General features: G+C 40.2%; 3 protein-coding genes, 2 long non-coding RNA genes and 1 other non-coding gene across 13 annotated transcripts in view; 3 read left to right on the forward strand and 3 right to left on the reverse strand.

Moving 5' to 3' along the window:
* The window catches only part of USP46 (ubiquitin specific peptidase 46), a 23219-nt gene extending 6837 nt beyond the window's left edge, over positions 1-16382 (reverse strand). Inside the window, exons 1-5 of one of the 2 annotated variants that reach the window (XM_052682017.1) lie at positions 15888-16382; positions 14897-15018; positions 5307-5387; positions 4651-4864; positions 2751-2980 (exon numbers count right to left, since the gene is read on the reverse strand). In XM_052682017.1, the coding sequence (XP_052537977.1) occupies positions 2751-2980; positions 4651-4864; positions 5307-5387; positions 14897-14977 (606 nt within the window). In that variant the 5' untranslated portion in view covers positions 14978-15018; positions 15888-16382. The remainder of the gene's footprint in view (positions 1-2750; positions 2981-4650; positions 4865-5306; positions 5388-14896; positions 15019-15887) is intronic. The other variant, XM_052682018.1, reaches the window with a different exon arrangement.
* Positions 16383-23130: 6748 nt separating this feature from the next.
* On the forward strand, positions 23131-30268 carry LOC128080381 (uncharacterized). Of its 6 annotated transcripts, none has more exons than XR_008206639.1 (6): positions 23195-23213; positions 23519-23642; positions 24110-24220; positions 24636-24741; positions 24996-25090; positions 28485-30268. It is a non-coding gene; the product is annotated as an uncharacterized LOC128080381 (long non-coding RNA). The 6 variants fall into 6 exon arrangements; XR_008206640.1 differs by lacking the exon at positions 23195-23213 and having other exon boundaries at positions 23292-23642; positions 28485-29582; positions 29796-30268; XR_008206643.1 differs by lacking the exon at positions 23195-23213 and having other exon boundaries at positions 23302-23642; positions 28485-28563; positions 29796-30268.
* On the forward strand, positions 24372-24489 carry LOC128080774 (small nucleolar RNA SNORA26). Its single transcript, XR_008206881.1, has one exon. It is a non-coding gene; the product is annotated as a small nucleolar RNA SNORA26 (small nucleolar RNA).
* A 24714-nt stretch (positions 30269-54982) lies between the features above and the next one.
* RASL11B (RAS like family 11 member B) lies at positions 54983-58770 on the forward strand. Its single transcript, XM_052681985.1, has 4 exons — positions 54983-55151; positions 55229-55285; positions 56199-56275; positions 57158-58770. Exons 1-4 carry the CDS (start codon positions 55028-55030, stop codon positions 57626-57628), a joined length of 729 nt encoding a protein of 242 aa, XP_052537945.1. The 5' UTR covers positions 54983-55027; the 3' UTR covers positions 57629-58770.
* Positions 58771-60325: 1555 nt separating this feature from the next.
* SCFD2 (sec1 family domain containing 2) lies at positions 60326-237765 on the reverse strand. 2 transcript variants are annotated; one of them, XM_052681984.1, is made up of 9 exons: positions 237010-237765; positions 235100-235268; positions 209398-209522; positions 195080-195255; positions 163710-163959; positions 74700-74845; positions 70817-70951; positions 65313-65432; positions 60326-61960 (listed from the first exon to the last, which is right to left on the reverse strand). In XM_052681984.1, the coding sequence occupies exons 1-9, from the start codon at positions 237749-237751 to the stop codon at positions 61868-61870; spliced, it is 1956 nt and encodes a 651-aa protein (XP_052537944.1). In that variant the 5' UTR covers positions 237752-237765; the 3' UTR covers positions 60326-61867. The 2 variants fall into 2 exon arrangements, with proteins under 2 accessions (XP_052537944.1, XP_052537942.1); XM_052681982.1 differs by having other exon boundaries at positions 209398-209525.
* On the reverse strand, positions 98569-101134 carry LOC128080105 (uncharacterized). The gene is made up of 3 exons (XR_008206488.1): positions 100825-101134; positions 100554-100639; positions 98569-99508 (listed from the first exon to the last, which is right to left on the reverse strand). It is a non-coding gene; the product is annotated as an uncharacterized LOC128080105 (long non-coding RNA).
* Positions 237766-239622: the final 1857 nt, after the last annotated feature.

A 239622-nucleotide genomic window follows, 5' to 3' on the forward strand; every position in this document is an offset into this window, starting at 1 on the left:
TATAGGTCATCTCGTTAATGGTCCTTCGTCTTTTGTATCAGCTTTGAGATTCAAAATAAAGAAAATCTTCAATATATATATTAATATATCATATATCAATGATATATGATATATATATATCATATAAATATATATCATATCAATATATAAGATATCAATATTCATAATAGGTGTAGGTTAGCAACTCCCTGAGGTAGTTGGGAACTCTGAGGTCAAACTTCTCCAAAATTCAGAGATGTTCTAAACTCCGGTCACATTTGGAACCTCTCTCCAATAAACGTTAATGAGGACTCTCTCAGGAATGGTAGACAAACAGATCTGTAAAAGGTGACCCCATTTTGAGTCATCTCAGATCATAAAGAACACCACATCTTACTCAGCATCTTAATAAATGGTTTTGTAAATTAAATGAAAATTAGGACAGGGGAACCAATTAAATCCCAAAATCTAGTGATTTTCTGCTCATCCATTAACTAGTTTTTAAGGCCTTGAACACCTAGAAAAACCAATGTGGTTGTTTTTCGGATGAGATCAACTAAGTCAGTAGCAGAATTACTACAAATGAATTTAGTCATATTTGTAACAACCAATTCTGATTGTAAATGTTGCACAAATACTCCATATCTTGCTTTCTGTGAATGCATTTCTTTAGAATAACTTAATCTGACAGGATTGCAAAGTTCAAATCCAGAATTTCAGCAAGGGGTTCCATCTGCTGTTCTGACTCCGGACACTCATGCTCAAATTTCTATGCTCAAACTCATGCAGGCCTGTGGGTCTTGAAATTACGTACTGCTCTGAGCTCATCTTCATATTATATCATCCTATAAACATGGTGAATGCAATCCAAATCAACCTTGAACTCAGAGGAACACCTTTAGCAGGATGAATTTTGATATTACCAAGGATGTACAGAGGCATAAAGTACATTTAAATAAAATGAACAGCAGTTCTTCAAGCAAAAATCCTCTCTGAGATATGATTCTATCCAAAGAGCACAGGAAACCACAAAACTGGCAGCAATCAACTGCAGTGTAAACAGATGTATAGAATTCAAAAATAGAGCAACAAAACCTCAGAGAACATTGTGTCTCTGCTGCAGGAAGTAGAGTTCTGTCAGGCACACAGCGTATCAAGAGGAAGGTTACATACTTGGAAAAGTCTTTGGCAAATACAGCATTTCATCTGAATATCACTAAGCAGTTAGGAACCCTGATATTGACTTCAGCACATAACATATTACTCAAACGGGGAGATGAGTCCAATCAAGCTAGAATAATACAATTATAACTAGAGGTCACTGGAAACACAGATTCAGACTGCCCTCTTTGTGCGAATAACTACTGGAATCTGCACGATTCCTCACGCACGATACATTCCCATTTTAGCAAAGTGTTACCTTTTAATCCACTTTATTTTCCAAAGATTTCAAGGTACAGTAATAAAAAAAAAATATATAAACAACTGTAGAATTATACTGTACAGAGCACCATATTTCTGCATTCACAGGAAGCTGCAGTGCCTTTCTACAGCAGCAGCACATAGTGCTGTTTTTTCCGTACAGCTTGATCACTTTGAATTACATACTGTGTGTTGTGAGGTTTTGCTCTTACTCGGGGACACGTCTTGACTTCATTACAATTTGACTGAGCAAACTTAAGATTCCACTTTTTTATCTTGCTATTACTATGTGAGCTGTCATAATTGAAATATACTGAAGAATTAATTTTCAGTTTCTACCTCTCGCATTTTCTCTTTAACAGTCTTGTTCCAGATTCGGTTCACCCCATTTCTCAAGTTGATTGTCACTTTATCACTCTGTCCTGTCCCTGAGCACGAGCTCCCAAGAAGTCTTTTACTTGGAGTACAGTTATCATTAAAGAATATCAGAATATGTTCTTCTAGACTTTTATCTCACCTAAATTCGGCTGCCTACAGTTAGACCTGTGAGTAATCTAAAGCTGTGTTTTCTATAGACAAGCTCCAAAGTAGCAATATTGGATTGAGTCGGAAACATCATTCTTAGGAGAGATCAGTTTGTCGGCCCAATTCACAACACTGCTGCACAAACCATTGCAACAACTTAGTGCAAGGACTGGAATGAGAACAAGCCGTACTGTGTAGATGGAATACCTGATACTGCTCAGACTTCCATCTCACAGAACAAGCTGGAGACAGATGGAGAGAGATTCGTGAAGAAGGTCCTTTGCAAACTCTATCAGCTATAGAAAGTGCTGAGAAAACTAGTTCATCCTTGACACAAAGCAAAAGTTAGGTAAGATTTGCAAACTATGCTGTGCTTTACTGAGACTTCAAATAAAGAGACTTCCACCATTCTTTTAAGAATATTTCAGAAGACAAAAGAACACGTATGATTTGTTAATAACAAATCCTTTGGCAGTCACATTCTTCGACATAAATTAATGCAAATCCATCTTATCTTTCCTCTGGTTCTTGGAATAAAAATGCAAATACCTTCTCCTGAAATTACAGTAATAGAGAAGGATAGCAAGGGTTCTAAGTGTAGAGGTACATGCTATGACAGCCAGACTTGGCAAAGGCTAGCCAAGAAACACCTAGAAAAATAAATTTTTAGAAAAGAATATACTCACTTCAAGAAGTAAAGTCTACAGGAATATCCACAATTCTCAGATGTCTGAAAAGATTCATATGTTTATACATATAAAATGTATCTATCTATTAAAGGGCAACAACCAAAAAAAAAAAAAAAAATCTATCCCAATGCTTACGGTTTCACAGTTCAAACATCTAGTTTCGTTAGTCAGTGTTCCCTGAAAAATCTCATGCACCCAGGTGAGTTCTTGCTTATTGTTCTCTTCAGCTTCGTTCATGTTGCCATTTTTCAATTTCCCATTTTGCTTTTCCTGTTTCTTCTCCTCCTGTAAAATGTCGGCGATTGTATTCAGCAAGTAATTCAAAAACTCATGTGCATCCTGCTGCATGTAGTTGTCAAATAGATCTGTGAAGAAGAGAGTCAAGATTTCTAAAGCTGAGTATATCATTTATTTCAAGAAATCAAACTAAAGTCATTGTTTTCCAAAGACATGTATTGGTCCTTGCTCAGCAAACTACTTAAAATCATGCCAAAGAAAAGTACACTGGCTTTCAGAGAAGCTACCTTGAGGGAAGACTTCAACTCACATAACTTTAGCGTGTCTAAAAGAGTAGGGTTGTATTTGGAATTAGCTGTGTAGGCTTCTACTACAGTCTGTGAAGAAAGCAAGAGGGTGTTCCTCAGTGCAGCCAACTATCTGTGCCCACTGTACAAGAAAACTGGTGACTACAGAAGGAAATTACAATAATTGCTTACACCCATTGCTTAACATCAGATTGATTCCCACCCATACATTCCACATCACTGAGTTTGGACAGTACAAACCTTGGCTGAGAAAAACAAAGATGCTGGATGCAAACATAATAATAATAATAATAACAACCACAACAACAATAGCAACATCATCTAACAAAGCTTATTTTTCCACACACAAGATGAGCACAGACTTCTCTTTCATATAAAATGCTTTCCGGAGCAGAGACTACCTCAGTGGTGATGAAAAACAGGCTTCTTCCCTAGTGAAGGCTTAACTTACCCAAAACATTAAAGAAAAATAATTTGCGTTCCCAAGAAATGTGTGATTTTATCCCTCTGCTCCTGGAAAAAGCCCACATAGATTTCTTCAAAAATATTGTACAGTCAATAGCTTTGCAGCAGCTAGCCTGAACACAGAAGCACATTAATATATTCCAAATCCGTCCCTAATTTGAAAAAGTTGAAAACATAAGACCAGGTCCCAAAAGGTGATCCCAGCAGTGTAGAGGCATTTATCACTGAGATGACTTGGAGCTGACTTTGTCACTGTTTACAATGCCTGCTTTGCAATGGACAGTCTGCCCATTTACATGCTGTCACCAGGAGGCAATTTCTCCCAGGTGTTAACTCACAATTCTTTCTTCTCTTCATTCAAAGCTCCCTTGTTTCCAAGTACAACACCCACACTGATACGAATCCAGGCTGAAAAGGAACTGTATGGCAGGCTTCCTTATTTCAAGACATTGCCCCCATCCCTTGGGAAGAAACACTAAAAGACCAGGCATATGCTGTTGCCAGTGTGGTGCTCAAAAAGGGCCTGATGCTTCTCAGTGTCAGACTGCACCCACTGCTCCTAAGAACAGCAGCAGTGGTTGACATGCAGTCCACTGAATAACTCCAAAACACAGTTTCCTGCCCTCCAAGGTATTTTGGGCTTGTAATGCCTGTAGCCCTAATAGGCCACACTGCTTTAGTACTGCCAGCTGCCCACAGCATTTCTCTCTGCCATGCTACATTAAAAGTAAGAAAAAACCTGAGGCAGAATGCCACCTTCTCCCCAGCTCTAACTCACTGCTCAGTGTGGTCTGTCATACCATGCACTGAATCATCACCTCTGAGTACTCAGGAAATCTGGCATAGCAATTTCAAGCATAAGACTGCATAACAGATACTATAATATTAGTATCTAAAACCAAAAAATGCTAAAAGTCATTTACAGACTTAACCTGAACATCTGACTAATATGACCACATTGCTCAATGTTTAGAGTTCCCTGATCAGCTTACAGATATCTAAGAGAATTCCAGTTTCATACTTACCATTCTCTTTTCGCAACCTTGATATGAACTTCTTTGGCGGAATAACTCCAACTTTCTTCTTCTGAGTAGCAATACTGTGGAAAAGATCTGCCAGGCAAGTCAAGAGATTTTCCTTCTTTTTCTGTTGGGCCTTGTATGATAAAACATTTTCCCGAAATGGACGGCAAAAGTACAGTGCCTGCAGCACGGAGTTACAGTAGCAGGTGTTCCCAAACTGCCATGTAAAAGCAAAAACAATCTTAATCTCTGTGTATCACAAGAAACTACTCAACATCTGTCTTCTGTGACACAGCCATTTTGCCAGGCAGCTGCTGTAGGAATATATTTATATAACTTTTATACAACTCCATCACTTTCTACAAAAATTAAAGAGACTGTCCCTCATATTTTATAGGTAAAATTGACTTTATCAATTTAAGCTCTAACCACTGGAAACGTCCATAGAACACTAAACTGTTTTCTCTGGGGAGTATGAAGTTATCTTCAAAACATTTTAAACAATTCTGCAGCCCATTGTGCCTAAAACTGGAACATGCACAGCACTTTTTAAAAACAAGGCAATCGTGCCTTAGAGCAGCATTGAGATGAAAAAAATAAGTAAAACTCATAAAAACCATAGTTCTATATAGGACTTGTCCATTGAAAATGGTACTTACATTGACCAATCCAAAGTAGTGCTCATTGATGGGAAACTGCTCTGGGCCAATGTCTTTTTCCAGAGCAGAGGCATTGGTGCCCTAAGGAAAGAAGGAAGAATTAATGTAAACTATTAAAATTCTAAAATAAAGTCATGGACATTAAGATAGAAATGCACTTTTTCCTTTCAGTTACAATTAGCCAAGCTAACTCTGCTCTTCTAATGGCCAAGCACAACAGTCAACCGAGCCAACACAAATATTTGCAGTTGTAGGTAGTGAAGCTAGCCTGACCTGGGTGCTCTGATGATGGCTGACTTGAAGTGAACAGGTCACAACAACAGTGGTTCTCCCCCCACACGCCTCTCCCTTATTTCATACTTCATACTTAAGCAGCTGGATCCCATTATGTTCTTGTTTCATAAAGATACTTGACCTCTAGATGTTGAGCAGGTTTTCTAAGCATTACTGAAACTCTTCTGCATCCCTTCTAATTTGTCAGAGGCCTTTGATAAAACCTGAGATCCAGAACAGCTCCTTGTTCTAATAAGAGCAGCACAGAAGTTAAAAGTAAGCATAATACGTGTGGTACTTTGTTCTAATGTTGAAAGGTGCATAAGTCCAAGCACTGCCTTGCTTCTTGGTCAGTGCCTCAAATTATGTTCAGCTGTGTCTTCATTTCAACAGTAAAGTCGCTTTCACAGCTAAAAGTACACTCACTACTTCTTTGTGCATTACCTGTAGCTTGACTGTATGAAAATGCTTATTTTTAACAAGCTTAGATCACTGAGCTAACAGGCCTCATTGCTGCCAGTGCTGTCACTCCTTGCTACTGTGTAAACGTACAGATCAGTCTGGAGAGGAGGAGGCTGAGGGAAGACATCATTGCTCTCTTCCAGTACCTGCAAGGTGCTTACAGTGAGAGCAGGGTTGGTCTCTTCTCACTGGTGACAGGTGACAGGACAAGGGGAAATGGCCTTAAGTTGCACCAAGATAAGTTTAGGTTGGATATCAGGAAAAACTTAGTTACAGAAAAAGTTGTTAAGCACTGGAATTGGCTCCACAGGGAGGTGGTTGAGTTACCATCCCTGGATGTGTTCAAAAACCATTTGGATGTGATGCTCAGGGACATAATTTAGCAGAGGGTTGTTAGAGTTAGGGTAGTATGGTTAAGTTGAGGTTGGACTTGATGATCTTTAATGTCTTTTTCAACCTGAGCAATTTTACGATCTCCGAAGGACATCAGTAAAAATGCTGTACTTGGAGAAGTATTCTCTATGTAAAGTTATTCAAGATCTATTGGTTAGCCAGTTCTCAATCTGTCTGATAATTGTCTTACTGACATCAGAGAGTCATTTTCTTACTGAATTTAATCTGCAGTATGCAGTATTAATACACTTTGTAGTTTCTGTCACATAAGAATGGCACAGTTGGCTGACTTTCATTACAACATATAAACTGCCACCAAAAAGATGCTAACATGTAAAACTTCATTATCCTTTTGCTCTTTACCAGCTGCCTCCCACACTTATATTTGTATTCTGTTTGGTTTTTTTTTTCTGAGATTGACATCAGGTTGCATTTACACAAGTCCATGCCGACTCTATTCAAATAGAGTAAAAAAAAAAAAAAATTTACACGCAGCATTTCTTCCTAGTGCTCTGAAATGACCTGTGTTCCTGAGGTTTGTTCAATATTGGAGAGCTCATCAGTTAAAATTTTTAAATTTAGTGTTAATCAGATTCAGTAATTCTGGTTTTTCTTCTCAACATCCGACTTTTATTTCCTTCCTCCACCTAATATCAACATTGCTTGCTCTATTAGATTATTTTTTCATGTCAGTCCATCAAAAGAAGATGATTTTACTCGACGGAAATGGTGTGAAACCCGGCACTGGTGCTCTTTAACAACCTATAAGCCTTGAAAGTAAAGAAGCTCCTTCAAGTTGGCAGCTTCCAGAAAAGGTCCAAAGCTTCTGTGTTTCATAAACCCTTACCAAATCTCTTTCCAGTCTCTTCCTTTCTCTTACAAGCACAGAGATTATTTCTTAGACCAGATGTGGAGGATTTCCCTTTGAGACTAGGTAATTCATTTGCACAAGGCTCCATGAAAAGATTAAGAAATATGTTGTATGCCCTTGGAGGGCTCTACTAAGCCTCAGTGAAAAACTCAGAGAAGAAAGGATCAGTACAAAGCCATTGCTGGCTGTGTTTCAACTGATATGACAGTGTGATAATTACGTAAGTTCTATATGAGGATCAGGTTTTTTTGCTTGGAGAAGCAGCCTTGCCAAAAATGCTACATTCAGCAAAGCATCTGAGTTCCCATGAGGGAGGAAAATGATAGGCAGTTGCCTATCTGATACTAACAGCAAAGCAAACAGCTGCTGGTTAAATCAACACCTTGGCTTATAGAAGACAATTCAAATACAGAAGATCAATGCAACTTCTGAAGAAAACCATCCTCATACAGACTTCACAGCAGAGCATTCAAACCAATGCATAGGTTTTCTTCAATTATACATTCAGCATTCAAATTAACTTCTCTAAATTAAGACTGAAATTGGATGTGGGTTGGTTTTGTTTTTGTTTTTTCATTTCTGCAGGAAGATTTTTCCATGCTGGAAAAAATTCTCCCTCTAGAACTTGCAGGAAATAATGCCTCTCAAAAGTGACCTCCCACTCTTTTACAGAACGTGCGTTAGTGTATACATATAGTGTATATGTTAGCAGAATATAAGTGCTTGGCTAACTAATTGCTCCTCTGTTACCTCTTTTTCCCCAGGCCCAGGTTGTTTACTTCAGAGGATGCCAGATGGTTCTGACAGATCTTTTTCAACATTTAAATTATCTTGAACACACTGAGAGAAACAGCAAGACCTAGGATTTGCCAAATAATTATCACTGGAAAACAAACAAATCCATGATGCGCACTAACTTATCTTCATGCAAAATCTATACACCCATGCTATGGAGTTTTCAACAGCTCATCATAGATCTGTTCAATGGATGTTACACGTTTGACATACAAAAGCTCTTCAAAAGCAATTGATATGACACGAGGAATGGTTGGAAATATTCTAACCCAAATAAACCACAAACTGTACATCCAAACCAGGCTAAAGCTAGAAAAAGTCTTATTAGAGATGTGTTAAATGTGTGTGTGTGTTGTTCACCTACAGCAGTGTTCAACCATGACTACTTACATTGGGTTTTAAGCATGATTATCCTTGTCCCCAGGCACAGAAATCACTTTGGTCACTTTTACAAGTGAACAATTACTCAAACACTAAAGGGTTGGTATCAAATGGATGCGACCAGGCTCTTCTGCTGTTGCTCAGTGACTGGACAATAGGCAGTGGGCACAAAGTGGAACACAGAAAGTTCCACGAGAACATGAGGAAAATATTTACTTTTACAGGACCAGATTGCCCAGAATGGTTATCCTTCTAATGAATATTCCTCTAATGGAGTATCCTTCTCTGAAGATATTCAAAACCCACCTGAATGCTTTTCTGTGTGATCTGCTACAGGGGGTTGGACTGGATGATCTCCAGAGCTCCCTTCCAACCCCTGTGACTCTGTGATAATATTTTCAAAAGTTTAATTTGTACCTATCATCATATGAAAGTTTTTTAAGTTAAATAAAAACAAACAAACAAAACCTCCTGTTCCTTTGGACTTAAGAATAAATACAAAAGAACAGTGTAGAGAAAAGAAAACAAAAAGAAAACAATGAAAAAACCCACATTGCATTAGGTCATTAAGTCATACAAAGCAAAATAACCGAATAAAATTGTTCTATGGAGGATGAGAAATGAAACAGTGCCAAAACGAAAGATGCTGCTAACACAGTACAGCAAATCAAACTTACTTTTGCATTCTGACAGAGCTATAAATATGTCACTAAATATCTAGGAATAATATGTGCTTAATTTAAAGGAAAAGAGTGCAGTAAAGAAATTGGAAACCTTCTTAAGTCAACTGTGGAAAACCTATTGCATAGCTATTTTCTCAATGAACAGAAACACAATATGAATTACCATCAAACTAGAAAACACAAAGTAAGAAACAATAAATATTTTGTTCACAAGAAAATCTAAGCAAAAGAAGACAAAAGTTGAATAGCGAAAACAGATATTTAACAAATACATAAAGAAAAATAGATCAACAAAAGATGGCAAAGAAGGGCTTCAGATCACATACGCAGCTGCAAACTAGATATTCTTTTAGTATTCGAGTGAAGTGAAAAGCTGTGTGCTAGAAATAGTGTTGTTTCCGGGAGGAAGAAACTGAAAACTTAAACAAAGGGTGATGCTGGAACTGGTAGAAGAGAAATTGGAACAAAATAGATATGGCTTTAGGGCCAGGCAGCCTGAGTTTCACAGTTTTGGAAGGTATAGTGTATGGAATGGGAGGGAAAAGAAAGGTAAAGAGAGATGTAGAAGCCCCCTGACCAGCAAATGGCTGTAACAAATAACTGGAAAGAGAGCAAGTAATGGTAAAGAAAATCCAAACTTGTTTTCCAGAAGCAACACCAATAGAGTAAGAGAAGAGTGAGGGAGATCATACTGGGCAGTATTTACACAATGGTCCTCAACAGATATATCACGTACACTCACCATAGGACCTTGACTTCCCTTAGGGTCAACCTTGACTTCCAAAGAGAAATTGGAATACCAGAACACACCTCCTTCAAAATTCACATATATGAAATGTCAAAAATGAAACATTTTTGTACTTTCTGAAGTAACAAAAAATTGTTTAATTTAGCCAGATTAGCATCTTTTTTTCTGGCAAATAAATGTTTTATTGTTCCACCAGAACAGCTATTTTAAGTTCTTGTTACCAAGAGATAAAAGAGGAAATACAAGGTGCCATGAAAAACAGAGGGGATCATAATAAATAGCAAGAGGATACTGACAGACCTAAAAATGAGTATGTGATCATACTTTTTGGAAGAAGATGATTTAAAATAATAATTTCACATATTTTCCTTAGAGTTTTCTGACCACAACAACAAATTATACAAGCTTCAGATGTCTGACTCTTTTTTTTTCCCCCCACTGGATGCACTGAACCGTCTCCAAACATGGATGTACACATTATATACACCATCAATAACTTCAGCTCTTTCATTGCATTGTTGCCAAGAAACAGGAAAAAAAAAGCCTTGAAGCCTAAAATCCTGAATCACTTGGCTATTCTGTCCAAGATTTTTAAGGTACTCTGCCTTATACACCTTAAAAGACAAGTATGGGATGCAAGGTTCTAGTGAAGACCTACAAGCTCCATATTTAAATATTTAAATCCAAAAGTAATTTTGTTTTTAAGTATTGACCTTCAAAGTTTCCATAATTAGGCAACATTTAACAAACTGCAGTTCAGTATTCTTTTACAAATCCATCTCCATTCTTAGTTTATTTGTTCTTGGATTAGTGGCACTTGGTCTTTTTCCTGGCACAAATAGCAATATTTTTTTTCCCTCTCCCATTTACTCTTCAGAACAAATAAACCCAGTATGGCCTCAGAAATGAGAAAGAAACTGAGGTTTGCTCACAGCCTGTAATTTCCTCAACAGCACTTTTGTGTGGGCCACAGTGATGACACTCATCGTATCTCAGTGCGCTTTTAAGGTAAGGCTTCTTCTAGACTTCATCACAGCTGCCCCAGCTGGAGTACTCTTTGTTAACATGGAGGACAGAAGATTAAATATCTTCATTAAATCTCATTATAGCATGAATTACGAAGGCTGCAGATATACTGGAGGACAGGCTTAGAATTCAAAATGATTTTTTGACTCGTTAGAGAAATGCTCTGAAAATGGTTGAAATTCATCTAAGGCAAGTACAACATTTTGTACAGGAAGAAATGAATCACCTGCATATATGCAGAATGAGAGAGAGCTAAGCTAATTGTTCCTGAAAACAAACAAACAGCACTGTCTAGAGACTCTAGCGTATTATTCAGATGAATAAATTAATGATGCTGCACTTTTTAAAAAAGACAACACCAAGAAATTCTTACAGACAGAGGCCTAAAAAGTTCTTAAAATGACTTTCCAGTTTAATTTGTCACCAGGAAGACTTCACACAGGACCTTGTGGCCAGGTTTGGGTGCAAGGCTTCAAGAAATACAAACACAGCTGGAGAGAGTCCAAAGGAAGGAAATAAAAACAAAAAAAACCTAGAGGAAAATGACTTGTAAAAAGGGCTGAACGGGGTCATGTATAAGATAGAAAAGACTGAGATAGCACATGAGAATACTTTAAAGCATATAACATTTATTACAGAAGGGAATCAGTCTGTTCTTGGTCTCAAGAGTGGACAGGAGGAGAAGTGGGAAGCTCAAATTATGGTATATTCAGATAAGACATTAGGGAGTGTTCTAGCCATAAGGACACTGAATCATTGGGATGGATTGCCTAGAGATGTGAAATAGTCACTGTCACCACAAGTCTTCAGGTTAGACAGACATAGGTCAGAAACAATACAGGTTTATCACATGAAATTTCAATGAATGGTCAGGGATGTTGTGGTTTTATGGCAGTTCAGAAGCACATATTATTAAGTGATCAGTAGTGAAATCAAATGAAATAATCAGAGCAATATCCAGAATTCAAGCTGGCTTGAAAACATCAGCACAGCACCCTTCTCTGCAAAGTCTAAGCATGTCCAAGAGAAGGCTTATAACAGAGCTTTGTTATAACAGACACAAGGCTCTCCAGAAGTACTCATACACTGTGGAGTTGGGTGTACACAAATGTACAGAAGAGTATTTAGCAAACAGCCAACCAAGGACGGATTCACGAGGCAGAGGAGATTTTGCTGACTGCTTCTCTAATTGGCCATAATTTATAATCCATAGACTGGTGTCTTTTCAAGCCCACCAGAATCTCACCTCCCAAGTGTTACTTACCTGCCACATATACTTCATCAGAGCCCAGATTTGCTTTTTAATCCATCTTTTCCACAATTCAGACTCACTCAGCCTTACTGAACTGTAACTAAGAGGTTCCTTTTCTAAAGTATTTAGCATAACCACTGCTTTGCTCTTAATTCAGCAACTAGAAGCCAATGACTATATGCAACAAAAATAAAATATTACAAGGTAAAACATGAATTGTTATGAATTGTCCTAGTGTGCTTATAATTTTCTAAATAACTGGGAAGTATTTGATGACCACTTTTGTCATAAAAGCAGTATGCACGCAAGGCAGTCTCTGTCACTATATTAGGACATTTCTCACCACCGTATATCCTCTAATACTACAAGTATCTTTCCTGGAATTCTGATGAAAAGAACACTTTCTGTTTGTCATTCTAGTGCTCGTTTGCCAGCCATACTCTCAAGTTTTTCTTTACTTCATAAAGATGCTACAGTAATTAAACTTCAAATTCCCTATATTTGTCATCTTTCTTTTCTGATTTCCTGTAGGTCATGCTGAAACGCCACACTCTTCTAAAATTGTATTGCTTGAACTGCCTATATTAATATTTTCAGATGTAGCAGTTTATTTTTCTTTATCAAACCACAGCATTTTTAAAAAGAATACCTATATAACATTTACTGAGAGCAACTGTGAGGTATTCTAAAAGATATTTTGTGTCAGAAGCCATCCGAGTGTGTTCAAAACGTACTGCTCATCAATTTGGCAGGGCATGCTGAAGTGCAGATCAGATTATTTGAAATACTCTTATGAAATTATGAAAGGGGAAACTAATATCTCTTTTCGGCAGAACTCTGAAAGGTATTTAGGAAAACATGGCCCACAGATCTTGCTAGCCATCTTTGCAAAAATATGTCAATACATTCTGAAATGGTTAGATGCTGTTTGCTGCATATAACAGTAATATTGCCCAGGCCACGGCTGCTGCATGAACTCAAGGCTGCATCAAAATCTCATAAACACAGAAATATACTGCAGGGGTTTTCAGTGAGCAGCAATCTTGAAATGATAGCATGCCTCTTTGCCTTTGAACCAGTATTCTGTATTGAGTTGTTTGGAATGTCTCACAAAAACGATACCAATGAGGATTACAACATACTATGGTCTAAAAACACACCTCTAGTTCATGTCTAGAAATTACAAGGCTGACATGGCACAGAGTGCTGATATTCCTTCTAAGAGTTTGCTCAACTTATCTCATGCTTCTTCACTTCTACTGCATCTGCCCGACCCAAAAGCTGGTAATTGCCCATTGCAGACCTCCTGATGTGGCCAGCCAATATACAGACCTCGTAGATGACTTTCCAGCATCTGCAAGGCAGTAAGAGGAGCTTTTTGGGAGCTGGATCTCCATCTCATCGAGTGGCCACTATGCCCACACAGGAGTGTCACCAATTCCTTCAGGTAGAGGGGCATTCATCACCCTCTAGCCTCAGCAAAAGACTTGGCTTTGTTAACCAAGTCAGTGAATAACTAATGCTATTGTAATTATAACCTGGGGTAGGGTGGGGGGAGAGGCAAACTGGGAAAAGACAACGAAGTAATTTTAAGTTATGCATTGAAATATATGCAACAAATACATATGTCAAGTGGAAGGGGTAAACCTGTTTTTCTCACTGTGTTCCTACTGTGTTTCCCTCAGCATATGGGAGTTAATCCAGCAAATCTACAGTACTGAATCTCCTTTGCAAGCAAGTTAAAAACTGTCCCTGGCTTGCTTTGCTTCACTATACTTGTTTTGCCTATTTCTTAGCCACAGACTGTGAGTGGCTCAGTTCTTCAATACTGAAGGAACAAGATTGGGTAATATAGGTCTTTGATAGATTTCTACACATGCCTTCTGTCAATCTAGAACAGCAAAAATAGTTTATACAAACAAAAAGTTTGCTCATGTAACTCTAACCTTCCTAAGTCCCATTCTTATGGAGAGAGGTCCCAGCTCCTCTTACAGTTCACCACTTTATCTGGACAGGATCATCTTCAGAGGAGCCATAATGGAGTGTTACTGGTACTTTCAATAGTTTATGTTTAGCTTAAAGACCTAGATTCCTGAATCCCAGCTTTTATATCCTAAAATAAATTAATAATCCTATGGGTTACACACAGAAGAATGAATATGACCAGCGTAACACAACATATCTAAAAACCACATATATATAACCTAAGGAACACACAGCTTTCAAGCATCATTACTGTCAAACCAACTTCACCCTCTGTCTTAGCACTGATACGAGTCAGAATTGTCTTGAACTATGAGCTCTTGTGTGAGACTTTAATTCTTCCATTTCTGACATGCCACTTTCACAAGATCTAATGGCAGCAGCTGAGCAGCACATTTTTAGAATAAACCCAGCAGCTTTGCTCTGTCTATGCAGGTTTTGGGAGAAGCCGGCTGTATGCAAGCACATGCCTGAAGCACACGAGAGAAATCATGGAGCTCCTAGAACTTTAAGCCAATGCTAAAGCCTTACAACCATCTTACAGCCTCCAGCTCCCCTTCATGCAGTGCTTGTTGCAGCACCCCTGACCCACAGGACTGGAAGGTATTAAGAGCAGTGGAAAGCTGCCATTGCCACAGAAGGGAGCAGCTCACAGCCCGCGCTCCCTCCCCAGCTTTGCTGACCCACAGGAGCCGGATCTCTGGGCTGTGCCTGCTGCCTTACCCCGGAGGCAGGCTCCGTTCTCCAGGGCAGCTGAATGGTATGTGTGGCATTGCCAGCACAAGGCATGCTGGGACACCACATGGAGGGAAGTTGGCAACTGTGTGGAGCTGCTCTTGAAGAACCTGGAAATAAGGGGGAAAAATACAGACTAAACCAACAAAATGTGCAGCAATTGGCCTCTCTTCTGTTTGCGCTGGTGTACTTAGCACTTGCTCGTGTCTTTGGCAGGTGTACCACTTTCTCAGTTCATTAATAAACCTTAAACTGATGTACTTTAAGCTCCCCCCCATCAAGAAGTTTAAGAAATCCAAACCCATCCAGATGCTCTGAGTCAGTAGAGTCAAGACTGCAAATAGACCTGGGCACAGTGAAGAAATGGTCTTTTCAACTATTCCTGGGATGGGAATGGCAAAGCAAAAATATTAATATTTTCTTATTTCTTCCTAATTACACAGCAGGAGTTAGAGAAAGCCAAGTGTTAAAAGAGTAAGCAGCAGTCATCTCTGGACGGCACCCAGCAGAAAAACCCTGACAGCAGCTACAGCTGAGACTTCCTAAAGCAGCCCCCAGCCTCGGGACTAAAGCCTCTTACACCAGAACACTCCGTTCTGTGCATTCTCCGGGGGCTGCTGGCCGCATGAGCCCGCAAGGTGCCTGCCTGGGGGGATTTAGCGGGCTCACTGAGCGGGTATGCACTCAGAACCGAACTCCGGGGTTCCTCAGCAGCGTTCTTAGGGCAGGAAGAGGAAGGACGAAAAGAAGGAAGGACAGGCGGCTACGGCTCCTTCTTCAACGTGCGTTTGCCGGCGCCAGCCCCGCTCCCGTCGGTGCCTCCGCTTCCCCTCCCGGGACGGTCCGCCGGGCCTCGACCGCTCCCCGGCGCAGCCTGCTCTGCTTCCCGCCGCCCCCCCTTCCCCGCGCCCTCGAGCAGCCCCCTCCGCCGGCCCCAGCAGGCCTGCCGTACCGCACCGCCCCGCCCGCGGGCACTCACCATATTACAGATGGAGGCGATGTTTCTGACAGTCATTAGTCTAAAGGTTGCAGCGATCCCACAGCGCCATCTTTACGAGGTGAAAACGGCCCCGCTCATGGTGGGAAGAGGGCAGGAAGGCAGAGGGGGCGGCGGCGGCGGCTCCGGCTCGGGGCTGGGATGAGCTGGAGGAAGGCCTGCCCGCGCCCCGCGGCGCAGCGGGGAGGAAGGAGCTCACCGCCCTCCTTCCTCCTCCTCCCGCGAGCGAGTGACCGGCAGTTTTAGCGGCGTGGCTGGAGCAGCCGCATCTCAGCTCCTCCCGCCCCTGCCTCCCGCACGGGCCGCAGGGTCCTGGGCTCCCACCGGAGCGCTCAGCTGCGCCTCTGCGCCAGCCGGCTCCGCACTAATCCCTGCCTTCCTCCTCCTTCTCCTCCTCCTCCTCCTCCTCCTCCTCCTGCTCCTCCTCGCCCGGCAGCCGCAGCTCCATCGCGGAGTGGCGCGGCACGCTCTGACCAGAGCTGGCCGGGCAGTGAGAGGCACTCGGCACCGTCGCAGCCAACGCGCCGCAGGGGGGTGGGGGGGACTGGGGACGGGGGACGGGGTGCCCTGCGGCAGCAGTGCGGGTGCACTGCCCGGACAGCTCCGCGATGCCCCTGGGGGAGCCGCCGAACTCGGGCTAAAGGGCATGAGAAATGTCATTTGCGGGCAGGAGGGACGACGAGGAGGAGAGCAGGCAGGCAGAGCGACGCAGCGTGTGACAGTGACAGCATCAATGTGCTTTGGGATGTGCTCTCTGTACCCAGCTTGAAGGACTCATGAATCCAGGAGTTTTACAAATCATTTTACAGCACACAGGAGTGTAATTTACTGCCTACCCTATGTGCTTTGTAGTCACTGCCACTGGTGTAGACATTTACTTTTACAACAGCTGTGCAGGGACCATGTCTGTGTTACGATGTATCATAGTGCTCAGTCACAGATTTACAGCACGTGGCATTTACACAACACTGCTGATGCAGTAAGCTCAGTTCATTTTTAGATACTACAATAAATGAAGGCCCATGCCATCCTCCAGGGCGTGAGGGCATTGAAAGCTATGGGCACCTTAAATTTGCACTTGTGGTGAAGCACAAGGATGTTATCTTGTGGCTGTGTGGAAAATCTCATGGAGAAGCATGGATGGAGTTCACCTAGGATCACCTCTCCTCTGAGGAAAGGTTGAGGGAACTGGGCTTATTTAGCTTGGAGAAGAAAAGGCTCCAGGGAGACCTCATTGTGGCCTTCCAGTATTTGAAGGGAGTGTATAGACAGGAGGGGGAATGGCTGTTTACATGAGTGGATAGTGATAGGACAAGGGGGAATGATTTTAAACTGAGACAGGGGAGGCTTAGGTTAGATATTAGGAGGAAGTTTTTCACACAGAGGATGATGATGCACTGGAACAGGTTACCCAAGGAGGCTGTGGAACGAGGAGGCACTGGAACAGGTTGCCCCCATCCCCAAAGGCATTCAAGGCCAGGCTGGATGTGGCTCTGGGCAGCCTGGTCTGGTGGTTGGTGATCCTGCACATAGCAGGGGGGTTGAAATCCAGTGATCATTGCGGTCCTTTTCAACCCAGCCCATACTATGATTCTAGGATATGGCTTCAGCATCCCTTTCCTTAGCTGTTCCCCTCAGGAACTTAAATTCCTATGTTGTTCTTTCCCTACATGTAAGGGATTCTTAAGAGAGAAAGCTGGTAACATTTTGGTGCTTACTTGGAAACATGGCAGCTCATGTTCGGCTACACTTTCCAGTTCACTCTGCTATAATGTAATAATTTCACTCTGCAGAGCCTGGCTCCATGGGTATTATTTACGGGAAACATTCTGAAATTTTCTGAGAGTTTGGGTTTGAAGAGAAGGTCTTTGATTATTATTAAAAAATCTGGCGGCGGCAGCAGCATCTGAAAGATGCATCCCACCCTGTGAATGCTGCTAAGACAGCTGGCTGCCATCCAGCTCCTGGTGGATAAGTGCCCACTTTACAAAAAGGGCACCAAAACTAGCATTACTTGGCATTCTGTTGGCTGTTTCAGCAAAGAAACTCTAAATAGAGCTGTCACAGAGGCAGAACTCTCTTTCCTCAATAACTGGAATTAATTGTATCAAATCACCGTGGACATGTTTGAAATACAGTATGGAGGAAGCTGTACTTCCAGCATCCCTCATGGAGACTTTTGGATGTTACAGACTGAAGTCAGCAAAGCCACTAAACTGCCTCATAGACTCACAAATCACTGTGTAAAAGAATCATCAAATAAAATACTACAGAAGAAAAAAATCATCTTCAGTGTAATTTTATTAAGTCAACCATCTTGCACTATATGTCAATTTGACTCACTTCAAGTATTAATTTGCACAACCCCTAGGGTCTGGATTAAAAGTAATGTTACAGATCCTGTTGAATTAACCAAAGGAAACGGGAGCTCAGCCCAGGTGTCATTTCATGACTGGCCACCTCCAGCTGCAGTCATGAAGCAATCGAGGCCTGAGTCCATCTCCAGTGCATTTCAAAGTAGCCCACAGAGATTGAATGTACTGTACTGTAGTTGTTTTTTAAACCCAAATCCCTTTAATTCAGAAGACCACCTCAATTATCTTTGCTACACAGTATTTATTTTGATTTACTGTAGGGTATCATGCTCTCTCTCAGTGAAAATCAATGGAGCAAATAAACCATTTTATAAATGGTTTATAAATAAGGCAACAAAGTAATTTACATACATAGTAACAGCAGGGTCACAAAACCTAAAGAAATACAAAGTAGATGTTCAAAATGCCCCAATCCCCGAGGCACCCCAAGGGTAAGAGGTATTTCCATACTTCTGCTTTCTAGCTGATCCCCATTCCCTGATTTCCAGAGTAAGGTTCCAGGCAGTTTCTATTTGTTACATGTTGGTGTTGCCAAATAAATTGCTACTAGGTAAGCTCTTTGTCATTGTTAAAGGAATTGGACATTGTGGAAGATAGCTTATTTTGAAATATGGACATACAGACACACACATGTATACACATACTGCTCTACAAAGCATTTAGTACCTTCTGTTTAAGGGTTGAATAAGGAATGTGCTAGTTTAATGATCATTTAGCACCGACTAATTTGCTCTTAAGCCACAGATCAGGCCAGACAAAAAGAAACTTTCCCTCTTTAAACGGGTTGGTGAGTGCTATGGTTTTCCTTTGGGGTTGTTGTTTTCAGAACTAGAAAGTTCATTTCTGTAGCTTTTTGAAGATAAAAAAAACTGCTAAGAAAAGCAATAAAATTTAGCTGCAAACACTATAGGATCTGTGTAAATAAAGAACAGTGAGCAATTGTTCCCACTCCAAAGCATTGCCCTATCTCTTCATAACAAACAAGTAACCCAGTGTTACTTCTGAGTGCTAAACAAAGAGAAGGAAAACAAGGGGCTATTTATAACCTGAGAGCACTTACATAATTTCTGTTGAAAGGTCAAAAAACGTCTCCTGCATTTACTTCTAGAGCGGTCTTTCTCCTCTTGCATTCACTTTCAGGTCAGTCTTTTTTTCATCTGGTTATACATTCCAACATTTGTATTTCACTATATAAAATAAGTACCTATTGCAAATACCCCCTTTGGCTGGCTGAGGCTGTGACTTTCCTAATGGTTTCCACCTGAAAGTCTCAGACTACTTTGCAAACATTCACTTAGAGCTGTCAAATTACTGGGAGACGAGTTAATATCAGCCTATTTTACAAAGAAAACAGGCAGCAGAAACTTCGTGTGAGTTGTCCAAATGTACACAGCATAGTTGGTAGCAAAGCTAATACTGGCTCACTGTGTTAAGAGAAAACATTCCATTTCATTTCCAGAAATGAGAAATTTGCAGAGGGTTCATTTAAATTTTTGTTGTAACAACCAATCCCTGAAATAAGTCCAGAAAGGGGAGATCATCCATCAATTTTGCTGAAAAAGTCTTTGGAATAATCATATTTGGGTTCAATTTCTAGGAAATAGGGACAAGTTTTAGTGGAAATGCAGTTAAAACAAGACTCAGATTTTCTGGGAGGTGGGAGAGTACGTAACAGAAATTAAAGAGAATTCAGCTATCCAAGATAGCTGAATTCATTATCAGCACTACTATCAGTATAGTTAGAATTTTAGAAACACTTTATCATCTTTCACATATCACAATATTTGTACTACAAAAATGATCACTGCAGATTTAAAAGCATGAACAAACATGCTGACAGAAGCATGAGCACTAAGGACAGATACAAACCCCTCAGATTACTGAGACTACAGTTTTTAGGTTGATTTCTGTTGAGAAAAGGGAAATTTCAGTGACTGTTGTTCCCACAGCATTGAATTTTTATTCTAGAGATACAAATTTGTCTGGCATTCCATTTTTCTGCAAGGTAAGACAGTCACACATTGTATAAACACTAGGCCAAAGCTTTTTAACCTTATTTGGGCTACATAATGCCTTCAACTTTTAGTACAACTCATCATTAACTTCAGTGAGAAAGATCAGCTCTTTGGGCTGTCAGAGTAATAGGAATTCGCCTATGTGAGGATCACTGCAAAGCTGAAAAATTGTACTTTCTAACGCTACATCCAAGAAAAAGAAAGAACAGAGTAGAAAGTCCCGTGATAATCCCTTTCTAAAGTTAACAACAGATATTTTCCATGAAACTTGGCTCCCATTGCAGAACAGATTGGAAGCTTTAGTACAATGCCAAATGCCAGCTTGCAGCCCATGGACTGAACTTCCTAACAGGTCCACAGGAGATATTCTATTGACTTCTGGAGTTCTAATGATAGCAGTGTGTTATGTTCTAAAGTTCACGGCAGTCCATGGAAAACAAATGTGGAGGGGTTCTCGGGGGTCCCTTAGTCCAATAAAAGACCCATCTTTCTTCTCTAGGACATTATCAGCTCACGGCAGTTACTACCCGCTTTTTTTTCCCAATTCTGTAATTCTTTTTTTAAGTTACATTGTTATCATCATTTATTTTTAGAATTTTAGCAAACTCAGTTGTCACCTACCAAACTTAAAGCAGAGAAAATGAAAGTCTGCATTAAATTCATCTGTGAATCCAGCCTACCTGTGCTAATATTAATGTTATATTGGCAGAGTGGAAAGCACATTTGAGTTCTAACCATTATGTACTGCTGAGATGACCAGACTTCATAGCCATGGAAGTAATTTGCCATTCTTCAGAAAAGATTCACTGAGAAAAAAACACCAGAAACCTTCAGAAATAACAAATTTGGTTTGCATACCCCCAAGGATTTCTTTTATTGTTTTTATTCTATTCCACAGGCTCTAATTTTGTCTCACATAGAGAGAACAAAACACAAAGGATATTTTGATAGTAGATAGGCTGGAAGCTGTATTTAGTCTATTTTGGGCATGAATTTGAAACGGTCCTTTCATTTCATGTAAATGGTGGCATAAATTAATCAAATTACATTTTTAATGAATTAACATCCCACGGATTTAATTAAGACACAGTCCTATTGCACTGGACATATAGATTAAAAAAAAAACAAACACAGAAACAACTGCATGGTAAGGTTCCAAATCTGCCAGTTATATAATGCAGATGGATACTGACATTTATCAGCAAAGACTGACAGCTATATCAAGATTTTGCTTGCTTGATTTTCCTTCATATCTATGTGGAGAAAAGAAGTGAAACTGAATAGAAACATAAAAATAACTGTGCATTTTGATGAACTCAGTGTGATGTTTTTGAACAAATGAAATTCTGTCCACTTAGAAAGGTATCAAACCAATGACTGAGAGAAATTCATGCATCCTACAAAGAGAGACCTTGATGACTAGGGCACCAACCTACAAAATCTGAACAGCTGAGTTCAGATCACCATAGGCTCCTTTAAAAAAATCAACACTAAGTGCACAAAATAACCAAGACAGTCAGTTGTCACTTAGGTAAGTTCAAAACACAGACCTCAAAATATACTTCACGGTGACTGCCTAAAACAGAGGTGCCCTGGTGTCAGCAGGAAAAATGAACCACTGGCATGATCAACGAGGGACTTGATGAGCTTTTCCTGGTCATGTGCACAACCTGCCTGCTAACCCCTCACACTCACAAGAAGTGATGGCTTTGCTTTATCAGGAGGTAATCACTGTGGATCAAAAACAGCACATAAAACCTGAATCTTAAGGTCTTGAAACAGCTCTCCTTAACCATTCCTGCCCCCCCATGCCCCTAGTACTTTTGTGTTTACTAGTCAAGCTTCCATAGTAGAAGTCATGGATGGCAAAAATGTAAAGGCTGAATGCCTGCCTCTTTACGCTGTTGACTAAATTACATGAACAGACTGATCCAGCTTACTTGCCTACCTGTAGAAAAATACTTATCGTGCAGATCCTCACATGAAATCACCTGAAGCTAGGTGCATCTGCAAACTCTTAAGCAGAGTGGCGTACTTGTAGTCAGGAGGCTGCTTTTCAATCCTGATATCGTGGTAACAGGCATACTGTCACAAAAGGACTGCACCTGCAACAGTGTTTTAAGATTTAGATTTTGTATCAAGATTTAGCCAAGTATCTACAAGTGGTAAGAAAACTTCTCTAACTATCCCTTGGTTGTTACTATGTGTCTGCTTTAGCCTGAATCAAACCAACTAGGCTGGCTGACTGTAATTTAGAGACTTGAAACCTCCAAGGCCAGGCAGTGCGTCCAGGGCTGGTGACACGTGCTGTGTGTAATCGAACGTGCCGGGCCGGCCGGCCCTGCGCCTACTGCCCAGGCGTGCTCACCTGCTGGGAGTCAGCGGGGTATTAGCACGGCCTTAGGGCTTGCCTCGCCAGCCTTACACGCAAATCCTAAGCCTTCTAGAGAAGGGCTTAGACGGGAGTTTAGACAGAGATCAGCTGTATTTAGCTTCTTGAAACCGCTATGCAGCTGCTACTTTACACCGAACGTAAAAATTTCACCGAACGTGCAGGGCACGTTAAAGACCTCCGGACCCGCGCAGCTGCCATCCGGGGAGCGCTGAGCAGCCGCATCCCGACAGAAGCCCTACAGGCCCTAGCCCGCTCCTGACTCAGGCCTGGAGCCCTCCCCGAGCTCCAGCGACCCCGAGACCCGCACGCACATCCCGCTACCTGTCCTGTGAGGGGCGGAACGCCGCCTCCGGTCACGTGCTCTTACTCAACCAACAGGCGACGGCGCCCGTGCCGCTGGCTCCCCCTCCCCGCCTTCTCCAGAGACGTCGGGCTCGCGCGGATCTCGCGGGAGCGGCGGGCCGTATTTAAAGGCCGCGGAGGCACCGCCCGCCCTCTTTCCCCGCCGCCCGGCGGTGAGGTGGTAAGGCTTCCGCCTGGCGTTCCTCTCGTATGAGGGGCGGGTGGCGTGGAGGCTGGGGGAGGCTCGTGCCGGTGGGCGGAGGGCGGGGCGGGGGCCTACATCGCGTCTTCCCTTCACATTTGCCCTCTCGGAGCCTGGCAGTGCCCCGAGGAGTCAACACAGGGGGATAGAGAGCCTTCCTCACATAAACACAGCGCGGAGCCGCCCCTCCGTCCTGCATCCTGTCGTGAGGCACAAGCGTCCCTTCCCTCCGCCCCACGGCTCCTTCCATCCCCTCCCGTGCTGACTTCTCTCTGCTTCCCCAGCTCCGGCGCGAGGTCCCCACGAGGTCTCCCGATGCCCTCCGGGGTTCTGCCCAGCTGGTCGCTCCCCGTCCCGGCGGCCGCTGCCACGGCCGTGCTGGGGCTGGAGCCTCGCTTGCCGATGCCGGTAGGTGGGCGTGCCGCCTCAGAGTGAGCTTTCCTCTGTCCCCGCCGGGTCTCATAGGTCGAGCTCAGCCCGTCGTTGCTCTGCCTCTGTGCGGTAGTTTTCCGTAGGCCCGGCCTCCTCTTCTATCTGATACAGTAGCTTTTGGTGTCTCCCTGTGATTTGTTGCAAGGTATAGCAAGTAGGCACACGGTGGTAAGGAATTAGCCAGTTAAGGCTTCTCCTGAAGCTGAGAACTCCCAGCTTCTGGTAATGTTAGCACCAGAAGTAATTTAAGTGTACTGTTTAGCAGTGTATTTAGCAATATTAAGAAGATATGTACTATTTACTTTAAATGGCCATATTGGAAAAGGATATTCTTGTCCGTTTGATTAAACCACCTACTACACCTTGCTGTAGATATTTGATAATAAATTTCATAAGTGACTTCTGAAATTTTACACTGTAATAATTGGCCTCTCTGTTATTAGGAGTCACTTAGTGATTTTGTGATCGAAGCAGGCTAGAAATGGATGATCACACCTAAACTGAAAGTAGTCCTCAGGATTCCTTAGGAATGAATAATACCTTCTGTTAAGAAGGTAAGTGCTTTCTACTTTAATGAGTTATGGACCATTTTAAGTCATGCTTTTTTGATAATTCATGAGTTTCAAGTAAGTTGTCTGATCGGAGTAAATGGTAAATTCAAATAATCTTAGAACAAATTGGTATGATCTACTCCCCTTTTTAGCTTTGCCCTCTTAAGTCTCTCAGTGTCTTAAGTGGCCAGTACGGAGGGGTATAACAGTTCTCTCTCAAACCCAGAGGTGAGGCTGAAACTCTTCTTTGGATCACGCTGAGAGGAACACATTAATGAAACCGTAAAACCACATTCATGAATTTCAGAAAGTTAATGAGTCAACTTTATAGCTTTCAAAGAAGCTTCTGGGATTGGGGAAGTCGTCTGATGATCATGTTATCTAATTCTGTTTCACATTAATCTTTTTCAATTTTCAGAGTTCAAGTGTGTTGGTGCTCCTTGACTGTCTAGAATATGCCTCATGAGATAGAGATAAACGATATGGAGTCAAAAGAGTTCCTTGTAAATTGATTGGTCTTCCAGGTACGTAGTGTAAAAAGTCTTATCAGACTTGAGTGGATGGGCTTGTGTTGTCTCTATCTAAGAAGCTTAAATTATTGCTTAACTGAAAGTTAAATAAACAAATTAACACAAAAACAAAAACACCTAGTTTGAAACTAGTTTGGACTTCTGGAAACCTCTGTAGAAGTCTAGAGTTTTTAAAACTGGTTTTATGTAGATCAGTCAAACTAAATTAAATAATATCTTGGTAAAGTGGATTTGTTTTTTCTTCCTAGACTTGCTCTGGACCAGAATGTGTGCTAATTGTGTGGGCAAGGAAAATCTTGTCCTGGGAAATGTAATCTTTATGGAGAAATGCCCTTGATTAAAGGTTAGTGTCATGTAGCTTGTCCATATGGTTCAATCTTAGGCCATTTAACTCCATTCAGGTATTTGATGCTGACTGCAAATTAAATAAAGCTTTTCTTTTATAGAGAGAAAACCAGCAAGGGATGTGCAAGGCATCAGAACTGATCTGTTGAGTGGATGATTGCAGACTTCACACAAGATCACTCAGTTGTCCTATGTAATGTTTTGTCTTGAACTGAAACTGACTCAGACTATTACATCTTCAATGCTCATGTTTAAACAATCTAGCCATTGGTTGCAACAGAAGTTTCTTAAAAGCTGTGGCAATTTATTTCTGTATGTATTACTGAAATAAAGTTAATACACGAAGCTTGTGTTGTGAAGTTCTCTCATCTAGGTGTTCCCTATTCAAAAGTATTCAGAAGTTAAGAGTGTTAATTTACTTCACTTTGAAATCACTTTAGTTTGAGGTCAGTGGCCCACTTCTGAATTATTTAATTAGGCTATGATAATTTGCATACTGTCCAATTAGTCAAAAGATGGTCTCAAAATTTCCAAAGACATAATAGATAAAGAGATCCTCAAAGATTGCTATTTAAAATACAACAAAATATTTTTCTGCTGCAGGCTTCCTTTTAAAGAGCCTATTATGAAGGATTATACAGAGCAGGAACAATGTTCTCCAGCAACTGAAAGGCTGCATCTCCTAAGCCAAAAAGGCAGGTTTCCATGTGAAAGTGTGAAACTGTAATTTGTGTATTCTGTTACTAGCTGATGCTTCAATCGAAAGCATAAGCAAGAATAACAATGGTTCCAATTGGCTGTTAGGCAATCCCTACTGCTGAGTTGGTGCAGTGAATTATTGCAGGGTTAGGGCAAAATGTAAATAACCTTGGTCAGATTAAAATTCCATCTAGACTGGAAGTATGTTTCTGGTTCTTCAGTTAAGCATCTGCTAAATAGGGCAAGTATTTGAAGGTTTATAATTTCTAGCCTGTCGGATTTACCTTAAGTATAAGCTTTGAAACGTTTTCACTTCTGGAAACTAAATTCTGGCAACAAGGCACTTGTTCCTCTTCTTTCTGCACTGAGAAAAGTGCCCTTGGAGGACCTACTTGAAGACTCTGAAAATGAAGCCTGTTCTTTCAGGCCAAGATTTGTGATTACCTGTTGACTTCCCCAGAGGCTTACTGCTAAGGCATTACTGCCCTTCATAGTTAGTGCTTTTTGCATGTCTTGTAATTCTTTGCTGGATAACACTCAAAAGCCAATGAGTGGCTTGCACTATCAAAGATTAGTATTACCTACTCCTATTTCCAGCTAAATGATGTCGAGCCAGACTCATTTTATAGGTTTCTGTATAAAGGTTTTGTGCAATAGGGATTGCAAGAAAAAGCTAGAGAGGAATAAAAGTGAATGAGAGCTACTAGGTAGCTATTAATCTGTACATTTCTTGTAATTCTGATTATTGACTGCACATCTAACGATGATGCTTGAGAGTTTTGTTGGCTAGACCTGCAGCAGATTCAATTCTGTTCAGCAAGATGGTCTGTCAGGCAGGAAGAGTGCATTTTCTATTCTGTTTTAGCAAGTTATTATAACTGGGTTTCAGACTTGATCAAAGGAGGCATAGAAAGAAGATGAAGTATATAAGATGCTTAGGGAGCAACCTCATTCAGAAGAGAAGCCTTTCTAAAGAGTCTAAGTGTTTAAAAATGATCTTAGGGGGATTCTTTTATATAAAAAGGGCAAGGAAAAGGGACGAAGATAAGCCTAAAGGAGACAGTGGAGCACCTTGTTCTAAAGAGATGATGAAAGATTCTATTCTTACAGGAGAATAGAGGATAAGAGCTTTTTCCTGGAAATCAACATCTCTAATGATGTAATGGTAGACTGTGAGTTTTGTTTTTCTTTTATAAGTTCTTTTTCCATTTTCTCCCTCTATGTATTTCAAGCTTTTAGAGGACTTTCTTGGAATGTGAGCTAGTAGTCCAAACTTACTGGGACTCACTTGGAAAGAAATTTTAGTCAGGATTTTCTTTCAGAGGTAACTAACTCATTAATTGTAGATCGTTAGTGTCTCTTGAAATGCAGGCAGTTATATTCATTAGGCTTGAGAATTTGTGGTTCTGCAGCTGGCAAACACAAACTCTGGTTAACCTTGAAACTTTATGGAAAGAAAACCAGCAAAATATCTGTAGGGTGAGGATAATGTATGAATGCTCTTGCACCTAAGGAGCAATGAGTGTGCATCCTGTGCATTAATTTGGATTAAAGCAAGCAGGCAGGCACTTCCTATAAAGCTGTAGTGGTCTTTAGATATTAGGTATGTACTTTCTTAACACTTTTTACACTTGGTTTCAGATGGAGCTAACATTGGATTCTTCAACATATCAGTACTTCTAAGTTTATTCTAAGCAAAGTTGAAAACTGCATGACCTTCACAAGACGTTCACTGCTGCAAACAGGGTCTTTGCTGTTTGGTGCACTTTGATGTAGAGATCAGAGACTTCCTCACAGTGGTTTGACATTTGAGTTCTATGGTTTTGACTCAGTGCACTGAAGACGTTAATACTCTTTCAGGCTGAGGTATAGAAGCTTGGAATAATGATTTATTATCTTCAGATTGTATTGTATGCGTGCTTAATCTAAGGTGCCAAGGTAATGTAATCCAGAATATGCATTTTAATTTAAATAATCCTAATTAAAATCTTGAGCAGGAGGAGTAATTGGAAATAGGTAAATCCTAGGAAGATGAGTGTGCCCAAAACCAAGGGAGAAATAAATGTGGGGAGTTGCAGCTTTTAGCACTGCCTGGCCATGGAGACAGCAGGTGATGCAGATCCCTAGTTTGTCTCCTGGGAGCATGCAAGGTCATTTATTATTTCCTTCTCAATGGTTTATTGCACACCAAAGCAGAGGTGGTATGTGGCCTATGAGTCAGAGTGTTTTTTAGTCCTTCTCCTGAGAAGTGAAGGTGAACTTGAAGATGAAGTTGTATAAGAGAATTTGGCTTAGGTTTTATTAGCTCTTCTGCCATTGAGTCTCATTGCAACTGATGTAGGAGGATGAAATTGCAGCTTCCTTTTGGTTATGTCACAATCTCTCCCTTATAAATAGAATGTTATCTCATGCAATTTGGAAAGTGAAAGAAAATAAATAGGAGTTCTCTGGAATAATTTCTCTGCATTTTCTCCGCAAGCTACTTGAAAAGATTGCTCATTCAGCCTCCCCAGGATCTTAGTACCGAATCCTATTAGATTCATCACTTCATTCTTTTCCTTGAAATGTAATCATGAAATACACACAACATACTTTGTAAGGAAAGTAAAAAAGGAAAGGAATAAAGCCAAGTAAAGTATGCAGAAGGATATAGTTTGTTTCCAGCAATAATGTGTTCTCTCCTACTCATCCAGACTTGAAGATATTGGATTCTCATTCCCCCCAGTAACTGAAAAGAGAGAAATGGCAACAAAGGACGCACAGAAGCCTGAGGTACTCAACAAGTTCTTTGCCTCAGTCATCCCTGGCTGTCAGGCTTCTCATGTCCCTTGTGTCCTTGAATCTCTTGGTGGGTACTGGGGGAGCAAAATCCCTCCTACTGTAAGCAAAGACTTGGTAAGATAGACTCAGTATTACTATTGTTACTCAGGATAAAAACAGGAAGTTATGAAATAGCAATAATTCACTGATATTCAAGATTAAACTGCAGAAACTGCAATGAAAGAACAGATCACTTATCTAGAAAGGAAAAAATCATAATTCTTAAAGAAAAAAGCAAAGGTAAATTATTAGTCAAATTGTAAGCTGAACAAGATCAGAAGTGAGTTCAGGTTAGCAGAAGTGAAGATTTGTGAGAAATGGAACAAGTAACCCCACTTCATATAACCCAGCCCCTTCAGGCTGTGCAGCACAGGAGAGGTGAGCTGCTGTGACAACAAGGAGGCACAGCTGAGGACAGGATCTCAAATGTTGTTAGACATTACTATTATGAATAGCAAACTCAGAAAGACAACCAAGTTTTGTAGACAAGTGATGGGACCTGTCCTTGCTCTGCTCAAGTAAAATAGTGCAGTTTCATGCTGATTTACACCTCTGGAGACGTGGTCCTGCCTTTGTGCTAGCATGCTTATCACTGTGCTGGTTTACAGATCCCAGTGGCCTCCTGCCTAAGAATGGCTTGAATCCTCAGTTTTGGAAGTTTCAAAGTTACCTTGATTTGAGCAGTCCTTTCAGCTCCTAATTCGTAGGTCCGAAGTCAGCGAGAGCTGAGAGCAGCCCTTCCATCATCCTATAGTTTACATGGGATGACATCTTTTAATAAAATACGCAACAACTCTAATAATTTTCTTTAAAATGATAGTACTTTATAACTTCTTCCTCTTAAAGAAGAATTACATGGCAGCAGTTACTCACCATGTAGCAAATGCTGTGCCTGCAGTTCATAAAGTGACAGCAGCACTATTACTCATGGTACTGTGAAGCAGTTTGAGATGCATGGGGCATTTCAGAAGGTAAATATTCTCTGTTTTTCTTTACCATTTTGTTTCATATCATGCCAATAACTTGACATGCACACAGAGCACTTGTCTGATAGCTGATTCAGTAATCAATTAATAGTCATTATTCAAATCAAAAGGAAAACTCTCAGCCGCTTTCAAATAAATAAAAATACTCATGTTCTCAGTGTTTTACGATAATTTCTTGGCACACATTTTTTTCCTTAGTGATTTCCTAACATCATTCTCCAGGTCAAACCAAGAGCACAGAGCAGACATACCTCAATCAGGATGGCTTGGATCACATCCTTGTCTCATCTGCACCTTAACACAGTTTCCAGGAGGATCTGTTCCCTGATCTCCCAGACGCAGAGCTGAGGCTTACTGGCTGGTAGTTCCCCAGCTCTTCCCTTCTATCTTAAAAATGAGAAGGATGTTTCCCTTTTTATAGTCACTGGGGACTTTACCTGACAGCCACAGCATTGTGAATATGAGTGAGTGAGGCTTGGCAACTGCCTCATTTGGTTCCTTCAGGACCCTGGGATGCGTGTCCTGGTCCCACAGACTTGTACAAATTCAGTCTCATCATGTGGTCTGGAATAAGGTTATTTTATATCTTTCTGACATTTTGTGTATGTTTGTGTGACAGCAGAAAAAGTTCCTTATAATCTGAAATAAACATCTTGGACTTTGAAATAGCATGTGATTTAAATACCTCTGGTTTTTATTCTGATGGGCTTCTAAATAGTTTATATGCATTTTTATTGTCTTGGGATTTGAGTACAAGTTGGAAAGCTTGAGAGGTTTTTGCACAGAATGCAATTTGCAAAATGCTGTTGCCATTTCCTCCTGGAAAAGAAAATAGGAGTTGAATATTTCATGTACTGGAAAAGAGATGGAGAGGAATTAGTTTTCCTTCCAAAAAATTATTTTTAGTTGTCAGATTTCAAAGCTTCAAGTAAGAGTATTATATAGATCATCTGTTTGCTTGTATTCTCAGCTGCACTGCAGATCCACTCTGGCAGAATTTCTCATGGTAGATTCTATAAACTGCATATTTTAAGTAACATAGAGTAAGGATTTCTAAGGTAGGGTTTTTCAAAAGTACTCAGGATTAGTTTCTTTCTAGTCTTTCTGAGTTCAATGTTGATGACAGTAAAGCAAATTTTGGCCACTGCTGAATGCTAAAATCAAAATCAGTGGTGTTCCTTAATCAGTTCAGGTGACAGAGCAACTTTGAATCAGTAAAATCATTTTGATTGGCTGCACTGAAAACGTCAATGATGTTGTAAAGCTCAGTATATCTAGTCTGCATTGAAACTAAACTTGTCCTTCCTGTTTGATGGCACATATCTATCTGAACCTGAAGCATTTCACACACCTCGCATTTCCAATCACTAATTCAGCCAGAGGTGGGGTATTCAATACCAGGCATTGGTTATCAGTGTCTGCAGATGAAAAATTTAGGAGGCTGACATATCATTTGTTCACAATCATAACCTACTGAAAAAGTGCCTGCAATATAAGCCACATGATTAAGCATTTTTCATAGCAACCCAGTAACATTGCTTTAAAAGCTCGATTTGAAGTTTCCATATTGCATCATTTTTCCCCTCTAAATTTGTTTGCAGGCAGCTTGTTTATGTTTGCAGCAGAAAATGAATCGTTCTTTTATGTAATTGCTGCTAATTTGTCTGAAAAGCAAAAGCAAAACACCCATAAGGTAATTTCACCTGTCTTTGTTAGAAAAGCAGATCTCAAATTGAACATGAATGCCTCTGAGTTGCCAAATGCAATTGGTTTTACCGTCTGTGGTTTCTGTTTTTGTTGAGTCTGTCAGCAGCAGGTGAGGTCTAGAGCTAGAGCCTCCCAGCCAGAGCTCTGCAACCTGTGCTGGGGGAGGGAGGCTGAACTAGGCTAATCAGGATGAGGACAGACAGAAGTATGGGACTGGTTGTAAATAGTGATCCTAGCCAGCCCAGGGGCACTGTGATTTCAAAAAAGATTCAGAGATGAGGAGAAAGGTGGTGGAAATGGATGGAGCTCCCTTACTCTTCGCCTTCCAGTGGAAATACACATTCTGAGAGCTGCAGGCAGGACACGGCACAGGATTCTCACTTAGGAGTTTATTTTCTGTTCTCTCCTTGATCTACAGACCTGCAAGTGATTCTGAAGGGATGTGATCAGTGCAGTGTAAATGAGTCCACAGTCATTTGTATAGAATCAGCCCTTGTTGTGGGAGCACAGAGAAGCATCATAAATAAGCCTACGGGGAACATGATGAAACTGCCTTTATACTTCTCACCATAAGCAAGCCAACCTAGTTAGTCTTCATTGTGCAGGGGGTTATGAAGCCTGTTCTGTCCTAAGGGATCAGATTCCCTGTTGTGTTGGGCATTCAGCAGCAATGCAAGATCTATCGTGTTAATGAATTTATAGCAACGGTAATTATGATCTTCTGCAACAGTTTTGAGCAGCTGGAATTAGTGTTAGATAAGTCTCCTTATCATCACACTCCTATAAATAATGGATTTTGCTGCATGGAGAGAATGAATTCTTTCCTGTGTAATCCATTACCTCTGTACAACAACCAAACATTTCAACTGTTCAAAGAGGAAAGTGCTATTTTCTTTGAGGTTACTTCTGCCCCATTTGTTTGAAGCATCTTGTTAGACATTCTGCTTACAGTAACGGAAATACTTTTTATCAGATGATAATGTGTAGTAGGTTTGCCTTGATTCAAAGCAACATGAAAAGAGCTTCTTTAAGTCCCAGGAAGAATGAAATTCAAGAAAAAAATGTTTTATGCAAGGTTTCAAAACTTAAAAAATTGTAACAGAAAGGCTTCTGGACTTGGGAAGGAAATATTTGTGTATCACATCCAGGATACTGGGGATAGTGGAGACACCTGGCTGTATTCAAATTACAAATCAAGTGAAATCATGACTTGGCTTGAAAGGAGAAAAACAGAACACAGGGCAAAATGCTGAAAGACGAATACTGCTGAAAAGCAAAAAAATACTGAACTGTATCATCAACTACTATAAAACTTCCTTCTGAAAACTAAGCTTTATTTATTCAGTCTTGGCAATCTCAGATTTATGCAAACTGAGGAGACAATGGAAGAAAAAATCAAGCAGAGTCACACCCAGGTTTTCTGAGCCTTCGTGGGATCCAAACTAACCCTTAAAAAGAGCAAAGGGTTAATAGTCAGCACTGAAGGAATGCAGAGTTGGTAAGATGGGATTGGAGGGAAGAACAGTGACATTTTCTTCTTTATCTGTATTTTGAAAAAAAAAACCAAACATGCAAACTCTGATTGCTGAGACATTTGCTAAAGAGTTGCTAATAAAAACCATATTAATCTCATTTTAGAATTCCTGTAGATCTATGCCAGAGCCTGGCAATTTTGTTTCTTAATGTGTGTATGCATGTTATGGAGGCAGGCAGGCCATGCACTGCTTTGTGCTCATTTAATCCCCCAGCATACTGGGGAAAGCAAGAACTTTTTGTTCTCAGAACTATTTTTAAAGGGGTTTGAAATCATTAAGCTTTAATTTTTCACCACCTCTATTCAACACTGTATTGGCCTACTCTATTTCTTCTTTTTCCTACATGTTCAGTTTCTAGCAGGTAAGGGGAAAGAACATCACCCAGCTTTCCTTCTTGTTCCAGCATGAGAGCAGGGAACTTAACACTGTCACACTGTAACACTTGAGACGATTTTCAGTTGATACGGGAACAATGAAGGGTGAAAATAACTGAATGCAAGGTGCCAAAAAAAATATCTCTGGGGCTTTTTGTCACCAGAAGATAAGTCAATCTGCACTATTTTTAAGGATGCTCGTGACCTTGCAGGTAACATTCTAATTGGCTTGGCAAGGTTCAAATTACAATTTGTTTCAAAAATAATACCTGGATGCTCATGTTGCCAGAATGCAGAGATAGAAGACAACAATCTTATTGATTGCTTAATCGAGTGAAGCATGTGTTGTCCCCATTTGTGCTCCTAGTGGTCTGTTGTCCCAGCAGTTGTGTCAAACTCAGGGTACCCGTGACCCTTTTCAATTAGCAGATCAATTCAGTTAAGTTGCCTTAAGAAGACTTCTTGTACCTTTTCCACGTTCCTAATTGAAACTGCAGCTTGTTGGTGGTATCAGGGTGTCAGCACTCAAGAAAGGAACTGTTCCTTTTGTTCCCAGTGCTAGTACAGTGTGAGCTCTCTCATCCAACTGCTTAGGATGGCTGGGAGGAAGAGGGAATAGTTTCCATCCTTCATCTATAGAAAGGGCAATGAAGAACGGCTGATCTTCAACTCAGCAGTACTGGAACTAATGGAGGAGTTGCTGTTGAATCATATGAGATGTTACGAAAATTCTTCTATCACATTCAACAAAGCGTTTTCTCCTTGCTTGACTGCATGTTGGAAATTCCTGACCTAGTGCTTCCTAGAGGAGGCAATGCTACATTTGTCTCCCTGTAATCATGCACCTTTTTATGAATCAAGTAATTTAACAGACATATTTCTTAAAAATATGTAAAGTTATTTGCCTGACAGTCCACCTAGAGTACCTTATTCAACTGTTAAAGAGCAGCTTATTGTGTACTTGAATCATCTCCATTTTAGTAACATAGACAAGATCAGAGAGGCCAAACAAGCATGTGCTGAAGTTCTTGCTGATACTGCAAATTCCACTAGTCAAGACATCTCTGTCTTCCTTACCTTGGAACACATCAGCGGAGGACAGAAGGTGAATAGAAGATCGCATTAAATGTTGTTTCTCTCCAAATCCGAATGTTTTGTTCCCTTCCATGTCTTCTTCCCACTGCTCACTGCTCACCTTATCCCTCCTTCTTGCACTGTGGGACAGGGAAACCCACAGTCGTATTGCCCAAGCTCTCCCCAGTCCATGTTGGCTGCACTCCCACCTGCACGGAGCTTGGTTATAGGGCTGATCCGCACCTGCCGGAATGCCCCACGGCTCCATGGCAGCACAGTGGCTCCTCTGTGTCCCTGGTTAAGCTGTAACTGATACATAAACAGGAACAAAAAGCTGACTTTTTGTTTGCAGCAAGCAGTGCGTAAAGCTGAGGTGGATTAGATTTGTGTTTGGAAAAGAGAAAATTTCAGTGCCTTTCAAACACTTGGGTTGGTTTCAGATCCTGCATCATCTGTGCAAGTATGCAAACCCAGATCTAGGCAATCTTCTAATTATTAGAAATACATTTCTCTTCATAACCTGCAACTGTTCTCATATGTAAAACCAAAGTAACAGCTTTCCCCTTTTCAAAATATGGGAAAAAATTACAACAAGCCTTTTAAAGGGCATATTCCTTTCTAGCACTTTCTTCTGAGGATGAAGTGTAATTGTGTGTCATATATTAACACCAGAGTGGTGCTAACAATGAACTGACCCTGAAGTACCAGTTGCTGCTCGTCACTGCCAGTCACACTGCACATCACAGTCAGAGGCCCCAGCACTGGGAGGGGAATGGTTCTCCATAACCATCATTGCTCAGACCAGTGGGTAATCGAGACAGATTTCTTGAGGAAGACTGCATCGTTCCTTGAGGTCAAAACATGAAGAACAGACAGATGTGTTGTCTTGGCACAGCAAAACTCCATGCGTAGGAGACTGCTTTAAATCAGAGCCTATGCCTTGATTTTTTCCCCCTTCTTTTAATTTAAAAAACAGATAAACTCGATCAGAATAGCTTTCAAACCACCCTCTGTTTCTGCTCTCCAAAGAGACAAGCAGCAGAGCATGGGGGCAGTGTCTCTATAAGTGGGCCATATCTCTGAGTGACTTGAAGAGCTGTCCTGACTAAAGAGATTTTCCTGACTCAAGTCCCAACCTGAGACAATGCAGCTCCTGTGGCAACCGCTTTTAGTGTGATATCTGAACAGCTCTGGAGTCCCAAATGAGTTTATCTCCTCTGAGATAGGGGATAGGCTGCACAGAAATTGCCTGGTTAGACAGAACACCTATGGCAAGGAACAAACCTCAGAAATCGCAGTCTATCGACTCCTTGAAAGCATTTTTGACCTTGTTATTGTTTTATTAATGGAGTAGAAGATTTTTTTTTCTTCTTTTTTTTTCGTTACACATTTCCAGGTGTCTTTGCTCTGTCACGCTTTGTTTTAGAATGTACTGATTTCAGATCATAGCTCAAGTTGAATCCCTGGGCCATTTTTTCTTGCTTGCTGATAGTACCAAAGCAGCATTGGATGAATTTTGCCGTAATTCAATGGCTGCACTTTTGCAGGAAAGAAGGAAAGACAGCAGAACATGCTGCTCTCAGAATATTATTCCTCAGGTTTCTCTATAGTCAGCCTCTGACTGCATGTACCTTCACCTCAGTGGGACATGCTCTTGTGAGGGAGCACCTACAGCAATCCCCCTGAAGGATGCTCTTGAGATCACCACCGCTGCAGCTCCAGCACACCACGCTGGATGAATTGCAGTCTCCCAGGCCTTTTTCTCTGTCACAACAATGGGTTCACAGTGCTGCTTGTAATAGGGGAGATGGCATTAAAAGTGACTGAGAGGGTGTGCTGTACGACCTCCACACTGGCACCACTTTTTACCAAGACACTGGTGAGAGCTTTTTTACAAAGGGGCTGTTTTACAAAGGTTAGCAAGGAAGAGGAGACTCCAGCATTGCCTCTGACCTTCAGAGTGATCCCTATCAGATTACTCTCAGCTCTCTTATAAGGGCTGCGGGGTGCAGTGCAGTGTTTCTCTAAGGCCCGTTCTGTCCTTCTGCATTATTTGAGGGTGACTTAACCTTAAAAACATATTGGAGGAAAAGTTGGTACATTGAGTTCATGGCATGAAACTACCTTAACTTCCAGCACAGCCAATGCATATTCTACATTACTGACTAGATGTTGTGCCAGCTCACTGACATGGGTGGCAGTTCCATCATGCTTGGGTACTCCTTGCTTGCAGAAGAGGTGAAACTGAAGTTAATCCAGGCCTTTTAGAAAGGGCATGTTTACTGAGGACACACTGGGACAGGGAGACTTCTGTCCATGTTTTATTTTCTGCTATCTGCTATGTCCACTGTAGTTTATGCCAGCTTTTCTTTCTGGTCTCTCTCCTTTTGCAAGGTTTTACAGAGGCTGGAGGCACAGTGTCACAGACCAAGAGATGACACAGTACAAGTAATGATCATTGCAGTCTGATTCGTGCTGGGAGCCAATTTAGAAGTGTAAAAGCTGTAGAAAGGTGCTTCTGCAGCTTTCCTTCCCTAAGTCAGCAGCATCCTGGCTGGAGGTGTCAGCAGGGGGGAGGGCATGCTCAGCAGGCATCAGCTCTCTCAGGGCTGCCAAGAATATCTTTGAGAAAAAAAAAAAAGAAAATAAGAAAGAAAAAAATAAAAAAGGAAATCTACATTTTAATTTACTTATTATGATCTATTTGCTTTCTTTACTTATTTGCACTACCTATTCTGGGCAAAAGAAAGATTTTCCTTTTCTGTTCTTGTTATTATTGACAGAATGTTCTGACTGCTGTCTTCAAAGTGCAATTATTTTTTTTTTTTTGCCTAAAATTAAATGGTTTTAAGATGAAATGGGAATTGCTAATACATATTTTCATTTTGCTTAAGGTTTAGATATTAGGCGAAGTGGAACTAAATAATAACCCTTTGGCAAATGAAGCTCCTGCCCACGTATTCTATATATACTGTTACCCAACAACCCAGCGATGTGGCAGCCAACATATGTACAAATCTATATCCACTTTCCCTGTAGTTAAATAAACTTTTAAAGCAAATGCTCCATTAGCTCCTGACCATCCATCTTAACATAATAATGGGACTGTTTAAAGCTGGATAGGCTTTTCCCCTCTATTCTATTAAAATATTTACATTGTAATAACTCAGTAGTGTTTTTTTTTTCTAAATGGAAGGCCTGTAAGTGGGTGAAAGTATTTCAGAGCAAGGTGAGACTGAAGAGAGGTGACATTTTATTGAATTAAGGGCCTTAGAAGGTGAGGGCTGTGCAGCCATAAATTCCAGGAATGCGGATGTGACTCTCCGAATGTGTATATGAAGCTGACAGGGTCTGACAGCTACCATCTGTGAACAATAATGTATAGAGAAGCACGGCTGCATGATGCTGGCTGGAATGCACCTATCAAGCTTGGAGGACTCCAGCAATTTACTACTCATTATCAGCAACCATGGTCATGATTAGCTGCAGGGGTTGGAATGAAACTTGGAAATTATGAGAACAAAGTTCCCCTTGTTAAAGCAGAGTAATTAGTTTTATACATATGAGGAGAAAACAGGCAGGAGACTTCCTTTTTCCCCCTCTTTTATTAAGTGTTTGCCATCCAAGCTCTGCTCAGGAACACTAAAAAAAATCAGCACGGTGAAAATGGATAGGCTGTTACTTTTTTCTGCATCGTTTGAAATATGAGAAAAATGGCTATTTTTATTTTATGCCCTTACTCTTCCAGAGTTTTCCTGGACCTTAAAGGCTTTGCATCAGAAAATGACAGAGACATAATTATGTGATAACTGTGCTTATGCTACATTTGTTGATCAAAGCTGATTTCTTGGGGTCTGTACTTTTCTGTGTTCAGACAGAGCATAGCATTTTGGTCAAATTACACCTTTGAGTCATCGCATCTTGTATGTAAAATCTCTATTATTTCATACTTTTTTTTCTCAGTCCTGCATATTACAAACAAACCTGTGTATTCCCAAAGGTTGATACTGTTCCTTGGTGAGTGCCATAATATGGAGTGTGACTGGAGCTGTGGAGAAATACCGCAAATCCTCATTTGAGATTTCTCAAGTACTCTGCCAGCCAACACTGCCATTAACCTTTTTGCATGGTGTAATCCAGCACAGGTCAATTGCATGTGAAACTGTGCTGACATAAGCTTAGAATCTGCCCCAGAAAATCAAGGGAATTATTAGATAAGAAACAAAAAATCTACCATCTACATAATGCGTGTCTCAAAACCGAGTGTAATTGATGTTCCTAATATCTTTTGGCAGTCATATGCTCTTCTTGTAAAAATGTCATTGATCCCTGTTTCCACGCCTTGGTCAGCAGTAAACTCCAAAAGCATTTTTAGCTCCAAAAACAAGGTGCCCAGGTTTATGAACAGGCATTTGACTTTGAAAATTCCACAGCAAAAACAGCACACAGAAAGAGAGAAACAGTATCAAGTCTACTGAGCAAAAAAGATACCATCAATCCTCTTCTAGTTGAAGGAGAAATGTTAAGGCTGGTTTAAAATGAATGTGTGAACAGACAGAAAAAGTAGTGTAAGTGATGTCTGAGATAGTTGGCTTGAATTTAGTTATTCCTGCCTGGGATGGAGATGTGGGGTGGGCTGTGTGATTTGGTTTGGTCCCTTCTACTGCTGTTGTTCTGTGACAGGAAAAGATGAAGAGTCAGTTGTATGCTGTTTTATTACCTGCTTTAGAGAAACATACACAAGCGAGGTTACTGATGGAAAGCTGTTAGTAGAGATGTGTTGTTGTATCTATGTAACGTGACCTACTAACACAGACATGACTTAAAGGTGTCTGTCATGGTTTCAGATGTGCACATTCTCTCTTGGATAAACTAACGCACACAGAGCTGTGAACTGGCAAACTTCTAGTGTCCAGGTTAGCCTGCTATGTTTTTTTCTTCTGCATTGGGATTACTGCAGGCTAAACATGCCATTGCACTGGTGAACAGCTGGGACAAGCAAAATAAGGTATGCCCCTTCTCATTTGTGTTCCCAATTTGCACACTGAGTAGCAATGTCAATGTGAACATGATCTTATGAGCAGATCAGAGTGTTTTTCCTGGTCTCATAATAGTCAACTAAAAGTGGAAATAAGTCAGTGGTTTTTTTTCCTCAATATTTTTTTACTTTTCTTTGGAGAAGCTGTATGTCAGAATTGGAACAAGGTTGAATTTTGAACGAAACATTTTACTTTTCAGTGCAGAACAAAAAAACAAAATCATGTTTTTTCATCTAGCTCTAACTGGTAGTGTAAGATAGTTTCTTTACGGTAATTAGCATGCAGATGAGTCTGGTGTTGCTGTAGAGAGTGGCAAGGAGTGTAACTATGCCATGTTGCAGTGAGGTATGCTGGCAATTATATAAACTTGTGTTAGCTCTTGAATGATTCACCCTGGAGGCATTCAAGGCCAGTCTGGATGGGGCCCTGAGCAACCTGGCCTAGAGGGAGGTGTCCCTGCCTACAGTAGGGGGATTGGAAATAGATGGCCTTATAGGTCCCTTCCAACCCAAGACATTCTACGATTCTGTGATTGGAGGTAGGTGTTAGTCACTTGTCTGGCAAAAAGCACAGACACAACAAGCTGGCACTTTTGGCTTGACCACTGTGCCATGTTGTGCCTTCCCACCTTTTCCAGAGCTCACATAGGTGCCTGTTAATCCAAATCAGTGGCATCTGCACCCTTTCCCTTACATTAGGCTTCTCTACTGCTTTGCCCTATTTGTACACAATGCAAATGAGAGAGTTAATGCAACAGTTTAAAAATAAGTTAGACAGCAGGCGAGGAGAGCCATTACTTGGGCATTGTTGCCATCTGTACCTACATGTGTGCTCTGTCTGTAAGACAGAAAACATGCCTACACAACACAGGGTGGACTGACAGATTGGAGCATAACCCAAATATAAACCAGCCTGGGGCTCTGTGCAGATGTTACAGACAAATGCTGGTGTGGAAAACCCTTTCTACCTTCTCTGCTCTTCCTGTTTTTGTTATCTGTAATAGAAAGATAAAAGCCTGTTGAGGTTCGCCATTCTATTTCATGTCCTTCATTTTGCTGCATAGACATTTCCAAAGGCATTAAAGTCTTTTAGACTTTCAGCAGCTTGTAAAAGAGAGCCTTTTTCTAAGCCCGCCTGTCTAATGGAGGTAATCTACCACATTCTTTCAAAGCAGTAAAGAAAATAGCAATGGGGCTGAAATTGCCTGTAATTTTCTTCCTTATATTTTGAAACTGGAGCATTGCAGTGTTATTTTACCTCTCTCTTTTAGGTGGGAGCAGTTTCTGAAGATTTCGGATTACATTTCTGTAAAAAGCCCCTCTTTAAATGCTTTAAAATTTCATTATGACATTAAAGTTGGTAGAACAGCTAGCAAACACTTGAATAGCAAGTTACAAGCATTTCTTATCTTTACCAGTTTCAGTATCTGCTGTGCTGCATGTTTGTTCCTCTCCCCATCTCAAGTCAGTGGGGTAGTTGGACCGGGCAGCCTGACCTCATTCCCTGTTCTTACTGCTTGTTAGTTTTGAAACCTGTTAACTGTCAGCCAGGAATTTGTCTCATAAGTTCCTCCAGCTCTCAGTTCTCCATTGCATTCAGGCTGCCTTGCTGTGATTAACTAATATAAACACAGTAGGAATTATTACCAATAATGGGCCTAACCTAAAAGGATGGTGCTCTCAAAGGCTTGTGTGGCCACTTCATACCTCATAAGTACAACCTCAATAAGCTTCCAGAGTTAACACGTTAATTCCTGTAATATAAAGTGGTTTTGAGACATTGTTGGGATTTTTAGCTTATTTTATTGCTTTTGATTAAGCAATGTTTCTGAATACACTTTCAACATGCAACTCAGCAATTGCTCGGTGATAATTTTCATTTGTTTTCACTATTCTCCACTTCTTTGCCCCTGTATTCATATGACTCTCTACTCATACTAATCTCTGTATCTTAGAAGAGAAAACGTTCATTATAAGTGATCAGCTACCTTACTGTTGTCTGTCCATGTAAATCGATGTAGAAAGCTAACTGTGTACTTTCAGTTTTACTGGAGAGTAGTATTTCTTTCTACTGAACATAGCTTTTAAAAACATTTTTGTTTTTATTTAAGATCTGGTGGAAATCTTACTCTTTCTGTTGAGTATATATCAATGTTTGTGAAGACATGCAAACCTTTTTTTATTCTGCTTAACTGAGTGACACAATTTAAGACACAGTTTAGGTAGAAGGAAAGCCTTATGGATTGAGTGTCCTTGTTCCTATGGGATTCTAGAGGCAACACCAGATACCCAGAAAAATGGATTTGAGAGAAAAATCTGATGGGAAAACTTGATAATGAAGGACAAAGCATCAGTCTACAGCATTATACTTCTCTAGCAGGCAGGCCAGAATCAGCAGCTAGCCTGAGGTGAAGGACACACACAGACATGTTGCCCTGTCTCCATATCCTAGCTGTTGGCTCCATGGTTATCAATTAAGAAGTAATTGAACTTGACCTCGCTCCCCTCTCAGAGCTCTGGATCACTGTCAGACTCGATCCCCTGCTGTTCTCCAAAGCAGAGGCAGCGGGGGGTGGAAAATGAATGCCTTGAAATGCATGCACTTGGCCACGACCTTAACAAATTCACCCCAAGCTGGTTATTTCTTGTCTGCTGAGCTAGCAGTTTTAGAAGACTGCAGGGCTTGTTTGTGACTGTAAGTCAGAGAATAGGACTGATCTGTGAAACCATCCATTTTTTTCTCCATTCCCCATTTCACTTAGCACAAGGCCTAACTGGGAGGTCTGAAAACTTGCCACAGCACATATGACTCATTATACTGCAGAGGTGGACTCAGGCTTGCCTCTAGTAAGTGCTACAATGAGAGAGGGGAGGTTACTTTCATCAACAAGACAACAGTCTGTGCCTTTCTGACGATCACTGAGTCATTGGCTTGTCTGTGCTAAGATGGGATATGGCATTCCAATAACAATCATCAGGTCTGTTTCCTTGGGGAATGTTTTATTTTTCAAGAAGATGCCTGTTCATGTTAATTATTTTCACAGCAGTAATGGTAGCATGTATCACTTAACTTATGTATAACTCATCTTACAGCTGAGTTAGCAAATGCCAATAGTTGTCAAGTATACTTAGATTGAAGATCTTATTTCATAAAATAACAAGTGCAGATTGTTACTAATTCTCTTCCTGAATATTTAATGCAGAAGAATTGGATAAAAATATGTAAGTTCTTCTGGAAGAAGACAATCCAAAGACTCCTTCCCTTAGCTCAATCCCGACATTTGTGGACAATGTACAGAGGTGCCTTTGTGCTTCTTCTGTCTCTTTCTGGCCCTTTGCAGTTTGTTTCTTTTCTGCTCTTCGACTCTACTTTGAGAGAAGAGGTGGAGAACGCTGCGTCTCCATGGAAGAATTCAATCCAGTGGCTGGAGGAGATTCCTAGAGGGGTCAAGACATAGCTTGGAATCAACACTGAAGGTAGCTCTGCTGCTTTCTGCATAAGCACTTCAATATTTAGGAAGTCCTGGGCAGCAATGCACCACTGTCCTTCAAAGAGAAAAAAAAAAAAAAAGAGACTAATACCTGCATCCAAACTATTGACCTAGGTTTCTGAGTATCACTGTTTCTAAATGTCTAGCTAAAGCTAGATCAAAAAGACATAGCATCAGTATTAATCCATCCAAATAATCATGTGACAGTACCTCTTTTTGGACATGGCAGTGTACAAAAGCATCATCCTTCCCACAGATTCTGGCCAGTAGCAAAGTTTCTGTGAAGCTCTGTGGGCCACAGAAAGCCCTGTGGAGGTCCTTCTGAAGCAGCTATGGCCATATCCCAGGAAAGGAGCAACACAGACGCAATGATGGCATAGAGCCTCCAGGACTTTAACCTCATCCATAGTTCAGCAGAGTTTATGGCTTGCTCTTCTATCCTTCCAAGGTGATAGAAATGCTAGGGAATCATGAGACTTAATTCCCTGCAGATTCCCCCAAACTTTGTCCTTTGCCATCAAAATCTACCCTTGCCTTCATACCAAAAGCACCTGCAAAGGTTTTGCAAGCCATTTTTACTAGCAATGCAACACACCTTTGTAGTGCTTTTCATCCACCCATATTAGAGCTCTTGATGATGCTGGGAAACATTACTGCTCTCATTGCAGAGATGGGAAAATGATGAGGGAGTCAATGCAGCTTGCATTATATAGTTTAGAACTGGAAGTAATACAGAATTAAAAACCATGTGAATGTATTTTGGAAATACACACTCCGTGGCCACAATTTACACACAACTCAGTGTCTACCAGCCAATCTGGAGGAAAAGGAGAGGAAAGAGAAAATTAAAAAGGAAAGAAGTTTCTTGAACTGTGCATAAATCAATATATTGCTTTTTCTGGAATTGGAAAATCGGCTATAGATACTTTTAAAAAATATCTTTCATTGTTAGTATTGTGTTTCTGTACAACATATTTCCTATGGGCAGGGTTGACTGAATGCTGAGGCATGCAGGAAGTGCATAGAAAAAACGTTAGCAGCAGGCCTAAGGAACTGCCCAGAGCAGTGGAGCTGCCCCAAGAGTTCATTTGGTTCTTGTATCAGATGTCTTGTTTGGGGTTTCTTGGCACTGCCCTACCAACCCTATACAGGCTTTCTCAGGAAACAGTGTGTATCATGAGAACACAGCCCACTAGTACTTAATGATAGAGCACATATTCTTTCCATTTGTCTCTCTGAAAGATATTGTGTATCTGTATCTTTACCTGCAGTTTATCCTCTCTGCTTGTCTGAGGCATATGTGAGCTCACAGAAGCTTGCCTGAGTTGTGACTCTGCCAGCTAGGTCTGCTCTTTGTTTCCAAAGGGCTGCAAGGCAGGACAGGGCATCTGAATTTGGCAGGCAAATAAAAGCTGTTTGCAGACTACAAGAAAAATAACTGCTACACAGTTGAGAAGCTTATGCAGAATCACAAAGGGACTCAGAATGTGTCCCTTAATGCTTCATAGCAACTCTGCTCCTGAGAGCACTGCAGCATTACAGGGGATATATTTTCACATTGTAATAATGGCTTCATTTTCTAGACATGAAGTACATGTCCTCCAGTAATGATGAAATGTAGATTGTATGAATTCTGTCTCCAGTCTTGTCACCCATGCTGGCAGCCTCTTCTTGGAAGTTTCTACAGCCATGTGCACCTGATAATGCTTACATTTTCTTATACATACGCCAGCAAAGCCTGAAGACACAGGTTTCACCTATAAACCACTATCTTGCATGTTGATAGATTCAGCCAGGGAAAAATATTTTACAGGAAAATATGTGAAAAGGTGGTGAAAAAACAGAAAAGCCTTGTGATAATGAACAGACCAACTTGGCCTGACAGCCCCAGCTTCCTGACCTCAGAAAAGGCCATTCACCTCATGTACCACTGCTGAGACAAAGAGATGGTGAGCAGCCAGACCTGAGCTGGCTCGGCTTTCCTCCCAGTGTCCCTGGGCAGTCATCCAGCATCTGGCTGGGTGCCCTGTCAGTACTGGCAGGGTGGAGGTCTTGCACTTCTTGCCCAGCAAGATCTCACGTACAAGGGTGGCCTGGCATGGGTAAGCCCAAAGTCTGCAGGGATGCTGCCAAGGTGGCAGCTATGCTTTTATTTGGGACACAGCTGCAGATATGCAGGGGTGAGGACTAGGCTTGGTGCATGGGTATGGGATGGGAAAGGGGTAGAGGGGAAAGGCATGGGGTTTAGTTGCAGCTGGCCTGATGTTAGGGTAGCCAAGCTCTCTTCTGAGGTGCAACCAGCAGCAGGTCCACAATCACTGCTGCTTGAGGTGCTGGCCATGCCTTGGAACCCACTGCTGTCAGTGTGGCACCCGAACAAGCTACCTTTGGTACCTTGTATTGAGGGGGACACTTACCTCCTAAAAGCCCTATCTGAAACCTCTAAGCTCAAGAAAAGATTGGGCTGAAGTGAGAAGAAGTGAAGGGTGTCTCCATGTTCCACCTGCAACTGTGCATGTGCATCTCTGCTTGTGACAAAAGCAAATCTGTTTTCTGATGCAGGTGAACTGTGCCTGTCTTTCCTTCTGCTGCTTCAACTGCGCAGTGAACCGTCACCAGCAGAGCAGGCAGAAGGTGTCAGCAGAGCTCACCTGTCAGTGCATGGATATTGCTGCATGTCATCGCCACAGACATTGGTGATTGACAAAGCTCAGAGGATGAAGTGACTGAAGAAATCGCCCACAAAGCACAGTGGTATCACTCAGTTTAAGAAACTTATACACTACAAACTGCAAAACATAAGCTGAATGTACTCTTTCCAGAATCCTCACTTTCCAGAGAGTTTCATTCAGCCTCCCTGCAGTGCCTTCCTCCTCCCTATACTAAGTCCCACTTGGGCACTTAACAGAGCCAATCTTTCATTCTCTACTTGTCACATTCTTTTCTCATATTTGCAGTCTTTCCCTAAAATTATTGGGCATTTTTTCAAGTGTAAGTAGAACTACAAGTCTGAAAAACACATAATTTGCCTTCGGATTTTAAAACAATAAAAAAATGATGATTCCTTTTGTTTTATTTCTTTGTTGGCTAAAGGACAATCTGTCCTAATTTTAGGAATATTGTGAGCTCAGTTGTTGTAGACAAACTACTGCACAGCTTCCAGAGGATCTTGAAAAAATAAGACATCACTCTCTGTAAATGCAATTGCTTATTGAGATTCTGAACAAAGGATTCTACTTCAGCAGTCAAATGATTTGCTATTCAAAGAAAGTGAGGCCTTCACTAATAAACGTAAATGTTGTTTTAGAAACTACTGCATGAGTAGAATCAGAAAAGTATGCTCAGCCAGTTGTTCTTTTTTTCCCCAGAATATTTTTACTGAATACTGATTTTTTTTTTCAGGGGTTTTTATCTCACAGTTAATTAGAACATCATAATCTGTCCCAAATCAGTAATAATGTAGTTCTGCTTGCTGAGCAGACAGCAGAATGAATTGCAAGTTCAGTTCTTTCATGGCTGATTCATGCACCAGAAGAGAATGAATCTTTTATGTACCACTGCCTTTTGGAATTTTGAAAGAATACACATTTTCAAACAGCTGAAATTGCAGTTACTGCTCAGATACAAGTGAAAAACATTCCAGTTACATGTTGCTGTTTTATTCATGACTGCATGTAATATTAATGCAAAATACTTCTCTTTTAGAAATCTTACCTGTTTGCGATGTTTCAGCTATTTTAGAGGGCAAGCAGTGAGAGGATGAGTGATTCTAAGCAGTGAGTCAGCTGCTGTCTACATCTGTAGCTAAACAGTAAGTCCAGGGTTACACCTCGTTTAGCTGGATCTCCTAATCATTGCTGTGTAAAGGCTGTTCCCCTTGATACTCAAGGTAATACAGTTGAGATGCTGCCAGTAACTACCGGGGAGAGTTACTGCTGTTTGTAGTCAGACCTTCAGATACAGCAATTCTGTTCCTAGAATGCAGTAAAAGCCCAATATGTATTACAGTGCAACACTGCCAAGTTTTCCAGCAGTTGATTGTAGTTGGAATTGCTCTTAGACCTGACTCACTTTACGCAGACTCTTCTATATGCTCCTGGTAAGTTTTTTTCCTATGCTAAGAACAATGATGCTGATTCTTAGCAATCTTTTCAGCAATTTGAAATGCCTGGGGTTACAAACCAGTCTTGATTAGTATTCTTTTTCAAATAAGTAATATCTTTTGGACTGTTCTACAAATGCTATTGTGAAGAAGCAACGCATTTTCTCAGACTTTCTAGATACAGAGTTGTGTTTTGTTTTGTTTTGTTTTTGTTTTTTTGGTTTTTGGGTTTTTTTTTTTGCCCAAGTTCAGATTAAACATAGCAATGCATTTTGTAGTGAAGAATCCTATTTGTGTACTATGTACAAAATTCATGTAGGCTTTGTTACCAATGCCAACAGAAGAGGGACCAAACCTTTAGCAGAACAAGTACTTTATAACAGTAGTACCAGCAGTACAGTACCATTAAATGGAGCATTAGATACTTTAATGGATAAAACGTTGTTTTGCATTCAAATTCTCTTATAACTTAACTTTCAAGAGTGATGTGTTTCAAGCTGATATTTAATGGAAACTGTATCTGTAGTGTACAGTACATATGACTACTCTAACTTCACCAGTTAATGAAAAGAGACAGTGAAGACATAAGGTGGCATAAAGCCCACTAGCAGCAAAGTCACACTGAAGCTCCAAACACAGGAAAGCAACCCTGTTTTTAGGTCTAAACAGGAGCAATACTGAAATGAAGATGAACCACTGGCTGTCTTGGTTGCTTTGGTTATATGGCAGATATTTTAATATTTTGTAAGAAAAAGGAGCAACACCAAGCTCAGTCTTATTTCCAAAGGTGGCTTGTCCATTTCTGCTTGTCCACTGAACCTTGGAGGAGCCCAGTTGCTTCCTGATACATGTAAGGCTTTCTCCATCCCAGGGTGTTCATCCTACCTGCACAAAGGGCAATTGCTGTACCATACTCCCATCCCTTCCGCGGTGCTTCTGTGACAATGGGACTCCGGACATCAGAAATGAAGTAATACCTACTTCCAACACAACTAGAGAGAAGATCTTTCTGTTGTTACCCAGCTGACCTGCTCCACCAGTTAGAGTCTGTTTCATACAATGTAGTTTCAACCTGGCTTGGCTTGCATGCAGTTTCCAGGCAGCTGGATGAAACTCACCGCAAAGACACGGTGCATCTGTTCACAGGGTTTTCCAGCACAGCCCATCCCATGTGCTCACATTTACAGCTCCTACCTTACCTCTTCCTCATTCTTGTCCTCTATTGTTTTTCAAATATCATATCAGAAGCCAAAGAATAAGCGGTTCTGTTAGTTTTTTTCCTTTCTCATTTAGTGATTTCTGCAATTTGTTCACATTAAAGGAAACCACTGACCAATGTTGAGGCTTTTAAACGTTTTTTTGGAGAAATTACTAACACCATGGTAAACGTAAGTTGTAGTTTGCCACAGAAACCTGTTCCCAGGATATTTCAGGCAAATTAGAGCTTTTCTCTTCAAAATCCTTGAGTAGCTGGAGGAGTAAAGAAAAGCTTGGAGACAAAGTGAGCTGATGCAGCATAGGAAACAAATGACATAGCTTTCCTTCTATCTGTCTGGAATCTATGCCTTTCTTCCCATCAGCCAGATGGTGTTAATCCTTAAAGTGGCATACACTGCAGTGTCCGTGTCCCCTTTGAGTTCGGGGCAGTGCAATTGCCCAGGAGCCTGCTGCCCAGAGAGGCCCTGACAGGGTGAGGAGGAGGAGGAAGGCTGGGGGACGAGGCCCCATTTCCTTCCTTGCCTCGGGACCCATTCCAGCCATACCAAGCCATGCAGGTAGTGCAGGGCACTCCAGGCTTCAAGCAAGAAAGCAAATAAAAAAATGACCATGAAAATTGCACAACCAGTTAAAACTGGTTCCAGCCAGGAACTGAAGTCCTACCTTGAAATACTTACTTAAATCCCATTTGAACGGCATAGATTTACATTCCAGATGAAGCATTAATGGCTTTCACACAATATCCTCAGCAGAGATGCCCCAGCATACCAACCTCTGTGTTTTTGGTAGCTGGAATTTGTAAGTCCTCAAGGAGCTGCATTCTTTTGAGTGTTACTTCTATTTTTGGACTGAGTGCTTTCTTTATTTAGAAAAAAAAACAAAACTGTGCTCTTGTCAAACTGTGGAGACTATATGAGTCATCTATACAATAACACTAAATTGCCCCTTTCTGCTACGATGCAGTTCATCATAATCACAAAGGGATTTATAGAAAAACAACAGAGCTGACAAAGTCTGCTCTTAAGCTTCCTGTGTTTAATCCTGGTGCCTGTCACCATCCTAGCAGTGTATTATTGAGAAATGGGTTGTTATCAGAATGCTGGGTGCTGCAGTAGCTCCAAAGTCTCATTTTTTTGCTAATAAAAATGAATGTCTTTTCCTTGACAATTTTTGGCTTCCTATCTGCAGTCACCTGCCTGCACGAGAACTGTGTGAATGCTAATGACTGTTCTGAAGCTTTGATGAATAAAAACTATTTAAAGCTGTCAAGGCTGCCTCATGAGCAGCTTGCTCATTCAAATACTTCAAACACAGCCCCCACAAAGCATCACCCGTGGGCTCTGACTTCAGGCAAAACAGAACATAGAGCTTTAGAAAACAGGGTGTTTGGGTGTCATGGGATGAGGTAGCATACACGATCTATGCAGCCTAGTCTACTTACAGCTTGAGCTTTCCTCACATAACTTTGCCATACACCATGGCAAGCCTAAGAAGGAGTTTGTAATTGCTATTCTAAGGAAATACTTCATATGTTGCACTACAGACTGATCAAGCGAGGATTTAAGACATGCTGAATAACATTCAGGTCTTCAGGTGTATTTAGGTGCTCTTTTCCCACGAGAAGATAAAAGACAGGCTGCCAGTAAGACAGGAAACACTGTAATGTTGTAACATTATGCAATTAAGGCTGTAACAAAATGCATACGCATGTGGGAGGATGGGTTAAGGTTGCCCAGGCAATCTTATTTCTGGCATTTCCTATATTTTCTGTCCTTGACTTTGTAACCTACGCATTCACTCATCTCAGCTCTGTTGTAGATTGTAGGCATGACTTGAATATATGTCCTTCTTGCTTAAGTGACTGCATTAGAAAGGTGAATCTTTTGGTACCTTTCCACTGCAGTGGACCACACAGGTCATGGCAGGGGAGTGTTTGTACCAGCCTGACGCCTGCATGGGGCCATTTGCTGCCAGCCTGAAGGCCATAGGAGAGGTTTGGAGAAGTGGCAACTAAAACACTCCTTCCCCACCTGTATCTCCAGGGATGCGAGTGCTTCAGGATGAGCCCACAGCACCAAAGAACCTGCAGAGGCTGAACTTGCAGATGGTGCGAGTGAAAAGCTCTGTTTTGCTTAGCAGGATCTGTAATGGCCCCAGTGAGTGTCCTCCTGAGGCTGGCCTGGCACGGCAGGACTTTGCAGTGAGCTTTCCTAACACTGCCCAGGTGTGTTGCCCCTTGACAGACTGACCCCAGTGTAACACAAGATGGGACGCAGAGAGGCTGACAAAGGCACTTACTGCAGTAGTGTTTCAGATAGCTTAATATGGAACACAAGGCATTCCTAAAATGGAAAACAAACCTTCTGCTAGGTGTTCTCATATGCATTTTTGAAGGAGACTTAGAATTTGAACTGATTCAAGGGATTCTGCCACTGGGGCTTTTTCTCTGCCTTTTCAGACCAAAACGGCAGTCCATGCACACAACAGCTGCTTGCACCGTGGGGGCACAAAGCAACCCCTAAAAAAAACCCACAGTAGCAGCAGATGGGCAGCTCTGAACGGAAAAGAAAACCCTCAGCTTTCTTTCCTCAACATTTCAAGCCATTCTTGATGAGAATTCGGGAGCGTTACATAAAGAGGAAATGAGGAGAAATAAAATTGCAAGCTCAAGAGAAGATAAAATCTGATTAAAACGCTGACTAATATAATTGTAGAGAGTTAGGCTTTCTTGTGGAAAGGAAAAATGTCTGCAGTTGTGCTGCTATAGAAACAGTGTGGAGTATGCAGGTAGGTGAGGGCATGGAGTTTGTCCCTCCCTTCCCACTTCTCTGTGCTGGAATGAAGATCCTATCTCACTGCAGGCCCTTCTGGCCAGACGGTCGCTTCCAGCACACAAAGGAATTCTGTTCCTGTTTATACAGTTTCTTTTAATATCTCTTCTTCCTCCCTCCTTTGTTCTTGTGGAAGGTGATGTGACAGTGCTGTGCCAGGGTAGAAAGTGAGCCCTGTTCTCCCTTCACTTTCCACAGGGGTTGGTGACTTTGCTGTGTATTTTGTGAGCCTGGAACATAGGTACTGTGCCACAAGCAAGAGGTTTTCTTGTTTTTACTCCTATAAAACCAAAGGACTTGTAGTGTTTTGAAAAGTAAATCCTTCTTTGGAACAAGCAGCCATCATCTGTGTTTCTGAACACTTTGTCCAGGCCGCTGGTTTCTTCAAAGATACATTTACACTAGAATTTTTGGAATTTAGATTACATTACATTAGAATTTAACCACCAATGCATGAGATAATGACATTTAATTCCCCTGGCTACAGATGGAAGTGTCCTTCTGAAACATGTAAGCCACATGTAAGCATACTCACAAAATAAGAACTAGAAATGCACCCCTACGTTGTAGGATGTCATTCACAGCAGCTCTGACCTGCAGCTATCCGGGGTGATATCTCATTTCTGACAGCAATCACTTCCACGTAACTGAGAGGAAGACACAAGAAAATAAATTGCATTACAGAACAAGAATTAAATTGTATTAATTAATTGAATTTAATAAGAATGGAATTACATTAAAAAGACTGATGGATGAGGAAGTGCGTCCATGCTGTTCTAGAGCTCTTTCTGGTTCCTAGTGCTTAAGACACTGGTTCAAATGTTGTAATTTGCTTCTGCTGACGAATTTTATGCTAGCATAAAATGTTGTAAAACTGCATTTTCTTATAATCCATACATGTACTTCTTCACATGTTGTTAGTTTTATTTCCATCCCAGTGCCTTCCTGTAACAATTGGTCCACCAGCTTGAGTACATATTTTATAAGAATACATTTTGTAACTCAGCTTTTTCCCGAGTTTCACCTTTCAGTCTCACTGACTTGTTTGGCTTTTTGTGTGCTGAGATGCAGAGAGAAGAGCCCATTCTCTGGTTGTTTTAGCACTTTCAGTGGTCACTAATCATCTCTTTCACAAAATGGAGAATACCTCTGACATTCTGACTGTTCATCCAGGCATTGTCTTATTTTCATTTCTCTTTCCAGTTTCCCTCTGTGCACTGTGCACTGGAGATACCAGAGCTGCACATATTATTATACTCTAGGCCTGTACACGTATCTCTGTAACAGAGCTAGGGTATTGCCTGCAGGCCTCTGGAAGGCATTTCTCAATCATCCAATCTCACTGTCACTGCAGACAGTCCCATTTTAGAATACCTGATACAAACTCCAGCTCCATTTAGAAGTTAAGTTTGATTTTGGTCTTACCACTCTATTAGAGGGCCAGTCCAGTGTTTTCCTGCTCTGAGTACAGAAACAAGTGTACGTGTACTTGCTCTCACGCTGACTTTGGCCTCTACTATTGGCTTCCCTGGCATCTCTTTCCCCAAGCTCCTCTTTATCTTGCAAAACTGGATGCACCATGTGTTCTTATCTTTGGCTGAAATAGGCTGCCCAGGCTTTAATCATTGCAGTGATTTTCACCCCTGCTTGTTCTGCTTTAGATTTACTCTCTCTTGAGCCTGGGTGGCAGAATCTGACCTCACATTTCAGATATTTTCTGAAATAATGAATCTGAAATAGCTGAATTTACATTTGCCTGTTCACACAGCTCCTGCTCACCTCGTGATTAACTAGTCTTTCTTTCCCAAGTGCTGATCTCATAGTTGACAGAAGAAATTTTTGTGATTTATCTCTGTAAGCCATTAATATTATCAAATTTAATTATATTTTCATTAATCTAGTTCTAAGAGGCACCCGATTTCTCCAGCACATTATTCCCACCCTTGTTTGAAGTGGTGGTGTCCCCCGGCTCTGCCAACGGTGGATTTCATTAGCACATTCACGTTCTTGATGACATTGTTATAATGAAAATATGGAGGAAGAGAGGAGCCCTGATGAGTCCCATGGAATAACTTTCCTCCAGCCTGCCTCATGCACACAGCTCTTTGTCACTGCCTCCTCATCCTCCGTTCTTCTGTTTGAACAACCAGTTCCTTCTGGACAGTGTCAGCTGTTATTAACCCCAAATGGATTAGATCTGCCACTTCTCAGAGAGGGAGACAAAGTTGTATTAAGGAAAGAGATCATTCAGAAGTGACATTTCATTTTATCCCATTTATTCCCATACCTTTAATCATTATTTCCTTCAAAATTTGTCCAAGTTACTGTAAAACATTTCATTCCCTTTCTTTAATGCATATGTTCCATAATGATGTGAGAACTATAGGAAGAGTTCTTGCTTCTCCCACTCTCATCTTCACACACTTGGTCTGTTGGCACTCTGAAGGCAGACTGATTTCCCTACTGCAGTAATTGCCCACGGCTTGCTTCACATTACTCATCCTCCTTTTGCTCACAGCTCTCACACAGTCTTCTTTATTAAAAATGGAGGCAAAATGCTCATTGGATTTGGAAATGCTGCCAGACTCCCCTTTTTATCTGTATGACCTTCTCCCTGCATAGCAAACTCATTTCTTCTTTCCCAGTCTTCCACATTTTCCCATCTCAAAGACAAAGACAAGACTTTTCAGGTGAGGGATCTTCCCCATCATTAGCCCCAGGGTGTCTATTTCCCTTGACCTTAGCTACCAAAATGTCAGGAAATCTTCTGTGAAGCCCTTTCCTTTTGCATGAGATACAACATCTGTACCATTTCTGCTGCTCTGGCATAAAGAAAACCAGTGTTTCTTTTGTATTCCAGTCTTTGAACCCTCAGCCCTGTAGATTTTTTCAAATTCCATACCCTATTCACTTTTGCCTTAGAGTGCCTTTTTATAGGCATAATTTTACCCGCCCATTCATTCTAAACTGCATCTACTTGAAACCTATCAAGTGATTTTTTCTTTTCCTATGACCTCGTTGGTCTTTACAAATGGAACCCATCATCACCTCTTCTTGTTTTGGTGCTGGCAGGGAGAGCGGCTCTTGTACTGCATCCAGCACTGCATCCAGCCTTGCTTGCTATTCATAGCATCTGCGCTCACATTTATAGCTGGGAGAGCAGCAGCTACTGAGGGAGCAGCAATCTGCTCCATTGTATTCGAGAGATCTTTTCCCATGTGCAAACATAACTTTGCGGCTCTGCAGAAGCTCTGTGCAAATGCTTGTTTGCTGCAACTGTGACTGCCTTTGGCCAGGGCCAGCAGCACACCCCAGTTGTACCCCAACTCTCTTCTCTCCCTGCTGAGATTTTGACCCACACTTTGCTTCGATTTCTTCTTCTTTTGAAAATCTGTGCAGCTATGTGGTGAGGTCCGTCTTCCCTGGATGTGGATGGTGGCTCTACCAGTCCCTTTGCCTCCCCCCCCACCTCCCTGCAGGTGCTGCTCCCCCCATGGGCAGCTCTAACACTGCATCCTGTCACTGAGACCAGCTTTCAGGTGCTCAGAGCCCTCCTGCTTCCACGCCTATCCACCTCTCATCTGCATTTTCCCTTCCCCGCCAATGTTTTCTTATCCTTCTTAAGTCACCGTCATATCTATATTCACGTTTTGTTGATTTTTCTGCCCAGTTTCTGTGACTCTCTGTGAATGAGAACCATGTAGGTGGCAGGACGGAGCTTCACAGCAGCACTTGATCAACTGCTGTTGGCTGCAGGGGCTGTCTGACACCCAACTAGGGTCACAAATACCCGCTTCTGGCCTTCAACATTCAACACGAGGTTGAGCTCGGCTCCCATTTTTAAGCGCTTCCAGCAGCGAGCGCACGAACCAGCCCCCCCTTCAGCCTCCTCGGCCCCCACCTCGGCACGGGGAGGGGACGGGGGCGTGGCCTGGATACGAAAGGCTCTCTGATTGGCTGTCGGAGAGGGGGCGGGGCTCGAAGCTGGCGGGGGCCGGGAAAAAGGCGGCGGGAAGGGCAGCGGTGTTAGTGGGAGTGCGGGGCCGTGCGGGGCTGCGCGATGCGCCTGACGCAGAGCATGTGCACCATCGCCGAGTGCGCGCCCGGCGGTGAGGGCTGCCCCGCGGCTCGGCCTCGCCTGGTTAAGATCGCCGTGGTGGGGGGCAGCGGAGTGGGCAAGACAGGTGAGGCGGATGGGAGGGAGAAAATCGGGGCCGGGGCGGCGGCGGAGCTCGGCTAACGCTATCCTGCCTGTCCGCAGCGCTCGTGGTGCGGTTCCTGACGAGGCGCTTCATCGGCGACTACGAACGGAACGCAGGTGGGCACCGTAGGGGAACGGGGCGGCCGCGGGGGCGGTTCGGGCGGATCGGAACCCGTTGTCGGGGTCCCTCCGTAGGGGGTGAGCGCTGGGTGAGCCCCGCGAGCAGCTGTGCTGGTGCTTCGTTCTGCCTTGCGCTGCCAGGTGTGCTTTACCTGGTGAAAATGCCCCTCGCTGAAGCAGTTGTTTTTTTTTAATCTAAAGCAATGCGATGTAATGCAAACGCAGTGTTTGCTACCCTCCCAAGCTCGGTGCTTGCAGCCAAGCCATCGGAGCGGCCTCGGCTTAGGGGATACATGGGGCGATGCTCAGCGCCGAGCGCGGGGCGGAGGGAGGTGTGAGCGGCTGAGCTGCCGGAGTGCGGCGATCTGCTGCTGGAACGGCCCGGGAAACAAGCAGCCACCAAAGCCACCCAGCCTCTGGGATCGGCCAGCAGAGCGGCTATGAATAAGCCCGCAGAGGAATGGTTTCTGAGGGACAGAAATACTGACCAGGGTACTGCCCTTGTGTACTAAGGACTGGCTGCTGTGCACAGTGAAGTTACAGCAGTCCTTCATAAGTGACAGAGCGGAGAGCTGTGTGATGCTAAATCCTAGAATCCTATAATCCTTGAATGGCCTGGGTTGAAAAGGACTACAACGATCATTTAGTTTCAACCCCCCTGCTATGTGCAGGGTTGCCAACCACCAGACCAGGCTGCCCAGAGCAAAGGCTTCAGGGCAAGTCAGGGCCAGGTTAAATCCCAGGCTTGTTAAATCCCAGTACTGGCATAAATAGTCATAAATCCCAGGCTTCCAGTAACATTATCACAAACCAAATAATTAATACTCAACCCGAATGACTAATTGGGTAGCAAAAGCATCACAGTCTGTCTGAGAAGTATGTGTGTGTGAACCTATTGCTGTTCTGCCAGGTAACCTCTACAGCCGGCACATCCAGATTGATGGGGAGGTGCTGGCCATCCAAGTGCAGGACACCCCGGGTGTGCAGGTGAGTCGGATGCATCCACGCAGATTATCAAAGCGGCCCGGAGTTGGTGTGTGTGTCTGTGCAGCATCTTGTTCTGCTCTTCCTTGTGACGTTCTGCTGCCTGTTTCAGTGCAGAGCTCTGGGTGGTGGAGCTGGCAACCTGTGCCTAAGCCACAGCTGCCAAACCAGATGGGTTGGGTGCCTGAAGTTTGCTGGTAATGAAAAGAAACGAAAGAAACGGCTCACTGTTTTGGGTGAATCGTTTGTACGCTGGAGGCCTGGTGCTTTGGAATGGCTGAATTACTGAAGTGTCTTGTTCCCATATATTAGGAACATTAGATGGAAAAAAAACCCAACTCACTTTGTGCAAATATGGTACACATGTGAAAGAAAATGTCATGGCTACTGCCCAACAAAACTCATACATTTATATAATAAAAAGTGAAGTCTACTGTATTGGAGCTGTGTTCATTAAGATATTACGGTTTAAAGTTCTGAATGTATAGACCTGAGCAGTGCTGGATTTTTGCCTTTTTGAACTGGGCAACACTCCAGGTCTAAATGTTTCCAGCTCATATCTTTGCTTCCCCAGACTTGCTGTCTAGCCAGTTAATTTCCCATTCTGTGGAACTACAAAGTCTTTCTCTGCATGCAGAACGACTTGGGTCAATTTTCTGTTTGAGTATAGCAAACTCCAGTCTTAAATTCCATTTTTTTTTTTTTTTTTTTTGCAGCTGAATCAACATATGTATTTATTTGACACGCTCAGATTAAGTTTTGTACTTACAGTGTGAAATGCAGATACATAGGTCTGAAGCTGTAAAATGCTGTTTAGATTTAAAGGAGCCTTTTAAAAGTCTTTTACGACCTCAACCATCTAATTTGAGACCATTCACTCTACAGATTCACGAACACAGCCTGGATTGTAATGAGCAGCTGAACAGATGCATTCGCTGGGCAGACGCCCTGGTGATTGTCTTTTCCATCACAGACTATAAGAGCTATGAACTGCTCAGTCACCTGTACCACCACGTTCGGCAGATGCATCCAGGGAATGCTGTCCCTGTTGTCATCATAGCAAACAAAGCTGATCTCTTGCATGTTAAAGAGGTGGAGCCTCAGCACGGACTTCAGCTGGCCAACATGCTGGGCTGTGCTTTCTATGAAGTGTCTGTCAGTGAAAACTACAACGATGTCTTCAGTGCCTTCCATGTCCTCTGCAAAGAAGTCAGTAAACAACAGACCACCAACAGCACCCCCGAGAGACGGAGAACTTCTCTCATTCCACGACCCAAATCGCCCAACATGCAGGATCTGAAGAGGAGGTTTAAGCAAGCTCTGTCTGCCAAAGTGAGGACTGTCACGTCTGTCTGACAGCAGGGCCAAGAAGAGGCGTTGTTCTTCTCAATGTTTCTCCCAAGTTTGAAACCCGGGGTGTCTAACACTGGCATGTCTGCAGTCTGATGGTGTGACAGGATGGTTCTGCATGGCTGTAGAAACGAGAAGTTGCTTGAACAATGAACAGTGGCAGATGGGAAAAGAATAAAAGCAAACCAAAAAAAACCCCCACAAAAATAGTCTTGAAATGGCTCTAGGATGTAACTTGTAGAACAAGTATTTTCACTTGGAAATGGACCTTTCCAATAAATGCCTTTTTCTCTGATGGGACAGATCTGGCTTAATGTTTGTGCAGAGACAACCTTTTAGCTGTGACTCTCAACTGGTACTTGAGCAGGGAAACACCCTGAACTGTAGCTCACTGTTCAGAAGTAACCACTCCAGTTTTACAACACTTTCATTTGGATGGAGGACAGCATGATATATCTGTTCAGTTTATTGCACAGTAGAGCTGTATTTCACTCATATTTCAAAACAAGAACACATGCAACTGTTCTGTAAAAGTAAGTGTGAAGTCAACGGACATGACTGGGTATCGTGACTGTACACAATGGTCCTTTACTTTTTTACTGGCTATGTTATTGCTGACAACTTGACCAGACTCTTTGTATGCCAAACTATTGTGCATAGGGTGTAAACATATGTAATTACAAATATCTGGTGGGTCTTTTTTACTGTCTGAAAAAACACTGTTGAGACTGAATGATCTAACACAGAGCTTTCTAGGAATAAGCCTGGAGTTGGAGTGATAGTCCATTACAGCTACCAGTGTGAGACACTTTTCTCCTCTTTCTTTCTTTCTTTCTTTCTTTCACTGGTGTATTATAATAGGCAGAGAAAGAATCAGTGATTGAGCTTGATGTGAAGCATGGCTGCCCCAAGGCAATGAAGCTGGCTGTTTGTTCAGAGCTGAGCCGGTCCCTGTTCATCCCTAAACACATGTGGCTGACTTAAGCATTTCTTCTTATTTTATTTTTTTCCCTACATTGAGCCAATGGAGTTCACAGGCTAAAGGCCTTACACACATGCACTTTAAAAAGCCAGTTGTGCTTTTGTTTGAACTGTAATTTATTTATTTTATGTACAGTTGCTTTCAGCATTAAATTTTGAATTGCGTATTTTCTCGTGTGTTCTTCCTATGTGTGAGAAACAATTGGTAATAGCCAGCAAAGCCTGGAGACAAAGTAATTGTTTTTGCAGAGTGGTTAACATACATTGCAGAAACTGTAAGAAGGTCTTTGCTGCCTGTGCTGTTGATTTATTAGCATTATCTGCGGGGGGGAAAGCTCTCATAACTGCTTTCCAACTTTTACAAAACTGTTTCAGAGGACGTACTGAAAATAAAAATCGGATTCTTTATACTCCCTTGTCAGAAAACTCCAGCGAGAAGAGAATGAGGTAAGGAAGGTCAGTGTTTGGCAGAAAAATGTTTTAAGGGGCTTTTGGTTTCTTTAAAAAAATATGCACAACAGCTTTATACAGACTGGTGTGACAATGAAGAATTGAATCAAATTATTACAAGCCTTGAACTTGATTTGTTGACATTTAAAGGGATTTTAGGCTGGGCGTTCCTGACGGGGGGAATGTTAGTGCTAAACCTAGAATGGTGCCATGCATGTTGTCCCCTGATTAGCACACAGCTCTAATGGTGGAAACACTGGTCATGCTGATGGTAATCTTTGATTTGAGCTACCACTCTCACCTGACCAAGTAAGGACTAGAATTCAAACACAACAGCCCCACCAGTCTGAGCTTACATTCAAATGCTGTTTCACTGATTTCTGTGCCATTTCCTTGCGCCAACAGTGGCCTTTTGTTTTCCCTACCCCATAGCTGGTGAGCACAACTCTGTGTCACATGCAGAGGGCTTTGGCACTCCTTGATGTGGTCCAGCACCCTGCACCCTCCCAAACAGTCCTGTGTGGCTCCTGGTCATGGACAGCTGTCAGGAGACCACTCATTGCCCAGGTCTTTTCTCCAGCATATGCTGGAGCTACGTGTAGCTATGACAACTATTTTCTACAAATAGGAGATAATTATTACACCAGGGCCACTGGAAAGACCCCACTCCAGCCTTGGTCTAGGAGAGGAGTGGGCTTTTTGTGACTGTGGCTTTCATCTCTTCAGCCACTGAGCACCAGATGGTGGCTGGATCCCAGCATCCATGGCCACAGCTGTGGCCACACTGGCTGAAAAGATCCCGTCAAGGGGAGCCTGGAAAATTGGTTCTGAGGCAAGTCCTCTTGCCTCAGTTAGAGGAGCTGCTTCACCCACAGGATGTGCAGAAGAACCAGTGTCTGCTTAAACCCTGCACCCCTCTCATTACCCTGCAGAGCTCGTCCTCAAATGGCCAGGTCAGAGACCTGACTCACGAAAGAAAGTGGAAGACAGAAGGTCACAACTGCAAGCCTCCATCACTTCAGGAACACAGCAGCAGCTCAGAGATATGAGTGCCTGAACCTGCTTGATGCTGCAGAGGTCAGCAATGGTTGCAGGAGGTAGAAGAGCCTTTCTGCTACCAACAGAGCATGGAAACTCCTTGAGGACATCTCCAAGAGAGAAGGTTTTGGTTCTTAGGGGTAGTCAAATACTGCAAGTAAGAGGGGTGGCAGGAATATGCAGTCCTGGTATGCATAGCCCTGTGTCCTAAGAGGGAAAGAGATGAGGACTGAGCATTGTAAAGGCATTGCTTTATTGATTACATAATTCACAAAACATCTACAGTCTAAGATTAAATGATATAGAAAGAAGAGGAAATGCAGAGAAAGGCTATTTGCTCTCAAGCTGTTCCGCTCAAAATATTTCTTGAGCTTTTAACATTGCAATCTCATAATATTTCTCATTTTTTACAGCACAAAATTCCATTCTAAAGTCATTCTTATAAATTGTTCTTTCATAGAGGCAACATTGTCCATGCTTTATAGTTGGTCCTTTGTTTCCTTCTAGCCACTCAAAAGTGAATTTAAACCAAAATGCAGCCTTTTCTGGAGACCATTATAAACATTTAAGAGAACTCAAGCAGGCTACTAAAAAAAGGTTAAAGAGCTACTTCCTATTTAGGCTATTCCTTTGACATCAGAAAGAATGCTATGTTCAAGCAAACTTCATCTATCACTTGACATTCTCGTTCTTAGTGTGAGCTGCAGTCTTAACCTTTCTCGGATGAACCAAGAGGATGCAGCTTCAGAGCTCCTCCATTTTATGTTGCAATTTGAACATTTTGTGCTACACACAATCACAATCTCTATTGGCTAATGCTGTTTTATCTAAGATTATATCAATTTGTTAAAAAGAAAAATTACAGAACTGAATGTGATAGCAGCTCTTTCATTATCATAAATGAAATATAAAAGCTGCTCTCTTATCATGCCGTACAGAAATCTAGCTCAAAAAAGAACCTGTCACAGTGGCCTCTTGAAAATGGGAACATGCTTTTTTTTCCCCTCTTTTTTAAATGCATGTGAAGGGAGGATTCTTCCAAGGTTACCATCACCCCATCACAGCCCATATGTCCTCCTTGTGTTAAACTGCAGAGAAGTGTGCCATCAGAAACAGCCTTTTCTCCTGGGATTGTGGGTGGAGAAACTAGAGCAGGAAATGGAAACCTGCGAGAGAAACAATCGTGTAACTCAGCCCTCCATCCAGCTGCTCTACTGTGGCTGGGAGAGCATCACTGCACTGGGAGCTGCTCTGCCAGCTGAACTGGGGCTGTGCTCCATGATCCCTCTCTGGATATAATGAGCAGAGGCTGTTAATACTGTATAAGACACACATCTTTTGCAGGATGACATGGCAGAGAGATGGATTTTGCTGCCCTTTTTCTCCCTCAGCAGCATTTCCCAGCAGAATCAACCCCAGAAAAACACTGGCATTACTTGCAGAGGAAAGTGCTGCTCAGGGAGTGCACATTCAGCCTACCTGGTCCTCAGTTTCTTCTTTTCTAGGGAGTTATTACAGACAATCATCCTTGTGAGTGCTGAGTGGAGGGGGTGATTCAGCACCACGCTGTGTGACTCTTAAGGAGAGGGTGGTACAGGACAAATGGACCAGCTTTAGGAGCCCCCTGTGAGCTGCACAGTTCTCTTGCAGTGAGGTACCCAGCTGCACAGTAGGGGACATGCTGCTTTTCAGAGGGCTGTTGGGAACAGTGACAAACCAGGGACTTGATGCTTCCAGCCAAGGCAGCCATCTATCTTCACCACACATCCTCCCATGTCAGATATCAGGATCAGGTTGGGGATGATCAGCTGCAAACAACTGCTCAATAGCGCCCTGTGGGGTCAGGAGTGCTGAGGAGAGCACGATTACCTGTAAGGGGGGAAAGAAGCAAGAAGTCAAAATTAAAGGGATCAAGACTGACTGCAGCATTAATGAGCTGTGATGTGGACTGTTCCCTTATCCAGCACAAGACACACTGTATATTCCTGGTGTTTACAGGGCCATGCGACCTGCCCAGCGAAACGTCTGCTCACTAATAGCTGCAGTTAAATCACTTAAGGAACATAATGACTAGTAGCATTGTATTCTTAATGAACGTGTGCTTTGATTCACTTCTACCCACATGTACCCAGTGATTTGTTGTGACTGCCATTGTGTTTGCTGTGAGGCACCAAAGGAGCAGCCAGCAGCTTCCTTTCCTATCGCACAGGGCTTTGCCAGCAGGCAGTTTTGAATGACTGCCATTCACCCTTGTTTAAGGTGGAACAAGAGTTACAAAGTACTGCTGGTCTGCTGTGACTACTGGGGGAACTAAAGCCCATGCTCACAGGAGTGTCTCTGTGGGCAAGACAAGCGCTCTTCTGCGCATCAAGACCGTGCTCCACCTCAGGCACTGTTGGGATGCTGTTGCTTTTGTTTGGTCAGGTTTTTAACCCAAGCTGGGTCTAATGAATGAAACTGACACTCGCTACACCAATACACACACTGGTAGATGCACACCCTATCCATTTCTCTTGAGTGAAAAACAGCATGCAGGTGTCTATTGGAAAGGCTTCTCTGCAGAGCAAAACTATCGAGCAAGGAGGGAGCACGTTCTCTCCCAGAGCCAACTCACACTCAGTCATAGGGAACATGCAGTCTATACAGCCCAATATCGCAGGGGATTTGGAAGAAAGAATTAAAGATAAGAAAAGTACTACATTTAAACTGTTTTTTTTTTTTTTTTTTTTTTTTTTTTGTTCTTTCTTTCATCATCTCACTTCAAGTAAAGAAAGGAATCTGGAGCTCCATTACTACAGATTCCATCTGTATTGATGATAGCCTCTCCCTCATTTCTCCCTTTCCCTTATCCTCCCACACAACCTGCAGCAAACTGATGCTGTCTCTTCTCTTTCCTATGGCTGAAAAATTGTAGCTTGTGGATGGCAAAAGTTGATGCTGTCTTACTTTATGCATGAACCAGTGCATTGCGCAGTACATCATATTATAATGCAATTTAATTCTGAAAAGCACAAGTGGACATATTACTTAAGTTTTTTTGTATTTACAAGCCAAACATCAACAATAGCCATGTTCAGTTAAAAGCAATTTCCTCTTGAGTCCCAACTGCTCATAGAAGGAATTTTTTCTCTGTCTCCTCTGGGTAAGTCTGAGCAGGACAATGCGCTTCCTTTGCAGACCTTCCCCTCATTTGGAACAGCACGCCTGTCCTTGATGGTTTACATGAAGGGATATACCTGTCCTGCTCCCAGCTGAAGCACAGGACCCAGGAACTCACAGACTGACCTTCTGCACTGCATGGTGCCTTTCCCATACACAGGGGAAGGAAAGATGCAGCAAGCATCTGATGGTGCATCTGCAGGGATTGATCTGTCTGTGTGCCTCAGCCACAAGCACACATGCTGTGCATGTGGGGAAGAAGGAAGGCAAAACATCACATTCTTTCCCCTTTTTCACTCTCTTGATTAAAGGGGAGAGAAATTTATTTCTTCCTTTCAAAGTAGGATACTTCTCACAAGGTTAGGAAGGGTATTGGCATCATTCACAAACGATGCACAAAAAATGCTGTTTTCTTTTGTGCTTCTCCATGAGAAGTAGATTTGTCCTTCATATTCCTATGCAGAGCAGTTCTCTGGATGGAAACATGTCTCCTACTGCGCATTTAAATGTAATTTGCTTCAACTCCAAAGAACTGCTGAAGTAATCAGAGCATTGTGCCAGTTTCTCTGTTACTTTACTCAGTTCTTCATTTTTGCACCCACATGTCTCTCCATTTCTCTAAAAGCCAATAATTAGTATAAATGTCAGTGCTTTGTTTGAATGGAACAGACTTGTGAGGCCAGTGCTTCCCCCTTGCCCTGACGTCTGAGGCTGACTGCCTGAAACCCACAAAAAAAAAGAAAAAAAAAAAAAAAAAAAAAAGGCTGTTAAGTGCTGGCTCAAGTTAGACAAATGCCTGGCTTTTTAAAAAGAGAATAATCCCAAACAGGTGGCACATATTCACAGCTACAGTGCAGAAATCCAGGTAAATCCAATTAACTCATATAGTTTTCTATATGAGACTCACACAACTGTTTCTTTACTTTTTTCTTCCTCCTCCTGACTCTCCCTTGCAGTCCTTTCACCCCTAACATAGCACATTTTCACAAAGGGCACAGTGCAGTCAAAGCTTAAAATTCTTTAGGAATCTGCCTAAGAGGGTGACCTGCCACTGGGGTTAAGCCAAAGCAAAGCAACACCAGATCCCATGTCACCACTGTCAAGCCTCAATTCTCTCTAGAAAGCCACTCAAAAGTCTTGCTGCATAGTTCTCCACCGGCTCACTTATTAACCCTGTGCTTATCCTTCAGGTTATATTAATACATTTAAGGCGTGGATTAACTTGTCCATCAGTGTGTCATAATCCAATCTGTGTTCAAGAGAGGAAAGAATTTTATTCACTCTTTTGAGGAGATTAGCAATTGACTAACTGGGGTGAAACATGCTATCAGATGAAAAAAACATCTCTAAAATAGAACCCAGTCTTAGAAAATACTGTTGCAAAGACAGCTGAAACACAGAAAGCATGCGATGAACCCAGCGGCTGATCAGCCTTTGGTTGGCTGTTTTGCTAATTTGCTAATTTCTCACTAATCCAAAAAACCTTCCAGAGGAATTCAATAAGAGACGCTTACAAGCCATCTGGAAACTAGACTAGTGTTCAGTGGTCTAGTATTAAATGTGGAGATTGTGCCCTGCCTGTGATGGGGGGGTTGGAGGTTCATGATCCTATAGGTCCCTTCCAACCAGGGCCATTCTGTGATTCTGTGTTTATGATGCATTTGCTGGTACAGCATTTCTTGAATCTCTCTGCAGTTAGTCTGTGTACTGCTACTATACTACTCAGTACTTAGCAGGCAACGAATTGCTCTTGTACACAATTCTCCAAAATTAACAATTATTTTTAACAATCTATGAATTTTTCGAGACATGAAAAAAGCTCCATTAGAACAATGCCAGTCTGTCTGGAGTGCCTCCAACCTGACACAAGTGGTGACTCTAATATGCAAAAAAACCCAGATCCTTGGTTCCTGAACACTTGTTGCCTACAGGCTTCACAGCAAAATTCCAATGCCATTTCTGTCCGTGTGGCTGTGTTTGGTCTAAGTCTGGTATACCAGTCAACACTGTCTGATTTTTTTCATTCTTTGTTCAGATTGAGAACATTTTGAATTGACTCTACCTGAGTACTAGGTTTGCGTGTTGCTACCAGATCTTTCACCATTTTGACCTCAGACACTGTCACACCACCAACCATAAAGATGATCAGAAGAGGATGGTCACCAGGGTGAGGGCGATTCACCTGTAAAATGAAAGAAACAATTATTTTAGTAGATCAGTCTACCTCAGCAGGGATTGATTCTTAGAGCTGCCAGAGGAAGACTAATGAAGAAGTTCAGAAATAGCCATAGAATCCTGTTTTTTGGAGCAACTGAATCAAATAACGTCCAGTTAAAAATCATGAGCCATTCCCAGGAATATGGAGTATTCATGGCTCCCACTGAAATCTAGAGAGGTTTTTCAAGAGGCCTGAGGGCTTCTCTCTCCATTCATTCTTCACTTCTTTCCTTTCTTTCCTAGTGTGGGAGGACAGTACTTGGGAAGGCGCACCGTTTGAATACCTATATGCACTAGGCTTTAAGGAATGGGAAGTAAATCACTATCTGGTAGAGGCAAGGAGTCCAGTTTAAACATGCAAGAATCCCTGCCTTACATCAGTAAATGAAACAATCATAAATAATGTATTTTTGCTAGTCCAGTGAATAAGCCTTTATAATTCATCCAGTGAAAATAAGTCAGATTCATTATATATAAAATCAGTTGCTTTCACTTCAAAGGTTTCATTATTTCTATGATTGGGTTGTAACTCATTTACAGAAACTCTATTCAAACAAAATACTAGTCTCGTTTTTTTTTCCTAATTAACTTTAAAATGGTACAAACATTGAATTTCAGCTAATACGTTATAAAATCATGTTTTAATTTTAAACATGAAGGTGGTGCTATACATCAGCTTCCTCTTAACCACTTCCAAAAGTTTGATTACTTTGCTGTTTCCAACCATTCTTTCTGTCTTGAAAAAACACACTGCCCTGATAATGCCTTGCTCCCAACTTCGAGGAGCATTTGGAAGTGATGTCAATGGCACCCAGAAATAGTTCTTTTTACAGCACCACACGCCTTTCAGTGTGGAACACTCAAAATGTTTGGCTCTAAAAAGTGACGGTGAGAACAGCTGAATTTGCTCCTTAGATTCTCCGCCTCCTCCCCTTCTGAACGCGTAGGATTTCAGCAGCCTTCATGTGTCAGAATGGAAGTGGTAATCATCCCATTCTTGAGTGGAATGCTCTTCCCTTACTTTCACCACCATGATAGATATCTTTGGCTCCGTGGCTCCAGCTCCTCAGGGAAAAGCTCTTTGTGCTGATCTGTATTGTGCCTGCCTCATACATAGTCTTCGGGCAGCCCTGTCCTGCTTTTTGACTGGAAACCTTCGGAAGAGACTTCCTCCCCTAAAACACACATGAGGGATGGCATGCTTCCTCTCCAGTCTGGCTGATCTTTGATGATGCTGTGCTCCCTGTTAAATGTTGCTCCTCAGAAGTTGGAAACCAGTCCAAAAACATATCAACGTATCAGCGAGTGTGTATTGAGTGCAGATCTCCTAATTGCACTCACTTTGTCAGCTACCTTCATTCAGCTGATGGCACAGGTAGCATGTACTACAGTTCAGCAGGTTGACTTGCATTTCTTGCTCTATACTGAGGAACTGTCAGTTTACACCGACAAACTAATTAAAGCAATATACCAGATCTTACAAAGACTCTCTGCACATAATGGAATGTCTGCCTTAAACAAACAAACCAGTCCAAACCTACCGCAGATACCAGGAAGAGGCTAAGTAAAAGCAAAGTATCTATTTATAAAGCAAGTCAGACAGAACCATTACTTGCTAAGATCTTAAGAGTATTTCATGCCACAGTTGCTGTAAGTGGTGACTGTAAGGCTGAAGAAATAAATGCTCCCCAAAATGATGAGGATAGAGATTGACTAAACAAAATGCTTTACAATGACACTTTGAAATAATACATGAAATACTATTACTCCTTTTCATGGCTCTTTACTCTTCTGAACACTGCTGCCAGAACAAACTGTTTCACTCCATTTCATGAAGCTCCTGAGTGACCCAAGGCTTACACAGAAAGCCCAAAATTTAGGAGCTTGCTATTGAACAAAGCCTCTCTTACTATCTTCCCTGGTGACAACTTGCTATAAGCAAGCACACACAACACTAGACACACTGAAAGGACACACAGTATATTAATCAGAAAACACAAGCAGTACTAGAAGAAAATGTCTCAACAAATCATTCAGTCAAAATAAACCCAGATCCAAACACGTGTTGTCTACATAAGTCTTGCTATTTTTCAGAAGACCGAAGTTCAAGCCACAAATTCCAGAAATGCATATTAAAAATACAACTAGGTATGCAAACTCAAAATTAAATTAAAATTGCAATGAAAAGGGTTTTGGAATCTGTAATCTTGTTATTCTATGCACAAATGTTTTGAAGGAGGACAATACTTTGGGTACAAAATATTTGGCTGTGCTAAGAATGTAAATTTCTGCCAAGATCTTTTGTTTGATAATACAACCACCCCAGGCTCTCTCTTTTGAAGGAACTGGCTTCATGTAGCAAAACACAATTCATTTTTGTGTTACAGAAGAGCTGGAATGGACTGAAACAAAAGCAACGCATGCATTCTGGAGTCCTTCTAAAGCTATTTTGTTTCAGGACGTTTCTGAGGCATCTGAATTTCATTTAGTGTAAAATACGAATTTTGCAAAAGTTCCCAAGTGAAATTTACTTTCAGTTCAAAATATCATGCATTAAAAATAATTGGTACCATTATCTCAGGCAATTAAAAACACTAAATAAGAAAAAAAGCAAAACCCCGAAAGCCTCCAGCTGTGACAGTGGCACATAAAGAGATGATATACTTGAAATTTGGTCAATTGCTGATGTCCTGCTTCCCCAGACTCTATAATTGCCATGGAAAATGGCCTGTAAAACCTTTACAGGCTGCTGGGCACGCAGGTCAGAGGGGAAGGGCTGCTGCTCTAAGGGCTGCCTGCCTGAATTACTGATACAGCTGAGAAGAGAGTGCTGTCTGTCAGGAAAACCCCATTACACTGAAGCAAAAGGGACCATAGGAAAAAGAAAGAAGGAAGAATGCCTCCCATGTTTATTTGAGTTGGCATTTATATTCAGGCATTGAGAAAGAAATATAAATTTGAGGAAGTTCATCAATTAATTACAGTGCTGATGCTGCAATAAGTGTAGAGATGGTCTTGTGTCAGAAATACAGGCTGGACTCATTCATGCAGTAAACAAGGACTTGCCAATAAGCCAAACTAGAAACTAAATGAAGAAGCACAGACAGACTATTGTGAGATAAGCGATGGTGTCCATGAAATATTCATCCTACACGATGTTCACTTGGCCATCTGTTATATATTCCTTACAACAGTTTTTTGTTGTTTGTTCTTCTTACTTGCAGAGATGCAGGCACTTGAGGTACACTCCACAAAGAGATGCCCACCTCCTCCTGCAGAAAACTCGTTTTAGGATTACAATCCCCTCAATCCCCTGTTAAATTTTCAGGATACATTTTGCATTTTTCAAGAGCTCTGTTGTTCCTGCTTGCAAGAAGCTCTCTGCAAACAAACTTTTATCCTCTTCCTCTTTGACATCATGCAGTCAACAGAAATAGAGATGCTGGCTGTCACACAGATCAATCCTTTCCCACTCCTTCCCTGTACTCCCCCATCTGTTTGGATTTTGGTTAATCCCATTATTTTGCAAGTGCTGATCTTTTCACCCAAGTTGGTACAGCAACCAATAGTCCAATGGGAACTTCATGATTAGGATATCACTGTAATTCACTTAAGTGTCCCAAACACAAGAATTAATAATATAGAAAGAAAAGACCTAAAACAAGCTAAACCTGTCACAGTTTCCATATAGACATTTAGACTTGATACTTTTTTTTTTTTTTTTTTTTTTAAAAGGACAAGCTAAGTTCCTGCCTCAAAAAATAAAAATAACTAAATGCAATTGTGAGAGTTAATGATAAATAAATCCAATCATTTAAAAAAGTCACTGGTGTGCACAAGCTTTTTTGCCTTGTTTGATGCAGGAACATCTGTTTCTTCTATTTTTGGATGGCAGCAGCACGATTTTTTTCAGTATCAATACATGAATAAAAACAACACTGGGTCACTCTTTCTATAGCTGTCATCTCATAACTCAGGGCTTTATCATAAGCTCTGAAGAGCTAAGAATTTCCATTTAGTAACCTAGCTAAGTACATTCTGAAAATCCATTTCAGCAGTAGGCACAAGTTCCTGAAAACAGGCATTGTATTTAGACATATCTGATTTTGTCTTCAAGACAGCCTTCTCTGTAATAACAGAAAAATTACTTTGTTATCTTGATAATGGGTTCTAGAATAGAACCAGCACACAAATCAAAGTTATTTTTTGTCACCTGTCTTTAGATGCATGAAAGGCCTAACAAAGAATAGGAAAAAAATGTTTTTCTTTTCAATTATCACAATACAACAGAGGCTGGAAGCAATTTTAAGATCTCATCTAGTCCATTTCCCTGCCTAAAGCAGTGCAGACTTCAAAATTACACTGTGATGTTCAGGGCTTTGTACAGCCAAGCTCTGAAAAATCACAGAGATGGAGAATCCATCCAGTCCCTCTGGACTTTCTGACTGATTAGCCTCCCGTCCTCCCCACTGCATGTTGAAGCTCGTCAAATTATAGAAAGAGCATTGAACATGGGGCTCCTCTGCTGATCTTCTTGCCCTGTAAGACCTCTTTGTTCTTAGCCTATCTCAAGGCTGTTCATTATCCACAAAATTCCTTGATGAACTGTCTTGTGCAATGCCTTTTGGAAATCTGGGGGCTTCATACAAACTGGCACTTGCTTACTAATTTGCTTGCTAACATCTTTGAAGAGCTCCAAAAGCTACGTGAGGTTGGACACCCCTTCATTGAAGTTTTATTGAAGCCACACTGGCTCCTCCCAGACATATCACCCTTATTTCCATGCCCAGTATCACCCTGTATAGTCAATGAATATAAAAACGCCATAATGATGAAATAAACAAGAGTTTGGCAAAGCAGATTATAATAACAAAAAGAGAATAGATAAAAAGCTTATCCATATCCTAGACTCACTGCAAAACTCCAGAGCAGGGATCTCCAGAAGAGATCCTTTCCCACTGGTAGTCAGCTCTTAAATGGGTCTAGGAAAGGCAGAGCCAGGCTCCACCCCTTCCAGCAGCACAGGTGAATTGCCTTCACCTGTGCTCCTGTGGCTGACTCATTGCTTACCTCAAGTGATCAACCAGAGGTTCAGGCCTTGATTCAGCAGTTCCCATACACACCCTTACTTAGGTGTCCAGTCTGCTCCATTCTCCAGGTGGTAATATTCACTTATTCCATACCTGCAATATGGTACCTCAATCTATTTCCAGCCCCTCTGCAAGGTTTTAACTCTCCCGACTGTCCCTTATGCTTCCCTCTACAGAATTAAATATATAAAATCACCTATTGCCATACAATGATAAACTCAGGGAAATTTTACAGATCAACTTAGGAAACCTTATTTACCTTCATGAACATGCTGAATCCAGTTTTAAGTAGATCGGTGAGGCCTGATGACATATGCTCAATATCAACAGAATCAGGTCGATCAGCGCTGCAGATCTCTTCCACCACCTGTTTTAGCAGTGGTTTGTAAGAAGCCTGCACAAAAAGAACACACTGTGAGTAAAGCTGTTTAGGCTTGGTGCAACTGCTCTTCTAAATCTTCTATTTCCATTAAAGGAAACAAAAAATATTTATTCTAGAAAGAAAGCAGCACAGAGGCATTTAAGTATTTAAAAATGCTTCTGTGGCAGCAGTGTTTTTTGTGACCTTAACAACAAATGGTGTGCACCAGCACAGTATTGAATGGAAAAGTTAGGAAGAAAGCCCCATATTTATTCTACTGTATGTGTACTATATGAGTAAAGGCAGGCTAGGAATAAAGGGGGGCTTCTAGTTTCTCAGGAGTGTGCTTTGGGATAGTACAGAGGGGAAGAGCAATAGGATAATTCTCTGTTGTCCATCATGTACCCATGTCTCATTTGCTTTGGAATAATTTTACAACATTCAAACAGGGAGGTATTGCTTGCTGACCCCTTCTGCCTTCCTACAGGTGTCATATCATCACTGAAGTCTGGATATCAGCAGGGCTGATATCTACGGAAGGCCTTGAAAAAGAAGGGCCCCAAATCCTGCCAATATCATACATGTCAGTTCTTCAGATATGTTAAGGATCAGGAAGAGCAGGACGTGCAAAGGTGCAGACGATCTGCATCCTGGAATACTCTTAATAAGACCAGCATTTTAGCCCTAAAAAATGGTAAAGAGCCTTGGACAAAAGACCAACTAAGTAAGAAAAGAAGGTATATTTATAGAGGAAAAAATAGGGCGATTACATCAGAACAGGATGAGGAAAGATGTGTAGGGAGAGAATTTATTAAGTCACTAAAGTCAAGGAAAATGGCATTCACTATGAATGGGAGATGCCACCCCAAATATTAATGTCATCCACAGACATATCCTCAGTGAATTGAAAAACTGGAGGTGTGATAGCCTTATTACATGGAGCAGTATGTTTAAACAAGTGGGGTTTTCTGAGTTATCCAGGCACTGACCCAGTGAGTTAACAAGATCAGAGCTCTGTTCCCATCTTTAAACACACCAAGCATTTACCATGCTATGTTCTTCAGGGACCACCTTGAAAACGTTTCCACAATAAGAATTCTAGGGAATTTTAGGATCTTCATTTAAGATCCTCTTTAATGAAAATTCAGCCTTATTTGATTTGCAAATTGAGTTTTGTTTGGCTTCTTTGAACCTTGCCAAAACTGCTAGGGAGCCACAATAGTTTCAGGAAGTGCAACAGTCTTTGAAAATTAGCAACTTTCCAATTGTTGTATGTTTTCCTTTGGGACTAGTGCAGGGATGCATTGGCCCTGGACTTCTTAAGAGAATTAAGTGTAACGTCATTCTTTTTGTAGGGAGAATGCTTTTGTAAAGGGACATCATGCAAGATAAACATAAAATAGCTGGAAAATAAAAAGCTATCTGCATGGTTACGTAACTTGAAACTATAATTTTTTAAAGCAATTGAAAAGATGCTTTTCATGATTAACAGTCTACAGTGAGAATAAAAGTACACTTTTTGAATACAGTCTTGGCAATGCAGATTTATATAATTTATCTATTTATTTTCACAACATGTGCATATTTTTTAATTGAGCCAGTAAAGTAAATTGCAGCAGACGTTAACTGCAGTATCTTTCAGTAGAAAATAAGAAGATTTGTGTCAAATCTAGTAATGCAATAAACAACTGTTTGAAAATATACATGTGAGCATGACAACCTATTATAAAGATCTGTTTAATATCCTCATAGATGAGAAACAGACATTGGGAATGAAATACTTGGAGCAAAGATCAAACCATAGTTAAACAGAGAGACTTATTGTGCAAAATTAAAGGATAAATATTATCTGACTTCAGACATAACTATGTACTGGAAAGGCAAGGCATTAAAAAGTTCCATGATTTTACATGTCTGAAATTTCAGGGACAAAAGTCAGACACCTTCAAAATGATACCAAAGGCAGGTTTCACTATTAATGCTTTGATAACTTCAAAAACTTTCAAAACCTTTTATTACTTGACATTTACCTATCAAAAATTTTGCACATTTTAATTCTATTTTTATACAATAGCTTCATAAATTTCTAATTCTTGTAGTGAAACTATTGGAAATTTTAATTTTTGGTGTCTAGTAGGGCACAAAATGTGTTACAATAATTACTTTAAATCTCTGTGGCTATCATACACATCTTAGACATGATTATAAGGAGAAGAAAAGAAGAGAGGTGAGGAGAAGGAAAGAAAGAAAAGAGGGAGAGAGGAAAGGAAGAAAACAGGAAGGAAGAAAGTGAGGAAAGAAGAATAAAGAAGGAAGAATAAGGAAGGAAGGAGTGAATACATGCAAGATCAAGATAAAAGTAGTTACATATCAGTCAAATTACATACTCTTGTCTTCCATGGTCAAAACATTAACTGGTTTGATGATCTGATGGAAACATTCATCCACTGTTTTATGCAAAACTACAAATTTCAAAAGTCTTTCAAAGAAGCTATTCAATTAAACATATGCACAGAAACCATTTTTTGATTCTTGAGACACGGAGGCTTCCTTGCTCCTAACATATGTAGCAGAAAAACACCTATAGGCTACAGCCTATAGATTTCGTCAGGTGAGCTAAATTGCTGTGTGCAAACCATGTGGTACCATTTGCTAGATAAAAATATGATCCTTTTGTAAAGAGATGTACGGCACAAAAATGTACTGACTGCTTGTTTCAGCTACTCTAAATCTCCTAAACTGCCCTCAGCAGAAGGTTGTTTCTGTTCAAGATAATTAAACCCACTCTACGGCCAGACTGGGTGCTGCAAACAGTTAATACATCCCTTGCTGTGTTCCAGCACTTAGCCCTAAGCAAACAGCCTGGGTTACATCCAAAGAACATAGTGATGCTAATTACACTTTAGGTAACTTTCAGAGGTCATTTTCTTATCATCTGACTGCCCCTACATTGACCTGTTTTAAACACTTAACAATTTTCCGCATTTCAGACACCAGACTGGTCATAAGTACTTGTAGACTTCAGTAACAATTCAGTAACAAATCCACCTTAGCTTTCCAGCAACATGTTGAAACAGTTCCCATTCTTGCTGTTGCAAAGCCTTGCTTAATTTGGACCATGTCCCTTTGCCGATCTACAGTATACTTAAGAGTCTGGAGCAATATTTTTTTTTCTGGCTTAAGGCTGGAATCAAGTTTTACAGTCTCTCTAAATCACTGTATGTGTTTCCCACTGTAAGCTCAATTTTTAACTGAAAAAAAAAAAAATAAAATTAAACACTTCAATGGATATGGGAGAAGAGAAAAACACTGCAAAATAGTCCTGATGACCTGCAGTTCACGTGTTCACTTTCTATAAACAGAAGCTGTTTTTCTCACCTATTCACAAATGGGATTGCCTCTTAGTTACAGAAATGGGAAATAAAATACACAGAAATACAGCTGCTGTCTGGACACAGGCATCCTGCTTGGATAAGACATGAGAAGCCAGTCCAGTTGCATATTGACCTTCTCCTTTAAATTTAAATTATCTCACAGAGCTACAGAGGAAATCCCCATTTTCTTCATCAGATAATTCTTTATTGACACGGACATGGATATGCATGAATTCGAATGAAGGACTTGATGATTAGGTCAATTATAAGATCTCATAAATCTATTGCACGTGGACAGAACCCATACAGGATTAGCACAGCAGCAAAATCAGTGCTGCTCATGAAGCTGGAATTTTGACAGGCTTCTATAGATGCAACAGACACATAGAAAAGGAAGATTCACTTGCCTGATTGGTGTTGCTGCCTGGATTATGTACAGACTTAAACTGCTTCATATGCATTCGAGCTCTCGCAACATCCTTCAGCAACTTAAAGACATTGTCCACTGCATCTGTGGCTTTCTGGGATGTTAGATCCAGTGCCGAGTTACAGCCTAAAGAAATAAAGAAACATAAATGATAAACTTTCATGCACTTTGATAATAAGCAGTAGGAAAAGGCTAAGTGAGAGGAAAATGCGAACAAATGACAGAGAACAGAGCCTCTATGCACTAAAGGTACACAAAAAAAGGCAGTAGTATCAAAAATTCATAGGGAAGTCTCAATAGTAATCTAATCTGGATCGCCGTCCTTCATATCTTTGCATTTTGTATTATATCTTTTACACTATGCACTTATACTATAAAATATCTACACATACATATGCACTTATACATAGGTCTAAGACCACTCCTGAAATATGTTTATCAGATACTGAACTTTCCTTTGTCTGAACTTTTTTTCATGTAGGACTGTGGCTTGGGTCACCTGCTGGTGCAGCACAACAAAGCCAGGTGGCTGCATGCTTCACACCTGCAGGGCCACACCACGTCAGGGTGCTGCAAGTCAGTGTCACTGCAACCCCCAAAGCAACCGAGTGAACGTGGAAGGAGCCTTGGTGACTCTCATGCTGTAATTTTATGGGCAGACACTTGTGTATTTTTGATAGGGCTCTTGATATTTTTTTTTAATGAGTGAAAATAGCTTACAGAAGTATTTCTATTTGTTGTGTATGTGCAAGATCTGCATGCTCTGATACTCTGATTGACTAACATCTAGATATTTCATTCGGCAGAGGAGCCTAGGTGTTGTCTGTGAAGTATTGAACACAAAAACCCACTCAGCAGCTCATCACTCCAGTCTGTAAGTACTGTCACATCAGCGGTGCTCTCACAGTCAGAGAGGCTCCTGTGAGAGATCCTATGCCAGGTTATATGGAGGAGAACAGTGTTCAACAGCTGCAAAATGTGAAGCTGGGCACTCCTCAGGCCGACAAGGCTTACAAATAGAGTCTGAGGCCACTTTATAGTGCTTCACATTTATCACCAGCTCAGGCCAAAAATGTTCATAGAAGATCTTGCATTGTCAGTGTGCTTTTAACCTACCCATGGGAAAACACACAAATGAGCAGACAGGGAAGTTACTGTTGGCTCCCAGCTCACAGGCTGGAGATATTTAATTGCTCATGTTTCCAAAGCAATTTGCAAATGAAAAATAAAATGAAAAGTTGTCTCTCATCATTGTATAAATCGATTTTTCTTCTCTCTGAGACAAGCTTTCTCTTTTTTAGCTGCACCGGAGACAGGCAGCCTCTAGCTACCTTCATTTGTACTTTCATTGTGCTCTCTGCAGCCTCTCTGCACAGCCGCCATCAGTGCTGGCCAGCCCTGCTCTGGCATGTTTGCTTTGCAAGTGAACACAAGGCCCCATGCCGAACAAGTTCAGGCAAGGTAAAAATCACATCAAGTATGCTTTGCTTTGGACACTCTTCTCATTTCTAATTAATTATCTTCTCGGGCCATGTAAAAGCCTTTTGCTCTCATTCTATGGTTATTTTTCTCATTAAGAGAATTGTTCGTTTCCTTCTCCTGTTGGCATCACCTCTCTGTCTCTTTATTTTAAGAAGAGTGTTTCTACCAAGATGTTTCCACCCATCTTGTCACTCCTCCTTCCTGGAACCACAGGCTGCTTTCTAGGGGACACAGCCTAGCTGCGTGCCTAGAGCCACTGAGATGCACCTAACTGCATCTGGACTGTTACGGGCCCAACCTGCTCCTCAGCAACTCCTCAGCAGTCTGCTTACACCTCGCTGAGGGGAACAGCTCTGCTCTGGTTTCCCTGTAGGTGGCTGCAAATCAGAACCAGTTCTCACTGCCCCAGCGTGCACATAAGGGAAGCAGAGCACAGCCCCTTTTCTCTCCCTGCTCAGTGCTACTGAGAAACTTGCTCCTATTCCAACAGTGAGGAGGTGGAATACACTAGCTGTTGCACTGCTCTGTGCTAGTTACAACAACCCCTCCTGTTACAGTGCTCCGTTTTTTTGGGTTTTTTTACAACCATAGAATCATAGAATCACCAAGGTTGGAAAAGACCTAAGAGATCACCCAGTCCAACCGTTCACCTATCACCAATAGTTCCCACTAGACCATGTTCCTCAACACAGCATCCAGCCTTTCCTTGAACACCCCCAGGCTCGGTGACTCCACCACCTCCCTGGGCAGTCCGTTCCAGTGCCTGACCACCCTTTCTGAAAAGTAATACTTCCTCATGTCCAGCCTGAATCTCCCCTGCCGTAGCTTGAAGCCATTCCCCCTGGTCCTATCACTAATGACACGAGAGAAGAGGCCGACCCCCAGCTCACTACAGCCTCCCTTCAGGAAGTTATAGAGAGCAATGAGGTCTCCCCTGAGCCTCCTCTTCTCCAGGCTGAACATTCCCAGCTCCTTCAGCCTCTCCTCATATGGCCTATGTTCCAGAGCCCTCACCAGCTTTGTTGCCCTCCTTTGAACACGTTCCAGGGCCTCCATATCTTTCCTGCAGTGAGGGGCCCAAAACTGGACACAGTACTCGAGGTGCGGCCTCACCAGTGCTGAATACAGGGGAACAATCACCTCTCTGCTCCTGCTTGCAACGCTGTTTCTGATGCAAGCCAGGATGCCATTGGCCTTCTTGGCCACCTGGGCACACTGTTGGCTCATGTTCAGCCGAGCATCAATCAATACCCCCAGGTCCATTTCCTCTACGCAGTCCTCCAGCCACACCGCCCCAAGCCTGTAGCGTCGCCTGGGGTTGTTGTGGCCGAAGTGCAGGACCCAGCATCTGGCCTTGTTAAAACTCATCCCATTGGCTTCAGCCCAGCTCTCCAGCCTGTCCAGATCCCTCTGTAGGGCCTTGCTACCCCCAGGCAGATCCACATTTCCAGCCAATTTGGTGTCATCTGCGAATTTACTAAGGGTGCACTCGATGCCCTCATCGAGGTCATCAATAAAGGGAAAGTTAGCACTGAGAGAGCATGAATGAATTTCTTTGAATCCCAAGCTCTCTTATATAAGAGAAAAGCCTTTAAAAGAAAATATCTGGACATGGCTTTCCTGTCAGAGTTAAAGAAGACCGGTTGTGGAAAAAAGAAAATCACCATTAACCACTGTGGGATTAAAGCATTTAAAGCATCTCAGTGATATCTCAAGAAGAAAACAAGCTGATGTTGTGCTAAGTGGGGCCATAAACTGAACCAAACCAGTGTCTCTACAGATTCCTGAAGTCAGGAGGAATATCATTTTTAAGGAAACACACTGTGAACCCATGGTCTGTAGTTATACAGTGGCATGTGGTTATTCCTTGTTTAAAAGCAACAAAGGAGAATTTGTGAACTGTGTATCACAAAACCTTTCACTGAGCTTTGTCTGCTTTGACACAAGGCCCAGGTGCTATAAACAAACCTTTTCTTTCTCAAAAGCAGTACATTTTGACACATTCTGAAGGTCTTGAATCTTTTGAGACACCACAAGAAGTCTACACTGCTTTCAAAATCCAGAAGTGAGGAAACCTGAAAGTTTATTGCCTTACTCTGTTTTATACCATAAGGCTGTCATTGCTATTAACTTAGACTCTCTCTAAAGCCCATTTACAAAAATAAACTGATATAGACCCTGCAAAGCATGGAGCAGAGCTGGCAGAGTAGCTAAGCCATTTTAGCAGCACATACTGGAGCATGGGCTAAAACAGAGAACTGACACATTGAAGAAGCTAAAATCCAGCATCAGGCTTGCATTATGCAAGTTATTTTCTAGGTACATACTTAATTTGCTTTTAGCAAAAGGCAGAGAAAGAACAGAGGTACAGGGCATCTTGAGGATCAGAACTCAAAATATAGCAGTATGATACAAAACTAATGAAAGTCTTCCATTTTCAGACTTCAGATGGTAGTATAACAATAGGGGATCTTTATTTTACTTGCAGATAAATCCAAAGCCATACATACATATACCCACAGCCATAAGTTTAATAATATGTTTTCAATATATTCATACACTGTTATGAAAAAGTAGGTAGAAATGAATATGCTTACACAGACCATGGTTGCATTTTGCAAGGTGAAAAAAAAGTGTTAACAACTCAAACTAGAACGTTTGTGTGACTCCCCATTCACTCTACTTCCTCATAGATTCTGCCACGCTCCTGCATGTTTATTTTCAAATCTGATTTGTACTAAATTGTGCTTCATGCTGGCTCTCAGTGAGAAGGTGGTAACCAAGTACCACACTGTTGGATAAGGAAGGATACTCTAGAATATGATTGCTCTTATTTTCCACCAGCAATAATGGCAGTACATGAGAAATGAGAATTTCAATTTGGGGGATTAAGGAAGAGAGGTGTGTTCAGCTGCCCTCCAGAAGAGAGCATCCAGAGGGCACACAGAGCTGACAGCCTTCCTGTGTGCTTGGCACATCTCTGCCCCTTGGGATGGGAAGGGTCCTCCCTCTGTTCCCTCTGTCCTTGGCATCTCCAATGAGAACACAGTGAACTACAATTGCAAGAAATCTGTCACTTAGGAAAAAACAGAGGAACGAGCTCCTGCTCATGCATGGTCAGAGGCTGTGAGCATTTTGAGGTACTTTGTCAAATCTTAAGTTCTGCAGTTGCACTTGCAAAAACCTGGCCACTTACCACTGTGGTCAAACACTGATTTAAGATCTACCTTCAGAGAGGTTGTGGGTTTTTTTTTCTTTTTTTTTTTTTTTTCTTTTTCCTTTTTTTAATTATGGCCTCAGTATCTGTCACTTGGACATTTCTGTTTTATGGTAATATTTTATTGCCTCCTCTTTGCCAAAATTCAATAGCAGAACATGCAATGCCAACTTTAATGAGATACTGGAAATTCAGTACTGGAGGCTCTCATGTTACATGAAATTAAACCTGTCAGTTCTGAGAACATTTACATGGAAAATCTACACTACTTAGTAGAATAAATTACATACATTAACTGCAGGAGAAATTTAAGCTAGGCTCAGATGTGCTTTTTGAAGGAAATTAATGCAACAAATTCATTGGGGAACTATTCAGTTGCTCCCTCAAGTGGTCCATATCTTAATTAAAAAACCACACATGTTAATAAAGTTCCAGTAAAGGCTCTGTAAGCCTAGTAATGTCTCCCAATAAAGTTCATACAAAAACTCCAGGTTATACAAAATGATGTAAAACATTATGAAAATACCACCCCGTAGCCTAAACAACCAAATGACCTCAGTCTTTTGCAAAGGTACCCTCCTTTTTTTTTCTTAATAATTTTAAAGTCATTTTATTTATGTTGACTACAAGGAATCACACTTCTAAAACAACAACAAAGTGAGATAAATTTTTCAGTAGTTTTGTTTAGTTTTCCATCTTTAGCTTGGACAATAGCACTGCTTGCCATCGATGGTTTTTTGCATTTCAGATTTGGTTGTGCGTTCCTCATACTCCAAAGGCAGGAATGGTTGGAAAACATTTCCTTCTGAAAACGACTGCACTACTCAGATTTTTAAAACATGCATGAAATCATTGTAACTTAGAGTCCTAAGAATGATGGTTATGGAGAAATGTCCAAGCGATGCTACCTCTCCTAATTTAAGTTCTAAGCCAAAGTGTAATTCAGTGTGCTTAAACTGGTGAAGGCAGCTCTACAATAACATAACTGCACAGAAATGTAAGATGACAATTACAATGAGGAACTGTAATCTATTTATCAGCTACTGTAGAAAAACAATATTTTTATCAGGAAGACAAAAGTAATTACATTTTAATGCTACATATGACTATCTGCTCAAAAAGGCCCCTTCACCCAGAATGCTTTAGAACAGATGACATGCCATCTGAAAACTGACAGGGATAATAGGCACTTAGGCTGCATTCAAGAGTACATAGTAATTGTAATTTTATTTTTCTCCTTTATTCAAACTAACTGAACTATGGTCTATTCCTTAAGTAACCTTTCTTTAACCATGCTCAGAATAATATCCTTGTTTCTTCTTAAAAAAAAAGCTATTGATTATAGCTTAAAATTAAACTTTAAAAAGATTGTTATCTAAAGCACTAAGGAGTTGGGTTTCCAGGAGAAACAGCACGAAAAAACTGAAAGCTAAATAACAACTCTGTGTTAATCTATGCTGTCGTGACTATTTTGATACTAAGAGCAGGTAAAAATATACTCTTACAAGTTTCAAGGTAGTAGAGAAATGGGGCAGTCAGATAAACAGAAACATAACAGATCTCCAGTTCTCGCAGTATTTGAAGCTTAAGCATGAAAATCTTTCAGATGACATGCCATTCTTGATATATTTTATGTACATGCAGCTAATGCCAGCCTACCTGACTGGAAGAGAAATGAAAGAAAGAGTAAACGTCTTGTTCAGTACAATTTTGACAGAACAAAACATGTCTAACAATACACTCTCCAAAGCGATGAAGTTAATCAACGACATTAGAATTTATAGCTTAATTGTAACTTTACAAGAAAAATCTACTGTTTGAATTGCACTCTGCTCATTACTGAAATCCTGATCTCAGAAAGCATGCAGGTGTGCTTAACCACACCTGTTTGTGTACCTTCAAACCCAGTCTTCACCCCTTACTTCAGCATCCCAGCTCCAATAGAAAGAAAAATCTTCCTACTCGCTGTCACTAAAGGCAAGTATATATATTTGAGTATAACCCAAAGAAAACCTTTCTAAGACACAATACTGAAAGCATCACCACCTTTATGCAGCACAGCCACTCACACACTATTTCTCATAACTCCTTGGGCCTTTTTCTTCATTTTTTTCAGCCAGAAGTGTTACAACAACAATTTTGTTAAAAAAAGAAAGATGCCAATCGTGGTAAGGCACACATATTTCAGCACACTGACAGCATCCACTCTGTGTTACCAGATCAGCTGTGTCGCATGTTATGCATTCAGTAGGTGCTCTGGAGACAAAAAGTCCATCTCTGGCAAGTCATTGTACTAATCCACAGAACAAATGGCCTCATGCAATGTTATTGGTTTTCAGATCTTCCACTGCAGGACACACAGGGAAAAACTGCTATCACTTTTTCCATTTGCAAAGCACAATATCTCACACGAGGACTTGGAAGGCCTCAATTTGTGAAGATGTAAATTGTGAGCAAATTGCTTCTGGTATAAAAGCCAGTTGAATGGCCTGTTCCCTCAGCAGAATTTCAGAAAGCTTTGTATCTAGATAAAAAGGCAGATCGCAGTCCAGCCTACAGCTTGCATGATTGTGTTGCTTGGAATGAGCAATATGGCTCTGAGAAGAGTAGGAAAAGCATACTTTGCAGAGGCGTTTGCTCTTAATGAACCTCATGGAAATATCTGTGAAAAATCAGTATTACATTCAGAGTCAGAAATAAAACCGGAGAGGTCTCTGCAAATTTCTCTCCAGCTTTTGTTGAAATGGTTGTTTATATTTTTCACCACCCACTGTAAAATTATTTCAATTGAAATCACCACTGGAGTACTATCCCAAAAGCTAACTCTCCTTTTTCTTCTGGGAATGTTTCACATCACACCAAGAAAAACATCCTATAAAAAGCACGTTTATGGAAGATATTTTCCCTTATGAAAGCAGATAGCACTGACTCATCTACACAATTTTGAAGTCTTCTTGTGCTCATCTGCTCTATAATGCACGGAAACTGCACACTGTACTTTACAGAGATCAAAAGAACGCAGTCCTGTCTGAATATCTAACAGTCTGTGGATAAACAATGAAAGACAAACAAGGAAAAAGCGAGCAGAAAGAACAATAAAGCAATGGAAAACTCAAGCTATACAGATAGAACTGCATAAATTGTCCCAGTTTATGTTAATTTTTAATTGGAAATTATTGTTAACAGGAGAGGAAAGATGCTGACTGAATAAAGGATATTGTGCATGAAAAGCAAAATAAAAGAAGCAAGGTTGTGGAAAGGAGCTGAAAGTGAGAAGAAACCCTATTACAAGAAGATGGACAACTAAGACACTGGTGGTCTCCAAAATGTGAATAGCTGCATCAAGCGCAAAGTTGCCCCTTCCTCTGGACATGCTGATGGTGCAGCCAGCCACTGCTAGCAGAGAAACCACAAAAATTACATAAGTGATGCTCATGTCATGCTTTTTCTTCCATTAAATAAAAAGCACACTGTTGTGCAGATTGCAAATATCAGTTAATGATGAAAATGATTAGCAGTACATGCTGCAAGCACATGTGCAGAGGAAGGAAATATCCCGGAGTATTATACAGAATAAACTCATATTCAGTACACAAATAATAATTCATAGAATGTGCAATAGATAAAAAAGATGCTGACAGAAGCCCCAGTGTAGCAGAAAATGTAAACACATTCAAGATAAAAGGTGTGATGGGATGAAGTTAGGCGAGTGCCTACGTGCCTTGCTGAACTAGGGTTCAGCCATCCTGTTTAGATTCAGAAATATTTTATTTAACAAACAAACAGACTGTGGAGCTGATCTGTAAATGTTCCGCTGTCTGTTGCGGCACTTAAGAATCAACATTTTCTGTCTTTGAAACAAAAAGGAAATTTGGCATGCATTGGGAAAAACACAGCTTATAACACAGGACTGAAGAAACAACCAACTGATAGAAAATGTGTGGGATTTGTAGTCATTTGCATTTTAGTATAAATTGACCATGTTTAAAACAAAAAGGAATAATGAAAAACACTCATAATACTGTCATCAAATTTCAACACCTACTTATTTACTGTGGCCAAAAGAATAAAGTGTACCATGATTTATGCTTCAAGTTGCAGCACAAGCTCAGGGACTTTTTTTCATTAAACTGTGCCTGCCTAAGAATGAAAGAAGGCATGCAAATTCAGTATTAACCAGATGATGATGATTATTTTTTAGGAAGCAATGAGGTTAGTAAATGCAAACAACCAAGTGAGTCTGAAGGACTGACAACAGCAATTTAGAAATGGGGTTTATCTGTAACAGCACAATTCTGTGGCTGTTGTGGGGCCATGCAAGTGCAGCTCAGAGGCACCTGGGCTCAAGCACAGCATGCTATAGGAAATGACTGCCATTTGCAGGTTGTCTGTATGATGGTAAACATATAATGGTGATAGACATAATAATAGGTTCTCAGAAGGATCAGCATAGATACGCTTTCACAAGTAATTGCACCACTGGAGAGGAGGAACTGAAAGTGGAAAATTTGGAAATAAAGTAAACTTTTCTGAAAGCCATAGATGAGAGTTTTGCCCCATTGCTTCCCTCCTCTTCCATAAGTAGATGTGACCTTTTCTTATGGAGAATCCTCTCTTTGATGGATGCTCTGAACATGGAGCTGAAACACAGGGCAAGAAATCCTCAGCTTTGATTTCAGGTGTTTAAATACTATCAGCTGCCTACTAATCTGCCATATTTAGTAAAGAGAGGCATCTTAAGTACATTTTGCACTAGCAAATCAGATGTTCAGAGCTCAGTACAGCAATTTCTTTTTCTAACGCAGCATACTCCTGAGTTCCCTGCTACATCTGCCCGTCATTTCTGAGAGGAAAGAATACTTATTGATTTTGGTCCTGAAGTCCTCACACCAGCTTGTGACTGAAAATCTCAGTGAATATTCCTGCATAAAGAATTGTGTGAGGATGTAATTTTATGAATATGAACACTGTGAAAAGTTATGTTCAAATTCAGTATTGGACTTTTTTCATTTCTGTTGAGAGCCTTTTTTGGTTACATTGTTTCATTTACCACTAAGTATAATTAATCAAGATTGCATTCACAATCATAGAATCATACAATCATTGAATCACAGAATTGTCTGAGTTGGAAGGGACCCTTTAAAGGCCATCTGGTCCAACTCCTCTGCAATGAACAGGGACATCCACAGCTTGATCAGGTGCTCAGAGCCCTGTCCAGGCTGATCTTGAGTGTCCCCAAGGATGACCTCTTTGGGCAACCTGCTCCTGTGCCTCACCACCCTTATCGCAGAGAACTTCTTCCTTATGTCCAATCTAAATCTCCCCTCGTTTAGTTTGAAAGCAGTTCCCCTTGTCCTTTCACAGCAGACCCTGCTAAAGAGTCTGCCCTTTCTTACAGTCCCCCCTACTGCACTTGACTTTGTTGAAAGCCTACTATTAGGTCTCTGTGGAGCCTTATCTTCTCCAGGCTGAACAGCCCCAACTCTCAAAGACTGACCTCAAGGGGAAATGTTCCATCTCTGATCACTTTTGTGGCTCTCCTCTGACCACATTCCAACAGGTCTATGTCTTTCTTGTATTAAGGACTCCATATCTGGACATAGTACCCCAGGTGAGGTCTCACCAGCACAGAGCAGTGGGGCAGGATCACCTCCCTTGACCTGATGGCCCTGTTCTTTTGATGCAGCCCAGGATGTGGTTAGCTTTCTGGATTGTGAGGGCACTTGGCTCACATCTAGCTTGCCATCTGCCTGTAATTCCAAGTCATTTTTGACAAGGCTGTGCTCAATTCTTACATCCCCCAGCTTGTATTGCTAACAGGGGTTGCCATAACTCAGGTGCAAGATCTTGCACTTGACTTTGCTGAACCTCATGAAGCTCTCCTGGGCCCACTGTACAAGCCTACTCCTTGTGTGGGCATTTCTTGTGTAAGAACAGTCATAGAAGGCAGGAAGCCTCACACTTGCATGCAGACCTCAAAACCATGCTGTACTGTACACTGCTTCCTGTACATGAGCATGTTGAGGCTCTGGCATGTCTCAGGAGGAAAAGGCACACACGTGATGCCAACAAATACTTAGAGAGCAGCTATCGGGCCCCTGGGAGTAGAATGGCTATAAAAGCAACTAATATCAGTTTCAGGCCACAGCTACCTCCTCCGCTCCCAGTGAGGCCAGCCAACAAGTTGCAGAGTACCTGGAGGACAAGGGATGGCAGAGGAGATATTGACTGACCAATCAATCTTCTTGTCCCCCCCGGGCAAAGTGCCTCATTTCATAAAATTCAGTTATTAGGAGCAATCTGTCTCTTCTTTTTTTTCTTACCTGATTTGGATAATGGTAATGGGGAAGTTACTGAATGCCTGCACCCGCTTTGGTAGAAACAGTGATGAAACTTCACTTTATCAAGATTCAGCCTGTAACCATACATGTCGGTGACCAAAACTGGTCTTTTTGTTCCTCAGTATTAACAGAAAACTGCCAATTTTTATAAAAACTGTCACTATCCATGAACTGATTGGAAATACCTTCAAGTACTGCCTGCACTCTGTCAGCTGCTTGGTGAGTATAGGGCACTCCTGTACTGGAAATGCTGGGTGCTCCGTTGCAAAAATACATCTTCAAGCAACTGACTTTCCTTTTAAAATCACAGATTTCAGCATTTCCAGGCTGAGTAAAGTGCATGGCAACACATGTAACTAGAGATAATTAATAGGCCAAGGACAGTTTCCCCAGAAGCTTTTTGGTTGATATAGATCATCTTCCCTGAATTCCAAGCATTGTTACTAATAATATGAACAAAATGATTCACTACAAGACGACTGCTAGGCCTAGGCCATGCTTTCCCACGTGGTCTGCAGGGAAACAAGCTGCTGAGCAAGAGCTCACTGCTCACACAGCCTTTCTGCACATCCATGCTGCTTTTTGAGGTGAGGAGCTGGCAGTAGGGGCAATGGCTTCTGCTAGGCAATGTCACCCACAGTGTGTAGGCACCAGGCAGGTAACACAGTAACCTCCACAAATCGATAACCTGTACCTCAGGGGTGAACCACTGGGGAGTAAGGAGATGTTTCTTTCCAAGCAACGAGAAAGATCAAAGATAAATATTCTCCATATGCTTTATTGCTACTCTCTCAGATGTGTAAAATGTTGTTTATAATTGACTCTGTGCAGTGTCACCGTTACAGTCTCAGCCAATGTCGAGGTGATTTTGTCTGCTATATTATTCAGAAATTTTTACCAGCCTCAGATGTAAAATTTCAACTGCTTTAATTATATGGGATGTAATAAGGTCCTTTTTCCCTCATACAGGGACCTATTTTTATACTAAAGGATTAGAAACATCATATTAAGTTATTCGATATGGCATCTGGAAAATGTTTACTTGCAAAAATGTTCTCTCTGTTCATGGGGGTTGAACAGTCTCAACAACTGAATGAAAACTGAGAGAAATTAGTTAAAGCAACAGTTCCCTTGCATTGAATGGGAAATCACATTTAAGCTCCTACTATGATCCCCTGGTGGTGAATCATTCTGTCACAGTTCACTGTAACACCCTGCACTCCTAGGACCTCAATTAGACCTTTTGCTGCTGTTGCAAAACTACACTTGCTTTATTTCAATTGCTGTCCATTTAAAAATCACTGAGGTGCAATTCATCTCTAATAGCATTAGCTATATGAAAAGGTGGAACACAGACCACACTCACTATGTCACCCCAAGGACTTTTCTGGAAAAGTGTACCAGTCTGCCCAGTGAAGTGGTGGAGTCCCCACAGCTGATGGTATTTAAGAGATGTGGATTTGGCAATAAGGGATATAGCTGAGGGATGGGACTTGGAAGGTCAAGCTGATGGTTGGACTTGATGGTCTTGAAGGTCTTTTCCAATCCAGATAATTCTATGATTCCAATATAAATCTGAGATAAGAGAAAGATTAAACTGAAGACCGGAAGAAGTATGACAAGGATAACAAGGCCTGTGCTGTTATTCTAAAACTCAGCAACGAATAACTGCCACTGTCAGCTCCCAGTACATTCAAAGTCAAAAATCCTTACTCTGCAGATATAAATAAGCTGTCCTACTTTCTGCTTATGCCAGCACTACAGAAAAGAAAAGGTATAGAGAGATGAACTAGATTATACCTTATCTTGGGAATCATAAATGGAATTCAATCCATATTTGATACGTAGAACTTTTTTACATTTATTTTTGTTCCTTTTTTAATTTATGTAGCCTTTTTCATGGCTTGTCCAGAGGGCTGCACTAAAGTAAAAATTCAGGACCTTGTCTTCATCAAGAAGTCTTCTAAAGAAAAGGAGCCAAATGAAAGCAGTATGAAGTGATGTCTAATGAAAATCTTAACTGAGAAGAAAACCAAGAGAATCCAAAGCTCTGATGTGTGAGCCAAAACGGACACAGGTTGGCTTTCAAATCTTAGAGTGTTTTTGCAGAGCTAGCAGCTATAAAAATGTATTTGCAGATGTAAGTTGAGCAAATTTAATATGAGTCACAGTGGCTGTAAACATGTAAACCCCCACAGAGTGGTTTGTGAGTCACTTCTCTGCATATACCTACTAGCATTCAATTGAAGACCGAATAACCAAGTAACTGCAGAACACAGTACGTAAATGTAGATGAGCTAAAAATGACACAGATGACTACAATCTAGCGACTTGCCTTTCAAATAGACATCAAGTTCAGACAGATTCTGAAGAAAAGAATAATTGTGTGCTAAAAATGAATGAAAAGTGTAGGCAAAAACTGAGAAAAACATATCATAACCAGGCTTGCTATACATCTCTCTGGCTGAGATAAGGGACTTTTCAGCTGGCAGAAAACTCATCAAAGAATGAGTTTGGGGCAAAGAGATGAGACTTAGCAAAGGAACTGCAAGGAACAGTCAACAACACAATCTTAGTGATGTTCCCTGAGGACTGAGGAATGTCTTAGAATGGCCTTAACTGGTTTTGTTTATGACTTTAGCAAGGAAGATGGAGTCTGATGTTGAAATTGCTGAAGACAAAATTAAGAGGTATTCTCAAAGGTAGAGGGAACTTGAAATTTTGTTTAAGACTTAAATTTAAAAGGAAAAGAAACAAGGCACACCACAACAATACAGCAATACAAAATGAGACAAAATTCACCAAAGTCATAAACCTAGTGGGTAATAATAAGAAATCTCTCCATCAGTTCAGAGTCTGCAATGGTAAGAAACAGAAAGAGAAGAATCTGGGTGGCATGAGGGCTACCATGAGGAATGTAAAACTCATCAGATAAGATACTTCCTGTAGATATACTGACATGTTATTTTGTCATTAAAAATGTAAAACTGCAGCAGAAACAATTTTGGTCACTTTTTCTTGTGACATGAATTCAGATAAGAGCATGTGTAAAGAAGATCTGTGAGCATGACTACAGAAATTAGAAACTTTACATATCTGAAGCAAAATTGCACTTTTCAGCTTGGCAAGACGAAGAATGAAGACAAATAAACTAGCAAGTAGAATAAACTGTGCAGCCATCAAAGGAACAAAGTTCTAAAAGAGCCTTTGTGTAAAAGTCACTGGAAACAAGAGCTGTTTCAAGATGGATTTTGATAATGATATACATGAGATTATAATAATGTTGTCTAGAAAGGAGAAGGAGGCCGGGTTTGGAGATAAGGGAAGCATCTCCTTACTGCTGGCTTTCCATGTAGACCCTTGACCATTTCAAAATATTTTTACATTTCTGAGATCTAATATTACATCTAGGAAAAAGATTTGCCCAACTATCTACGAAAGTTTTCCCTCTAAATGCTAATGTTAAGATTTTGACTATTAAAATTATAAAAATGTCTGGCAGTCTTTTAAAAGCCTGGTTCAGTCTGGCTGCAGGCTGTCAGTGAGCAATTTCACCACACACATTCTTCTTTCCTGACAAATAGCTCAGTGAATAGCTATGGGACAGGCTGTCTGAGACGTTTACAACCCGCTTATGACAAAGAGCTCAAAGCTGGGAATCGGACTCTAATAGAAATGAAAATATTTTTCCCCATAGAAAGTAATTACAATTCTCTTTCCTCCTCTCAAGGCATAAACGTTGGGTAAATCAGCTAGCTGTTGGAAAAGACTGGTAGGAGCAGTAAAGCCATCAGAGACCACAGATGTGCAGCTTTTTCACTCTCCTACTAAGCCAAACTGCTCTGGCATTGAAGAAGTGTAGAAAGGTCATCATAGAGGCAAAGTAATGAAAAAGTCAATGCTGAAAGAAAAGCAGAAGCCTTGAAAGTAGCCATATGTGTAGCTTATAAAAGACAGGATGTTTCCTGGTATACATTGGCTAGTTGATGGGATTCTATAGGGGGATTCTGCAACTTGCTTTCACAAGGAAGGACATTTACCACATCCTCCCAGGGAGCATGGAAAAGCAAACACACCACCTTGCTGCCTAGAAAGCTCAGGTGAGTGGAAGGAAAGAGAAGATAGGATATATTTGTGAAAAGGCGTACTCCAAACATCTCCTGCTGCTTGAACTCCCAAGAACAGTAACATGGTGTATAGGAAGGCCTGGTCCTACAGCCAGGGATAAGTGTCTGCTTCTTCCTCTGACAGCTTGCTCCAGTCTGGGAGAGCTACAAACCTCTAAAATGTCATTACTCACATGTGCTCAGTTTAGCTTTGATGGATTTTCACAATTAAGATGTCTAAAGACACTCTTGCCAAACACTCCAGCCTTTCATAGGGAGTAGTGCTAACAGAGCAGTCCATCCATCATTGCTGAAGGGAAGTCACAATCTGTTACTTCCTGCTCCTAACTGTGTTCAGACAGCAAAAAATGTGCTATTTTGACAGAACTTCACCAGTCTGTCCCATTTCCTAGGCTATACCCAATCCAGGACTGCTTATCCACTGAGTTGGTGCCATGGGGTTATATTCAGAGCTGCAGCAAGGGGTGGGCTACTAATGGCATGCAGGCAGTGATGGGGAGGGTCTGTCAAAATGCTAAGTCTATATTGAAAATGAGAAGCAGAAAGCTCTACTCATTTTTCTTTTTAGTAAGCTGTTGAACTACAGAGGAATGTAACAAAAACTGTGCTTATCAATAAATTTATGACATTGATGCCTATTTAGTTTGTTGAACCAATTCCTTGCCAGGCTAGCTCCACAAAAATCAGCATCCTGTTTTTATAGAAGACTCAGTAAAAAGACATTCATACTTGAAATGCCTAAACGGCTCCAATCAAGCTCTTCACATTTACTAAGAATGCAAACAAAATGACATGACCTCAGTAGAAATAGTTCACTCCATATTTTTCAAAGGACAACAGACATATGGAAGGAATTACAGAAAAGGAGTCCATAAAGAAGACTAGCTCATCAGAGAAATGGTTTGAATAAGAATGAAATTGCACATGAAATGAAGAAAAGATAGGTAAGCAGAGAAAAATGGGGAAACGTGAGGAAGAATACCCTTTCTTTAAACGTTACTTGCTGATATTTGAAGAGCAGATATTGCAAGAATGTATCATCAGATGGCAAAAAAAAAAAAAAAGGAAGTAGAGTCTGTGCATCCTGTATAAGGAGGTTCCATATTTCAGAGAGCTTTAAAATACTGGAATGGGAAAAAAAATATATATATATCACAAGAAGTATTTAAAAATCAGAAAACTGCAGACCCACAAAAACATAGCAGTTACTCAGAATAATATAGCTGACATTTACTAGGAGAACTGGAGCCAGTGTTCCTGTACCTACCCTGGCAGTAAGTGCTGGGTCAAAGATCTTGATAGTACTGGGCATCTGTTGCTCCTTGGAGCATCCTGCCCAACACAAGAAGCTCCCCAGTGCTAGTGGCTGCTTTGTGGACCTCAGCACTGAGAACACAGGATTGATCAGGGCCGAAGATATGTTGTGAGCCAAATGCAGTACAAGCAGGTCAAGATGCCCAACTCTGCATCACTCCATGCATGTGTAAGCTCCTTGGATGTTAGAGGAGATTTAGTGACTTCTAGCTCAATGTCCAGATCATGGAAGTACACATAGGAAAAAAGCATTGAACACTATCAAACAAAACTCTGGAGGACTGAGCAGTTGTGGCACATGGTAAAATCATATTCTCACCAGAGAATATTAATCGGGATTTGCTGGCAATCTCTTCACTGGCCTTCAAGTTGAAACAAGAATGTTACAGTTTTATGAGAAAAAAAATCTATCCAAATTTACTGGAAAACTGGTATTTGAAAGTGATATCATCTTAGTTACGTTACAAAGAGATTAGCAGCAGATCTGAGCAGAAGTTTTAAGTACCTCCAGAAGTATTAAAGTCAAAGTTTAAAAGCAAGTTAATTATTCAAAGTATCGCACAAATCTGTTCTGCAAATGTGGGCTTAAAAATGGTTCAGAAAGGCACATTTGACAAATGGAAAGGTAGGAGTCAAGGGGCTTCTGGAGAGTCAGTGGGTGACTCAAGTAACTTCAGGCTCTTATTGGTCTTAATGTGTGTCTGCTCACAGAGGAGCAATTCAAGTGGTGTTGAGATGGTGATCTCTCTTTGCTTTCATGGATACCTGCAAAAAAGACCACCACGCTCAGTTTGATCAGAATCAAAATCAAAGTCTGAACTAGTACACAGAATAGCCCAGATCTCCCAGGGATGCTGGGAAACTTGCACTTCTGCTGCCTAAGATTGCTGTGCTTTATGCTAAAATCAGCAACTGCTATATTCAAGGTATGGCCTTGTCAGAATAGGATTTTCAACACTGAAACCTCTTAGAATTACTGAAAATATTTTAAGAACATGGTGGATTGCACTCTACATTTATTCAAAATGCATTCTGTTCCTTGCTTTGCCAGCAATAACACTGCAGCAATGCTGACCAATACTGAAAAACCTACCACAAATGTGTTGATGCTAATCAGAGATGCTGGGAAGTGCACCTAGCATATTCTCAACAACCAATCAAAAATGTTATGTTAGATTTTAATAAGACAGGTGTCCAGATGAATTGAATCTTTCCATCCCTAGCTACTTGGGTTTCTTGGTGGATGGCAAGAATGACCTGCTTGCCAAGCTGTCATATGGGTGGAGAGTCTGAATACACAGAGAATCCCAGATTTGATCACTCAGCAATGCTCTGTGAGTAGCTGACTAAGCCTCTTTATACCTACAGCATGGCTTATTTAGACATGCAGACATTTATTTAACCAATGGACCATACACTTGATGTCAGAACAGAGCAATACTTACACTGAAAAAAGAAGCGGGCCAAATTCTTCTGAAGAGTTCTGGATCTTTCAGGAGCAATAATGCAAGTGATAATACATAGGAGCCAAAGTTTTAATAAACTTTGGGTGGTTTCTTCTAGTTTGAAAGGCAAGATTTCCTTCATCATTCCATTATAAAATGATAAGCAGATGATTTTTGCTTTGGTTAATCTAATAACACATAACCAAGAGAGAAGAAAGGCCAATGAATTGCAGAGTTATTAAATTTTCTACACCATATTAAGTAAAATCACTGTATTAATATGATTTCAGTTCTAAGTTATACGTATAAGATATTCTAAAGCACCCTGCAACAGACCCTGATGTCTAAAGTACCCACGCTCAACAGAGAGGCTCACACTTTCTTCATTGTTTGAATCACTTCCCAACAGTGATAGCCTTTGTATCTCCAACTCCAGATTGCATCTTAACCATCCAGTAACTGAAACAACTGCTCAGCTATTAAATGACATAGGAAAACACTGCACACATTTTTATCATCTTTTTGAGGAACTTAGCAGCTACAAGTGATAAAGAGGTACTTATGTGGTGCAATCAGGCAGCTCTTTGCAAGTACAAGCAAAGGCTATTTGGTCACCCTCTTAGGACAGGCAGTCCATGCCTTCCGCAAGTCCCCTTCTCTCTTTTCTTTAAAGAAATTCCTTCAGTAATTCAATACTGCAATATCTTTCCAGTCAAAGGAGTTAAGTCAATTGCTCTGACAGACATCTAGGAGGTTCTCCACCCAAAGGACTAAAGGCATGAATTTTAGCACAAGTCGGCGTGAAAAAGCTACTTCAAAGGAACAGCAATACAACCCACAATTCTGTAAACCACTTGAAATGATCCCTCTACACATTCATTGGACTGAAAAGGGGCATGCCATTGTGTACAACCATTCCTGGCCTTAAGGCTGCTTTCTGGCCTCTGAAGTTCAATGCATGGCCTTAGGGAAAACAAGAATGTTTCCAAAAGAGAGGTAGGTTTTTTAAATGTAGCTGTCTATCCAGTCATCTTCCTGCAGATAATAAAAGGAGTCCCATTGACTTCTATTCGCTACTTACAAAGAGGTTTGCAAATGGGAGGCTAACTAAAAAAAAAACAAACAAACAAAAAAAAACCCCCCAAAAACAAAGTGTGTTTGGTACTACAGAGAATTTTGTGCTAGAAGAGATACCTTACAGAAAGCTGGTGAGAACGCCTTGCAAAACACAATGAGTGCATTATCTGTTAGTTGGTAGAGTGTCAGTATATGCTTACTTTTGCTTTTAAGAATTTACTTAATTTGGAAAATGTGTTGCATCACTGCAAAAGAGCTCCTTTTCCTCACTCAGATGCAATACATCTAGCAATAAGTCTATGCAGGCTGAAAAGAGGATTATACAAGCATATTTCTTTATGCCTATAAATCCGAGAAGAGCATTTAAATCTGAATGATTTAGAAAATAACACAGCTTTCGGCATGTACTTACATACAAACATAGAAACACAATATTTCTAATTTCTAATACATCTGAACCTACCATCTCTATCATTTTAGAAATAGAACTTGATGTAAAACCAACTCTATTCTAAAAAAACTTATTATGCTTTTCAAGCTCCAAGACTAAGAACATCTCACAGATCTTAAGCCTGCTCAAAAAAAAATCAAACACAAACACCCAAGATAGAACATAGGCTTGTTATTATTGCCGCTTCAGTTACCTGTGCACAACTACACTTAAAGCCAATTACTGTGCATTCTGACAAAAAATGCCTGTAGAATTCTAATTCTAATTCACATTCAAAAGCAACTTTATCTTGGAGACGTTTAAGTCCCATCACACGTACCAATGCTAGAGTTTAGTTTGGATTAAGAGTTTTGAAGGGAATCCTTCCCCTGTTCACACTGACTGTGCCTTGTTTTGCACTACAGAGAAAGCTTGGAGTGCACAAAATGACTTCCTTCCAACAAATGATACCAAAACTATCCCCCAACAACTAACTCAGATGACAAGGCCAGAATAGAACTCCAGAGAACAGAACTTCAGCCTCAGCTGTGTTTGGAGAATAAACAGAAGGGAAGCAGAACATTACTTCACTCAAGTAGAGAATCCGTGATATACACACAAACGTATGTGCTTCAAAAAAATTAAAGTGACATTAGTAGGCAGCATGCAAAATTGCAATAAAACCTTCCGCTGTTTGGACAGCTCTAAAAATAACAAATGACTATGCTGCTAAGTACCATAAAAGATAATGGGGTGGAAGTAAATATTTCAGAACTGTTAGGACAAGAAAGGGAAGAGATACTAAGAGGATGGGAAGGGAAAAGAAAGAATGAAATTTTATAAAAGCCTCTGAATAAGTCTAAACCATGCTTTTTCCTTAAGCATGCTTAAAGCAAAGCAGATTTTTACTCAAGTATGTCATTAAGGTCAGTCATTAAACATGCTATTTTTTTATGCTATTTTTTTCTTTTTAATTGAGCTGCTCTTTGAATCTTTGCCTCCTGTTTCTCTCCACGCACTTACTGCACGGGGAAATTTCATTCAGCAATGTGAGCACAAAAGACCTTCATCAGTTGACCATACTCATAGTTGCAAAACAAACACAGCTGCCAGTGTCTGCATGCTCAGCACAGTCTTTCTCTATATCTGTGACTTTGAGGGTTCAAAACTGGAGTTCAGTTGAACCCAGAGTACAACTGAATAGAGGCATGAAAAGCTAAGCTCAGACCCCATGCTCACTTTTACATCAGTGGTTGCAACATGGATGTTAGAGGAGTTTAAGGAGCAGAAGTTCCAAGTTTGTACTGGCAAATGCTTGGATAGCATCTGCTGACAGTGCCCCATAAAAGATGTGTTACCATAAATAACAATCTAGTCTTCTTCTACAGGCTCTTGAAACAAGGTTAGTAAGGAACTAATTGAATCTTTCTGGGCTGTACTCAATAATGCAAGTGACTCAGCGACTTCTAGGAAGACTGAATCACTCAAGTTGATCTCAGAAGACAAAGAAAAGGCTGCAGTACGGATACTTTGGCTCAGTGGCTAACTTTTCTTACTCTAGTCCAGACTGCCTAATTTCCATTGCCACTGGTGAACTAGCATTGTGCCTGTTTAAGCAGTGTTTCTATTAATTTTGTAGAGAAAAAGGAGGGATTTTGTCCTGTTTTGAGAATCACCTTCTTCCTCTGCCAGCAAGCACCCAAATCAACCTGCAAGAACTAGTTTTGTTGGGTGGCTGAGAAAGGTAAATTCAGCAAGGAACTCTTCCAGGAGCAGGCAGAGATGATTAGGATAGCAGAGTGAACAGAATCACAGGGCATCCATTCATCTGCTCACTGATTACCAAGCCGTTTCAACACCACTGTTCTAGGAAAGGACTGCATTAAAGGGCTCAGTTGCTGTCTTGTGTCAGAGGGCAAGGCAGGCTCTCCTCATTTCATGTTGAATGCTTTAATTGCCTCCGAATTAAACTATGCCTTGGTGCATTCCCTCTGCTCAGCCACACCACAAATTCCAACACAAACAGCTAGAAGTAGGGATGCAAACCTACAGGAGACTGAACATACTGTAGCTCAGGAAAATACCTAAATTCATGGGTTTGACATTCCAGACTACCCTCAGGCAAAACAAGTTGCTACCTCGCTTTTCACAGTACCAACAGTAAACGTCTCTCTCTTTATTACAATAAATAAAACCAAAATGTTAATATCAATAAGAGAATTATTGAGCTCTAGCCACTAAACAGTTTTGAATTTCATTTGCAGTGTGTCTATGAAACAAAAACATTTATTTGGAAAAAACAAATGGTGTTCTAAGAGCTTCACCCTGTCATCAACAAAGATGAAATGTACTTCCTAAGTGCTTCTGTTCCTGCTGAAATGTCAGCTCCAATCAAGTGAAAGATAAGAAGGTTATGAGGAGTAGTCAACATGAACTCACTGAGGGGAAATCATGCTTGACCAATCTGATAGCCTTCTGAGATATCACGACTGGCTGGGTAGGTGAGGGAAAGCAGTGGAAGTTGTGTACCTTGACTTCAGCAAGGTTTGTGACACTGTGTCCCATAACACCCTCATAAGCAAGCTTAGGAAGTGTGCGACAGATGAGGGGACAGTGTGGTGGACTGAGAACTGGCTGACTGGCAGAGCTCAGAAAGTTGTGATCAGCGATGCAGTCTACTTGGAGACCTGTAGCTACTGATGCACCCCTGGGGTTGATGCTGGGTCCAGTCTTCTTTAACATCTTCATTAGTGACCTGGATGAAGGGATAGAGTGCATCCTCAGCAAGTTTGCTGATAATACAAAGCTGGGAAGAGTGGCTGACACACCAGAAGGCTGTGCTTCCATTCAGTGAGACCTCCATAGGCTGGAGAGTTGGGCAGAGAGGAAGCTGACGAGGCTCAACAAGTGCAAGTGTAGTCCTAAATGTGAGGAGGAATAACCACATGCAGGTTAGGGGTTGACTGGCTGGAAAGGAATTCTGCAGAGAAAGACGTGGGTGTCTTGCTGAGTTGACTACGAGCGAGAAGCGTGCCCTTGTGGGCAAGAAGGCCAATGGTATCCTGGGATGCATTAAAAAGAAAGTGGCCTGGCCTGCAAGTTGAAGAAGGTGATCCTACCCCTCTATTCTGCCCCAGTGGGGTCACATCTGGAGTACTGTGTTCAGTTCCGGGCTCCCCAGTTCAAGGCAGATGGGAAATTTCTGGAAACAGTCCATTGGAGGGCTACAAAGATGAATAGGGACCTGGAGGACAGGCTGAGTGATTTGGGGCTGTTCAGCCTTTATCTTATCAATACTTATAAATACCTAAAGTGAAGGAGAAAAGTGGATGGGGCCAGGCTCTTTTTGGTGGTGTCCTGTGACAGGACAAAAGGCAATGGGCACAAAGGAGAACATGGAAAGTTCCATCTGAACATGAGAAAAAACTTTTTTACTTCGCGGGTGACAGAGCACTGGAACAAGCTGCTCAGAGAGGTTGTGGATTCCCTTCTCTGGAGACATTCAAAAACTACCTGGACACTTTCTTATGCAATCTACTGTAGGGAACCTGCCTTAGCAAGTGGTTGAACTGGATGATCTCCAAAGGTTCATTCCAACCTCTCTAATGCTGTGATTCTGTGAAATGTTCTGCCTCACAGCTGGAAGCTCAGACACTCCGCTGCTGCCCTCTCCTGCCCAGTGTTCAGCCTGCTGCTGCTAGGAAGAAAATTAGCAGTTGGACAAGCAAGCAAATGTCAGCCCGATATTTCTTCCCATAAACTTAGAAAACATTAAATTTTAATGTTAGCTGTCAAAATAAACCTAGATTTGATTTTACATTGAGGAGGACAGAACCTTAATATACACAAAGTAGCTAATACAGCACTGACAATCCCAAGGATTAAACAGAAAATGCTTGACTGAAAAACCAAGCTTATCACGTTCTCTGCTTGCTTGCCAGCCTCTTCTCTCTTCACTGTTGTGCCACTGTGCCCGCATGGGCACCAACACTCCTTGCACCTCCAAATTTGCTGTGTTCACAGCTGGGCTCCTCTCCTGAGAAATTTGCACAGTAGTATATTTTCCTGGGCTTGTCTTGCAATTGGCAACTATCATTAAAAATCTGCCTGGTATTCAGGTGAGTAGACCCAAACCTGTCCAAAGATGGTTCATTATTGCACTTTCAGATTAATTGAGGGCTCTTGAATCTCAAATCCCTCTTAGGTTAATGGTGATGAGAAGTCAAAAGTTTCTTCTCAAACACAGAATTTATATTTATTGTTAGCAAGAAGGTGCTGGTTTTTTTACTACAGAAAAGCTAATCTGAAAAAGTAATTTCATTCTGGAGAAAGATGGGCACTGATGCCATTAACCGAGAATGGAAACGGCCATCGTGCCTCACAATCTCACTGCTTCTTTCATAATGAGCACAGTGACCTCTGCTGTCTTGGGAAAGACATCCTCCTCAGAAAAGCAGAAGGATAAGCTCCCCAGCCTTTCCCTGCTTGGTCCATTCCCCTCCTTACTTCGTGAAAAAAATGCTGCATATATTCTTTCTATTGCATTTTATGTTAAAATACAGAAATCATGCTGTAGCCCATCTGCCTCTACTGCAGAATATCCCTCAGCAGCTCTGGCTGGGGTGTATACTTCAAGCACGTTCCCAGGAGGTGGCTGCCCTGGCCCCAGGACTGCCTTCAAAGATGTTGACCTGAAGGGTCCCTATATACAGCAATGATTCACTTTTACACTCATATAAGATGGAAAGTTTTTTTTTTTTTTTTAATCAGCTGTAATCATGTCAACAGCTCCTTGCAGCAGAGGAAGAACTGGTATCCATTTGGCTCCATCCTGGGAGCCATAAACAGCTTGTTGACAGAGGTCACCACCCCAAGAGAGTGCACAATTGATGAGCTCTCCCTTGCATGCGTTCTGCAGGCAGTGTAACTTGAATTCAGGGAGAGGATTTAAGACAGAGATACGTTGCACTAACCAGAAACAATCGGAGAAGATTGTACTGTGTCTGACAAGGCAAGATGCCAAATAAATGGGAAATGAAAATACGCAGGAATTTTGAACCAAGCTTTGCTGCTTTTGCTGTGTTTTGTTATGTCTGCTTTTTGATGCATTAGCTATTGTTCACCAGGCTGCACTGTGCCAGATCTGAACTCACAGCTTCAAATTGAATACAAACACCACTAATAATACAAGAATAGCACCCATAGTTTTACTGCATTTGAACTCCAAAGTGCTGAGAGCAAGGAGGATCCAGGGATGGCAGGCATGGGGAAGAGATGTGGGTGTGAGACCCTGCTGGCAGGTGAAGAACAGCTGGTATAATGAAGTGGAAGAACTCAGCAGAGTTCAGACACAAATCTACAAAAAAAAACCAGACTCAGTAGTTCTGCTGCTCACTAAATAAAATGTATTTTTTCCACTTGACTGTTTTCTTGCTAAAGCTCTTTCCGAATTTCCTTTGCAGTTATTTCCACTTTGTGGAATTCTTTTGCTTCCTGTTGCTTTCCTATCAGTGCACATGTGCAAAGTTCTCAATAAAGAAACAAAATGAACCGTAATGTGGAAGACATTCCAAAGAGATTGAAAGTCTAATATGGTCTACAACATAAATGCTCTATATGTGTACTTTACTGATGAGTCACATATTCTAAATTCACTATTATTCCTGACTGCAACTAGCTAGTGTTTATTACTATGACAAGACTAAGTATATATATTACACCTTCAACTGTCACTTTGAATGACTGTCATTTCTTTGTTAAATTCCAGCTCTCTAACCTCCATTCTCTTGTTTCTGCTCCTGAGATATACTTCAGGGTTTATCCTGAGCTTGAACTGATGCAGTAGGTAATTTTTGCCTTGGTGCAGACTATTTAGGTCTCACCAACTGCTGGTCTAAAGCATCTCATTAGGCAGAAACAATCGTCAGCAAGCTGAATAAATAAATGCTTATAAAAGTCTAAATCCTTCAGTCGCATGTGGTCAGTACCAGCTAGAACACTGTGACACAAAATTTCTGCTTGTGCAGTGTATGTGTATACATATAGATACCAAACACGTTTAATATCATAACTCCTGAGTTTGTTTTCTTACTATTCTAATAATTGCTTATACAGAGAAACCTAACTATGACTGAACAGAGGCTTCACCTAATGTTATAAAAGCTGGTATTTCTGAATATTAATAAATGTATATATGAATGGCTTGAGATTGTAATGGTTGCACCATTGATAACAGCAAAGAAAGAACACTAGAATTACATGAACTTACCCCATGTTTAGTTTAATAACAACAAACAATGAACCAGAATTTGTTTTAATGCTTCCCTGATTACAGACTGCTTACTAAAAACACCACAGTAAGAACTCAACCCACAAGGCAGAAAGAAGTAGGAAAGACATACCTTAATCCTAATGACGCTTTGTGTGCCGGAGCCACTCCAGAGCCCTGCTTTCTATGTCAGGTCCTAGTGCAAGTCAGAGCTATGTGCTTTTAATGATACCAGAGTGCAGATGTTACAAAGTTTTACCATGTGACAAACCTTTACTTGCGTTAGATGTGGCTTTTCTTTATGGCTAGAACTGTCACTGACAGCTCTAGCTAAAGATTGCTGTTTGCACAGAAATGTGCCAAAGTCCTTCAGTTTCCCATTATTCCATTGAAAGAATACTCACTGCCCAATTTCTCCACAAAAAGGGAATGCTCCTGGAATGGCAGAGCTGCTTCTGGGAACAAAGACAACAGAAATTCCTTGTTGTTTCAAATATTCTTCAGCATCTCTTGCTTATCTGCACTTTAACAACTAGAAGCAATTAGGATACTCAAATGTAGGTATGAGATTAGATGTGCAAAAATCTTATTGCATCTGATCAAAACACACTTTGATACTGATGAGTTGTTAAGTACTTTTAAAACAATTTGTGGCTCGTAAATAAAAGCACCCTGAGCATCCAGGAGCAGCTTTGAGCTCCCCCAGATCCCTGAAGCTTGAATCAACACTTTTAGCTCTCACCTGAGCTTATTACTACTTTTTGTAGAGTTGGGGTAAACCAGCAGGTAGTAATTAAGATATCACAACAAATCAACGGCAGCCACCTGAGAACACACCAGCACTGTGCTCAAAGCCTTCTACCATAGGGCTCAGCTGTTCCTTGGGTTGAATGCATACTAAAGTGTATTTCAAATAGAGATAACAGCCAGGCTTTCCCTCAATAAAAAGGATTCATCTCTTAGCTGCCTTCTGCTACATATGCTGCTGGAAAAAAAGAAGCTCTGGCAGAGCAGTGATCTCTGATAGAACAAAGGGCCATGAAGATCTAACCGTGCATTTGAATTGCTCACTGTCTGCATATCTAGCAAAGAATGGAAGAAAGCACTTTAAATACATGCAACTGCATCACAAGTTCTGCTTGTATCAACCAGCAGTCCAGTGGAAAGGCTTATCCTACCACGCTGTATTGCATCCACACAGAAAGCAGGGGAAGCACTGCACTGTTACCACCTGCTTGTTGCAGTGCCATTGCTAGGTACTGTGTCACAACGAACTTTGGCCAGACTCTGCTCTGTCCCTCCCAAAAGGCAACCGGGAAAGAAAGAAGACTGACTAATTGAGCCCAGCTCAGCACATATTCTCATGAATTATTACAATTCTGACCCCCACAGCAATCCAAACTCTCAGATGTTCCAAGAACAAATTAGGCTGTCTACAGTTGGGACTTCTCCCCAGAAAAAAAGTCTTTCTCTAGACATTAGAAACAAGCAGCTTTGCCAGGGCTGGAGAACACAGAGATAAAGATTCCCTCCTGAAAGGGAGGTCTCATTTGGAAAATTCAAGGCTTTAACAGAATGAAGATAATACTTTTTTTTAAGTAACTGCATAACAGTAATAACAATCTGAACTTCCTCAAAGTTCATGAGTTCATGGTTTTCCATTTCCATTGCTGTGTCAAACACATGCTCCTGTGGACTCCACAGTGCTTTAAAACATGAGGAGCTTCTATTTCCATTGCAGTTAGGTGCTGGACGGGCTTGGGCTGAAGAAAGCAATTATCACGTTGCTCTCATGTCTGCTGCTAATTCTCCAGTATCACTTCATCTGCCAGATACAACTTGCTTTTCTCTTTCAATGGTGAAATGAGACGCATATAAACAAAGAATGTGGAATGAGATTTTTGTTTCCAAAAGCAGCACTGAGCTTGGTTCTTCAGAAGAAAGAATCTGAGGTAAAGTATTAAGTCCCAGAAGCTGTTTCTCCCAGAGCTGCTTGGACACATTTCAGAAGAGGGGTGAAATAGGCTTTTCAAAAACATTTTTCAGTAAAGTGCTAAGAATAATTTTTCTTTTAAGAACTAATATATCTGTGGGCACACATAATGGTGGGTAAAGTTTTCACAGTTGGTTAAAAAAGTCAGATTCTTAATCCTGTGTAAAGAGAATGGCAGTGATGTGACCTGAAGTGTAGAAGTATGGCAGCAACCAAGAATCAAAGCATTTTATTTTCATATAGAGCTAACTTTAAAATGTCACCTCTACCTAGACTCTCAAACATAAAGAAAAATATTGTCAGAAGTGATGCTGCTCTTGATTTGTGTGATTCACCTCAAGTTTTAACGAAGAGGCAAAATATTTTTTTTTCCAGCTAAATCTCCATGCTGCTCTGCAATCACACTGCTGATCACCTACCCCATTCCTGCAGTTCCAATGTAGTTTTGCAGGATGGCCATTTCTGAGCAAGCTGTGCTGTTCACTTGGACACTGATAACTCAAGTTAATTCAGCTGTCAAAATACAGCCAAAGAAATCCGAGATCACTGGTGTAATTTCCTAATATTATCTTCCCCACTCCTGTTTCCTTCACCTCTGGGACAGTAATCGAATACATACTCTATAAGCCTTTCCTTCATGGACCAGGTGGGAGAGAAGTGGCAAAGGTAATCAGTAATATCACACTTCAGCATGTCTGGAGAAATTGAGGCACACTCACATGAAATGTCTGTGGCTATTTCTGGTACCCTGCTTGTGGCTTTTTCCTTGTTTTTCATTTCAATTTTTAACCAGTTAGTAATCTGTAAGGGAGTTTTCCATACTGACCCATTTCTGTTCATGTAAAAGCCTTATAGCAGAGCAGTAGAATATCACCAGAATTGATTGCTGGCTCCTTCTTTACTCTCATTGCAGAGAACAGATAGGACATGGTTAATGCTACAAAAGCCATGTTCACCCTTCTCTACAGTGTTGATTGATGTAGTAGATCCTTTAGCTCTCTTTTCAGTCACAAATCCCTACACCTCAGAAGCAAAGCAATATTGACAAAAAGTGCTCAGGTCTAAAACCAAAAATGACTGGATTATTTAGCACAAAGAGAAATCAGCTTAGAGAAAGGACTTCTAGCTGAGACACAAAGGATACTGAGTTTTTTAAGCTTTCCATTTTATGTTAGAAAAATGCAGCTGATTGCTAAGTGGCATTCTTCACTCAATTACATGTTCCTCCAAAATCTCTGCGATCAAGTAAATAACACTGGAGCTATATTTTGCTTAATGCTGGTGAGGAGAATTGCCTGCAAATTGTTACAGCCCTAAGTAATCAGAAATCATGGAAAAGCCTTTAAAAATCCATAAGAAATTTTATATTTTGAATTCTTTTTGTTGTCTGTTTAGCCTTGGGACATTTGGGATTAATGTTTTCAAACTCTCCTGCAGCTACAGGGGATAGAGATTTATTCTGCCAAAGGAATGGAAAGTAGCAGCCCAAACCAAGCAGCTGATGTTTAAAGAGAAAATTCAAAACTTGCCATGGGACATGGGGCAAGGAGAGCAGGAATGATTGAGGCAAGATCTACAGAGGCACCTGAGCCTGCCCACATAAGGATCAAGTACACACCAAGCTGACATCTCCTAGCAATGAGGACATGAAGTAGGCAGATGGCAAAAGCCTTACTTTCATGCCAAGGCTCTCCTGTAGACAAATGAATCCTCAGATGCATTCCTTCCACACACACCTACTCCTTCCTGTTTCTGATCTTATGTTGTGTAAGGCACAGAGGGGATGTCAGAATACCAGGGCTGCCTCTGCTCAGAGAAGAACGCCCCAACAGCTGAATGTTATTTATGTCCACACATGCCCTTCATTCACACTTGCACTGAAGCAAAACCACCTTGCAGTTCCTGCTGAGCACTGCGCAAGGTTTCACTGGTCAAGGCCAACACACCCTTCCCATGCGTTCAAGAAAAGAAGCCCCAAGACTTTTACTGTAAGTAAGATGATCTCTTTCCTCTGTGAATGGCAAGTCTGTAGCTATTCAATTCCACCCAATAAATGTAAACCATATGATCATAAAGTGAGGGAAAACGCAGCTATACTTTACACTGCAGCTTTTCCATCGAACACCTCTCCAATCTTTGCATGGGGAAAGCTTCTTCTGTGAATGTCAGATCTGATTGCTACTTGGGATACTGCCAGAACAGATGTGGCCCTGTTTGCAGGTCCCAACATAGTTGTCAAATCTCTTTTATTTTGTCCTTTTTACCCTGATTTCTGAATCCTGCATATTTATTTTCCTTCACAGGCTTTCCTGGAAGTGTACTTTTCTACCTGTGGATTCCCCCTGTGCTGGCTCCTAATCAGAATGAAGGTACCTATACAAAGCCTTTGCTCTTCTCTTTTCAGGAGCACCAACCACTGTTGTTGCTGCTCAGTGGGAGAAGTGCTTCTCTGAGGGGTGCCCAACCCAAATCAAAACCTGAAGCCCAGCAGTGGCTCTGCAGTCCAGAACTGCAGTGTCCTGGAAACTAGTTGGATATTGGAGAATGGAGATATTGGATATGGAGAAGCGCTTTCAGTGGCTCATGGCACAGCAGAAAAGAGCTGGAGAGCACCTTTTTCAGGGGCTGGTCTGAGAGAGATGCTCTATAGTATATCTGCTAGCCTGTAGTCCTGTTAACACCAACATAACAGCAGGTCTTGTGCCTCTGAGTCTACATGGCTCCCTCTAAGTTACCCAGTGAGGTTAGCTTCCTGTTCCCCAGAGACCTGCCTTCCAAATTTGTAAAAAGCTGGAGATCAGACTAATACTGCCGGTCTCCTAATGGTCTTTAAACACAGTGTTCTGAAATGCAGATAATGCCCAAATAGCTACTAAATTGATGGCTCAGGGAAGCTGGGGTGGTTGTACCAAGGGATGTGCTGTGCTTTTTAGTCCCTGTTTTCTGCTCTTCTTTCACCTCCTACAGCAAACAGATACAGCAAACAGCTGGCTAGGTCTGCTCTTCTACCCAGTGCAACTGTGCTTATGTTGTTAGTTAGCTCCCTTACAGCATCACCTGTCAAGATGCAAAGCCCTACCCTTGGAATTGCAGTTACGTGCACAGTGGGATTCTGCCTCTACCAAGCCGTGCTAGCTGGCTAGGCTGGACCCAGGAATGGAGCATGGCCCTCCAGTCAATCCGTCTTACCCAGGCAAAGACATTCTCTACATAAGGAATCTGTAGCCTGTTGTCTTTCCCAATTTGCATGGTTGTCATCATTTGCATTGTGTTTTTGCAGGCTTGTCCTTGCCTCACAAAAGGTCTGCTCTTGCTTCTCCTGGAGTCAGCGGGAACTCTGCCATCAGCTGCAGCGGTAGCTGGACCAGGGCCAAATGTTAGCCACTCTGCTTCCCCTTAAGTCATTCCCAAACAATACTTCTTTGATTACATATCAAGCCTGAGGGGTCTTAGTTATCTTCTAACCCTCTCCTTTATATCTCCAGTATCTATGGATTCCATAGTGTAGGCAGGAACCATTTGAACACAAGGACCTTAATCATCAAAAGTACTTTTCTTCCCAGCCACGTTTTTTCTCAAAGAGGGTTTGTTACTAATGCCTTTGGGAGCAAGATGGGAAAAAATGAGAAGGAAATGACAGAGGTTTAAAGAGAAGCTAAAACAAAAATACACTAAAGAGAGTTTCTAACATTTGAGAACCAATGCACCTATAAACAAATTAGAGGGGAAAAAAAACCCCTGCTCACGTTGAAAATGGGCAAAATGCTAAATTTTAAAATATACATTGGATGCAGGCCAGAACTGTACACTTGGCTAGGTTTTCAAGGGGTTTTGCAAAAGAAAGCAGTAAGTAAGATGGTAGAATCCTGTGCATTCAGGTAACTGCACGGTCACCATAGAGTCATAGAATGGCTTAGGTCAGAAGTGACCTCAAAGATTACCTAGTTCCAACTCCCCTGACATGGACACGGTTGCCAATCACTAGATCAGACTGCCCAGGAGCCCATCAAGCCTGGCCTTGAATGCTTCCAGGGAAAGGAGATCCACAGCTTCTCTGGGCAGTCTGTGCCAGTGCCTCACCACCCTCTGAGTGAAGAATTTCTTCCTAACATATTAACCTAAGCCTCCTGTCTTGCAGTTTAAATCCATTCCTCCTTGTTCTATCTCAAGGAGCACATATAGCAGTTCTAGCAAGTCTAAAATACTTTCAACTGAATCAAAGACTCTTCTTAGACTTCTGAACAGTAATTGCATTCCCCTTTAATTAGAGACTGATGATTTTACTCTCCTATCAAGAGAAGCTGTACTTAGACATTATACTTTCAGCCACAGATAGAAACTGTACTGTGTACAGTTCAACCTTACAGGTACCACTTGGCAGAGGATAAAGCAATTCCAGAAGGCAAGCTTCTGACTCAGAAGTCCAAATCAGGACTATGCCAAAATTGCATACTGCAAATAAAGCCCTTATGACTTCAGAACTTCAACACTGAAGGTAACAGTATTTTTAAAAACACAGAGAAAACTAACTCTACTGAAGAACTTTATTACAAATAGGACAAACTAGGGATTTCTATGTACTTAAGATAAAGTACACTTTCATCATCCACATAAGACAGATGAGAATTTCTTTTTTGATTTGGCAAATGTGCTTGCAGTGAGGACAATTTGGCTGCCATGCCACATGATGTACAAACTTCCCAGCAGGCCGGGCTTACAAAAGGGGAGAAAGAGCTAACAGAGAGTGTCACTACAAACCAAACAGTTAGCAAATAAACAAATAAATTCAATACAAAATATGTATAAGGAAGTCTGTTTGAAGTAAGAAGTGGCACTTGTTAGGTACCAAAACACACTGCATTTTGCCAGCTTTATCTCATTAGGTACTCTTAGGGTGATTTACAAGGTTATGAAATAATCAATGCTGATATGGGCCAACAATATTTTCTTGAAAAATTCTAGACATGACCTAGTACTGGAAGCTACTATATGAAACCATGGAGAAATATTTTAATTATTTCATAATGAAAAATTTTGCAGGCTTTATTAAATATATGCTGCCCTGCTTGATTGGTTGCCTTTGATAACATTTCACAACAAACTCCAATGAAACAGGAGGTAAAGCATAACAGAAAGTTCAAAATGAAGAAGGAATTGTGAGATGTATTTCTATGTAGCAAAATTTGGGCTTTGTAGGAATGTTTTAGGAATGCCGCTGGCATGGCCAGACTGGCTCTTTTGTAAGATTTCACTGTGATGCAGGACTGGAAGGGAAGGAGGTAAAGGAAAAGAAAGCAAGAATCACAGAATAGCAGAATTGTAGGGATTGGAAGGGACCTCTAAAGATCATCGAGTCCAACCCCCCTGCAAAGCAGGCTCCTTACAGCAGGCTGCACAGGTAGGTGACCAGGCAGGTCACCTCTTCAGAGAAGAAGAACCCACAACCACTCTGGGCAGCCTGTTCCAGTGCTCCATCACCCTCACTGTGAAGAATTTCCTTTGTGTATTGGTGCAGAGCTTCCTATGCTCAAGTTTATGACCATTTCCCCTTTTCCTGTCCCCAGAGAACACTGAAAAGAGGTTGGTCATGCCCCTTTGACTCCCATATTTATAAACATTGCTATGATCATTTCTGAGTCTTCTTTTCTCAAGGCCGAACAGATCCAGGTCACTCAGCCTTTCCTCACAGGGGAAATTTTATCATCTTTGTGGCCCTCTGCTGGACTGTCTCCAGGAGATCCCCACCTTTTTGGGAGCATGACTGAGAGAAACAATAAATAACTCCACATTGGCTGAGGCTACAACAACATCCAGGAGCTGTATTTGAGACACTTTTTCCCTTGACGCTCCATAAAACAAAACATTTAATAACCAATTTACAATGCATTTCTCAGCAAGGTAAGTTCTCTTTTATTCTGGTTGAAATTCATGGAAATAGAGCCATCAGTCTCACCAGTAGCTACTGGTGACGCTAAACCACATCTCAGGCAGGGTTTCTGTGCTGGACTAGCATCAGTGCGGGTAAGGTGCCGAGATGGGCTCTGTGCAGATCACTCCACGCTTATTCTCAACTCAGTTCTGTGCCAGCCCTGCTTATAGAACAGGGACCAGAGGTGGGTTTGCTCCTCCTACCCTCCTCCAGCCCTCGGGGCACAGCCACAGCTACCAGGGTCTGCGAGCTTTGATACAATGAGAGCTGTGTGGAGCCATGGGTCAGCCATGGGATGGCTGGAAGCCAGCTCCTGTGCTCCAGGCCCCATCGTGCTGCTAACACATGGGTGGCCTTGGGTGAATCCACCAACACATCTCTGAATTTCCCCACTCAGGAGAAAAAAGCCTACTTCACAGAGGCACTATGTGCACTAAGAATCTCATGCTTTTACAGAACATTTTAAAACGTCATGCATTGCCTTCTGCCAGTTCTCCAGTTTCAATAAAGAAGGCCATACAGTCTGTGCTCAGTCAAGTCTATTTTAAACCAGCCAGTGTGCACAGGGACTTGCAATGCACACTGCACAACAAAAAAAGAGAGTTACATTCAAGGTGTGATCAAGGGTACATTTACCAAACATACGGACATCTTTTATTGCTTCTCATAGGGGCAGAGGAATAATTAGGTGGGTTTGTTACTAAAAAGCATTTCTTTCTGAAGCAGTTTTAATACAAATTTGTACTTCAACAAGGAGTATGTGAATTTGGCTCATTTAGTAACTGAAAGCTGAGCTGCCCTACCAACAATCACAGCTAAGCCAGGCAGACTGCAGGCTGCAGCCACACAAATTCCCGAACAGCTATGGCAAGAAGCATCAGAAACCCCACCCTGTGCAGAAACCCTGCGTTTGCACTTGTGCTGAGTAACAACTGCCCTGCTGAAAAGGCTGCAACAGTGCAGCAAAGCTCATTTCTCTGCTTTCTTATTCAGTGTTTACCCAGTTCTCTTCAAAGGTAACGAGAAAACACTGTAACAGCTGACAAAACCCTTCTCCAAACAGCCTGTACTTATTTTAACCAGCCTTAAAGAAGTAGTGCAGCTCGGCTTTAAAGGGGAAGTGGTGCAAAGAATACAGAGGAAGGCACAGCTATGAAGAGATGCACACATTCACGTGGAGCAGTCTTGATTATCTGAGCTATACCACTGCAACAGCATCTTTTGCAGTAAACGCAAAGAAAGATTTCAGATATCTAAATATGATCAGGGCATCTCTTAGTCCAACACGAATTATTTTCTCCACACCCATATCTCATTCTGATTCATACTCTCTTTTTCCTGCTGTAAGCCACATGTCAATAAGCACGCTATCCTTCAAATTCCTCTGCATTCCTCCCCTTTCAAACTGGTATAGCAGAGTGCCAGATTTACTGTTAGAAAAATCCTGGCATGACTACATTATTACTTTAATTAATCAAGCCCTCACATATAATTAGGGCATCTGGGAATATATTAATATATTCCAGTCAATCCTGGAAGAAGCCCATGCATACAAGACAGAGGATTTACATATGCCAGAAACACGCTTCCTCTGCAACCCTTCAGCTTAGCAATGGGGAAGTACTTAGAATATCTTTGAATATTCTAGTGAAAACGTACTGCCTAGCTCTAGACTTCTCTGTCATAAGCAGTACATAAATTAACTCAAGTATTTACTTTGCACTTATGGAGAAGTTAACATTTTGGTCCTCAGGCTCCATTTACACTGGCTGTAGTTCAGAAGTCAGAGCCCCCAAAACACTCTCAACACCTTCATGAAAACAAAATTATGGTAAAATTTTCCAGGATGTTTCTGGAAGGAAAACCCATGCCTTCATTCAACAGAAAGGCATGTTACTGAAGCCTTAAATGCTTGATTGATATTTTGTATTTAGAAATAATTCACGAATGTTCGAATATATTTTTTCCTAAGGTGGACAAGGCACAAGGTGAGAACAGGGCTATAATTTTATGTGTTTGCTATTTTGACAATTAGAACAATTCAGTTTCTGTTACTGGAGTACCATTGTTAAGTGCTATGCCCTCTATAAAACCTTCATACTAAATCTCTGCACACCTTATGAATTTCACTATGTCTTTATATTAAAAAAATCTCAGATTCCTTTAATAACAACAGCAAACAGTTCCAGCTTTCCACAGCTGCAGAAGTTTGCTGTCCCTAGAGATTCGCCGTGGTACAGCTCTTGCTTCCAATCAAAACAGTGACAGAGTGGCTGTGATTTACAGCCTATGGGGGCTTGATTAGGGAACAGAACACTACTGAGCAAATATTACACAACCAGGCCGAATTTTTAATGTGCACTGCTTTCTACCCTCACACCACCTCCTCCTGCTCCTCTCTCCTGCCCCCCAATACAATTTCCTGCCCCAAAGTGAAAGGAAATGGTTGCTGGTATTGAAGATTTCTCTCCCTTTGCTGTTGAGATTTCAGTAACAACATTTGACCCACAACAGAGACTGGTGCCTTAAACAACTTTATGCATAACATTCTAACTAAAAATACCTGCTCTGTTACAGTAACAGTAGTGCAAAACTTGCACTGCACCAAGGAACATCAACTATAAGGTCTGGCATCAGGCTAAAATGGCTTTCAGGTAAAACTGGCAGTTTTTCTCACCAAATTCCTGAGACATAAATACTGAAGAAAAATGAAGAAGAAGATCATTTATTTTAAAAACAGCTATTTGATATATGAAAGGAACATTTGTATTTTTGTTCTCAAGCAAAAAGTTTTGGCAGACTACATCATTTTATTTGCATCATGAATAATGACTGCCTGAGATGCCTTGTTGTTGTTCACATCAAATTTGCCTAGGCAGAATGAAATTGGAAACTATGTAGAAGAATTTTCAAGAATTTTGATTTCGTGGGAAACTAAGGCTTAAAACAGCCTACAGTATAATGTAAAGTTACTCACAATAGGCCGGCAACATTTTGAAATTTAACTAGCTGAGAAGCTGTATTTTCTGGCATTGAGGTTTTGCTAAAAGCTAGCAACCTCCATCTGAGAAAGTTCCATTTACTGTGTAGGATTTGAGCAGCAAATGACCTCAATTTTCTTCCATAAAAACATAAGGTAGAGGAGTGCAAAAAGCACAAGCTCTAGTTTTGCTGCTTTTTATCCTTTTACTACACACATTTGACTGGAGACTGTAAAAAGGCAGCAGCAGCTCAAGGGTCTGATCTTCTGAAAACGTGGGTTTTTGTTTTTGTTTTTTTTTGTATGGATGGTTATTTTTGTTTCTCTGTTTAAAATGCTGGTAGCTACCAAAAAAAAAAAAAAAAAAACACACACAAAAAAACCGCAATGATGCTGTAGTGATTCACCACTTGACAGAGATCTCAAGCCACAAATACAAACTATACAAGAACATTTTATGAGTTACAGTGTCTATCAGTGAAAGATTTGCAAATGTTGCATTCTTTGTTCTGTAACTGCAAACACGTATCTGGTACAGGAAAAAAAAATAGTTATGTTCCAACTCTTAGCTGTAACTCCAGTTCTAAATATGTGGCTTAAAACTATAATCATCACACGCGTTACATATTAAGTAAAAAGCCCGAGGCTATTTGTCTACGTTTAATCTGATAAGTCTATTTTTCATCCTAAGAAATGACTATTTGAACAGCCACATTTTCCACCTACTTTTTCTCTCTGGAAACAGGACCCAGTCCTCTAAAGTTGTTTCATTTTATGCAATTTGCAGTCTTTGCAGTCTTTGGAGAAGCTGTTTACTTCCAACATGGTCATACACTAAAAACACATCCGCATTTATGGAGTTAATAGCCTTCTTATTAATTTTACTCAGCCCCCTCCCCCCCCCCTTTTTTTTTTTTAATAGAAACCTAATGAAAACCATCTTTATGTGCTCAAAGGCACAGAGGAAATTCATTACTCTGAGGAATAACACACTCCACAAGTGAAATGAAAGTAATCTTATTTATGACAGGAAGGGGCCTTCACGAGACTGCACTCCACCACACTTGGCCTGATACCGGCTGCATGAAGGAAGCTGCAGCCAGGGACCAACTGCATATGCAAGGCTCCTCCCAGTGCAATAAACACACTTGTGATTTAGCCTTGCAAACATTCAGAATCAGCTGAAGGGGAAGTGTCCAGCTATTGCACTTACTACAAACATGTTGCAATTGCATGGGAAGCAGGAACAGCAGGGGCTCTTAAGATTCACTCTTTGCATGAAGCTTCAGAATTCCTCTGCAGCTCTGGTGGCGCATCCTGACATCCTGGCCAGGCTGCTCCCGTATCTGACCAGGTGCTTGGCATCAGGTTTAAGACCATTGCTGCAGGGAACTGAGATTAGGCTGCTTTCTCCCTGGGGATACTCAAGGTCAGCCTGGATGGGGCTCTCAGCTGTAGTTGTCCCTTCCCCATTTACTGCAGGGGAGTTGGACTAGATGGCCTTTACAGGTCCCTTCCAACTCAAACAACTCTATGATTCTATGATCTATCTGCACTGGGCTGCAGGGAGAAAAAAAAAAGTGTTGCAAATCCTCTCCCTAGAAAATCCTCAGGGCTGAGGAGTGGAAAGGCAGAGTTGGGTTGTGCTCAGAGACACTCTATGCTCCACACAGGCAGGTGGCCTCTGACGCAGAGAGGAGAGATTATGAGCTACAGGGGATTCTCTGCTGTCCCACTCATCAAGCCATGCATGTGTCTGTGTGCATGGATGCGTGTCTCTATTTGAAAGAAAGAGAAAAAAACTTTCTTGCAAAGAGAGAATGGGGAGCAGTGAGAAGGTACTATTACATTTATTCATAAGTGAGGCTGCATCTTCTTCCTGAACAGAATTAAATAAAAAAGAAAAATGTTTCTTAGTGCTGTGAAACCTGACATTCCTCTCATTTCTGAAGACTTTGAAAGAGCTCTTTCATTAATTTGCAACAAATTAGATTGCCTCCACATGTATTTGTGAGTTCTGTATATATACTCGCTGAGTTTCTTCTCCGAGTTGCGTGAAACACAAAAGGAAGGAGAATCACCATTGACGCCAAGGCTTCGAGCTAGCAGTGAGACCTTCTGCCCACAAGAAGGCACTGTTTGTTAACAAATAGAAGCTTGATGATCCTTCCGGAGGTAATTGCCAGCCTTTTTTGCTCCTGCTGTCTTTTGCTGAGGGCCCAGCACAAGTTCTGTGCGGTTTATCTAACGCCATGAAGGACAGCTGCCTGTGTCCCACTGCAGATGTTTGGCCAGTTCAAGTTGAGATGCTTGACCAGCGTGTGAGATAAGCTCTTTAGCCTTGAACAAGGAACTACCTGATACTCTTGCTTATCTTCTCTCAGAAAGTGACTTTCACACGAGAATAAGCTGGACAAATTAGAAAGTTTAGTTAAAAAAAATAAAATAAAATTAGCTATTCCTTTGCTATATTCCTTTTGCAGTTACCATAGGTTTGCATTTGCACATCACTTTTTCTAAACAGGATCTGAATTCCTCTTCTGCTTCCACAACAAAACAATTAATTTTTTGTTTATTATGTTACATCAGTTGTCATGGAAATTAATATGCTGTTCAAAATTTACTGGTATGGACATTTCTGGATCATATACAAACAGGACAGGGCAATACAAGGAGAGTATGTCTGTTAAAGATAGCTTGGTACAAGATGAGTGCATTAGAATACTTTTATCAGATATTTTTAAAGAACGTAAAACTTTTAAAGCAGGCAAAAAAAAACAAACAAAAAAAGCCTCATCTCAGCCTGAAAAGTTTGAACACTTCTCTCAACAGGCAAGCTTTTAATCATACACAGTCTTGCAGAGAAGAGTGCTCAATCTGTTGTCTAGATGTGAAGCTGTCAGGCAGGGGAGCAGAGCCTAAGCTCTTCTCTTCACTCAGTGAATGATCTATTTGCTGATGGAGATGAGCAAGGGAGTGGGCAATCTCAGCTGTGCTTTTCTACAGCCATATTTTATTCCCCCTTAACACCAACACAGAAAACCAGGAGCAGCTGCTCTGAAGAAATGCTATTCTCTACGATGACTGCACATCTCAAAATTTTGGGAAGAGCCAACATTCACCACGATGGCACAGCCAAAGGCCAGCATGGAGCAATGATGGTGCAAATGGAGTCACTGCAGACTCACAAGATCTACTTTCAGGTAGTATGTATCCTGAGATGCTACATGATTATGGATAAAGCACTGTCTCAGCCTCATGAGCGAAATGATGGATAATGCCAGACACCCATTTGAGTTGGGGGAACTGCCAGACTTGTTCCATACGGCCTGAATATGTTGTACAGAGAGCTCTGTTGACATTATCAGAATTGAATTAAGTTGAACAGGCAATAACAGCAAAGATAGTATATGGAACCACTTGCTGCTGCCTCCTCTCCCAGGATGAATTAACTGCTTCCCTGCTCCAGCAGAAAGCTGCCTGCCCAGGGCTCATGCATCCTGCCTGCTTCTGGCTGCCAGACACAGGGGCAACCCCATCCACACCTTCCCCCAAGCTCATTCCTCCAAAGCATAATCTATGCCACTGTTGTCTGCTCCAAAAGGTAATATGGAGATGAACTTTGCAATAAACATGCTCCAACCCTCTCAAGAGATTTTCAGAATTATATTTGGCAATGCTTGCAACGCATAAGTGTGTGTCCTTATGCATGCAACACATTGATGTTAACCATCTGTAAACATTAAAAATGAAGAACACATTATTGACAATGTCATCTTCAGGATCCACATCCTTCAGATAGACAGGATCCAAAGTAGCAGCCCTATAACCTACCTAAGGTGGAGAGGGAACCACAGGGCAAATGTCTCCTGCAACACAGGATGCCAGCATCAGTGGCAGACCCCCTCCAACCATCTTCTCTCAAGGAAGAGAAGTCTAAACTTACACAAAAATATTCCTCTCATATTCTGGAATGCATCTGATAAATATGCACTTTTTTATTACTATTTCAAATTATATGAGAATGTTTGTAGGGAACGTGTATGCTGAAGGGCAGTATGTCCAGTAAGCATTTGAAAATTAAGAACTTGAGGCCAACCACTTTCAAGGAGAATTGCTTCAGCAGAAAAGTTTTACGTTACCACTTGGGCACCAGCCTTGCATCTGAGCTCAACACTGGAGCAGGGCCATGGCTTGTAAAATCTGTGCTGTCTTAATTCTCCAAGCTACTGCTCCTCAGCAGTAAGAGGAGCACCATTTATCTTCACTTTCATGGGTTTCTGTGTTAACTCATCAAAGTCAACAACCAGGACACCCAGATTCTGCCAGATTTTAAGAACAGAATGAGATACCTAGACTGAATGAACTGTGCGAACACTAAACTGGATTTAAATATGCCAAGTTATAATAATGTAGAAACACAGTAAATCAGATGTGATGAAGAAAGTCTGAAGCTACACAAAGACAAATGTAAGACTGGATTCTTTCATCCAGCAAGGTTATCCTTTCATCTAGTAAGGCTACCCTGCAGCCAGCATGCTGAGAAAAATGCCCTAAATCAGGAGGAAAATTTTAACTCAGGAGCTTCATTTCACTCTGCATTAGTTGTCTGTCTCCCTTGGCGTAAAGGAGATGACCCAGCCAAGGCTTTGGAAAAGTGGGTGCTGTGAGAGAGCCTCTTCTCAACTGCAGTCAGTTGCACTGAAATACAAACAAACAGACGAGGTCCTTTGAAGTACTCCCTCACAGCACTACAACATCTGATTACAACTTCCAAATGCAGTAGGGTTTGCAGGTTTTCTTCTCTGTGCCTTTCTCAAACACACACAGTCTTGAGGGTGATGCCAACCACAAGCTACTGGCACCATTTCAAACTCCCATCAACCCCTCCATTAACTGAAAAACAGAGAGCCTTCCAGCTAACAATTTCAATCCTACTATTTTCCTTACAGTTAAAATAGGCATTTCCTGAAAGCAGATCTCTGTGTTATCTGTACTGAAGATCATATGTAAACTCTTGAAGAATATTCAGGAAATATAAATATAACAAAACTCATGCCAGTCTGACCTTGCTCGTTAATAAGTATGTAGAGCATATGTTCATGCATAACTCTGAGATTGTACTCATACAATCAAATTAACCTTTGGACTGCTGGTGTTCAGCCATAATTTACTGCATCTCGTTTTCAATTGCATATACAGTGCTGCTAATACTGCAGAAATACTATCCCATAAAAGTTGTAAGGACTGATAATGAAGCTGATAACAGAGCAGAATGTTTCACTTCCACTACAGAATACAATTAAGTATCATTGTATACCCATAATCAGTTGTGCCTGCACCAGAAAAAAACATTCTTATTTGCAGCCTTCACTAAAACACACTCCAGAAATATCTGAGTGGGGGTGGAAGGGATGAAGCAGAAGAGAGAGAGGAAGAGACAAGTCAGTAACTATCCCCAGAAAGTGATTTGATTTAAAAGGGCAGAAGCTGGGGCCACTGCATTGTTCCTGCGTTCCCTGAGTTAGTTCCACACTGCTGCTAATTATTGCTTGAATGCAATGTGCTGCGCAGAGGCTAAAAAGGTCACGTCTCTGAAAGCCCCCTGGCACAATCCTGCTGAGCACATGGAAGGCAGCTCCCCAGTCCCACTCCATGCAACGAGGAGTTCAGGTGTGACTGGGGGGGCTGTGCAGGAGGTCACTCCATCACCTGTCCCACTGTCATGGTGATGAGGCCTGGCGAGATCTCTGCTTACTGCACACCAGCACCCAGAGCACATCAAGCATGAGGAGACAAGGGAGCTGCTTTAGACTGGGCTGTTTGCTCTGGACTCTACTATCTGGGGATAAAAGTTACTGAGAAACACTGTTCTTGGTTATAGCTGATCTGTAGGAGCACCTACAGGTCATATTGTGTCCTAAAAATGAGTGCCACAGTCTCTGCATGGTGGTACTCATATCATATTGCACAAATAACCATCTCTTTCCATGTGAAGTCCCAGTCTCCTCTGTGACCACTGCATCTCAATTTCAATCTCAAAAAGAAAAGCCAAATGCTTCTTTATTTATGAATCATAGAATCATTAAGATTGGAAGGACCACCAACATCATCTAGTATAACCATCAATCCATGCCTGAGACTGTTTGAAACCAGGTCCCTCAGTGAGATGTGCCCTTTCCTTGAACGCCTCCAGGGACAGCAGCTCCACCACCTACCTGGGCAGCCCGTTCCAGTGCATCACTGCTCTTTCTGAGAATAAATTTTCCTAATATCCAACCTGAACCTCTCCTGGTGCAACTTAAAGTCATTACCTCTTGTCCTATTAAAGAATTATGATAGCAGAAGAAATGATAGAGATAAAGGAACAACAGTTGTGAATGGTGTTTCTTCTCACCCCACAAATGCTGAGCTGGTCTTCCCTTGGCACATGCTGTGTTGGCTAACAGAAAAGGAAATCTTCTATCTCATTAAATAAACCCAATTTTACTACAGTTAATTCTAAATCGATGAACTCCACCAGAAGATTTGAAATGCTGTCATCAACTTAGAAATCACCTTGATATAAACTCTGTGATACTGTTAAAACAATCTTCTGTAACCAAATTCAGCATTTAACTTTAAAACATTAGTTCAAGGAGAAAGAAAATTCAAAAGAAACTCAATAAACGATTTCCCTTTCATATAATCTTATTTTTACCTTTTCGACATGCGTTAGGGAATAGCATGGGAACTTCTGTCCAAAGTAATGCATTGCTGCATGAATTTTGCAATAAAGATATTGTTTTAATTGCTTGCTATTCGTTCAGGAACATATGGTAAACTAAGGTATGTGCTTAAATATGATGCTCTCAGCACAAAACTGTGAGGGTAAATCTACAGTGACATGTTGCAAGCATGATAGCTGTGTTCCAAAACTTTTGGGAATGCAAAATGGGCTTCCAGTGAAATTGGTGCGCAACACATTCGAAAAGAAGTTGTATAATGTTTTTCTCATTTCTTACTGTAAAATAAAATAATGCCCATTGCAAAGTATTTTGCTTCATCTGTATTAGAAACTTCAATGGAGTCGGGTTCCTTCAAAAACTGCTGTTTCTCTCTGTTTATGTAAATCATCACAATCTCATTTTGTTAAAATGAAGACCTCAGAGCCAAGAGACACAACAGATAGCCTGCTGTCCTGTGGTGCGTCTTGGCATGAGGCATCTCAAGATAGAAACCAAACAACACTTCTTGAAGAGTGGTGCCAAGACAGCAGCTGGAACCCATTACAGAGTGGGACAAATCTTGTCTAAACAACTGAATGCCAAGATGTCAGGGTACAAGATAAAGAAGACTTACAGGACAGTGCCATATAAAAACATGAATCTTCATGTGCTGCTGAGCCTGGGTTTTGGTGTTTAAAAGAAGTTTTTCTGGTTATTGGAAGCACTGCTAACATTTCACATGTTGATATTAATATGAAAGGAACCTAGCTTTGGGTCGTGGATTGGTCTTCTGGGGAAAAAATAATAAAATACAGACCAAAAGTACATCAAAAAATAAAAAAAAGAAAAAGAAAAAAGATTATTTTAAAGCTGTAATAATCCAGGGAGATGCTCATTTCATGCCTTCACAGATTTCAGCAGTAAGTGAAAGTGGTTTTTGCACTGAAGAATCTAACGGCTTTCTCTCATTTATTTCTCTAATTGATGGGCAGACCTACATTTCAGATAACCTGCTCCCCTCTCTTTTTGTTTATAAGTGCAACAGGATTAAAATTGACTAACTCTGTAAGTTGCCTATAGGTTGTAATGGAACTCCTTAGTTTCTTTTTCTTAATAGAGACAAGCCCACTTGAGAAGTACCCAACTCTGCCACAGGTTACCTAGGATGGGGAAGGAAAAAAACGCAGCTAGTAAAAATCTCCTAATGCTGCTCAGGAAATGCAAGTTTTACTCCAAGGTAAAACTCCTTTGTATCTCTGTCGTGGCATGACAGGTCTGCAAGCATTTTCAATAACTATAACTGAGCAAGACTAGAGATAAGTAATTCTGCTCTGAGGAAATTTCCTAAGATTCCTGAAAGGCTTCACTCCAAGGATTTAAGCAAGCTGAATTGCAAGAAATGTGTAGATGACTGGCTAATGCTGGAAAGTAATTCAAAACTTATTTAATAATGGTTTGGAAGAGAAAGATTTCCATTAGGGAGTGCAAGTTAAACAGGGTCTCCAAAATAAGCAAAGAGCACCAATTTGCTCAAGAAAAGCAATCTGCATCTTCATTTCCACATGTCCAGGCTGGAGTTTTCCACATGCAAAACCCTTCCTTGTGATGGTTCCAAGGAGCTGCTACATACGGGCCACGTCTGGACCATGTGATGAGTGCTTGCATTCTCTTCTGGGACAGACATTGCTTTCACAGCTATATGGTGAAAACCACCCCTCCCATGGGATGGGATGGGAGCAGGTCCTGACTATTGCATTCCATCAGCAATTTATGCTCTTGTCAGGGGCGCACGACACTGTTCACTATTCACATGCTGTTCTCTCCTTTTTTATGTGTGCAAAATTTCATGTATGCTCTTCATGTCTGATCAATTTGAAGAATTTACTTTACAAGTCTAATCTCCCAGATGGCTGAATTTTATAGTCTAAGATACACCACTGTACACACCTTGAGTTTGGTAAGACTGAGACTGAAACTAAATAATCAGCTACTGGCCTTGTCTACTGTAGGTGGAAGGAGATAAGGACAAAGGCTGTTTAAGACACAGCGTGGTCTGTGCCCTAGGAGGTTCTGCAGCCATGCTGTTTCACTTGTCTGTAAAAAGCTGGGAGTTATATTCCCTAGTGGAGGTGGTGTTCCAGCCATAGACCTAAATTAAATTAAAGTGAGGAGCACTGTTTGTTTGTGTCTGGGTCAAGAACTGTTGCAATCAGACCTCACATTTCATGAACATGATCAGAACCAGATCAGTTTGTGCAGGAGATGTCAAATATGCCCAGTAAAATAGTTTGGGGTTTTGTTTCTTTAACTCCTTATTTTTTTATCAAACAAACAAGCAAAATATTTGATTGTGCTGAACAGTTTTTGTAGTTTTCACAGAAAGGATTTTCTAGAAATTCAATCTTTTTTGTAAAATAAACCCACAGGCTAAATCTGAAAACAGTCTCCTCCTTTATGAAAACATACATGAGCTACATAGACTGAATTCTACTGTTTTTGCAGATTTCCTATGCACAATCATGAAATTTAGAAATAACAAAATGAGAAAAAACAGCATAATGAAATAGTGGGAAAACAGTACAGTACAACCTGCACAGTTTTTGTCCATTTGATTGTGATATTAGGATCTTTTACGGTTGTCTTGGGATGCAAAGAAATGCAGAGGCTTCTGAATGCTGAATACTTTCTGCAAACTTGTGCACACAGCTATGCTATGTCCCCTATAAATTATAAAAATAATCTGGATAACTTTCCCTGCATTCTTAATTTTGTGTTAAAGGTCTACTTGCTCATGACCCAGACATTTGCCTATTTGTTAACAGACATATTACTAACATGCCAAAAGAAAACAGACTGCAAGTAGAATCAAATCAGAGTTAAGGTTATACTTAAAAGAAATCCCAGCATGTTAGGTAATAGTTGTTAAGTTAAGCATTCAAACAAACATACCTCAGCCCTACTCTTATTTCATGCTCCACTTTTAATTTCACTTAAAGCACTGGCAAACCCATGTGACTTTGAACTTATTTTAAATATTTTTTTTCTTCAATCTCATTTCATGTAACTACCAAGAGGAGACAAGACTGATTCTGTTTACATGCTCACTTTCAAAAGTGAGTATAACTGAATGTAAGGTTTATTAACATTTACGATTCTTGGCTTGAAAATAATGACATCATCTCTGCAATTATTTTATTCTTAAGTGTTTCATTTTTTTAATATCCTGTAAAAATTTCTAACTTTATACTTCATTTACAATGTCATATACTATATTTCCACAGTTTGAAAGCACTCAGTAACAGCCTTATAGATATATATACGTACATTAATATTTTTTATGTGCATATTCACTGCTACATCACAGCAAGTAGTATGTTTCCCAGCTAAGAAAAGCTTATAGCTAGTAGACCAACAGGGAACCTCTGAAGGCAAAACATTTAAGATGAATGAGCAAATTTGGCCCCTAGTACACCAACAGGAAGTTGACTGCAATAGCTGTGCAAGATTGGCATTTACTCAGAGGGAAGACAGAGTGTGTCCCCTTGTCACATGTCTTGGGGCTTTAGGAGCTTGTGGCTGCTTGAGCTCCCCTAGAAATGCTGCCTTGATGAGCAGTGAAGCAAAAGCAAATGATGCTGTGGGGAGTCCTGCAAGCACTGATGGCTGAGCTGGTATGCACCGATCAGCAATTAAGGACAACCCTGGATGTGAATTATTCCAACCATGACTGCTCCAAAAGCAATCTTGCTGCAAGATTCTTGTTTAACTACAAGAGACTTAAATTAATATTTTAATTGATAAGCTACTCAGAGAATTGGGTTGGTATTACCAGAGTAGTAGTTTGAATGAGTGTAATCACAAAGGCGGCACAAACTTTACTGCACTTGCAAAACAAGGATGCTCACCTTAAATGCAGTCTTTTCCTTCATCATTATTTAGTGCTAATGTTTTTTGTCTTTGAAGGACATCAGGAAACTTACCAGCTTGTTTAGCTGAAGGGTACAGAAGTTCAAATAGTGTAATAGTATGACTTGGAGCAGATCAGGGAGTGTTTAATACAGCACAACCTACCCAAATAGTTCTGCTTCTAAAGAAACATATTTTTCAGGAAAAGACTTCTGTCTGTCTCTGAGCTCTTGTTCTGAGATACCAAAACTCACTTGTTAGCCTGAGAGGTTGCTAATGAACGGCTTCAAGAGTAGTGTAAATCTCATCCCAAACATTTTGAAATGCACAAGGATATTTTCTTATTCATACAGTAAAAGCTGCATTGACCAATTCCACCATATGATAGAATCAGATGAAACTTAGTTGAAGGCAATTTTGGTAAAAGTAATGGCTAAAGCAGGAAGAAAATATCCAGGTAGTTCTCCATGCACTGGTTAAGCCTGTGACAAGAGTCCTTGCTGGTAACTGTTTTCATCTTCAGTTCATCAATTTGTATAATTTCTTTCAGGCTTTCAATCTTCAGTCTTCGTGACATACAGTAAGACTGCTTCTGAAGCACAGTGGCCGCCAAGGTTTTTATTATGAATGCTTTTCCAACTTGCTGCAGTCTATGCTGCTGATTGGCATTCAAATACAGGTCAGGAATAAAGAAAGAAAGTTTTGTTCTGCTGAGCTCCAAGGTTTTTGCCATCAGCTTCAGTGGATTCAGAATTTCAACTACTGCTTACAGGCCCTCTAGAAAAACAAAACAAATTCCACCACACACAATCTCATTGTTCTGAACTTTGAAAAGATACAAATTGTATTCTACTGAAGTCTTTTTTTGAGGATATTTAATTGCCTTTCATTGAAGAAAAAAATAAATACAACCCTACCTATTATGAGAAATTAGGTACAAAAATAATTTAATCTTTTTTTTAAGAAATAAAGACACAAAAACTTGGGAAGCAGCTACACAACATGTATGGTGCATTTGCTAATGTTTCATAAGAAGTTTAACATGTGGTTTTAAAAAAACACATGTGCACCAGATGCACAGAAACAAAAATAAACTTGAGAGCTCAAAGGACCCATTTGAAAGTATCTTTTAGGTCAATCATCTGCAAACTAACAGTCTGATTCTGTTCTACTTAGTCAACTGCAATCTCCGTGTTTTCAGCTGTTGGCATTAAGGTAAGCAGCACATTCCAAAGTCTCCAAGCAAAGAACCTCATGTAACCAAGCTGATGGCAGCCAACATTATACAGCTGGCAGAGCCTGCAGGAGCACCTGAAATACCGTCTTTGAAGAAGAATGAGATAAAGGTGCCTACACACAGTGGCTTTTAAGCAAATTTTCTAGTGCTTTAGCACCTAGAACATAAATTTCTAACCTACTGCTGTATGAGTATTATGGAGTAGGTCAGTGGAGTTCAGCATTTCCATTTCAGGTAAATGGATTAACATTTCAGCATCTGTCTAGCACAGTCCTGGAAGGAACATCACAGGCAACTCCAGCCAGCCACGCTGCTGCCAAATCAGTGCCGAGTATGAAATCAGTTCAAGCTGGGGCTGCAGAACAAACCAGAGGCTTGCCAGCAGTGAGAAATATAGGAAATGCATTTTGTGCTGTTAAAGAGAAAGGATGAGCCAGCAAGAGTTGCTCTGAGGGTCGGGCTGGGTCCTGAGACACTGCTGGGCACTCACGGCAGAGGACAGGCATCACTGCAGCACCCATGAGTGTGCAGGTGGTGACAAGGAGGGATGAGGAGCAGGGATGCTGCTCCCCTATTGAGGCTGCTGCAGGGCAGAGCCACGACACACAAGGTCTGCCTCAGAGGCTCATGATGGAAGGCACTTGCAGTCTGCAGCGCAGCATTGCACCAGCACCCATCCTTTGCAAAGCTATGAACTGAGAAAGTTTTCAAACGTGTTTTGGCTTCAAAATTCCCCTCTCAACCCTCCCTTGATCCAGGCTTAGTATAAACAAACATACATTCCATCAGTGAGCAGAACAATCTCAGGGCTAATTTTTTCATGCTGTGAAAATCAAAAACACTGAATATTCAATCCTCTCTTAGAATGTAAGATAACCGTGAGCAGGACTACACTATTTTCAAACAGATCTTGCTACAATCTTCAGTCTGTCAGACTCATATATCCTGTACTTTTTACTGTAACTTTAGCAAAATTCTTCTCATCCTATCAACTGAAAAAGTCTGCTTTGTTTCCTTCCATGAGAGCATGAAATGGTATTAGTTCTATCACCTTTGCAGGACAAAAAAAGAGACAAGTGGATTTTTAAAAGTGCCTTTTCCATTCTCAGAAAACTTTGCTTTCAGTCTTTAACAGCAAAAAGCCAAAAACCTAACAAACAAAAACAATATGTAAACATTTGTTCCCATATTCTAGAAAGGCGTTTGTGCAGCATATACCTTTCAAATATTGCTACAAAATTTTTGTTTTATAATACTCACAGACACTCAGCAGTTGGAAGGATTTAATATTTACTGTTCAATGAAAACAGAAAAAAGTTTTCTGGAAACACAATCAAACAAACGGTAATTAAAGGATTGAATTATTCCCTTGCTGCACTGCTCTTCAGAAAGCCTTCGTGATTACATATTATCAGTAGTAACAGACATGAATTGCTGCTTAAGTAATTATAGAAACACAAAGACGCAGAAAATTATTTCCTCCAGCAAATGATTATTATAAATCATACTTTTCATTACATATTCCTCCTGAGCGCACAATGAGATCTTATCCGTTTTATGTGCCTGCACTGTGCCTGTACTGTGTTAAGATAAACGAGGCCAATATCTAAGCTTTTGCCCATTCAGGCATATGGGTGCACCTGTTAATCAAGAATAAATGTCTAGCTGACCAAAGGCTAATCTACAAGCAACCAGAATACAAACAATCTGGGCAGAGATAAGGAACTGAAAGCAGTTGTAGCTAACATGGGATGTGGAGCAAGGCGTGTCATACCAGGAGCTGAGCAGGTACCAGAGAGAAGGAGAACCTGGAAATGGTGAAGAGAGATGCTGGGAGATGTCATCAGCCACACTATGCCTACATCATCAAAGACCCCATGTAAGCTGCCAGCAGCTCAGTGTAGGCCACATATAAATGTACTGTGTTCATGCATGTCTCCAAGGACTGTTTAATGTTTTTGTTCCCTGCATTCCTGCATGTTCTACAAATAAATCATCATGCACTTTTAGGTAACGTGTCTGGCCTCTCCACTTCCCTAGCTCCAAAACATTTGCCACTGTTACCATATGATGAAGTTAAAGCACCATCTCCCTCTCCCAAATGTGATCTTATTCATTTACCACTTCCACCTTGTAGTCTGTGTATGCTGCTTGTCACATATTTGCTCATTGCACCCAAACTTTACTTCAAAGCACAGAAAAAGAAAAAAAAAAAAAGGCCACCATGATGACATACCATGTGTTAACCACGACACAGGGTTTTTTCAGATTAGGAGATGGTGATTAAACTGTACATGTATCATGCATGCCATTGTAGCTTTTAGGGATATATGAAAAAAACCTCTTCCCTTCCATTGTGAGTTGTAAGCATTGTAATTCATTTCAGAATTTTCAGAAGAGTAACAAGCACTTTCACTAAACCCAAGGAGGGTTTCAGCATTGTTGTGCCACATTCACTCTCAGCTGCAGATTCTTCTGGTGCTCAGATGTTTGAGGTTTTACAGACACAGCGACAGAAGTGCCACTCTTTCTAAAATTGGGCAGGTCCCAGAAGGCACCCTTTTTGTGGTCAGAAAATTGCTGCTGCATCTGGGCAAAGCAAAGAAGAAAGAAACCTACAGCTTATGATGCTAGAGCAATTTTGAATGTTATCCCTGTTGACTTTTTACTTTGTGGTAATGGGAAGAAGAGGTTGTCCCAAGCACTGGGTACCCCAGTGCACATGTGGTAAAGCGAGCAGGGAGTGGTTATTTTCTTTTCTCTTGGTCCAGAGAAATTCACTACGCAGGCACAAACTTCAAACAAAGATTGTGAATCTAGTTCATAGATGAAGAGTGAGCACAATCACTACAATCTGTACAATAGAGCTCACATGTCTAAGACCAAACACTTCCACAGAGGTAGCAATTCTGGCAGTATGGAATGGCCCTCCAGGCAGGCACAGGCAGCCTTTCTCACTAGCAGTTGGGACACTAAGCCATCTTGTAGTCAGGAGTGGTTTTGAGGTTGCACTGAACACAGCACACAGAATTGCCTTTAGCGATTTTGTAGTCATGTTTTTCACAGATTGTACAACATATTAAAACAACTTCTCAGGTTTAAGTTGCCATTTTTTTTCTGAAATGTATAGCTGACATTTTGGTTACTTCTTTGTTGATACAGGTGACAGAAAAGTCATTAAAGTCTGGGCTTTGGGGCACAATTTTTATGAACATCGGGAACTAACTAGAGATTCTAGAAGGTTAGCACATTAAAAATCTCGAAATGACTACATTCACCCATTTCAGAAAGGAGAGAACAAGAATGTAGAAAGAAAGTATACTTAAAAGAAATAGGCTGAAAATGCTATGAAACTTTTTATACAAGACCATACAAGGTGCAGAGACCTGAGGAAAGTCACTGTTTCCTTAACAATACAAAACAAGACACGAGCACAAATTGCCCTATAAAGCAGAAAACCTGGATGAACAGAAAGAGCCACTTGGCTAAATCATGAGGTCTCCACTGACTTCAAAGAAAGAAAGTCATGGGAAACACAAATCTGCTCTGACTACTAGAGATGAAATACAAGCGCACAGGGGCAAAATCAAAATGCACAAAGGTGGTTGTGATGTCCCCAGAGAGGTACAGGAAAAGAACATTTGAAAGGAGGAAAAAGTGAAAAGGGGAAAGGAAGGAAGGAATTGCAAAGAGATGATAATCAAAATTAGAAATACAGTTAAATGAAAGGTTAATCTATCTGCAGATATTACTGAGAATGTTAATGAATCTGATGCTTCTTTGCTAGGAAAGATAATATGATTGGATAGTTAGAACTATCACAGACAGATCAGAGGAAAAACAGACTAGGCAAGTTAAGATGTTCTTGTGTCAACTGGACCAGATGAACTGCACCTGGGAGAATACAGAGAAGCCAATGAACTAATCACAGACCCTTTAGAGACTTTCCTCGAGGAGGCATGGGCAATGACTGAAGTTTTAGAAGACCAAGAAAAGGCAAGAACAGTATCTGTCTTTGGCAATGGGAACACACAAGTAGGTCAGACTTACTAATGGTGCCAGGTTCCTACAGGAAAAGCAGGCTTTGCCCTGAAAACTGCAGGCAGGATAATGATGCAGGAACATGAAGTTATCCTGCCCTCTCCTTTGCAGTGGAATGGGTTCCATACCAATGCTACTCCTGGACTCAACTGCTGCACTTGAAGAATCATGTGGAAAACCTGTGGAGAGTCCAGAGCAAAGCACCCCATTTTTAAGGACTAGACAGACAGCTAACTGGTAGAGAACAGCTTGGTAGCACTGATCCTGCCCTGAGCCAGGGCAATGCACTGAGGGATATCTCAGGTCCTGTCAGGCTCCTTTTCCTGTGGTGCACAGGACCTGGGACTTAGGGATATGGTTCTCCTTCCCCGACTCTCTCTGTACACAAACATGCACATAAACACACACACTCTTTAACAATATCTGTAAGCTGTCTAACAGAGAGATCAGTATACAAATGGTGTTCTGTTTTACACATCCTTAATTCAGTTTATGGACCTTAACTAAGCACATCATACAGAGGAGGAATTCGGGCCATTCCTTTATGCTGCTTGTGAGAAAGGACCTCAGATTGCAGCTAGAATTTCTCCCCAGGATGACCAACCTGCCCTAAATGGGAAAGGAACACGATATGCCAGATGCAACGTCTAATAGTTCCAGATGTGCTCCTAGTGAACTTGGCAGTAAAAAGCTGGTAAAAATTTGTCAATGTTGTAATCTAGCTAGGGGATTTGTCATAATGAGGAATAACTTTTACAAAATGTTCCTGGTTCAATCTGACGCGTTGATAAGCATGGGTACAGGAAGAACACTTGTCCTGCCTGTTTTAAGTTTCTGCCCACAGTGAGGAGATGTGAGCTCGGAAAATCATTTAAAGGACTTCTGCCTAGCTTATTGAGAAGATGAAACAGGAGATACTGTTTTGTAAGACAGTTCTGAAATATTACTACTCAAGAACTAGATGGACTAGATGATCTCAGTAGTCTTTTCCAATCTTAATCATTCTATGATTCGATGCCAGAAGTCAGGAAAAACCTTTTTTAGTCCTGGTATCACAGCCATTCCCTTTGTTATCTTGGATATGTCATAGTCTCTGTTTTTGAACCCATGTATTTAATGGGTATGAAAGCAACTGTCAATCTTTGAACGGAATTTTGGGGTGCAAGGATGGAAAGAACCAAGTCCAAGCCCTGCATCTAGAAAATGGATTTATCTAAAGGTACTATTGATTAACTGGATATTTCAGTATCTTAAAAACATGAAGCAGAGGATGAGATCTTCCTTGCTACACTGGCATTATATCAATGACTAATGCAGCCTAAGGAATCTTATAACTCCTCACCTTTTCAAGGAAGACTTGCTGCTACAGAACTGTGGCTGATTACTATAAGACTGCTGGTGAAGGAACTCCTCACAACTGCTGGCATATAGAAAATGGTGGCAGAATAGAGGCTGGCACAAAAATGTTAAACAAATTTATTCCTCCTTCAGCAAGTGTTGCACTACATTAGGTATGGCTAAGCTTATTTTGCTTATGCCAGAGGACAGTCTCATCCACAGAACATTTCAGAAAATAGAAAGTCAAAACTAAAAGCAAAAGTCACTTAATTCAACAGAGTCATTCTTCATCATGTCTTGCCCTCTGTCTCTAGTTCTTAAGAGCAAATGCTACAAATTGCATTCAGTTTATTTCCATTCTCTGTTTTAGGAATTTTGTAATAAAGCACAACTTTCTTTCTTGTTTTGGTCAGGAAAAGTTAAAAAACAGAAAACAGACACTAATATTCCTCTATATATATATAATGTAGAAATACAGAATTACAGATGAATTACAGACATGAAAGATGCAAAATTCCTGCAAAGCAGTCTTTTTTTTTTTTTTTTACCAATAAATATAACAGGGAGAAGGATGAACAAAAGGATGCGTGTCTGACACAGATGGGATATCTGAAACTTCTCTCAAGTCAGATGTAGCCAAGGCATTCTGCTAGAGGAACTCTCATGGTAGCTGGGGGGAATGGTTTTGGTTTTCTCATTAGTAAGGGGAGATGATTCTCAGGAGAATCCTTCATCTCATAACTCTTAAATAAACAACAAAAATGGAGCCCTTAAACTGAGAGAAGAAAGAGCTGAGTATGTTTTTCAGCTCATGGTAGATGGCAGCATTCTCTAAGGAGAGTGACCATATGCAAACCCATGGAGGTAACCAAAATTATGAGATAAATTCTCAGCTGGATTAAAACAACACAGGTGCTCTATAGATATATGGAGCTACACCACCTTATTCCTGTCAAGAATTTGCCAGTCATTACAGGCTGATGTATCTGTCCACCTGAGAGGTTAATAGTCTTAAAACGTTCAGACAGTGTGATGACAGCTCTAAGAAAAATGGAAATTGTGCTATTTACTTGAAAGCTCATCATCATTACTTACTTGAGCAGCATCAATAGTGAGCACTTTGGGACTTAACCAAAATTGCCTAGAAGTGAAGCCTCAATGTCAGTAACTATCACCATTGCCATTCCAGTAGGTGAGCAAAGCTGCAGCCTCTGTATTTCCAGCTTCATTAAATCTGTTAACACCATGTGTAAACCACACAGAGAGTAGCAAAACAACATTTTTAATGATAGGCTTTGTCCCCAGCTTTCTATGTAATGAAGTGAAAGCAATATCCAAATGTTTTTGGAACTGTGACTTGCTATCCTGAAGGGAACACAAATATTTCCAGTACCTATAAATCTTAAAATGGGACCAGGCTGAAAGTTTGAGAAAGAAAATTAAGAGACAAAAAGATCTACATGGACTAACAAAGCTAGCTATTTGGAGCACAGCTGCCAGTCTTACTGTAAGCAAGATTTTTCAGGTGATGTAACTGCCAGAAGACACAGCTTCTGAAAAAAAAAAAAAAAGTCTAAAACAGAAAGGGAAGATACAGTAGAAAAGACTGAGGCCAATATGATGTTCAAACTGTAAAGTGCACAACTCCTTTGAATTGTTCTGGCCTGCCTGAAATAACCTAGAAAGGCAGAGGATTTTGAATTGCACAAGAGGGAAATGGAGACAGGAGAGGCATTCCCAGCTCAACCTGGACCATTTACAGAAACATTTCTTCTCCCTCCCACCTTTTTCTTTAGCAATTTTCAGACCAAAATGCCTTTTTCATACTCTTGCCAAAAGCATAATGAATAACATGCATGCCAAAGCCAATAATTAGCACATACAAAAAAAATCACAGAAGACATGCATCCTTCTTATGGGTGGGCCCTACAGAAAAGGTACTGTTCCCCACATAGTTAATTAGATCCAGAAAGTAGTTGGTAATCACTGGATCAGTAGCTGGTAGAGTTCCAGCATTCAAAACCACACAGTTTATTGGGTATACTTAGTTTTCATGTTTCAAATGACAGCGAAATAATGGCTGTGCTGCTTTTTTCATCAATTCAGTCTGAAATATCTGCACGTTTTAATATTCTTACTTTTTGGGTTTGTTAGCTTATCATAATTTCTGATGCATGACACCATTTTCAGTCTTTTTTCATAATATATATTTTAAAGTTGGGAGAAATATGTACTAAATGACCATCTTGAATCTGAATGTTTTTCAGGCCCAGCACATATTGTTTTAATAGAACCTGGAGGTTCACTAGTTAGGCCAAAGAAAGATCTTTGGAGTTATTTGCTTTTCACACAGTTCACAGACTTTACAAGATCAAACCACAAATGCTGTAGAATTGTATCCCTTCTCTACAAAGTACTGATAGAAAAAAAATAGGCCAAATAAGAATGAAAAGATGCTTCCAACTTGATAAAATGTGGAGACAGACATTCATAATACTTTCTGAAAAATAACTTCATTATAAGAACACCATATTTTTTTGTTTCCGTATTATAGTGATCTACTCTTTAAGCCTCAATACTTACTCATTTCCTGAAAAAAAGTCCTTGTTTCCATCTATTTCAAATATTTTAACCCTCACAACTATAAATAATAAATCATCCATCTCCATTACACTGCTATTCTCACTACAAGAACCACCTCCAGTTCAGTAGCCTTTTGTCTCTGATTGCTGGAAAACAGGATGGTGCATCAGGGAAGGATCGCTTCAAAAAGAGCTGCAGCTGCTCTTTCTGTTCCTTTTACTGGCCGCTACCAAAACCAGAAACAAGGTGAAGCAGTGCTGTGGTCTGGTAGCTCTGCCTGTTTCTTTAGGATTCTTAATGATTTCAATCAAAAAGAAAACAAAACAAAATAAAATATCTTTTATTCCCATAAACTTTGGCATTTCCAAAGCACAGTCTCAACACTTCTTACAGTATGATGGGTGTACATTTTACAATAACAATTTTAAACTACAGAAAATTCTATTAATATGTAAAACTGCTGAGTTCGGATGTTCACAAAACCTGAGTCACTAGATTCCTGAGTAAGAACAACAGATGTTTTCCATTTGCTTCTGTGCTACTGTATTTATTTAGCTACCCTGGTAAGAGCAAAATCTTAAAAAGAAGAAGGGAATATATGGTAAAACCCAGAAGGAAATCATGAGAACTGGATCTTTATCAGAAAAAGGCTCCTTTGCTTCAGGAGCTTTAATGCCACCATTTCTTTATGAAGGAAAACCCCAAACATATCAAAATACGGAAAGTAAGAGATCTTTTTGAAGTTCATTAAGCACATATATTAAAAAAATGGAGTAAAATAACCCTTTCATAAAGCAAAAACAAAACTATGATTTGAGTTTGACACGTTATCAGTATGTGTTTAGCTTACAGCAAGGTCAGTGAAATGAAATGATGAATACTGGGTGGGGGACAGGAATCCTGTGAAAGAATCTAGCTCAGCTATCTGTGGTTAAAGCAATTTAATTACTTAAGGGTGTTGTGTAGTCAGTCAGTCTCTAGTCTATGGACTAGCAATCAATTATTTCCCTTCACGGCGTTTTTATCATGCATTTTTGTATTTTGGTATTAAAAGAAAACATAGTTATTGCACTAACATTTTTCAAGTGATATATTAAGCATTTTTGACATGCTCAGAAAAGCATGAACATAAATAAATTTGCAGTTATTTTCTTTAAATAAATTGAAAGAAAATGCAAGTGAATTTTGATCGCTTGATGGAATTTTACTTATATAAATAAGTTTGTTTAAGTGGTGTATTTTGATTAATTTAAAATATGCCCACATAAAGCACAAAATTTTCATAAAGGCTTCTTACATACACCCACTTCCCAGGGTCTGGAAATAAAACCTTCTTTGCATCCCAGCATCTCCCACCCCACCCCTCTCATCCATCTAGCTCTGCCATTGCCATGTTCTGGAGCCAGGGAAGCTGGATGCCCTGTGTGGGGTGGCTGGGGGGGGTCACTCAGCACCTGATAGCTTCCATTCTGCACTTAGGCTCTTTGGTTTAGACAGCGGGGTGCTCATCCTGGGCATCCTGTATACTACTGCAGCCCAGAGAGAGGCAGCCAGCACTCATATCGGCATCACCAGACTGTCCCAGAGTAACAGCTGAACCTTTAGCAAACTGCAGTCAGTGCATGCAGTCACAGAGCATATCTGTTAACAGACATTTTGCAGCAACTAGAACTAATGAATGATTTGAAGGTGCATAAGAGCATGGTGTGTGTTACCTGCTAGCACAGCAGCCAAACGGTACTGCATCTCAGTGCTGCCTTTTCCCAAATCAATTCTGTCCTTCCTTTGACTCACTTCTTGTCAGGTGAAAGCAACACCTGTCGCAACCATTGCCAACAAAACCTGAGCAGCGTAGATAACAAAGTTGCACATCTGCCTTGGATGTAGCCTAACAAGAAGCGTTAGGCTGCTGAGTGCATTTAAGAATTTTCATGCCACTTCCATTTTATAAGAGTTACCTTAAATATCTCATAGATACCATTGGATTCATGGTACTTGACTCCGAATAAGGGAGGAATGCTATAAAATGTAAGCTCTCATTCTACCAAAGGAAATATTTAAAATTAACTTCTCTTGGATTTACAGGTTTATAAAGAGTTGAACTATACATAATTACCCAAAGCTTTGCCCTAGGATGTCATGCTTATTTTACTTTTAGAATAGGTTGTCTACAGTGTCTAAAATGAGGCTATACAAAAGAAAAGTACTCATTCATTTATCCCTCGCAGACACGTCAAATAGAATGAGAAGACAGGAGATGGTAACATTTTACTCCTAAACAGTATTTAATATTTAACTCCTAAAATAGCCAACAAAGATGAAAAATTGACCTGAAACCTCACTATTTATGTGTTAGTATATAAAGCATCATTCTGAAATCTGCCATTGGAAAGAGGTCTGCCTCATCAAAGTTGATGGGAGATTAACAGTCAAAACCTTTGAGTTAAATCTTCTATCACTTCCATCTTTCTCTCATGGAATGGGAACATTTAAGAGCTAAACACTGACTTTCTATTTTCATCTTTATGTAAGATACTATCACTGGCAAAGCTGGAGCAGAAGAAAACTCCCCTTATACCTCAATTTAACTTCAGACGGATGTGCATGGTACAAAGCCAGTCGAGTGATAAATAGTTTCTGGCAGCTCACTCTTCCTACCTTGAGTTGTATTACAGTTTATCATCGGGGCTGGCCATTCAGCACAGGAAACAGGGGAAGCAGTGTAGCGTCGTCTCAGGCTATATTCACAGATACTTCATAGAATTCCTTGGCAAACAGTCAGCAAGTACTAAAAAGCATAAAAAGTGGCTTTATTTTGAGAACAGACATATCTCAAAAGGATCCACTAGGAAACCCAAGAGAGGGGAAGCCTAGGCTGGGGTTAAAATAGCTAGTTTATTCACTTCTTCACAGAGCACAATAGCTTTACTGATTCATTTCACAAGTCATTTGCTAATTTTGCACATTGGAAATGTGTATGGGCACACATACAAATTAACATTTGCAGCAAAGGCACATGAAATGGCTATTTCTCAAAGCAAATCCCAAGGAAAACATCTTAGTGATCTTATTACTATTTGCAATGACTTCTTTGACAATATTGTAGCTTAAGAGCCCAATTCTGCTACCATTTCTGTCCATACCTCACAGCAGCAAGCTGCTGTGACAGTTGACAGTTTGTAAGAACTACAGATGCAGAAGAGGATACTCAGTAATCTGCAAAGCCATCACCTTACTAAGAAAGCAACAAATAAAGACAGCTTAATAAAATCACCATTATTTTCTCCAATACTAGACTTTAACAAAATAACAACATTCAGAAAATTCCCTGACTTGTCAAGGAGAGAAAAAGCTGACAATACTTTTCCTTGATCTCCAGCTCTTCCTATTTAATGAGAGATTTTCAGATGGCAACACTAATTTGAGAAGTTCATACAAAAATCATTTGAAATTAACGTCATAAGCTGAATCACTCCTGTTGTAGTGCCACTAAAATCAGTTTAATTTTCCAGGAATTAATTAGTGTCCATGTGTTTAACATTTGTTGTTTGAACAAAGAATAAGAAGGTGTCAAATTTCTTACCACTATTTCTAATTAAAGCAATCATAGTGTGAGCCTTTACATCTGCAGGACTCCTCATGGAAAGAACAGATCATGCACAGCATAATGAGTATCAAATGCAGTAAGAAGTCACGGTAACCTTTGTAGTGCAGTGCTTTAGAATTGGCTGCTCATTTGTAAAATATCTGACCCTTCTCCCCTTCCCAATGCCAAGAAAATAAGTAAGCATGCACATTTGTCTTCTGCACTGAAAAATTACACTTGAATAAATAAATGCTACAGACAAAAATAAATTCTTATTAGAGAAAGAAAAATGCAACTCAATCTCATGAATGTAAACACCATGCTGCTGCTCCACGTTAGTGCTGTTTGCACCGGGCTCATCATGGTGTTAGACTCAACGTCAGGAGCCCTTCGACTTGCTGTTTTTATGCAGACAGTAAGTACATTTTGATAGGAAAAGTGCAGGGAAATCAGCATGGGTCTGTGCTTCTGCCTTGACTTCATGGTGTATTTTGCACCCTATCCTTGTTAGGGTCCTGTATGCCTTCTTGAGACAGAGTGACAAAGCCTCACAAAGGCTCAGTGCTGTGGTAATGCCTATGACTGCCAACAGGAAAACTTTGGTCCCAAGACCCCAAGGAGGGGAGGTCCCAAGGCCTTGCTCAGGTTCCACTAAGTAGGCTAGGTCAAGTTGCAAATCACATGCATTATTTCAGTGGTTTCCTCTTCATTTACAATCCCTACTGAACCCTCAGATCCCAAGGCCTGAAAGATGGCTTCGTTTCTTTCCAACCATTATATTTGACGAAGCCTTTGAGAAGCTAACTGCCTGCAATGGATGTCATTCCTACATCAGCAAGAAAGTCAGTCTGTTGTCCCTGCTTGCACCTACTTCATCAATGCCCCATTTCATTCACAGTTCTGGACTGAATGTGGCTCATTTTAGACCTGCGGAAGTTCTACCACTGCAAGGATGAAAAGAAAACAATTTGTTAGCAGGGTTATTTCTCCTTTCATGCATGCAAGCTGTGCAAAATTGCTCAAGGACAGTAACATTAGACACTTAGACACTCTTGGAGAACAGACTAAGGGTCAGCACGAAGGTGAGACCGTTAAAGACATGTAAGTGACTGCGTCGCAAGACTGCGACTCATCATAAGACTATCAGCTCACTACAACACCCACCTGTGCAGGACTATAATGTATATATTATTTCATACAGAACTGCAGATATACATGACCTACGTTTATACCAGAAAATACGTGACAAGTAAAAGAGGAAAGCACTGTACTTTTTTTTGTTTGCTTTTTCCGTCATTCAGTAACACAGTAAATAAGAAGTTTTATACAGAATCAATAAACCACTTTAAGACATCTTTTGGCATCATAACAGAGAATGTTTTTAAAGTTGAAGGGTTTGACTTTAATGAAATTCACAGTCTGGTAAAGAAAAGATTATGCTGGCAATCTGTTTCTCTTTATAGATTGAAAATTTCATTGTCAGCACGATCTCAAAGTATGTGTGTCTCTATGCACACAGACACATTCATACAGACACATTTTAATGCTTAGAATAATGCAACTGATCAGTTTCCAGACAGGAACACGTGACTCCTTTTCTTGCTGTGTGTCACACAGCCAAGCAGTGACTCTAGACAGGCTTCCCAATATGCGGCTTGGGTTTATTTATTTTTTTAACAAGTGACTATGTTTAGAAAACATTTTTGCAATAGAAAAATGCCTGCAAATAACTGGAGGATCGTGACACTTTTTGAAGATGACAGCAGATTGCTCACTGCTGTTGAAGCCAGACAGTAGAGAAATCTAGCAGGAAGGCACACGGACTCTAGTTGCTGACTGTAAACAGCATGGATACCATATTGATAGGGAAAGAAGTCTTCCTTCTGTTAATTTTCTAACATGCTATAACTTATATATTTGAGAATGATGGCAAGACTTCAGACACTTCCTGAGAACAGAATAAAAAATAGGACTCAGCCTGGCTTGGCTATGAGCTACTTATTCAGTCAGTTTTTTCCTAACTTCCAGCTCTCAACGGCAACAAACATATAAAAGAACAGAATCATCCCAATCATTTTTTATTAGTATAAAAGAAGCTGTTTGTCCTTGCTGACATAATTTTTGAAGGGAATAGGAATGTTTTCATTGGCCTGGGGACTGGAACTTGCACTAAATGGGCAGACATGGAAACTATTTCACAAACACATGAGCCATCCCAGCTTCTGTAATATGAAATAAATTAATGGGGAAGCACACTGAAATACTGCACACAGCGGGTGAGACCCTTGCTCCATATCAGCCAGTGAGAGTTCTGCCATTGATTTCAGGGTTGGGATTTTGCACTGCTCCTCAATGCTTTTATTTCAAAAATAAGGTGTTCTCATGCTCTCCAGTCTTTATTAGTGAGGTTCGTTCATTAGTCTTTTGGCATACAGTTCCTTTTTCTCTTAATATTTTAGCAATTTGTTTCAGCAACACCTCTGTATCTGACATTTATTAGAGCACAAATCTATGTTGGATACTTGCTAGCTCATCAGGTCCAGCAGCAGACTACTTGAGTCAGCCTGACAAACGGCCAGAGTTCAGAATCCTTCCATAAATAATGACTCAGTCTTGTCAGTTGTTTTGGCCTCCACCACACAGTAATGCGCTTCCAGAGCAGATGGAGCTGCTCTCAGCTGCCATTCTCTGTCTTTTCAACTTCCTGTTCTGTGCATGGTTCTCATCAGTGTGGATTCTGCAGAGAACACCTACCTCAAAAAGCTAAAGTATGTTTTTCTTTTTTCAAACCAGAAAGAAAATAGATGAATACTTTGAAAGAACGCCTGTGAATGAACGTTTTAACCACTCTGAAAGCTATACACTGTTTAAGTTAAAAAAAAAAAAAAAACACACAGAAAACCCTACAACGAATCCAACCGTTCAATAGGCTTAAACTCTATTACAGATTATACATAAACTTTCTTGTAAAAATGCTTTTACAGTCTTTCATTCTTGCTTACATAAATGTTATTGCAGCCATTCATAATTAAATTCTACATTCGCAGAAGTATTTTAGCTTTTCCCAACTTACAATTTTGAGAGCTGATTTGCACAACAGTGTCTAATGTAACCTTAAAAGCTGAAAAATGCTTCAGTTTTCTGCAAAGCTATCTCCCCTGCTGTGCAGCAGCCCATCATAGGCACTGTGCTACTTGCACACACAGCTGCTCGCAATTCTACTTGCTACAGTGTAGATGCTGCTTTGCAAAGCCTCTGTACTTCCCTGCCCTCAGAAGTTAGATATGTGGCGAATCAATTTAAAAATACCGTAGATTTGTGGAATTATCCATTAAATGAAAGTCATAAGGACGTTTATATTCATAACAGCTTTGCTTCCTTACAGAGCCTAGCTGTGACCCCAGACAAAGTTAGTTTCAGCAGAAAAACTGCAAAGACTTGTGCTACCTGAAGCTTTCAAACCTGGGCTCCTCCCTGCCACTGCTTTGATGTGCAGAAAGGATTCACTCCCATTTTGTAATCCAACATGTAACAAACCTGCTGTGTGTGGCACAGGATCACTGCAATGGATGGCACGTGCCAATGGAGCAGAGCCAGTCAGACGATGCTCCAGTCACGGAACGTAATGCAGACACAGACACATGGCTCCCACATTTCAGTAACAGAAATCTCATCTACACGCCACTTCACACAGCAACACGTGCCATGCAGCTCATTCTTGGAGAATTCAGTGTGCTGCGGATGGGTCAGGCCTGCTCTGCATGCACAGTGTAAACGTGCTACAGAGCTATTCCTACACAACTGCTGCAATGAGAAAGAGAAGAGGATGGCAGCAGGGAGCGCTGGAACTCCTTTCTCATGCCCCATCTTGCTCCATGGTTTGCTCCACACTGCACTTGTAAAGCTTTCAGTTTTGTTAAGTCATTAAGACAAGAGCACCCAATCACAGACACCAAGCATTTGTTCCTAAAGGGAGGCTGAGCCCCACCACTCTTGTAGGAGACAGAGCTGTGAGGATGGAAGTAGATGCAGCACGTCTGGAAGACTTTCCAATACTTCTGCTGATTGAGTAACTGGGTTCACCTCACTTTAAAGCCACTTTGAACAACATCTTTTGGAATGCACAGTAACAAACATCTCTGGATCTTAATGAGATACTGTCACTGACGGGGTGAATCTACACATTCACTACATGCAGCAATGTTGTTAACTACGCTAAAAAGAATTAATTTTCCTTTTTGCTTCAGAGCAAGACATAACAGCAAAACCTATTCACACTGATAAGGAATGTGACCATAATAAAGTCTAACCTGCCCTGTCTGACTTAATAATATAAACTTTTTTTTTCTGTATTTGTAAGAAAGATTTGAAAAATGTACAGATTTTGCTGGTGATACAAACTAGGAGCCTTTCTCACCTTGATTCAAAACATTTTTTCAAAAAGAATCTTCTAGGAAGATGTACTAAAGGGTTATAGCAAGCTCATCAGAGCTCAGAAAACAATGTGAAAGATGTGTTGCTGAAAGATTTCTTTTTTATTTTTAGTTCACTGTTAGATATGCATTAGATCAAGAAAACATCTTAAAAAATAAAAAAATATGTGGCTTTTGTTCTGAGTGGATCTTTGCTACTGTACTGCAACAACACAGTGCAAGGTAGGATGCTCTTCCTGCAGTGCAGCAAGGTGCTCTAGGGAGCACGCTGTTTGGCCCAGTAACAAATGTTTGTTACAAATGAGAAGACCAACATGGCTTTGGTAAATCCTACAGATTTTCTGAGCGTTGGATTGCAGGATGTGAAAGCATTGTCCTGTCTGCTGAACAGCTAATCCAGGTCCTCAGAGGAAGTAGCACAACCTGGGGTTGAACAAACTTATAAAGCATTGATATTTGTCAGTGACTGAATTGCTTCTGGTCAATTGCTGTGAACAGCCTGCAAAAACCACTTAATCTGACATCTGGTAATATATAAAAGATATATCTGAGAGATAAACTTTTCTACCTCAAATACATGATTTGTTTCTGCCTTTTCAGATAACAAACCAAGATTTTAAAAGGTCGCATGAGAACTTCATGCAAAGGAACCAAATATCCCAATAGACCTAATCCTTGTGTACAACAACTGAACCCGCACAGCATCTGATGCTGCAGCTGCTTGTAGGACCAGCGTAACACAGGGCTGCTCCCTGCCTTGATAGCTGTGTCCTGGTCTGTGATCCCATTTTGGATGGTTGCAGGGAGTCTGGAGTCAAGCTCCTGTGCCTCCTTGCTTCCTTCCCCAGCCCTGGGGTGGCCCAGCAGCCACAGAGGTAACTCTCAGCTCATGTCCTCTGGGCAGGCATTTTCACCCATGCAGAACGGTCACTAGTATGCATGACAATAATACAGGCATTTACCTTTTGCCTGCAGGATAGGGGAAGGGCATTCCAGAATAGCTGGGAGCAGCTACACAATTCCTTTATGTGTCTCCCAAACCACTTAAGGAAGGAACTCTGCCTGGACTAATTAACAAAGAAAGGAATTCCTCTACCTAGATCTTCTGGAGGAGCTGAATGGATAGGCTGCAACCATACAGAAATCGAAGTTGTCCCCTACAGTCACCCCTACCTTCAGCACACCTAATGGGTGTCTTTTTATATATATATGCATATATTTTTGTGATGGTTAGGTTAGAAGCAATACACTGTTTAGAAGCATTTTGTTAAACAAAGACATTTGAAAGGATCACTTATGAGAAAAGATCTACTGAAATAGAAATTTTAGTCATGCTGCATTCCTCTGAGCCTAGACTGTCACTAGCAGGGCTGGGCTGGGAAGCAGAAATTTCTCAGATGGAGGCTGAAGCCACATGTGGTGAGAAAGCTCCAGGAGCCCTTCTTCTCTGTGCCTGTAGTTGCGAACAGAGCTGTCTCTGGATGGCCAGGGAACAGGAAAGGGATGTGGGAAACTCACTGCTAACTGTTGGAAATTGGCTTAGATTCTTCTGGCGAACACATCATTAAATACTATTCAAAAACTCAGCATAAATTAAATTACAGGTAACGTGGGCAGCAATATTTCAATGTAAGCAGCTCTCATGGATATATGAGAGCTGGATCCACGTCAACAAACACACATAGAAGATTGACCCTCTGAAACCTAGTAATTGCTGTAAGTGAAGAAAAATTCTCCCAGGATTATCTATCCAGGTCCACCCATTTGAATGGAATTTTCTGATGAAGAAAAATGGGAGATTGCCAGTCAATCTACCTTTGTATCTGTACATTAAGGAAAACTTTGAACCTTGTACCTAAAAGCATAGAATGAACGGAGCACTTTTATTCATTATAATGGCCTACTAAGTTGACAATGTCTGCACTTAATTTTTTTCCAATATCTTCTGACTAAGACATTTGCCATCAACCAGAAATTTTCATTCTGTATTCTTCCTGTTTTATTTGCCTGCCTACTGGGAAAATATTGTCCTTTAATTTTTCCCATGCTTTTGTTCTGAACAGTTTCTCCTTTTGAATCATGTTATCCATACAATATTTTGGTCCCAGCTTTCTTCAGCTCCCCTCTGTTCAATTTGAGGTTTGACTTCTGTGCAGTCCTGCCATTCTGTAAGCATGGACGCACAGTGTGCAGCTGTCAAACTGAGACTCCTCTTTCTGAGATCTTCAAACCGCATTCAAACTGAACACAGTATTGGTAGGTTATGCAGTACAAGCTCATCTGCATGCCCAAAAAAGAACACAGGAGATTATACCAGGAGGGGAAGCTCAAATAACATCCTTCTCAGTTGCTCGTAGGCCCATCCTAGGAGCCATTAGCCATCAAAAGTCCACGTGCAGAAACCGAGAGGAGCCCAGGGGCACATGGCTGGCCAGGAGCCCAAACTTGGGACTCAGAGTAAGGGACACCTTGCCCAGGCCCCTCTTAGGTCTGTCCCAGGAGAGCCGTAGCTCTATTGCCAAGGTATGAAAGCCGTCTCTGTGAGTCAGTGTTTAGACGGTTTTTCTACAGGTACTTGCCATTTCAGAACAGACAACAGATCAGAAACTATTTTAAAGCACCTGAAAAAATAGTAGATAGCAGTCAAAACCATTTGCCTGCTTCCTCCTTGCATGTGTATTTACAGAGAACAACCACCTCCTCTCTTTGCCTTTGCTATGTAATTCAAACTAGGTAGTGTTCCCACTTATGGTACTGCTGGTTGGTTCTCTGTTCTCCATCCTGTAAAACATATAAACCTCTTTAGCACTCAGTTCCTCCCTCCTTAACATCCAACAAGCTCTTAATTTCTATAATCTCTGATCAACTTTTCATGCAAAACAGGGGAAATCTCCTAGCACTTATGCCACCTCTGCCCTGCTTCAACACATTCCCCTGATACATACTCATGACACAGGCTGTATCTCAGAACTACCTGCCTGTAATTCCTTGGTGACTCTTCCTAGCTAATAAAATCTCATTATTTGCTTATATTTTCATCTGCAAGATTCAGCCCTACTTCAATTAGTCTCTGACACTGTTCAGATTCCTTCTACAAAACAGTCCTCTTTCCCCTATACTAACAATTTTGGGTACCCAGCAACATACATACTGTGCTAAAGCGATTAATGGAACCCCAAACTGGAGAGTGACCCCTGAAGGGTTTCGCTAGCAACCCTGGAACCTGATTACTTCCCCTCAGCACATCGCAGTGTCATCTCCACGACTGTCAGTAAAAAAATAAGGCTTTAAAAACAAGATCTGAAATGTGTACACAGCTCTCCAAAGCAAAGAGCTGTTCCCATCGACTTCCTAAACTGTACCTGTTTTCTGAGACTCCTTCTTTCTCAGGCGCTGGGAACTGGAGCTTCGTTTCTTTGACTATTTTGTTGTGTAACAGAAACTGCACATAAATAAGTCAATCCTAAACAGACATTGCTTTGAAGAGACTCTTCTCAAGACTGATCTAGCTGGCAGATACTGAAAGAATTACTACTTTGGCATTATAAATACTAAATGCATTCTAAAAAACCTAAATTGAATAATATGCTTCTGGAAAGTGGTATGAACTACCAGATTGTTATCAGGGATGAAGAAAGTTATCTGGAAGTGTCACTTATACTGACTTGAGAATAGTTATCAGTAATAAACAACATGAGATCTGTTGCAGAACAAGCGTATTCTGTTCACAGAAGCTATATAAGGAAGATTCTGTGTCCCAGCCACAGAGGCTATATTATCAGCTCTTTATAGTACACTTGAAATAGAGCCCTGTGTAATTCTGGTTTGAAAGCCTCGGAAAAACTATTGAAATGAAGTATAAGGGAGAACTTAAGAGGCATCTTAATTGAACAGATTTCAAAAAATATCCTTCTTTCAAATCATTGATGGACAGAGCAACTCTGCATTCCTACTTCAGCAAGACTAGAATAGTGCAAGTTTTGTTTCAGCTGTGATCCTAGGAACTCAGTCTTTTCACCTGAGTGCTGTGGAAATATTTTGAATATGCTCCCTTTCTTGTAAAAACAAACAAGAGAAAAGCTGGAAGAAATCTCCTCAGTGCCAGCAATGTGACAACAAGGAGGCTCCATAAAGCAGCTTTCCTGAAGTTTTTTTGCAAGAAACTGCTCGGGGACTTGCAGCAGTCAATTTAAATGGTCATTGTCTTGAAGTAGTAAGACAGAAAAAAGTAAACTCACTCTGTGGACAGAATAAAAGATGGGACCCATCTAACTGAAGCAAGTAGCAATTGTCTGAGCTGCACAAATTTTCCAAACCCTCATGATGTGGGGGGAAGAAAAAAGTCCAACTAGTACCCACGATACTGTTGATTTGAGACCACAACCCATTCCTGCTTATCCCATGGCTGGTGCTAAGCTCTCAGTGATATTGGTGCCAAAAGTCAGATTTTACATCCAAGTTCAGACTATACTCAAAATCATAGCAGCAATTCCTAATATTGTATTTTATTCTTTAAAGTGTCAAAGCAACTTGGAGGAGAATATTTGTATTTACATCCAGATGTAAAGGGAATCTGGAACTGACACTAATTTCCCACTGATGTATAGGTCAGTGGCTCAGCCTAGCTTTTCGATTCCTGCTTCACTCCTGGCCTTCTTGAGCACAACCAAAGCCATACACAGCCTAAACCCATCATTTGGCTACCAGGAGAGAACTTCTCCCCTCTCCAAGGAAGTTCCAAATCAATCTGGAGGAGACATAAACACAAGTCTACATAAAAATTAACCATGATGTAACATTCTCAGAGAAATATCAGTGCTCTTAAACTTTTGATGTCAAAAAGTTGCAACACCTTAAATCCTGCAGCAGTGCTCCAGTCAGAAGGTTTGTAAATACTGCCTAGGTGACCTGTGACATGAAACAGATCAGAGGATTACTGGAAGAGAAGCATCCTTTGAAGTGTCCAATTGTGAAATATGGCACTTTATTTCTGCCACACCGTGATTACTAACGGAGTATGTTTCATCTATATCTCTAATAAGTACCTCTTATTTTGTTTATTTAGTTATTCTTATTTTGCTCTGTTTTTTTGTGTGTTTTTTTTTTGTTTTCCTGTTGAAAGGGCACTATCTAATAATGTGACAGCCCACCAGCTAAAATACCAGCACACATTCCCTGCAGTGTGATTGTTTTAGATACAATCCTCCACAGTCTGTTCAAGCAAGAGCTTGAGAAAGGAATTTAGCTACAGATCTTGCCTTTACAGAATCATCTTCCAGCCACAGGCAAAATGCCTTGTTCATGTTCCTCCATGGAGATGCATGAAAGCATGTGTGTGTATGCATGCAATTGTGTGTGTTTATCTCCCAGGTTTGCATCAGAAAATGAGCACAAATGTGGTAATTGAAATAATCTCTCAAGTGAAAGTATTTATACTGCTTACCATTTTAGTCTGTGTCTCTATGTTACAGGCAAATAAAAACTTCAAACAAAATTATTCACACAAAAACATATGTTTCAGACATTACTTTTTCCCCATATCTTCTTCACTTTTCCAGCTAAGTCTACTCTTCTTTCAGCTGTAAATTACCATTCCTTCATTTTGCTATCTTCTCTTTCAATTTATTACAGGCCCTGAACATAATGAAGAGAAGGACTTCATCTGTAAATTTAAATCTCAATTTATGCAAAATAGCACCCTCAAAATTACACTAAAATTAAATTAATTTCTAAGCCAATTGCTGCCCAGACTTAAAACATACAGATAACCTCTTAACTACAAAAAGAAGTGGACAGCTGCTACATTCCCTAGGCACAGGACAAAGGGATGGGCATTCTATTATTCTATGATTCTGTAATTCCTCACATTTTTCCAAGTTAGGTCACTGTGTCTGTTTCTTTGCTGCAATAATTCTTTTTAGTAAGCTACATATTAACCTAACTCAACTACTCTCTTCTGACATTCTTCCAGAAGCCCTGGATGAGCACTCTACATCCCAACCGGCTTACTGAAAAGATGCCTTCCACCCAGGCTTATCTTTCTTTCTTTCAAATTAATGCCTCTCTCTGTTGGCACCAGACTTCCATTACCTGCATACAGAGAATCCTACAGAAAGCCTGTGCTGGTTTCAGAAACAGAGATGTGAATAGAAAGTAGGTATTAAAAACTGCCTCCATCAACAAACTGCTTCATTCAAGTTGGATTTTGTGCTTATTAAGATTTCAAGACGAGATTATGTTCGTCTTTTGCAAAAAGGTTATGTTTATATAATAACCCACATCACTGTGCGTTTGCTGCTGAACTTGTAAAGAACATCAAAGCAACGAACTGGCAGAAATCACTGGCTAAATCCTAGGAATCCAGTTTTTTTGAAGTATTCATCTCTTGGCAGCTGCGGCTTCTCCTGCAGGTGCAGAAAGAACATTTTCTTTAAGTCAATTTATTCATCTAGCCCAATTCAAAGACTGTTTCCCTCAAAGCTGAAAAAGTCTTTGGTTGCTAGATACAGAAAACGCATTTCCAATTTACAGATAAAAACTCGATAGCAATGGATGATCTAGACCAACGAAGCTTTAAGGATGTTAGAATCTGTCAGCTCTATTACTAACTGGAAAAATCTGCATTTATCAGAATGCCTTTGAATTCAGTTTTTAAAATGTCCTCAGCATTTTTAAGGAAGATCTGTATACTGATTATATTTGTATTGTTTGCAGTTCTAAAATTTAATTTCATTCCTTCCAGACAGAGTGGTACAATCTGTAAAAAAGATAATCTATCAGGAAAAAAACCAACAACAGAGACTAAGATTAAGTAAATGTGGCTGAATATTACAGAAATTCCTGGCTAATAAGACAAGTCTAAATGTTATATACAAGCCACAGCCCTTTGTGAAGAAGCATAACTAGCAGTTACCTATTAAAAAAGAATGCAGTATGAAAATGTACAAGGACTTAAGCTAGCACATCAGCAATACTGCAGCATAACTTTACAGCAAACTCATTCCCTGAGAGCTATTGCTGAGGTGGGAATACAAAACTTACCCAAACATGCCATATTGATGCAGTACAAAGCTGTAAGACAACTGGAACTCCTGTCTGAAGGTACCGTTGCTAACTAGTTCTTCTACTGCTGCATTTTTTGTAATGGTTCATGTAATTTGCTTCTCGACAATGTGCATTGCACTAAAGATGAAGCAAGGTCTTCTGCAGCATAAGCCATTCCCATAAATCAAGTATCAGGGCCAGGGAACTCCAGAGCTCTGAGCAGGAAGAGGGATGTGGTGTAGGGGAGGCAGGTCAGGTTGAAATGAACACAGGAGAGAGCGAGAAGATCTAACCAGTGCCCCAGAGAGAAAGCCCTGTGGGGACAAAGAGGGAAGCAAGATTTAGCCTAATCATACCCCACAGCTGAGCATTCATTAGGCTGCAGGACCATGAGGATGGGAGCTGTGTGATGAAGGGCACCAAGGAGGACCGTTGAGCTTTCTGTTATCTCAAGGAGGGCTGCAAGCTATTTTATTTCATAAGCAGTTTGACAGCCAGAAGAAAGATGGAGCAGGAAGGCAGCAGGATGCCTTGGTGAAAGCTAAGGAGTATGTAAACTTGGACGATAAGGTGCTAATTGCATGGCACTGGAGGTCATGAAGTAACAGACGAGCCAGCAGCAATGATGCCTTCAGGAGCCTTCTTCCCTTTGGCTCTGCAAATTGGCTCCCCAGGGACACTGATGCAAGCTTTGAGCAATCTGCGCTGCAAAAAGAAAAACCCAAACCACCAAGGCATTGACTCTGGCTAAAGCCAACAGCCACCTGCTAACACAGTTCTGTGAAGCACCACCAGTCTGCAGTTCTGCGGAGCCATTGCTAAAGGGAACTGAAAGCAAAGGCTGAGTTTTCACTCCTTGCCCTTAGACTAATGGACAGAAAGAACATTATTTCTGCCAAGTTATCCTACATATGGAAGTATCCTATTTTTGAGAGCTATTAAAGAAAATTAGACAAGCATTTTGCGTGAAGTTGTTAATACTCACAATAATGAATGAATCATAGGTCATTCCACAGTGATATTTCTAAAGGAATATGCATTTGTCTGGGTAAACCAAGCAATGTCATTTGAACAAGTTGTTGTTCATTTGCACACATGAAAACTCGCATGACGAAGCTGTGTGTACAGTTTTACCCATTGGCTGAATCCTCTACCACGTAAAGGTTTCATTCAGCACCTTTTTAAAAAAAACCAAAAAAACAAAAAACAAACTTGTTTCTTATGAAGTGAGGAAGATTCCAAAGTCATGAAAGAAAACATGCTTTTTACCCTTGTTTTCACTTGGTAAAGTGAAAGAAAAACAGAACTGAGATGTTGCTTGTAAAAGAATGCAAATTGATTGTATGAAGGAAATTATGAAATGAGCTACTGGATAAGACTGTGTTTGGAGTAGCATTTTCTTCTCTTCCTTCCATCTCTTCCCATGACAAACTTCAGATAATGACTTCCAGAGCAGCAGCCCTCCCTTCTCACTGCTATACTAATAAGAACCTTCCTTTTGATAAGCAGGGCTGAGGACAACACCAGCATATCAGAGCTGCCATCCCAACTCCGATCCCCTGCAGCCCACCCAGCCAATTAAGAAATCACACAGCCATGTTCTCAAGAGTGAGCATCACCAGCCCAGCCGTGCTCCATCTCTGGGTCAACACCTACCACCTGCACAAAATCCTACCATCAAAAATGAACCTCTGGCACAGAACTAACCATCAACATCAAGGCATCGCTGTTCCTGCAAATATAAGCAAAAGGCTTTGATCAAATAATTTCTTAGGAGCAGCTTTCTTAATTACAGCCAAAACTTGATACTGTTATACCCTCTGTACTATGTCATATTTGATGCACACTGTAAAAAATCTACGCAGCAGAGGTAGGAATACTGACTTCAGTCACAGGCCAGCATGAATGTTTCGATCCTTCAACAGTAGCTCTGTTTTCACTAACACAGACACAAACACTGAGGTAAATTATTCACAGAATATCTCAAGCACAAATACTTTTTATCCTGTTAGTCAAGGGAATAATCTAGCATGGAACAGAACTGGAAAGCAGACAACAATTTAGCATATCTTCGTCTTTCATTCCATTTCCTCATGATAATTCAAAAAAGTGTGTACTTAAATATAAACCTAAACAGTTTAAAATTAAAATTATGAACAAATACATTTCAGCAATGTATGTTTTTTCTTGTTGCAAAACAAAAATTCATCATCATGCAAACAAAAAGGCTTACTATCATTATTTTCCCACAAAGTTAATACTTCTTTCGAATCAAAGTAAGTAAACTCTTTTGCACCCATTAATGAAGGTCGTCTCCTTCTATCATTTGCATCATCTCTTCATTCACATTTAATTTTTCTACCAAACATTTTTCACACACACAGGAACACTCCTCTTGTGATGTTCAATCAGGGACTAAACAGTCCCATCAAACACTGGCCTCTTATAATGCAGAACATTTTGCTTTTCTAAGCCTCTCCAGAGGGAAGAACAAGGAAGCTCACCTTAAAATCAATCTAGGTTCAAAATTGGTTGGTTTTTTTTTTTTTTTTTTTTTTTTTTTTAATAGCGTACGTTTTTTATCCTGAATTTGTTGAATTTCTGGAATATTTAATATTAGGGTATTTCTCTTCCCTACTTATAGAAATATTTTGAAAACACACCTGGATTACTCAATTTCTATGTAATCACACAAAGCCTTTTTCTTTGCTTTTTTTCCCCCATCAAATTGTCCTCTGAATACTAATAGAGCAACAGTGCATAATGTCATGAATCTCCTCACTATGAATTTCTCAGGCAGTACAATATCTGCTAGCTTGCTATTCCAAATGTGCTTTCCATGTTCCTGATGTAGGGAACCATCATCTTCACCACCTTTGTATCAGATAACAAATGCCTGCAAGAACTCTTGCAGTATAAGTATTGCTCAACCACAACAATTAAAAGACCTTCATAACAAAGATCAAAACCTTTTTTAACTTCAAAGATAGGCCAGTGCTGCCTGGTGATCAGCATGAACACTCTACATTTTCAGACGGCATTTTATTGCTTAACGCCTTGCCCACTGTGACCTCTCATTACTAACACTGATGTGGGGACAAATTGGTCATTTTTACCACAGGAGGTCAGTTGAAAGATTAACTTTAGATGACACTTACTCCCATGCCAGAACCTTTCAAACTTTTCTTGTGAGATGTTTTTATATCTTTCACTGGCTTGACTGGAAGCTGGATTTGTTCTTTTGGCTATTGTTGAATCCGTTTTGGTTTGTAGAGCACCAGTTTTTATTCTACGACCTCTTGTAGTCTGGATAGCAAACACAACAGTTTAGGGCATGACCCAAAGCATGCTGATGTAAGTGGAAGAATTCACATTGACTTCAATGATCTTTGGTTTCATGCCTAAATAAACTGAAAGACATAACCACTACTTAGTTAAAAATAGTAATGCTCTTGAGACCTCATAAAGTTTTTAGGAGTGAGAAGCATTCAAATCAAAAGATAAATTTCCACTCATTGCTAAGGATCCTATGAACAGCTGCCATTGATAACCACAATGACCCTTCAGTAAACTTGCAATCTGCATGACCTGCATACTCAGACATCTGACTGTGTGACTTACATGCAAACCAATGAGAAATTACATTCACCATAGTATTTAAAGAGCAGTAATAAGAACTTGTGTGATTCTGCTTAGCTGTTTACAAAGCATTCTTCAAGACTATCTGCCATGAAAAATGTGCTTTATAGCCACCTGATCTCTATATGTTTGAAAGTTCTTCTACATGAGAAAAAAGATATAATTTGATAAAACTAAGAGAACAAAGATTTCTTTTCTCTGTCATAAATTAAAAGGCGATAAAAAATCTTTTTAAGGGATGTGTTGGAAAGCTCTGTTCTTAAAAAAAATCCCAGAACTTTTCCGTGTTCTCTTTCCACTTATTTAAATGCTATCCTACATACAGAAACAATGCATCTGTTATGCTAATGATGTCTGCATGTTCTGTGGAATAAAAGAATCAATTCCCCATCCCTGTAACCCTTTTTTAAAAATTATTTTTAAATGAAATGTCAGCATATTAAAGAAAAATATTTCAAAAAAATCAAGAGGAAGCCATACCTCCTGTAAGCCATTCAGTTATCTGAGACATGTTTTATTGCGAATCAACAATAATAATTTACTTATTGCTGTTTTCCCACTGCGTGCTCAATTCAATGGAACTAACATTATTTGTTCCTTTTGTTCCTTTTGTTATTTTTAGTAACTCCAAATCCATCCCTATATTCTCTCTGAAACGTAAGGCAAATTTTTGATTTGTTAAAATTCTTTTATGTGCTTCAATTAAACCCTTATGAAACCCTCACAGTATCGCTGGTGATTACGTGCTGGCTGATAGGATTTGTGATAGTGATTTGCTGTTATAATTCAATATGTAATGAGGTAGCTTGGCAGGTGTGGGTAACTTTCTCCCCAGAGGTCAGCCCTGGGAAGACAGGCCAGCTAATAATGTAGAAATTACAACATTTCAAAGAAGATCAGGCTTACTGCTATAGAAGCAGTTATTAATCTGAATTCACCACTGCTAAAACTTTCAAAGACTGAGCAAAAACCAAAATCACCACCTCGGAATAAACTCTGCAGTGGCTGGAAAAAGAAAACAAGGAGAAGTATTTTAGGTCAGTAATTAACTTCTGTAAAGAAAACCTTACGTTAAGCAAAAAGAAAAAAATAAGTGCATGGAAATAACTGTTTGGTTACTACGAACTAAAGAAAATACATTTATCTGAGATTAACTCCATGTCAAGTTTGGAGTCTTGAAAGACTGCCAAGTGTCCGGGCATACATATTTTACCACTGAAGTATGCTTTTGTTTCAGAATGGCTGAGCCCCCCGAAATGATGTAATCCCCAGCGGAAGACTGACAGGCCTTGAGATATTCCAAAAACACAGATGACACACAAAAGAACGAGTAATCAGCGTAACTATATTGTGTGTTATCCTGCAAGAATCCAGCCACATAAAGCTAATGCACAGATAACAGCATTGCTTTGAGCAAAGCAGGAGTGGAACGTCACAAAGATTTTTACAATGAAGAAATCATTCTAGAAGGACAATTAGCTACATGGGTGGAGGGAAGAAAGATGGAGGGGAACATATGCCTTTCATAATTAGGGGCTCCGATTATACTGTAGCCGAAAGGGATTTTTTACATTTTAAATCTAATTACATTTCAGAATGAAGCACACTAATTGGCATTTCTGCAGCCTGTTTGAAGAGAACCTCATCTGCTTAGGGAGGGGGAAAAACAACAAAAACCAGTGACCTTCATACCATCTATGCCTAACATCAAGTACTATTGCCTGAAGTATTCATGGTCTCTCTTCTCTTGTTGAAGCTATCTCTTGGAATAAGTGCTTTATGACTCATCTCAGTTTATCTCCTCAAAACCGGGAAAGACATACTTAGTGGATAATCCAGAATCCAACAGATATTAAATCCAACTAAAAGCACATCTGCTACAAAGAAAGATAAACCAAGCAATTCTTTCTACTGTTGTGAGAAATAAACTGCAGAAAGCTATTTGTGAGACAACACATAAGATGGCACCTCAAACCCAGCATCAGCGAGGAGGTTGGGTAGGGAAGGGATGTGTGCATGGAAAGGTGCAGAAATACCCAATTACTGCAAAATAAATGGCATGATGCACTTCCAGTTCCTATCTGACTGCCAAAAATACAGCAGTGCTGGAGAAGCAGATGGAAAGTGGAAGCAAAAATAACAGCTCTCACCTCCTGCCTCATAAAAAGAACTGTAAATGAGTATTACCTCTTTTAGATATTGCCTTTTGAAATATATGCCATATAATTGCGTATTTTTGGCACAGAGAAAAGATTTCTAAAATAGAAAAACTAAGAAGGAAACACCATGAATGTAACTCAGATGCCATTAATTAGAAGTAAATATCCAGATCTTAAGACAATTAAAGTGTCAGTGAAAGAGGATAGCTTTTAATATAGAACTATTTGTGAAAAAAGAAAGGCTTTTCAGAATGTGAGGCAAAGAGAAAGGCACAAATAAACAACCATGAACTGGAGTAAAGCAGAACCCAACCTTCACAATCTGACCTTCATGGATGAAGCCACAGGAGGCACAGAGGTACAAGGAAGCTGACAGGGAGCCAAGGAAAAGTTTAGGAGGAGGTGGTTGCAAAAAAGAACCAAGGGAGGACTGGATCAAAGTGGGTGATGGAGAGGATGAGGAAAGAACTGGGGCAGCAGATGACGAAAGCAGTAGAAGTAATAACAGATGGGCAGGGAGGAATATGAGGATGGTGGGGAAAAAAAGAGCCATAAGCATGAAAGAACAAAGAAGCCGAAGGGAAATAGGCAGAAAATCTCAAATTGAATCAATTGTTCATAAACCTCAGTACTCTCTTGCTGTCAAATTCCTACAAAGCCATCTCTATGTTTACTGGCTGCAGTGGCAGGTCCATGTAGAATCCAACCTACAAATGCACTGATCACTGCTGCAAGCAGCAGACAGCTCTGGTGTGCAGCCAAATTATTTGAACTTGCCAGTAAAAGTATCGTTCTCTACAGTGAAAATGTTGTTTCAGCTTTTAAGTGTTTTGTTTACTTACTTTGAATGCTATGGTGAAAGCATCAAAGGAACAACAGCGAGTATGTGAAGCCAAGCACTCAAAAGTCAATGCCTGCCAGAATTCTGGTTCTCCAGCATGGACAACATCAAGATATGGATGTAGTTGATTAGTCTGTGAGATTTTTTCAGCCAGAGGATTCCTGCCTCATTTAGCACACAAGATTTGCAGGAATATGAGAGAACATAGAGAACATGTCAAAAAGGGGCAGAAGATAAAATGATGAAGAACTGGATTCTCTCTGACTTTTTATTCTTACTTATTAGGCATGGACACTAGTAGCAAGGCTCTTTCCAAAATTTTATTTGATTATATTTACCCAATCCGGGGCCTCTCTCCAAATAAGCCTCCTTCAAGCTAACACAAGGCTACCTGTGCCATGTCTATATATTCTCTAATTGCTCAACATTCTAAGAGAACATAAGGAAGAAAGGCAGAAATCCCAACAGGATCATGGCATATCTCCAGGGAACTTCTTGGGCACATACACACTAATATTCATTAACCTGGGTCACTCTGTCTGGTGCACCAGCAGCAGCATTTCACCTGTGGCTAAAGCATTCCCCAAAGTTGGTTTTGTTCATCTAAATCCATCTTCCTTTTGCTCTGCTTTACTTGAAAGTCATGCAGCTGCATCAGTACAAATGGTGTATACATATCTTTATAATAGATATGCACGCACAACACCAGAAAGCAAAGCCAGAAGCATTTGAATAAGCCAGAAAGTCCAGGACCTATATCCACGTATTCCTCACGCTAACACAAATCCATGGAAGCCAATTACATACTTGTATTGTTTTCGAGTAAACAAATATGTCTAATTGGCAATGACTGGCTGTTACCACCTCTCATCAGGCACGTATTTCTAGAATAATGTTTATTTTTATGAATGAAGAGAGAAATTAAAAGAGAATTAGACATCTGGTTGTAAACTATAGTTAAGTGGTGCATACTGCTTTCTAAAATTATGTAGGACACAAACATTCCTCTGTTATTCACACAAAACTCTTGGTTAATAAAAATCATTCAATCCAGTTTTACAAACATTACTTCCCTTGCCCAACTAAAGGATATCCAGGAAAGAATGGGAAAAAAAAAATCTTTAGGCTCTGATCTGTAAACTTTCCTGCCTCACCAGACCACAGTCCCAGCATCTCCAAAACAGAGCTGGAGGGTCACAGCAAAATGTAACTTGACCTACACTTTAACCATCAGAGGTGGCTTTTATTCAACTATAAAATTTATAATTAAACAAGAACAAATAGGGAGAAAGGGAATACGAGAGCACATTTTGCGTGTTGATTTAAAATACAAGACCACGACAGATCTGTCTCTATGGTTTATAGCAAGGGCTGACTACCTAAGAAGAGATTTGTGAAAAAGCCTTCATTTAAACAAGATCACACTTCTAAAGTTCTGCTGCACATGGCAATATTTAGATGCTATTGAAACCAAAACAGCAGAGTACTAACAACTCCTCTAAGGATGGTTTTAAATGGCAAAGCTCTATTAGTAAGGTTGACAGATCAATGAAAGTGTTTAATCCTGTCTATCCACTTACATCTGCCTTGATCTACAGATCACAACAGCTTGATCTGTTCCTTAAGCTTCTCCTCAGCACTGCTCTAAGCAGGAGGAGCACTGGCTGCTTTCACACTGATTTATGTAGATGAAGAGCCTGACCTTTCATTATAGTACATGTGAAAGCAAATTATCTTGATTATACTGAGAAAATGAACATATAACCTCCAGAGCCAAAAGCTCGAGACGAAGAGGGAAAAAGCAGAGCATGCAAAATAGTGAGGTGAGTGGGCAAGTGATGCATATTTAAGCCATACATTGTTGAGTATTTATTAAATTCTGTAACTTCTTCTAAATGTGATTTTTATTTGCCTTATTTGATTCTGATGTTGGAATGCTAAGAAAACCAACATAGCAAACATTTTGAAAAAAAAAAAAAAAAAAAAGACATACCAATTATTCAAGAGTTTTCTTTGGGCTCCCACTGTGATAATATACAGCTTTATGATTTCACCTTAAAGGTGTGCTTAACTCCTTGAAATACCCTATTTCAGCATATTGAATCATGCTTAAAACACACATAGGTTGCTGTCATGAAGGTTAATTACTCAAAATTCTAAGGACAGAATTCAACCCAATAAAACATGGAAAGCACGAGAGAGTAACAGCCACCAATGAGCTGGCAAAAACAACTACAAATATCTAAAGCTGGAAGTTTTTACTCCTTGCACCAGCAAAGGCAGTGCTGCCTGTCCTTGTGTGTTGCCAAAGGGGCAGCTTCAAGGAATCACCCACCGATGAATTGCTCAGAATGGGTGTGTCAGATTGAGCACATAACATGGTATTTAAAATAAATGCCAAATTGACAAAAACTGTAACGGGATACTTAGAAAGCACCACAAGAAAGCACCAAGAGGTAACAAAGTAAAATTTTACAGCCAGTGTAAGCAATTGAACATTTGCGTCTCCAGCAAAGCATTTGTGTCTGTTCACTTTGTGTCATATGGGTGGTGAGCACAAACAAGCCTTTTCTTTATTTCTTTCTTTTAAAAATGTAATCTGATGGTTATTCAATACTTCATCATTTCTTGTTTGCCAGGCTGGGCGTGCTCTGCAAAACAGCAGGAATTTACACATAATTTTACAATATGCCAAAACTTGAATGTTTTGCAAGGAAGTGACTTGCATGGAAAGATGAAATTAAGAATTTCACTTTGCCATGTACAAAGAAGAGCACCTTTTAGAAAGCTTCCTAATTCTAAAGCAGCTTCTGTTTTCATTTTATACTTAAAGCAAAGAGACATTCAATCTTAGGAGCATCCTTCAAATACTATTGGATTTGCATGCTGAAAAATACCACAAATCATTAATGAAAACTGCACCATATCAGTTTCCTGTTTCAGTTGGCTGTCTTGCTAAGTTGGCAAGAAGTCAGAGGCCTGCAAAGCTGCAGGCATATGTCTCATGTTAAAAAAGAAAAAAAAGACTTCGTGTTATAAACACTTCAGTGAAAATTACTATCCAGTTTGGAGCCAACTGAGCCAGGTGCTGAAGACAAAATAAACAGGCAACATATGAAAGCTTAAAAAGAATAAAAAGAAAAGAAAAAAAGAAGAAGAAAAAAAGAAAAAAAGAAAACAAAGAAAAAGAAGAAAAAGAAGAAAAAAGTAAAAGAAAAAAGTAAAAGAAAATTTAAAAAAAAAAATGAAAAAAATGAGGGAAAGAGGAAAAAAGAAAAAGGAAAAAAGGGAAAAAAAGGGAAAAAAAGGAAAAAAGCTCAGCCATTGAGCTTCCATTGGGATGGTCTTCTATCATGCATTTTAATGTACGCTGTGAAATGCAACCAAAATATCCCTGCATTTGTACAAAGCAGTCTGGTATCGTAACAACTACGCAGTACTGATTTTTAACACTGATTTTTAAGATACATCTGATTTTTTTAAGACATGCAAAATACATATATATGTATATGTTATGATTATGTCTGGAAAACAGTTTTTCTCCCAAACAGCTTACCAGAAACCCTCTGTGTCACTTGCTTACACAGTGGGGAATGCTCCAGCACCAACGCTGTGTCATCTCCTCCCGCAATTCCAGAGACAGTACAGACCCCTGAGCATCCCATCAGATTTAGGGACCTACAAGCTCTCTGCCAAGAAATGAGCCAGGAATCCACCCAAGCAGCAAAGCCTAGAGTCTGCAACAGCTGGTTATGGCTGGCTTGTCACCCTTGGGTTTTGTGCAGAAATGGAAAGAAGGCTTTAAAAAGGTCACAGCAAAAAGTTACAGAGGTCTTGGAGAGTTCGAGGGTCTTCAGCAGAAAATCATTTTGATGCTTGTGTAAATGAGGTACCACATCATGTATGTAAGATATCGTTTTTTCCCTTTGCTCTGTTATCACGAAGCAAAGAACCAAGATGTCCAAGCAGTGGAAACATCTCCAGGTTAGACTGCACGAGTTCTCATGTAGCTCTGATCATGCAGCCAGACAGCAGCGTTCCTCGTGTTTTTCTGGTGCTCCTGGAAGGACAAATATTAGTCGTCCTCCAGGGCTTGTGCTTTGCAAATACTTTCCACTGGATCATGGCCAAAAAGCACCAAGAAAATAACACAGATACTAGGAGGCTGTCTTCATGCTTCGTGTTACACAGAGCCCCTTCCAGCTAGAGGGAGGGCTGTTTCTGCTGTCTAAAGAATCAGCCGGGACAACAGGAAAAAAACATCCTGAGCAACAAACTCTCATTTTCAAACTGGGGAGCAAGTGGTTTGGGATTCATTTGACTATAGTTATAATCTCAGCATAGGCAGGATAAAACTATATAGCTAAAGCAGCAGAGCATACGTGAGGTCATTCAGTAAAGCCAGAAGGAAACACTCCTCTAGGAGTGCCAGGTCTGGGACATGGCCATTCTTCCCTGGTGGGATAGAGGCAGACCCTGAAGAACACAGCTTGGACTCCATACAGCAGCAGCCTAACCTGTAGGAAGGGTTCTTTGCCATTTAAGTGGAGTGCAAAGCTGCTGTGCAGGAAAATGGCCCCTTGGTGTCAGGGATGAGAAGAAGCTATTAAGTATTTCAAAGAGTAGCTTGTCGATCCATTCAAAATGTTCAGCAATTCAATGTCGTCAAGGCATCCACCCCATTCTCTGTAACCCCCTCTATGAACTTCTAACATAAACAGTTTAGTTTATAGCCCCTAGCTGTGGTGGGGAACTGATCCCTATCTGCTGACCCTGCTGCAGGCAGCCTCCCCCCACACAGGGAAGCAGGAGCCATCCTGGCACCAGCCCAGTGCCCCACACAGGCTGCAGGGCTGCCCTGCAGGACCCAGCACCAGCACCCTACTCATATCTTCTGCACAGTCAGCACAAATACAGAGATCCTGAAGTACGAACAGGCAAAATGAGAGCTCAAGAAGGCCTGGAAGACAGCATAGCTTAAGACTCCCATAAATTTTCAACATAAAGAGCTGAGTAACTTTGAATTTCTTGCATTACACTCCTTTGAAAATTCAGAAAGGACTGTTTTTCATTTAGATCTTTCTGGTTTTTTTCCTTAAATCACAACAAAAATTTGTTAGCAGCTTTATTTTGCTTTGGATAAATAGGGTCCAGTTATATTTTATATTTCTCAATAAATACCTATTGTACATACAAATACTAGATTAATTCTCCTCTAATTTGTCTGCACATTGCTGTTAAGAATGTGTTTAGATTTTAAGAATGTGAAAAAAAAAAAGGTCTCCCAGTAAGATGGATTAAATTCTCAATTAAGAGAAGGGGCAAATTGAGACAAAATGGCAAAATGAAAAAAAGACTGATTTTTTTTTTTTTTTTTTTAATTTCATAATCACTACCTCTTTTACTGATTCTGCTGTGAAACCCATGGATTATTCAGAAATAAGCTATAATACAAGGCTGCGATAGGACTAGCCTGACCCAGTGGACATTTTTATCTGTGTCACAGAAATACTCTTGATAAAAGCCATTATTTTGAAACCAAGAAGAAATTCAAATCATAGAGATGCTGCTCTTGGATCTGACTGTAGTGGTAGTTTCAGGGTATTTTCCTGAACTGCAAGGGATCAGTAGCAATCATTGAGCCACATCTCTGATGTGAAAAAGAAAAAGGCTTGCTGTGTCCCTCAAGAGGGGAATTCAATCACAACTGGAAGAGCTGCATTCAAAGGAACAAAGGAACAAAACAGCAAAGGAAATACTTTTGTAGCTACCTGCCCACCAGAGAACCAGGTTTGGGAAATTGTTTCAAAACAGCAGCAAAGCCAAGGATGTGGCTGAACAAAAGCAAACATTCCTGTTTTCTCATTTTCTAGTAATAGACATGCTTGCTGCAAGAACAGTACTGATTTTTGCATTTGCTCGGTGTATGAGGCAGTGGTACCTTCAGGTAGCCTACTTAGAGAAGCAGAATACTCCAGCTGGACTGGACCAGCTGAAAAAATACATTTTTGATTGTGTCATGGCTCTGCCAGTATGACTTCTGTATGTGTTTCGAGGGTACAAAGCTCTACATAGATATTTACAAGACCACATAAATGGATTAGATGATAAAATAAATAGGATATTTTACAACTTACATTTTTTTTTTTATAATGACTGCCAATAAGACCCCCCAAAAACGCCCCTAGAACCAACATTCTGTTGAAAAGCATCATTATCCATTATGTTTTGGTCTATTCTGTTTCCCCTCTAATTTGTAACATTCTGCTGGAAACAGTGATGAAGAACATATGTCTGTGGTAAATTGCACCCATGAGAAATCTTGGAACTGTTACATTCAGTGTTATTACCCAAGGCAGTAAGATAGTCTGCCACAAGATGCATTATTTAACAACGCTGTCAAACACAACAACACCAACATATTTTTATGTTATTATGCATGCAAAAATTATCACCTTCTTATGTCTCTTTGGGTCACTAATGTGTTGCATTTTGATTTTAATTAACAGTTACAAGATACAATTAGTGCTTCAGAGAAGTAAGGTGTTATATAAATGCAAAACGTAGTTGCAGTGCATACATTTTAGAAAACATATGTTCAGGCAAGGGTAAGGCTGAAAAGCCTAACACTTGAAAGCCAGGAAATGGCAAGTGCTTACGCATCTTTCACAATATAAGCTTACGCAAGTGCAGCATCTTAGCGTGTTCTCAGGAGTGCTGCAATAACCTGGGCTGCCTTGGGGAAATCTGGTGCGTCCAGCTATTCATACAGACAGACTTCTCTGAGAATCCCTTTCTTTCCCACTGCTGCAGATATTAACTCAGTTACATTAACACAGACAGTACAAACAGTCCTGTGCGCAGTGCCGAGCCACATCTTTTGGGGCAGTGGCTCCAGCTCTGCAAGGCAGTCACATCGCCGAACATTTCCTAAGAGCATAAGCTCAGGCAAGCTGAGTAAGTTTGTACTTAGCAAGTATAACAGAAATGTAAGATACCTCAAGTATGCCCAACTACTATTTTGACTGATGGCTTGACCTCAAAACCTTAATAAATTATAAAAACAAACAACATTTTATTATTTTTCTAGTGAATCTGAAGGATCAACAAAAGAAAACATAAATGTACATATGTCAAAATTGCACACCTACTACACTTTGCAAAAAGAAGGAAAGCAACAGGCTAAAGCAGCAGTGCAGAGCCACTACTGAGATGTAGCTTTTAATTTCAGCTTAAATTGACCAAGTATCAGAAAGCAGAATAACTGAAGCTGTATTTCTCTGGTTCTCCATGGTATTCAGTCCATTCAGGCTCATAGAAAATACACTGTGTAATCATGAAACTGAGAACAACACACAGGAGTCAAATTATGGTTGCATGGGAAATGAAGTTACTGGCATTTCTCAACTCCAAAGTGCTTGACTTTACAGCCTAAATAGTACTACTTTTGTATGCCTTTCTAATTGCAAAAATGATTTTTGCTATCTGTCACTACAACAAAAAATGTCCAATCATACATCGTTAGTGGTGCTTGAAACTTAAACCTGCAGCTTTGCTTTCCTTTGAGCTACTCAGTGAGAGCAGCTGTGCTGCAGAGAACAGAGCCAGTGTTGAAGAACTGCAGGCTCACTTGAGAACCTGAAGCTGACAAGTAATTCAACTGCACACATCTTGTATCTACTCAGTACCCTGGCTTCGTTTTCTGGCCTGACAGTCCAATTTAACATTTTTCCCTTATTTATCTTGACGGAACTCTTGCTGTGTTCTACTCATGGATGAGAGATTGCAGGAATTAGTGAAATTGATTTTGGTCCAATTCACCCATTCACTTTAGTGACCATTTTAAGAGCAACAATGGTTTACTTTTGTTTCTGACTTTAAATAAAATGCTGGGAGAACACTGTATGTCCAGAACACAAACAATCCAGATCTGCAACTGCAGCTGACTTGCAGAGCTGGACTGAATTTATGAAAATGGCCCAACTTGTGGCTGCTAACAGGAACGTTTGGGTGTGTAGTTCATAGCATGTTTAAGACTGCTCATGTTTCCTCAGACAGTCTTCTCAATTACTCTGTTCAGCAAATACAGCAATTTACAAATTCAGCAAATTCCACCACAACTAAGAAAACAAGCTATTGGATGAAAAAAGGCTTGAAAACTACAGAAGGCATATTCCTGGAAATTCCATTTCATAGCTCCCTATCAGGACAATCCTTTTTGTCATAACAACAGGTTTTAATTATATTTTTTTTTCCTTTATGCATAAGTCAAAAGAACTGTCACACTAAATCAGATGTAAAAACAAAGAATGCTGTTATAACAAGGAAGTATGCAAGCAAGGAGTAATACCATCACCCACTTGTACAAAAAGCACAGACATGGTTTTCCTAAACACAGAAATAGAAATGAAAAACTGCAAGGACCTGGTTCTGTGGTAGAAAGTTAAGTTTGTAAGATACCAATGACATGCTTTGTCTAAAACCATCCACAAATCAAGATTCCATAGTGGACCTGGCTGAAATGGAGTTAAATTTCTTGTCAGCAGCCCCTATGGTGCCATGTTTTGGATTTGTGGTTGAAACAGTATTGATAACACATGAATGTTCTGGCTGTTGCTGAAGTGTTTGCATAGTGTCAAGGCTTTCTCTTTTTTCCCCACTCTTGCTCCCCAGCAAGTAGGCTGGAGTGGTCAAAAGGCTGAGAAGGAGTGCAGCTGTCTCAGGTGGCCTGAGCTGGCCAAAGGGATATTTTGTACCACATAATATCATGTTAAACAATAAAAACCAGGGAAAGAAGACAATGACAGGGTTTTGGCCATAGGAAACTGAGTGGGCATCAGTCTGCCTGTGGGAAGTAGTGAGTAATCACCTTTGCTTCACTTGCTGCTTTTCCTTTCTTTCCTTCACCTATTGAACTGTCTTTATCTTGACCAGCAAGTTTTCTTGGTTTTGTTCTTCCTGCTTTCTCATGCCATATAGCATGAGGGGAAGAGGAGAAAGAGTGAGAGTTTGAGTGGGTGCATGATTGCTGACTGGGGTCAGCTTACCACGAATACTTAAAAAATATATATACATATATATATAATACATATATATATTTTAATCAATTTTCAAATGTTTAAACTTTCCAAAGCAGTCCATACAAATCATAGGCCTGATAACTCAGAATTTCATAATCAGATGCCTCAATTAGCAAAACAAATACTTAGCATAAGGATAACTGCTTTGCTTCACACGATGTGTTTCTAACAGTTAGACAGTTATGTAAAAACAGATAATTAATTTTAGTCCATAAAACAAAGAATTTTTGCACTGAAACATTCATTCACGTGTTTCTTTTCTTGGAAGCTGAGCAAAAGCTAGATATTTAAATTTTTACTCAGGAAATAATCACACTGGAAACCTAGCACAAAAGTATATTCATAAAATACTAGAATTATTATAGATTATGTAACATAACACAAGCACAATGTGTATTTTTATCCCCATCTGAGCTTGCAACTACATAAGCTGATAAACTGAGACTACCAGGGAGAGCAACAAGGGAAGCCTCTATGTAGACAGAGATGTGGCTTCACTTTGGTACTCGACAGAAGTTTTTGAATTTCAAATCTTCTTCCACTTTTCTTAGGTACAACAAACAGAAACTTACAAACGGTGATTAAAAACACAGAGGATTACAGGGAAAAGGGTAAAATATGAAGAGAAACTTTACAGAATGAGGGGTAGGACTGCACCACATCCTGTAGAAAACACTGCTGAAGTTGCAACTGAAACACCCTGTAGTGGATAAGGTGTGCAGTCCATACTGAAAACCAGAAGAATGAAAGTCAACAGAAAGCATGAAATACTGCCAGGCACAAACACAGACTGCAGGCACTGTGGTGAGGAGTATTAAAACATTAAAACAATGCAAATATAGCTGAAATGCCCATTCTTCAGTAAGAATCTTCTAATAATTACAGTGTTTTACACATAAAGCAACAGCAGATCAGTCAGAACACATCTGCACTCTGAAGCAGAATTGTCCTCTGGGAATATCAGCAGAATAACCAACAGCAAAATAATCCCAACACCCTTGAGATTCCTCACTTGAACAAATTCTTGGCAAAGGCTTTCAATTATAAGCTCCATACAACATTTTGATTTATATTTGCATGCTCCCTATCTCAAAGGTGACCTGGTCAATGACCAGCTCACTATTAGTAAACACTGAGAAAAATGACAGCAGGAAGTAGAAATCTCTTCCGCTACTCAGATATGCCACGCTCAAACCATAGGTCATTCATTTAAATGACTTTTTTTAAGTATTATTTTTTTAATTTTTTTTTTTTTTTACATGTGACATTGACAGCAAGAGGTCGAAGCTTTTCTATCCTATGAGTGCTCACCTAAGAAAAGGCTTACTGTGCTATTTTTAAAGGCTAATGTTCATGTTGTTTCAGCAAAAAGCTTAATGTTGGTTTTAGACACATTTCTTCTTTTGTGCCAGACAGACCAGCTCCTAGCATTCACAAAACAACTGTGGTTCACTGAATATGTTTCCAGAATTAATTTTGACTTCCCAGGGTCAACTTTACACTGATCAATGAAAGAAACTGTGGAAAAGATTACCTTAGAAAAACATACAAACTTAGCCAATCTCTAACAAAAAGAATAACTTGTAGAGCTTTCATTGGACTCAGCACTATTCAAGCACTGCCTGTCAGTATTTGGCATATATGAACATCAGAGATGGAAAAAATCTACAGGAAGTCTTCATGCTGACTCACATACTCTCTGCACCACAGGCAAGTCAAACTGCTTTTACACACTCCTCCTAGTTCCCACGTTCAACACCATCCCAATCCTCACCACACAAGCAGAATCTTACCTGTTATTTTCTGCAACAAAGGAGACAGCTCTGGTTCATCACAAATTGCCTTGACTAGAGCCTTCTTCACTTCTTCCTCAGCTTTGTCCAGCTCCTCTCCATTTTTTATTTCTCCAACCACAGAATACATGTACACCAACAAGACAAAGAAGTCCTCACAGGTATAATCATCTTGCATCCTCTCACTGTAAGACTTGATCATTGGCAGTAACTGGTTCAACACGCTGGGCATTTCTGACTCTCCAATAGTCTGCAATACAGAAGGAAGACTATGTCAGATTGACCCTATAGGTCATATCAGTTAGCACTGGACATACCAGTACCTGCATTTACAGGAGTTTTATTTCTGCAGTGATTCAGGGTAGAAGGGGAATCTAAAAACATTAGGACTTCTCAGTCTGGCAAGGAGAAGAGTGAATGGGGGTACTACTGAAGCTTACAAAATGACAGAGGTGGTGAATAAGCTCACTGTAGAACTACTGCTCAACACATGCTGCACTACAGAACCAATAGAGGATGTTGAGGAGACCAAGTCAACAGGTTCAAAAAGGAACTGGACAAATTCCCAAATGATAGACCTAAAGATGTACATTGAAAGGACTGGTGAGGGATGCATTCTCCAACATCCCTAGTATACGAGATGTGGATTCTGGGAAAGTACGAGAAGAACAGTCAGCAGAAAGAGCCCAGATTTCTTCTACGTATTCCCTAAGTAGCATTGGTTTTAGCTGCCACTAAACTAACCAGCCTAGAAGGACCAGTACCATTCAGAGAAAGAGACACAGGGATGAGGCATCCAGCTCACTCATGGTACTGCTGCTATTGCTGTGGTGCCTTGCAGGCAGAGGATGTCAGAACTAGGTCTCAGTGCTCGGTCTGCAACATGAACTCAAACTATCTGCTATTTCAAGGAGGATTGCTTTAGCAGACAATTTTTACTGTCTACACAAAAATAATGTTATTTAAACGACAAGAGGGAATGCTGCTTAGACCATAGAGCTAATATCAACAGCTATTCAGGATTAGGCCCACCTGTGCAGCAATAATCTGTGCCCTGAATATATTTTCAGGAAGTCCCTAGACATATTCCACAGCTTTTTTCCCCAGTGGACTCCTGTCTCATGCAGTACACAGAGTAGGCAGTGTTTATTTAATGAAATATTGTTCAATATTTGCACTCTCACTTGTCACCATATGGTCCCCTGACTTATCACTGCTCAGGCAGAAAACTGATCAGTTTCCTACAAGTTTTTTCCTTGTCACTCACAATCGCAGCATCTTAGCACTTTAGAAGCCTTTAAAGATTAGATCTCCACGTACCGATAAGAGAACTGGAACACCAGCCTTTTCAGAATGGATTAAATTGGCAAAAGCCCAAAGTTGAACACTTCTTCCAAATCCTGGGTCTCCTCCTTGGCCCTGACTTTGTACTGGAACAGGGAGTTCAAAGCCCTGCTCTCATTGACTTCAATGGCTAGCGGGAACTCTCAGCACATCTGCAAATCTGACCCTGTGCTTTCAGGTCAAAAACCCATAAAATCATAAACAGACGAAACCACCTGTGAAGCGTGTGGTTTGAGTGACCAGCGTGGCTTCTTATGAAGCAGTGAGGACAGTCTTCCTGCAGGGCAGTGATCACCTGCCTTGTGTGTGCTCGTTCCTCCTTCACAGCACCCTTGACAGTTTCTGCTGCTGTTGCAGGGGTCCTTCCCACTGAAAAAACACTCTTTGCAATGTAGGTCAGGTTCATTCCCACAGCACTTCCATGCTGTGAAGTCATAAAGGTAAAGGTCACCTTTTTGGTGGAAAGGGAGAGCAAGAGGCTAAGAAGTTTTCATTAAGTGATTGTGAGGAGACAAAGGCTGGCACAGAGAAAAGGATGAGAAATTTGAGTATGTTGGCATTTCCTCAGGAATTGAAATTTTCTCTTGCCTCTTCTCAGCTCTGTAGGAGGAAGAAGATTTGTAGAGTTTTTCCGTGGCTGTAAAATGGAGACTTTGGATACAAATCCCATGAAGTACAACTCTGACATCTACAATACTTAAGACAGGGCTGGGGTTTACACACACTGTGCAGGTCTCTGCCATTCACAGTCATGCAGTGTTTACTATCAGCGACCTGCCATCCTTGCTGCACACATACGAACAACCACATATAAAATGTCCACTTTCTGCTATGAGCTGGCTTGCAGCTTGTCAGTGGGATCAGATAAGAAGCAGGGTCAGTGCACGGTGAGCAGGAGGAGCACACTGCTGTTGCTTGGGAAGGGAGATGTGGGAGGAGAGCAGCATGGTCCCCACACAGCAGTGAGCAGTCTGCAGTGCCACCCTCCACACTCTGCCCTTCACCCTACAGTCAGCAAACAGCTCCATAGAAAATATGTGGGTCAATTCAAGCTTAAAGGGAAACACTGAATATCCTATAGCCCACATAATCAAGTCTGCAAACATTTTTTTTTCGGTTGTTACCGCAGTAACTTTAGACAGTTTGGTCATGACAATAGGCATCACAGCCAATAATATTTAAATAAATTCACAAAAAGCAAAACCAAAAAAGAAACAAACAATAAACAACAGAAAGAGGTACAGCTTTATACAATAAGAAAGTCATGCAATCACAGTTAACTGCATTACTTCTGAACTGGTCAGGGATTTCACACCTGGCTTTGAGCACACGAATGGGAAGTTTTGTCCCCAGTGTGTTCTATGACATTCTTCAGGGGTTCCTGATTTTGATTGTATTTTATTTTAGAACAAAGAATCTTTGAACTGCAGAAGACCAACAGGCATCTCATAAGCTAATTTTTGTACGCTGATCATTACACATTCAACCACAAGAAAGCAGGAATTAAGTTTTGAAAAAAGTTTTTTGCAGCTGGTGTTATAGGAAGCACCACTTTTGAAGGGCTTTGAGCCCCACCCAGCTCCTGACACAGATGCAAGTTTTGGCATGGGCCCACCTTTCAAGGGATTTTAGCGTCCCTTGTTACTCTTGTATTTAAATAAACACCTTAAATAAAATATTTCTAACAACTCACTTGCTAAACCTAACGAGTAAGTGCAACTTTGGACTTGAAACAATAAATTGCAAAACTCCTGTAGTCATAAGCATTTGGGAATGAAAATGGAACATTTAAGAAATCTAGGAGGGTTTGATCCCATGCGAGCGTCTGGGCAGTTACACACACAGCAAATGCTAGCTGTGCTCAGCCTCAATGGCCGTGTTATAGCTCTGCTTTGCTTGGATGATCATTTTGTTGTTGCTGGTGCTGGGCTCTCACATGCTGGCAGCAGGGCCACCCTAAACTCAAGGCAAGAAACATCCCAACATTTCAGATGTTTCAATTCAGTATTACCTGCACTCTTTTTGAAAAGTGATATGTTTGAATACATGAATTCTCAGCTGTATGCTCACATGATGAATTTCAGATCATATAGATGTTAAAATGGGAGAAGACAAAACTTCAAGGAATTCAGAGTTATGCAACTACTGGGAAGGAAGCCACTCACAACAAAAAACAAGCCCAACCACTCCTAAATATTCAAGAACTGAAGATTAACCTACATCTGGAGTTATTTGGAATAGATGATAAACTTCAATTACAATAATCTATATTCACCTTTAAGTAGCAGCGAGCCCTGTGACATGAACCACTGAACACCATCAAATGGCACATCATCTGCTCCCTCTCTTCCTCTTCAACACATAAACCTTCTACTGTACCCCATTTCTAAATATCTCCTAGCATACCACAATACCAAAGGTGAGTTCTTGTAAAGGATATGCTGTCCTCAACGCACAAATTATCCAAATGCTTGGAGCATTGAGAAGGTACGCAGCCACACGAGCCAGACATCAACAGCTCCTGCTTCAAGACCTGGTAGCTCCTGCAAGAGCACGTGTTCAGCATCTCAGGAAAACTTTCAAACATACATCATAAAAAAAGATTTCTGTCTAAACTTCCAGGATGATTTACTGAAGTAAAGGCTAAAACTCAACAACTTAAAGCAACAATTGCCACCTTTTATCTTCAAAGTAAAAATGAAAGAAAAAGAAATTAAAAAGCTATAATAAGCCATTAACTTCAGAATATACATAGGGTCTTTCTGGGGTATGAACTTCTTTGGAATGTTTTTCCCTTATCTCTTGGGAAATGGTGCTGCAGAGAACTTCAAATACAACTGCCAAGTTTAGAGGCTGTTTTGTATGAACAGGCCAGTTGGATTGGAGCATATATGATAAAAGGGACATACAACTTCGCCACAGAGCACAGCTCCACAGGGAGCTGAGAAATGTGCCTCAAACAAAACCCACTAGCAGACTGTCATTATCTGGCCACCTCTGATGATTTAGGAGCTCCCTGCACCATGGAACCATCAATCAATTACCCTGATTGAACAACCCTAAAACACAACTTTTAAAAATGTAACTACCCATGACCCAAATTTCCTGCTGGTTATGTTGGCCTCAGGTTAGCCCCATTTGTCTATCATCAAGGGAGCCAATAAAAATAATAAAACCAGGTCAAGTCTGAGCTTTCTAAGGGCTGTATGAAAACATTAATGCTGCTTAATTCAGAGCCAACTAAGGCCCAGGCTCTAATGCCTTCTGCTCAGTTGCATTGTTTGGACATTTTAACGCTATAATCATACACTCTTCAAAATCCAGGGAGAGCTTGTGATAGATTTCTGTTGTTTTCCATGTCTGTCCTCCACCCTTCTTACTTATTTACTTTTTAACTTAAGCCATGTAATAATTTACTGTCCCTAAGGGTAAATGAACTGACGTCAATCTGCTGATTTTTGCAAAAGGCTCAGGTTTTGGCAGATGGGAGAACAGTGAAGCAAAAAGTCTTTTTTCAGTTTTAAATAGCGAACATGGTATTGTGCTTCAAAATTGACATTTGAAATGTGATTTAAAGGATCAACAGGAATTAGGAGGAAGTGTAATAAACTCAGTTTTGCATTTCTATAAAAGGTACTAAGCAAATCCTAAGAATCTACACCAGTACATATCGTTAGACATCTTCTACACAACAGAAAACAGAGGAGGAGGAAGAGAAGAATGGGGTCAGAGTTTATATGAATTAACACGTGTCCCTGACAAAATTGAGAAGAGAACCAAGGCACCCTAATCCCCTCCCATCCAGCCCACTTTCCCCAACACATCATTAAAAATACAAAGCAAAAATCAACTTCAAGCAAGTGGAATTTATTTTCTTTTATAATCCAAGAGGAAGGAGGAGATAAATCTTCAGAGACTACTTCATTATGTAAATATTCTAGTGGCTATCAGTTTAGGAAGCAAAACATTTTTAATTCCTTTAGAGGTTGCATGAGTTAACAGAATTTTTTGGAATGTGTACCACAGGGCTTCATAATAGCAAGGGATTTACTGGAGAAAAAAAAAACAAACAACAAAGCCCAGCTGTAGTTAAAACCTGAAGAAGAATCAGTGGAAACTCTTCAGCCCTTGGCTGCCTGACTGCCCCATGCTCCTGAATGTCAGCCCTCAGATACCACATTCCAGCTTTGCCACGTGTACAACTGACATACAACAACAGCTTTTTGAGGGAAGGCTTGGATCACTCAACATTACATCCCTATAAGTCCATCAGATCTCACGCAGATGTCTGACCTATTCAATAAAAGCTGCTTGTATTGATAACTTAGGAAAAGAGGGCTCATAATTTGTGGGGTAAGCAACTTTCTAATGTTGCTGTACCTGACTTGTAATGTTTAATCTGAGTTTGACTTTCTGTATTTCAGGATTCTGGCATGCAGCCCATGCCACCATACCATCCACATGAAAGCAAACTGGAGTGTTTATTCTGGCTACAAAAAGTGCCAGTACTACCAAGGGACCACGTGGGTATCAAAAACAGCTCAGATTCTTCAATGAGAAGAGCCCTCTGGAGCAGTAATCAGCAAAAAGCAGAGAGGCTGCCAAGCTAAGGAAGAGTCATTGGCTTCAGTGCTCCGCTGGCCTTAAGTCAGAAGCTGATGTTCTGCTGCTCGCCACTGTGTGCTATTTGAGTACATCATGTTCTGGTTTGATTGCACACAATTCCTTATATTGATGAGAAGATGTCTGTATTCTCTAATCCCATATAAAGAATCATTTCATTTATTTCTCTTTCATAAAATGACCAATGGTTGACTGGTGATTTGACACAATATATCAGTAAATATGATCTTAGCATGCAAATATTGTTTTGACTTAAATAGGTTTTGTAAAAATGTGTCTTTCCTTTGTCTTCTATTTAAATATTCCTACAGTATGACAAAAAAACAGCCAACCCACAACATAATACAAAAAATTAAGGTCTCTGAAGCACAGTAAGAAAGCATCAAGAATTTGTCTCCTCTGTCACTTCTCTTAGAGACTTCTCTGCTCCTCAATGAAATGTTTCTACAGAACCAATTCCATTTCCTGCCCCCTCTCCTGCCCTTACCATCCACCCCATGGCTGCTTCAGGACGTATATTCTCAAAACTGCACAGACAATTTCCAGGCAGTTCTTGCAGGTAGAGCCTTAAATTGTAACGTAAACAAATAAAAAGCAAATAAAATAATACCAGTAAGCTTTTGAAAACCTATTTTTAACCTGGCACATACTGCCAAATACACAGATTCAGATTCATCCAATTTGCATGCTCTCCCAATTCTCTGTCATTCTTGTCTTCTACCCACAGCATTCTGTTCCATTTTTGTCAGCTGAAGTGTTTCTGCAACTCTGTTAAAAAAGATTTGGTTTATTGCTTGGCCACAGAAATAGTTACACCATCCATGAAACCTAAGGACTGGATTGCTTCCTCATGCAACAGAGCTGGCTCAAAGCCTTCATGAACTAGTTTCAGTCTGCCAAGAGATAGAAAATTATATAATCACCTGCTCTTTGGATGACTTCTTCAATACACTATCATATTGCCAGACTCTTACTTGGCATTTATCAGTTACTACTATAGATATCAACAGTTCTTGGCCAATTTATACCTGTTGAGTGTCTATCTATGATGGGAGTATTTGCTACAAACAGTGATGAGTCAAAGACAAGAAAAAATAATTTACAACATAAAGGTTTTAGAAAGCACAACGTTTACAAGGTCTTCTGGTCAGAGATTTTTTTTAACACGAGTCCTGGATAATTACAGAAGCACACCAGTGACACTTAGCAGCTAACATGTGATAACACCACAAATACTTAAAACAAGCTTTTCAATCCGCATGATTTAAAAACAAAACAAACAGGATGAAAAAAGGCTCTGGACAATTCCTTCAGCTAACAATTCATTAGCTCATGATCATGACCTAAGCAATTGGATTCTGCATATAACCAAAGAAGTGCAATCCACTATTTTTCTTTAACCTAATTTCATCAGGGCATAGAAAAAAAATGCATTTTGAACACCATCATTTCCTCTTATCACTTTTCCACCTTCCTCTTGTCTTTACTGAGTACCACAGCTGTTTGATAAAAATTTCCCATTTTCAACCGTCATACACAATCAGTTATTTTTGTTTCTTGCATTACAACAGGCAGATTCAGTAGCTGATTTTCTCAGTCAAAAATGCTGGACATACACAAACATTTTAAGAAAAATCAAACACCACCACAAAAGCTTCAAGTAAATGTGCTGATATCTAATCTTCCACAGTAGAGAAATCACCTCATCCCAAGGAGTTATGCTGTCTGGAGATGTATCACTACATCACAAAGTCCAGTTTTCCTGCCTCTTTTTGGAAACCAGTAGTCTACAGCTGTGTTAAGATACTTTAATGGGTTCATGGGGGCTCAGCAGCAACAGGATGCTGAAAAAAATGATATTTAATAAGTCTGGATTTTATTAGACAAAGCTCTGCAAGTATAAGGACAATTTTACTCAAATCACTGCATGTCTGACATAAGAGACTCATCAAAAGTTTAAAATGGAAAGCTTCCAACCTACTCAGTCAAAAGCTTTTAGCTACAATGGCTTCTACAGACAGGCTCATATAAACATAGAATCATGAATCAGCACAGAGAACACTGTGTCAGAAGAATGAAAAAGCAGTATGTGCCCACTCAAGACAAAATATGCATCAGAGAAAGATTTTGGTGCTATGCATGTCAAGTGCATGAGTGCATTTTTGATGTTGCCTGTTTTTAATAGCCTTGGAATACTGTGAAAAATGTTAGAAGATAGTAGGGGTTCAATGCTGAGAAAAGGACATGAGGATAACATAACATTCAAAGAGGTTAAAGCTCACATCACCCTGGAGAGGAACAGTGAGAAAGCATTCAGCCAGTACAAAACAAAGGATAAGAATACACAAGGCCTAAAAACAAATAAATGGGGAATAAATCAAGCAAATATAGTGCAACCAAATTGGTTGTTCAGCAGTGTACAACATATCTGCAAAAGAAGAGGCTACATTCCTGGAAAATGGTTATTGAGAAGGATTTGAGGGATACTTTGGACAGAGAAAAGAACATGAACCCCTAACTCAGACCACCACTTAGAACTCTTCTGTCTAGGAAAAAAAGAAAGCAACAAAAAAAAAAGTGATCCAGCAGATCTGAAAAATCATGAGTGGACTTGAGAAGGCAGATGGGGGCTGACTGCTCAATGTCCCAGCAGAGGAAATAAGGGTCAGTAAACAAGAGCCAGTCCAAAATAAGTAAATAAGTAAATAAATAACCAACCAACCAAACAAATAAATAAATTAGATTCAGATAGTTCTTCATGCAATGTGCTAAAATACAGATCTCCCTGCCCAAGGTTGTTGTGCCGCTAAACTCTTATGGCAGTTCAGATGGAATATGGGAAAATTTGTAGAGAGAAAAAAAAAAGCACCTCTGTCAAATATTAGTAAATATACAGAAACTCAAACTCAAAATGGTTGAGCCTTGGAGGGTATCATATAATCCTGCTCTCTTTTCTCTATGTCATGTAGGAAGTATGGTTAGAAAAAGCAAAGTATCTCAGCTACATCTTCAATTCAGAATTGAAATCTGAGCACAAAGCCATAGCAAAAGGACGAATTAAACTACGTATAGCCAGGGGGAGCACAAAAAAGCAAGGGAGCACATTTATTTCAGCACGTAGCATTGTTGGGGCTGATTTTGATAAGCTGTGCCCAGTTCCAGTGTACGCATTTCTAAGAAGCCATGGAAAACTAGAGATAATCTTGAGGACAGTTACAGAACAACAGAGGAGTTGTTTCTCCAGAAAGAGAGCTAGCTTATCAAAAGGAGAAATAATACTTTTCAGTTTGCGTATGATTCTTCAGGCAGAAGAAAATTTCTGAGAACGAGGGAGCTTTTTAGTCAAGAAAGGCACAACAGAATCAACAGAAATTGAAGCTATGTCTTTTCAATTCTTAAATTTGTGGAGATCCTCTAACGGCATGCATATTGCAGAAAGACTTTGGAGGGTCAAATAACAGAAGACAAGCAGAAAGCACAAACTCTGTGGCCTCACACAATAAAATACATGCATTAAATGCATCTGGTGAATAAACCATAAACTCCTTACACAGTACCTAAGCAGTGAAAAAGAATTGTTGGCTGTGAGAGAAAAATCAGTTTGAAATAGCAGAAAGGATCAGGTAATACATACTAAAATACTGGACATGCTGTGAAGGCTGTCAAAGCAGTAAATTATAAAAGGAGACCACTTGACAGTCAAAATAACCCCATCTTATGCCACATCCTTGCCTTCTGAGGCACCTCTTCTCTCTCAGCCCTTTGTTCTTTGTATCGTCTTTCACTCCTACTCGGTCTAACTACAGACATTCCAGGAACTCCTCAGGGAAGCCTCAGACTTCTGGTGATGGCCTGTCTGTGGTGGGCACTGGTAGCAGAAGGGAGAAAATAAGACTGCCTGGGACAAAGGTAGTATGGGAGGACAAATCTATTCCAAATAGATGGAAAAGGATTTTGGACTCCATGTTACTGCTTAGGTTCATTTGAAGATCTCTTTCAGATTTCTGTTGGTTGTTTTTGTTTGTGAGCACATTAACTTGCCATCCACCTTTTTTTTTTTTCCCCTGTACAAATCCAACCAGCTTCCATCCCTAAATGTTTGATATTAACAGACAAGAAGGATATCTATCACAGCTGCATCAGTGCCTAGTCAATTAGTGCCAAAGCATCACATTAATCCCAATTCCATCTACATTAAGATCAAACATATACTTGAAGGCTTTTAGATTAGAGATTATACTATTACATTAAATATTTTAAATAAAGGTACTATTTTGGCCAAAACATGCACCATTTCACAGTATCTCTGGAATCCAACTTTTTGTTGTCAGTTTCAAGGGAAATGGATGTAGATCTCAGCAAAGTAGCATTCTTCCTCTCCATCCCTTTTAATGTGTCCATTTTCTTCATAAATACACCAAGAAACGTAGTGAAAATCACCAAAATAAACATACCTGCCAGAAACTGTTGGAATTGACCAAAATTCCAAAATGTTAGGAACTGAAACTCGTCAGGAGTCAAGAAACTTGACGGCAACATAAAACATTAACTTGCATTCGATGATCATATGAGCTCATAAGCTGGATTGCATTTTGGAGATAGGAATTAAAGCATCAGCTAAATTCACAGTTTTGTATCATCTTTACAATATTTTACACCTCGGTATGCACATAGACAAAGAACATATGGTATAAATCACAAAGCAAAATATATAAACATGGAAGATTTTGCATGAGACAACTCCAGTGCTCTGCCCACACATCCCACTTAGTGCACAGGAAGGAGACAGAACAGCAACATGCAGATACAAAGGCAGATTATCAGTCCACTGCAGAGCACCGAGGCTGTTAATCAGTACAGTAAATGTTATCACAATAGAGTACTGACATTTCCAGCCCTTGTACAAGGCCTGCCATGCTTTAAACAGAACTCAGACTTTCACAGTGATTAAAGGCAGATGTCACATGCATGACTAGGTTTTTAACTTATGTGTTCCCCAATCCCCAATTTCTGTGTGTGGAAGGAATCTTTCACTGACAAGACATCTTCACTGGATTATGGCATGGTTTGTACAAAGAAGAACATTTTCTTTCCCTTTTTCAAATTGGGAAAAATGAAACAAACTTAGGGTCCACACAGCTATATCTCTTTTCATTCTACAGAATGTATCAAGAGAAAGATCTAATTCTGTCCAGTTTTCCACTACTATTAATAAGCAGGCAGGTTATACTCATTTGGAGGGCAGTGGATGGCAGAAACAACAGTGACACATCTGAGTACGGGTGTATGTTTTTTTTCCCTTGTACATGTGCAAGAACAGCAGTCATAAAAACTAATGATTATATGTTCAGTATGAAGCATCAAGTGAAATACAGGCATAGACAAAATGGCAATTAGTTTTCTAGTATCATAGAGTTACAATGAAAAAAAATCTAAAATTCCATTATTTTCTTAATCTTCTAATCTCTTCCCAGAAACTTTCTCCTCCCCTAGAGGCTAACAGTTCTATCTTTCCAAGCAAAGTTTAGCTGAACTACACATAAGCTGTATTATCAGTTCCTCAAGCAAGCAGGAGTCCTCAAGGCTGATATTCACACGGACTGCAAGTCTGCAGTTAGGTATGCCTGTGCATGGGTATATGACCTTCTAGCATGCTGGTTATTAGAAAGCATGCCCAGCATTTGCTGTTCAATCAGGATGCTCCATCCATTTGGCCCATGTGCTCTCTCCCCAGCTCATTGCTCTGTGAGAAGGCATTGAGATGCTCTCCACTGCCAGCTACAAGAGCTGCATAAACATTGTTCTGGCTGCAGGACTGGCTCCTGCCACAACTCCTCCCAGTCCTTCCCTCCAACACCAGCTGTGAGCTGAAAAGTGAACCCTGCTCTGTCCTCAGTGGGATCTCCCTCCCACTCAGTCGAGTGCCTGAGTCAGTGCAACTCCCTCTTGATAGCACATTTGTGCAAAGGGAGCCGACTGGAGCGCAAGACATCTGGTCCCAATATTCAAAAACACTTAAATCATGCATGTCATTCCAAACATTTAAGGACTTCAGAAGTTTTTAGTTACTTTTGTATGTGTTTTCTAGTTGTTTCATGCAGGAATTATTTCTTAAGTTTCACTCAGAAGATCTGGGGAAATGCACATTCCACGTCATTTCAACTGGGAAGAAAACAGCCATAAGGATAAAGTCTGCATGTATCCTAAGTTATTGTTATATCAACTATTTTTTAAAATTATTTCAGATGAATATCAAGATCTGCTGAGCTGAAACACATCTCAAATTTCAGTAAGTGGTATACATGTGCAATGATAAAAACCAAAACATCTTCAGAAGAGCAGTGCTCACCTCTATGTACAGCTGCTAGCTTCTTGCTTGTTCTCCGCCTATAAGCAGAGTGGCAGCTTCCTCACACCTCATGTGCTTGGACAGGCTGATGCCCAGGGACAAGCAATAACATTCAGTGCATTAAATGATTCCCATGAATACTGTAGTTACTGTACACCATTTAGCCTGAGTATCCTCAGCACTCAGGATGTTTTTCAACAACCAATGCAGGTAAATCTACCTCACCGTCACCATTGTACAAATGCCTTGCAAGAGAGAAAACAAAGCACTTTGATGTAATTTCTATTGATCCCACCTGGAGGCACACACCTCAGTTTGGAGCACTTCCAAGCTTCACTGCACACAGCTCCTCCTCATGCAGAGCAGAAAAATAAAAATTTCTTTTTTGGCAACTGCTGGAAAATTCTTCCCCCTCACAGTACAGAATGCTCCTGGTTCTCTAACAGGCCCTCTTTCAGTCTACTTGTGAGACAAGAGAATCAGACATTCAGGACATAAGTGGTATCCCATATGGAGGCACACAGCAGCAAAAATGAAGAGGCATGAGAAACTATCGACTGAATGAGAGAATCCAGAGGATTTTGGTTATATACTGAAACTCACAAAATACTTTAAGTCATTTGTCTGAGACTTGGATCCTACTTTGGAAGGCAGAATGGTATCACAAAGCTCTTTTAGACACTGTTTATTAACAATAAAATGAAATATGAAAGGCACTTTGTGAAATCCAGATTTGGACAACTCTTATGACATATACCCTAAATAAACAAAGTAAAATGGTATTACAAGAGCTAGTAATAAAACTGTGCTATTATTAAAAATAAAAATAGATATTTATTGCACTAATGTATGTATATTTAATCCTTCTAAAAATAAATTTTCCAAACTGATGCCATCACATGAAGCTGTTCTCAGATATTATAACATGAGTAGCTGCTCCCACCATCAGCTGGGACCCTCACATCCAAAGCTGTTTTCGCAGTGTTCTTGGAGCAAAACCTCAGCCCTGTGGTTCGGCAGGTCCTCACAATGGCTACAAAACCCATGGAATTTCTGTGCTACTGTTTGAGAACTGCAGAATCCACTGGGAAAGGGGAGGGAAAAAAGAAAATAAATCAGGACACAGCAGTTCCTCAGTTTTGGGGGGAGTGATCACAACAGAAAAACTAAACCAGTCTTGGGACAATCTTTTCTCCTGTTTCCAAATAATTTCCCTCTGCTACCTCAGCCGTCGTCACTTTTGCTAGCTCCAAACAAATCACTGGGTGGTGGTCTTGCAGTTCCACCCCAAGCTGTATTTTAATTAGTTGGAGTGCTGAGGAAAGATGATTGTACAAATACTGGCGAATCTTCAAACAAGAATACACGCTGTCCATCCTATTCACGATGAAAAAGCTCTTAAACAGATTTTGATAAAGATTTGCCTCCTGCTTGCAGCCCACATTTGTAATGTTTATATAAGTGCGGGATATAAATCTTCTTCAAATGAACCCCACCATTTTAAACCAGCCTTGTTATAAACTGCCTGTTTCCGCTTTGCCTGCCTAAGCAAGCAGTGCTGGGCCTGCTTGGGATTGACTGGAACTAATTTAATGTGCTCCAGGTTTAATCCCCATCCAACCAGCTTTTACTGGGAGATTTTACACAGAAGACTGCTGCTGAGTTTAACAATGATTCACGTGATAAGTGGGTTTTGATTTGTTTTCTTCCTCATCAGAAAACAAGCAATGGAATCGCCACAAAATCACTTCAGCAGAACGTGATTGAGTAGACAAAAAAAAAAAAAGTTAAACTTTAACACGGAATCCGTGGTAATTCTGAATTTATTCACGTGAATTACCAGTTTTCTTTACTCAAAAGAAAATAACGTGTCTGCATACCTCCACATTCGGTTTGGAAGGAGGCCAGCACGCATTCCCTTGCACCGATAGATTCACGGGGTTTGTATTTATTATTAAAAATGCAAACGCTGCACGGGATCGTAACATCGCTACGGCTCCGCCTGCAAAGGCAGCAGTGCCGCATGCATTGAAACGAGCCCGCCTGCCGAGGTCCTGCAGGTGGCAGCGTTGTCCCGCCGGGGAGAACCGCCGCAGCGGGGCCAGCGTGACCGCCAGCCTCCCAAGGGAATCACCCAACCGGAACAGGCAGCCAGCTGAATGAGCAGAGAGCTTGCTTCTTGCTGCCCTTCTCCTCCTTTTTTAACTCGCAGGAGAAAAACACGCTCGTTAAAACCGAAAACTGAAAAAGCGGCAGCATTTGTCGATGTATAAAATGGTCCTTTTTACAAAATGTAGCTGAGTTACCCATGCAGAGGCCAAAGATACTATTTTGCAATAGTCTTCCAGTGCACCGAATTCCTCACTCATTTACATAGACCAGATGTTTCTCTGACAAACCAAATTCCTTGAGGAAGAAAAACGAAGTTGCTTTGTATTTCATGTCTGAAATGAAAGATGATACGAAGATGCTGCGTGAATGTTCCATCAGCCACTGAAGGCAAATGCGCTAAGAGCAACAGCTTTCTTCTATTTAGCAGAACCTCACTGAAGCTTAGGTGATCCTTGGCAGAAGCACTAGAAAAGGAAAATGAAGCTCCTTAGATTCTATTCATTGCCTTCAGTGGCTTCGCTCCCTTTGGGTAAGCCAACTCAATTTCTTTGGCAGATCTTGACAGATCAGGCTGAGAGGACAAATACTCTCAAGAAGAGTGATTTGTATCCCTCCTTCCCACAGCAGAATTTGCTCCTGACGCTTTTTTCCCAGTACTTGATTTCCTGAGGATCACGAGAGGAACAAGGGGAAGAGCGGGTCATAATTTAACTACTTTAATGACCATTAAGACCCACAACCTTTTGGTACACAAACTGAAGAACATGGGGAATATATATATACTTGCTGCTAGCAAAAGAAGAAATGAAAAACCAGAAGGGTTTTCTAAAATCTCTCAGTCACCCCTAATTCTTACTGCTTTTATGAAATAAAAACCCCAAACAAAAAAAACCCAGTTTGTAAAATCTCTAGATTTCTCATAAAACAACAGTATATTACATTCAATCTAAAAAACTAACTCATGGAAAATGCCTGAAAATTATACTCATTATTCCCCTCATTTTCCAGAATAAACCGTGGTCTGCCACATCTTTCCAAATAGATGGATCAATTAACTTTTGGCAGGGAGCTATTAAAATCCTGGTAAGAAAGGCAAATCCTCACTTTAAATTGCACAGAGCAATGAGAAACATGCAGTAAAGGCAAAATGTTCAGCCTGAGAATAATTAGCAGATATCTGAATAATAACTAAACAACCAATAATAATGAAAATTTTGAGAAAAAAAGAAGTGAGAGTGAGCTGTAAAATTTGGACTCAACAGGCTTTGAAGCAGCAACTGTGAATATGGAATCCAGGAAACAAAAACAACTTTGATGATGGCAATGCCGCAACAAAAAGAAAAGTCAAGTCTTCATTTGAAACCTGTGGGACTACTAAAATGTCCAAAGTCACCCTGTATCCAAAGACCCTGCTATGGATAGAATCTGCAAGCAGTGAACACTTATCCCCTGAAACAGTACAGCCTTTTAATTTTATTAGCCCTTCTTTTCAGTGCAAACTACCAAATGCTGACCCTAACGGAAAACCAAGAACAGACACTAAAGAAACATTGTGCTAGCTCTCCTACTTAACACATTTGGCTACCAATCTCATTCAAAAATACCAAGAAATCAGAATATAAGATTTTAAACTCTCGAAGTCTTCAGAAAGACACTTGAGAAATTTACATGATAACTATAGGCAAATTGCATTGAAACAACATAGCACAGAATGACATATTACATCTCATCTTTTTAATCTGTCCTTTAGAGGAAAACCGTGGCCTCAGAAGAGCTGTACAGTCCTAATACATGGCAGCAGTATTTCTCTATTCTGAAAATAGAAAGGCACTGCCACAAAGCTTGCAGTTGCCACATCCAAACACCACTTCCATGGGTCTCACAAGCTACCATCACTTCCCAGCAAGAATGATTACATGGATGTGATCATGCATAAAAGGATCAACATCTATCCATGTGCTGAGCCTTCTGCCAATATGGGAAAGAAAAACCCATATGTACAATTGAAAAAATTTAAATACCATTTGGCTGCATCCCCCCTATACTGGAGCAATCAGCAGCAAGCCTTCTAAAGACATTCCTCCCACAATAAATTCTCCGCTTACAAACTGTTTTCTACATAAAATAACATGGCATTGTCATAGCTTTCTATGATAGCTTTCCCCTAAACCATTATAATGTAAATAAATAGATAGAACAGCACGACCAGCCATTTCAATGCTAAATAACTACACTGTTTTTAAATAGAACAGCATGACCAGCCATTTCAATAACTACACTGTTTTTAAGTGAGCATTTATGCCCTTTTTAATAAGGGAAAACATCCTGTGACAGTACCTAAGACATTGTGCACACACTTTGCTCTCAACACTCAGCAGTAATACATGCTAATTTTCATCAAAGCCTCACTTTATACACCCGATATCACAGAGAATGGTTGAACCCAGGCCCACAGCTAGAGAATGAAATTCAGTGTTTTTATCTTAGAGAAAGGACCAGATTGACAGTATGGTGAAGCAAAATCCATTATCTACACAACTGATAAAGTAAGTATGCAAAAGCTTGGGAGGTTAAAGGATAGCCCAAGCTCCCTTCCTACTCAGTCTCTGCCACTTAGACCCTTAAGAACCAGATTGATACTCTCAACTTATTTCATATGCGTCACTAAACAGCTAGGATGTAACAACACCTTTTACTCAAGGGAAATTACATGGAAACTTTGTGAAAAATCGTAACGCAAAATATAAACAGCTGTAAGACTTAAAATATCGATTTTCCTGACAGCACGTAACTGTTCAGTAAAGCATGCATTTTGTTCGTAAGTTGCAGATGTACAAAGAACTGAAAAATAAGCTTCACTTGTATTTCTCAGGAAGTCTTTGCCCCACATATTTTTTTTTAAACTGGCTCTCCTGGTCTGTGTAATATCCTTTGCTTCTCAGCCTTTCAGGCTTGCTACATTATTCAGCTGGTAGACAGTGAATTATGAGATTATGAATAATGTGATGTTTGGTATTTATAACATGAAGACTGCACTTAAAATTTTTTTTGGAAGAGATGCAAAAGCAGTTTGCTTCTCCAAAAAACCTAAAAGCACATGCTGGATCAGACATGGAAGGACAGAGGATGACATCTACCAACAGTGAAGAGCACTTGGAAGTTCTGCAATGGGTGGAGAAAAGTTGGGAAGGGCAGCAATTAGAAACGTTTTGGAAGAAGAAAACATTTTTTTGGATGAAAGTTAGTTTTTACTTTGCCAATCACAATTTAAGTTAGATTTAAATTTATTTTTCTTCACTCAGTTTCTGATCTCAACCAGTCATCAAGAATGATTGATGGTGTTTCAGGATTTGGGCCTTTGCCAATTGCAAGTAAAAGGGAGTTATTTATTTTTCTCTGGTGCCGTAGTGCAGCTATTAACTGTACCCTGCCCTTTTTTGTTTACAGCCTGCCATTGAAGCCACAACTTTATAATGCTGTGCTATAAGCTCTTGTCTGGAGCTGACAGTGTAAGTGGTCTAACAGAAGCCTCGCACAATGAACATCACTGCAAAGAAACCATGCAAACGTTACTTCTGTAATTATCCCTGCCACTGCTCCACACTGGGTTGTCCCTCTATTCAAATGTGCCATATTTGAGCCATGTGCACTATTGCTTTCCTTGTGGTAGAGCTACATTTATTTAATCCTTTTAAAAACAAACAAACAAGAAAATGACTTTGACCTTTGCCTGGACACAAGCGTTCTGATTTGAAATCTGTATTGCATTGCTAACGCTCCCACCCCCCCCAGTCCAGCTGAACTAGGTCAGATTTATGTGCAATTAGGAAAAAAGGAAACGAAAGCAATTTAGTTTTCGTGTTTCCTAATATCAAAACATCTTACACTGGCATTAAGCTTTAAACCGAAACACACAGTGTAATAAGAGAAAGAAGGTAACCAGAAAAGGAGTAGCCTGCTAAAAATTGCATTAACCAAATAATACAGACTTTCTCACTTGCTTTTTTTTTCTGGTTTAAACTATTCAAAAATGTGTGTTTGAATGTCCCCAGTTTGGCTGTACATATGCCATGGGGAGGCTTTTTTGTATGAACTCTTCAACCTGAGAGTTTTAGCAGAAAAGCTTCTTTACAAGGCTTAATTAAAAGCAGGTTTAAGACAGGGCCCTCACTCATTCTGGTTTTTATTTTGGCCTTCTCTCTGTGTCAAAAGCCAAGTCCCAAAAGAGAAATGGAGTTCATTATTGAGTCAGGAGAATATTTTCTCCTTCATTCTAAGCCCAACTAAACATGTTTCAGGTTTGAGTTTCACTTTAGGTGCCTCCAAATGAGAATTTATTTTATACGCACCTAAGGGTGAAATGTAAGGAGATGCTAATCACAGTTTTTATTTATTACACAGAGTAGAGCTAACGTGTGAAAAACAGACTGCAATCTCTTTTGCATGCAACTGATTTGATATGGAGAACCTAATATTCTAAGCAGATGGTGCTCAGAATTGGTGTATTTCCCTATTTGCATTCATGCTAAATGCAACATCACTGAGATGAAATGTGGTAAGCAGTCATGCAGTCACATTATAAAATGCATTGAGCAATGCACCAAACCAGAATAGGACTGACAGAGTTGTAGGGAAACATCCAACTTCTTCCAAGGAGTTTTAATTAGAATGAGATTTTTGATAATGAATACTATGCGAGCAGTTTTTAAAGCATACTCAGAAGCAAGATTATATTTTAGCATAAATAAATAGAAGAAAGAGGGTTCTATTCATTCATAAGCATAAAGGTCTTTTCTCCCCACATCGCCTAATCTAATGAGAGTAGCCATAAAAACATGCACGTGCAGCACAATGTGCTGTGATTTCAATAGAGCAAAGACACACGGTCATTTTGGTGCAAGAAGCCAGGACCAATAATCAAGACATCAGTCACTCTGGCCAACAGGAAATGTATTATGTTATCTTTGGTGGTTTTGTAACTGGACAGTAGGCACAGACTAGTGCATCCTGTTTGCAACTAAGACCAGAAGTAAGAGCGTGATATTTGTCATAAGCATTTTAAAGAACAAAAATGTGAGGATGTTTTTCAAAAGGCCCTTGAATGTTCACCAGATGTGAAGCACATGTGGCCCTTGAACGGGAGAGAATAATGTGACAATAAAGTTTAATCAATACAACATGTGCCACTAATCACACCAAGATGACATGCAAATGCTTGAAAAACAAAGATATGCAAATTATTTTTAGTTTTTCATGACAGAAAAACAGGTCACCTGGGAATCCATGGGTTTGCTGTTTTCACTGTTGTTGAAGAGCCCCTCTGCAAGAAACGTTACACCCTCTGTGGGACAGCAATCCAGCTTTTGTATTTTTATATATGAAATTCAGTTCACTACTTACTAAAAGTATTAAGGAGCTAGAAGATTTTAAAGGTATCTTCTGCCTGTACATACCTTATAAATATAAAATTCCCATGAACTGCACATGCAGGAAAAGGACAAGGTAACTAGTGCCCAGCAAGAGCACGTTACCATATCTTGAAGCATGTTCCCTCTTTGACTTACAGAATGGAAACAGCATGACAAAGGGCACACTGCTCCATGTTCATCTTTACTTCTCCAAGTACACCTATCAGATACTAGATAAAATTTCTAGTACTGATCACTTCTAACAGACCTTGCTCAGGCTATGTATAAAACACATACACAGTGATACGCTAGAAAACAATTTCACAGGGGCAACCACTCATTTGGAGCTCCAAATACATTTGGAAATAGAAATACATTTGAAAATAGAACGGATAACCTAACAAAAGCTGAACTCCTACAGGGAAGTTTCATCAGCATAACTACAAAAATTGGATGAAATCAGAATCTGCAGCAAAATATTGAGGTACGTGAGCACAATTTCGCTCATATACCTCTCAGCTGCTTGTCCTCCAAACCACACAGCAGCTTCCTAATGTGCACATTTCTTGCCACAGATGCATTCAGAGTCCTACCAATTAAATGTTGGCACATGCGCCTGCAGTATCTCCAACCTCTTCCCTGCAGCATACAAGCAGATACAACTACAACCATATGCATGCAGTGCAATGCACGCAATGCCTGCCTTGAAGCAGCCGCAGTTTATTCTCGCATCTGCCATTCCTGCCTGTTAGAAGCAGTAAAAAGATGTAATCTTTCTTCTAGTGGCCAGTGGAGAAGCGTCGTCAATTTTCCAGTGTCTCTGGCAAAATCCAGCCTCTCACCAACACAAGTTTGGAGCAACAGTAGGTAAGAAGATACAGAGAAGGTGCTACCTGACTTGTTCCAGAGCTCTTTAGAACTACTGTAGAATTAAGGGTGCCTGAGTGTGAGTAATTAAATAAAAAAGAAATAACCTGAGTAGAAAATCCATCTACAGACTGGGGAAAAACCTACAGAGATGAGAGAATTAATTAATAAATGTGTGAAGGCTTAAAGAGCTTTTATTACTTTGAATTACATTCACAATCATGAGATTTGCAACCAGTCAAGACTATTGTTCTTAAAAATAGCAAACTTTAATTACTGTTCCAAGGTACCAAAAAATGTAATTTAAAAAATATTTTTAAAAAATATTATTATTATGCAAGTAGACAAATAAGAATAATTAATAATTTTTAAAACATAGATCCAAAGCAAAGAGAAACAATACAAATCATGACAGTGAGAGTATGACCACTGTAATACTATAGCCATTTCTAAAGTGCCTGTGAGTAAACCAGCAGGTTGAAAACCCACACGAGCCTCCTGTGGGGAACATTTATTTTAATCATGCTCTGTTCCTAGTGAAAAGTAAAAAAAAAAAAAAACAAAAACAAAAATACTCTGAGCAGAGACATTTAATAGCTACATCATTTGATACCCTCACCTAATACACTGTCCCAAATTTAACTGCATTATCTTTGTTCCTCTGTGGTAGAAGAATATTGCTTCTTAAAGCAATATTCAGAGAATACTAGAGATATTAAAAAAAAAATAAATTTTCTTTTATCAGAAAACAGTGCTTCTGCCACATTAACAATGGCAGTGCTACTGAGTGAGGGTAAGTCAGATAGAACCTCGGAGTATGTCTGGATGTGTTTCTGACTACGGCTTAGCAGCTATTGCACTTGCTGTAGGCTTGGGCGTAGATACGTAAGAAATACTATAAGAAAAACTGGTGGACAGAATTGTCATATTTGGTATCTCCATCACGTTACCTTCTCTTCTTTCATATCCCTGAATTTCAAAATTCAAAATTTTGAATTCCTTCCTTCCACAGGCAAAGACCCAGACTGCTATTTACTACCTATCATTACCTACATTTTGTTCTTCAGACAAGTACAAAACCTACACTCACCAGACTGCCCTGCTCTGCTGTCTGGACTAAGCTATTTATTTATTGCGATTTCAACCATGTTTTAAACTGTTCAGAAATTATGAAATACTTCCCATTAAAGGTCTAAGTTAAATTTCTATACCGAATCATCTTTGTGAATTTACAGCAGTATTTCTGTATTCCAAACAGAGTGTGAGGATGTAAATACAGTTAATGGTATTTGTGCCTTCCTAGACACAGCTGCACAAATGGGCTGTTGGACTTCATTAGAATGGTCTTTGTTTCTGCAGGCAACACGACTACTTCACATTACCAGAATACTTGCAAAATGACTCATTTTAAAAGTGCACAAAAGCAAACGCTATGGGATAGAGGAAACACACCCAATGAGATACATTTATTTTCTCCTGTGCCTACTGCATTTTTTTTATGAACAAAGCACTACAATGTGAAAAAGTAACCACAGAAAAAGCACTGCCAAAGAAGGTTCAGATCAGGTAAGTGCAGGTCAGTTCTAGAAAGAGAGCAAATAGTTCCTGCTTTTTGGAGGCAATGGTGGCAAAGGAGAAGAAAGCAGTCTTGTTACATCAGCATGTATTGTATAATACTGCTCTGTACCAAACTAGGAATGCCATGACTAGGTGGCAGCTTTCAACATAAATCCACTTTTGCCAGGCCTTTTGAATGCTGACTTTAATGCCTTTGTACCTGAAGACAGAGCCACAGGATGTCTGAGCACAGTTGTGCCTTCATCTTTGTGAGCAAGCACAGATGATACAGGTGGGGTAAGAGTTGTGATTTGAAAGCAGCAGTCACAACAACACACTTGTTCAGGCATGCCAAGCCTCACCAAAATTTTTTTTTTTTTTTTTTTCCCTGTATGAGAAATCTCTTAGCATATTCTATGGGACACAAAACAAACAAAGAAGTAAAGCTTACACCTGCAGATCAGCACTGTGCTGAAAGCACTACTTGCTTTCCAGACTGGAGCTGACTTGCACTCAGACAGCCCAGACTGTGGGAAAAGCAGCCTAGTGCACGTGTACAACATGTCCAGAAATGTCTGTGATCCAAGGAAGTGTGTATGCCAGTGGAAGAGGAAATATGCAACTCATTAATGTGGAAACACAGTGGGAATGTGACATGGCAGCCATGCTGTTAATCTTGGCTATCGCCCACTGTAAAGTTTTCACTAATTTTTAGTTGTGTTGTTTCTCCACTTTCTCCCTGACAGTCCATAGGAAATGATCAAGTATATGCTCCAAAAAATAAGGAAAACTAAGCTAATGCACTAACATAATCACACTCAAACCCACAGAGATGCAGTGCTGGCATTATCAAGCTAGTTTGCAGGTAAGAGATTTGACAGATCGTGTTATCGCCTTTGAGATAATGAGCACACTGATAAGCAGAGCCTATGAGTAAAGGTAAACACAGGATGCTATGCATTGAGGATTTTAGCTGGACTGTAAAAGAAAGGCAATACTTATTTCCTTGAGGACAAAAATATAATCAGGGAGAGCAGACAAAATTCAAAAAGTAAATGCAGTTCTGCTCTGAACCAATAGTACAGGCCAAATCCAGTTAAGATTCCTAGCTAAGAAGACAACATACAATCTTTAAAAAACCCACTTTTCTGATCTATAACAAGCTGAGAGAAAAATGCATAAAACAGGTCTTTTTATCCAAAAACGTGGGTGTCATAGAGAACAAAATGGCAGAGCAAGGACTTACAGCAAGTACACTACAAAAACGTTGCCTTCTGGAGCACAACCGAGTAACAGTAAAGAGTGATTCTTTCCACATGTTGCTCATCTGCCTCCCTGCAACTCCTCCAGGTATACTGACAGAGACTGAGGGTATCCACTTTTTGTCCTGATTAGTGTCACTATTTACTGCAAACAAACAGTTAATAGTATATTTTCAGAAGAAATATCACAGGAGAGAAAGAATAGCAAGTAACAGGAGGAGGTGTGGCTGTCTCCACTGTCAATCGTTTGCACCAAGCTGAGCATCATCTGCATTTCTAGAGCACGGCCTACAGGAACCAATGGTTGTATATTTCCAACATTCATCTCAGAAGAAAACTAGCAAGAAAAAAAAAAACATGAACTGTTTAAATTCCTAACAAAATTCTGTGTATGTGTGCATGTACATGGAAGGGATGGTAGTTTCTGTTTCTTTCTGTTGTTGTTTCCCCATGAGGCAGCTCCTTTGTACACAGAACATTAATTTAGCAGTTCCCTTTTATGTTTAGCCTCACCTCCCAAATACACTTTTCAAATTTTACTGATGTGCACATTTGTTCAGTTATGAAAGCCATTTTTTAATTAAAAGCTCATTTCAGAGACTTTGCGTGCCTCTTATCTGGATACAAAATAGTCGCTCTTTCAGAAGATGAGGAAAGGAGGTTTTGTTTTTTTAAATGAGAGCCACAATTGCAAGACTTTGCAATTTTTCAGACCAAACACAAACACATTTATTTGACAAGAATAAAAAAGGATATTCTTAGCTCTCATGTGATATGGTAACCCCACTCAAGATATTTTAACCCCCTGTCAGCCAAGATTTGAAAAACTTAGAACAGTTTTCATCCAGTAGATTAATAAATGATGTCAGTAGAAATAACTTTTGTTCACTCTAGAAGAATTTATTTAATGCTAAAATAATCTTAACACAACTCCTACCTGTAGTTTACTTTGTTTCCATGTAGTCTGACAAGAACATTCTACTTACAGAATATTAGGAATATATTACATAAATTATGTGGTACTATATGTAATTATATATAATTATGTATTTATAAATATAACTATTAGAATACATAAATATATCTTTCTGAGCAAAATTAGATGGAATGTCTTAATTCTGCTATGCCAAGCCTGGGAAATGGTCCATAACTGACCTTCCTGTGAACTTTGAACCAGTAAGCTTCTCCACTATGGAACGTCAAGTACAATGCACAAACCCAGATACACTCCAAACTGCTCATCATTTCCACAAATTCAGACCAGTGATTTACCCATGTTGCTATAGCACTGAGGTGCCTCCAGCAGCTTAGGACTCAGCCTTACAGAAATGTATAGAAAGCCCAAACAACTTAATTATTTTAAAAAACTTCTTATGGTGTCATGAACACTAAAGGCATTGAACAAGCAAAAGAAATGAACCAAGACACGAGGCAGGAGCACTATTTCAGGGCCAGTATACAATAGTCATTAAGCAAGATCAGAAACTTGAAGTAAATTCCAGGTAGAACAATTGCTTTGAAAGTTAAAGATATGTTTAGATACTGCCTATATGCAAGTTCAGATATTCTGAAAATGACTCCCAGTTTAAATGGAGTAAACTTCACAAACCATAAGAACTTACTGTAAATAATTTGGATGCTTAAGCAGGTATTTGCTTCAGACTATTTTCTCTTCAGAAGTCATCAACAAATTATACTTGATCCTCTAGGTGTGTAAGATAGGACTTGGTATCAGCGTCCTAACTGCAAACTCAACATAAAAAGTACCAAATTCCAGAGGATGACCTTTGCTATCAACATGGTGCTATGCAAGACTCCCACCAAGGCAATTCATTCCATATGTAACTTTATGTTAAGAAGTGACTGATCTAACTTAAAGGTGTTTTTTTTCCCCCCGTCTAAATAATATCTCTAATTACAGACCATTAATGTCATAGATCTTCTTGTCAAATGCTGTTAAATATCTTTTCTAAAAGGATTTATTGACCAACATTATAGGCCACCAGAAAGACAATTTATTGAACTGACTTGAGCTACGTAATTATAAATTACTTGTCAACTAAAGCAATATAAATAATAATAACAAGGAATGCCACTGATCTTAATCTATTCAATGCAAAAATGAAGTTCCCACTACAGCTGAGCAATGAATTATTTTTTTCAGAGCAAGAGCAACATATCCAAAAGCTTTTCTATTTCCTCTCTGCTCTGCATCAAGCTGCTTGCTTCAACAGCCCTGAAGCCTATACTTCGGCTTTTGTGTAAACTGGCTTAAAGTTAATAAACCACCCTCTAGAACAGTCAGAGGTCTTAAACTTGCAATGAGTTCTGGATAGAGAAAATCTGCAAGATGATGCCTTATAGCTTCCAAACCTCTTGGCAGTGTCCTGTGCAGGCATGCATATATGAATAATACTTATCATATTGTGAAATATCTAAAAGTGCAAGTAAATAATAAAGTCATCCTTGATTAAATAATGTATCGTGCCTACCCTGCGTTTGTAAAAGATAGTAAAAAAAATCATGGCACAAGATAGAATGGTTATCAACACTCATGCTATTACATCTTGCTACTGAAAAACTAATGGTAATTTGACATACTCAGCTGTATTGCATTTTTTTTTTCCACTTCTCTGAGTTTGCACTCTAATATTCATAGGAGAAGAAATGATGTCATTTTATTAACCTCATAACCACTTGCAGCCAACAGAAAAATAAAAACATTGGAATGACCATCTGGCATGAAGTTTCTGTTTCTCTTAAAAACAAATCTGTATTTTCTGTTTCTCATCTCATTACAGACACATAAAAGTCTTCTGACAAATTTTACAATATCAAAAAGAGCAAATAGAACAATAATAAATCTAATTGTATTTGAAAATTAAAACATGAAAATAGCATGTCCACAGATCTCCAGGAGCTATCCACGTAAGCATGTATACACAGCTTCCACTATTATAGTATTTGACCTACTTACATTATTACTAGATGCCAATAAAAACTCCAGATACCTTTTGCTAAAATTTTAAGGTGTCCCCTTCCTTGTAATATCATGTCTTTGAAAAAAAAAAAGGAAAGATAAAAAACAACCAGAAAAGAAGCTGCAATTTTTTTAAACAGTTAGCAATTCTTCTACTAAAAACAATCAAGTTAACTGTAGAACATATTCCACACATTCTGTATTGAATTCATACATAAGAATGAATTTCATATAGAAATACGTGGCTGCTCATCTTGGAATCATTGCTTGCAAATTGACATCCCAGCACTGCATCTGTTTTTCTAAACAGTCAGTGTTCTATACTTCCAGTCTGTGTTGAGCCAGGTAGGCTGAACACAAACTCAAATCGAAGAGAAACAGGACATTACGAGAGGGATGGTTGCAGACATCTTCAGGCCAAATGAGTAACTGTTGTCAAAAACACATCATTTCTAAACTCCCTGCTGACATTTCAGGTGCCACAGCTGGAGGTGCGTGACCTGAAAGGACCGAAAAGCCTACAGAGGACTCGGCCCTAATTCAAAAGGCTTTAAGTCTGAGAAGTTAAACGATCACAAAAGGTGAAAGTCAAGAGGATTTTAGCTGGATACAAATCATAAAGTTACCTAGAGCCAACCAGAGCAATGTAGTCCCCAGTTTACACTCCAGTTTTTCACCTATGGAATGAAACTGAACTGTTTTGGAGGATTTTGCTTTCTCAGTGCTGAAGCTGTCTAATTCCCCAGTAAACCCTGAAATGCCAGTCAGCAGGTATAAAATCTGCCACACAAAGCCTCAAGAAGCAACAGTGCCCTCCCTATCAATATCATGAAAGTCAAAAAGATTCCTTACTTTGAACAGTGGATTTATTTTAATGCAGTAGTTCTGGTACATTTGCATTATCCATTACAGAAAGAAATCATTAAATAGGCATTTACACTAGAACTCTCTACTATGGGATCCAAACAACACTCACAGGAACTGGCAGTTTAGATCTACTCAGTTTAATAGAAAGGTTTACATTTAAAATGCACAGCAGGCAGTTGCTTGAGAAGACATAAAAGATCCCTAGCTGCCATGCAGTATCAGATGACGAAACTATAAGCAGAATTTGTTGCCACAGAGAAATGATGGTACTAAGAGGAATTTTTTCATTGTGACAGAACATCTTGGCTCTTGGCAACCTACAAAAATTTGTAATCAAATTAAATTCTCCCTGTCTCACTGCAGAGTACAGTAGTAGAATTTCAAACTGCTTAGTGAACTGCATTTTCCCCCCCAAGTACTCCACGTGTCACTTTAGAAACAATCTGATAAACCTGCCAGCACTGAGTAATTCCCAACCTTGGGAACTGAATGGATGGGGCTATTCATGAAGTAGAATCCTTGTCAGTACAAGAAGCATTATGCTCTTAAAACTTGACAGCAAGTTTATTCCAGAAGGATGCAGCCAGTCGTAAGAAGCAGTATTCCACCTGGGGAACTTCAGAGCAAGACCCTTTACAGAACAACTGCACTTCCCAAGGGCACATCTTTTACACTGATGCTGCTGGGTACTTTTATACTCAGTGTCGAGTTGGAAATTCCTGCTTAGTGCATCGATAAGCAGTACATACTACAAATAATAAACAAGAAGAACATTTTTACTCTACAATCCCACATTTTGTTTAAGTTCCAAAAAGAAATCTTCTTGTGCTTTTGTATTTCATGGGTTTCTACTGCTTAATAAACCTCCACGAATGTCCCAGTTTTGAGGAAAACAGAAGAAGATATTGCTGAAGATAGTTGAAAAGTGTGAAATGACTCTTTCTTACTTTCTCTGTATTACCTCCCTAAACTTTAAATCCTCACTTGAAAGAAAACAAGGCAGTGACATGGGAAGTACTGGGAGGAAGCATGGCACAGCTTTTGTATTCCATTTCCCACCAATCAGCCTCACAGATGACTGGAATTAGAAAAAAAAAAAAGGAAAGAAAACCTCAAGAGAAGGAAGATACTGTGAGGCAGGATACCTTCTTGGTAAAAAGAGCATACTGTTTTAATTCACAGAACATTTAAAACTTCTGGTAGCAAAAGCTCCATCATGTGCAGAGGTAGAGCAGCAGAAAACTAATGATTGATAAGATGGAACATCCTGATGCATTTCTGCTAACCCAGCACAGAAATCACTTTCCCCTGTGATCAAGGCTATAATCCCATTTTAATCCGACTTCACTCTCAGACCACTCATCCATTTAATTTAAGGAGAAAACAAATCCGTATCAAGTAAGCAGATGCACTGACTTTCAGCGGATCTCTAGTCAAAACCAAACTTCCTTACTGGAGACATAACAATCATAGGACTAAAATTGTAGTTATAGATTTAAATTATGATAAAATACTGGAAGCAGGCTGCTTTCTGCCTCTACCAGGCCATTTATAGAACTGAGTACCTGCAACATTCACAGAAAGCAAGATGTTCAGATGAGAAGGAAAATGGAAGAGGTTATTCAACGCATTAATGATTAAAGCATTAATGTCAGCAGTGTGCTTTTCCTGAAAAGCACAATGTAGATTAAGCAGAGGATCAGGAGGGCAATCAGAGCAGTTCAGTAATGAGAGAAATTCCAAAAACATGTAGATCTATTTTTCTAGGGAATCTGAGAATACTAACACTGGCTGTTTATTATGGGTTATCTCCTCCGGCATCAGCTGAAGTCTGGCATGCATCCATAAGGGAAAAATCTAGAATCTCTACATTGCCCAGAGTCTAATAATATTTTTCCCAGTAGATCTTTCATGCCTTCTACACAGTTCCAATACAAGATAGCAACAGTACTTCTCTCACGTTGAAACAATTCCTTCATACTGAGGATTCTTTTAAGGTTTATTTTTTTTATGTCTGAGATATAACAATTCCACTAAAGAATTTCTCAGCAGTCCTGTTGGAATACACTGCCATGGCACCAAATGTAGTGCAGAGCGCTATGTGCTAACCATTCATAACAATGTTACAGCTTGCTTTTTTAAATAAAAATTTCTCTGTGATCTTCTGGGTCTCTTAGTAGTCTGCTCTTCCTACAAAAGCCAGTTAACAGATCAGAGATAGGCCACATGCTCAAAAACAGATTATGCATCTCAGGCTTCATCTTCAAAACAGACTCAGTAAAAGAATACATGCTGTACAGATTTTGTGATTCAAAGTAACTGCTGTTTGAACTACTGAAAATGAGTATGTCTTAAGCAACAATTATGTTTGCTCAGACAGTTTGCTTTGGCTAACATTTTCTACCTTAATATGATGTATGGAAGGCAGGGGCTATAATCCAAAGCTGTGTATGATTTTGAGAGTGCTTGTTACACATTCCTTTTCTGAAATATATTGCTTGGTTGTTTCTTACCTCTGTTCTTCCATTCCCTGATGATTTCAGGCACCGTTTTTAGGGGGTTTTTTAATTATTTTTTATTTTATTTTACAGGCAGTTGTCTGTTGTGAAAACAACGCTGAGCTTGAAGCTTTATTTTGATTCTAACACTGGACTGGTTTTAAGGTGGAACTTATCCAGCTTCTGAGAAGAGCTACATGACACGATTCATGGCAAGGGAGGGAAAGGGACTATGGGCTTTGAAATGCCATGCTCTACCATCCAGAAAAACATCAAAGAATGGCTGCTATGATTTCTTAACTGTACAATGTTGCATATATTACTCAAAATATTTCAGTCTTAGCAAAGGAGAACAGCTGTGGTTTGTTGTTTTTTCATTTGTTGGTTTTACAAAATATTTTTGTTATTAAGGTAGGCAGGAGCTATTAAAAAAGTTTTGCATCTTTTGCCTCCCTCCCCACTAAATGCCACAAACGTTCTTCAACCACAAGGCAAAGCACAGGCTGGGACTTCCAAATGAACCAGGGATTGCATCCTTCTGACAGAGATCATGCAGAAGGTTGAGTGATTGGTTTGTTTTAAATATCAAGAAAAAGGAATAGTAAATTTATACCAAACAAATATTTTTGTTGAAGTCCAAACTATGCATTTCACTTAAGGCTGATTCCAACTTCATTAGAATTCACCTCATAAGGAATTATCTTCCACTAAGATTTCAGGAAATGGTTTCTCTAAAACCAACGTAAGTGCAGAAGAAACAGCACAGTGAGGAAAGTGTCGAGCCTCTGATTTCAGCAAAAATTAACGCTTAAGTTCTTGGAAAAAATCCTCCTTTTTCCCCAAACATTCCCTAAGGTTAGTAGTATAGAGTTTGAAATGCCATTAGCTCTTAACTTCCTGAGAGAAATCCATGTGTGATACAAGAGGGTATGTCAACAATACTGTAGCCACCAACAGGATGCCTTAAAAAGGTGACTGTGGGAAAAGCAGAGGGCAGATGTTTTTGAGTGAAAGAATCTTCACTTTGTCCTGCATGGAATTTTCTACTACATTTTCATCCCCTTGATAAATTATACAAGTCTTATAGAGCAACACAGAGTAATAAAGTCTTCTCTGCATTTGATGCAACCCATTACCTCAAGTGTGACTTCAGTGTGACAGTAATAGTAATCCTATCTAGTGCTAGAAGCTTTATCATCATGATATTTCATATACATATAATCACAATCATCCAATTTGGATCATTCATATATTTCACCTTTAGGGTTTACCTTTTCATTTCTAAAATTACTCCTAGACAAAACTAAAAAAGATTAACTATGTATGTTCCCATTCCTTCCCTATTTTAACAATAAAGGACAGCTTCTTAATGATGCATTCTACAAACTCCATTAGAAAAAAATACAAGCTACAAAATTCAAAAGGAATTTAAAATACATATACATAAAACATTTTTACTTAAGTAGAAAAAAAAAAAAGAAAAGAAATTAACATAGTATGTACCTGCAGAAGTAATCTCTCAAAGGCTAGGAAGTTGTCCCATTTGGAAATCTGAGGGTGTTTCAAAGTCTGGACTACAGCCAGCACAAGCTGTAGAAGACCACAGTGATTCTCCAAAGCTTTGAAATTATTTTTGAAAAGTTGTACATAGGAGCTGAGCTGTTCTGGGGTGACTCTACCTGTGTAAAGCAAAACAAGATATAGTATTTAGTAGTGACAAATACTGACAGCACCACATGTGAACCTAGATTTTTTTTAAATTAAAGTTTATCAGTTACAGACAACAAATATCTTTCTATATTATAGACAAGATCCTAGCTTTGTTGCAGTCACTGGGAGATTTAGGAAGCATGTCAGGATGCTTCATACATAAATTATGGCTTAAGATATGCGATATGGCAGGTATTTAACAATACACAACAGATGTAACACCATTTTCTGTTTTCAAACATATAGGGAGACTCATTTAAACAAGGGCAATGACACTACTTCTAAATGATGGGTAATATTTCTACAATATATCTATTTTTATCAGAAGTCCAAAGAGAATTTGTCAATTTGTCAGTCTTCAAAAAAAAAAAAAATTAAAAAAATTAAAATTAAAGCTTAATTTCACCCTCAAAAAGAAACACCACCTGCATCCTTGCACTGGCCTGTGGACTTCTCCTTAACTGAAGACATAAGGGGAGTCATTCTGGCCACACAAACAATAAACATATAACATTAAAATATCATACAAATTGCCTGATTCATATTTTGTATTAGAAGTGACATCATGCCTGCTCCAAGGAAAAAGGGACATTGATGCTTGTCTGCTAACTTAGGCTATGTGAGGAAAGTCTGTGGTGTCTCATCAGGAATGTTATCACAACCAATCACGTGTGCCTTCAATATGCAAGGAAAAATGGTGTTAAAGCACCATCCTAATTGCAAGTCTGGACTGCAGACCAGTCCTGGACTGCTTCCTGGTTTCTTGTAGCCACTGCCAGTAAAGAGTCATCACTGTCAAACAAAGCAGACCTACAGACCAGAGGCAAGTGAGATGGAGCAAGGAGAATCCATTAACTTAGCAGAACAAGCTTTAGTGCCACAAAAGGCCCTACGCTGAAGTGTTTCATGTCTTACATTAGTCTCATCATTTTATTTGTTATTTTTCCATGAAGGAAAGATCTTGCATGACCAACACTGTGTTTCTTCTCTGCATTTGGTTATATCATCAGTTTATAAAACTTTTCCTCTGCCTCCATCTTTTCTGTATCATACACACTGTGAAAGAAAACGAGTCTACCAGTGCATCAGTGTTGAAAATGCTTTCTCTTAGCTCCAGAAATATCACTGGCAGCCTTTCGAGGAACATTTAGACTGGGTAAAGCTACTAAATAAAACAAAAACACACAGAGTATTTATGTGAATTTTAACGGAGAGCATCAAACCAAAAAGTCAGCAAATTAAGACACAAATCAAGCTGACACCACTCAGTAGGCCTGAAAGCTGACAAAAGGCTTCTACAGTTAGTCTGCATAGGCTAAAACAGCAACCACAGCCATGTGTGTTTTTAGACTAAACATCGGAGCTTTCAGACGTGTTTTATTTCTTGTAAGGCTGTGTCAGGCAGATTTACATGGTGATTTGAGAATGTCAGCCCATGGTGCCTTGCAGCATACCTTTGATAATGACTGCATTATTACCTTTAGCAGTCATGATATATAGTAGCAGATTCAAAAAAATCATAGCTTGCTTCAATTGGGAAAACATGAAGTTTCCTCATATAAAACAGGAAAATGCAGCCTTTTGAGTTTGATTTTATCTTTTTTTTTTTTTTCCTTCAATAAATTTTGTTCTGTATTGTCCCCTCCTGAAAGTGAACCCAGATGCACCACTGGATCAGCACCGTTTTAGAAAAATAATGAAAAACCTTCCCACCCTCAGAGTATCACCAGAAGAAAGTCCAATACAAATGTAAACATAAGTGAAACCCTGACCTTAGTAAGTCATCAACAAAACTTAATGGCATTGAAGAGTCCAACATCTCATCCGTAACATTTAAAATATTCACAGAAGTACTCAGATCCATGGTTTAAGAGCTCCAGCCAATTTCTGCACAAAAATTTCCCTGGACAGTTACATGCCTGTTGCATATAACTATTCCAGTAAGGAGGAGGAGAAAAGGAATTTAGAAAAGTTATTGGTGGTACTCAAGAAATAATGGGGCCTAAATCCTCATCACCTTCCCTGCTGCGTGCTCACAGGGGGAGATTTCAGCACAAGGCCAACAACAAAGTTTAATCTAATCCCAACCCAATCAGTCTCTCATTTATTTTTTAAAGCCCCTCTGCTATTTCAAGTCCTTTTGTCATGCAGCATAGCAGAAAACTCCTATAAATTCAAAAGGAGATGTCAACTACACATTTGTATATCAACTGTTCTTTTGTTTTTCTAAAGAGAATCTGAAGATTCACAGCCAAAAGATGGCAGCTACTGTCAGAAAGAATGACAACAGCATTATCTTGCCTTGCACCATACTCTCCTTCATGCTCTGTCATGGTCACACTCTGCTCCACAGTACTACATCTATGCAGAGTTCAAGTCTCTGTGGGCACAGACGTTTCACTCCTGAAGACTACTTTACACTGGCAAGACAGTTGTTCATTTTTTACCCACTCCTTGTGGGAAGAAAGAGAAGTATGACCTCAACCTTCCCCAGGGATATAGAAGAACTGATAGGCTTCCTTGCACAAACACCAAGAATTCCATACTGTCTAAGAAGTAATCTTTACCATTAGAATAGCATAGGAAATGAAACTGGATGCTACAAGAAGTTGTCTGGAAGTAACAAAAACACAATGGGCGAGGTACCAGGCTCCCTACAGAAGAGCCAGTTCTGTTCAAGAAACACTGAAAATGAGCATGTTGAAGCAGCTTTGTACTTAAGCAATTTGATATACTGTGGATAAAATGATAGTAGCAGCAAGGATAGAATTTAGTTATGACAGTGGGGAAGGAAAGATAAAAGCAACTTAACATGGTAGTGCAAGAGTGTATTACAAAATCAGAGCAGCACAGCAATATGCACAGAACATTGTACAATATTGTTACATTCCTGAAGCAACTGGTGTCCCAATAAAGAAAATGAAATTCCAAAATACAAAGAAAAAACACAGGCAAATAAAAGTGGTCACTCAAACGCTTGCTAGATGTAAAATATATACATATATATATATTTTAATATACTCACTGAGATTGTTCTAGATTTACTTATGAAGATATCATTCAGATAATAGTTGTCTATATTTTGGCTTATATGATTTTAACCGAGTTTTAATTTGAGCTCATTTGGTTTAAATTGAATAAAAGGGAAATCCCATAAAAGTAAGATCAGGCATTGGGAAACACAGGAAAAAAAACTGAGCGTGTTTAGAATGTATAAAGGAAATCAGATAAACCAAACATTTTACATACACAGTCTTTCTTATTTGGATAATAAAGAAAATAAGGATTTGGATTCCTTTGGTGATACACAATGATCAAGACATGAACCAATAAGTAAATTAATTATTCTGCCCTGGTTTTCATGCCACAGTGCAATACACAGTTGGAAAATGACCAGTGATTATGAGGTATTTTCAACAAAGTTGCCATATTAGAACTGAAAAAATACGCAGGTGAACTGAAGCAAGTTCTGAAACAAATTGCACATAGAACAAATGGCCAATGACAAGACTGGTACTAAGTCTACCATATCAGTTGACCTGAAGACAAAAACAGTCATTTATATTTAAGGAATGATGAAAAATAGCTTCCTTACAGGTTTGAAGGCATGAACATATTTAATGGGAGAAATACTAGAGTCTGACTAAAGTAGTAAGAGTTTTTGAGTAGTACGAGTAGCTTGAGTGGAAAGGAAAGACTGAACTTCAAAAGTTAAACAAAAAGTTAACCAGACAAGCCACATACATAGACATGAAGACAACTCCACAGTACGACTTTTTTCCATCTTAAATTAACACTGCAGTCTACGTACCGTAATACAGGCATCACTTCAAGAAAATAATTATTTTTCAAGACAGATTTACCAGTAGGAGTAAATTTCTAAAATTCAGAGTCTCAAAGTGTGGTTTTTTTTTTTAAACATAAAGACTTATGGATGAACAAGGTGTCTAAAGAGCAAAGGTCAAAAATACCAATGCACTCTCCCAAACATACAGTCCTTATTTTTTCATCTAACACTTAGTTAATTATCTCCATAGGGACAAGAAAACAAGTTAAGAGGAAAGTACATTTTGTGACCAATTGAATAAATAAGTGGATGCTTTTCCAAGACTACAGGAATAGCCAAATACACATAGCTTTAAACTTAGTTCAATCTAATGTGAGAGCACAGAGACTTTCATTGGCTGGAGCACTTTGCTAAGGTCCATTTCTCACTTGACAGAACCGTGATGAATAAGAAAATATCTTGGAATCCTCATATTCACAGACTAGCTGAAAAATTCCAGATAAATTGTTTTCCTCATCCATAATCTTAGGAATACAGATCTATCTCCCCAATAGCTTGCCTCTAATCATATCCAATGCCAGATACTTCTGAGGAGAGTAATAAGATCGCAAAATCCATGAAGCAACAGTACTGCCAAGGGAGTTGGATATTTTGCAAGCTAAGTGAGAGCAATTTAGTAGGACAGATGACGCCCCTTAAGTCTCCGTGTTGGTGTAATTTCCAGATGTTATTCTTACTAACTCAACATGTTTTTGTACTTCTTAGGAAGTTTCAGTAACACTCTTTAAGAGTAAGTACCATAAAAACAATTCAATCTTAGTTTTTGGTTAGTTATTTTCAAAAGTCACCCAGTCCTTAAATTGTTAATAAAGAAAAGGGGGGATATTGTGTGGCTGACTTCTCCAGAGTAAAGCTCTGTACCCAGAGAGCACTAAACCTTGCAGTAGACCGAAAGCAGATGTGACAGGCTTATTTCTAGCAGCATATGCTCATCTCCCAAGAATACAAACCAACTTGCTCTGGGTTTGATGGTCACCTGAAAGCCTCCTTCCCTCCTCAGTTACAGGAGCATAGCATCCAACACAAAGGTTACAGGTATGAGTATAAACACTACGGTGATCTCAAGATAAGTCCGTCAGTCCAGAATTGACAGCGGCAGTACTCTGCTTCCTGCTTCCATCAGGACTGTGATGCTTAATAGCAGCTATGGCTTGCTTTCCTTCCTCACTGGTCACTACTGATTCCTCTTCTTCCTCCCATCTTAGCAATAGCTGCAGTGCACAAACATTTGAGCTCAACCATTCTTCCCTCTCTGTTGCAGGCTTTCCAGTGCCTGCAACGTTCCTATGCCTTCCAAGTTACTACAGACGGACAGATTTTCAGAGAAGCAGAGCCTCTCATCTGTCACACCTCTGAAGGCATGTACAGCAGTGGCTGTTAAAAGCATAGAAAGGTGAATTCTCGGATGAGGGAGAAATGTTCAGCACTGCCAGCCAGGCAAGCAAAGCGATTGTCCTGCTCTAGTACAGCCTCACCTCGAGTACCATGTTCTTTTTTGGGCGCCACAGTGTAGAAAAGACGTAAAGCTATTAGCTATCCAAAGGAGAGCTACAAAGACTGTGAAGGGTCTATAGGGCAAGGCATATGCAGAGCAGCAGAATTCCCTTGGTTTGCTAAGCCCAGAAAAGATCAGACTGAAAGGAGGCCTCATAGCCACCTACAGCTCCTCATAGAGAGGAGCAGAAGGGCAGCTCTGCTCTCTGCTCTCTGGTGACAGCAACAAGGCCCAAGGAAATGGCATAGAGCCATGTCATGGGAGGATCAGGCTGGATGTTAGGAAAAGGTTCTCCAACAGCGTGCAATGGGCATGGAACAGGCTCTCCAGGCTAGTGGTCATGGTCCCAAGTGCTAGAGTTCAGGATGCATTTGGACAAGCTCCTGTGTGGAGCTGGGAGCTGGACTCCATGATCCTTGAAGGCATCTTCCAACTCAGTATATACTATGATTCTATGATCCTAAGCTGCAGCATGGATAAACGAGGCCAGAGTGCATGGGAATATGAGGTGAGAGTGTCTGGTTCAAGAATGAAGGATCTAATATTTTTTTATACCACTAAGCTGAAGGACAGACGGAACTAGAAAGCCTCTTCCTTCCACACATGCATACACAGTACTGTGGCACCTGTTGCCAACACTGTTACCACTGACAAAAAACAAAGACAAAAAAACCCACAACAGTAAAACAGAAACCATGCCCAAATATTAGATCTGTTACTACTCTCAAAATTATTTTATGTGCCATAAAACAAAGAAATCTGTTAGGTGGGAGAAATGTAACAAAAGCACTCTAATATAAAAATATTTTTCAGTTCTAAGCATTTAAATGCAGATACCTAAGTATGGCCCACAGTTAGAATTTAACATTTATACATTGTCTATAATTTTATGTACCCCAGTATATTCAGAAGGCTTTGACAAACATGACCGATAACTTAGGTGTTTTAACATGGATTAGAAATTTTGCTTTTCAGTCATTCAGAGCTTTGTTTTTAAACTCATATCAGCTTAAGTTCATTATTCTCCTCTTCCCCCCCCCCCACTTTTTTTTTTAATGCACTCTACCACTCATTTTCTTCTTTTTACTATTAGATCAGCATCAACAAAAAGTAACAACCACTGTTGACAGTGGACAGAGAGATATTTCCTACTTGCTCTCTCAAAAGTCAAAACAAATCACAGAATCACAGAATCACAGAATCACAGAATCACAGAATCACAGAATCACAGAATCACAGAATCACAGAATCACAGAATCACAGAATCACAGAATCACAGAATCACAGAATCACAGAATCACAGAATCACAGAATCACAGAATCACAGAATCACAGAATCACAGAATCACAGAATCACAGAATCACAGAATCACAGAATCACAGAATCACAGAATCACAGAATCACAGAATCACAGAATCACAGAATCACAGAATCACAGAATCACAGAATCACAGAATCACAGAATCACAGAATCACAGAATCACAGAATCACAGAATCACAGAATCACAGAATCACAGAATCACAGAATCACAGAATCACAGAATCACAGAATCACAGAATCACAGAATCACAGAATCACAGAATCACAGAATCACAGAATCACAGAATCACAGAATCACAGAATCACAGAATCACAGAATCACAGAATCACAGAATCACAGAATCACAGAATCACAGAATCACAGAATCACAGAATCACAGAATCACAGAATCACAGAATCACAGAATCACAGAATCACAGAATCACAGAATCACAGAATCACAGAATCACAGAATCACAGAATCACAGAATCACAGAATCACAGAATCACCTGGGTTGGAAGGGATCTCAAGGATCATGTAGTTCCAACCCCCCTGCCTAGCAGGGCCACCAAACATACACATTCAGATCAGGTTGCCCAGGACCCCGTCCAACCTGGCCTTGAACACGTCCAAGGACGGGGCATCCACAACCTCCCTGGGCAGCCCGTTCCAGGGCCTAACTACTCTCCTTGTGAAGAACTTCCCCCTAACATCCAACCTAAATCTTTCCTCCTTCAACTTGGATCCATAATTTCAGAACTGTTTGAGTAAATAGGTGATGTCTGTCAGAATTAAGCATCTTATAGTAGCTATCTATATTAACTGAGTGCTATGTTGATAGTGGGAAGAACTGCCATTCCAGAGTTACTCAAATCTACTTCATCTTGACTAAATATGTATCATGATCACAAAAGTTGCTTTACTCTTCACCTCTTTTACCACATCAATAAACACGGAACACTAGACCACATCCCAACCAAAGAGTCACCAGCTCTGAGAAACAGTAACCCTTCAAAATATCATAAAGAAACTTTAAATCTGCAAATTTGGTTGCATCATCTCCCAGATGCCCTAAACCTCTCAAAAAAAAAAACAAAAAGAACTGACTTATTTGTCTTAAAATAATATGCCCAAAGGATTCCAGGTGGCTTGTACATGTCCTCATTTAGCACTAAGACATATGTTTTCAGACACTGAATACTTCATTGTGTTCTTGGCTTGTCGTCTCAGACAAAGGGAGGTTGTTGTTAATTGGTAGATTATTTCTCTGATGATCTCTGGAAGACATCCATAGCTAAGAATACTCCAACAATCACTTTGGGTGGGAGGCAAATAAAAATAAATGGAAAACATGATGATGTATGAGTACGTACATATGTAAGTCACTATGTCTTTGTGCAACTAATTCTCCTTTGCAAGACTGAATCAAACTTATACAATTATGATGGAAAAACAGCACCGGGCAAGCCACCCAGTTTTACTGTATTGCCATGTTCCACTTAAAGTGCAACACTCAATGGTATATCCAAGCACACTAGCATATAATATATATTCTATTTAAATTCTTTGTCATGCTGTTCTCTGTGATAGTTTGCTCCTTTAGTCCTACACCACTTCCAGCTACCTCAAATTTGTTCTCTTTCTTTCCTTTTGACTAGTCAGCGCTTTTCTTAACGTTAATTCTAAAGTCCTGTCTGTCATCTTGTAGGATGCACAAAACATAGCACTTAGTACAGAATCCACAATTGCCACAGAGATTCAGCAAAACCTTGGTGCCACATGGCTTTGTTGCATGCCAAGGACATTGCAACTGGTGTTTTCCCACCCCAAATCCAGGAACTCTCTTGCTTGGCTAAAATAGTCATTATGGTTGACTAAAAAAAAAGAAAAAGAACTGAATAAATCTTAGCAGAGAACAGAAGACAGCAATTTAACTGCTCCTTTCAGGGAGCTGCATCACTATTCAGTAATTTACAAATGCTTTACCTTTATGTATGTGTGTATATATGTATATACATATATGTACAAATATAATCAGCTTGTTTCTACATAGCAGGATCTAACTGTACACTGACTACTAACAGACAGTCAAAAACTTAAAGAAGCATTTCAGCTTTTCCTGAGCAATTTGGTTTATTCGATGCAAAAGTTGTTTATTTAGACAAATGTTAGAAACACTGCTCAATACAGATTCCAGACAATTAAGTACTGTAACTTACATCATCTCCCAAAACAATACCAGTTACCAATTTCAGTAAACAAAAACCAAAACATCAGTAAGCCATTTTATCTATTCAAAAGCTGACTAATTCTTGTGACTTGCCTCAACACCTATTTCTTATTCAGAGACCTATAATTCACAGCTTATGCAAATAAAATTAAATTATTATTTTCCCAACATTTTTCCCATTGTATTTTAAAACAATTAAATATTAATTAGATCAATGGACTATCTACATCACTCTCAATGGCAATTATTTGATCTGACTCTAATATTTCAAAACGTGTATTAAAAATAATCTTAAGCAATCATGTGATGAGTCCTGGCCTGGATGCTCTTAAAAACAGCCATTTAAAAATCTTTGACAAGGCTTTTATGGCACGGCTGTATCATGAGCAATGTTTCATTTCTGTGACAACCCATGAAGCATGCCCTCTACTGAACTGGACACGTCTGCAAGTAAATGATATTTAAATTTATAAGCTCTTTAATACAACAAAGTAATTTCCTTTTCACTTAAGAATATATATATTGTAAATGAACATTGTTATTGATTTTTTTATGTTAAAGTCTTGTTTCAAAACTTCAAAAGAGTTTATCTGTACATTAAAGTTTCCTTCTGCTGAAAGAAAGACCAGACTGAAGTAGCTTTAAGCAACACTTGTATTAAGACAAAAAGGTTTCACAAACTTGATACGTGATTGGCAGTATTACTTTAGCAAAGAACATAAACAGTGAAATGATATATTTGCAAGAGCAACACATTTCTGTTTTCTTCTAAATTTTTAAGAATTATCTTCAAATTTAATCACAATCAGACATAGAAGGAGACCTGGCCACAAGTTAAATGTAAGTGTTTGAGTTTATTGTCTATAACAAAAAAGAAAATGAAACAAAACAAACCAAAAAGAGACTTTATTCAAAAATTCCAGACACATAGAAAGAATACTGTGACCACAATCCCCACATATATATTAAAAAAATACTAATGCCAATGTCAGCCAAATAGTTCTGCATCCATGTCCAAGTGTAATTTAATCAAAGATAACATACTACCAAAATATTTCTGCTCCACACCACTGCACAGGGTTTTGTGCTTCACTTCCATCTACTGACTGCAGATGGCTCACTTCGTGGGCTTGAATCATTTACCCATCTTACACCACTGCATTTGTACAGTTTCAATGGAAAGAAACAAAAAGGCCTTTATTCTAATAACAAGCTCTCATGTAATAGCACACAGCACCTTGTTTCTGTTGCTATACCAGTGTTTCAACTTTCAGTCTCCATGCCAGTAAAGAAACACAATAAAAGAATTCAGGCTTGACCAAAGTTTACTGGGTTCTTTCCAAACAGAAGAGCAAAGGTGTTTCTAAAACAACAGAACATCTGCAGCAAACTTTTTATTATTGCCAAAGACTACGCTAACAGCAAAGCTTTCAAGAGGAGATTCACAGATGATCCCGTTCAGAAGACAATTAAGATATGCATTGCACTTATGATGATGGGAACTGGAAGTAGAGGAGTGGAAAGAACAACAGTATTTCTGCTGTACTGCTAATCAGGCTGCTGCTCAGAGCAGAACTTCTTGCAGACCCTTAATTTAAGAGCCAAGTATAAGCAATCCCTTTACTGTCTCACTTGAATCACTGTAAATCTCACCAGGATGCCATTACAACGATCTGAAATTTCTTCCAAAGAGCTTTACAAAAACAAACTTAATTCTTCCAATAAAATAAAATGTCACTGTTTTCATTACACCAAAGTATTTTAATATATCTTTCTTTAAGCAAACTTCTAGCAAAGGACAGCTCCACCTACTGTTTATATGTAAACACACTGTCAAAACAGGGAACTATGGATAGCTGAAAGGGTTAGGGCTGCTTCTAAGACTTAGATTTATCAAAAACATGCCCATCAGTACTGACAGCATTAGTAAACTCCAAAGGAAACTGCATCTTTAAATATCATGGTATGTACTTCTTAAGTGATCTGCATGTAGCATAATAGTTTTTATGGTGGTTGAAATTCTGAACAGTGCTTTGCCTGTCTTCTCCAGGTCTGACCTCAGAAAACAAAATACACCACGTAGATAGAGAGATCAGGTTTTGTTCCCCATGAAAACAGCAGAGTAGCTTCATGGATATGATCACTTTTTTCTTTGTATTTCTCTGTGATTCCATTTTCCAATACTTCTTTGAAGGAAAAAAGGTTTTTACTGCCAGTGAACAGTTCTGAACAGCTTACTCATCGATGTCATTCATTAAATTTTGTAATGGTGATGCAGTTCCTTCACTCACAAACTGAAATGACACAAAACTCTTGCTTTTCTTATATATAAATAAAAGGGAAAATAAAACACAGGCAATTCTGTCTTGAATGTCATACAAGAACACTTAAATGCCCACCTGAAAACTTAAGACTGTTTCAGCATAAGAAAAATTGCAGTTTGTTTATAAATGCCACAGAGATAGTATTACATTTGAATCTGCTCCAAGAGTCCATCCACAGACTTTTCCACAAAATGTTGCCAACTCTGCATTTCCTATCTTCAGCCAACTTTTTTCTGCATTAAACTATTTTGAAATAGTTGACAGGACTTCCAGACTTTGCCCACCACTGCTTTGGTAGATACAACTAATATAAGGAACATGTAAATCAAGAGCACCTGAAACCAGCAGTTCAATCTGCTTGATTAAAAAAAAAAAAATACAGTCAGAATTGTTGATTTCCTTCCTCAGAACTTATCTATCCATCTCTGCTGCCTTTAAAGGAATTCAGGAGAGTTCTCCATAGCCTAGAAGAGATATCTGTGGGAGATGGGAGAAAATGATGTGCCCTCTTCAACAGTGGGTCTCTTCAAGAAAGCAAATGCTTAAACTGCGGATCCTCCCCCAATTGGTAAATCTCCTGCCACATGCAGCAAAGCATAGAAAGAGCAAATCAGAACCATACATCCATTATTTGCAGGAAAAGCATGGCAAGCACAGGCCATCAAAACCCAGAAAGCAATAGAATTTAATTTGCTCCAAAAAATACTGAAACAGTATAGGATTGGGTTTCTCATTGCTGCAAAGGACTCCTGCTCTGCCAGCATCACACATGATACAGCTTTCAGCCAGGTGGCCACTGCAGGAGGGCTCAGCTACACCAAATGGAACTTAAAGCTTTGTTTTCAAATGTAATTCACTCCTTATTTCCAGGGGAAAGCCAGAAAAAAAAAAGAAAAAAGAAAAAAAAACAGCAGCAAGGAAAACACTCTGATACAACTGGTCTTAGTAAAGAGAGTAAGAAGGAATTCTTATTCTAGAAAACGTATTTGTGACACTTAATATTAGGGCCATACAAGACTCAGAAAATACTCCAAGTATTGGGAAAACCAGTGTGCAATAAGGTTATGCAAAGCCTGAGGTAGACTCAAAATAACTCAAGTAAAAGCAGAGTAGGAACACTGAAAACATTTCCCCTCTTTTCAGCCAGCGCTGCCTCCTAACACAGTCACAGCGGAAGCAAGCAGCCTTTCAATTAAAAACAACAACCAGAACGAGAGCAGTCCACAGAACAGTCTTTCTTCTCAGCAAAAGAATTCACTGATAGTCAACTTCATTTCCAACTTTTCTGACAGATTTAAGATGTTCTGTTGCATGACAGATGAGTAATGAACATTAATGATGTAGATCTGCTCTAATACATCATTCTTTAACATGTGTCACCAGACAAAGTGACATCTTGATGTGAATTTCAGTTAAAAAAATTAACTATGTTAGAATGAATTATGACTCCAACATAAAATAAGCAATTCACAAAGCAAAATTTCTATAGTGATTACTAAGTTACTAATTACTAATATTAATAATACTAATACTTTAACCTATATTGCATCCTCCAAACAAAAGTAAGTCTTAAAAATGATAGCATCATAAGTTTGTTTCGTCACCACCCATGAGATGTTTTTACATAGCACTACATAGAGTCAGCTTACATCAGACATTTAGGCTGCCACTAGATGAGTACCAGTTACCATGATTAAGAACCACGGTTATTGCAGCCATGAATGGATACCATACGAAGAGGCCACGTGGAAAGGGTGGCTGATGTAGTCATCCACACAGAGAGTTGAAGGTGGTTGACAGATCATTACGTCACAGAGATTGGAAGCAATTACTTTTCTTAAAAGGTTGAATTCCAACAACAGTTTTTTTTTTTCCAGAGATATATGAAATGTAAAGACATTTAATGCTACTACAGTGAACATTATCAGAGAAAGTTTAAAGATAATTTTATCATTTACCGTGCTCCCCTCCTTTAGGTTAATTTGCAATAACACTCTCAGAGCTGCTCCTTTTCCATTTTTTCCATTTCTTTAGAACAGTTTACAGAATTACTGATTACACATCTAGCATTTCTGATTAATAATCTAATAAATGTATGCTCTAGGTATTTGCAATATATGAAATGTTATAGCTGTTAAGAGTTCACAAGTTGGCTGTACATCTAATTTCTCCACAGTATCTTGGCAGTAGACACTGGAGTCTGAGATAAATGCCTATTACTCTTATTCCATAAGAAAAAAAAAAAAATAAGGTATAGAGCCATATCATTGTTTTAATAAGCCTAACTTTACAGTAGTTCTTGCATTTCCCTAAGTATAGCATTAATTAGAATAATACACTAAAAAAATATTGAAAGTAATTATTGATATTCTATATTTCTCATATTTTGAAGAATTCAGCTGTATCAGGTTTAAAGAGTGCCCAGACAAGGTTTTCAGCTTAAACTCTCTTGATCCAGGCAGCCTCATTTCACATAAGCCTCACCACCTAGATAACATAATTATACACAGGATCTGTACAAATTTCATTAGGCCAGTAGCTACATAAACCTTCTGCTTGCCAAGGATGGGTATCCTGCTGACTTCTTAAGAATACCCAAATTCTCATTCCTTACAGAACAAAGACAAGCAACAATGCCAAACAACTGCACGCCTTTAAAATCCTTCATAGAACTCCAATGCTTCACAACTGTTTTCAATCTTATTATTGTCACCGCATTTAAAACGTGACACCTGAGCTCTAGCAAACATTTTCTTCTCATTTCTGTATGAGGAAGATTCTGTAGTATCACAGTGCACACCTCAAATCGGAGGGTGGACATAGGCTTTTCCCAAGAGGGTTAAATGGAAGAAGAGCAGCTGTCACCTTCTATGTTACTACTGTGCAGAGAAGGGTATGCCATGCTACTCACCCATGCTCATTTTAATGGGTAAATTTTCTCTGCTTGCTGCCTCCACCAGGTGTCTCCTGGTCTCCATCACAGCTTCCTTCTGTTTGAGGTTCATGAAGGACTCCCAGAGAGCCTTGGCAGCTGGACTGCTATTAGAAAAATGACAGGGTTATGCTAAACACTGCTGGAATAATGGAATAAGCTTAAGATAACATTTATATTTTAAGATGGGTGCTTCTATTTAGCAACTCTTCTGAGGTGGGCAGGGCACAAGCAAAAGTAATGCAATATAAAAGCTTGTTTTTATTTAGCAAAACAGTCACTACAGTTTTACAATAAAACATCTAGAATTTCTTGCTACCAATTTTAAGGTGTAAGAGTCCACACATAATAAACCAAAATAAGCATGTTAGCTCCTGTGTAAGTACTACTGTTCAACCAGGGGAATATAAAAAACAGTCCAAAGTTCTTCAGTTATCAAAAAGCTATGCAAAGTACAGTCTACAGACAGGCTGTGACTTTCCTGCAAGAGTGTAAAGCTCCAAAGCAATACTTCCAGTGCTGGAGGCTGCTGGTGTGATTTGATGAGCTACCACCACACTGGGTTTCATGGATTCTCCTTACATATATTGAATAATCCACAGGAGAATGTAACTGTTGTTACAGTTTCTGTATTTACAGATTTCCTTTTTATTGCTGCTGTTGCTGATCTTAAGACAGATGCACATCAATTTGTGTGGCTCATCTGCACTCATTACTCTGTCAGTGTTCTGTTTCATCCAAGACACTGCATTTCTTGTTTTTGTGAATGAATTCAGTGTTTCCTCTGGAAGGGGGAGGAGAAGGGAGGAAAAACCCTCGCCTGCAGCTAAAGTTAATTGGGATTAACTGTGTTGAATTTTTTTCCCCTTAGGAAAACCTCCCTTGTTTTCACCCCAGGAGACATTTAACTCCTGAATATGTTTTTTATGTAATTCATAACATGCTTATAAACATGCCAAAACAGGATCTGTTTCACAGAACCCCCTGCCCCCAACTCATTTGCTACCTGTTAAAGAGAAGCTGTACGCATGCTGCATTGCAATGGCATGGCTGTAATGCACAGTTATGTTTAGCAATGTGTGTAATAGCAATCACACAAAACCTTTAAAAAGTGAATTTAGTAAAGCAGGAAAGCACCCTGCGTAGCAGAGTCCTGAAAAAAGCAGACCAGGGGATCAGATGACATAACCTAGTGTTACATTTCTTCAATACAGTCTCTTTAAAGTAATGGATCCTTGGGTATGCTGTTTTTACAGACTCTATATACGCAGTTATCCTGACTCAGTCCTACTCACCCAGCATCACTGCTATCTCAGCCTGCTGACCCTGTTCACATTGCACCTACAGGGCATGCCTCACTGTCATTTACAAGCATGCCTGAAGTTTAGATTGCAAGAGGCCACCTCTTTGCTCGTTAACTAATCCCCTCCTGATCACGCAGTTCCAAATCCAGAGATTACACAGATCAAGAATCAGGTCTAAAACAGCAGGAATCTCATTTTTAAAATACTTTTGTTCCCATTTGAGAAAAATATTTTCTGTTCTCCAACCTTTTAGCCCATTCTCCTTTACTAATTCTCTTCATCACCATAAATACAAGTGGAGTCTCACATAAGCACATGGGCTGACTTTTAAAACAAACAACAGAAACTGAAACAAAAGTGTCCCAGATTTTGCACAAGTTTTTAGTGTCTCATTTTTTCCTCACTCATATACTTCATAGAAACATTTAGCAAATGTTGAAGTATGATCAGCTCAGCACAAGGAGCATCTATACGCTTCAGTAAGCCAGAAACACAACATTGTGAGGATGCACGACTTCTCTGCCTGTCCTTGCCTGCTGCTCTCCCTTCCTTGCCAGGGGCTGGTGAGCTCCATCTATTTAGACTACAAGGGCTTTAAGAGAAGTGTGCACATCCATGTATAGTCCCTACTACAAGACCCTCTTTTGGCTGGTCCATGCACTACTTCTATAAACAATAATAAAAATCAAAATATTGTAAGTTATAAGAACAACTCATGCTGAGGCACGAAAAATTCTGGGGGAAGCAGGTTTGCTTTTTGTTTAGTAAGCTTTTATAGATTCTAGATTTTTCTAGTCCAACTCCCATACAATGAGCAGGGACACCTACAGCTAGATGAGGCTGCTCAGAGCCCTGTCCAGCTTGACCTTGAGTGACTCCAGGAACAGGGCATCCACAGCCTTTCTGGGAAACCTGTGCCAGTGCCTGACCACCCTAGTGGTCAAAATCTTCCTTCTATCTAATCTAAATCTCCTCTCTGTCAGTTTGAAACCATTTCCCCTTGTCCTGTCACAACAGATCCCGTTCAAGAGTCTGTCCCCTTCTTTCTTACAGCCCACCTTTAGACACTGAAAGGCTGCTATGATGTCTCCCAGAGAGTTCTGTCCTCTAGGCTGAACAGCCCCAGCTCTCTCAGCCGGTGCTCATACGGAAAGCACTCCAACATAGAATTATAGAATAGAATCATAGAATCATTTGGGTTGGAGAAGACCCCAAGGATCATCAAGTTCCAAATCCCCTGCCACCAATCTACAGATTTGGTACTAGACCAAGTTGCCTAGGGCCCCATTCAACTTGGTCTTGAACACTCCCAAGGGAGGTGTTCATCCCTTGGATCATTTTGGTGGCCCTCCTCTAGATGTGCTCCAACAGGTCCGTGTATCTTCTGTACTGAGGACTCCACATCTGGTTGTGGTACTGCAGATGAGGTCTCACCAGTGCAAAGTACAGAGGTAGGATCATCTCCCTTACCCAGCTGGCCACACTATTTTTGATGCAGTCCAGGATATGGTTGGCTTTCTGAGCTACGAAGGCACATTGCTGATTCACATGCAGTTTGTCATCTACCAGTACCCCCCCCTTTTTTTTTTAGCAGGGCTGTTCTTTATCCTTACATCCCACAGCTTGTACTGATAGTGGGGGGTGTCACAATCCAGGTGCAAAGCCTTGTGCTTGGATTTGTTGAACCTCATGAGGTTCTCCTGGCCCTACTGCTCAAGTCTGTCTAGGTCTCGCTGGATGGCCCATCCCTCAGGTACGTCAACTACACCACACAGTTTGGTGTCATCCACAAGCGCTGAGGTCACACATGATCCCACAATTCCTCTTCCTCTAACCCCAGAGTTTTTCCTTTAGAGCCAAAGATCTAGGTTTACATGATCCCTGAGGGTTGCTTTTCCACACGATAAAAAGCCAAGTTGTTGTATAGTCTAAAAGCAGATGAGGCTCAACCATGCTCATGTATGCTTGGATCTCTGTGTAATTCATCCAGTTTGATGACATTTTTCTTCCTACTGCTTTGGAGAATATCTTGCAGTTTAGGTATACTATGTAGTATAATACATAATTAGCACAAGATATTTATATATAATGTATATTCTCTGCTATACATATGTAATGTTCTACACCAATTTGAAATCTAAATGGAAAGCTAAGTAAAAATCTGAAGAGAAAGTAGACCAAGCCCATTTGAAGTCTGGCTCCTTCAAAATAAATATATAAATATTTTATACATATATATTTTAATATAAACAGTGAATATATATATAATATCTATATCATATATATATTCACTTTCTATGTCTAAAAAGTACACCACAAGTCTTTCAGAATAGCAAATTCCATTGATAAAAATTTCACATTTTGAAAAATAATTCCATCACCAACTGAAGAATTCACCTTGTGCCTGCACCTAGAATTGTCAAAGTACTGTTTTTTGTCATCAACCATACAATAAGCAGCAGTTTTTCCATAAGCAAAGAAGCTATTTGTGTACACAGTTGCCTTAGAGTAGTGAAAACTAGAAGAATACAGAAGCACTTCTCATTAGACAACTCCATCCATGGTACATAGCTTAAGGAGCCTCTGCCTCAAAGCTCCTCAGGATTTTGAGACATGCCTGTAGGCTGATAGAGGCTCTATTAGTAGCGTGGCATAAAGATGGAACGCTGATTTTCCCGTGATACTTCAGTGGTGTAACAAATATTAGAAAACACTATGGCATACAGTAAATGTCAACTAGAGTTTGCTGGTCTAAATGCAATTTTTATATAACACTTGTTAAATAGTGACTCATGGGAACGGCCCAGTGAAGTTCAAAACAGACAAAGGAATGAGTGGAGAAAAAGGTATATTCCTTGAGTCAAAAATGCCTGACTTCAAAATGAAACTGCTAGAACACGGATTGTTTATTCACACAAGATCCACTTAAAAGCAGCTGCATTTTTGTAAGGAACAAACCTGAATCAGCACTGATGCTCTTAAAAAAAAAAAAAAAAAAATATCAGTTTTATGTCTGCTACTGAGAACACTTTTTCCAGTTCCTCTCTCTTACACTTTCACAGAAAAACCTTTGCTTGCCCATTCTTTAATTTCATTAGCAACAAGAAATGAATGACTGCTGAGAATGGGTTACAAGCACACAGTAAAGAGTTCTGGGACTACTGCTTGCTTGGTCTGAGGAGTAACCAAAGAATTTTCCTCGGAAACAACATTATCTTATCTTCCCCTTCCGGTGAGACATTTGTTGGTTACTGCTTTTCAGTTCTTGTCATACTATCCTTCCTCTCCTCTTTTTCCCCATCTGCAGTTCCTGTGCTTAAGCCCAAATCCAAAAACATTGATGCTGTAATCAGTGATTTCTATGGGATCCAGTACCCCAGTTCAAATTCCTCTTTCCCACTGCATTCCTTTACTTCCCAGGCATTGCTATTTATTGTTTTTATGTGTTATCTAGTGAACCATTGCACTCAGGAAGTAGTTTTTTGAAATTATGTTGATTTATATATATCTACGTATATGTATGTATGTATTACACATTACAAAACCTTTGTCTGAATCATACTGCCTTGCTTGAGAAAAAAATTACATTTACACTACAATACAATCAGGAACTCTAAATCACACTACAAAATATCTTCACAACAAAAGGTAAGTATGACAATAAACACTTACGTGAATCTCTACTATAAAATGTTTTGCAAACCTGACAATGAAAACTCAAACTTTGGGGCCTCAGCTATTAATCAGTTTCACTAATAAATTCTCAGTTTCACTCAAAGAGTTTGATACCCTATTTTTTCTACCACCACCACTGTCATAATAACTTCACCAATCAGCCATCTCAGCAAGCAGAATACAGTAAGAACAGGTATGGTAGACATTTTGTGGTGAAACTGAAAATTTATTAAACAAAAACATGATATTTTTATCCAGAGATAAGGCTGTATTCTCTCAAAATCCCTGTAAGACCTAACTAAACTATTTGATATGCAGAGAGCAAAGTTTTTGACAGACATCTGATAATTTCTACCTTCCCCTCACATATAAACATTACAGTTTTAATGAGCCACTTATTGTACTAAACTTAATTAAAATTCAACTTCAAATAATATCTGTCTCTTTCAGCCACCACCAAAAAAGGGTTACGAGAGAGAAAAAACCAGACATCTAGAAGATACAACTTTCCTACTTCTGGTATGCCAGTTTTCAAAGCCTAATCCCTGAACTTGCTTGGTCTAGCCATTTACAGGTTGGCAATCAAATGCCTATTCCTGTATCTGTTAAGATAACTTTGATTTACTCTTTTGAACTGGTGCATGGGTAGTACTGTCAAGGTTTGAAAGACATAACATCTGTTCTTGTACGCAAGCTTATTCTCAAAGCTACTCAGCTATTCATCTTGAACACATTTGGAGAGAACAGAGGGTGGCACTGGGATGTACTATCAATAAGATGGAAGAAGTAGTCTGGAAATTGGTAAAACCAAGTACTGGTCAGTGGAGAACAAATTCTCACATAGAAGATGCAAATCTAAAAGCAAGGACGGAATGCACAAGACACAACCCGAGGGTGCCCCATGCACACCACAATTGTAAATTTGGCTGAATTGGTATTTTGCTTGCTTCACGCCACTTGTACAGAAAGATAAAGTACACTAGTACAGAAAGATCAATAAGTTAATAAAACATGGTCCTCACAGTCACTAAAGTAAGAGCAGGTCAAGAAGCATTAAGACCATAGGAGAAAATAGGCCCACTAATTAACAGAGCATTCTGCATTTACAGTTTTGTTTTCAGATCTGCCACTAGGACAGTCAGTATTAATAAAATTCATTTGGTAACATTTCTTCAATCAGCATATATATTTAACCAAGTAAAAAGAAGTTAAACATTCTTGTCCAAACAAACGGGGTTATTTCTGCACCTGGAGACAGGATTTCAAAGAGTAACTTGCTGATGCAAGAGAATATGACAAAAAATAATATTAAGTGAGCTTCAAAAATTAACTAGTAAGCATTTCAGCATAGCAAAGTAGTTATGTTTTCATTTTTATAGTTTAAAAAAAAATAAAAATCAAGGATAATTGCAATAGTATCACCAAGGGACAGACTCTGTGGTTATCGTATCAGCAAAACTTTCATTCTATACCTACATAGCTTTACAACTCAGCTATCTTTGTGTATTTTCACACGAAGAAACAAGGAGGAAAAAGGTCAGTAAAGATTAAATTAGAGCTTCATTAATACCACAAAGCCGCCCCAAACCAAAATGCTGCTGAAAGAAGTGCTCTGCCAACATATCTCTTACAATAACTCACATTAGATTTAAGGAGACATAATGCCCACACTCAGTGTGCAGTGCATCAACAGCCACCACCACAGTTGTGCGGAAGGCAAAGAGCAACCCAGCTGTTGGCAATGTGTCCTTCAAATTCTGATAAAGCGAAGAATGAGAGTAATAAGACACAGTTTGGCCATGAGTCTGGAGCAAGGGACCAGTCCTCAGAAGACACCATCTCTTCTCAATTCCTCTGCTGCTTCCAATAGCCATGCCAAGACCCCTCTGAACATGCTGCACATTCCTAAGTGTGCAAGCCAGCAGGACAGCACAAGGAGGCACAGCCGAGTCTCAGCTGAGTCATGCCCCAGGCCCCACTCACAGCTCCAGCCCTGAACAGTCCCTGTGCTGTGGGTAGGTGCCATGGGCTGTGGGTGCTGAGCTGACACAGGCACGTTAAGGGCAAGAAGGAGCTCTTCCTCTCTGTTTTGGAAGCGATCAACCAGATCTAATATAACTTACCTACAGTATTCCATATAGAAACAGCTGTAGGTATGTTCAGGACTCAAGTCCGTAGCATTACTCCGTATTTATGCACACCCAGAATATATACACTTGATTTTCTAAACAATACCTGTTCAGTGTAACATGCAGCAATTCCAGATCAAGGTAAATTATACATGCTGAGTTTGTCACACCAGAATGGATCAATACTTCATATTTCTAAGAGTACTCCTAGATGAAAAGTTGTTGAAGTTTCAAAACTGCTCTTAACATCAGATTGTAGTTCTGCTATTGAAGATCCATCTATTTTGCAAAACTGCTCAGCATCTCCAGACAGCTTAAGCTTGAGCTATTTTCCAATGCACCAAAAAAAATAAGAAAAAGGGAAAAGTAATGTAATCTTTGTATTGTGCTTGCAGAAAACTGCAGAAGGATCACTGGAAATTACCACCCTCACGACAAATGAGTAATTACATTGCTACATGGCAACATGCAGGAAACTGCTTTTAAAGTCAAGCTCTTCAGAGCCATTCAGCTTAGAATATTATGCTCAAATCTTCCCTTAGAAGTTTGTTAAAATACCTTCTGTACATGATTTTTGTGCTTAGAACTTGAAAATGATACTAAGAAAATGTCTGCTGGCCAACATTTAAAAGCTTAAATGTGTACCTGAATAATTTAAAGATTATTTCCCAGTTTCACTTTGAGCCCGCAAACCACTTGGTGGGTGTAATCTGCTGTAGACTCAACTGTGGATGTGTACTTTGGCATCAACTCAAAACTAAGAAGTTATTGTTTGATTTATATGCCAAGAGCCTCTTAGATAAAGGGCTAATGGTAGGCTGATAACTTCAGCCTTTGCATGTGGTGTTTATACAGACCCTTCACTCCTCGCTCTCTTTTCTGCATATACTCAAGGAAGGCTGTGTCACATCAAGATTAAGTTAATTAGTTAACTTATATGAGCATAATTTGATTGATAAAACAATTGATTCGCTGCAGGCCAGGAGAGTGCTGCACCAACTTTTCTGCCTCAACAATGAATAAGGTTTTATTTGAAATTAGCATTTTTTCTACATTGCAAACAGCAATTTTAAATCACACTACCAAAACAAACAACAACAACAGACAAGAGTCTGTCAGGGAGGAACAGAAATAAAAGTAATAAGCCTTGGCTGACATATTTTAAAATAGAATCACACACAAAAAAATAACCATACGTGCTTTAAGCCAACCGTGTCTTCAGAATTATCTTACCACAGCAGGTCATTTTGCTTAATTGAGGAGGCGACATAAGACTTTACAGAGGAAATCTTACCTAAACAATTTTTATCTGTAGGTATAAAAATGGAGACTTGAGTAAATGAGCAAGCCCACCGAGCTCATCCCATCAGCATTTCCTTATACCTCTTTTCTAGCATTAGCATCCACAAGACGGACAACCAAGACCATCTGCATCAGCTCATTATTTGCTGACTGAACTGAGAGGAGCTATGCAGCATTTCAGTGTTGCCCAAAGCAAGCCAATGATTTGTTTGTCCAAACTATTTCTAGCCACAGATTTCAAAAAATTAAAATCAAATCTCATAAATACTCAGCAGGCAAAACTATATTTTTTACTTTCATAATAAGAGGAAAAAATTCTCTTTAGTACTTTTAAAAGACAGGATATCATGTATGTAATAATAGATTTTAATTTTCGTACTGCTAACTCTGTGCACTAGTATATTCCAATCTGTTGGAGACCTACCCAACAGAATCTATTTGGAGGCAATACCAATCACAAAAATTAGATCAAAACTATTATCTAAATTATATCACATACTGATTACATACAGTGAGAAACAGCAAAGTAACAAACTAGAAGAGCTTCTTAAAGTAAGTCATTAGGAAGGTGCTAACAGGAAATGTTGAAAAATATATTTTACGTATTAAAAATTGTGGCTTTAATTACATTTCTACTCATCGGACCTATGATTTTTTTTTTTTTTTTAAATTAAATGTGCCTACATTACTTATACTGTGCAAGAGAAATGCCATAGATTTCACTTGCAGGAATAACTAAGAGTCAGGATAAACCGACTTGCTGTTTGATCAGGCAATCACAGAATGTCATAGAACTCATGCAGATTTTAGCACTTCTTTCAGCTTTTCCTCAGTACTGCAGCTGTGGCAAAGAGAATGAGGAATGACCTCCATGTCTAAATATAAATATTTAGGATGTGAAGGGAATAGCTGATACAGTTTTAAAACAAACAAGTAAATGAACAAAAAACACAAGAAGGGGAGGGAGAGAATAAATTAGTCATTACCGCTGGTCATCATGAGAGCATGACACCGATTCATCTTACAATGAAGCTTATGAAGTAAGCTACAGATGTAGAAGCAAAAGTTATTTTTTGTTTTTGTGTTTTTTCTTTAAAAAACAAAAAATAAAAATCACAAGCTTGTTTGAGACAGGCAAGGATTGTGAAAGAATCATCCCAAAACAGTTTTTAAAACAACATTGTAATTTAAGTTGCAAAACCGCTATGTTTCCTGTAAGCCACTGTGTTCCAATAAAACCTTGACAACGACACCCCAAGCCAGAGAGAAATATGCTCTCTCTTATCAGCAGAGCATGGGAGAACTTAAAAAACAAACAATTATGAAGGTTCTTAGAAACCAATCCCAAACTGCCCCAGAAGCTGCTCTCTTTACCTAGAGCTTTTTGTTAAGGCTGAATTCCTTCCCTCCTCACTTCTTAGATCACAGACACTAAATCAGACTCTTAAAATCTGACATGTTTTGGTCCCACAGGTGAGTTGTATTACAATAAAATTTGAGAATTAATTATTTAAAATGTTGGCAAGGATTCAGTTCACATTGGGAATTGAATAAAAAGAGGGGGGAAATAATCCTCTCAAAGTGAACGGCAATGCAGTACTCTATGTTTTGCCTTTTTAAAGGAAAAAAGCGGGGGGAACAGAGACAGAAGCCTAAGGTTGCTGGCTCATTCACATACCTACTTTACAGATGGATATACTTACAAAATAGAATATACACAAGTCTGACAGCTGTGGTCAACCACTATCTGAAGCAAGTTCAGAACGTGCCAAACCCAGCAATAAAGACAGTGTCCTAAGTTTTATCAAACATTTCCTCAACCAGAGCATCACATAAACTTGTAGGGACAAACATCTTAACCACAGTCCTGTTTTGTGTTGATCTCAATACACACAGAAGAAGGTTTTTTGCTTCAGAAAGCCAGAGTCCAACATACTTGAGCGGCCATGACACAGAACAAGTTTAATTGCAAATAACCATGTACATGAGACAATGCAGCTGCCCATGGGATTATGATACAAAGAAGTAAAGCAGTGCTGCTCTTTGCCTCTTCCAATATCAAAGAGTAGCAGTATAAATCATAACAGATTCTTGAAAAATTTCCTAGAAAACATTTACAACTCCATTTTGCAATAGGATTTACTGTATGTATTTGAACTGATATAGTTGCATTCAATAAACTTTTAGACAGATGGCATTTCTACAATGCTTCACCTAATCAGAGACAGACAATACAGCACTTTCCTGTGTTAAAAATAAAATGACAGAATCCAGCAAGTAGTTTGGGAAGCTATGGGTTCTCATTACCTTGTGTTCTGTTTATTTTAGCTATTCTCAAGATCATTAATATCCACTTGAACCTGTACACTTCAAGGTCAACCAAAGGTGAAACATAAGGAAGCAATATAATACAAAGCATTCAACTGGACTATACCCTGTGAAACAATAAGGTTGTTTCCTCAAGCTACACTTTTTCTTTTTTCTTAGCTCCATGTAACTACTGAGCCAGAATTCTTAATTTAAAAATTCTTAAATGAATTTAAATGGATTTTTTTAAAAAAGAAAATTTACAGAATGGGCAATAATTCACTGTATAGAGTAATTTTAAAATTTACTAACTTTCTATAAAATGATATATATAATTAACAAAGTAAGTAGAAAAAAAACTAGTCAGTCCAATATTCTGTAGGTGGAATAAAAATGTGCCCCAGAATTCTAATATTGTGTAAATATTCTGCTGCAAGCAACATAAACCTAGTCACATAAACTTAACCTACAGCAGCAATGCGTTATACACATTAACTTACAACAAGGAGAAATGAGAACAAAGGAAAGCCTTATAAATACAACAGGTCTAAGGATGATGAGGGGTCTGCTTGTGGACCAAGCATCATGCAATAACTCTGCAACTTTTGGAATAATTTACTTCTCAAATGGTAATCCTACATTATCAAAGCTACAAAAGCAAACCAGTTCTGTAAGTGACATCAAGGAAAAAAAAGTCCCCTACGTATAGTGTGCCATTCAAGTGCCTTACATCAAAATATGCATAATAAACTCAGCAAACAGAGAGGCTGATATAGTGAGATGTTACTTATGTACAGACCTTTCTTACCTTCTTCAAACCACATTTTGAAATTGAGAACTGATGCGTAATTCCATAATACTCTGTTGTCTGCATGTTACAGAATTAAGAGAAGCCTGAACTGAGTTAAGCCCTGTGTTGACTAAAACAACAAAGCTTCCTTTCTCTTTGGCAGTCTTTTATTTAAATGTAACACTGTATTGTACACGTACTAGGAGCCATGCAATCAGACATAGCTCTTAGCTTTGCTGTTTCAGATGGTTGCTGATGCTGCTACAAGAACATTTCTTCCTCAGCTCTTAAATGTTTTCTGGGATAGAGATCCTCCAAACAAGTAAAGCTGCTCCTGCTGAGCTACTGGAAGGAGCAGCACTGATATGAAATGGCTGGAACAAAACCAGCCCCTCCTAAATCCATTTTGGAAGTCAGCTGTATTCACACCCTACCAAATTGACTGCTAATGATGCCTTGCACAAGGCTGGCTGTTTAACACCAGAATGTAACTACTGTGCAAACTGTAGCACGTCACTGCTGAAAGAAACTACGCTGAAGCAGGTTCCTAGGAAAAAAAGGTAGGTCCAGGAAGGCAAGGGATAAGCCCACACTGCTTTGCTGCTGCTAACCAGGCTGAAGCATGAGACAGAGAGAAGAATCAGTTGCATGAGCAGTCCTGAAGTTGAAATTGTACGTAGCTATTGCACCAATGAGAAACAGAACACCATCTTTGCCTGAAATCGTGCTATGACAGTTATTTATCTGTTTCAAGAACATTTTAAGTCACTAATTTTGCATGATTATTATCTTGAAACTAAATGCTTCAGATTTACTTACACCATGAATTTAAATGGATGTTTTTCAAAACTCAGATTATCTCAAGAACTGTATTGAAAGTCAGGTGTACCAATAAAACGGTAAAAAGGATTTTTCTTATCTACTCCAAGTGTACTTACCAAACATTAGGTTTGATCATTTTAACTCTTCCTGCTGCTGCTCTAAGCAAAGGAAGCTGGCAGATTTACTCAACGTGCATGATGCTTCTCCAGACAGTAGGACTGGTTTTGACAGAGGCTGACTGATGTTTAGGCCTTACTAATCCTAGCAGTATTAAATTCCACTAAGCTCCATCTTGTGCACAGACATGATTTTGAACACACTCTGTGCAAAGACGAAAGCAGATTAACTATCAACTAAGCAAAGAGTCCTAGCTCTAAGATGTGGTCAGTACAGTTCAAAACATTTTAACTCTATCCTTCCTCTAACCCCAGCTGTTCTCTGTTTTAATTGTGTTATTTAGCAACATAAAACACACACTGTTATCATTTTAATGCATTAACCAGCCAGTAGATTTCTCTCCCTTCCACAGCAGCTTCTGACCAGCCACTTCTATAGAAATGTGGTAATGACAGAACATAAAGCACTTGGCCATCATAAAGCTTTCCTTTCAAACAGTAGATCTAGAAGAGCTCTTAAGCAATTAGTGAGGAACTGAGTGGATAGCTATGCATTCCACTTGGATTTACAAAACAAGGTTTCAGCTCCAGAGAGTTGGCAGTATTCTCATTTCTTGCCAAGTATTCTGGACTAAGCTCCTCTGCTTTGATTCATCATGGGAGTAGGTCTGGGGATGATCCTTCCTTTCTCTTCCCCACTCAGTGACATACGCTTTGGAAGGCTTTCAAGATTTCTCAAAGAACCTCATGCAGAAGGGTAAGCTGGAATGACTGTGATAGTTGGTGATACCATCATTGAGAAATAGGTTATTCTGCCTGTCCACCATCACTCACGAGCAGAAGCAGCACCTGATCTTTAGACCCCAGAGCAACAGTTACAGACAGGCTGATTGATAAAAACAAGCACACCAGAGCAACAGGAGCAGGGCCCAACACAAAGCAACTAAACATTAAGATGAAAGCTGAGGCCTGTTTGCTTCCCTCGAGATAAAAAGAATTATCACTGACAGCTGTTGAAAAGTGAAATTCTTTCTATTGGAAGGGGAATTGCTTATTGTGATCTAACCAACTCTGTTTTCCGGTTAGTCAGATAGAACACAAGGTAAAGCGAAGCTAGAGTTGCTCTAATGTATTTAGACCGAGAAGGAAGGAAACTGCCATTTCATGCAGCGTGTTCAGAAACAGCCAAAGAATCAGTCACAGATGCTGAAGAAGACAGAGAGGATTGTGGTAGCACCTTACTGAGCCTTGAAATTTAAGCCATGAAGCTACCAAAGCAAAGCAGTGAGAACTGGCTTCCAGTCTCGCCACGCAGAACCACGGGCAGCAGACCTTCTACAGTGAAGAAAGAGGTACCAGGGTGTGACTTTATCTGCTGCAGCAACGGGGAAGCCTGGAGTGGCCAGTAAAAGAACAAAATCTACAGAAAAAGTGACAGGAACTAAAGGAATCATATAGTGATTTTTAAAGGCCAATAGTAATAGACAAAATAGTGTCACTGCTGTCTATCTGGAGTGAAAATAAACCTAAGGAATCTTAAGGGGGAATAATTTGCTAGCTAATGAAGAATGGCTGTGGGGACACCACCACAACATCACCATTGGAGACAGTATAAGACAAAATAAGTTGGACACTGAAAGGCTTCCCAAATACATTTTAGTCCTCTTGGTCACTGTCAGAAAGCAGACTTTAGTCATTCCAGTATCACTCCAAAATTCATTCTTTTTCCTCTAACTTGCTCGCCAGTCACTGCAGGGGTGAAGGAAAAACGTGCAGGCAATTTCTTAAAACTTCCTAATGTTCATAACCGTCCTGTCTTGTCTGAGCTTCAGCTGGCTGCCTTTTATTCCAGAGAACTGGTTCTGTGAAATGTTTCATTCCTACAAGCTGCAGGACAGCTTATGCAGAATGCCAAACTAGGTTAGTGCATGAATCAAGTTAATTGAAAGCTTCTGAGAGGGATTTTGTAGAATACAAGGTATTTCAAAACTCTTGCCAAGCAACTCTTTAAAATGTGTATATTAAAGAGTTACTTGTCATGGATTTTAATTTAGTTTTTGGACAAAGCAAATGAATTATGCTAAAAATAAAGTCTGATCCTTACAACATATGTTTTACTTGGGAATAGTACATGTAACATAATAGGTTACTTTAGAGCATTCTGTTCCATGTTTTAAAGCTATTGCATAAGGTTATTTTAGTAAAAATGATTCCAATGAAAGAACAGTTAGTAACGAGGTGCTGACAATTGAATCTACATCCAGGGATTGCATGAGAGTGCCAAGCCTACTTTTACAGATGCACTGGTTAGGTATTCAATACATGTCCTCGAGGCATGTAAAGCCAATATATTTTGGGTCACTTTTTGCAGCAGAGATGGATGATACAAGTGAAAACACTTACCAAGAACATATATGAAGTGTGTTTTTCTTATTAGGGAAATGTAAGAAAATAAACCCAGATACCATGGAATGCTAGGAATTCCCTCTCCTTGATGTTGCTAATTTACAAGGCCACTTTTTGGTAGTCTCCTTTGACCTCCCTCCCTCCTTTGTTGGCCTAAAGCACATTTACACAAGCAATTTCTTGAATAGGAATTCACTCGGCTGCGAGCTTCAACACCATTTTGAAGGCTCAGTGTATAGGAATATGCCTTCATCAGAGAAGACAATCCTTTCTGAAATGACTTGGTTACCACATAAACAGTTTACTGTGAAATCACATGACAGAGTTGTTAAAACATTCAAAAATATGCTCTGTATGAGTTGAGAACAAGTATTCAAGCAGAGACTTTGAGATTCAAAATCAATAGTAAAAAAATAACCTGAAACAGACCTTAAATGTTAAATATGTGGTGTTTGAACATGCGGCATCTGATTCTCTGCTAACTATGTTGGTGAAGCAAATTTAAATCAGCTGAGAGCCTGGTCCTCCATACCTTCCTTACCCCCTTCTTTCTTAAAAGTAGCATATTTACCATAGTTTCAATGAAAACCTATGGCCTAGCTTCTTCAGATCTCATGCAAACCTAATATGGCCAGTGCTAGCTCTCAAAAACGAAACTGACAGCTATTCAGAAAGAATAAAGCTCCGGACTTTGTCTTTCATTTTTATAACCATTTCCACACTCTGGCTGATCTGTCACAGAGAACGAGATAAGAACTTCTGTCTACATTGCACACGTCCACCCCATGCTCTGGATATCTTCTCACACCCCCTCCCTGACACACTTCTGCCTACCACAGAATGAATAAGGAGAGTAGAATTTTGACCTAATCCAAGATCTCTGGATTTTAAGTGTTTTTTTTGTAGACATTTATTATCCATGTGCATCCTCCTCCTAAAAAGGGCTTGTACAAGTATGTTGGGTGCTGACTAATTCCCCTCCTCCCCCTGTGTTGCCCACCTCAATCAAACCCAACCATATCATTCACTGTGTTTCCCAACCCGCGCAAAGAATGCTTGAAGCTGTGGCATACTGCCGTGTCATTAATAAAACCCTAAGCTTTTTCTGTCAGACTGTTTCCTTTTCCTAAGGGGTAACTGGAGCTCAAGCATCCACATAAAGCATACATATCCAGTGTGTGTTCTGCGGCTGTTTCCAGTTACTGAAAATGGCTCAAAATTGATCTCTTTTTCTGGTTACTTACTTAAATAAGTATAGTCATGGAGAGATTTAGGTAAGATTGTAAAATTTTTGTCTCCCATAGTGAATAGAGGCCTTTCCTATTGAAGATCATTTTAGAAAATATACATTCACAGTCTGTGGAAATTAGATGGCATTCCATTTAGCACGGCCCTCCAGAGTCTGCAAAAGCTCACTTCTGGGGCCTCTGTTAATCAGGGCATTACAACTGGCTATGTTTGGTCAATTGTCACTATTGCTTTTGAAACTATGAGCAATTAAACTCACACCAAGTGCTACACTTTCACAAGATGCATAGAGAAAAGTGTGCACGTGATCCCCAGATTACAAATTGCAATCCAAAGATCTGAGATCAGTGGAAAACTAATCTACTCAAGCATTAGCATCTGGGACACCTGTGAAACAGCAAGTAGCTACAATGACTCCTTCTACTTCATAGTCACCAGAGTGACAAACAAAATAGAAAACTACTAGTCAAAGATAGTGGTAAATCTTAAACAAAAAAATCCTCTCCTTTGCAACGAGGTGAGAAGGCAGCTTGTTTCCAGAAGTTAGAGGGAGAGCAACAATTTGGCAAGCAGAAAAAGTAATTTCCCAAAAAAGACGATCTCACAGTTCTTCAGAGAACACCTGGAAAATGTCACCCAAAATAATGATTTTTTTTTTTTTTTAAAAGGTGGAATTAAGAGAGGTATCTATCAAAACGAATGCAAAGGATAAAGGCTAGCTGGAAAACTCAGACAGAAACTAATTTGACTGCATTACTGCTGTAAGTGCTATGCATTTCAGTTTGCATAAGTTCCTTTTAAAGTGCATGTACCTTTGGGACAGAATGAACTCAGACAAGAAACAAAGGAAGAGGAAAAGGGGTAAAGAGAATGAAGACAAAGAAATAAGCTAAAATGTTCTGCTAGAACCCAGGAACCGAGCAGGCTACAAATGTGAAGAATCTCAAATAACTGCACAATGCAACAGTACAGGAGACTGGATTTTTGAATCAATTATTAGAAAAAAAAGTCAACAGTTATGTAAGTATTTGTTTGTATAAAAACAAATAATTGTTTCTCTGTACTCAATTCTGTCTTCTTTTCAAAGTAAAATCGCCTCCAAGCTCTGCCAAGTAAACAGTTCACTTCAAATGTATTTTAGCCTGCATAAGATTTGATTCCTGTTTCACGTTAAGTCTGGAATTCTGAAAGAATCTCAACTACACATTTAAAACTTGCAACCAAACCTGCTGCCAACAGAAAACACTGTTACCTGCCCCAGCATTGGGTCCCCATCATAATGAGCAGCTTTTATTTGTTCTTCTCATCAGTCTATTTTGTCACATTCTTCCCCTTTGTAAGATACAGCAAGTTTACTTTATAGTAAGACAGTGATAAGCTAAAACACCCCTCCGGGTCACTCAGCTATCCTCTGTACTGGTGCTATGATTTGACCAGCAATTCCACAGAACACAAAAAGGTCAATGCGTATCACTGCACTTTGAAACCTCATTGTTGAGGTTATTTAAGAGGCAAAGGCAGGTGGCCAAGGCAAATGAGAGCTAGTCTTAGAAAAATCTCACAATGTCAGCCAAAGGAACAGTTGCCAGGAAGATCATACTATAAAACAAGAAAGATTGGAGCCCACTTTGGAGATTCATAAAGTCTACTTAAACAGACATGGTCTTCCTGCTGCTTTGAATTGTGAATACACCTGCAGGAAAATGCACTGCAGCCACACCAGGAGAAAAGCAGTCTGCAGACTTACGCAGAGGAACAAGAAACTAGCAAAACATATAAACAAAATCCATCAATATTAAGGTAACAAGGAAGGGATGACAATTTTAAAAGCATTGTCGCAAACTTCCAAAAAAACCACTACCTCTACACAAGAAAAATCCACTGCCTCTGTTCTGACTGCAAATACCAGCGGTTATTCTTCACCCCTTTATCCAGGGAGAGTTCTGTCCTCCTTTACATCTTGCAAGGTAACTGCACAACAGGGAGCAATGCTAATGAGGAAAGAGCCAGAAAATAGCCTAGTGGCTGTATTCACAGAATTTCCTTACTGACATTTATTATCTTGCTGGGCTACCCAGTTGAAGATATAAGTACTCAGAGACTTGTTGATGCTTGGGCAACATAAGACTAATTCAAATTTGTCATATTCTCCCACCGACAAAAGAAAAATCAAAGTTAGAACTTAATAACAATACTAAAATAAACAAGATTATATCAAGATGACTTACGGAGAGCCCTTCTCCAGAAGAACTAAGAACATATCTTTGAAAAGTTAGGCACAAAATTATTTGTCATTTTCAAAGAGTGGATTGTACTATTACCCACATCACAAAACACTGATCACTGCCCTTTCTCTGAGTGTGGCTGTGAGTGCTAGACAGCCCAGGGGAAAAATAAAAACAAGAAAAAAAGAAACAGCGAAGCAAATTCTGGCTGAAAATTTACTAAGCCTGGGTAGCTCAGACAAGCAATGAAGTTAAAGGTTCTTAGAGCAAATGGAATGAAATCTCGAGCAGCCCAGCTTGCCAGACACCCCTGGAACTCCTTTTTGTGGGCTCAGAGGCACAGCTAAGGAAGAACAGCCTAGCTAATGCTGAGACCTTGTCAGCCCAAATCATTCTTTATCTCAAGGCAAATAAGCTTCAAGCTTCCTCTTATCTAGAAGATAACTTCTAAGGCTCCAGAGGCCTGTCATAGAAGGCAATTAAAATATGTGGCACCTATTAGGCAGTATCTTGCTTGGATCCAAAATATCCTCACATCATTCTTCCGCTGACTACTTCAACCATCGAGCTACTGTAGCAACTGGGATTTTGCAGAATGGCAGTCCAGCCTTCAAGCGATGCTGCATGTTACACAGCACAGTCAAAAGAGAGATCTTGACCTCTTCCTAGAATTTTCCACACCCAGCACTTCCCCCTTATCCCTGCTTTTTTTTTTTTTCTTTCTTTTTTTTTTTTTTTCCATTTCAAGGAGGTCCTGTGTTGAAAGGATCTGGGCAAATATACACATTTATTGGAAGATATAATAAATCTTATCAGCCTGTTCATCTTATCCTGTGGTAACAGTCAATTACGTTCATTTGACTCAGACTGGTTTGAAACTGAGCAGAAAGCACCTCATGGAATGCTTGTCTTGACTGACAAAGCCCAGAAGCTGATGCAGCAGGGCTTTTATTCCCAATGAGAAGATGCCTTGAGAAATTTCAAACAAAAAAGAAACTCTGAGTAGCCCTTGTTTCACATTGTGCTCTGAGCCTGTATGAATAAAGGAAAACATTAACAGGAAAGCTGGCAGTTCAGTAACACGGTCATGGGGTGGGTGCTATATATTTGGGGCATCTGCAATCCACCATTTAGAGAAGCAACTCAGCTGGATTACTGAAAAGGCAAGAGGTATAACCAGAAAAACTCCGTAAAACCAGTTTTTCCTCCCTGGAAATGGGAGTCAGTGGTGCAGCAGGAGTTCCAGAAGCACACAGCTGGGCTGGAATTTCTCTTGTCCGATCCAAAAAGGAAAGTTTAAGAGTTTTTTTTATGCTTGAGGCAATTCTCTGCTTTTCATAACTCCTGCAGTCAAGACCTCCTTTTTTCCATAACAGCTCTGCTCATCTTAGTCAGAAATAGATAGTAAAAGTCTGTACATGCATGGACTGCTGTGAGGTTTTTTGGTTGCCAGGTTTGGGGCTTTATTTGGTAAGCTGGATTCCAAATCAAATCCATCCACCAAAGCCAAGCACAGCTCCACATGAACAGGAGCAGAGATGGGCAGCTTCCCAGAAGGGAGAAACAGCCAGCAGCAGAGAAGCAAAAAGCCCCTCCTAGAGCAGGATGGGGCAGCATCCCACACTGGCCCTATGGGCACTGCATCACAGAGCCCTGCAAGCCTGCCAGGCAGGGCAGGAGGCAGCTTGCCAGAACTCTGCCATCCACTGATGCACTGTTTTGGTTTATTCTTCCTCATCTGCAAGCTTCTTAATGAATGCAAAGAAATACTCACATCATCTGGATCTTCTTATTGTAGAGTTAGCTCTGCCTCTTTAACGTTAACATTCCAGAAAGGAAAACTACTCTAATTTATGCCATAACCTCTAAGATCATTTGGGAATAACACAGTCCTAAATTATCTTATTATAAGCTTTTTAAAACTTCTGCATGCAAAACATTTTTTTTTTTCAAATTAGAATCTGCAGCTGCCATGAAAGAAAGACTTCAACAAATAAAATTGAAAATACTACAAAGATCTAAGAACCATCTGTCCAAAAGCTTAGTATATAATTAATTCGGTGTTAAGAAAAACTGCACTGCTAGATGTCCTTTAGATGCTTGGCCGCAAGTAAAAACAACAAAAATAAGATAATAGAATCAATTATTATAAAAAAGAAAACAAATCCAATTTCCCTGCTTAAAAGAGGGCTATCACCTTTTCAGTTTTAATTTTTACTGCTCATTCCTGTACCAGCACAGATAATCTTTCATGTCAAATTCACATCATATATGATTATTCAACCAACACTGCACGTTTTACAAAGGACATCAGAACTGCTTTTCCACCTGCTCAGGGAAAAGGAGAGCAAGGGAATAGGCAGCTCAGAACAGTCTCCTCTTCCCAGTACAACTACACTCTGCAGGAAAGAGTGGTACACACAAAGAAAGGACAAATGGAAATCTGCTTTGCTCTATCAGGCACAAGAGTAAAGACAAAGCTAAAGAGAGGCTTTCTTCTCTGCTGGCACTGTAACAGCTCTAGTACTTGTCAATCAAAGTACTGTTTGGTCCAAAACACCTCAGAATACCTCAAAACTGAGGAGGATCACAAGTATGCTTTTTCACCTTCCATTCATGGGTGACACTGAAGTTTTAACATGTTCTAATTTTTAACTAACTTCCTTTCCCACTCAGCACACCTTCACTATCACCTCTCATTCCTAGAGAAAGGTTTTGCATTGCTCTGTTTCAAACATTTGGCCTGCATACCAGTGTGTCCTGAATCACACACATCCACAAGGATCACTTCATTCTCAACATGTTATTTTTCCCCAGAGCAAACTCAGATGATTTAGTGGCTTCTATTGCTCTGTAGGATCCTGCTGCCTATGCACCTCAACAATACTGCCCACTGAATTGCTTCAGGTGCAGCAGCCCCAGTAGAAATGCATTATGCTACAGCCTTATATTATACAGAAAAATGCTTGCTTTAAGAGCCCAGTGGTTTTTTGGATATTGCATTACATGTGAATTTTAAATGGAAAAAAAATTTTTTTTCTGAGATTTAATACCACAGTGAATCCTGAGAAGATTACAAACTACAAAGAGTTGAGCAAAAGAAACAAAAGTAGAAAAACAAGAAATCTCTACTTAGCAAGTCTTTGTAACGTGTATAATCACATTCAGCACTCAGTTTATTCAGCAGAATATGAGAGCACACAAGAAGTGTTCCTGGGTAAGAAAAGAGCCGATTAGAAAAGCAGCATGCATACTTATTCCTTCAACTGTGCACACATCAGTACCAAGCAGCTCCTCACTTCTTGTTCTCTCATGCCACAGACCTGTGGCCAGGACACAGAAATCTCAACCTTTGCTTGCTGCTTCAGGGAGCCACAGAGTCCCCAAGCTTGCAAGATGTGAAGAAGGGCACCATGCAGGCTTCCACCACAGTGCAGTACTGACAGTACTAACTGACAGTAGGGTGCTTCCCCAGGGAAAAACATAAATCCTAAAAATGCAAGAAGGCTGGAATGAGGAACAAGTGTTAGAAAATGGCAACACATTGTGTAAACATGAAGAGTTTTACATGCATCCAAGCAGACAGTTCCTAGAAGCTGCTGCATATATGCTAAAGTTGTTGGGGAAAAGAAAAAAAATCCTCCAAACCCACTATGGGTTCTCAAAATACAAAGACCAACAAACAAGCTGCTCTCTCTCTCTCTCCCCCTCTGTTTCTCTTTTGTTTTTTTAAAGGCTACCTCTACTGTTAAAATTTCACTGCCATTCCCACTTCCAATGCATATCATATGATTGAAAGGACAGGGCAGCTACTACTTTTTAATCAGAACCCAACAGTTCTGATCCAGATTGAGTGCCTTTAGCCTATAAATTGTTCAATTCTTTATATACCTACATCTGCATATAGAAATATAATATGTATGTATCAGAATAAAAATATGTATTTTGAGAATTCCCAAACTGTGTAACTTCCAGTGGACTTTCACAATGGAGCTGCAATGTATCAGCAATTACAGTAATGCAAACAATTACTCCACAAGACTTTTGAGGTTACTAATAAAATTAAGAAATCTAGAATGGGTCTTTAAAAAAAGAAAAAACAAAAATATTCCCTTCCTCACAAAGAGAATACCTCCCAAGTACAGAAACTTTTGCACTACAAGGAATTTACATTTTCATCTAAATCTTTAAAGCCCATTATTTCATCAGATTTGAGAAAAGATTCCTTTCACCCCACCAGCCATAAATTATTCATTAATTCTGTTTGTAACTTTGTAACTGAGCCCAGATGTTTTTGCTGGAGCAGCATTCCAATAGGAAAAGTTAAATATAGAAAGCTGTGGGGAGGGAGCAGACCACTCTCTCCCTACCACAACATGCTCAAATATTAACTTGAAAGAAAATAATGAAAACATTTGAAAAATATTCTGAATATGTAAGTCTGTGAAATGCCACAACATGAAGCCAGTCTGATCACAACATCTCACGTAAAAGGGCCTGGGTGCATTCCACTTGGCAGCTTATGTTACCACTTTCTTTTCTAGGAAAGGTGCCCTCACTTCCACTCACCAGAATAAACAGAAAATTTACAACCAGAGTAGTATTCCTTGCCATCTGCCATCTACAGACATAAATCAAGACTTAAGTTCTCAATTACAAGAAACACTTGCCAACCTGCTACCAGCGGCAATAATCACATTGATGAAGAACTGGGAACATCCTATGGAATTTCTTATAGAACTGACAGAGGAACTTACTGGTGGAAGTTCTCAGCCTCAAGCTCCAGTAGAACTTCATCAGTTTAACACTAGCAAAGATGATTAATTTAAAATCCATCACTAGAGCACAGCCTCGTTAAACAAAATGGAAGGTACATCCTTCAGCCATCCATTTAGACACTGTTTCTAGTACTCTTCAGCAACGAACTTAAACTGACTTGGAAATGCCTGTTTTGAATTGGAAACTACCCCAATCACTAAATTGTTTGAAAGTCTGAAAGATAGCATTGAAGAGCACAGAGCCACGTTCTGTTTTGGAGACTACTTTGAGGAATTCAACACATCAGTTACAAACAATAATCACAGTAGAGATTTTGAGAGATCATCTACTCCTTTTTACTCTGTTCCAAGGAAATAAAAATGCTATTTGAATCCCTACTTGTCTGGCCTGCTCTTAAATATTTTCACTGTAAGAGATTGGGTATGAGAATGATACCGTTACAGACGAGTGTAGCAATGACACTACTGCCTTGGTACCAGCTACCAGTTGGTGCCATTCAACTTTGCTTCACTTGCAGAGTAGCAGCTGAGTGACTTGTATGCAAATTCTGCCCTGCACCTAGGGTAGATTTTGCAAAATAAGTCTAACTGTTAACAGAGGCATCATCTGCCAGCCTGCAAATAGGCAAATCTCAGCAAGCAGACTACTAGATAACTTAGAACACAATAAAAATCTGCAGACTGATCCAACAACTTGACTGAAGACATAACTTCAGCAGAAGGCATTTTAGCACTAGCTGAATGTAGATAAAGTTAGAAATAATGGAGTGATAGCACAGGTCAACAACCCTAAGGCAATAAATATCTGGTTGTTTTTTTTTTTTTTTTTTTTTTTTTTTTCTTTTCCCTCATTGTTATTGCCAGAAATCATCTTTATTTCTGGTAGCTAATCAAAGTTAGTACAAATAACAGCTATCACAGCATGTCTGCTATGGACAATGACCTCTTTATTTTGCTGTGTAGACAGACCTTAAGGACATCTCACTTCTACTCGAGAGATCAGCTGGAAAGCAGCCAATGAAAAGAAAACCAGAACAAATTTTATTGAAATTAATCACCCCAGCAGAAACTTACAACCAAATCCACCTCTATGAAGAAATGATTCCTCTCCACCTCCTGAGGAAAGACAGTTAAGCAAGTGAAATTTACAAACTGGACCCAGTTACAATGTGTGTGGGAGACAGAAGGCGACAAAAGATCCAGAGGCCATTAGAAAATAAATACTAAATGTCAGAAAGTGGAAAGTCTTCTCTAAAATGTTTTAGAAGCCAGGAGAGGAGGGGATACAGCACAGCTGTGAAGAATGAGAAGGAAACAAAGTAGAAGAATTAAAACTATATTTTGATTGTCCATTTTGGAGAAAAAAAACCACTGTTCTACTGTAAGGTGGGAACAGTACAGCAAGACAGCTTTTAATCTCCTTTGCACTATATGAATTTTAAGAGCACTGCAGAGCAATTTATTTCTTGTTCAATGAAACCAACACCTGCTGTATTTTCTGGTTTACGCATAGTAACAGAAGCTGCAAGAAAGTTTCAATTTGGACAAATAAAGTTAGAAAGTGAAACATCATACCCAATGTACTTTACAAACAAAGTCTCAGCTGCAAATGATATAAAGTCTAGTTGTTCAAAACTACTTCTTCTAGGTTGCCCTTGTTTAAGCAGAGAACCCTTATGAAACTGTCTGTATACCTCAATTTGTTTTTAATTTCCTTTTTCCACAGGTACTGTGTTTGAAAATGGGAATAAAACCTTAACATAAAAGATACTCTAACAAGAGTTCAGCAGGCAGCTTGCATACATATAATCATACAAATTATTTGTATATAAAGATACTTATGGGAGAAGTCAGCCACACTTAGACCTACGCATTTATATGTCCTGTTACTTAACAGAAAAATAAAAGTCACAGGGAAGAATTTCTAGTTTAATCTACTATAGTAATCATAGCAATTTAAACAACCAAAGTCTAAAAATGTCCAGAGAATCTCACATACTCAAGAGTCTTATCTTGCCTACTGTATAATCAATGGATATTAAGATGTACAATCAGTGGATATTAAGATGTTATAATCACAAAAGAACAAGAGAGCTAGGCAAAGTAGACTAAGATAATAAGGAGAATAAATGGAAGGCTTACCCATATGCTAGGCTCACCTACAGAAAACACCAGAAAAAGAGATCTCCAAACAAGATCTTTCCCCTCTGGTAGCCAGCTCTTAAATAGGTCTAGGAGGGGTGGATTCTGGCTCCACCCTTCCGGCAGCACAGGTGAATTGCCTTCACCTGTGCTCCTCTGGCTGACTCATGGCTCACCTCAGGTGATCAATCAGAGGTTCAGGCCGTGACTCAGCAGTTCCCATAACACCCACTCTCAATGCACACATCGAAACAGGTAATATTCCTGCAGAATTAGGACCAGACAGGTTTCTGCTATAATGTTGAGGTTATTTGTTGTTGCTGTTGTTTTTTAAACAAATGAAAGACTTGTTCCATTTTCTTTCCATAAAAAATAACAAATGTACTCAACATCTTAAAACAAAAGAAAGTAAGAAAGAAAGAAAAGAAAATGTTTACTTTGGTTGTGCTAAGCAGCCAGGTGCTATAATACTGCAAGCTTCATCTGGAGTCTGCAGTGCAGTAAGTTCCACCATATTAACCATCACATCTGTCTTATGGCCAGGAAGTTTGGGAAGCGTAGAAAGTATCTTCTCTGCAAGATTGTCACCATGATGACCAACTGCTCCTGTGAGGGAAAAAAAAACCCACAAAACTGTCAGGTACACAACTAGAAACAAACCCCCAAAACAACAATACACGGAAAAGAGAGCAAAATAATAACCACATGTTTTGGGGAGAAGGACACTGCTTTGCATAATAAAGCTTTTAAATAAGATTTGAAAAGATTATTGAAATAGCAAGGAATTTTTTAAAAAGCATTTAAATACACAGGTATACATACAAACTATACTTTTCTGCCCTAACTAAAATGACTGTGTCTAAAAGGGCTGTATGCAACCATTTACTATACATATACTATACAACCATATACTATACAAAGCTATCCAGACAGGTTGAAATAATATTAAAACAGTTATTGACAACATGGTCCTCTCTCATATATGGAGTGAAGGCAGCACAGGTAAAGCCAATATAAAGCAATTAAAACAGACCAAGTTACATAGTGTAAAATGCAAATCTGATGTGCTACATGCTCTCAGTTCCAGTTGTCACCTTTTCTTCAATTCTCCTAAATAAACATTCTTCCTCCTGTTCGCCAATTCTAAACTCTTGCCATAACATAATGCATACTACAAATTAAGAGGTTGGAGAAGGGAATAGGGAACTTCACTGCCTTTAAGTCAGGAGCAAGTGCAATAACTTGTACTCTGCAAGTTTAGCTAGCCATGGCCCACCTACTTCCATTGGGCTGGACATCAGTGTCGAGGGCAGTACTTTTCTTCTAGCTTTACCCCAGAGAAGTAGGAAGAAGGACTTCCAAACACACCCTTGAGAGGCAGTAAAAAGGTCATTTAGGCAGTATCCCCTCTCCATAAGTCTGCCAATGAGGCAGCCTATCCATTCTCACACTGACATTTCTGTCATGACAGAGTACATCTATTTCAACAGGTCAACATAGCTTCACGTGCTCTGTAAACCCACATGAGGCAATTGCATGAAGGAGATTGCTGAGATCAGACTGCTACCTGCCCTGAACAAGCAGAAGTTTGTCTTCAGCAAGCCCAAAGGAGCCAGGTATCCATGCTGCAAAACATGTTCATGGCAGCTGGCAGCTTGAACATCATGAGCCTGCACATGGAGAGGGTGTAGGAGTGGCACTGACCTTGTTGGAAACCCATGCTTCCCTCTTCTGCCTTTCTGATATCACATCTCACCAGTGTGAAGGACTAATTCACTCACCAGATTTAGTCAGGTTTCAGGACTAGGCAGACATTCTCCTGCCAGCAGTTCCTCAGCAGCTTTTTATATCACTCTACACTTCTGAACATTTGCATTAGTTCTGCATTGTGTGGAATTATTAAATTTGCTGTATGTTTCATCCCTATGCTCATTTGCTCCTCAGAAAGTATTGTATAAACACTTCTATATTAACTGAAATATTTTTCAACTCAAAGATGCCAGCCACGTGCCATTACATTATACTTCCTCATTGAGTGATGCAAAGCACTTCTGCATCATTGCATCACTGACTGATGCAAAGCACTTTGTATACATATGTAAAAACTTTGAGGCATATGAGGTATAGCTAAGTGTATGTACAGGTATGTACTGCTTGTGTGAGGCAGGGGGGAAGGGCCAGAAATAAAGCCATGTGTACGCCAGCAGCACTTTCTGCTTCGCTCTCGTTTTGCACACCCTGCTATATAGCAGTCAAGGCCGTGCTGCCACAGGCACCATGAGGCCCGCTGAACTCCTTAACGCCTTTCCACGGGGTGAGCCGTGAGACGGCAGCGCTGCCTTCTTACCGGCGAGGTCCAGCGTCCTGTCCACGAAGACGACGGAGGCTCTGTTGGCGGCCACCCTCCTCCTGTTCCTGGCAGGTGCGAAGCCGGCCAGCTCGGCGGCCAACACCCTGCTGAGGGCCCCCACCGCGAAGCACTCCTCGCGCAGGCCCATGGCGCCGAACAGGGCGTCGAGCTCGACCACCAGGCCCCGCACGGCGTCTCGCAGCGCGGCGGGCAGCGCGCCCAGCCCCGGCTCCGCGGGGCCGCCGAACCGAGGGCGGGCGGGAGGCGGGACGAGGCCGGCCAGGGCGGGCAGGAGACCGAGTTCGGCCGAGAGGGGGGCGAGAAGCGGCGGCCCCCGCGGCAGCACCTCGGCGCAGCCGCCCTCGCCCATCCAGCGCCGCAGCGTTTCCTCCAGCTCGCCGGGCCCGCCGCCTTCCGCCTCGCCGCACAGCAGCGCGCAGCGCCGCACTCCGCCCGCACCCAGCACGGCGCGCACGGCGGCGGCCGCTCCGCCCCGCAGCGGCCCGCTCAGCACGAACACGGCGCGCTCGGCCCCCGCCGGCCCCTCCTCAGCGGCCAGCGGCCTGACGGCAAGCGCCCCCGCCGCCAGCAGTACGCCTGCGCCGCCGCCGGCCCAGTGCAGCGCCTCGGCGGCCGCCGCGTCCAGGAAGACGACGGCGAGGCGCGCCCGGGTGAGCACGGGCTCCCAGGCCTGGCGGCACAGCCGCGGCAACGCCGGTACCGCACCGGCAGCCGCCATGACGGCGGCGGCGCTGACAGCCACAACACCGCCACGTGCCCCGCGCGCCGCCGGCGCCGTGAGGTGACGTGTAGGACGGCCACGGGCTGCCCGCCGCGGGGCGGGGCTGCCGCCGCTGGGACGGAACCGGGGCCGGGCCTGAGACTGAGAAGGGAAAAGGCGGGCCGGTTACATCTCTTGGAGCTTTCCTAAAGCGTTACCGTGCGCGGGTGCTCCGCTGGGAGTCGCTTCCAGGCTTTGCCAGCACGGTGAGGCTCTGGTGGGTGACTGGGTGGGGGTTTGTTTGTATTCTCACAGCACAAGATGTGGTATGACTGCTTTCTGGCGTCTGCAGTTTGTTGTGAACTACGCTGCAGCCAGAACCGCCAGACTCCCCACGTTTTGCCTGACACCCTTCCCTGCCAAGGCCGGAAGCTGCCTCAGTCTTGATGCGGGTAAATATTAAAGCAATTCAGTGCGCTGTGCAAACATAGGGTGTTAGGAGTGTGAAACTTCCATCACCCTTCCTTTCCCTCCATTGCTGCATTTCTTATGTTAACATGAACACATCCAGCATTTCGTGAGCAAGCAACAAGAATTACTCCTTTATTGTATCCAACTTTTATTACATACAATTGGGAAAAATTGACAGATTTTATTTTTCCTCGAAAAAGCACTTATTCTCAATTACAAAGGTAACAAGAAAAAAATGCAAAAGTATGCATTCGGATACGCATATGTAACTGAAGTCTACGCTTCAGTTCTTTCTCCCCAGAGAATCCCTCAAAAATCTGCATTCCACATAGTATTTCACCTAGGCACCCTCCTTTAGTACAGAATTGGGATACTTTTTCTGACATCATGAGATTATCAGCAACTACAAAAAGATGAGTGATATATCATAGAATAGTAGAATGGCCTGGGTTGAAAAGGACCACAGTGATCATCGAGTTTAAACCCCCCTGCTCTTTGCAGGGTCACCAACCACCAGACCAGGCTGCCCAAAGCCACATCCAGCCTGGCCTTGAATGCCTCCAGGGATGGGGCATCCACAATCTCCTTGGGCAACCTGTTCCACTGTGTCATCACACTCTGGGTGGAAGAACTTCCTCCTAATATCTAACCTAAACCTCCCCTGTCTCAGTTTAAAATCATTCCCCCTTGTTTTATCACTATCCACTCTCATAAACAGCCATTCTCCCTCCTGTTTATATGTTCCCTTCAAGTACTCCAGTACTTCCAAGGAAAAATGAGGTCTCCCCAGAGCCTTCTTTTCTCCAAGCTAAGAAGGTTCCCTCAACCTTTCTTCACAGGAGGGTGCTCCAGCCCTCTGATCATCTTAGTGTCCCTCCTCTGGACCCGCTCCAAGAGCTCCATCTCCTTCCTGGGGGCCTCAGGCCTGTACGCAGTAATCCAGATGGGGCCTCAGAAGAGCCGAATAGAGGGGGACAGTCACCTCCCTCTCTCTGCTGTTAGTTCATTCACGGTCTTAACTGGTCTTCCTAGGTTTCTAGCTGGATCAGCTGATTTCATAACACTGAGCATCACAACTCAGGTAAAATCACTAGATTTCCAATAGTGCAATTATCTCCTTCCCATCTGCTCCATACATACTGCCACCGTCATGTATTCATTGTTTTTCCAAACTCAGACTTACCTGTGAGCTGTTCCAAACCCAATTAGGCCATGCAACTTTATTATGATAAATATATGTAAGTTAATAGATTTCTGGACTATTTTGATTTGAAAAATGATTGCTAAGAAGAGATTGGGGGTGGAAAACCACTGCGCCCCTGGGTTTATACACAAGCAGAATCACCCAGACTCCTCCCAGACTGAATGACCTCAGAGATGATGCATCTCTGAGCACTCACTTCATGCCTGAGTGCTAC

Source organism: Tympanuchus pallidicinctus, unplaced genomic scaffold, assembly GCF_026119805.1.
Source record: "Tympanuchus pallidicinctus isolate F22 unplaced genomic scaffold, pur_lepc_1.0 scaffold2, whole genome shotgun sequence".
Taxonomy (NCBI): Eukaryota; Metazoa; Chordata; class Aves; order Galliformes; family Phasianidae; genus Tympanuchus; species Tympanuchus pallidicinctus.

Bases quoted from the DNA above. Each gene is read 5' to 3' on its own strand.
- RASL11B (XM_052681985.1), top strand. From the start codon at position 55,028: ATGCGCCTGACGCAGAGCATGTGCACCATCGCCGAGTGCGCGCCCGGC. The intron at 55,152-55,228 runs GTGAGGCGGATG...GCCTGTCCGCAG, and splicing joins CAGCGGAGTGGGCAAGACAG to CGCTCGTGGTGCGGTTCCTG. The intron at 55,286-56,198 runs GTGGGCACCGTA...CTGTTCTGCCAG, and splicing joins CGACTACGAACGGAACGCAG to GTAACCTCTACAGCCGGCAC.
- SCFD2 (XM_052681982.1), bottom strand. From the start codon at position 237,751: ATGGCGGCTGCCGGTGCGGTACCGGCGTTGCCGCGGCTGTGCCGCCAG. The intron at 195,256-209,397 runs GTGAGTAGCATG...TGCTTTACACAG, and splicing joins ACCCATTAAAATGAGCATGG to GTAGAGTCACCCCAGAACAG. The intron at 65,433-70,816 runs GTAAATAAGGTT...TTCATTTTACAG, and splicing joins GATTCAGCATGTTCATGAAG to GTGAATCGCCCTCACCCTGG.